The sequence below is a fragment of the Ceratotherium simum genome, chromosome 30 (assembly GCF_057802395.1).
Source record: "Ceratotherium simum simum isolate JZ-2026a chromosome 30, ASM5780239v1, whole genome shotgun sequence".
In the NCBI taxonomy this organism is placed as follows: Eukaryota; Metazoa; Chordata; class Mammalia; order Perissodactyla; family Rhinocerotidae; genus Ceratotherium; species Ceratotherium simum.
In genome coordinates this window covers 7,733,719-7,957,425 of record NC_141929.1, presented here as the reverse complement: position 1 = coordinate 7,957,425, position 223,707 = coordinate 7,733,719, and the positions used below count along the sequence as shown (strand labels likewise).

The 223,707-nt window shown below is 46.4% G+C and overlaps 2 protein-coding genes across 5 annotated transcripts; one reads left to right on the top strand and one right to left on the bottom strand.

Annotated features, from left to right (window-relative positions):
• Nucleotides 1–19,034: 19,034 nt before the first annotated feature.
• On the top strand, nucleotides 19,035–169,325 carry PLCG2 (phospholipase C gamma 2). Of its 2 annotated transcripts, none has more exons than XM_087419882.1 (33): nucleotides 19,035–19,139; nucleotides 24,381–24,618; nucleotides 77,877–78,020; nucleotides 80,210–80,303; nucleotides 81,066–81,113; nucleotides 89,641–89,725; nucleotides 91,963–92,046; nucleotides 102,216–102,259; nucleotides 104,172–104,244; nucleotides 107,926–108,027; nucleotides 108,791–108,909; nucleotides 110,439–110,524; nucleotides 111,759–111,879; nucleotides 112,212–112,380; nucleotides 115,485–115,589; nucleotides 116,638–116,727; nucleotides 117,343–117,518; nucleotides 118,815–119,015; nucleotides 119,955–120,074; nucleotides 124,689–124,869; nucleotides 126,505–126,576; nucleotides 130,403–130,512; nucleotides 133,943–134,039; nucleotides 135,418–135,484; nucleotides 137,211–137,368; nucleotides 142,190–142,292; nucleotides 144,059–144,268; nucleotides 145,784–145,929; nucleotides 146,893–147,007; nucleotides 147,999–148,166; nucleotides 153,443–153,531; nucleotides 168,066–168,250; nucleotides 168,978–169,325. In XM_087419882.1, the coding sequence occupies exons 2-33, from the start codon at nucleotides 24,426–24,428 to the stop codon at nucleotides 169,018–169,020; spliced, it is 3,798 nt and encodes a 1,265-aa protein (XP_087276008.1). In that variant the 5' UTR covers nucleotides 19,035–19,139; nucleotides 24,381–24,425; the 3' UTR covers nucleotides 169,021–169,325. The 2 variants fall into 2 exon arrangements, with proteins under 2 accessions (XP_087276008.1, XP_087276009.1); XM_087419883.1 differs by lacking the exon at nucleotides 168,978–169,325 and adding an exon at nucleotides 168,750–168,945.
• A 22,665-nt stretch (nucleotides 169,326–191,990) lies between these two features.
• On the bottom strand, nucleotides 191,991–202,580 carry SDR42E1 (short chain dehydrogenase/reductase family 42E, member 1). Of its 3 annotated transcripts, none has more exons than XM_087419880.1 (4): nucleotides 202,511–202,580; nucleotides 200,947–201,059; nucleotides 195,551–195,643; nucleotides 191,991–194,942 (listed from the first exon to the last, which is right to left on the bottom strand). In XM_087419880.1, the coding sequence occupies exons 3-4, from the start codon at nucleotides 195,616–195,618 to the stop codon at nucleotides 193,829–193,831; spliced, it is 1,182 nt and encodes a 393-aa protein (XP_087276006.1). In that variant the 5' UTR covers nucleotides 195,619–195,643; nucleotides 200,947–201,059; nucleotides 202,511–202,580; the 3' UTR covers nucleotides 191,991–193,828. The 3 variants fall into 3 exon arrangements, with proteins under 3 accessions (XP_087276006.1, XP_087276007.1, XP_087276005.1); XM_087419881.1 differs by lacking the exon at nucleotides 202,511–202,580 and adding an exon at nucleotides 202,020–202,367; XM_087419879.1 differs by lacking the exon at nucleotides 202,511–202,580 and having other exon boundaries at nucleotides 200,947–201,704.
• Between the last annotated feature and the right edge of the window lie 21,127 nt (nucleotides 202,581–223,707).

The window sequence follows — 223,707 nt, the reverse complement described above, 5'->3', positions numbered from 1 at the left end:
GCCCCTCATCTAAGTGGAATCCTACAGTATTTGTCTTTTTGTGACGGGCTTATTTCACTTAGCATAATGTTCTCGAGGTTCATCCATGTTGTAGCAGGTGTCAGAATGTCCCTCCTTTTTATGGTTGAATACTATTTCATTGTATGTCTATACCCCCTTTTGCTTATCCATTTATCCATTGATGGACACTTGGGTTGCTTCCACCTTTTGGCTGTTGTGAATAATGCTGCTGTGAACATGGGTGTGCAAATATCTGTGCGAGTCCCTGCCTTTAGTTCTGTTGGATATATACCCAGAAGTGGAATTGCTGGCTCATATGGTAATTCTGTTTGATTTGTTGAGAAACTGCCCAAAGTCCTAGGATTTTAAGTAAGACCCAAGCATTGGGAGGCCCCTCTGGCCATACTGTGGACAGAGAGGTATGGAATCAGGGGCTGAGCATCGTAGATTCAAATCCTGGCTCTGCCGCTTCCCAGCTGTGTGACCTTGAGCAAGTCACCTATCTTCTCTGTGATTCAGTTTCCTCAGCTGTAACATGGGATGAGAGCAGTACCTGCCTTGTGGGGCTGTGGTGATAACTAGGTAGGTTGACAGATGTAAAAGTATTTATTTAGAATGCTGCCTGGCACACGGGAAGTGCTCAGTAACTGTTAGCTCTGGTTATTGGTGCATCTGTGTCCTGATATCTGATCCTGCAATCTTACTGCTTCCGCGGCACCACACCGCCTGGCCCCTCCATGGAGCATCTCTTTGGAGCTGGCCCTGGTCCCTCCCCAGGACTCAGATTTCTTTTTCCCCTTTCCTGGGTCTCGGGGAGTCTCTTTTCATCTGGAGGGAATTCTTCTCTCCTCCTCCATGGCTTAAGCCTTTGAAGACAAAAGCCAGGAAGTAATGCCTTGGACCAGCTCTGGGAGAGCCAGAGCCAGGACCAGAGGGGAAACTGAGGACGCTAACCACCAGGCCAGCATGGGCACAGGTGAAGAGGAGCCCTTTCTCCTTTCCTTTGACCTGGACCATACCATTCTCAATGACAGGGTCGTCTGGGTCCTGAGTTTTGGGAGGGGATGAGGGGAGCTGGGAGGATGACGGAAGACAGGCCACAGCCATGATTATATAGGAAAGGGAAGAGGTGCTCTGGACCGAGATGAAAGGAGCCAGTGGTTTGGCGCTCTCTGCTCGAGGACAGTTAGCTGGAGGGCTCGGGTTAGTGAGGGGCGGCTGTGGGCGTGAGATTACCCCCTCGCTGGGCCAGCAGCCAGGGCTCCATGGCTGGGGCCAGGACGGTCCCAGCTCGAATGGAGGCTCAGCTGGTGTGAGGGCGCTGCCCGGCCAGTTGGTCTGGCCTGGTCTGAGTCCCCATCACAGCCCTGCCCTGGGGGAGCTGCTTCTGCTGACCTGGGGTGATTCCAGGAGGAAGGTCACGGCCGGACCTGGCAGGCTGAGGACTTTGGTCCTTGGGGACCATGCCTGGGGGTTGACGTGGCAATCCTGGGGACCCACTTCTAGGTTTGCCACCTCCACCTGTGACAGGAGGGGACAGAGAAGCCTCCAGGATACCACCCCACCAATCCCTTCCTTTCCCATCCTCTTCCGTTTCCTGTTTGTATCTTCTCTGTTCCTTTCACCTCATCCCAAGCTAAGTGGTCAGCGATTTGGAAATTCACAAAGCGGTGCACTTCACAGTAGGAGTCAAACTGACTTTTGGAGCCTGGTTCAGAAGTGGTGACCCCCGCAAAGGTCATCACCTCTGCAAGGGCACAGAGTAAGGGGAATATAGGAGGAGGAAGAACCAGCTGTGTGTCCTTAGCCGAATTGCCTGGCCTCTCTGAGCCTCTGTTTCTTGATCTGTAAAATGGGGCTTGAAATCCCCCTTGACCCTACTACTTGGGTGGAGGTCAGATGAGATAAAACACGCGGTCAGTCTGGGCAAGCAGGATAGTGCTGCCCGGTGAAGCAGAGAGGTGGCCGTCCATGGGCGACAAGCCACAGCCTGCGCCTTTAACTGAAGCCTCTGCGCTCAGCTCCTGAAGCCGTCTCTGCAGAAGCTCCCAGGACACTCCTCACAGATGCTAAAACTGTGCTGTTCTCCAGAGCTCCAGGCCATCAGGAGAAAAACATTCCACAAAGTCCACCCATGTTTCCATGGAGAACCAGGGAAGGCGACAGTATTTCTGGGAGGAAAGATGGGCTTCTTGTTCAAGGGCACAGTGGAATTTCAGAGGTTGGGGAGGGTGCTTCTAAAGCAGAGTAGTAAAGCTGTCATTATTCCATCAGGATAAAGTATAGGGTTGGCAAGCCCAGGCACAGTCAGGGAGGCCCAGGGGATGGGCAGCATTTCCCCTGGGGGCCAACTGGATACCTCACCACCGCCCCCTCCTGCCTTTCAGACAGAGGAGCTTAATGGAATAGTAGTAATCGGCTGCTACTCTGAACTACTATTGCCAGCATTCGTGGGGTGCTTACTGTGTGCCAGTCACTGACCTAAGTGAGTTATAGGATTATGTCTTTTAATCCTCACAACAAACTCATAAGACAGCTACTATTATCCCCATTTTACAGATGAGGAAACTGAGGCACAGAGAGGTTAAGTATTTTCCCCAAGGTCACACAGTGGAGGAGCCCAGCCTGGACTCCAGCCCAGGTTACCTGAAGCCAGAGCCTGTGCAGGTCACCATACCATATATTGTCGTGGGCCAGAGGAGGACAAGCAGAGAGCCAGGTAAGGGAAAGAAGGAAGGTAAGTACGAGGTCCCAGGTCCCACATGAACCTCTCGTTGATATTGGTGTTGCAGAGTCACAGACTTCACAAGGAGGGCGTCACTGGCTCTATTTTATTGATGAGGAACTGGGAGCACAGAGAGGTTAGGTGAGTTGCCCTAGCAAGGGAGCTGTGTTTTGAACCAGATGTGTCTACTGCAGAACATTGCTCTTTCCGTGACCCCACCACCTTCTCTTGCTTCCTCAGCAATTTGTTGCAAGTCTGATCCATCCTGGGAACTCCGGGACCTGGAGCCCAGGCCTGGAACAGACACAGCAAGCCTCTACACATGTTTTCTGAAATCATGCAAGAGATCCCAGTCGTTTCCACTTGCTTCTACTTTGGGCGAGGGAGAGGAAATGTGGCAGGAAGTGTGGTGACCTCGCATCTTTTGGGCATGGATGTTTGCCTGAGCCTGAACCCTGCTATAATGGAGAGTTTCAAAATGAGAATCTTGTTGGAGTAATTGCATCTCTTTTACTTTTGGGTGAGTCAGAGAAAAAAGGAAGTTCTAGGAAAGACTCAAATTGAAAATGCCATCCATCTATCCACCATCCACCCACCCACCCACCCATCCATCTACCATCTACTCATCCATCTACCCATCCATCCACCCATCCACCCATCTACCCATCTACCCATCCATCCACTCACCCACTCATCCATCCATCCATCCATCCATCCACCCACTCATCCACCAACCCACCCACCCACCCATCCATCCATCCACCCACCCACCCACCCATCCATCTACCATCTACTCATCCATCTACCCATCCATCCACCCACCCACCCACCCATCCATCCACTCACCTATCCACCCACCCATCCATCTACCATCTACTCATCAATCTACGCCTCCATCCACCCATCCATCCATCCACCCACCCATCCATCCACCCACTCATCCATCCATCCACTCACCTATCCACCCACCCATCCATCTACCATCTACTCATCCATCTGCCAATCTACCCACCCACCCATCCATCCACACATCTACCCACCACCTATCCACACATCCATCCATCCACGCACTTACCCATCCATTCACCCATCCATCTATCCATTTATCCACCCATCCGTGCATCCATCCTCCCACCTATTATAAATCTCTATTAGTAATCTTTTGCTGCATAACCCCAGAAGTTAGTGCTTTAAACAACCACGATAATTTATTATCTCATGGTTTCTGAGGGTCAGGAATTCAGGAACAGCCGGCTAGTTAATGCTGGCTATTGGTGAGAGGCCTCAGTCCCTCTCCACAGGCGCCTCTTCAGAGGGCTGCTTGAGTGTCCTCACAACGTGGTGGCTGGAATCCCCCTGAAAGAGCAGCCCAGGGGGCCAAAACAGAAGCTGCAATGCCTTTTATAACCTAGCATCATAAGCTGTATACTGCCACTTTCATAGAGTTCTGTCAGCGACACAGCCGACCCTTGTTCACTGTCGGAAGAGACAACACAAGGGCATAAATTCCAGGAGATGAGGATCACTGGGGGCCATCTTGGAGGCTGGCTACCACCATCCATCCATCCATCTAGCCATCCTTTTGTCGTCTGACCATTCATTCAATAAACATTTGCTGGGCTCCAGTTTTGTGCCAGGCCCTGGAAACAAAACACACAGACACATACATCCCCAAACAAACAAAAAACAAAAGACTAAGCCTCATAGAAACAAGCTATTGTTTTCCTCCAGTTCTTTTTTTTACATTTTTTAAAACAGCTTTATTGAGATATAATTCACATACCATACCATTCACCCATGTAAAGTGTACAATTCAGTGGTTTTTAGTGTATTCACAGAGTTGTAAAGCCATCACCACAATCAATATTAGGACATTTTTATCACCCCAAACAGAAACCCCATACCTATTAAGCAGTCACTTCCCATTTCTCCTTTTCCCCAACCACCTTCAGTCACAAATTTACTTCCTGTGTCTGTAGGTTTGCTTATTCTGGACATTTCATGTAAATGGAATCATATACTGTGTGGACATTTGTGGCTGGCTTCTTTCACTTAGCATGATGTTTTCAAGGGTCATCCATGTTGTAGAGAGTATCAGTACTTCATTTCTTTTTATTGCTGAATGTATTCTGTTGTATGGTTAGACCACGTTTTGTTTATCCATTCATCCGTTGATGGACATCTGGGTTGTTTCCACCTTTTGGCTGTTATGAATAATGCTGCTATTAACATTCATGTGCAAGTTTTTGTGTGGACACGTGTTTTCAGATCTCTTGGGTATACACCTGGGAATGGAATTGCTGAGTCATATAGTAACTCTCTATTTACCCTTTTGAGGAACTGCCAGACTGTTTTCCAAAGCAGCTGCACAATTTTACATTGCCACTAGCAGTGTAGGAGGGTTCCAATTCCCCCCATCTTTGTCAACACTTGTTATTATCTGTCTTTTTTTATTTTTGCCATCCTAGTGGGTGTGAAGTGGTATTTCATGTGATTTCAATTTGCATTTCCCAGATGGCTAATGATCTTGAGCATCTTTTCATGTGCCTGTTGGCCGTTTGTATATCTTCTTTGGAAAAATATCTATTTGGATTTTTGCCCATTTTTTAAATTGGGTTATTCGTCTTATTATTGAGTTGTAGGACTTCTTTATATGTTCTAGATACAAGATACAAGTCTCTTATCAGATACATGGTTTTCAAATATCTTCTTTCCTTCTGTGGATTCCAGTTCTTTTTCATTGTACCTTTTCTCTGATTATTAAAGTATACATCCTCAGGCTAAGATATTTGAAAAATACAGAAATGTATAAAGAGGTGGAAAAATAATCACCCAGAGACCACCATAATTGTTATTTAATCGTTTCCTTTCTCTTTGTCCTTTTAATCAATTCAGTTATGTATTTATGTTTTGACAGGTAATATTTGCACAAGTACAGAATTCTAAAGGTGTAAGGTTTAAAGTTGAGCTGTAGCCACCCAAACTCCTCCCTAGGGGCAGCTACTCTTACTACTTTCTTGGTGATTTTTCAGAGATAGTTTATACGTATAGACATATACATGTCAATTTCCCCTTAAGTTGTAGGACGTTAGCCATTCCACTCAGCACTTGTCAACAGCTCCTTTTCAGTCTTTTAGCTCTACACTATTTTCTTTATATAGTTAGGAATCACTCTGAAGATACAGTAGGAGGCAGAGCAGGAACCCATTCTAGTGTAAGCAAAACCAGGAATTTATTGAAGGATATTAGGTGGCTTGTAGACTCACTGGGAAGGCAGAGATCCAGGTCTGGAATCCACATCACCAGAAGCAAGGCAAAACCAGGCACGGTGGCTCATGTGGAGCTGCGCCCCTGCCGGGGCTGTGCACAGACAGCACATCTGGTTCCGTTGGGCTTGGAGGCTGCAGCCTCTGGATCTGCTGCCACTGCCTCCACCAGGTGTGTGCCCTCTGACATCTGCTTCTCGTGTCGTCAGCCTCTGACCACAAGCCTGGTGCTGGTTCACCCGACTGATGGGGCAGATGGGAATGCCTGCACCCTAACTACAAGGGAGTCTGGGAAAGCAAGGTTCTGGCTTCCACCGTGGCAGGATGTGGCCTCCTAAGGAGGGATGCCCCAGACATAGGAGGGCAGATTTCATTGGTTAGCCAAAAAGAATGTCAGAAGCCCATTACATAAAACTTTAATGTAAGTGTGTTTTAATGATAAAATTATAATTCTTCTGATTATAAAAGCAGTACATGAGAGGTGATACGTTGTAATGATTAAGTGGGCACAGTGTTGGAGCTAACTGCCTGGGTTGAAGTCCCACCTCTGACCTGTACCAGCCTTGTAAAATAGGCATGCTTTGAACTTCCTTATGCCCAGCTTACTTATTAATAAAATGGGGGTGATAATCCTCACAGGGTTGGCCTGAGGACTGAATGAGTTACCAGATGTTGAGGTTTAGACCATACATGGCCCATCATGTTTGCTGTCATTATTTGCTCATATTATTTTCCCAACAGTCTATTGTGAACATTTTATAACACACAGAAAAGTTGAACAAATTGTACCACCAGCATCCGTGTAACTACCATCTCTGATTCCACCAGGAACATTTTACTGTGTTTGTTTTATCACATCTCTATCCATCTGTGTCCTTTTCCAGTCGTTAAGGCATCTTAATTTTAGTGCATTTCAGAGTAATGGCAAATATATACATATGTCACTGTTATTTTTTTAAAGCAACTATCAACTGTTAGGTTAAATAACATGTGTGTAAAATTTGTCTTGTCCTTCCCCTTAACATAATGAGCTGAGTCCTCTGGGATGAAACAGAATTTATCAGGTGCAGAGCAGGGACCTCCTGATAGTGGGAACAGCCTGTGCAAAGGAGTGCCACACTGGAGTATGGGACCCCCAAGGCAGGCTGATCATACAGTGTCCCTTCAAATGGACATTTTAAAATACTTGTTCAGATTTTATTTAGAGGAGGGGCAGAGGAAGAGGCCACAGGGAAGGGCAAAGAGGAAGAGTTCCAGATGGCAGTGCCCTGCCTCTCTTTTGCTGCCCTGGACAATTCTGCTCTGCCCCAGAGTTGCAAGCCCTACTCAGCAAAGCAAACCCCTTGTACCAGTTATTTATTGCTGTGTAACAAATCACTCCAAAACTCACTGGCTTAAAACCACAATATATATTGATTCTCTCTCATGGTTTCTGTGGCTCAGGAATTTGGGAGTGGTGGGGCAGTTCTGGCTGGGGGTCTCTCATCAGTTGTAGGTGGGTGCTGACGTGGATTGGGGTCATCTCAAAGGCTTCTTTTTTTTTTTATTTTTTTAATTTTATTTATTTATTTTTTCCCCCAAAGCCCCAGTAGATAGTTGTATGTCATAGCTGCACATCCTTCTAGTTGCTGTATGTGGGACACAGCCTCAGCATGGCCGGAGAAGCAGTGCGTCAGTGCACGCCCAGGATCCGAACCTGGGCCGCCAGCAGTGGGGCGCACTCACTTAACCGCTAAGCCACGGGGCCGGCCCTCAAAGGCTTCTTCACTGTTGTGTCTGGTGCTGGGCTGGGAAGACTTGACCAGAGGGGGCTAGAGCAGCTGGGGCTCCCTGGGCATCTCTCTATCTCTGTGTGGTCTCTCTATGCAGTCTCTGCATCATGGTGAGTTCAGGGTAGCTGGTCTTATGTCAGCTTAGGGCTCCCAAGGTATGTGTCCTGAGCCAGGCAGATGCTGTCATGCATCGTCCCTTCTGCCACATTCTATCAAGACATTTATAAAAAGTTACAAAGATTTTCCAGGTTCAAGGGCAAAGACCTGGGCCCCACCTCTCCATGGAGTAATGCCAGTGTCACATTGTGGAAAAGCATGTCGCATGGACAGGTGTCTTTGGAAAATACAATCGCCCACGGCTGGCTTTTGAATAGGCTCACTGTCCTCAAAGGCAGTTGAACCACCATCGATTATCATTATCACAGCAGGTCCTGTGGGAGCCTCACCCTCACCCTGTGTTGTTATCTTTTCAGCTGCAAGCTGAGCTCTCTGGCCATTCCAGTTCTCTAAGAGCCTGTGGAAGCCCAATTTTCTCCATCGTGTTCCTTACCTGTGTACCAGGTTGACTAGCGGCCACTCCAAATTCATGTCCACCCGGAACCTCAGAATATCACTATAATTGGAAAGAGAGTCTTTGCCAATGTAGTCAAGTTAAGATGAGGTCCTGTTGGGTTAGGGTGGGCCCTAAATCCACTGACTGGTGTCCTTTTAACAAGAAGGACACAGAACGGGCCGGCCCTGTGGCTTAGCGGTTAAGTGCGCGCGCTCCACTGCTGGCGACCCGGGTTCGGATCCCGGGCGCGCACTGACGCACGGCTTCTCCGGCCATGTTGAGGCCACGTCCCACATACAGCAACTAGAAGGATGTGCGACTATGACATACAACTATCTACTGGGGCTTTGGGGGGAGAAATAAGTAAATAAATAAAATTAAAAAAAAAAAAGGACACAGAAAGACACGGAAGGAAGAAGGTGTGAAGACACAGAGACACACAGGAGGACGCCACGTGACAACAGAGGCAGAGATTGGAGTGATGCGTCTGCAAGCCAAGGGATGCCAAGAGTTGCTGGCAGCCACCAGAGGCTGGCAGAGAGGCCTGGAACAGACTCTCCCTCAGAGCCTCCAGAAGCAACCAGCCCTGCCGACACCTTGATTTCGGACTTCTGGCCTCCAGAGCAATGAGAGAATACATTTCTGTTGTTTTGGGCTCCCCAGTTTGTGGTACTTTGTTGCAGCAGCCACAAGAAACTGATGCACCTTGTCAGTGACATTTTGGCGCTTTACAGATTGCTGGTCTGGCCTGCTGGTCGGCAGCTTAATTCAGACTTGATGCAAAGGTTCAGTCTGTGAAAGGCTGTCCCCTGTGGACACTACGCTGTGCGGCCGAGGGAGGTAGCATGCCAGGAGAGAGTGGGGCAGGGCCCGCTCTGTTGACAGCGAGGACTTGGGTAACAGATGAGTCATCAGACACTGATGCCTATTTGGTTGCTCAGGTCTTTTTTGACTTTTTTAATTTGAAAATCCAGCTTGGCCTTCCCAGGTGTGTCCTAAGTCTCCCCGTCTCCGGGAGCTTGTGTGATTCTGTCAACACGGGCACTGTTTATAATGGCAACACCTGTGACCTTTAGAACCAAGAGGAAAGCTGCCCTCATGGCTTCAGGCCATTGTCTCCACACTCGGAGCCATAAACTATTATTCACCAAAATATGAAGGATGCGGGCCGGAGACAAAAACACAGCAGCTCTGAGGGGAAGGCTCTGCTCCTCTTCTGCTGGGATGGAGGCCCGAGGACTGTCCCCACCCCATCACTTTTAGGGATTCTGTGTTCTGCACCCACCGTGTGACCCTCAAAAGCCATCAGGCATCTCTCCTGGGGCCTCTGCACTTGCCTGAGAAGTTCCTTCTCCAGACCTTCACTTAGCCGGCTCCTGCCCCTCCTCAGCTCTGTTCAAATGTCACCTCCTCCAAGAGGCCTTTGTGACCGCCGTCTCTAAGTACCTCCCTCACCTCCCCCCATATTTATCTGCTTTGTCCGAGCACTCAGCCCATCTGAAATAACCTCGTTCATGTGTTTCTTTGTCTATGGTCTGTCTTCCTCATTAGAAAGGAGGAGCCACAGGGATTTTTGGTCCGTTCTTGTCTGCCCAGTTTCTGTAACGTGCCTGGCACATGGGAAGTTTCGGTTAATGTCTGTTGGTGACAAAATGTCTCAGCCAAGAATGCTTGGCCTTAGGGAAAGAACGTCCTGACCAGTCTTCCTGCCTTCAGCCTGGCTCCCCCATCCCACCCCCCTACTGCTCACACAGTGATTTTTCCAAACCAGAAATCATCCAGTTCATTCTTCTGCTCTGAGACCTTTGGGAGCTCCCCATTGCCCCCAGGTAAAGTCCCATCGCCTTAGCAAGACTCAACGGGCCCTGCGTGAGTGGAGCCCTGCCTTCCTCCTGGGCACACACACCCCGCACTCCAGCAGAACTGAGTCACTCCTGGGAGTGTGCTGTTCCCACTGTCCACAATCCTCCCTCTCTCCTGTCCTCCCCATTCAGCTGACAGCCCTCGTCCTTTCACTCGTCTCAGTGTAAGGACCACCACCTTCAGGAAGCCTTCCTGACCCTCTTTTCCCAAACCTGCATTAATTTTTCCTGCTCCCTCAACTTCCCGTGGCCTTATCACCTGTATTGTAATCATTTTTTTTTTAAGTAAAATATGATTTACGCTCAGTAAAATTCACCTTTGTTGGTATTCAGTTCTATGAGTTCTGGCAAATTCATCAAGGTGTGTCATCACCACCACAATCAAACTATAAAACAATTCCATCGCCCCCTCCCCCTAATTCTTTATGCTCTTTTATAGTCAACCCCTCTTCCCACCCCCGGCCCCTGGCGACCAGTGATCTGGTTTCTGTCCTGATGGTTCGCCTCTTCAGGAATGTCATGTCAATGCAATCATCCTTCTGTAGGCTTTGATTCTGGCATCTTCACTTAGCATAATGCGTGTGAGATTCGTCCTCGGTGCTGTGCCTCTCAGCGGTTTTTTCCCTTTCATGGATGAGGGCTGCTTCAGTGTGTGGATGTGTGTTTATCCTTTCATTCGTTGAAAGACATTTGGGTTGTTTCCAATTTTCTCTGATTATGAATAAAGCTACTATAAACATTTGCATACATATTTTTGCATAAACATATGTTTTTATTTCTCTTGGGTAAACACCTAGATATGGGATTGCTGGGTGGTACGGTAAGTGTATTTTTAACTTTTTAGGAAACTGCCCAGCTGTTTTCCAAAGAGGCTGCACCATTGGCATTCCTGCCAGTTGCTCCGCGTGCTCTCTAGCACAGGGTGTTGTCAGTTGTTTTGAGTTTAGCCATTTTAACAGGTGTGTAATCATTTTCTTACCTGCTAGTCTCCCCCCTAGCCGTGACCTCCTGATAGAGAATGAATCTTTCCTCTGCTTGTCCTCAGAGCCTAGGGTAGTGACTGGCACAGAGTAGGTAATTAGTAAATGCTTGTGGGCGGGATGACTGGGTGAGTGATCTGTTGAATTGGTGTTTAAGGAGAATTTGTCTTGGATTCCATGGGGAGAGGGTTAGTCCATGCCCCTCTCCCAAAGGAACTCACTATGAGGTGGTCTTTCTGGAATCCGCCAGACAAAACCTCCTTATATTTATGGCTACTACCTTCCTATTTCTGCCCAAAGTGCCCAGCCTGCTTTCCACCTCTAAAAAGGCTCACCAGGTGTTTCTTCCCTGTTGTTTCAGTGGGAGGGACTGGTGCCCATACTAGAGGGTGCGAAAGAATCATGGGGTGGGATAGTGGTGGTTAAAATGCAGATCCCCAGGCCCCACCCCTGAGGTTCTGATTCAGTAGGCCCAGCATCTCTGGGTACGTCTCAGACCTCCCTGAGAAGCCCCTAGGAGAGGCCAGAGTCCTCTGTGTGGTGGTGGGGGGGGAATAACTCTGGATTTCAAAGAAGGCACTGGGCTTCAGATTCCAGCTCTGCTACCAACTGGTGGGTCACCTCTGCAAGTCATTTAATGCCTCTGAGCCTCAGTTTCCTCATCTGTAAAATAGACATGAAAATAATCGAGCTTCCCAACTTTGTTGTGAGGACCAAATGCTTTTACTGCGTGAAGGGTCCTGGTGCAAGGTAGGTATTCAATAAATGTTACTGATTTTGGTAAACCGCAAAGATTTTAAATGCTTCCTCCCCCTCTTAGCTAACTTATATTTAATGTTTTTATTGATGCATAACATAAGCCAGAAAAGTGCACTAAATATAAGCGTGAATGAATTTTCACACACAGAACTCACCGTGTTGCCAACGCTCCATCAAGAAACAGAAGACGCCCACATCCCCAGGACTCCCCTCAGCTCACCTCTCCTCACCACCTCCTGAAGTGACGGCTCTCCTGACCTCCAACAGCCTGGATTTTGAAACAGTTTTGGCTTTCTAGTATAACTAAGATGCACTCAGTAAAGAATATTTAGAAAACACTGAAAGCAGAAGAACAAATCAGAGACAACATGCTAACATATCAAGCAGCCTTTTAAAAATATTAATTTTTTATTGATATATATATAAGGTCACACAAGTTGCAAGTGTAAGGCTCAATGCATTTCCATTAAGTGAGGCCCCTTTGTAACTACCAGATCAAAACTGAGAACATCGCAGCCCCCCAAGATCCTTCCTGCTGCCCGCTCCCAGTCAGAGAGAACCGCTGTTCTATCTTTAATAAGAGTGTTCATCAGCTTTGCCCAAACAGCCTTGTTTATAACAAAGCTTCTCTCTCTGGTGCGCTTGGAAAGCTTTTGCACATCCTTCACGACCCAGTTCTGAGGTCGCCTCCTCTGAGAAGTCTTCCCAGCCCCTTGGTTTATCTCTCTAACCCAGCTCTCGTCATTCTGCGGTAGTAAATGCCTCTTCCTGCTGTCTCTCCCTCGAGTGGTAAATGGGCTTCCCTATTTACCTAATACAGGGTATAGTGAGTTGAATTGTGATCCTCCCCCACTAAAGATCTGTCTAAGTCCTAACCCCCTGGACCTGTGTACCTTACCTTGGTTGGAAATAGGGTCTTTGTAGATGTGATTAAGTTAAGGATCTCAAGATGAGATCATTCTGGATTAGGGCGGGCTCTAAATCCAGAGACTGGGGTCCTGGTTAGAGAAAAGAGAGGGAGGTCTGAGACACAGACATAGGGAAGAAGGTCACTGAAGATAGAGACAGAGATTAGAGCCATGTAGTCCTACAACAAGGAATGCCCAGGATCGCCAGCCATCAGAAGCTAAGAGAGAGGCACAGAATAGAGTCTCCCCTAAAGCCTCAGAGGGAACCAACCCTGCCAACATTTCGATTTCAGACTTCTGGCCTCCAGAACTGTGGGAGAATACATTTCTGTTGTTTTAAGCCATCTAGTCTGTGGTACCTTGTTACGCAGCCCCCGGACACTAGGACGCAGGGTCTGGTGTTGAGTAAGAGCTCAGTGTTTGTTGAATTAATGAAGGAACTGGGTTAGGCAGCTTGCTGACCTGTGATAGGAACAAAAGGGAGGTCCTCGGATGGTTTCTTTCTCTGGGCTGGCCGCCTCATGCAGCTTTGTGACAACTGCAGGACCCCGCGGGCTGCCCATGTGACATCATTTCCCTCCCTCCTGCTAACAGCTCCCCTGTTTTGTCACATACCCTAAGGCACCCTCACATGACTTGGGGGAAGCTGACCCTGTCCCTAGCATCCAGCCGGACGTGGAATCGCATTCCTCGGAGAGTAACTGAGGCAGAGCAGGCTAGTGACCCGATTCTGATCAATGACACAGGAAGGAAAGCACGCCTGGGGCTTTGGGGAAAGGAAAGCACGCCTGGGGCTTTGGGGAAAGGTTTCCTCTTTGTGGCTTTTTCTCTTTTAGGTCTGGTTGCCAGGAGTGGCAGACACGTAAAGAATCTTGGTCCTGTTGATGTACTTGAACTTCTGATTGCTCGGTGCCCACCTCCTGACGCCTCCTGGGCTCCCAGCGACGTGAGATTATAGAAAAAGGCCTCCACGGCCTTTTTGTGGAGGCTGCACACATCCTAGTGATACTCCAGCCATTAGAGGCCAGGCTTTTGTCTTCAGCAGTGCAGACTGGGAAACTGAGGCTCAGAGAGACGAAGTCACTTCATTGAGGACACAGGCTCGGTAAGTGGCGGAGTCAGGGTTCACACCCAGGCCTGCCTGTCTCCACGTCGTACATTCTCAGCTGCTCCCCCACACTGTCGCTCTTGGTTTTGAGCTGTCTCTCTTGATTTCACATGAGACTCGGGGCCCAGGAGAGGCCCGGCTGCAGCCCGGTTCCCGGCACATTGGGGACAACATGTCATGTGTCCATCACAACGCGATGCTTGCCCTGTCAGCTCGGGGGTCCCATTTAGCCAGGAGCGGTGACCAGGACTTGGACTTGCATTAGCTGACTCACTGCTCCACAGCCACCCTACTTACCGATGAAGAAACTGAGCCTCGCAGAAGATAAATATTCTGTGCAGAGCCACGCAGGCATTGAGGGGCAGAACTGGGATTCAAACCCAGTTAGTCTCCCCCTAGAGCCCCCTTCATGTGTCCCTCCAACCACACTGGATGCTCATTGGGTGGGACTTTGATGATTACTGCTTCCTCCCTGGAGCCCAGCAGTGCCTTGCCCTCGCAGGTACTCAGCAAGTGTTTGTTGAATGAATAAATGAGGCCCAGCAGGAAGAGGCTTAAGAAGCCCAGAGAAAAAACCATGCGACCACAGGCTTTTCAAAGCAGCCCTCGGTTTAAATAGCAGACTCCTACAACTCAACAGCAAAAAAACAAATAACCTGATTTAAAAGTGGGCAAAGGACTTGAATAGACATTTCTCCGAAGAAAACATACAAATGGCCAACAGATATACGAAAAGATGTCCAATCACTAATCATCAGGGAAATGCAAATCAAAACCAAAATGAGATACCACCTCACACCTGTTAGAATAGCTATTATTAAAAAAAAAGGTTGGGCCGGCCCCGTGGCTTGGCCGTTAAGAGCGCACGCTCTGCTGCTGGCGGCCCGGCTTTGGATCCCGGGTGCGCACCGACGCACCGCTTCTCCGGCCATGCTGAGGCCGCATCCCACATACAGCAACTAGAAGATGTGCAGCTGTGACATGCAACTATCTACTGGGGCTTTGGGGGAAAAAAAATAAATAAAATTATTTAAAAAAAAAGGTTTAAAAAAAGAAAGGTAACAAGTGTTGGGGAGGATGTGGAGAAACTGGAACACTTATACGCTATTGGTGGGAAGGTAAAATGTTGCAGCTGTCGTGGAAAACAGTGAGGAGGTTCCTAAAAAAATTAAAAATAGAACTACCATATGATCCAGCAATCCCACTTCTGGGTATATACCCAAAAGAATTGAAGGCGGGATCCGCAAAGTGGCATCTGCACCCCCATGTTCATTGCAGCGTGGTTCACAATAGCCAAGATGTGGAAACAACCTAAATGTCCATCAATGGCCAAGTGAATAAAGAAAATGTGGTATATATACACAATGGAGTATTATTCAGCCTTTAAAAAGAAGGAAATCCTACCATTTGCAACAACATAGATGGACCTGGCGGACATTACGCTAAGTGAAATAAGCCAGTCACAGAAGGACAAATACTGTAGGATTCCACTTAGATGAGGCATCTCAAATAGTCAAACACATAGAAGCAGAGAGTAGAGCAATGGTTGCCCGGGGCTGGGTGGAGGGGAAATGGGGAGATGGTCAATGGGAATAAAGTTTCTGTTACATAAGCTGAGTAAGTTCTAGAGATCTGCTGTATAACATTGTGCCTATAGTTAACAATACTGTAGTGTTCACCTAAAAATTTAAGAGGGTGGATCTCATGTTAAGTATTCTTACCACACACACGCACACACACAAAATACAACACAAAAAGCAACAACAATAACCAAGGGGCCCACGGAAACGTGGAGGTGATGGGTATGTTTATTAGCTTGATGGTGGTGGTGATGGTAACACGGTAGCATATCTCCAAACTCATCAAATTGCCTACGTTAATTATGTACAGTTTTTTGTATACCAATTATAGCTCAATAAAGTTGAAAAAAAGAAAAAAAAAACAGCAGAGGGGTTCCCACCACCCGGCCCGGAAGTTGCTGGGCCAGGCCTCACCCTGACGAGGTCTGGAAGCTGGTTCTGGGTGGTACTTCCTCTCACGGAGGCCTGCCAGCCGGCAGCTGGAACTTGGCTTGTCCCCAGGGGACATGCGCTTCTCTGAACAATGTCGGGAAAGGAAACCAAACTCAAGGCTCTCAGGGGTTTTCTGGTCGTTTTTGGCTGTGGGGGTGGAGGGGGAGGTTGGTAAGGCCCCTGGGGCAGGGCGGGGGGCTGCTGCCTTGGTGGCGGGAGGCCCAGGTTTGAAGGACCCACTGTATACTAATGATTATTATAATAAGTGACTGTTACTTCTTGTGTTATATTGTGCTCAGCTCTGTGTTACTCATTATCTTGAATTCTTTAAACAACCTTTTACGGGAGGTATTTTTTTGGAACAGCTTTATTGAGATATAATTCACATACCATACAATTCACCCATCTAAAGTGTACAGTTCAATGGCTTTCAGTGTATTCACAGAGCTGTTCAACCATCATCACAATTGATTCTAGAACATTTTCCTCACTCCAAAAAGAAACCCTGTCCCCCTTAGCCATCACCTTCCAATACCCCCGGCCCGTGAGCCCTGGGCCACCACTGATCTACTTTCTGTCTCTACAGATTTGCCTATTCTGGATATCCCAAAGGTGGGTGGCATGCTGGGGAAATTGGGAGAATCAGAGAGGGTAACTGACCAGCTCAAGTTCATACAGCTAAGGATGTGGCAGACTTGGCACTTGAATCCAGATCTCCCTGGTCTCTGAGTCCATACTTTCCCGCTGCACCATGGGACTTTGTCTTCTTCTTCCCAATAACAGTATTAAAAATAGTCAGCCCTGCTGATTGGAAGGGGAGGCCTATTTTACCTCCATTGTCTCATTGAATCTTTACAATCATCCTGGGAAGTAGGTACAGTTGTTATACCCATTTTGCAGAGAGGGGAACTGAGGCATCAAGGAGCTAATGGTCCAGTGCACCGTGGCTGCTAGCAAATGGAAGAGGGTTATGGGAAAAAACATGCACATACTTGAGGACTGGTGAGGGACGCAAAACAGAAAGTGGAGACAATGCTGATTAAAAGACAATTTTCTTTCAGGTTATTCCCCCCTCCCCCCCTTCTTCTTTCTTTTTGTGTGAAAAGGAAAAGAAAGTTCCCTCCACCCTTTGAGGTCACTTCCTGACCCATTTGTGAATCTATGTGGAGTGGTTACAAACTCACTTCTCCCTGCATGAATGCCTCCTGTTAATGCTGGGGATGGGCAATGGGCCTGTGTGCCCATGGGCTCTGGCACCAGACAGACCCGGGGTTCAAATCCTGCCTCCACCAGCCACCAACTTAATGCCCTTGGGTCCTACCACAACCAACCAGTGACAGGGGCTTTCTGCCATATACGTCTGAATATACAGGGTGGCTTCTCCCCCTACCCATCAAGCTTTGGAAAAGAAGTGTCATTCTGTATTCAAGTCCTCCTAGAACAGGGGCTGCTGCCTCAATTACTTTATTTTGAACAACCAAGTTGAAGTTCGAGAAAAAGAGATGAGGAGCCCCAAACACTCCCATTTATTACACTGGATTTCTTTACCTGTTCACCTGAGGGTAAAAAATGAGGCAAAGAAGAAAGGCAATTAAAATATGAAAAAATCAAATTGCCATCTACTATGACCATCACCTCATAGACAACAGATATATTAACTCCAAAAATGCTGGAGGCTCACAATCGGATTGAACGAGAGTTCTTTAAATTGAAGCATGTTCTACATGTTCTTTTCTTGCTTGATCGCTGGGACCAGAGAAAACTCCAGCCAGAATTAGCATCTGTCTAGACAGAGGTTAGGAGCTCAGGCTTCCTATAGTCTCCAAAACGTATGATGGCACTCTGTCTCATTTCATCAGCAAGAAGCTTGACATGCTTCCCTGTACATGTAGATTTTGTAATAATAAATTATACATGTGTATGGTTATATTAACATATCACATACATTATATAACATGTACCAAAATAGGAGTGTTGAAAGGATTAATGGAAATAAACATAAGTTGAAGTTCTAAAAAAAAGAAAAAGGAAATTGAACCCAGATTTAGCCATTATTCCTGGGAAATTGGCCCCATGATTCCAAGTGGTTGAGTTATAACAAGCCTTTCAAAGATTTCTTTAAAAAACAGTGCAGTAAGTGATGGGTGGTGAAGAGCACTGGTACGTCTCTGAGATGGGAGCAGCAACAGGAATGAATCCACAGATTTTCTAAAGTCAGCGAATGAGCCCTGTGGCTTCAGACACAGTATTTTCAGTCAGAGCAACATTCACAGATTCGAAATATGCTGTAACTCAAGCCCCTTAGGAGTAAAACTGGTGTGCTCTGATTGCTCTGTAGGCGACCCTAAAGCTGGCTCTTCTCACCATGAAGACACTTGTATCAAAGGTGCACATGAAAGGTGTGAATGAAATTGCTCCGTGAAACAGGAGAATGGAAAAAAGCAATATTTCTCCTAAAGAATGTTACATCATACAATATGTGACTTGAGATACGCACGTGCAGCTAAATGAATCACAACTAAATACCATAACTAGGCATCTGACTATGTCATCTATATGCCTAGATGTTTATACAGTGAGCCATAAAAAATCTTTTCCTTGGGAAAATGGGCGATCGAGTCCCTGGTATTCTACGTTCCTTACAACAAACTTTTGGGGCTGGCACTATTTTGATCCCGTCTAACAGATGGGGAAACTGAGGCTGAGGGCATTTAAGTGGCTTGCCCCAGGGAGCAAGAGGTGGTTTGACAACAGTGCAGCCTCAGTGACGATTTCAAATTAGTCAATTTGAAACAGCCAACTCTCTGAGCAGCCAACTCCGGTGATTGAGACAAGTCTATTAAATGTACGTAAAACACGTGTATGCAGTAGGCGCTCCATAAATGCTACGCTATCTGGAAGTTCTCTCTCTACTTCGCAAGTGACCTGGGGCAGGTGGCCTCCCCTCCTGCTGCCTCAGTTTCTTCCTCTGCCCGCGGAGGCGGGGTCCCAGGCCGGCCCGCCCCCAGCGGGGACGCCGCGCCGGGGAGCTCGGAGCGGCGGGCCGGGCCGGGGCGGGCCGGGGCGCGGGGGGCGGCCCCGGAGCGGTCACGTGGCGCGCGGCCGCGGCCGAAGCAGAAGTAGCAGCGCCCGCGGTGGAGGGCGTGCGCGGCAGGGAGTGCCCGGAGCCGGGACCCGCGGCGGGGCACGGCCAGGTGAGCGGCCCGGCCCGGCGGGAGCGCACGGGGCGCCCGGGGCCCCGCGCCGGGGGGCCCGCGCCCGGGGAGCTGCGTCCAGCGGGGACCTGCGCCGGGGCGCAGCTGGCGCGCGCAGGGGTGGGGCGCGCCGTCGGGGCCCCCGCCCGCTGCGCCCGTTTCCGAGGCGGTGACGGCGGGGTCCGGGCCGGCCGCTGGCCACGTTCTCGCCCGGGGCCGGCGCCGCTAGGCCGGTCGGTGCCCTGGGCGGCTCCGGCTTTGAATGGGCACCGGGAGGAGGCGGCGCGGCTTGCGGTCGGAGGGGCGCGGGAGCGCTGGCGTTGGCGTTCAAGGCTCTCGTGGCCGCGGGGTCCTGCGTGGGGTCGGGCCGTGTTTCCCGGCCACCCCTGTGCTCAGGGCTCGCCGACTCGGCTCGGCCCGGCCGGCCGCCGGCACTTCCCCGTATTACACAGGTGGTTGCGGTGGGTGGGTGGCTGGGCGATACCACGGAAGGCGCAGCCGGTCCCCAGCGGAGACTGGGGGAGTTTTCCGGGGATTCGTGGCTCCTTCTCCCACCCCGCGATTGAAAGCATGATTGTGTGTGTCCATGTGTGCGCTTTCCTGGTTCTGTTTTGGAATCTCAGAGAGGTCGTTACCCCCACAGCGGAAGACTTCGAGTGAAAGATGTGTCTCCTTGGGGCTGGGGGTTGGCGCCTGGATTCCGGTGGAGGCCGGGGAGGGCTCTTTTAGCATCCTGGGCTTGGACTAGACTGAGAGTATGGTGGGCTGAAGCGGGTGACGTGGCTCAAGGGAAACAGGTGCCCTTGTCAGCCAACTTAATTTGAATTTCAATTCCAGCTCTGTGACCCTGGACACCTTGAAGAACCTCTTTGAGCCTCAGTTTCTTCCCCTGGATACTGGAGCCACCCAAGCCTACACTCCAGGGCTGTGTTGAGAATTTAGGGCTTATGTATGGAAGGGGTGCCCGGGCTAGTTCTTGACCCTCTGGTTAAGGGCTTTGCATGGTGCTTGGGCCATCATCCTTAGCTACAGTTATTTGGGGAGGCCTTACTGATTTAAGGGTCCGTGCCAGCCCCGGGCGGTTACCCTATTACAGAGGTGTGTGTGCCGCGTGTGTACCAGCTCAGGGACCAGACACTGCGAGCGCCGGTGGTGCCGAAATTGTCTAATGATGCTGCTGCCTCCAGTCACTGTGCACCCCGCCTCCACTCGACCTTGAGCTTGTGAGGCAAAGGGGGGATCGCCAGGATTATTCCTTTTGCTGGGTCAAGTCAGTGTAAAATTGCCAGTGAGAAAACTTAAAAACACTTTTTAATTTAGAAAACAGTCAAAACACAAAAAAGAAAAGCTCATCCGTTGTGTCACCACTTAAATTAGTAAAAAGTCAAGTCATTCCTTCTACCCTTTTCCACCCTTCGAAAGTACCTAACCATTCTCTCTGGATTTATAAGCAGACAGACTTTAAAAATGTAATTATCTTATGCGTATTTGTTTGCAGCTTGGTTTTCATCTGTCTGTTGAATCTTTCCAGATCACATTGCTAATAAATGGTCCTCATTCCTTCCAGTAGCTACGGAGCATTCTTTAACCTGCATGACCCATTATGTATTTAAGGGGCTTCCCCCTGCCCCCATTGGTGAGCATTTGAATTGTTTCCTGGGTTTTTGTTCTCTTTTTCTTTTACAAATGATGTCTCGGTGAACATCTTTGTGCATGTTTTTTCCTGCACATATGTGATTATTGGATCAAAGCATTTGCATGTTTTACGTTTTAATAGATGCTCACAGGTTGCCCTAAAAAAAAAAAGTTGAACCAATTCACACTCCTACCTGCAGTGGCTGACACTGCCCGGTTCCTCTGGTGAGACTGTGTATCCCCCACCCCCCATGCTGCAGGGTGGGCGTGAGATGCAGCAGTAACGTCCCTCCAGCTGTCGAAGGGCTGGTTCGCTCTCAGGGATGCGACTGTGCTGAATTTATCTCAGAATTGTTTTGTGGGATTTTCTATGAAATCCTGTACTGGCCTAACGTGTGCAGAGAGCACCGAAGATAAGAAAACCTCCTTGTTTCCTGGTTCTGGGTCCTTGGATCCCAGAAGTTTATTTTAAGGAGAGAGAGACATGGGAAGTAGAAATGGTAAAACCTCGTCTTGAATCCCAGCCATGTTTCTATCAACACAAGTCATTTTACAGAGTTACCCCGGGGAGGATGAGAAACAGGAACAACAAAGGGATTTCAAGGCTATTTCTTTCTTTTTTTTTTTTTGAAAGCAGAAGCAAAATGGAAATTGCCTGTGATGGTTAGTGCCCTCCCCTGGGGTCAAGGCTTCGGAGACCTTCTTGCCTTAGTTGCAGAAGCATCGAACTCTGGAAGCTTGAGTCGGGAGCTGGCTGGATTTTGGTGGTTGACTCCAAGGATCTTGTGGCCAGGAGGATGTCTTTCCAGTTCTTGGCAAGAGGCAACATGAGACTTGATGTTTATGGTTGAGCCAGTCCACTGGGCTTCTGAGCTGGAAGTAACTGGAATCCCGGGAAGGTTAAGTCCACAGCCCTCCCCAGAGCCAGAGTCAGAAAGAACTGAGGGCCCTGGTACCTCCCTGCTGGCCGATTTAATCGGAGGTGGGGGTGTTGTGGTTGCAATTCATGCCCTGCCGCATGTCGGCCTTGAGACCTGGGAGTGGGGAACCCCAGAGACGCATGGCTGGGGGCATCAGCGTAGTGAAGAGCTGCAGAGCAGGGGCCAGGTTCAAAGCCTGGTTCTGCCACTTTCCAGCTGTATGACCTTGGAAAGTCCTTTCACCTCTCTCGAGAGGGGCAGGGGGCTCCCAAATTAGTTACTGTCTGGCCAGATTCTGCCACGGAATTCTGAATTCCAGAAGGCAGGTGCTGAAGGAGCAGGGGTGTGGGATTCAGACCAGGGTTCCGATCCTGGGGCTGCCACTCGTCTGCTTGATCACATCGTTTCACCCCCCAGGACTTCGGTTTTCACCTCGGTATTTCCCATTGAGATAAAGGAGATGAACCACGTAGAGCAGGTGCTGATTTGGGGAGGGCCAATAAACAGCTAGTTTAGCAGGATGAGACTGGTCACGGGCACCTTGTGCATCCCCCTGATCTGGATTAGAGGGTGATGAGGTGGCAGGCTCATTTTAGGCAGAGTTCTTGGTGCACCCTATTAGTCCTGCCACTGGGCCTTTGCTTAAGCCTATTCCTGTGACTAGACTGTTCCCTCCTGGTTCATCTGTTCTAAAGATTGGATTCAGATGCCCTCTTCCCCTAGAAGCTTTCTTGGAGCCCTCTAATCTCCCAGCCTCTCCCCAGACTAAGTTCGGGGCCCCTTGCCTCTGCTCCCTTGGCGGTACCCTGCCCCTGCCATGTCTCTGCTCCTGCATTTACCTCTTTACATTAGAATCATTGAGCTGACTGGTCTGTCTCCTCGTGGGCAGAGAGCAAGTGTAATTCATTTTATCTCTGGCTGTCAGCACACCTGCCCAGGTGCCTTTGGCTCTGGGTGTGAGGTGGAGGAAGGAGGGGGCAAAGGGCAAGGCCTGGGCCTCTGCCACCCCCTCCATTTGCATACTGGTCCCCAGCTCAGTGCCTGGCATAGAGTTGACACTGGATTAACGCATTGACCAACTGGCTGATTAGTATGATCCGAGGCCCTGCTAGATGCTAGGGGCCAGGTGTACATTGTAGCTTTTAGTCCTTCCAGCCCTCCTTGAGGGTGGTGGTGTTATCCCCATTTTACAGATGAGGGAACTGAGGCCCCTATTTTGAGCAACTTGGCGGGAGGCTGTGGGAGCAGAGCCTGAGTGGAGGCCCAGACAGCCCCAGCTGAACACCCGCCTCACCACAGAGTAACAAGTGTGGGCTCCTGAAGGGGTTTGGTCGGGGGGCGGGGGGGGGACAGAGGAGATAAAGAGACACAGAACAGTTGATGGCAACAGTAACAATAGCTAAATCTGAGGAGCACTGACTTTGCAGTCATGTTACAAGGGCCTGAGGCAGACTGTCTGGTTTGATCCTTACAAGAACCTTTGTTCTTGTAATCTGTCTTCCCCTTTGCAAGTGTGGAAACGAGGCCCAGGCCCTTAAGTGACTTGGTGTGGGGTCTGCAGCTAGCTAGCCTTCCATCCCGGTCCCCTTGAGTGGCAGGCAGTGTGTCTTTGGACATCTGGGAGGCAGAATGGGGGAGTGGAGTGCAGAGAGAGGCTCAGGGAGCGACTGCAGGGTTGAGCAGAGGCGTGACGTCACTTCACTCTTGTTCTAGAAGCATTCTTCTGGCTCCTGATCTGAGAGTGGACTCTAAGGGGCTGGGGCAGAGGCAGGGAGACCAGGTAGTAGGTAATTAGAACCATCCAAGTATAAGATCCTAGGAGGAGCCCGTGAAGAGGTGAGACGGGCTGGATTCTGGATTTGCTGATGGATTGGCTGTGGTTGTGAGAGAGGCCAGACAAGGATGGCTCCAAGATCGGGGGCCCCAGCACCTCTCTGATAAACATCGACTGTGCATGGGAATAAGAGGCGATCAAGAAGACCTCCGGGACGCTGAGCAGCACGCTACGTGCTTTGCTGGTGGCATTGCATTTCAGGCTTCCTAACTGTCCCTACACTCCCACTTTAGAAAGGATGGAGGCTTGCAGAGGGCACACAGCCTGCCCGGGGCCACACAGTCAGCAGGACCCTGCACCAGATTCAAACTTGAGGCTGCTGGGTGGGCCCTAATGTTTTCTGTCCTTTTGGCCCCATTTCTATGCAGAGGTCTCCAGGGACACACTCAGAAGTGTTCTGTTTTTTTTTTGGGTCTGTTCCCAGCCTCACTTAGAAAGTAAAGGGATAGTTAGAAGTCTCTAGGCAGGATAGAAAAGGATGCTGGTGTTGGGGCAGTGGGAGGTGGGAGCCGTCTGGGCTGCTTTGGCTATTCAAATATTCTACAGCATAGAAGTGTTTGGGGAGGGAGGGGCGTCACTGCCAGGCTGGGGTGATTTGGTTATTCAAAGCCAGGATAACGGTTGGGTCGATGAGGTCAAGGGGGCTCCTCCCACACCTCCACTTCCATTTAAACCTCAGTGTGTCCTGCCTGGGCTCTCTGAGTGGTCAGCCATTCCCTGCCACTAGAACCTTCTCTGAAAACTCATCCTGATGGGCATGAGGCAGGATTTTTGGCTCTTGAAGTCCAAGCCCTGTTAACTAAATCCCCCTCCATTAACTAAAACCAGTTCACTCCTTTATTCTGCCTCCAGCCTCCTACTTCCCTCACTGCTTCCTTCTCCCTGGAGGGGCCGGCAATGAGCACCATGGTCAACGTGGACGCCCTTCCGGAATATGAGAAGAGTCAGATCAAGAGGGCCCTGGAGCTGGGCACAGTGATGACCGTGTTCAGCTTCCGGAAGTCCACCCCGGAGCGGCGGACCGTCCAGGTGATCATGGAGACGCGGCAGGTGGCCTGGAGCAAGACGGCCGACAAGATCGAGGGCTTCTGTGAGTACCCGCCCCCGGGGCAGTGCGGCCCCTGCACTTCTCACCTTCCTGCCTGCCGTGGTCACTGCAGTTGTTGGTTTGATACCTTCTTCTCTTCTAAAAATGCAGGTGTGGCCACTTGGTCTGGGTCTGTGATGGCCTTTAGAGCAGGAGGGAGAAGTTCAGCCAGGAAAGCGCTGGTGAAGGAGCAGAGGCCCTCGGGGGCCAGCTCGGAAATGACAGACACACCGCTCACCTGGGCTGGCAGGGGCGCGCCCCAGGTCTTCCGGCACTGGGGATCACGTGTTGATGGCCAAGCTGTCTGGCCTCTTAAGGGCTGACTGGCTGGAGCTTGCTGAAACTTATAGCTTCATAGCCAGATGCCTGTTTTGATTTATTGCAAACCACAGAGCGAGAGGCCTTGCCTTTAGCTCCATGTGGACAGAGCGCGTCATCGAATGTTCTGTAGCTTTCAGATGAAGTTCTGGCCCTGGTGGAGGTGTCTTCTTTTCCCCACCCCCCTTAGATTGGGCAATTGCTTCAGTTCCTAAAGTTTCTAAGACTGTTTTTAACACACAGAGTAAGGAGACTTAAGCAATTTTCAGTTGCAGAGACTTGCTTTAATTTGCATTTTTTTATTGACTACTTTTCAATTGAAAAATTAAAACGTACACTTGGGGTAAAATCAGTTCATTAGTAAATGTCTCTCTTCCCCCAGCCCCACCCTGTGTTCCAGAGGCAAGCTCATAACTAAGCTCTTTTGTCTTCCAGAAGTGTTCTATGCTTCTATAATGTGTGTCATGTTTTTTTACACAAACGGGTACCTCCTGCATACACTTCTGCACTTTGATTTCTTTTTTTAACTTAATAATTATCTTGGAGGTGGTTTCTTACCAACACATTGTTATGCCTTATTCTTTCATGGCCACATAGCATACTGGCTGCGGTGTCACAGGTTAACCCCTGGAGATGGACATTTGGACATTCCAGTCTTTTCTATTAGCTGCAGCAACTATACCTGCATTCTTCTTCTTCTTCCTTTTTTTTTTTTTTTTTGGTAACAGCTTTATTGAGATATAAGTCACATACCGTATAGTTCACCCATTTAAAATGCACAATTCAGTGGTTTTTAGTATATTCACATATATATACAACCATCACCATAATCAATTTTAGAACATTTTTATCACCCCAAAAAGAAACCCTGTCCCCATTAGCCATCATCCTGTATTTCCCATCCTCCTCACCTGGCCTAAGTAACCACTAATGTACTTTCTGTCTCTATAGAGTTCCCTGTTCTGGACATTTCTTATGATGGAAACATGTAATATATGGCCTTTTGTGACTGGCTTCTTTCACTTAACCTAATGTTGTCAAGGTTCATCCATGTTGTAGCATGTCTCAGTAATTCATTCCTTTATATGGCTGAAAAATATTCCATCATATGGATATTCCACAGTTTTTTTAATCCATTCATTCATTGGTGGATGTTTGGGTTGTTTCTACTTTTTGGCTCATATGAATAATGCTGCTGTGAACAGTCATGTACAAGTTTTTGTGTGGATGTATGTTTTCATTTCTCTTGGGTATATGCCTAGGAGTACAGGTGCTGGATCATATGGTAACTCTATGCTTAATCATTTTAGGAACTGCTAGACTATTTTCCAAGTGGTGGCACCATTTTAAATCCCACCAGCAGTGTGTGAGCGTTGTCTTTGCATTATTCTTTTATGCACACGTATGGGTACATCTGAAGGACAACTTCCACTAAGTGTTATTTCTGAGTTAAAAGGTACGGGGTGTTTTAACTTTCAAGGACACTTTGGCAACACCCCACAAAAGCCCACGGGGTGTGAGGGGCCCTGTTCCCCACACCCTCTCCACACTGCGATAGGGTTCTGAACTTTGCCATTCACAGGGAGACTGGTAGCTTGGCGAAGTTCTTCATTTGATTTCTCTTATCCTGAGTGAGATTAAACAGCTTTCCGGAAGGTTTCTCCTGGCTTTGGAGCCAAGCAGGTCTCAGATGGCACAGAGCCACAAGCCCTGTTTTGAAAATACGCATGCTCCCAGTTTTGTTTGCACTGGCCATGCTCGACCTCCCAGGTGGCCCAGAGCCTGTTGCAGCTGGGGTGGGGGTGGGGGTGGGGGCCTGCAGGAGGTGGAGCGGCCACTGATGGTCAATACAGGTGTGCCACACTGAGAGTGGTCTGTGGGTCCTTTCTCTTCTTGACCTGCGGGTCCCAGGTGTGGCTGACCATCAGAAACACCTGGGGGGGCTTTTAAAAGTACAGGCTACTGGAGCCTTCTCCTGAAGCACATTCTGAGGGGCAGGGGACAGGATTTGTCTCCTGAAATCCATGCCCTGTTGTTCTCCACCCTTAGTTAACTAAAAGCAGTTCTTCCTTCTCCCTGGAGTGGCTGAGGATGGCTATCAGTTACTACGTTGGTTGGGATGCAGTATTTTATTCAGCTCCCAGGTGGTCCTGATGACTGGCCGGGTTTGCTGTATACTGCTGAGACGGTCCATCCATCCTTCCATCCTCCCATATCTGAATGCCTGCTCTGCCCGGCACTGCTCTAGGTGCTGGAGATACAGCAGGAATTAAATTGGCTTCCACTCCCATGGAGCCGACGTTGTGTGATTAGGTACAAGCAGCATGGACCTTCTCCAGCATCGTTGGTTGAGTTTTGCTCTGTGGCTGTGGGCAAGTTATGTCCGCTTTCTGAGATTTAATTCTCTCATCTGTAGAATGGGAATCATATTTGCGTCCACCTCACAGGATTGTGGTTGGGAATGGATAAACGAGTGAGTACGTCAGAGTGGTTCAACACAGTGCCTAGCGTGGGATACGCGCTCAACCCGTGGGATTGGCCGCTGTTATTTTAGCCGTTGTTGCTGCTAACGGGTGCTGCCCGGTGCTTGCTTAGATGTTTGGGCTTTTTCTGGAGGGCAGCAGGGATCCACTGAAGGGTTTTCAGAAGGGGGATGATGTGAATGGATTGGGGTTTTGAACATGCCCTGGCTGTCCTGTGTGAGAGGGCTGTGTTGGTGTGTTTGTAAAGTGACGGAAAAAGCCAGTTTTGGGGTAAAGAGCTTAGAAATGGTGCTCCCTTGACCACTTTGAGAGAGCAGGTCTTCGGGCCCAGGATGGGGACTCTCAGGGCCACGTTTCCAGCCTCCTGTTGTGGGGGTGATGTCCTGAGGGGAGCCCCAGCTGTAGCGTTTCTTCAGGGGCCCTAGTAGCAGGAGCCTGCAGATTACCTGAGGCCTGCAAGGGGCAGGTGAGCATGAGGGAGCACGGGCGTGGGGTTCTGGGGTACTTGACAAGTGGCATGTGACTTCTGGACAGGTATCCCAACCCCAGGCAGGCCTGGGTGAGGGTAGACATGCGTGGATCCCACTATCTAAAGCAGCGAGTGGCTTTCAACCAGGGCCACCTCCCTGCTTCCTCCAGGGGGATTTGGCAATGCCTGGAGATATTTTTAGTTGTCATAACTGGAGGCGAGGGGGTGTGCTCCTGGGTCTAGTGGGTCGAGGCCAGGGATGTTCCTAAACATCTTACGATGCGTAGGACAGCCCGTATCACAAATAGTTATCCAGTACAAGATGTCAGTGGTACCAAGGTTGAGAAGCCCTGGTCTAAAGTCATGTGTTGCTTTGCTTAGAGCCATAAAATGTCACTGGATATAATAGGGTTTCTCTTTGGACCCTGTCATGACGGAGCTATTTCACATGGTCAGCCCATATTTCCCATCATATTGGCTGCTAGACTCTGCTGAGAGAGAGGAGGAAGGATGGAGTCCTGCCCTGGAGGGGAAACCGATTCAGCAGCCAGCCCTTGCAGGATCGTGTGATCGGTCCCACAGTGTGGGTACCATGTGAGGAAGGAAGGCTCTCATCCATCTGGGTGTGGGGAGGTGGTAGGGAATGAGGGGAGGCCTCCTAGTGCAGGAGTTGCTTGTCTGGAGAGTTGAGGGAGGGGCTGGCCAGGTGGCCAGCGGATGGCCATCTCGAAGTGGGGTCAGCAGTGTCGTTGAATGTGAGTGAGTAGATTTGTGGGTCAGAGACTTGGGCAGGGCTCAGCTGGGTGCTTCTTCTACTCTGTGACCTGGACTCAGGTCATTTGGTGGTACTCAACTGGTATGTCATCTGGTCTGGAAGGTTCCAGAATCTTCACTCCCTCATCTGGTGCCTTGGTGGTGATGGCTGGAAGCCTGAGCTCAGCAGGAACAGTTGACTGAGTGCCTGCTGCCTGGCGGTCCCGGGGTAGTTGGACTTCTTACATGGTGCCTGGCATCCCCTCAGGGCGCGTGTTCCAAGAATCCTAGGCAGAAGCTGCAGGGCTGCTTATGACTTAGCCTCAGAAGTCCCAGAAAGTCACTTGCACCGGCTCAGGTCACCAAGGCCAGCTCGGGTTCAAGGAATGGGGAATCTTCTCTTGGAGAGGGAGTGGCATGCACGTCCAGGGTGGGAAGGAATTGATGGTGGCCACCTTGGCCCCAAGTGACCATGAGAACACCTGGACTCTGGATCCGGACTTGTAGTTCAAATCTGCATTCTACCACCTACTAGGTGGGTGAGCTGAGGCAAGTTTTTTGACCTCTCTGTGCCTCAGTTTCCCTGTCTGTCAAGTGAGATAATAATAGTTCCTATGTTATTGGGGTGAGAATTAAATGGATTTTATTTTATGTACTTTTTCATATGTGGGAAATATTGCATAATTGGAATGTAATACAATAAGAGAAAAAGGAAAAAAGGCAGTGTGCGGGGAGTCCCAAGGCCTGGCTTCAAGTGGAGAAAACTGGATCTTCAGCAAGCCATGCACCTTGTGGCCGGCAGTCTCCCACTTGCTTTCCAAGGGGCATGGGTAAGATGGTGCCTTGAGAGCCTCTGAATGTAGGGAGGGAGCTTGTGGAGCTGCTGGGAAGTGCTGCTTATGTGGTTTTTCTATCCTTTCAGGGGCACCCGCTAAGCAGTCTCCAGGTAGAAAGGAGCTGCTCAGGGGCCTCTCTGAGTAGCACCCCTGAGTAGCACCCTTGGGGTCTCGGGAGCATCTCGTCCATTTGGGAGGCCTGGAATGTGGTGCCACCCATTTGTGGAGTCGGATGGGGCTGGTGTCGCGAGGAGCTGCCTTTGAGGGCTTGGACTGTGTCCATCTCAACTGAAGAGGCTTTTATCCTGAAGTTTTCACTTTCACTTATGCATATTTTTTCCATCTGTTTATTTTTGGCAAGTTGTGGCTGCCCATGAATGAGGGATTCGCAAAAATAGGAGCTGTTCTGTTTCCTTGGTATTAGATTCTTAGCTTGTCTGCCTAATAATAATAGTAATAATGATGATGATGATGATGATGATGATGGTGGTGGTGGTGATGATGATGATGTTGTTGTTGTTGTTGTTGAGAGCCACCTCTAATGAATACTGTCTGTGTACTAGTCCCAGTGTAAGCCCATCACGTGTAACAGCTCATTAAGTCCTCACAGTGACCCTGTGAAGCAGGAATCATCCCCACTTTATTTATGAGGAAATTGAGTCCTGGGGAGACTAGGTGATGTGCCCAAGCCCACACAGCTAGTAAGGGGCAGAGCTACAATTTGCACTCAGTCTGTCTGCCTTTGGAGTCTTAAATCTCCTTCCTGCTCTGTGCTGCTTTCTCCTCCTCTGTGATCTCAGAGATGTTTCAGTTGTGTGTGACAGAGAAGCACCCTGGCTGGGACCCAAGAGCGACAGCATCATTTAGACTTTCCTTGTTACAAGAGGGAAATGCACCCATTCCTTGTGCATGCGGAGGACATGCTCTGCCTGGTGCTGAGATGCCAAGAGGAAGAAGACTCTAGAGGTGCTCTGGTTAGTGGGGAGACAGAGGTGCCAGGAGGAGACAAGTGATAAGTGTGGACAAGTGTGGACAAGTGATAAGAGAGCCAGGGGCAGTGAATGAGGTTGTACTGTATCTCAGCTATATCTGCATATCTGTATCTCAGAAGTCCATCCTTGCACTTCTTATCCATTAAAGTATGAATATTTTTGAAAGTTATTTTAACAAAATGTTTTCAAAACAGTGGAGAAGTAGATGTTTTTTCACTGGCATCTTCCATCTAGGAAGAAATCCATTGTCTGAAACTGGTCCCCAGGCTCCTTCAGTCAAGCATCCCATCAGAAATAAGATTCAACTGATGTCCCCAGTGTCTATAAACTTATTTATTTTTTGACTGTAGACGTGCAGTTGTGGTATACAACAGCACGGACTCTGGAGCCTGGGGAGTTCAAATCCCAGCCCTGCCACCTAATTGGAGTGTGACCTTGGACCACTCATGTCACCTCTTTGTGCCTCCATTTCCACATCTGTAAAATGAGAATAATAAAAGGACCTGTCTCATAAGGCTCTTGTGAGGATTAAATGGAGTAATATATATGTAACTGCTTTCAACAGGGCTGGGCATAGAGGAGGTAGGTGCTCAGTATTAGCCGCTCTTGTCATCCTTGTCATTGTCATTATCGTCATCATCATCAAAGGGAAATGACATTGTAGAAAGGATGAGATAAATATTAGAACTTCCATTTTCTTTCCTGCACGCAGTGGATTGTCCTGCTCCCCTTCTGGGGGACCTCTTCGCCACGTTGGAGCCTGCGGGTGTGAAAAATGGAGCTGACGTTTTTACTCTTGACATCGATACAGACCTGCTTGTAGGCTGGACGGTTGAGGAGTTGGTTTCTGTGGTTATTCAAGGGTGGTTTTCTGTCCTGGATGACAATCACTTGACGTGCTTAGCATTTGTTTCTTTATTGATTTAGCAAATACTCAGAGGACTTGGCGTGTGTCAGGTTTTTGCTTGTCACTGGAGATAAAGTGAACAGGACGGGAGATCCCTAGAGGAGTTTACGGTCTCATAGGAAAGACAGAAAAGCCAAACTAACCATTTAATCATTTTGGATTGTGGTGGATGTAGGAAGGAAAGAAACAGGGCACTGGGACGGAGTAACCAGTGAAGAGCACTATTTCAGGAGGGCAGGCCTCAGGGAAGCCTCAGTGTGGAGGTGACTTTTGAGCTGAGACTTGAAGGTTGAGAAGGAGGGAGCCATGGTAAGCTATGGAGGAAGAGCATTCCAGGCAGAGGGCATAGCAATAAAGCTTCTGTAGTAGTAAGGGTAGGCTAGCTGCAGTGACCAATGATTTCTTGATACGATATAAGTTTCTCACTCAAGTCTACGATCCAGTGGGATTGGGGGAGTGGGGCTCTGCTGTCTGGTGGCATCACCATCCCCTAAAGCACCTGAGGCTACCGAATAATCCTCTGTGTCCAGCCAACACGTGGGGAAAGAGGAAGAGTGGAGGACAGCTCAGGAGGACTTTATGGGCCAGGCCCGGTACTGATGTGCCTCTTCCTCCCACCTCCCATTGACCAGAACCATGCACGTGACCGGCTGCAAAGGATGCTGGACAGCGTGGCCGAGCTGTGTGCAGAGAAGCATGGGAAATGGGTGTGGTGGGCATCCCCCAGGCTCTTCCGTGGCCTTTAGTTTTGGAGGATGCAGAGGTGGCTCTAGGCACCCCACTGATGGCTAGAGAGTAGAATGATTGTAGGGATTTGGGGGTTCTTTAGGAATCCAGGAAAATGAGCAGCCTACCACAGGGCCTCCTGGGAAGGGGAGGTCGCGGCACTGAGGACTCGCCCATCCCGTCTGTGACAAGAGCCTCTGGTGGTGACGTCTCTCTATAGACAGGCCTTGTCGGACCCCTTAGGTTTCCTCTCAGCCTTGGCTAGTCCCTCCCCAGCAAAGCCCCTCTCCACCTTGACTCTGCAGCCCCATCAGTGAAGGTTTTGGTCTCCCAGCCTCCCGAGGATGGACTCCCAAGAGAGGCGTCTGATTGGCTGGGTCTGTTTGAGCCAGTGCACAAGGATTGGCTGTTTTGAGGCCATTGTCCCTCTGGTCACTTTTGGTGTAGGGGGCAGTTTAGATGGGTCATAGCCTGGCTTCTTCAGGGCTTGTGGGCAGATGTGGGTCCCTGTTATAGGTTGAATTGTGACCCCCTCGCCAATTCATATGTCAAAGCCCTAACCCCCAGTACCTCAGAATGTGACCTTATTTGGAAATAGGGTCTTTGCAGATGTAATTAGTTAAGATGATGTCATGCTGGTGCAGGATGGCCCTAATCCAATACGACTGGTGTCCTTATAAGAAGAGGAGGCACACACACACACACGCACGCACGCACGCACGCACGCAGAGAGACACACGTACTCGGAGAGAAGGCCGTAAGATGATGGAGGCAGAGACTGGAGTGATGCGTCTTCAAGCTGAGAAACACCAAGGATTGCTAGCCATGACCAGAAGCTAGGAGAGAGGCACAGAACAGATCTCCCTCCCAGCCCTCAGAGGGAACCAGTCCTGCCAACACCTTAATCTTGGACTTCTGGCCTCCAGAACCATGAGACCATAAATTTCTGTTAAGTCACCCAGTTTGTGTTTTTTTGTTACGGCAGCCCTAGCAAATGAATGTACTCCTCTTTAATGAAAAGGGCCCGAGGGACAGTGTTGTGAGCACGGCAATTGCAGGTATTATGGACTAGTTGGAGTTTGTCATATAGGAATTGAAGAGCCCTTGCTGTATTCCACTGTCATCTTATTTCCTAGCTGCACGGGTCTTGGCCTGGGCCACGAGGGCGTGAGGGGGGCGTAGTATACTGGTTAAATGCGGGGACTGAGGAGCCAGCCTGCTTGGGTTTGAATCCTGACTCCGTTGCCTGTTAGCTCTGTGATCTTGGGCAAGAGACTTACGTCTCTGTGCCTCCGTGTCCTCATCTGTAGAATGGGAAGAATGATGTTACCTACCTTATGGGGTCGCCAGAAGGACCAGATGGGCTCCTCGAGATGAATCACTGAGACAGGCATCTGGGATGTGCTGTGTAAGGTTTGCTCTTGTTATTACAGCTCGTGCTTTGCTCCCTCCCGTCTCTTGGAAGTACATCCTGTGAATTCTCTACTCCAAGCAACCAAGCCTCCTCTTCGGAGGACCCTGTGCACGTCCAGTTAGTTGTGGTCGATCCAGTTCTCTGTGCTCCCATGGCTGTGGGATGTGGGCATGGGTCTTTTGGAGAAATAGGTGTCCCTACTGGGGGACATCTGGCCGTTGAGGAGAGAGGAGAGAGGCAGGGGGGTGTGGACACATCCCGCTCTGAGGAGCCAGAGGGCCGGGCACAGGGAGCATCTGTCCTCTGCAGTAGTGCCAAGCCCTGGAATGCAGGTGTATCCCACTTCGTGTAATTAGAGGCTCCTGAAGAGTTGGTGCAAGTCAGATCTCTTAGGGTATCCCTAGTTGATCTGTAGTTAAGGGGAGGGAGCTGATAAAGGCATCCCTTGGTGAATCCTTTTGGAAAGAAGATCTTCCTCACTGCCCCCCCATCTCTCTCAGATAATAAATGTGCATTTTCCCATATCAGGATAGCAAAGTGATGTGTCTTATTTTGTCTTGGAAGAGACTTAAGTGCTGTGCAGTTTGAAGTCGAAGCCAGAATCCTGGTGTCCACTTTTCTTGCTCTTTGGCAATGCCTGACCTCAGAGCCAGGCCCTTGGACCCGTCGTTCTGCTTACCAGGGAGGAATCCCCAGCACCTAGACTGTGCATGGCCCACAGCTAGTGCCTCACAGACACACAGATGTGTCAGCAGATGAATTGAGAAAGGATCTGGATGCCCCTCTCAGCCTGTGCCCCCCTCCTCCTCCCCAAAGGTGGCAGTATCTGGGGTTAAGACAGAGCATCTCATCTCCGTGACAGCTTCCCCTTTAACCACACACCACGGTTCCGGTCTCGACCCTGTGCTTACCGGCTGCATGACCCTGGGCAATTGACTCATCTGTGAGGTGGGGTGACGGTAGAGCTGCCCCACAGGATGATTGTGAGCATTCATTTGTAAATGAGTGTAATGTGCGTGGTGTGCACTTGAGGGTGCCTCACGCTCCTGCTTCCCTGATGGCTTGTCAGTGTCTGCGTTTGCTTGTGCCTGGGGGCCGCGGTGTAGCCCACTCATGTGCAGGCCGCGGCCTCCTGCTATTCTGCGGCACGGGGCAGGGTCCTATTGGGGTTAAGATCCCTTGGATTTGAGCCTGGTGTGGGCAGGCAGCTCAGCTCCTCGCCTTTCTCCTGCGAGGCTGGGGAGGGCTGACTTGGGGGAGGAGGTGTGTCAACAGGGCAGTGGTGAAGTTTTGTAAACAGAATCGGTAACGATGCCAGGTTATAGCAAAGGGGGCCTTTTCCCTGCTCCCGGCACATTCGGGAACAAGCAGTAAGATGCTGCTTTCGTCTTCCACAGTTGTGCTGGCGGCCGGGAGTGAGAGCGGGTTTTGGGGGGTGAAGTGTTTGTGTGTGTGAAGAAGGATTCTGTTCAGAGAAAGAAAAATGTGGGAATTCACTAATTTGTAGAATGGAAACTAGCGAAGACACAATTAGCACAGCATGGTAGAGAGACTGCAGTAGGAAGAGAAGACCCTGCAGGGCTTGTAGGGGGAGACACCAGCCTCAGGACTGGGGGTCTCGCTGGCTTCCTCCTGCTTCGTGTTCCCGCTCTATCAGATTCCCCTGGCCGGTGTCACCCACCACGCCCAGCCGCTCCAGGCCATCCTGGCCCGTGCCAGCCTCTGCTAGTGGGAACAGCCCCCATTGCCGGCCTGGGGCCTGGCTGGAGGAGGACCTGGCCCTGGGGAGGCGAGAAGGGCCCAAGCTGGGGTGGCCGAGGCCGAACGTTATGCCCGTTTCCTGTTTAAGACAGCTCTGGGCTGGGATCCTCTGACCTTGTTTTATTTCCCCTAATTAAAACAACTCTGACTTTGTTCTCCGTGAAGAAGTAACATGTTTTTATTAGTACAACCCCTTAGCTTCCCACCCAGAGGGATGAGTGTTAACAGTTGGTGTGCATCCTTCCAGATCTTTTTTTTTTTTTGCAGGACATTGATACATTTTTACAAAATGCAGTCCTTTCATAATACTCCTTAGTAATATGCCTTTTTCATGTTGTGTTACACTGGGACCATCTTCTATTTTAAACACTGAGCTTGGTGTAGAAACTAAGACAACACATACTGGGATATTCAAGAGCATTCCTCTAGGGTGGGGCTGCCTGGGTTCAGATCTTGGCTCTGCCACTTACAATGTTTGTGACCCTGGACAGGTTATTTAGCTTCTCATAGAACCCATCTGTAAAATGGGATAGTAGAAGTGCTTTCCTCACTGGGTTCTCATGAGGATTAGGCGACTAATTAGGCAGCACACTTAGGGTTGGTGCCTCACAGTGTCCCAGAGCACGCAGTAAGGGTTAGCTACGGTTGCTGCTATTATGATGATGATGATTTCTGTACGCTCTGTGGTAGGCAGAATAAAGTGCCCCTACATGTTCACATCCTAATCCCCAGATCCTGTGACTGTTATCCTGTATGGCAAAAGGCTCTTTGTAGATGTGATTAAGTTAAGGATCTTGAGATGGGGAGATTATTCTGGATTATCTGGGTGGGCCCAGTGTAATCACAGGGTCCTTATAAGTGACAGAGGGAGGGAGGAGGGTCAGAGTCAGAGAAGGAGATGTGATGACAGAAGCAGAGGTCAGAGTGATGAGATCAGTGGCTTGGAAGGTGGAAGGGGCCGTGAACCAAGGGATGCAGGCCGCCTCCAGAAACTGGATGAGACAAGGAAATGGATTCTTCCCTGGAGCCCCAGAAGGAAGGGAGAGCCCCACTGACACCTTGATTTTAGCCCATTGAGACCTGCATTTGACTTCTGACGTCCAGAACTTAAGACAATAAATGTGTGTTATCTTAAGGCACTGAGTTTGTGGTAATTTGTTATAGGAAATATAGGAAATGAATACATTCTTCTAACCAGCTTAGACAAACCATAATATTTGCTTTACATCTTTTTTGTTAGTTTTTAAGAAATAAAGTATTATAAATATAGTGAAGTCCTCACACATACCCCTCCCTCCCTAGAGAAACCAGTATCACGATTTGATAATTATCCTTCCTATGCATATTTTTTACATTTGTTTCAAAAATTTTAATCTGTGATTCATATCTAATATATTGTTTGTGAGATATCCGCGTTGCTATCAGTAGCTTTAACTGCCCTCAGCAGTCTCACTCCCTGAGGTCACCCTGATAAATTCACCTGTCCTTTTGATTATGGACATTTAGGTTGTTTCCAATTATGAACATCTTTCCATTGTAAGCATATGCCTTCCATTTTGTTTTAAATGGCTATAGTTTTCCGTCTTATTTTTTTATTTATTTTTACTGATCTCCCATTTTTGGACATCATGTAGTTTATTATTTGGCTATGTTAAACATTGATCCTGGGAACATTTTTCTAGCTGACTCTTAGGCATGTCCCTGGTCATTTTCTCAGGATAAATTTCTAAAAGAATTTCTGGGAGGAAGGAAAGGCTGTGTCCTGGGCTCTGGGCATAGTGTTCAGTTGTCCCCAGGAATGCTGCAGTGACTCGTATGCCCACCCACCACTCTTGCCAGCATCTGGACGTCTGCCAGCTTTTGCATCTTCTACAGATATGAAATTTTTTGGGAAAGGAAGGGTCTTGTGAGTGTCCCTTGTGCTCCTTCTCCTCCTGGTTTGGCATTCATTCTGTCCCAGGCTGTGAAACCAGCAGCTTGATTCCGCTGTTGGCTAAAGGCTGTGGATCTCTCCATGGCATCAACATGACCACATTGGATGGAGGTAGGAAATCTTACGAGCCTGTGCTGTCGGCCGAGACTGTTGATATGTCCTCATTTAATCCACACAACAACCCCATGAAGTTGATACTTTCCTTATTTTCTCGATGAGAAATTTGATGTTGAGAGAAGTCTAGTGATTTCCAAGGTTGACAGTTGGGATTTAGTTCCAGTTATTTGATTGCTCAGCTCATGTGTTTGTTAGTAGAACAGGCCATCTTCTGGAATATGAGTTGGGTGTCATTTTTCCCTTCTTGAGAATATGGCTTTGAATGACCTCCCATTTTGAACTTGGTTCCAAAAATATATGACTGCTCAGAGTTGCCAACCAGAATCAGGTCTGGAATGAAAAGACTGGACGCTAGTTCCTTGAGGCAAGTGGTGTCTCGTTCATCTCTATATTTCTAGCTTCTGGCACCGGGCGCTCCCGCTAGGTGCTCAGTAGATGTGCACTGTTAAATGAATAGCTACTGCCACGAACTTCCACTTTTTTTTGAGGAGGAATCGACTTTCTGTCTGTATAGATTTGCCTCTTCTGGACATTTCATATAAATGGAATCATATAATATGTAACCTTTTGCATCTGACTTCTTTCATTTAACATAATGTTGTCAAGGTTCATCCATGTTGTAGCATGTATCAGTACTTCACTCCTTTTGATGGCTGAGTAATATTCCACTGGATGAATATACCACATTTTGTTTATCCATTCATCAGTTGATAGACATTGGGTTGTTTCCTCTTTTTGGCTGTCATGAATAATGCTGCTGTAAAAATTCGTGTACAAGTTTTTGTGTGAATATATTTTTATTCGTCTTGGGTATATGCCTCAGAGCGGAATTGCTAGGTCACATACAACTCGATGTTTAATTGTTTGAGGAACTGCCAGCCTGTTTTCCAAAGTGGCTGCACCATTTTATATTCTCACCTGCAGTAAATGAGGGTTCCGATTTCTCTGCATCCTTACCAACACTTGTTATTGTCTGTCTTTTTGAAGATAGTCATCTTGGTAAGAGTGAAGTCATATTTCATTGCGGTTCTGATTTGCATTTCCCTGATGGCTCAGTGTTCTATTTTAAAGATTTTATTTATTTATTTTTCCCCAAAGCCCCAGTACATAGTTGTCTGTCATAGCTGCACATCCTTCTAGTTGCTGTATGTGGGACGCGGCCTCAGCATGGCTGGAGGAGTGGTGCCTCGGTGCGCACCCGGGATCCGAACCCGGGCCGCCGGCAGCGGAGCGCACGCACTTAACCACCAAGCCACGGGGCCGGCCCTCAGTGTTCTATTTTAAATAGAACTCATTAGGGCCTGGCCCGGTGGTGCAAGCGGTTAAGTGCGTGCACTCCGCTGCGGCGGCCCGGGGTTCGCTGGGCCAGATCCCGGGCGCGCACCAATGCACCGCTTGGTAAGCCATGCTGTGGCGGCGTCCCATATAAAGTGGAGGAAGATGGGCGTGGATGTTAGCCCAGGGCCAGTCTTCCTCAGCAAAAAGAGGAGGATTGGCAGATGTTAGCTCAGGGCCAATCTTCCTCACAAAAAAACAAAAAACAAAACAAAAAATAAATATATAGAACTCATTATATGCTTCTTAGTTGATGCATTGTTTTCCCATCAAACACCTGCTTTCTGTGGGTGGTGTCCTTATGTTCACTTTCCTGGGGCCTGGCATTACCATCTGTGTGCTTACTATGGGGTAACCAAGTGAAGAAGCTGTGGAAAGGTTAGCACAGAGCACATGGGCATGGACATTGATCAGCAGGGATGTGATTCCTGGTGCAAGTCTAGAACCATAAATTTTAACTATTGCTTCTGCTTTTGGGGGACCAAAGGACCATTTTTTGAAGGTGATGGCCCATCTTAGTTTCCTTAGTAAATGTACAAGTTCATCTGGATGCTGTAGGTGAGGTGTGGCACAGATTTTCCATCATTTCAAGGTTTAATGCTTTGGCCCAGGGTGTCCAGATTTAGTGAATCTTTTCACAGAGCCCTGGAAATGCCCCCTCGCTTTCTAACCGGCCACTTGAGCCCTTCCACCTGCTGTTCAGCTGCCAGGCACCCCCTAAGGGAGACTGGGGGAAACAGAATTGGGAGGTGCTGCTGGCACCAGGACAGGGGAGTGTTCTTGAAGGTGTAGTAATTATTGCATTTATTGAGCATGTGCCATGCTTCAGCATTGTGCTGGGCACTACAAGCACATATGTATCCATGCGGTCGTGTGTCTAGATATTCGTGTATAGTCTCTAGTCATCACAGTCAGCCTGTGAGTTAAGTGACCTTGGGAGACTTGCTCAAGGTTACCAGACTTTTTAGAGGAACTACTTCAGGCCAGTTTTCCCTAATCACTGTGTGCTATAAAAACTTTAGGTTAAGAGATTGAAAAGACAAGCTACAGACTGCTAGAAAATGTTTGCAAAACACACTTGGCTGGTAAAGGACTTGTATCCAAAATATGCAAAGAACTCTTAAAACTCAACAATAAGAAAACAAACAACCCAGTTAAAAATTGGGCGAAAGATCTGAATAGACACTCTCCTTCCTCTTCCCCACTCCCACCCACACTGCCCACCCATCCACCTCCCTCTCTGTTCTGCTGTAGCCAAACTGGACTACTTCTAGACCAGCGCTGTCTGAAAGAAATACAACGTGAGCCACCAATGCCAGCCATGTGTATAGTTTTAAAATTTCTGGCCACCATATTTAAAAAAAGTAAAAAAAAAAAAGAGGTGAAATTAATTTTAATAATGTATTTTATGTAACTCAGGATATCCAAAGTATTATTATTTCAACATGTACATGATATAATTATTGAGATTTTACATTCTTGTTTTTGGTCTGAGACTTCAAAATTCAGTGTGTATTTGATACTTACAGAACATCTCAATTTGGACCAATTCAATTTTGAGTGCTCAATAGCCACATCTGGCCAGTAGCTACTATATTGGACAGTGCAGTTCTAGAATATTCCCTCCTTCCTCTTTTTGCATTACCCACTTCCTTTGTTATTTCCATCATCTTCCTTCTTCCCCAAGCAGCAAATGTGTTCTGCGTGTAGCAGCTTCTGTGATGATCATGATGGTGAATCTCTGTCCCCGCTTCATGAGGTCAGGTGACTTTCTTTTCCCACAGAGACTGAAAACATGGAATCGTGCCTGTCTGCTAGCTTTGCCATCTGCCTGGATGTCTGTCCTAGGTTTAGGTGTGACACCTGATCATTGGGCCTGAGCGTGCACTTCCAGCTGTGCTTCTGCAGATTACTCGGTGGTCCCCATAGAACCTTCTTCTGGAGGTGGCCTGCGTCCCAGGGGGCACTGATTAGCTTGCAGACTGGGGAGCGTGTGCACGTGTGTGTACATGTGCCTTTCTTCTCTTGCTGCTGATTGCTGAGTCCTCTCTGTCACCTCTGTCCTGACTCTAGAGAGTATGTCTGATGGCCCGTTACCATTGCCCAATGCACAAGTTGGGATCTTTTGGCTGGTGGGGTCAGAAACTAGCTTAAGCACAAAAGAGAATTTATTGGAACTTGTGGCTGAGAAGAATGCTTTGTAACTCATGGAATCCAAGGAGCCAGGCCCTTGGGGAGCAGAAGCAGGAACTGCCTCTCTCATTCTCTGTTCATCTTTCTGCCAGCCTTTGCGTTTCATCCTTGTTCTTTCCTTTTGCAGACAGACCTCATCTACAGAGCAGATCATGTGACCATGAGCAGCCCCAGCCCCACAGCCCTGAGACAGCATCCACAGTTGGTCCTCATTATTCGTGGATTCCATATTTCCAAATTCGCCTACTTGATAAAATTTATTTGTAACCCTTAAACCAAATCTCGTGGTACTTTCACAATTGTTTGCGGACGTGCATAGAGACATACATGCGTAATATGTTAAATAAGATGTCTTTAAATAGAGACACACATGAAATGCGGTCATGTATTGATTGGTTGTTGAAAATGTCGTGACCAGAGGCCTGTAGGACCCTAACCCTGTATTTCTCCCAGGAGCAGTGGTTCAGTATTTGCTAATTCAGTGCTCACGCTGCCTTTCAGAATATAACTACCGTGAAGGATGAGAATTGGCTCTGTATGTCAAGCCAGCGGTAAGATTCTGGCTCTGCTTTTGTCAGGGGCCCACTGCTTGGACCAATGATGTGAATTCTAGAAGAACTCAGAGGACAGGTGGGAGAGCATGTATCTGGCTTCTTCCCTAGGCTTCAGGGAGAGAGTCTCCTGCCACCGAAGCCACCCATTGGAAGTCTCATGATGAAACTCATGGCCCAAGGTCCTGCTTTCCAGAACTTTCTGTCTGCTCTTCCCACGTACCTCCCAAGAGGTACCTGACGTCGGGTTTGAGAGGGAAGAAGGTCTGTTTCTTTACAATTAGCCTCTTCTGCAAGGTAGTAAAAGCTTTTTGGAAACTGGTGTGTTGTAAGTGTGAGGTCGGGAGAACACGTTTTGGAGTGTAGCTCTCAAAGACTGGTCAAAGATAGAGGTCACTAACTGGTCATTTCTTTGCTTTCATTCATCATTGCTTTATTCATTCCTTCCATTATTCATTCATTTAATAACTACTTATTGGTCATCTGAGGGCAAGGAACTGTTGAGTTCTGATCGAAACAGATGTGGTCTTTAATTTCATGGACGTTATTGTTTGGAGGGTGGGCAACATTGGTCGAATATTCAGGTGCATGCATTTGTAATGGAAATGAGATAAGTTCTATCGCTTTCTGGGAGGGACGATGGGAGGTTTTGTACCTGATGGGAGCCCAGGAGACAGCAGCCAAATTGATCTAACAGTGGTCTTTCTGGTCCCAGAGGCTTTTGTGGCACAAGGCACGTCTGACCTGTGTCCCAGAGGGTCATGAGTGTGCACTTCCTGGATGGTTGCTGTGCTGTGGAGGTCATGTGACATCGTGTATAGGAGCAGTGTTGGAGTTGGACAGGCCTGGCCTTGACTCCTGGTTCTGCCACTCTGTCTGTGTGATCTGTAAAATGGGTACGATGATGGTACCTGCCTGTGGGTTGGTGTGCAGACCAGAAGCTGGTGTGTGAAACCTTTACCTCAGTGCTTCATGGGGTGCTTTTGTTGGCGGTATCATCAGTAGGGGACAGCTGTGCTTACCCAAGGTCCAGGACGTGCAGAGGGGAAGGCCTTTCCTGGTGTCAGCCTCCTGAGAAGGCGATGTGCCCCTCCCCAGGCTTGGAAGCCAGTTTTGGGATGGTGTTTCAGTTATCTATTGCTGTATAACAAACCGCATCAAAACACAGGACCTTAAAACGATTCTGTGGGTCAGGAATTCGGGCTCAGCTGGTGCTGGTTCTGTCCCACTTGGTGTTGGTTGGAACCCCTCACCCGGCTGTATTCAGGGATGGCTGGGCTGGAAGTTCCAAGAAGGCTGTCCTCCCATGTCTGCCCCTCTGGCTCCTTCCTGCAGTCAGTCTCTGTCTGTCTGTCTCTTTCCCTCCCTCCCTCCCCTCTCTCACCCTCCACATGGGTAGCTTGGGCTTCCTCACAGCTTGGTGGTCTCATGGTAGTTGGGCTTCTTACCTGGTGGCAGGCTTCTGAGAGAGAGAGGGAGGAAGCTGCAGGTCATCTTCAGGTTTAGAGTTGAAACTGGCACAGTGTCACTTCTGCCACATTCTCTTGGTCAAAGCAAGTCACACAGCCAGCCCAGACTCAAGGGGAGAGAAATGGATTCCACCTCCTAATGGGAAGAATGGCAAAGAATTTGTGGCCATCTTTAGTCCACCAGAGTTAGAGACCGTGGTAGCCAGGCGCATCTCTCGCCTCTCTGGGCCTTAACCTTGGATGTCTCCAGATGTCTAGAAGGCAGCTCTGGTAAGTGGGTATTAAGAGGGTCCCCTCCCTGGGGAGACAGAGTGGGAGGTAGGGGATAGGGAGCCCAGGCTGTGTCTTGTGCCAAACTTTTGTGACTGGAGTGTAAATGTCTTAAGACGTAATGGGAGGGATGGAGTCAGGTCCCAAGGATGGAATGTCTTTCTGCTGTTTATTTTCTGTCCCACTGTGTATTTCACTGTTCTCCTCAGTGGGTATAAAGTCTTTTGAGGGGGCCTACCTGTTTTAGCTGAGACGAGGGACAGGGATATAGTCTTAGGTCAGAACATTCAGGAGTGGGGGCTGGCCCAGTGGCATAGCGGTTAAGTTCGTGCGTTCTGCTTTGGTGGCCCGGGGTTCACCGGTTCGGATCCTGGGCGTGGACCTCCTCACTGCTCATCAAGCCGTGCAGAGGCAGCATCCCACGTAGAAAGAACTAGAGGACCTACAACTAGGATATACAACTATGTACTGGGGCTTTGGGGAGAAAAAAGAAAAAGAGGAAGATTGGCAACAGATGTTAGCTCAGGGCCAAGCTTCCTTAAAAAAAAAAACATGCAGGAGTGGAGGGACCTACCTGGGGGGGCAACAAGGTAGGGTGTAGCAGGGATCCGACTGGGAGACAGCCAGTGGGAGATGAAGCACAGGGATATTGGAGAGCAAAGACCCAGGCTCAGGTTCTGACCCCGCTGCTCCCTTGCTGTGTGACTGTGGGCAGTTGACCTAACTTCTCTGAACCTCAGTTTCTTTGCTATACAATGGAGATCATAATGGCCCACCCCATAGGGCTGGGGTCCGGGTCAAATGAGCTCATACACATCAGGTTTGTAGCACAGGGTTTGGCCCAGAGTAAGTGCTCAGTAGATGGTCAGCTGCGGAGGAGAATGCTAACGTGTAGGTACTTTTATTATTCCCAGGACTGCTTGTTTGAGTGGTTGTCCCAACCTGGCAAATCTCCTTCCAGGACTAAACCTTCCAGTTGCTGAGGTTAATTTTTAAGCACTTCTTTTTTCCCAGTTATGAAAGGAATGAGTGGTCATTGTCAATGGTTCGGGAACTCAGAAGGCTTAAAATAAACCATCTGTGACGCCAGCTCCTGCAATGAGTGTTAATGCTGAGGGTGGTTGTGTGAAGGGAGGCAGTTCCATTGCACATGGGGGCTTTCTGGACAGGGAAGGACAGGGGTCCTTCAGCTGGAGGGTCCCAGCTCTCCCTGGTGGGCCCAGGCTAGGGTGTGGGCCTCCCAGCCCTCACCAAGGGGTCTCAGCCTGAGGTTCGGGGCCACACAGGACAGTGAGATGCTTATGCTTGGCCCAGCCCTCTGAATCCCAGGGGCAGGATATACAGTCCCAGGGTAACCCATCCCTCCAGGAGGAAGCCTTGGGGGCTGTGAGACCACTCTCCCAGACTAACTAGTTTGTATTTGAGAACTGCCGTGGTCTGGGGTTGTTTTCCCCTCTGCCCGCCCTTGCCTGGGTTCTGTCGACTCGTCCTGTTGTTTGGAAGTTCTCCTGGCCCTTTCAAAGGCCTCTGGGGCTCAAGAGCCGCCCAGAATACAAGGCGCTGTCCGGCAGCGCGGGGCCTGACCTCCAGAGGTGCCTGCCTTCCTGAGGGATCCAGTTTTGTGCCTGTTGTTGTTCCAGCCGCCGAGCGGGCGGCTCCTTTGGTTCTCATGGTCTTGTGGAAACCTTGGTAGGTCTTCAATGCACTATTATTTAGCGTTCTTCAAGTTAGTCTTCAGATACTGAATGATTAGGCATTACCCAGTTTGGGGCCATGAGAGGGGGCCCCTGTCAAGTCTGAGAGGGGGACCTTGTCCCTTCTTAGAAATGATTACTTACTCCCGAGGCCATGGGGTTCCAGGACCGAGAGCGTGCTCTTGTTACCGTGCGTGGGGAGGACTCGGGCGCCCGGGCCACATCCCGGTTCTGCCTCTTTCTGCCTCGGCTCTGGGTCTTCTCTACCCGGGTTTCTTTGCTCCTGTACCCATTGCACAACTACCCATTTAGGGCCTAGGAGGTGACAGGCACTAGATGTGTTGGATGCTGGGTAAATGGAGGCAGATGACAACGACAAGGTCCTTCTCATGAACCTTGTTTGCTGGTGGGATGAGATGGATAATTACAGGGAAATGAAGAAAAAGACTTGCCCTTACTAACGAAGACAAGTTGAGGGGTGGGGAGGACCCACGGAGAGGTGGTCAGCAAAGGCCTCTCTGAGGTTTAGGCCTCTGTCTCCCCATGTATTAAATGGGAATAATATTAGCACCTGTGTCAAGCAGTTATGAAAATAAAATGAATTAGTGCATGTAAAGCACATACTCCTCACAAAAACAAAACACTGTTTTAGATCTTATTACTTTTGTTATTATTATGGCTGGAGAGGAGCCTTATTTTTTCTTTCAGGAAGCTCCAAAGAGAGTGAGTGAGTGTGTGTGTGTGTGTGTGTGTGTATACGTGCATGCATAACTCTGCCTAGGTGTTTGTGTGTTTCCTTCCATTGTTCATTTCACTGCCATCTGGAGGTTTTTGAAAGGGAAAGGTGCCCTCCACCCCGTCTTACAGAGGTACAGAGCGGGTGGGCTCAGGCAGTGCTGGACGGGGAAGGAGGAGTTTAAGGGTGGTGGCTGGGGCTCCCTTTCTCCCTGATACTCTCCCAAGCCCATCCTGGAGGCTGCCGCCCAGGGGATGGTGAGGAGAGCAGTGCCCTGAGAGATGAGCCGCCGTAGCCGTAGCCAGCTGGAGGTGGGAAGCAGGGTCCAGGCTGTTGGGGGGAGATGCCACTGTCTGCTCTGACTCGGGCCCTTGCCCTCTGAGGATGGACGTCTCAGACCTGCTGTGGGCAGATTCCAGCTCTCCTGTCCGAGGGCGCCTGGGGCTGGAGTTGGGAACCCTACCTATGTGGGTGCCTGTGTATTTCCCATTCTTACTGCAACTGTGTGTGCGCATGAGCTCACACATGAGCACAAGTAGACACACACACGAGCACCATGTCAATTAAAAAAGTAACACTATCGTTCTCGTCTCTATATAAGACCACACAGGGTCTTCATGAGGTCCTTGTCCAAACTTACGGTTCAGTAATTCTGTTCTTTTGATGCCCAAAGACCGTGAATGGCATTCTGGCCGGTTTATTAATCTTGGAGGTGGACTGTGTTACAGAGTAGGACACGGTGAATCCTCTCAGCGTATTTGACAAAGGAGAAGTGGGCGGTGTTGATCAAAAGGCACAGAGTCGTGTGGCTGCAGAATGAATAGATCAGTTTGGGAGACTCCAAGAATTTTATTATTTTACACAGAGGGAAGTGTAGAGCAGTGGTTAAGAACCAGCATGCTGGAACCACACTATCTGTCCAAATCCTGGCGTGCTCTCTCCCTCAGCTCTGTGACCTTGGGCAAATTACTTCATCTCTCAACACCTTAGTTTCCCTTCTATTTAAAATAGGGGAAAATATTATCTGCTTTACCAGATGGTTGTGTGGATTAAATGAGTTAATATATGAGTGATTAGAAGAATGCCCAGCACATAGTAACTGCTAAATGAATGGTGGTGCTTGTTGATAGTGATAATAATGGTTTCAGTTATCTATTGCTGTGAAACAAACTACCCCAAACTTAAGTGGCTTAAAACTGCAGCGGTTTATTATTTTGCGTGATGCCGAGGCAGCTCCTCTACTGGTTGTGCTGGCCTCACTCATGTGGAAGTTCCGAGGTGGCCTTGCTCACGTGCCAGCAGCTGGTGCTGGCTGTGGTCTGAGGCCTCTGTTCTCCACGTGGCCTCTCATCCTCCAGGAGGCTAGCCCGGCATCCTAAGGCAGCAGTCTCAAAGAAACATTCTGAGAGCAGAAGGCAGAAGCCACAAGGTTTCTTGAGGTCTGGGCTCTAGAACTTGCACAGGCTCACTTCTGTCTCATCGTATTGGTCAAAGGAGGTCCCAAGGCCAGCCCAGATTCAAGGAGGGGGAAATAGACCCCTCTTCTTGGTGGGAGGAGCTGTGAGATGTAATGGCTGTGCTTTTCAGTGTAGCACAGATGGTGCTCATTGTGTCCTCTTCATCTGTCATCATCGTCATGAGGGTCACTGTCTACTCCCTCGTGCGAGGCCCTGGAGTGGTTTTGAATGTCCTTTATCAACCGTATTTTGTGTGCCTACAGCTTCAGCAAACACTGTCGGTAAAAGAGAAGTTCTCACACTGCACCTGTCCTTCAAGAAGACTCCAAATGTGTATGCAGAATATCAGGGGGTACATGGCGATTGTTTTACTTAACACCTTTATCGAGTGCTTACGACGTATCAGACTCAGGCCAGGGTGCACAAAATCGAGACAAGCTCCTGCCCTTGTAGAGCATATAGTCTAACGTCCCCTGTTCCTTGCGGAGGAGAAAAAGGGATTACGTGCACCTTTGGGGTTGAGAGCAAGAACTCAAAGGGGAAGTCAGATTCTGGGAGGGAGGGTGCAAGATAGAGAGACCTGGTTGTCGTCTACTCTCTGTTCCTTCCTACCCCGTGACCTGGGCTCAGTCACTTCCTCTCTGTGGGCCTGAGTCCCCGATCTGTGATGTGAGGATTACAGTACTTCATAGGGTTGTGGTGAGGATTCAGTGAGCTGGTGCTGAGCTCATATAGTTGCTCTGATCACTTCCAGCCTCTGTGCCTTGGTTTCCTCATTAGTGGGGCCTTTCTGGCTCAGAGAATCTATGGGTTCGTTCAGCTCCTCACCTCCTGCTCTCTGTCCAGTATACATCCCCATTAGTCTCTCTCATTCCATCATGCCCTTCTCTTTGGGAGCTTTGTCGTACTTGTGGTTATTTACTGTTGCTGAGGGCCTTTGGTGCCCTCTCTCTCTGTGTCAGCCTTGGAAGGGGGGCTGTGTTCTGCTTGCTGCTCCAGTGCCCTGCAGGATGACTGGCACATGCCAGGTACACCGTAGACATTATCTGAGTGAATGTCCCCTGCCTGGCCTTGGGGATACCCTTTGACTGCAGTGAAATTGAGCTCTGGAAGCCTGAGCCTCAGGAACCATCTGTCCGGCAAATGCTGTGTTTCTGGATGCCTTGGTGGCCTGGACGACAGCCAGCCCAGAGCCATCCATCCAGGCACAGCCTTCGTCAGATGTGGCGGGCCCGGTCGGCACTCGCAAGCAGAGGGAAATGGTTGGAATAGCTTCTATGAGGGTGTTCCTTGTCATGAGTTTCTGTGGAAACCGAGGGCTGCCTAGCCCATCAACCTGGCATAAGGGGGGAGTGTGGAAGGGAGCATCATGGGACTTGGTGTTTAGATGGAGCATGAATGGGGGAGATTTGCTTCCTCTTCCATAAATTAGTGGGAACTCGTAGGAGTTTTTTTTTTGGAGTGGGGAACTCTGAATCAAAAATAAAAACATATGTAGCCTTTTAGTGAGAACTTAGGGTGTATCCAATACCATCATTTCATTTCCTCCCGCTAGCCCCCTCTCATAGGCAAGTGTAACTCCCCTGATTTACAGCTGAGGAAGCTGGGGCTCAGAAAGGTCCAGTGACTTGCCCGAGTCCAGACAGCCGGGGAGTGGCCGAGTCGGGATCCAGATCCTGGTCTACCTGCCTCTGGGGCATGGTGGGGGATGACAAGGCTTGGGTGTGGAACACAAAGAGCCTGTTGGGTGCAGGGCTGTTCCTGGGGATGCGTGGAGTGGGTGGGTGGTGGTCTGTGTCCCTTCCAGAGCCGGATGGTTGGGCAGAGTTGGCAAGGGGGGCTCATGTGAGTCCCCTTGTACAGCCTGGCTCAGAGAAGCTAAGGACTGGGCCCTAAGGATTGGGCCCAAGGCACCCAGGAAGCCTGAGGCCAAGCCAGGTACACCTGTTGGCTCCTTGTCCAGTCTCTTTCACCCTTCCTTGGGGGAAGTGGTCATCCAAGCCATCTCAGGAAGGCTGGGTTATATCCCATTTGAGTTTTTAAAATTACATTCTCTCTGGTTTTATTTTCCATTACAAGAGGAATGCATGTTCATTGTAGACGCTTTGGAAAATACAGAAAAGCATAGATAAAAGAAAAATACGTCCCATTGCCTGCCATCCAGGGATCACTGAAACCAAGGTAGCGTTTGCTTGCTTTTCTATGAAGCTGTCGTATTTCATCTTTAAGGGTTATGATCTTGTGGCAGATAGAAGATGTGCCTGTTTTTTCTTTTTTTAGCTTTTTAAGTGAACTTTATTGAGGTATAATTTATATGCACTGAAATGTACCCATTTTAAGTATATAGTTTATTGCGTTTTGACACGTGTATACACATGTGCCACCACCACCCTGATCCGGACAAAGAACACTTCACCCGAGAAAGTGCCCTTGTGTGCCTTTGCAGTCGCCCCCCCGCACCCCAGGTAGCCCCTGATCTGCTTTCTGCCGCTCTAAGCTTGTTCTGTTGTTTTAGAATTTCACATAAATGGAATGACACGGTATGTATTCTTTTGTGTTTGGCTTCTTTCGCTCAGCGTAACGTGCTTGAGGTCCATCCGTGCTGTCGCGGGTCTTAGTGTCTGTTGTTTTCAGCTGCTGAGTAGTATTCTGTTGTCTGAATGCACCTCCATCTGTTTACTTGTTCTCCTGATGGGTGACCTTTGGCACCTCAGTTTCCCCTTCTGTAAAGTGGGGGGGAAACATTGTCTACTTTATTGGATTATTGTGAGGATTAAATGAGTTCCTATGGGTGATTAGAAGAATGTCTGTCATATAGCTAGTACTAAACAAACGGTGGTTATTGATAGTAATAATGGTTATAGTTATCTATTGCTGTGTAATAAATTGCCCCCAAATTTAGTGGTAGACACTGGAGGTGTTTTCAGTTTGGGGCTCTTTTGAATGATATGAGTAAGTGAATAAAATAATGGAAAGGGCAGCTTCTGTGGCTACTGCCTTCCTCACAGGCTCGGATGCTGTGTATCTCAGCCACAGGCTGACGGGCAGCCGCTGCCTCTTCTGAGATGGGCGGGTTTTGTTTTGAGGTGGGTCCTGGGGGCTCTGGTCTGCTCAGCGCTGGCCCTACTTCTCGCCCTGTGTCCTGCTCTGAGCCTGGCTCTGGTCTTGCTGGGCAGACCCGCCAGCTTGCCTCATTTGAGCCTCAGGAAGTGGCCTCTGTAGAAAAAACGTATAAGCAGTGGTGAGCTTTAGGCCAAGTGAGCAGATCACTGGAGCGCAAAGCCCCAAAATAGATCTTTCTCTGCTAAGTTGCCAAGCAAGTGTGGGCAGTGGCAAATGCTTTGCATAATTTCCTACCCAAAAGGAAAGGTTTTACTGTGAACAACTTTTTGGGACCAAAAGGAAAAGAAAAATCTCAAAAAGATCCAAGTTTTTTCAGAGCAGTGTGGAGCAAGAGCCAAACAGGCTTGCGTTTGGATCCTGGATTCACTGTTTGTAGGCTGTGTGTTCTTGGGCAAGTTCCTTAACCTCTCTGAGCCTCAGTTTTCCTCTGTGTTAACTGGCAAAGATAAGACCAGACTCTCAATGTCTATGCAAACCACACTGCACTGCATTTGACACATGATGGGATGCTGCAAATATGGAGTATCTTTTTTTTTCCTTCATTTTCTCCTCTTTCCTTGTCTCAGAACTTGTGCCTCAGTTTCCATTAGCTTCTTTTTTTAATAATTTTATTTATTTATTTTTTCCCCCAAAGGCCCAGTAGATAGTTGTATGTCATAGTTGCACATCCTTCTAGTTGCTGTATGTGGGATGCGGCCTCAGTATGGACGGAGAAGCGGTATGTTGGTGTGCACCCGGGATCCGAACCCGGGCCGCCAGTAGCGGAGTGCGCACACTTAACTGCTAAGCCACCGGGCCGGCCCTCCGTTAGCTTCTTAATTGTGGTATGCAAGAGGGGAGGGGTAAGCTTTGGCTTTCCTGGGAACATGCTTCTAAAGCCATCTTTGAAATAATATAGTCATTTTTGCAGATCACTGGATAGGGACTTGAAGGCTAGGTGTATGTGGTAGGCATGAATAATGCCCCAAAGATGTCCACATCCTAATCCCTGGAATCTGTGGATGTATTCCCTTCCGTGGCTAAAGGGACTTTGCAGATGTGATTCAGTTAAGGATCTTGAGGTGGAGAGAGCATCCTGGATTGTCCAGGTGTGTCCAGTGTCATCACAACGGTCCTTATAAGAAAGAGGCAAGAGGGTCAGAGTGAATAGAGGTGACGACATGGTGATGGAGGCAGAGCTTGGAGTGATGTCGTCTGAAGGTGGAGGAAGGAACCACGAGCCAAGGAGTACAGATGTCCAGGCCATTTGAAGCTGAAAACGGCATGGAAATGGATTCTCCCCTGGAGCTTCCAGAAGGGCCCAGCCCTGCCCACACCTTGACTTTAGCCCAGTGAGACTGATTTTGACCTTGGAACTGAGAGAGAATAAATTTTTGTTGCTTTAAGCCACTAAATTTTTGGTAATTTGTTACAGCAGCAAGAGGAAACTTACACAGCGTGATAGGTTTCTGTTACTGTGGTTTCATAGGAAGGTAACTTGCCACATGATGGCACTTAGTGTTCGTTTTGATGTTTTGTCCATCCGACTTGGACTGTTTTGGTCCAGCCTTCGGGACTTGCAGTACGCTGGCTCCCCTGGGGTCTGGCTCAGCGCCTCTGTCTCTGTGGTCAGGTGGCCACGGGCCCCTGTGGCCGGGGGAACGGCTGCACCGAGCCTTCCTCTCTTGAGCAGGAAGAGAAACGAGCTGTGTGCTGGCGGAGGCCAGGCTTCCTGTGTGCTGCCGCCTGCCCAGCGCCACATTGGGGTCCAGGTGGGGTGGGGCGTGGGGGCTCCCCAGCCCATGTATTCTCTGGGGCGAGCTCCTCCCTGTCTGGTGTGAGTTTGTGTTGAAATTTTTAAAACTATTGTTTCACTGTGATTTGGCACCACATGGCCCCTGGAGGTGTGAGTGTTTGGGACCACTGCCAGCTTCCGTGGAGAAGCAGCACCGGGCTCGGAGTGAGACTGCAGGTCTGGCTGTGATGCTCTGTTGGGACACTGTTGGGATCTGTCTCGGGTCCTCTTGCCTTGTTCCTTATGCACCACATTTGTGAGGTGATGGGGTGGTAGGGGTTGGACATTCAAATTCAATAACTGTTATAATTAAGGAACAGCACCGCGGCTGAGAAATAAAACACGTCTCGTGGCTGGGATCGTCTCTCTGGTTGCCCGGTGTGACATCTGCCCTTTTTGTCCCTTCCCATGACATCCCCTTTCATTGGATGTTGACTCCCGGTGTAGACAGAATGGTGGCCTCAAAGATAGCCACGTCCTAATCCCTGGAACCTGTGAATATGTGATCTTATACGGCAAAAGGGACTCTACAGATGTGTTTAAATTAAGGAGCTTGAGATGGGGAGATTATCCTGAATGATCCACTGGGCCCCATGTCATCACAGGGTTTTTAAAAGTTGGGAGAGGGAGGGTAGAAGGTCAGAGTCAGAGAGAGAGTGAAAGATTCGGGCTCTGAGGATGGAGGAAGGGTCCACAAGCCAAGAGATGCAGACAGCCTCTGGAAGCTGAAAAAGACAAGGGAACAGATTCTCCCTGGACCTTCAGGAGGAACGCAGCCTTGGGACACCTTGATTTTAGTCCCATGAGACCCATTTTGAAATTCTGATCTGCAGCACTGTAAGATAATAAGTTTGTGTTGTTTTAAGCCAGTAGGTTTGTGGTAGTTTGTCAGAGCAGTAATAGGAAATGAATCACTCCCCAATATGTCTCCATCCGAGATCCCTTTCGCTGGTCCATTTGGTAAATATTTATTGGGCACTGACCACATGTTAGATGCTCTGCTGAGCGTTGAGGTTCCCGAGTTGAATAAAACAAGGTCCTGTCCCTCAGGGTTCACAGTGTAAGAGGGGGATAGACTAGAAGGTGACGATGCTATGATGGGTATGTGCAGGGTGCCATGGGATCGTAGGGATGGGTGTGGAAATAGGACTCAGTGGCCATGGAAGGTTTCTCAGAAAAAGTCATGGAGAGGAAGTGTGAGCTTGGAGGAGGAACTCTGGAAATGTCCAGTCGCCTCTTGGTTATCCCTACTTGGGCATCTAGTGAGTCCTTCAAAATCAACCTGTCCAAAATGGGACTTGTCACCAAAAAATTAAGGTCTCCTCCTCTAAAACCTATGCCTTCTTGTTTCCCCATCTGAGTGAGAGGAGCACCACCACCCAGCCAGTTACCCAGGCCAGAAAGCTCGAGCCCTCCTGACCCCTCTCTCTCCTTCACCTCCTACGTCAAATCCCCCACGGAGGTCTGTGGGTTTTATCCCTGTTTGGAGATGTGTTTCCCTCCTGCCAGGGGCAGAGCGCTGGAATCCCAGGCCCAGAGATGGAGAGGACTGAGAAAAACACCCAGTACAACCTGTTGCCTCGTACAGGTAGCAGGAGGCAGTAAGTGTTGTGACCAAAAGGGTGGACCACAAAGCAGACTTCCCGGGTTCAAATCCCAGTTCTGCATTTACCAGTGCGGCCTTGAGGCCAAGTGGCTTCGTCTTGTGTGTCTCAGTCTCCTCACTGATGGAAAGGGAATAGCAGTAGTGCCTATGTCTTAGGGATGTTTTAGAATTAAATGTGTTAATATATAAAAAGCACTTGGGATAACACGATCAGTAAATGGCGGTGGCGCTTGATGGAGAAGCCACTAAGAAGCATAATGGCAGCAGCTGCCTGCTAACCATGTCCTCTGAGTGGTCCAGTAACCTCTGTCCTTGGCGCTTTATAAATCTTCCTTACACCCCTTGATGAGTCTACCCATTTTCCACTTAGCTGCAGTAGCTCTGCTGTGATTTTTTCCAGTATGTCTCTCAAGGAAGCCTGAGACAATTTTGAGCAGCTTTTGGGTTTTTGGAAAGTTCTTTCTGTATCCATTTGGAAGTATTGGATTCTATGCTAGAGATCTGTGGAGCCAGCCTCCTGCTTCCCTCGGGCAGCCGGTCAGGTAACTGAAGCCAGGGCATTTGCCCCTGAACTTGTCTCTGAGTTAGCCTCCTCAGTTCCTCTGAGGAGTTACCTCTGGCTCCACGAATCTCTGTCACCATGCTCACGTGGCTTAAGGTTGCGTTTCCTTGTTGACCTTGTGCCAAAATAAGACTCACTGGACTTTTTCACGGGAGCCCAAGATGGGGTGCGTGGGAAGGGGCCTAGTAAATTAACGTCTACTACAGTTATAGGGTCGATGGTGTTTTGGAGCTCTGGCTGTTCTGTACAGGTGCAATGAAGTTTTCAGATCCAAGAACAGGACTTTGCATTTATTTCTTTAAAATCCCACCTCCTCTATTCCAGATGAGGGATCAGAAACTCAACCACCTATAGGAGGCCAGGGCGGGTGGGAACCACGGTTAGCAGGGAGCCTGTGCATGCCTGGTACGAGGTGGGCAGATCGTACCCCACGCTGCGGGCTCAGGGGCGACAGACAGATCTGCCGCTGAAAATACAGGTCGTTATTGTGAAGTCTCCTCATTTTTAAAAAGTGCTGACTCATTTAAACAAATAAATAGACAACATGATCTTGACCTAACAAAACTCATCTGTGGCCCGATGCAGTTCCCCGGGCAATGATGTATGGAGTCTGTTTTAGACTGTTGAGGACTTTTGCGATTGTTATTCTGTCGTGTGGCATGGGTGCCTTGTTTGCTTGTATCAGCCAGAGTTTTGACCTTGGGGTCATAATAAGGTCACCACCTTATGCAAGTTATAAAATTCGTCCGAGACTCAGTTTCCTCATACGGAAGCTGGCCTCTAGGGCACCAGCCTTCCAAAGCTGCTGCAAAGAGCAGACACAGCGTTTTTCAGAGTGCCTACTGAAGGGTGTATTACATAGAAGGTTTCAATAAATGTGAATTTCCTTCCCCTCAATTTGCATTCCTTCTCTTCCAAATTTTGGATTGAAAAAAAAAAAAGGAATTGAGAAAGGCCAGAGCCTGAGGGTTCATCAGTAGAGGTCTCTTTCCAGGGTGACGTTGCAACATCACCCAGAGTCCTGACACCTAGTCCACTGTCGAGGTTTCCGGTTTGTGTTGGTCTCGTTCAGACTTGGCTTGGGTCTGGAGATGAGCTGGGCAGTGTGGTGTAGAGGGGAGAGTGGGCGCTGTAAGAGAACGGGTTCCAAATCCTGGCAAGTGCCCAGGCCCTGTGGTCAGAGAGCGTTTGCTGTGTTACAAAAAAAAAGGCAAGAAGGGCAGGGTGCTGGGAGCAGAGTGGCCGGAAGTGAGGTCAGTGAGCTGTGGGCATGCGGCCATCATAGAGATTCCGCTGCATCGACTTTGTCTCATGAGTTTAAGCTTTTTTTTTTTATTTGAAGCAACACGCGTTAAATGAATCATTTATAATGTATAATGAATAATTATAAGATGAACTACCATGTAACCATCCCTCAAATCCAGACCTGTGGCGTTGCCAGCTCCCAGAAGCCCCATGTGTGTCCTCTCCATCACCCTTCCTCCCTTCCCACCTGGCTCTTCGCTTCTCTTTATGGCTTGACCACCTGTGTGTGTGGAATTTTGCTTTTGTCACTGAATAATAGCTCAGGAAATTTCTCCAATTCAGCTGACACAGAGAGTCTAATGTGCCATTTTTACTGGCTATGTAATAGCCCACAGTGTGGCTGAACCAGAATTAATGCAGCTGTTCCTCTTCCTTCAATATGTTTCCAGGTTTTTATTCTTTTTATTTAGCCAGTGCAAACATTGAGATAAAGGGGCCTCATTCTTGCCCTATTATTACAAAAATAATACCTGCTCATTATAACAGACTCAAATGATGTGAAAATAAAAAGATGTTCTTTGTCCTTCCTTCCCCCAAATCCTGGAGGTAACCAGTATGAACCAGTTAGTGTACTTTTTTTACATCTTTCCTGTGGGTATATATATCCATCCATACACACACACTCATGTACATAAGTTTATGGACAGTTTTTTAAACAAAAATAGGACCACACGACATATATTGTTTGCAGCTTGCATTTTTCTGTTACGTTCCTCTGGGCAGCTTTCTCCTCAGCACCCGTGGGTCTGTTCCATTCTCTTTTGATGGCCGCCTGGTGTTCCAGAGGGTGGCTGTGCTGAAGTTGATTTAACCAGAGTCCCCTGCTGGTGGACGGGAGGTCATTTCCAGTCAACCAGAATAGAAATCCCCCCGTCTCTGCATCTTGGTGTACCTGTGCTGATATTTCTGCAGGATGGGTTCAGGAAGTGGAATTCCTGGGTGTGCACGTGAAACATTTTAATTGATTGCATCATGTTGTCCCCTAAAGAGGTTGTCACTCACCAGCTGCAGCCTGGTTTTAGAGGGATCATTGAGTGAATTCTCTGTTGTGAATGTTGAATCTACAAACATTTCTAGACTCAGGGATAGTCAGAAACTTAGAATCTGGGTTTTAATGATGACAATGGCTGTGCCTCAGCTCTGCTCTGTCTTTTTCTGCTTCTGTGGTTTTCATCCATTCATGAGCTTTTGTTTAATTAATACGTTTGAATTTTTAAATTATGAAATATTTCAAACATATATAGCAGAGCATAGAAAATAATATAAATGATACCTATGCACCATGACCCAGCTCTTAGCATTTTTTTCATCATATTTGCTTGAGATTTTTTTTGCTAAGTGTTACAGATATGGCTATAAAGCCCTCTGTCATTTCTCCCAGAAATAACCAGTTTGTGAAGTTGGTGTGTACCCTTCTCTTTTATGTTTTATCCTTTTTTTTCGTTGTTGTTTTTTGTGAGGAAGATCAGCCCTGAGCTAACATCCGATACCAATCTTCCTCTCTTTTGCTGAGGAAGATTGGCCCTGGGCTAACATCCGTGCCCATCTTCCTCTACTTTATATGGGATGCCGCCACAGCATGGCTTGACAAGCAATGCGTTGGTGCGCGCCCGGGACCTGAACCTGTGAACCCCGGGCCACTGAAGCAGAGCGCGTGCACTTAACCACTGCACCACTGGGCTGTCCCCCTGTTTTATCCTTTTAATCCACTAGAATAGCTGGAATCCCAGGGACCCATGGCAATTGGTTTGTGTCTTTTAAATAAGTCATTACCATTGTATAAATTTTTAAACTTTTTGCAACTATTTTCCTGCTCAGCATATTTTGAAAATAAACTTTTACTTTTGGAATAATTTTGGATTTACAGAGGAGTTGCAAAGATAGCACAGAGAGTTCCCACATACCCTTCACCCAGGCTCCCCCATCTTACGTGATGAATCTGCTCAAACCTGGAAATTAATGTTGGTATGTGACTGTTAACCAAACTCCAGACTTTATTTGGGTTTTACCAGTTTTTCCACTAATGTTCTTTTTCTGTCCCAGGATCTGTCCAGAGTACCACATTGCATTGAGTTGTTTTGATATATGCATGCAGATACATATAGATCTTTTTTTACTTGCTGTAGAGTGATCCATTGAGGACAGGAGCCAATGTGCTCACTCTGCTAATGTTGGACAATGCTGTTGATTCCCTTTCTCCTGGGTAGTTGCAAGCAGTGCTGCAGTCGGCATGGTGGGGAGAGTCGTGCAGGTGTCTGCTGAGAAGTGGAAGCTCCTGGGGGGAGGGAGTGTGCATTTCCAGCGTAATCGCTCTCCAGGGGCCTCGTTCTGCCTCTTGACTGAGTCCCTGCTTGGCACCAGGTGCTTTCCTGAATGCTGTGGATATAGAAATGAGCAGGACGGTTCCTGCCTTCGAGGAGCAGGGAGATAGAACAAAGTAAATAATGGCAAGACCACATGCCAAGGGCCACAGCAGACTCCAGTGGACCCCAGAGGGAGCCAGATGAATACAGTGGGTGACAGTGGAGGGAGTGAGAAAGGTGAGGGGATGGGCTCCGGGCAGGTGCAAAGACTGCACAGGTGCAGGCTCCAGGCGGGTGGGCTGACTGAATGCACAGATGCAGAGCTGGTGATCAGAATGTAGAGGCAGGAGAGGTGAGGTGGGCAGGCACTGGGGGCCAAGAAGGCTCCAGGGAGCTCACACAGTGTGCTGCAGCCAGTGACCTCCTGCTCTTCCTAGAACACACCATGCACACTTCCCTCTCAGAGGCCTTTGCACTTGCTGTTTGCTCTTCTTGGAATATTCTTCCCCAGACATCCACATGGATCTGCCCTCACTTCCTTCAAGCCTCAGCTTGGAGAGCACTTCCTCGGGGGAGGGCTTGCTGATCACACCTGCTACCAGAGCTCCTCCCCTGCCCTGTTGCCCACCATGCCTCACTCTGCTATGGTTTAATTCTTTCACAATACTAGATGTAATAATATACATTGATTTGCTTCTCTCCCTGTGCGCCTTAGAATGTAATTCCTCCAGGGCACGGATTGGTCTGTTTGGTACCCCAGCTCCCAGAACAGTGCCAGGCACATGGGCCCCCAGCGGCTCTGCTGACTGAATGAGTGGATGGGTATTACCATCACCGTGATGATCTGTGGACAAGAGCAGCAAGCATTTAGCACCAGCTGTATGTCAGGCACTCTGCTAAGCTCTTTGATATGAACTGTTGTCTCCTTAAATCCTTGTGTCAACTCTGATGTGAGCTGTTGTCTCCTTAAATGCTCGCGTCAACTCTGTGAGGCAGCCCCACTTACTGTGTCTCCATTTTACAGGGGACATGGAAGCCAGAGGGGTGCGGGTGGCTGTGACACAGTGGGGCTGGGATTTGGACCTCTGCCTGATCCCGAGCTCCAGCTGGGAGCCCAGGCTGGGTCCTGGCAAATGCTGGGAAAGGGGGAGGCAGGGTGTGGGTTTCGGCTCCCGGCTGTGGAGTCAGACGAGTGTTCATACCCCCTGGCTGGACTCAGATCCTAGTGCAGCGGGGACTCAGGAAGGACCTGCCAGGGCTGGAGGTGCTTAGGGGACCCTCTTGCCCCAATCCCTCCTTCTCTGAAAGGGAAGGAAGACTCTCACCTTCTAGCTCGGCTGTAACAGGAACTGCCACCCCCACCCCCCAACCTTGGTTTGCAAAACTCTGAGCCTGGTGGGGAAATGAAGGGCTGGCTTGCTAACCACAGTGAAGACTCATTTGCAAAGGCAAAGCAGGGGCAGCGGGGCCCTTCTCTGTCCCCAGCAGAAGGGACAGACTTCTGCAGGCCTGTCTTGCTGGAACTAGTCACGCCGACCACTGGGCTTGGGAGCTTGAAGACAGTTACCAGCTGTGGGGTTTATCGTCTTTCAACCTCAGGCGTCTCCTCTGTTGAATGGGAGTAATAATAATAATATTGTGGTGATATCATGTGGCTCAAATGAGGAAATGCGTGGAAGGCCTTCACCCGGTGCCTGACTCATGGTGAATACTGGGGGGATGTCAGCCCTTATGACTGTGGTGGTGGAGGGTGCAGTCCGCATCCCTTTTCCTGGCCTCCGCTCCCCACGGTAGCTGCTTTTTAGGAATAATCCTCAGGTTAAGCAACAGGGGGTAGAGGACTATCTCCTAATGCTTGCTCTTCTGTTCCTTTTAAGCGGAATTTGCCATTTTGGTGAACCTTCTGTGAGCAGTCTGATATTGAGTTGACTGAGGGCAGAGTGAGGGCCAGACCTCGTTCCTACAAAGCTGAGGAATGGGATGGAGCCGGCTCTCCTGCCTTGGGTCGGCGGGGAGGCTGTGGGTACCCCGTTAGGCTGAGCGCCAGCACAGGAAGGCGTTAACGTGCTGGAGGTCCAGGCACCCCTGTCGGTAACTATACGAAACCTTCTTGAGTGCCCAGCTCACAGGGTGCTGGGGCCATAGAGCTAAAGCAGGGAAACGAGTAATTACTGTAAATGTGATGAAAACCAGGAAAGGGGAAGTCAAGGAGAGGAAGGGAAGCCGTCCCAGAGAGGGGGCCTGTGAGCCGGGCCTTGAGCCAAGATGAATGTTCTGTCCTGCTCGTGGACTCCTCGCAGAACCTGCTCCTTCCCTGCAAAGAGGAGCATGCAGCATGAGGGCACCGTTTTTGGGGGTTCAGGGACCCCGTGAAGGCTCGTGGACCCCAAGATGAAATCACTCCTGTAAAGAATGAGGGCTTTACCTCTCAGAGAACTTTCTAGGCCAAGAGGGCCGAGTGGCTCATGGCCTGGCGTGTGGTGCATTCACCCCGGGGCTCTGGGGGGTGCTTCTGGAAGACCAGACCCTTCTCTTGCAGTCTGACCACGTCCCTCTGAGCCCGTTCCCTTGATCATGACTCTCGGTCATTCAAGGATCCTGAGCCAGTGTTCTGGCCAACATGGCCTCCCGCTGTGGGGAGGGGTCTGGAAACCCCCCGGCCTGTTCTGTTGATCACTAACAAGGTGGAAAGGTGTTTCTGCCTCTTCTCGAATGACTGCCTGGCGATGGGAGCCCTAAATACTTCTGGCATCTCTCTCCGCCTGCTGAGACTCAGCTCCAAAGAAAGGATCCACCTTAAGCAGAATCTAACCCGTTCACCCCAAGGTTTTCTGAGAGGCATTGTGGGAGCAGCCTCCTGGGAAATGGAAATGGGAGAGGAGAGAGCCAGGCTCACCTTGAGACGCCCCTGTCTCGCTGCCCCGATGTCTCTGGCATCAGGGCCCAGCCAGGTGGCCCTGAGTGAATGACTTCACCTTCCTGAGCCGAGTCTGGAAAATGGGGGTTTGTTCCCAAGGCTGGCGGGAGGATTAAGGAGACGGTGAAGTCAGCTCTGGCACCTAATAAATATTTCGTAAGGAGGGTCCGGTCTGTTCTCTGTCAAGTCAGGTGTTTCTCCCCTAGGCTCGACCTTGGCAGGGCTGCCCTTTCCTCTGGCAGGATCAGGAGGTCAGTCTGCACGAGCGCCTCAGCGGGAGCCGGCGTGGGTGGGGGTGGAGAATGCTGGCTCGGGAGCTGGGCCAGCAGGGCTCACACCCCAGCTCACCCAAGCTGCTGGAGCCTCAGCGTCCTCCTCTGCAAAATGGAGGTGCTGGTAATGGTGGCCGCTCACCTCTTAGGGGTGCGGGAGGCACCCCTGAGATGATGGACAGCAGGCTCTTGGCTGGTGGTCAGTAGACCATGAAACTCTCAGCCCTCCTGCTGCTTAGGGGGGCTTCAGGGCGGGGATCCTTGCAAGGATGCTCCTGAGAGCAAGAATCCAGCAGGACCCAACTGGGCCAAGGGGAAGTCTCAGCAGGAGAGAGGTCTTCCTTGGAAAGGAACTCCTCTTTTGCTGTGTAGTGGTTAAGTGTGCAGGCCTGGGAGCTAGACTGCTGGGATTCCAGTCCTGGCTCAACCACTGTGGCCTTGGAAAGTCATTGAATCTCTGCCTTGGTTTCCCCATCTGTGGAATGCAGATGACGGTCTTAGCCTCTCATGAGTGCACATGTGTCAGAATCCCTGGTGTGCTGTCTGGCTGTACTAGATGTTTCTATAAATGTGGCTTCCCTTCCCTTTTCTCCTCTTTGGTTTCCTCTGAAGCCAAGAGGTCCTTGGTAGGAAGATGAGGACCAGCATTTTCCATGGGAAGATTCAACATCAGTCAACCTGTAGAATTTTCTCTACCCCTACTGGTCCAAGTTGAGGTAATTGTGGATGTTCTCAGAACCTTATTTTTCCTATAAAAAACAAAAAAAAGATGAAACTTCAGCCTCAAAGAATGGGCATATGTTTGTGTGCAGTGTTGCTGGCTGACTGGCGGTCAGGGAAGGGTGTGAAGAAGTGAGAGGCTGTCGTTAAAAGGGGGTCTGCGTTTGCTCCTCTGAGGGTGCTGAGAGCACTCAGACTCCTTGCGGTCGTTCATAGAAATTGTGTTCTTGGCTGTCGTCTGTGCCCTTTGTGAATGAGTGGGCCTTCAAGCCAGGCCCAGCTACGGGCCCCTACAGGCCACTTCCTCTGGGTTTCAATCACCGGCTTATCAGAAGGCCGCATGAGCATCTATTTCTGGCCTGGCTGGAAATAGTATGGATCCTGGCAGAAGGCGGAGCACAGAGTTGGCTCCTAGAATGGAGAAGTAGCCCAGTGGGAGGGTTAAGGAATACTCTCTTCAGTGTCTCCCAGGGGAGACCCTGCCCCGAGGGCCATGTCAAAGCATAGTTTCCACACAGTGTCCAGGGAATGTGAATCAATGGTGTGAATTGATGGTGGGAGCATGGTTCCCTTCACGGCTTCTCTTTGGTCTTTCGGATCATGTCAAGGAGAACACCTGTTTGGTACTAGCATGTTTTTTTTCCTTTCCTTCTTGATACTCTGTATTTTTTAATTGAAAATTTTATCGAGATAATTGTAGATTCACATAAAGTTGTAAGAAATAAAACAGATCCCATGTGGACTTTACCCACTTTCCCCAATGGGAACATCTTGCAAAACTATAGTATGATATCACAGCCAGGAAACTGATGTCGATTCAATCCACAGGTCTTCTTCAGATTTCCCCCGTTTTACTTGCACCGTGTGTGTGTGCGTGTGTGTGCTTAGTTCTGTACAATTTTATCACCTTTGTAGGTTCCCGTATCCACCACCACAGTCAAGATATTGAATAGTTCCATCACCACAAGGATCCTCGGGTTCCCTCTTAATAACCATACCCACCTCCATTTGTCAAGTTTTCACGTGTCCCTTTTTGAAAGACAAATTTTCTTTAATAAGGGAGAATATATATAGGGTAAAATGCACAAATGGTGAGTGTACACTCGGCTTTACCTCTGTGACCGCCACCTCCCCCAGGTCGGATCTAGACCACCCCCAGGCTCCAAGACCTGCTGCCCCCATGAGGTGATCACCGCTCTGACTGCTGTCTCCATCTGAGAGTCTCGCGCGTCTTACTTGGCCTCACTCCCTCTAACAGTTGCTTCTCTCCTTCCATAACTCAGACCCGTGCTGAGGGCTTTGCCTGTGGTATCAGCTGTTTCTGGGCAGAATTGAGTGATATTGTCCTGTTCCCACTGACTTTGTTATTTTAAAATTCCTATTCTATAGGGCGAGTGGAACTGGTTTTCTTTTTACCAAGGACGTAAACTCATTCTTAAAATATGTCTATTCAAGTGAAAAAGGTGAGTTGATTTAAAGACGAATATTAGACAAACAGTGCCAGCGCCGTGCAGATATGGCAGACTTTACAAAGTTGATAATCAAGTGACTGAAGTTTGAGAAATAGTGTCAGAAGCATATATAGCTCCAAAAAAAAGCCCAAACCAAAAACTGATTGATTCAGTGGGGGAAAAAACCTGTATACGTATAGTCTTTGTACAATGAAGGCCTTCCATGTAATTTTGATATATAGTACTGGTTTAAAGCAAAGCAAGTTAAAATTTTAATAGGCCATGTATAAGGTCGTGAGTAATTCCTTTAATGCCTTAATGATTTTTGTCATACCTGAACACCACCTGTTTTATACCTAATACATATTTTAAAATTGACTCACTCTTTTAAATTTAAATTTATATAGAAGGAACTTTTTCTCTTGGTTTAGAGGTGCTAGATGTGTATTTTTTCCAATTCATAATAAAATACATCACAATTAAGCCAACAAAATGTGAGTACCATGTAAGTCATCTCTCATATCATATGGTTGGGGTTATTCTCATTTAGTTTCCAGCAGGAGGGAGAAAACATCAAATTTAGGTGACAATAACAACAATGAATATTTGAAGAATTATTTGATGGTCGTTGTTTGTTGTTTTAGCAGGCCAGTTCTTAAAGCTCCTCTTTTTCTCTTCTCCTGAGTTTGGAAACAGTTGACACCTGAAACACAGGTAACTGATAAATGGCTCTGAGAATGTCCACTCTGTGTTTGAGCTGCCTGGAGAGTCTGGCTTAGAATTGATCTCTGGTCCCTGAACCCTGACCTGCTCACTCGGTCACAGCACTGTTGGACGCCCACATGTGTCTTAGAGGCAGCACCGCTCCGAGTGGCAGAGGGCAGGGCATGTGGTTCCTGGGGGGTGGTTGGACCAGAACTGGATGTGGAGGCTGAGCTGGGCATGCCCAGTGCCTTCTTCCAGACTCTCCTTTCAGATAGTGTTTCCTGCTCCCCTGGGGAGATGGGGTCCCCGGAGGGAAGAGAAGCCCATTTGGTTTCTCCAGTATCGCTTAAAACTCTTAAACATCTATATTTAACAGTCCATCAAACATTTCTGCGTGGTTACAAAGCATTATAGTAACAGCTACCTAGTTATCTGAGTGTTGTTTTTCTGGAAGAGTCTCTTCATATGGAAGCAGGAGGCTGGGATATTCTCTGCTGACTGCCAGCACGGTCTCAACAATTGTTTATTGTTTTTTAACAAAGAAGATGAGGACGGCTCCCCCACCTTCTGTTTCTAGGCTTTAAAGCAATTTTTAATATCCAAAACTTATAGAACAGTTTATATCTTACCAAGTTCTTTCAAGTATATCTACCTGTGGGATGGCTGTTTTCTCCCCATTTTACAGATGAGAAAGTAGAGGCTAAGCCACAATAAAGGAACCTATCCCAAGTCACATGACTGGAATAGGTAGAGCTGGACTTGAAGCATCTGTCTGCTAGATTCTTCTAAAGCTGGGCCCTTTCCGGCTCTCCCACGTTGAACCTTTTATAACTGTGTGTTCTGTGGTGCATCTCAGTTATTTATCTGGCCTTGAGGTCAGATGCTGCTCCGTGTGTGAAATAACCCAACACCCCTGGTTTTTTTTTTTAAAGCAGGGTCCTTCACTGAGACGTAGCAACACTGAGACAAAATGAAACCCCCGGCAGGGGCGAAGGTGTTATGGAAAGGTGGTATGAGAGAACATTCATCCCAATAGCTAAATGAACCTTAACTGAGACCTCCTGGGGGCCATGCAGTCTTTATTTAATGTCATTGCTGTTTGCAGAGCAGCTCAGTGAAGGAGGTATGGTTGTCACGGTCTGTGCAGAGGAGGAAAGAGCAGAGAAAGGAGGTGACTTGCCCGGGCTCCCACGTGCCATTGGGGAGCAGAGCCAGGATTTGGACCAAGGTCTCTGCCCTCCAGGACTCCTTCCAGGGCCTTGTCCCCACTTCACCAGGTTAACTCCAGCCTCCAGAGCTCAGCCAAGACGCAGCCCTCAGAGAAGCCTTTCTTCCCCTCGCTGGGGAGAAGTCCCAGAGTAGACTTGATTCCGCTTCTTTGAGGTGTTTAGCGTGATTGTAGATTTATGTGTTCGTGTGCTGGTATGGAGGGGGTCTGTCCTCCCTTCCGGGCTCTGAGCTTCTGAGGGTGGGACCCTCTCTGTCTGCTTCGTCTTGGCACTCAGGGTGATGTGCAGTAACTACCTGTTCATTGAATGACTTACAGTAGGAGCTGAGTGGGAGCATGAATGGGAAGGTTCCCAAGCCTTGTCTGTCCCTCTTTCCCCAGACACCTGGGGAGCTTCCTTGAAGTTACATTGTTAAGCTTGTTGGAGATGGTGCCACTTGAAGTCGAGAGTGGGAACTGGGGAAAGGCCGCGTGCCTGGTGTGAGGGCAGGAGGATGTTCCAGGCGTGGGGGGCAGCCTGAGAGCGGCCCAGAATCCAGAGTGTGAGGAGAAAGGAAACAGGAGTTTGAAGAACAGGGTCATGGGGACAATGGGCAGAGGGGGCGACGGAGCAAGGTGGGGAGTGGGAGGGGCTGAAAACCCCGAGTGTGTGTCTGCAGGTAACGGGTGGGGAGGGCCGCGGGAGGGGCGGCCGGACTGGGGAAGAAGCGAGGCGGTGCCGGGAAGGGGGTTTGTGCAGAGACTGCTGCTGTGGTGGTGGTATCTCACTTCGTCAAGCAGGAAACACGGCTGCTGAACCCCACCACATGAGTGTGCACCGTCTGGGCTCTGGCCACTGGAGCCTTCTTCGAAAATAAAGTGTGTCATCTTCATGATTGTGTGACCTTGGCAAGAACTCCAGCCAACACGGATCAAGTCCCCCTGGCCCACCACGTGCCCATCACCCTTCCTATCAGTAACTCCTATTGTCAGCAAATTGGTGGGAATATTTTTTTTTGTTTACCTTTTCTTATGCGTTTATACACATATGTACACATGTACAGATGTACAAATACGAGCATCCCTCCTTAGCTGAGCCTAGTGCGTTCCTGAAAACATGATGGAAAGCATCGTCTTTGGATAGCAGTATATTACGTTATGTTACGTGATGATACATTACCAACTGATGGGGAAAAAACCCAACCAATTTCTCCGGTATTGCTTAACACCCTTAAATACCTAGAAACCAACCCATCAAATGTTTCTGCGTGAATGCAAAGCATTGACAACAACAAATACCTAATCATTTGATGCTTTAATGAAATTGTTATCGGCCATGTTTGCAAATAGTAAGTAGGATACTGAACGGTATTGGTTTTGAATTTTGATTTTTTTTTCTGTCCTCTATTTTGTAACTTAATGGAAATGGCAACGAAATATTCTGTTAAAAATACTAAAGAAGTCATCTAAATTGGACTCTGGTTGGTAGTTTGCTGGTCGGAAGTAAACGGTAGGACACAAGAAGGACTCAGTAGGGTGGGCAGGACACTAAGTTTGATGCGTGATGATTTTCAACGTTGAGAGCACTGGCTATGCTCCTCTCCTGTTGCAGACTGACGCACGCCAGTATTCTCATCAGTGCCTGCACATGAACGTCCTGTAGCAGGTGTGTGACCTGGGTGGTGCATTTGGGGTAAAAAACATTTGCAAGTTGTAGTGGATATTTGGATAGTGAGAATTTGAATGGTGATGGACACCTGTATGTAATATGTGCATGCACATGTGTGTATGTACGTGTGGACACACACACAGATACGGGCACATACATCCAGCATCCTATTTACATAAGTTGTTGTGGAGTTTTTTCCATATCAGTACATATGGATCTGCCTCTTCAATTTCCACAACAGATAAATTGAGAGACTGTGTTTTCTTATGCCTTAAATGAGTCCAGATTTACTCAATTGCATTAATAATTTAAAGAATTATTTTAAAAATAATAGCTAACAAGCACTTAGAAGTTACTGCATCTTTATAAGTTAAATTTACCAGGTGCTATTAATACACACACACGTGCACACACACACACGTACACAGACACTTGTTCATTTAATCCCTGAAGAGCGCTGTGTGGGAAGACTGTCATGGCTCCTGTTGGTCACATGAGCAAATGGAGGCATGGAGAGGTGACGTTCCTGCTCAAAGCCACCCGTTATAAGCTGGGATTTGAACCCAGCTGGGCTGGTTCCGGAGTTCATCCACTGATCACCAGCCACATGCTTCTCATGACTTGGGAGGCCCCTGGGAACATGTGAGTTTGCAGCCCCAGCACTAGGATTTTGTTTCCTGCTGCAGATCAGAAAGGTGGTTTGGGATTAACTTGGTTGAGTGCAGCGAGCCTTACCCCCACACCCCTTCGCTCTCTACACCCCGTGGGTGGTGGATCGTCCTTCAGTAAGGTGCCCCTGTGTGATGCAAGATCAGGTGCTGAGCACAGCGGCAAAATGCCCAGTGGGCCCCTCACCCTCCGCCGATTACCAAATAGAAAACCACGCCACCCCCCCACCCCCCGCGATAGATTTCCTTCCTACCTTCTTGGGGCTCCTGGTAATCAAGGGGGTGGCCAGACAGTGGCCAGCCCTCTGGTGCCCCTGGAGCTGGCCCCTGCTTGCCCAGAAGGCCTGGGACGTGACGTGATAGCTGTGAAGGGCTTGGTGGTGGCTCCACTGCCACCTTCTCCTCACGGAGGCCCCAGCCACAGGCTCTCACACAGCAGGTGACTTTCCACCCACCTGGGTTGATGGCCAGACAGCCCCATGGCATGAAAGGGCCACCTCACAATCATGCATGCAGCCCTGAGAGTGTAGTCAGTAGAGGAGTGCTTTCCACTCCTAGGAGATGCGCAAGGGAATTGAAAGCAGGTGTTCAAACAGAAGCTTGTATGTGAATGTTGATAGCGGCACCATTCACAGTAGCCGAAAAGTGGCAACAGCCCAGATGTCCATCACCAGATGAATGGATAAATAATATGTGGTCTGTCTGTCCAATGGAATATTATTCATCCATAGAAAGGAGGGAAGTACTGATATACGCAACAACATGGATGAACCTTGAAGACTTTATGCTAAGTGAAAGAAGCCAGACACAAAAGACTATGTATTGTATGATTCCGTTTATGTGAAATGTCGACAACAGGCAAATCTATAGAGACTGAAAGTAGATTAGTGGTAGCCAGGGGCTGGTGTGGGCGTGAGAGGGGACTGGAGAGTGAGGGGTAAGCGGTGTGGGTTTCTCTCTGTGGTGATGAAAATGTTCTTAAATTGACTCTGGTGGTGGTTGCACAAGACTGTGAATACATTAAAAGCCATTGAATTGTACACTTTAAATGGATGAATTGTATGCTATGTGAACTATATCTTAATACAGCTGTTATATTAAAAAACAGTGTGCTGATTATGTATAATTCCAGAACCGCCAGCTGACCCAGGATACCCTGGGGGGTAGGGAATGTACAGGGGCAGTAACATCTCATCCCGTCTCCATGTGGCAGCTCTCCTGGGGGAGCCTAGAGAAGCGATTCTCCTCAATAACTTTGACTGGTCCGCATCCATCACTGTTCTGCCTGAACTAGGGAGATGCTGGGCCTTTGACCTTTGAAACATAGTCATTCCTGCATCCCATGGGGGTAGCACAGAAACTATCAGATGGATAACCTAATGTAGCAGAGGCTGCCGTGGGCTCACCCTGATCACTGTAGCGTTCGCTTCTGCATGAAGAAGGCAGCTTGGTGTGAACACTTCAGCCCTCTGCCTGAGGGCTGGGGAGTTAAGGCCCCCCAAGGCAGCCCTCAGTCAACAGCAGGTAGGGGTTGGGGAGAAATACCCAAGCTCCCTCGCTCCTCAGTGGGGTGAACACTGAGGGAGGGACTCCCAGAGTCCTCCGTGGGGTCAGCTACAGGTGCCCACGGGGGTACCAGCTTGATAACATAGCAACCTCCTTATCAGCTCCTTCCCCTCCCAGTCTCACTTCCCCACTCCTCTACTGGTGTTTCCTGGGATCACCTCCCAAACCAACCGCTGGTGCTCACTCACTCACCTTGGGGTCTGCTTCTGGGGAAAGCCAAACCAAGACACCCGAGAAACCTCATTCATTCATTGCACAGCTCTGAGCTTCTGCTCTGAGCCAGGCTCTGATGTAGGCGGCAGTGAGCCTCTGGTTGTAAATGAGACAGACACCATCCCTGTTCCTCTGGGGCTTAGAGGAGAGTGCAGATACCCAGGTAAACAAAGAACCCTATAAATACAAGTGGAGCTAGTGAGGAACTTCACAGGACGGGTGTAAAAATAACAGGATGGATCAGCACAGGGAGGTGGAGAAGGAAGGCAGTGTTGAGGGGAAGTCACTTAAATGAGATCCGTCGTGGGCAGGAGGCAGTGTGTGCGTGTGCGTGTGGTGGAACTTGCTGGTGGAGCACAGTGGGAAGAGGGCTGCATAGCCTTGTGTTGCTTCTCAGAGTCACTTGCTTGACCATGAGAAGCAACATAAGGGTTCAAATCTTGGCTCTCCCACTTGCTGGCTGGTGACCTTGGCCAAGGCACTTTTCATGCCTCCGTTTCCTCATCTGTATAATAGGGACAGTCACTGTACCTTCCTCACAGTGTTGTTGCGAGGACCGATGAGTCAGTGTGGAGGTGCTGTCTTACCCCACCCAGATCTCGTTACCAGGCCCGTGCACCTCTCTCCCAGCTGCTGGAAGCAGGGAGGACAAGAGGCCAGCCTCCCTGCCTCCAGGAGGACCCACTTCCCTGGTGTGGTCTGTGCTCTGGAGCCTTCCTGTGACGAGGCTGAGTGAAGACTGTCCTCTGCTGGGACCACAACCTAGTTCAGCTTTCTTCTGCCTCATCCTGCTCCTGCACTCCCTTCTCCTTTAACGTCCCCTCCCCCCCCACTTGAACAAGAGTCTCTGCCTTAGGCTTGGCTTCCAGGGAACCGACCTGTGACAATGTGCAAAGCACCTGTGACAATGTGCAAAGCGTTAGCACTGTGCTGATGAATGAGAGTTTTACATGATTACCATTGCCTTTATTTTTATCTTCCTGGATGAGGCTGGTATGTCTGTAAGACTCTTGAGGGCCAGGACCAAGTATATCCAGCAGAATGTCTGGCTAAGGGTTAAAGGTATGGTGCATAGCTAGTCCTTCGTGGATAGGAAGACTCAGTGTCAGTTCTTCCCAACTTGGTCTATAGATTCAACACAATTCCAACCAATATCGCAGCGAGTTATTCTGTGGATACCAACAAACCGATCCTAAAGTTTATATGGAGAAGCAAAAGACCCGGAATAGCCAACACGACACTGAAGAAGAACCAAGTCAGAGGACTGATGCTACCTCACTTCGAGACTTACTGTAAAGCCAGAGTTATCAAGACAATGAGGTATTGGTGAAATAATAGACAATTAATCAATGGAACAGAATAGAGAGCCCAGACCTACATAAACATAGTCAGCTGATCTTTGACATAGGAGCAAAGGCCGTCCAATGGAGAAAGCGTAGTCTTTTTAGAAGTATGATGAATAAGCCAGTATATATTGGGGAGAAGAAAGGGAAGTAGTCAAGATGACCTAATGGAGGCTGATGAGGGTGGAGGCCTGCAGCCCTCTCCTGGGACAGGACTGGCTTCCACAGCGAGGATGCTTGCTTGCACTGAAGTGAAAGAGAGCGTATGGATGATCGGGGCCACTTGCAGCATTAGAGTGGCTGTTTATATTTCATTCTCTTTCCTTCTGCCGTGTTTCTTTCTCTCTGTCTGACTTGGAGTGTGTGTGTTTGTGTCTCTCCCCCTCCTCGTCTTGGTGGTTTGTCCTCTGTTCGTGTCTGGTATCCCTGTCCCTCTTTTACCCTGTTTGGGTGTCTCCATTGTGTTTGTTCATATCTGTGTGTCTGTCTCCCTCTCCCTCCCATTTCTAGTTCTGTCCCTGTGTCCTTGTCTCTCTCTGTCCCCTTCCTCTTTCAACAACTAGTTATTGGGCTCCACTGTGTACCAGCCACTCTGCTAGGTGTGGGATACAGTGGTGAGGAAAGCAAGGGCAAGTGCTATGAATCCACGATTCCCACCAATAAGCACTTACCTCTGCTCAGTGCTCTCGGGGAGAGGGGCTTGGTCTGTAACATAGCAGGAGCTGGAGGGTTTTCTGTGAGTTTGATGGTGATTGAGCTGAAACTGGAAGGGAGAGCTTGGAGATAACCAGGCTAAAAGCATGCCTGGCAGAGGCGACAGGACATGCTAATATCCTGGGTGGGAGTGAGTGCCACCTGCTCACCAGTGTGGCTGGAGCACGGAGAGTGAGGACATGCAGTTGGGCCAGGCAGGGTTGGCGGGGTCAACACTGGGCCTTGTGCTTGCTCGCAGCAGCACTCGCACACCATCGGAAGGTTGGAAGCCCAGGAGGGGCATGAGCATATTTGCATTTCATAAAGATGATTGGGGGTAACTTCTGGCTACTTCGGTACACCAAACAAGAGATAACAGTGGCTTGGATTATGGTGTTGGCCATGGAAATGGATAGAAGTTGACAGATTCAAGAACAGTTTAGAAAGTAGAATTGAGGGCCGGCCCCGTGGCTTGGTGGTTAAGTGAGCGCGCTCCACTGCTGGCGGCCCGAGTTCGGATCCCGGGCTCGCACCGACACGCTGCTTCTCCGGCCATGCTGAGGCCGCGTCCCACATACAGCAACTAGAAGGATGTGCAGCTATGACACACAACTATCTACTGGGGCTTTGGGGGGAAAAATAAATAAATAAAATCTTTAAAAAAAAAAAAAAAAAGAAAGTAGAATTGATAAGACTTGGTGATTGCCTAAAGACAGTGTCACATTATCTGAAATTTTTTCTTTAGTTACATACGTGTGTCAAATTTTTATTATAATTTTGCTGTAAGGGTAAAAGCTCACAGTAAGCCAATTCAAAGATTCTCTCTTAGAGATATTTTACAGGGAAAGAGATGGTTAGGTAATCATTGTTAGACTAGATAGGAAAAAAAAGAATATTTGCTTAAAGTCACTAGACTCTTTTTTCAAAAATTATTTTATTGAGGTCGTATTGGTTTATAACATTGTGTAAATTTCAGGTGTACATTATTATATTTCAGCTTCTGTATAGACTGCGTCGTATTCATCACCAATAATCTAGTTTTTATGTGTCACCATGCATATGTGCCCCTTTACCCCTTTCACCCTCCCCCCACTCCCTTCCCCTCTGGTAACCACCAATCTGTTCCCCTTATCTATGTGTTTGTTTATCTTCCACATATTAGTGAAATCATATGGTATTTGTCTTTCTCTGACTTATTTCACTTGACATAATACCCTCAAGATCCATCCATGTTGTTGCAAATGGCAAGATTTCATGTTTTTTGTGGCTGAATAGTATTCCATTGTATGTATATATCACATCTTGTTTACCCATTTATGCGTTGATAGGCTCTTGGGTTGCTTCCAAGTCTTGGCTATTGTGAATAATGCTATGATGAACATAGAGATGCATAAATCTCTTTGAATTGTTGGTTTCATGTTTTTTAGATAAATACGCAGAAGTGGGATAGCTGGATCATATGGTATTTCTATTTTTAATTTTTTGAGAAGTCTCCATACTGTTTTCCATGGCGGCTGCACCAGTTTGCATTCCCACCAGCAGTGTTTGAGGGCTCCCTTTTCTCCATATCCTCTCCAACACTTGTTATTTCTTTTTTTTTTTTTTCAATTATTTTATTGAGGTCATATTGGCTTATAACATTGTGTAAATTTCAGGTGTACATTATTATATACTAGTTTCTGTATAGACTGCATCATGTTCACCACCAGTAGTCTGGTTTTTATCCATCACCATACATGTGTGCCCCTTTACCCCTTTCGCCCTCCCCCCACCCCCTCTGGTAACCACTAATCTGGTCTCTTTATTCATGTGTTTGTTTGTCTTCCACATATGAGTGAAATCATACGGTGTTTGGTGTTTGTCTTTCTCTGTCTGGCTTATTTCGCTTAGCATAATACCCTCAAGGTCCATCTGTGTTGTCACAAATGGCAAGATTTTGTCTTTTTTTTTTACTGCTGAGTAGTATTCCATTGTATATTTATACCACATCTTCTTTATCCATTCTTCCGTTGATGGGCACTTGGGTTGCTTCCACATCTTGGCTATTGTGAATAATGCTGTGATGAACATAGAGATGCGTAAATCTCTTTTAATGGTTGATTTCATGTTTTTTGGATAAATACCCAGAAGTGGGATAGCTGGATCATAGAGTATTTCTATTTTTAATTTTTTGAGAAGTCTCCATACTGTTTTCCGTAGTGGCTGCACCAGTTTGCATTCCCACCAGCAGTGAATGAGGGTTCCTTTTTGTCCACATCCTCTCCAACATTTGTTATTTTTTGTCTTGTTAATTGTAGTCATTCTGATAGGTATAAGGTGATATCTCATTAAAGTTTTGATTTGCATTTCTCTAATAATTAGTGATGCTAAACATCTTTTCATGTGCCTGTTGGCCATCTGTATATCTTCTTTGGAAAAACAACTGTTCATGTCCTTTGCCCATTTTTTGATCAGGTTGTTCATTTTTTTGTGGTTGAGTTGTATGAGTTCTTTATATATTTTGGAAATTAACCACTTGTCAGATATATGATTTACAAGTATTTTCTCCCAGTTGGTGGGTTGTCTTTTCGTTTTGTTGATGGTTTCCTTTGCCATGCAGAAGCTTTTAGTCTGATGTAGTCCCATCTGTTTATTTTTCCTTTTGTTTCCCTTGCCTGAGGAGACATGGTATTCAAAAAGAATACTGCTAAGACTGATGTCAAAGAGCATACTGCCTATCTTTTTTTTTTTTTTTTTGTGAGGAAGATCGTCCCTGAGCTAACATCTGCCAATCCTCCTCTTTTTGCTGAGGAAGACTGGCTGTGGGCTAACATCCATGCCCATCTTCCTCTACTTTATATGGGATGCCGCCACAGCATGGCCTGACAAGCGGTGTGTTGGTGCGCGCCTGGGATCCGAACTGGGGAACCCTGGGCCGCCGCAGTGGAGCGTGCGCACTTAACCGCTTGCGCCACCGGGCCGGCCCCAATACTGCCTGTCTTTTCTTCTAGAAGTTTTATGGTTTCGCTTCTTACCTTCAAGTCTTTAATCCATTTTGAGTTAATTTTTGTGTATGGTGTAAGATATAATAGTCTACTTTCATTCTTTTGCATGTGGCTGTCCAGTTTTCCCAATACCATTTATTGAAGAGACTTTCCTTTCTCCGTTGTATGTTCTTGGCTCCTTTGTCAAAGATTAGCCGTCCATAGATGTGTGGTTTTATTTCTGGGCTCTCGATTCTATTCCATTGATCTGTGTGTCTGTTTTTGCGCCAGTACCGTGCTGTTTTGATTACTCTAGCTTTGTACTATATTTTGAAGTCAGGGAGTGTGATACCTCCAGCTTTGTTCTTTTTTCTCAGGATTGCTTTGGCTAATCCGGGTCTTTGTTGCCCCATATGAATTTTAGGATTCTTTGTTCTATTTCTGTGAAGAGTGTCATTGGGATTCTGATTGGGATTGCATTGAATCTGTAGATTGCTTTAGGTAATATAGACATTTTAACTATGTTTATTCTTCCAATCCATGTGCACAGAGTATCTTTCCATTTCTTTATGTCTTCTTCGATTTCTTTCAGTGATGTCTTATAGTTTTCATTATATAGGTCTTTCACCTCCTTGGTTAAATTTGTTCCTAGGTATTTTATTCTTTTGTTGCTATTGTATTCTTGAGTTCTCTTTCTGCTGATTTGTTATTAGTGTATAGAAATGCAACTGATTTTTGTACCCTGCAACTTTGCTGTAGTTGTTGATTATTTCTAATAGTTTTCTGGTGGATTCTTTAGTGTTTTCTATATGTAGAATCATGTCATCTGCAAAAATAGTGACAGTTTACTTCTTCATTTCCAATTTGGATGTCTTTAAGTCTTTTTGTTGCCTAATTGCTCTGGCTAAAACTTTCAGTACTATATTGAATAGGAGTGGTGAGAGTGGGCAGCTTTGTCTTGTTCCTGTTCTCAGAGGGATAGCTTTCAGTTTTTCACTATTGAGTATAACGTTGCCTGTGGGTTTGTCATATATTTATTTTGTTGAGGTACTTTATTATGTTGAGGTAATTTCCTTCTATACGCATTTTATTCAGTTTTTATCATAAATGGTATTGGCTCTTGTTAAATGCTTTCTCTGCGTCTATTGAGATGGTCATATAATTTTTATTCTTCATTTTGTTAATGTGGTGTATCACACTGATTGATTTGCAGATGTTGAACCATCCCTGCATCTCTGGCATAAATCCCACTTGATTGTGGTATTTTAATGTATTATGGTGTTCGATTTGCTAATATTTTGTTGAGTATTTTTGCATCTATGTTCATCAGTGGTATTGGCCTGTAATTTTCCTTTTTTTGTGTTATCCTTGTCTGGTTTTGGTATCAGGGTAATGTTGGCCTTGTAAAATGAGTTAGGAAGCATCTCATTCTCTTCAATTTTTTGGAAGAGTTTGAGAAGGATAGGTATTAAACCTTCTTTGAATGTTTGTTAGAATTCTCCAGGGAAGCTATCTTGTCCTGGACCTTTGGTTTTTGGGAGGTTTTTGATCACTGTTTCAATCTCTTTACTTGTGATTGGCCTATTCACATTCTCTGTTTCTTCTTCATTCACTTTGGGAGGTTGTATGATTCTGAGAATTTATCTATTTCTTCTAGGTTTTCCAATTTGTTGGCATATGGCTTTTCATAGTATTCTCTGATAATCCTTTGTATTTCTGTGGTCTCTGTTGTAATTTTTCCTCTTTCATTTCTGATTTTATTTATTTGAGCCTTCTCTCTTTTTTTCTTGGTGAGTCTGGCTAAAGGTTTGTCATTTTTGTTTCTCTTCTCAAAGAACCAGCTTTTAGTTTCATTGATCCTTTCTACGTTTTTTTTTCCTCCCCAAAGTCCCCGTGCAAGGTTGTATATCCTAGTTGTAAGTTGTTCTAGTTCTTCTGTGTGAGCTGCCACCACAGCATGGCAGCTGACAGATGAGTGGTGTGGTTCCGTGACCGGGAAGCGACCTGGGCCACCAAAGCGGTGAGCACCGAACTTTAACCACTAGGCCACCAGGGCTGGCTCTTTCTGTTGTTTTTTAGTCTCTATTTCATTGATTTATGCTCTGATTTTTATTACTGTTTCCTTCCTTCTACTGACTTTGTTCTTTGTCGTCGTCTTTTTTTTTTGTGAGGAACATGAGCCCTGAGCTAACATCTGTTGCCAATCCTCCTCTTTTTGCTGAGGAAGACTGGCCCTAGGCTGGCATCCGTGCCCATCTTCCTCTACTTTGTATGTGGGACGCTGCCACAGCATGACTTGATAAGTCATGTGTAGGTCTGTGCCTGGGATCTGAACCCGCAAACCCCAGGCTGCCGAAGCAGAGCGTGTGAACTTAAGCACTACGTCACCGGACCAGCCCCTGTTCTTCTTTTTCTGGTTCTTTTAGCTATAGTGTTAGATTGTTTGAGAGTTTTCTTTTTTCTTGAGGTAGGCCTGTATTGCTATAAACTTCCCTCTTAGTACCACTTTTGCAGCGTCCCGTAAGTTTTGGTATATTGTGTTTTCATTTTCATTTGTATCCAGGTGTTTTTTTAATTTCTTCTTTGATTTCTTCATTGATCCAGTAGTTGAATAGTTGTTTAGTCACAGTTGTTTAGTTTCCACACATTTGTGATTAAAGTCACTAGACTCTTGACTGGCAGCCAACTGGGTGAGTGAGTAATTTCTGAGAACAAATCTTAATACCTTTAATGTTCTTAGATAACTGCTAAAGCAGTTAAATCATTAGTACTAATTTCCTCCTAGAAGATGTGAATTTCAGCGCGCACAAAGGATCTGTGTTGTGTCGTTTGTTTTTGAGGAATGAAGATAAAAAGACTCCCAGGTTTCTGGGGCAGGTGAAGACTGTGGATATGTCCGCACGCCCCTCTACCCCCCAAGGTTTAGAGACATCACCCCTCCCAATAATAGGGCCACCCAAATTGATAAGTGGTTTTTAAAAGTTTTTAGTTTGAAACAATTTTAGACTCATGCGGACACTGCAAAAATAGTAGAGTTTCTGTGTACCATTAGTCCAGCTTCCCCAGTGGTAACATCTCTCATAACCATAGTTATCAAACCCAAGAAATCGACGCTGCTACAAAATTATTAAATAAACTACAGACCTTAACTGGTTTTCACTACTTTTTTACATGCATTTGATTTTTGTTGATTTTGTTTTTGTTTTGGTGTATAGTTCTATGGCATTTTATCGCATGTGTAGATTTGTGTAACCACCACCATACACAGGATGCAGAGCAAACACTGTCTATTGAAAGTCTTTTCACATCACTTCATGACTCTTGTCCCCCAAGCTGTCTTCAAGCTAGCCAGACCCGTAGTAAGAAACAGAAGCTTTTCATTCATTCTGTCCCTTTGTCCTCTAATTTCATTCTCTGCACCCTCCTCCTGTTGCTACCTGTGAATGACCGTGAACCTTCCCTGCTATTTGAACCCAGACACTAAATGCCTTTCTTCACCTGTCTACACTTGGGTCTGACTTCTTCCTTACTCGCAGGTCAAAGCTGAGCTCTCCTTCGCAACTCTCTCATTTCCAGGAATACCTCACTTTCCTATTTCTGTTCAGTGCAAGAACTGAGATGTATGTATTGGGATTCTTATGGTTACAAGTGACAGAAACTCATTTCACACTAACCCAAGGAAAAAAAAGAATTTATTGGGCTGTGTGTCTGGGGTGCAGGGGTGTGTCTGCATCCTCAGGTGGAGTGAACTCCAGCCTCTCATTGGCTCACGTTGATTTTCTTTCAGTGGATATCATGGAAATAAAGGAAATCCGCCCAGGGAAGAACTCCAAGGATTTTGAGCGTGCAAAAGCAGTCCGTCAGAAGGAAGACTGCTGCTTTACCATCTTGTACGGCACCCAGTTTGTCCTCAGCACACTCAGCTTAGCAGGTGGGTGCACGTCAATGTGCTGTTCTCCTCGCTGTGCCCTAGTTTCTTCCAGGAAGCTCTCCAGCAGGATGCTCACACCTGCCTACCCACTAATGCATGTTTGGGGGCATTGTAGTTTGAATCCTAACCCTGCCCCTTTCTAGCTGTGTGCCTTTGGGCATGCTACTCAACCTCTCTGAGCTGCAGTTTACGCAGTTGTGAAACGGGGAGAATAATAATGCCTATCTCACTGGGATGTTGTAAGGATTATGTTAAGGGCCTGTGTGGCTGATGCTGAGAGCTAAAGGCAGGTTGCACTTTTTACCCAGCAGAGCCTGGCCTATACCATTTATTCAGCTTAACTGATCTGAGGGAACTGTCCTGAAATCTTATATCTCACACACGTAAACATGCACACACCACACACACACGTATATGCAGTACACACAGGCGTGCATGCGTACATACAGTACACACATACGCAGTACACGTACACACACCTGCATGCATATTCATGCACACATGTGTACACACACATAGACACATGTATCCGGAGGTGACATTTCTGGCCATCCCTGTGAATCCACCAAGAAGCCAAAGAGGCCTCTGTGAGGCCAGAAGAAGAGCTGTGGAAGAGCTCAGACCCTTTACTCAGGGGCAGAAGCTTGTCACTACCTTCGGGTCCAATCCTAGAACTCAGTGATCTGGAGCTGTCCGTATAATCATGACTGATGAGAGAGGAAATAAATACCATTAAAAGTAGACCAAAGTGGGGGGAAGCAATTAACATTGAGCGATGGTAGGGACATTTAATTTAGGGTCAGATAGCTCTTGTTGATTTAATGTCTCATTCATTATTTCATCTTTTGAGCATTTGCTCTGTGCTGGGTTGTGCTAGATGCCAGTGGGGCTATAACGATGGATGAGACCCAGTCACTGCCTTTAAGGAGCTCACAGTCTGCTTGGGGAGACAGAGGAGACAGACGTGTGGACAGGAACTTGCAGGCGACTGCTATGAGAGCTGTAGTCCAAGCGTAACACAGTGTGCTGTAGGAGCAGAGAGTGCCTAAGTCCAGGGAAGGCTTTGCAGAGGAGGTGACTTTTAAACTGGGTTTTGAGGCATCAGTAGGAGTTGGAAGAAAAGAGGGAGGACGGTCCAGGGAGAGGGCATTGCACCTGTGAGGGCTTGGAGGAAGGAAGCAGGAAGCTGGACGTGGGAAATGAGGAATGTATGTCTGATTGATGGTGTGTGGCGGGTGGCAGGGATGGGGCAGGAGAGAGAGGGGCCCGTGACCGTGATCCATCAGAGCTGTGTCCACTTAGGCCCAGTGTAGGCTGAGGCCTGGCCACTGTTCTTGGTAGGAGACCCTCAGAGCCCAAACGATACTTGGAGCCCCGGATGCCAGCTTTAGTGTCTGTCCCACTTTCAGGTCCCTCCTCCAGAGCCCTGGAATTCAAGGTCAGGGAGAGAGATGGGCAAGACTAGATTCAGACCCCAGCTTCTCACTTTCTGGCTCTGGGGCAGGTCTCTTGAGCCTCCTGAGCCTCAGTTTTCACCCCATCCACACGGAAGAGTGAGAGCAGCAACCTCGGCCTGCTCTTCTCTGGACTAACAAGGTGCCTGGTGGTTAGGAGATGTTAATAACTCAGCGAGGTGTTTGCATTGCTAGCTCTCTTTTACTGATGATGAAATGAGGCACAGAGGGGTTAAGTAATCAGCTGAACGTCACACAGCCCTGAAGTGGTGCCGTGGAACTTGGCAGTGATGCTAAGCTCTTATCCGCCACTTGTTGCTGCTTCCCTCACGGGCATCAGCATCGCCTACTTTCCACTCCTCTCTCTGGCCTTGATTGGAAACAGGGGAAATGCTGAGGGGCCTGCTCAGGGTTGTGCTGCAAGTTATCCCAGGTTCTGCATCTTTGTTATCCTAGGGTTAAAAGCTAAAATTCTTAAAACAGAATTGCCCACTTGTCACCCCTGCTGTGGAAGGCTCATCATGGGCACAGGGCCTCATCTCAGACAAAAAGCAGGCCTTAGAACCATGAAGGTGTGAAGGTGATGCCTGCTTGGTGCCCTCCTGCAAAACTAGAAACCGGCACGGCTTCTCCCGTCCCCACGGTCTGATGGGGCTGGGGAGGGAGGCTAGGGTCTCTGAGCAGAGGTCTTCCTGGGACTAACACAGCATTTCTGTTCCCCGTTCACCTCTCCAGCTGACTCTAGAGAAGATGCAACAAAGTGGCTCTCAGGCTTGAAAATCTTACACCAAGAAGCGATGAATGCATCCACACCCACCATCATTGAGAGGTATTGGCTTTTTTGCCTGTTTCTCTCTTTTTCACTCGTTCATTCATTTATTCTGCTCTCTTTAGCCAACATGGGTGGAGGAAACGAAAATGGGACATTTCGTCTTGGAGGCTCATTGAGTGTCCTGTATGCAGTAGGTGCCCAATAGTGGCTGTGGACTTTTCATGTCTCACAGAAGAGCCTCTCTCAGTGCTGGGCCTTGGCCTTGGCCTGTTGGGGGGGAGGAGTGCGTTGAAACTGAGACAGAAACGTGTATGGGTGTTATGTTTGAGGGGAGGACTGGAGGGCTTCCTTCTTAAAGGATTTGAGAAGGGATTAAGCTGACTGATCAAGGATAGTCAGACGAAAGTTTGGAATTTTCCATCTGCGGCTCCGTCATGGGTTGACGAAGGCCTCCTCAGGACTATCTTGTCAATGTCGTGGATGTCTGGATGGGATTTTTGTGTGGATTATTGTCTCCCAGTGAACCAAAGCCCTCCAATTCCCACCATTTTTCTTACCAGCTTTTTGGGGATTAACGAATCTCATCAGAGGGAATCATCAGGTTCAAGAAGGCCAGCCTCCCAGAGTTGAAGGGGCCTCTTGGCTCAGCTTGGGCATTTCAACCACAAGGAGAAAGCTGCCTCCTGACCCCCCTGAGTTAGAAAGTTGGAAAACCCTTCCTTTGCATTTCCAGTTTCCTTTGTCCCATAGAACGCACTTAGTGTTACGCTATTTTCTAACTTTCTCTCGCTCTTTTTTTTGTCTCAACGCATTTCCCAGTTGGCTGAGAAAGCAGATCTATTCTGTGGATCAAACCAGAAGAAACAGGTAAGATTCATTCACATTTCTGTGGTTTTCTCCCGATCATTTTGGACTCTGATGTTCATTCTTTCTTTAAACTCCCAAGAAGGTTGGAGCACGTATTGTGGCGTGGCAAGGTCCTGATGAGGTCAGATTTCACCTACAAGGTTCTGGATGCTGTGCTAGGTGCAGGGGAAAATTCGAGTCCATCTGCAGAGACACGACTTCTCTGCCATGGAGCACTCAGACCTTGTCATTTGGGCCTTCACATTTGAGCACCTTCTATGTTCTGGGGAGAAATGGGATCGCCATGGCGCCTGCCCTTACTTTGTGGTGGGAGAGAGATTGACCAGAAAGAAATAGACCAAGTTAAATAGTGATGTTTGTAAGGGCTGGGCAGACATGAGACAGGCAATGCAATAACATGTAATTCGGTCAATGTGTTTACTTAGTGGTACATCTTGGAGAGGTTCCCTATTGGCACACACTACGCTGGACATGTGCCAGTCATTTTTGTAACAAACATGATTTGTCCTTGGATGGATGCAGGGTAATTTCCTTATTGATGGACAGAGAGTTGTTTGTGATTGATTATCATTGTGAATAATGCTGCTATGAAAACCTTTGGGTCTATCTTTCTGTAAATTTGTGTGAGGAGTGTATGAGCAGGATAAATTCCTAGAAGAGGAATACCAGCGGCAAAGCGTTTTCTGGTCTAACATTTTGAGAGAGGTGGTAGCCATTTATATTTCTACTCGTGGTGCAAGAGAGCACTTGTTTCCCTGTACCCTGCATCGACAGACTTTGAAAACCTTTGTTCATCTGGTGGGTGAAAGGCAACAGCAGATTTATGCTTAAATTTGTATTTCCTTATGTATGGGCGACGTTGAACATCCTCTCACCCATTTTTTTTTTTTTAGGTTATGATCCAGTTCTTATTAATAATGTATTGATAAAAACTACCATTCATTGAGCACTCAGCATGCCAGTACCGTGCTAAGCACTTTACGATCATAGTATCATTTTAGCCTCACATCAGACCTTTTTTAACATTTTTAAATGTTTTTCCTTCCTTCCCTTCTATGTTAAGATATGTCAGTCTCACATGTGAGGCAACAACTGACCTCCACAGCTCTCCTCTCTTGTTCCTGAGAGTCTTTCCTTCTCTGAGATGCCTTTGTGTTGGCCAATGTCCTCCATCACGTGTTGATCGCAGACTTTGGGCGGCCTTCATGGTCTCTTCTGTATATGCCCGTGGGATGATTTGGAAACAGTAACCACGAAGTGGTGAACAGTTTAGTAACGTTGGTAGGTCGGCCAGCAGCTCGTCCATGTTCCTCTGTCCATCTGCCCTTCCCTCCCTCCTCCTCCTCTCATCCTGCATTCACTGTGTGGTCCCACACCTGGGCTACGCTCCGGCCTTACAGAGGTGGGTCAGATGAGGTCCCCACGTTGGAGAATTTTGTACACATAGATTTCTTTCAGCCTCAGAGGTGGTGCCTCCCATGAGCGTTTCCTTTCCCTGTGGTAGAGGTGATTCATAGTTGAGATTGGCACAGAACTGACAGATGGAGCCCTCCTCTCTCCATGTAGTGGTGGTACAGGGTTGTTGATTTGGTTCCGAAGTCCACTTCTCCATCTTCTCTTGTCAAGAAATGGAAGCCTGCCTCTGGCTCTCTTGCTCTGAATGGATTCTTGTGAGTCCTTCATAAAGATCCAAGTTTCCATTGGCTGGTCTGGAACCTTCAGCAGAGAGGAGGTCTGTTTCCGTACTTGATTCCTTGTTCCACGCTTACCTCCCTCCCAGTGGGCAGAGCCCTCTGCTCTGTCAACATGTGGAAAATCCCACCTTTCCTGTGCTTCTGTGAGGCCCGAGGGAGCTTTTCTAAAGGAACTTTGACTGGGGTTCCAGTGATGGGGCGACTGACTTCTGTTCTGCCAGTTCCCCTCCTTTACTGTCGCCCACGACCTGTCGTGTTTCCTGAAGGAAAACAGAGGAGCAGCAGAAGCAAAGCCTCAAGGTGACCAAGGCGGCTCTGTGCTAGCCCGGTGGGCGGGCCTAGCCCCGAGGCGTTTTCCTTGGCCTGAGTGTCCTGGGTCACTTTCCAGCATCTCCAGAGGCAAATGGTAGCAGCTGGCATTTGTTGAGAACTCGCTTTGAAGCAGCCACGTGCTCAGCACTGCACATACTGTTGGAATGTGGAACGCTTATGGGATGCTCTCCGACTGGTGAGCCGGGTGCCCTGGATCCATTCTATGAGGACACTGGGGCCAAGAGAAGTGAAAGAACTTGTCTACAGCATCCCAGCCTGTCAGGTACCAGGCACCAGGGTTGGAGGCTCACTCATCACTACTTGATGTTTGTTTCTGTCTTTTTTTTTTAAATTGTGCTCTTGAAAGCTGGTAAAAGGCAGAAATCTTCCCCACCCTGACCTGTGACTAAAAATTATCTATTTAGTTTGTTTTATTGTGGTAAAATATACATCGCATAAAATTTACCATTTTAAATGTACAATTTTGTAAGATTAAGTACATTCTGGTTGTGGGGCTACCGTCACCACCATCTGTCTCCGGAACTCTTTTCATTTGTAAAACTGAAACTCGGTACCCATGAAACAATAACTCGCCATTTCCTCCTCCCCCCGCCCCTGGTAACGTCTGTTCTACTTTCTGTCTCCGTGAATCTGACTACTCTAGGTCCCTCAGACGAGTGGAATAATGCCATATTTGTCTTTTTGTGGCTGGCTTATTTCACGGAGCATCATGTCTTCATGGTTCATCCATGTTGCTGTAGCCTGTGTCAGAATTTCCTTCCTTTTTAAGGCTGAATAATATTCTACTGGATGTGTAGACCACATTTTGTTTATCCGTTTGTCTGTTGATGGCCACTTGAATTGCTTCCACTTTTTGGCTGTTGTGAGTATTGTTGCTGTGAACATGGGTGTTCACGTCCCTGCTCTCAGTTCTTCTGTGCATTACCCAGAAGTGGAATTGCTGGATCAAGTGGTAATACTGTTCAATTTTTTGAAGAACTACCAGACAGTTTTCCATAGCAGCTGCAACCATTTTACATTCCCACCAGCAGCGCACATGGGTTCCATTTTTTCCTTTTTCCTACTTCCTTGCCAACACTTCTTTTCTTTTTTTTTGGTAGTAGCCGTCCTAATGGGTGTGAAGTAGTATCTCATTTTGGTTTTGATTTGCGTTTTCCTGATGGCTAGTGATGTTGAGCATCTTTTCCTGTGCTTTTTACCATTTGTATGTCTTCTTTGGAGAAATGTCTGTTCAAGTCTTTTGCCCATTTTAAAATTTCACTGTATGATTTTAATCCATATTTAACTTCCAAGCACTGACCCTGGGCTAGGTATTACACAACCTTTTATTTTTCATTTTTACACTTTCAATTATTACCTTCTAAAATATGCACATGGACTTTTTTTAAATTATGAAAGTAACTCAAGTTCATTAGAGAAAATTTTAGAAATACTGAAAACTAGAAAAAATTAGTGTAAATTTGATATTAAACGATAAGCACTATTAACTCCAGCTACAGTTTTTTCAGTAGATTTACATCCTCAACTTTGTGTTTTTACTTGTTCATTTTACTTTATTAAAATCTAACTACACTGTGATCTTAATCTTGTTAAGGAAGAACAGGATTAAGATCTTTAATTTTAAAATTTTGGAATAATTTTATGCTTAGAGAAATATTGCAAAGGTAGTCCAGAGGGTTCCCAAATACCCCTTTGCCCAGTTTTTCCTAATGTTCACATCATACATTACTGTGGGATATTTCTCAAAACTGAGAAACCAACAATGATACATGACTATTAACTAAACCATAGACTTTATTTGGAGTTTACCATTTTTTCCACCAACGTCCTTCCCCTGGCCTGGAATCCAACCCAGGATCTCACATCGCACTTAGTTGTGCTGTCCCCTTGGTCTCCTCTGTCCTGGGACAGCTCTGTCTTGCCTCATCGTTCATGACTTTGATGGTTTTGAGGAGTATGTCTCAGGTGTTTTGTAGAATGTCCCTCATTTTGTGTTGGTCTGATATTTTTGTCAGGATTAGACTGGAGTTGTGGGTAGCCTGAGGTTGTGGGTATTTGGGAACGATGTCACAGAGGTGAAGATCTTTTTCATCACATCATATCAAGGGGTGCATGCTCTCAATATGGCTTGTCAATGGTGATGTCAACCTTGATCACCTGGCTGAGGTGGTATCTTCCAGATTACTCCTTTGTAGAGTAACCCTTGGCCTCCAGCTCTCTTCTTTGGGAATAAATCACCAAGTGCAGCCCACACTAAAGGAGGGGAGGATTAGATTGTTTTCACCTCATGTTAAACTATAAGAACTTTTACATTTCACCGCAGCTCTTCAGGGAAATTATGTCAATGCCTACATTATAATTCAACCAATGGGAATTTGACATTTGACTTGAAAAGTTGCATTTTATTTGTGTCCAGTTTTTCCTTATGTTTACATTTTCACTGAATTTTGTTCAAAGTGAACATATCAGGACCCTCACGAAAAGCATTTTTGGGGTCATCATGGGGTTCTCGGCCTTCATGGTGTGACTCTATAGTCCCCGTCAGAGATGCGCTGGGCTTTCTTTGAGTCTTTCCCTTGCTGTTGCTGCTCACCTAGGTAGGGGCTCCTTGAGGTCAGGGATCTGACTGGTTCGGTCTTAGTAGTGTTTATTGGATGAACAAAAGTCCTCTCTTTTCATTCCTAGACGTAGCATCGGGCAAACAGAACGTTCTAGCTTTAGAAGCTTGCCTTTTGATATTTCCATGCCTGGGGAGACTGAGTCAAAGGCATGAATGTGTTAACGGTAATCTTGGCCAGATTTCCAGGGACACCTCTCCCCTTCCCGCCTTTTTGAGCCTTTAGAGTTTGATTGTGTCTTATCTGGGAATTGATGTAAGGTCAGTGCATAAGGTGAAAATTTCTGTGGTCAAAATACCCCTTGGGGAAGCCCCTGACCCTTCTGTGAGGGTCACTGGAGTGGCATCCCTCAGTGTGAGGCTCCCAGGGGCTGAGTCCCACAGAGGGCACAGGGGCCTCAAGGGCTGGTGGTAGCAGATTGTCTCCTGTGGACATTTCTTTCCCTCTTCTGCCCTTTGCCCCGTATAACACTGTATTTGGATAAGCTCAATGTGCGTTTCCTGTTCTTCTTCAGCCTGGCAGGGACACGGAAGACTGAGTGGGCCTCAGGAGGCAGAAGGGGGTGGGGGCTGCAGGTGTGTGGGTCCAGCTCTCTCCTTCAGCAGGAATGCAAATAGGTTTCATGCGGCTCATAGTTGTGGCTCCAGCACGTTGGGACTGCCTGGGGGGCTTTAGCCACAGGCCTGCACAACCTCCCCTGCAGAGACTCTGCCTCACTAGGTCTGGCATGGGGCTCAAGAATTTGCATTTCCAACAAATTCCCAGCTGGTGTTGATGCGTCTGGTGCAGGGACCCTACTGAGAGAAGCAAGCAAGCTTCTGGAGCTGCACTGTCCATATGGTGGCCACTAAATCTAAGTTAATAAAATTAAATAAAATTAAAAATTCAGTTCCTCGGTTGAGCTAGCCACATTTCAAGTGCTCAATAGCCACATGTGGCTAGTGGCCACTGCATTGGACAGCCCAACTCTAGAACATTTCCATCATCATAGAAAGTTCTGTTGGGCAGCGCTGAGGTTTGAATCTCAGCTCTAACACTAGTTGTATGAATTTGGGTAAGTTACTTAATTTCTGTGTGCCTTAATTTCCTATCTGTCAAGGAGGGATGTTAGTTCCTGCCTCCTGGGGTTGGTGTGAGGATTCAGTGGGTTGGTTTGTGAAAAGTGCTTGGACAGGAAAAGTGCTGGCATATGGGAAACACTAACAAGTGTTTATTATTGTTATTATTGTTAGACAAAGCCAGGGGTAGTGGAGATGTTGGTCCAGCCTTAGGGTGGCAGGTAAGTTTCCTGAGGCTGCAACCTCAGCTGTTGGGTAAAGGCTGCCTGGGATACAGTGCTGCAGGAGCTGGGATGGTGCCAGGCCGAGAAGGGAAGATGTCATGATTGTTCAGTTTGCCGTGTCTGCCCCGGAAGATGGGGGCCCTTTGTGGCCTGTGGTGGGAGGATTGTTTTTACCATCCCTCTGTGAAGGGATTGCCCTGGTTCCTAACCTAGTGTCACAGGTTGAGCCCTCAGGCAGCAGAATCTGCCATGTGGGTTCATGTGAGGGAGCTCATTGGGAAGTGCGTGGGGCATCGGCGCCTGTGGAAGTGAAGGCAGCGGGAGGAGTGGGGCTGAGATGCAGTCACAACCACAGTCTCAGCTGAACCCACTGGCAGCTCCAGGAACAGCCCTGCAGAGCTGTCCTGAATTGAGGCCAGGGGGCCACGCACTCGGACCAGTCATCGGATGCCGGATGTGACCTTGGCCTGGGCACTCTCTGTATCTGAGGACAAGTCCTGGACAGGGAGAGGGATGAGGTTGGGAGCTGCTGACTTCCTGCCCTCTAGCAGCGGGGGGAATCAGTATTCCTGTCCTGGCTCCCGGTCTGGCGTGCAGCACAGATCCAAATGCCCAGAGGGAGGGGTGTGGGAGGGGTGTGGGTAGGGCAGTGGAGCGACAAGATCCCAGCACAGGTGCCCAGAGAAGCTCTTTGGCCCGCCCCCTTACCTTGGGGCTCAGTTGCTCCGCTGTAAGGTGGGCCTGTTGGAGTGGGTGGGCTCGGATGGCCCGCTGCTCAGATTCTCATGCCCCGGGCCCTCTGTTTGCTCTACTGGCCCCCAGGCAGCTACGCTGGCTCCTAGCCTCCCAGTCTCTTTGTTTCTGGATGTGGGAAGGTTCCTTGGCCCTGTTTCTGCCTGGAAGCTCTGAGTTCCCGAGGGGACTCTGACCTCTCCCTTGGTCCTGGATGAGCCCCGCTGGGCTGCCAGCTTGGCCAGACCCTCTCCTGCCTCATCTTGCAGCCCAGCCCCTGCCGTTCCACTCCCTTCCTCTTGCCCTGGCCAGGCTCTTCCTGGACACCCCAGGGCCTGGGTCACAAACGGGGTCTCAGCCAGTCTGCTTGCTTCTCTGCCCTGCCAGCCCCACCTGGCCTGCGAGAGGCCTTTTGTTGTTCTCAGCATCTCTCTGGAAGAACCCTTGGTGCTGGCCCTGGTAGTGGAGGGGGGTAGGGAAGCGTCTTGCAGGTGAAGGTCTCTGATGTTAGGGAGGCCGTTAGACTAGAGGCAAGAAGGCTGGAGGTGGGCACACTTGGTCAGCCAGGAGTCCCACTTGGTCATCTCCAGGGCAGCTGCTGGGTGTAACGTGCTGCTTCCTTCTGGATGTCCCAGCAGAGGCTGAGTTGACAGTGTTGGGGAAACAGGGCCGTTTTCTGCCCACCACCTGGGCAGGCTTCCTTCCTTGGCCACGCACAACCCATGTCCAGTCTGACGTCCCCAAGAACACAGAGCAGTTTTCTCTGACCACACCAAGGCCCCCCAGACCACCTTCTCTCGCTCTGCCGGACACTCGGCTCCGTAGCCACAAGGGTCTGGATCTCATGCCCTTGACCCACCACCCTAATCCCACCCCTCCCCACCGGTCATGCCGTTCTGCAAGAGGCAGTCCAATGCAGTGGATACAGGCAGTCTCCAGACCAGACGGTGCTGGAGTCCGCCTCCCCCATGTACTAGCACCGAACCTCTCTGAGCCTCAGTTTCTTCACCTGGAACGTGGGGGTGATAATGGTACCCACCTCATAAGGCCGTTAGAACCTTAAATGAGCGTGTGTGTGTGTGTGTGTGTGTGTGTGTGTGTGTATGTATCCTCTAGAACAATGCCTGCCATTGAATATGCACTATTTACGTTTTAGCTGTTATTATTATTATTGCTGTTGTTGTTATTACTGCTACTGTCATCCCTTTTGCCTGGAATGCACTTTCCCTTTCTTTCCTCCTAAACTGCATCTTGCTGCCTGGCCCAAGTGAAGCACACTCATGGTCTCTGTGATGTGGTCAAATGACTGTATGTTTTGGGATTTGATTCAGACACAGGCTCTGCTGCCGCCCAGCTTTGACCTTGAGCAGTGCTCCCTCCCGACCCCTCCCCTTGCCTGTTCTGAGCCCTGGGGGTCGGTAATGCACATTGTATAGGACGTTGAATGTACTGAGGGGTTAGGTAATATTATTGTAGCCTGGCACATAGTAGGTGCTCAAATGAGGTTGGCTCCTTCGTCTCCCCCTCTGTGGCCTTCAGTGACCTCCCCTTGGTTTGAACCCCTGTGATATTTCATATCTGCAAAGGTTATCTGGTCATCTGACACCATGTTCCGCCCACACTGTGACTCTCCTATGTGACCCTTGTCCATGGCCATCCCTGAAGGGTGGACACCAGCCTTGCTCATCAGGGTGTCACCTCCCATCTTGAACCCAGGGTCTGTTGTTCCCACTTAGTGCTCACTAAACAGTTGTTCACCAGGTCTTCTCATAGAGGGCCGTCTGAGGTGGGAGCTGATGGGTGTAGCCAAACCCTCCACTGTTGAGACCCCTCGAGGTTGACAGGGCTGGGCTTTTCCTCTTTTGCAGCATCAGCCTCAGAGAGTTGAAGACCATCTTGCCCCTGGTCAATTTCAAAGTGGGCAGTGCCAAGTTCCTCAAGGATAAGTTTGTGGTAAGTTTCGTAGCTCAGCCTGGCGATTTTGTGAACTCAGGGCTACTTGTGCCTCTCATGTGAGGCCACTATGTGCCTTTGAGCTCCATTGAATGATGCCCAAGAAAGTGCTTCACCTCTAGGTTCATCTGTCTTAGTCCAGACAGAGGGATCATGTGAAGATCTTAGGACCATGTTCTCAATCCTAGCAGAGGACATCATCCAGGAAGACCATGTTTACCAAGCTGCTTGAGTTGGAACGTTTCCACCAGTCCAGCCTTCCCTTTCCCTCACCATCCAGCAGCCTATTTTCCTTCTAATATGAACAAATCTGTTTCTTTTGGAAAATATTATGAAAGATTCCTTGTGTAGGTTGCCAGGGACATGACATTTTGTATGCAAGTCCTGGTAGTGTAGTTGTCAGAGTTGGCTCTTCTCTGCCCTTCCCCCCGCTTCCCACCCATCCCTCCTCCCTTCCATCCCTCCATCCACCTGTCTGTCTCCCAGTTACCCCTCCTCCCACCCATCCCTCCATCCACCCATCCCTCTATCCACCCACCCCTCCATCTACCCACCCATCCCTCCATCCACCCATCCCTCTATCCACCCACCCCTCCATCTACCCACCCATCCCTCCATCCACCCACCCCTCTATCCACCCACCCCTCCATCTACCCACCCATCCCTCCATCCACCCACCCTCCATCCACCCACCCATCCCTCCATCCACCCACCCCTCCATCTACCCGCCCACCCCTCCATCTACCCGCCCACCCCTCCATCTACCCACCCATCCCTCCATCCACCCACCCTCTATCCACCCACCCTCCATCTACCCACCCATCCCTCTATCCACCCACCCTCCATCTACCCACCCATCCCTCCATCCACCCATCCCTCTATCCACCCACCCTCCATCTACCCACCCATCCCTCCATCCACCCACCCTCTATCCACCCACCCTCCATCTACCCACCCACCCCTCTATCCACCCACCCTCCGTCTACCCACCCATCCCTCCATCCACCCACCCCTCTATCCACCCACCCTCCATCTACCCACCCATCCCTCTATCCACCCACCCCTCCATCTACCCACCCATCCCTCCATCCACCCATCCCTCTATCCACCCACCCCTCCATCTACCCGCCCACCCCTCCATCCACCTATCCCTCTATCCACCCACCCCTCCATCTACCCACCCATCCCTCCATCCACCCATTCCTCTTTCCACCCATCATTTAATTTATGTTCTTGTATAATTAAGCTGTTGGTAGATCTGAGTCAGGTAAAGCCACTTCATGAGTGATGGGATAGAGTAGGTCAGGTGGGGCTTTTCAGAACAGTGCAAGGATGGAGATGTTGTACAGTCCACCCTTTCTGGCCCTCAGAGGGATACTGACTCTTGTCAAAGAACCCAAAAGCACTCCATCTCAACAGCCCCAGTTGGAGGACTTACGTGGTCATGTCAACGGCAGCCTGAGTCATACAATTCCTCAGCTGAAAAAAGCTTATTCATTTTTGTACCAATGAGCTTCTGGAAGAGTTAACCCATTTTTCTGGCTCATGAAGCCATCTTTTGACCTGCCCCCAACATTCCAACTAATCCAAGAAGGCAAGCACAGAGAAAGGTGGGGATTTAAGAAGAGAAGAGAGGGATGGGAGAAGCATTTACCATTGATCACCGTTTTGTTCTTTATGGAACCTTTTACTGAGCAGGTGTTACGTAGACATTACCTGGTTTGGTTTCAGGGAAGTCCTAGGAGGGTAGTGGTAGTTCCCCCATTTTACAGATGAAGAAACTGAGGGTCTGAAAGTGTCAAGTAAATTCCCCAAAGCCACTAAGCAATTCAGGGGACAAACCTTGCCTGGAGTTGAACTCTTTCTAACTTGAAAGTCTTGGTTAGTTTTCCTATGCTTTTAAACATGACCTATATGTACATACCCTATAAATATGTCTGGATTTGAAAGTGTCTTCTGCCCCAAAAAGGAAGAGTTCTGCATTATAGCTTTTGGAATTCTGGCTGAGACTCTTCCGTTTTGGGGCTCAAGGGAAAGGTCCTACTTGTTGGGGTCCGTGGTGTGTATGTTATTCAGGCAGATAAATTAGGAAACTTGTGGACGCTTTGGGTCCAGAGGAATGCGAGTTTGATTTTAGCCAATGTTGTAGAAAAGCCGTTCTGTTTCTGTAGACTGGGAGGAGGCATGCTTGTGGTGGACACCAAAAATCGTGTGGTCACTTTTTTTTATATTTACAGGAAATAGGCGCGCACAAAGATGAACTCAGCTTTGAACAGTTCCATCTCTTCTATAAAAAACTTATGTTTGAACAGCAAAAGTCGGTAAGATGATTCTTGAGCAAATGATCAAATGATGTTTTTGTTTCCCCTGTGTTTCAGAGTCCAGCATGTTCCTAAGAAACCCACGAGAAGGGCTCAATCTCCTTCCTAGTCAGGAAATACAGAGTGGGAATGGCAATGACATACCATTTTCATCCGTTAGATTGGCAGACGTTTTTAAACGTGATTTTGGGGAACACGTGGGGACAGGGTGCTCGCACACCTTCTTGGTGGGAATGTGAATGGCCGTTAGTCTGGTTGGAATTTCATCTGCGTCTGTTAAAGTGAAAAAAGTCAATGGACTCTTCTGTGTTTTCTCATTCTGGAAGGAAATTTATCAGATTGTTAATAGTAACCATCTCTGGGTTGAGAGATGATGTGCCTTCCTTCTCTTTATACTTTCATTCATTTTTTTGTGAGAACATAGTTTTTGATGAAGATAATATGTTATTTTAAATTTAAATTAAAATATGCATACATTTTGACCTGGCAGTGGCATTTTGGGGACTCTGTTTTAGAGAAATGAAAGCACTGGGACCTGAGAATGTACTACCAGATTGTTTATGGCAGCCTGAATTAGGCTGGCAACATAACTGGGAGCCATCTGAATGCCTCTCAGTAGAGGAGTAGTCAATTATGGCCCATCCATACTGCACAACATTTATGTAGCTGATAAAGAGGCCTGAGTCTGTTGTGTTTCTTTCGATCTGGAGGGATGTTCATGGTATATTGTGAGGAAATCCAGCAGCAGAATCATGCAAGGAGCTAGGTCTGATTTTCTGTAAAACAAACCAACTGACCAATGAGCATACCATAATCCTCCTGTATATGTTTGCATGTGTTTTTATGAACAAGGAGAAAGTATGGAGGAATACACACCTCACATTTACTGTTGATTGTGTGTGTGTGTCCTGGAGGGGTTTGAGAAGGTGTGTGGGAGAGATAATTAAGTTTTCCTTTGCACACCTCAGTTTTCTTTGAGTTGTTCCAAGTAGCACATAAAGTTTGCAATAAAAAAAGTCCCATAAAACAAAGCGTAAAAAGTGGGGCATTCAGTGCAGTGCGTGGAGCACGGTGCCCGGTGGGTGGCATGCACTCTACAAACAGGAGCCGCTGTTGTGACTGTTGGAAAAGGGCTTTGCAGGCAGCAAAGGTGCGTCCAGAGCAGAGCTGCAAGGGAGCCCAAGGTACATGGGGCTTGGAGTCAGGTGGATCTGGTTTCTCCAACTAGCTGTGTGATCATGGGCCAGCCACTGACCGCTCCCAGCCTCAGTCTTCTCATCTGTGCAATGGGGGTGATGATTCCTGCCCCACTGGGCTCTGGGGAGGACTGAACGAGGGATCGGGGGTCGAGAGTGTGGGTATTTTTAAGTGATGAGCATGAAAATCGCTAGAAGACAATTATTAATTGCCTTTTGCATGCAGGCCTGCAGGCTAGCCAAAGGGTGAGGCCTCTTGGTAGGTGACCACTGGCCATGGGATTTTGGATGTATCCGAGGTAGAGAAATGGGAGAGGCATTTCCTGTCTGTCTAGATTGGGGAAAAATACATTATTTTATAGAGTAAAAAATTCAATTGCAGTGTGATCACTTTTTCACATATGTAGTAATTAGCTCTTGGTTTGCCACACAGAGTAGGAAGATGTAGGCTTTGGGAGTTGAAAGCCCTGGATTTCAGCCCAAACTTGACCTCTGACTGACCAAGTGATTTTGGGGAAAGCCATCTTTCCCCCCTCACTCAGCCTCCTCTATAAAATGAAGATATTAAATCAAGTCATTGGTTATAAAACTTCTGAAACTATATAAATCCCCTCCTTTTTTTATGAAACCTTAACAAAAAAACTCTGCTGCATAAGAGATGATCAAAACACTTTTTAGGTTAAAAATCTGTAACTTTTATTTATAGTTAGTCCTGAGAACAATGAAAATGTTTTGATGACAGTGTACATATGAAATCCAGAAAAATGCCTTATGCAGTTGACCAGGATTGAGAAAAGCTTGATTCGCCCAAGATAAGTAGTTGCAAGTAACAGTTTTTATGATCATTTGTTTTGCAATTTCGGGATGCTGTCTCATCAGACAGATGGCAGGCAAAGCTGGAGAATAAATTTTGCACGAAAGTTATTTCACCTGCCAGCACAGGGTAACCCTTTGGTGAGCTCCACTGTGATAAAATTCCACGCGAGACGTATTTCAACCTGCACTGTTTGTTATGGTTCTTTTTAAAGCTAATATGTGTGTGTTTGTAAGGGAGAAGGGAGAGAAAGAAATCTGAGTCAGATTTCTGCAGAATCCCCGAGCCCCCTAGGTTGCCTGCCCAGTGTGGAACCTAGGTGGGGAGAAACTCATCTGGACCAGAGATTGCCCCTGGTGGCCAGAATGCCACATTCAACCTGTAGTCGGTTGTACTTGGCCTGTCTCATGGTTTAAATATTTTTTAAATGAATTGCCTACACTTAAAACTTGGGAGATTTTATATTCAGATCCAGATTTTTGGCTTCTCTTGAAAAAAATTGAGATCTGGCTATAAATGGGTCTTGAGTTCCCCTTGGTGACTTCTGAGTAGGAAGGAAGCATGCATTCTCTGGTTTGTCCTAGCCCCGCTCCCCACGCAGCTCTCTCTACTAATTTATGTTGCCTCCTCAGCCCCAAAGACTTTCTGGGTCAGCAACCTCTGATCTCCCTCATTGGAGGGTATGACTGTCCGGTTTGGCCACTGTGTATTTTTTTTTTTTTTTTTTTTGGTGAGGAAGATTAGCCCTGAGATAACATCTGTTGCCAATCCTCCTCCTTTTTGCTGAGGAAGACTGGCCCTGGGCTAACATCCGTGCCCATCTTCCTCTACTTCATATGGGACGCTGCCACAGCATGGCTTGATAAGTGGTGCATATGCCCACGCCTGGGACCCGAACCTATGAACCCTGGGCCGCCCAGTGGAGCGCATGAACTTAACCACGACGCCACCGGGCTGGCCACTGCGTGTTTTAATCCAGTGACTTGGAATTTGAATAACAAGCCCCAAGCTCTGTTGATAGTTACTGGCCACCTTGAGAAACCTCACTGCTCTTGTGTAGGTAAATGCCCCTCCCCTGTTAGTGTGTAATTTACTTCTGAGCTCCTCCCTGGCAGCACAGGGCAGAGAAAGCATTAGCTGTGTGCTTTTAGGGGCTCAGTTGGATTTCTCAGGCTCCTTGGGGAGATGGGACTGTTTATGGTGATTGATGACCCCCAGACCTAAATCCAAGGAGTGGGTTCCTGCTCATCAGTAGCTGTAGATTTCCAGCTTGAGGTTGCCAGTTCCTCCTTGTGTCTAACCACTTGCTTGTGTTGCTGTTCTCAAGCTTCCAGAAGTTTGGCAGCAGCAGGAAGATAAGAAATTCAATTCCATATGTGTCCCCCTGTAATAACCATATCATGAGTAAAGATCACAGCTAACATTTCCTAATTGTACACTATATGCTGGGCACTGTGCCAAGTGTTTTACATATGTTTAATTACGGCTCTGTGAGAGAGATACTGTTTTTAATTTCCATTTTATGGATGAAGAAACTGAGGCTCAGAGAGGTTACTTGCTGGAGATATGTGGCTAGTAAACTGCAGAGCTAGGATTTCAGTTCCCCTTTGTCCTGCTGGAGGGCTCAGCAACTGATGCTTCTTTTTAATTTTTTTAAACTTTTGTGTTAAGGGAAATTTCAAACATGTACAAGCAGAAATAATAGTATAACAACTTCCCATGGACCCATCAGCCAGGCTCAGCAATGATCAGCTCGTGGCCATCTTATTTCATCTGTGCGCTTACCCGCTTCCCTCTTCTCATATGATTTCAAAGCAAACCTAAGACATTTATTATTTCTCCCTTAAATATTTTAACCTAAAACCCAGCTTTGTAACTGCCACTTTGCCACCTCCCCACCAAACCTGTGAAGTCCCCGTTGGTTAGTGGAGGCTGGGGGTCAGGCGTTTACAGGCCCTGATTACGAGCGAGGGTGGCTGACTAATTTCAGTCTTGCTCTCAGTCCGGGACTTGAGTTTTGCCCCTGTGGGATGAGGCGGTTTGGTTCCCGTTTATTCATCTGTGTGTTTGCCCTCTGCTGTTTCGTGTGATCTGTTCTTGGTGCTGTCTAGTAGATTGCTCCGGGAATGTGTTAGGGTCCTGCGTTTGTTGTGTATTGCTGCATGGCAGTGTTACCACAATGCACATTTGTTTTGCAGTGTCTGGGGCTCAGGCATCCAGGCCGTAGCTGGATTCTCTGCTTTGGGGTCTCACAAAGCTGCATTTAAGATTTCCCCTGGGGCTGTGATCTCATCTTGGGCCCGAATGGGAAAAGATGTGCTTCCACGCTCCTGTGATTGTGGCAGCATTCGGTTCCTTGCAGTTGTAGGACTGAGGGCTTCAGCTTCTTGCTGGCTGGGGACCGCCTGCAGCTCCTCAATATCTGGGGCTCCCCTATATGGCTATGTGCTTCCTCAAAGCCAGTGAGACAGGTGCCTAAACTGGATATAACATCCTTATGTAATCACATAACGCATAATCGTGTACATCCCATCACTTTCGCAAGTTATAGGGATAATGCGAGGGTGTGAATACCAGGAGGTGGAGATCCTGGGGCCATCTTAAAAGTCTGTCCACCACGGGTTCCTGTGAACCCAAGTTTCAGAGTTGCTCTCCAGCAGCTCACAAGGAATCAATAATCAGTTTGCAAGTGATATCTGGTGCAATTCGGAGAACAAATGCCTTCCCAACCCCGCGAGGTGCCAGAAAGCATCAACACACACGCCCTCCGCCATCCTGTTACTATCCCCCTGGAGTCTGAACGTAGATGTTTTCCACCACTCGTTTGCCTGTTAAAATAGAAAACAACTCTGCTCTGAGATTTTTTAAGCTGGCACTAATCTTCCTTTAGCATTACTTTTAGCTAAGAGTGGTATTAAATTTCCTGACCCTCAGTCTTGTCTGTCATATGGGGGTGACAGTACCCATCCTCGGTACTTATTGAGAGGGTTAAAGGAGCTCATAGATATCAGTCACCCAGCGGAGTGTCTGGCACACAGTTCGCCCTCAGACCGTGGTGTTGACTACTGTCGTCAGCATGTGTTTCCACGAGGCAGAATCTCCCCGGCAGGAAGTGAGGGCAGCTGCTCTCTGGGGCTCCTGTCACTGTCCTGTTTCAAAAAAACCAACTTGGTGAAAATCAGTGGGTTTCCCAGAGTGTCCTTTGATATCTCACTGTCTTGACACAGAAGACCAGACCACTTGATAACAAAATTCATTTCTGATGTTTGAATAAATTTTATTATCAGCACAGTATTGCATCTTCATTCCATAGAAGTAGGAAGTGATATAAATAAAAAGAAAATTAAAATGCCTGCAAATCTACCCATGATTATATCTGTGATTATACATTCAGTAAGGAGTCTAATGTTTGTTCTTCCAGATGTTACACAGGTGCGAGCGTGTGGGAAGTGAGTGATTGACATTCTGTAATGATATTTTGGTGGAGGATTCCTGGGACTATCGCAGATTATTCTAATCAGCAGCCGGGGGAGAGAAGCTGCTGCAGTGCAGCAGTTGGTGGTGAATAATCTCTGGTTAGCTTTTCTCTCACTGCGATTTCCCCCTTGGCCTCCTGGAACCAAATGGCTCACACGACCTGCTAAGTGCGGAGACTGTGTAAGACGAGTTACAGCCACGTGGAACACTCAGTTTCCAGACCCCAGGTGGAGCTCGGCACGTCTGGGCTGTTGCTTCTGCCGTCCTCTCCCTAGGTGGTAACTGCCTCTTCTCCTGGGGACTAAAAAGTCATAGGTGACTTTTCCCTGTAGCCTTTTGATTTTCCCCAGAGAAAATTAATGTATCCATTATTTTAGTCATTCATTTAATAAATTTTGGAGTGACCTGAGAAGGCACAGTGGTTAACAAGACAGACATGGCCCCTGAACTCATTGATCCTTTGCTGAGGCCGAAGGGGTCAAGGATGTTGCCCAGAGTCCCACAGAGATGAACGCCCTGGTTTAGTAGAATTTGACCCCGTAACCCTCAACAGTGATGCTGAAATAAATTAATTGCTGCCTTCATTGTGTGCCTGTAGCATCTAGAATATTTTTCTCTCCTTGCTAGGATGTCATTATTTATTTCATGTACATTTGCTCATGCGTGTGGGGCAGTGGAGATTTACCAGGTGGACCTGGGTTAAAATTCTGGCCCCTTGACTTGCTAGGTGTGTTATCTTGGAAAAGCACTTGTCTGCTCTGAGCCTGTTTCTTGTTTCTGAAATGGGGTTTATTTTGGTGCCTTCCTAATAGGATTGGTGTGAGGAGTAACCGAAGTCGTGGTGCCCTGCACCGGCTCGCAAACATGCCCTATTCATTTCCCCGGGGCTGCCATGACAAAGTACCACAACTAAGTGGCTTACAAGAACAGAAGTTTATTCTCTCACAGTTCTGGGGGTTCAAAGTCTGAAATCAGGGTGTTGGCAGAGCCACACTCCCTTTGAAGTCTCTAGGGGAGAGTCTGTTCCTTGCCTCTCTCCCAGCCTCTGGAGCTGGCGATCTGGGCTGCTCCTTGCCTCATAGATGCATCGCTCCCATCTCCGCCTCTATCATCACTTGGCCGCTTTCTCCCCATGTGTGTCTGTCTCCAGATCTCCCTCTCTTTGTAAGGACTCAGTCATTTCATTAGGGCCCACGCTAATCTAGTCTGACCTCACCTTAACTTGATTGTGTCTGCAAGACCCTGTTTCCAGATAAGGTCACGTTCCCAGGTGGTGGTGTGGGGGAGGGGTGGGAGTTAGGACTTGGATATATCTTTTGGGGGACACAACTCTACCCATAACATGGGCTGTAGCTTCTTCCATCTATAGAATGTCCTCCTTGACACATCGCCCCCTTCTAGCTGCTGCCCCATTTCTCTGCCCACTGTAGAGTGACCTGCTCTAGGAGCGCCATCTACACCGCTGTCTCTACTTCCGTCCCTCTGTCTCTAGAGCCCATTCCAATCATGTTTCTATGCCTGCCACCCCACAGCAGTTCATCTTGTCACCTCACCAGTGACCTCCATGTTGATAAATCCAGTAGTCCGTCCTCTGGCCTTTATCTTGACTGCTCAGTGGCAGGGGTCACGGTTAGTCACTGTCTCTTTGATTTTGTCGCTTGGCTTTTGGATGCTTCGCTGTCTTCGTTCTTCTCTTAGCTCACTGTTGTCCATCCTCTCACAGCGTCTTTGGTTGGGTCTTCTTCAGTTTCTTGGCATCTAAAGGTTGGTGTGTCCCAGGCAGGGCCAGTGCTTAGCTGGCACGTACTGATCCCGGTTGTTAAAATAGTCACTGCCAGAGGGAGCCCCTGAGTGCCCTCTCCCCAGTCACCCGCCTGTCCTGGGGAGTCTTGGGTGGACCTAGTGGGGGACCATCCCAGTGCCCGCCAGCCCACTGCTCACACACACCAACCGTGTCCTCAAGTGTCCCTGGCCAGAGAGGGTGAAGTCCGGCTTTCCCTGCAGTCGTGCTGACACCAGAGGGGCAAATTCCTGGTGCCTGCTGTGCCCCCGGAGTGGCCTCCCAGCTGTTTCGGGAAAAGACCCCCCCACGCTGTTCCCTCACGCTGCCATTTTTCATATACCTCCACCCCAGATCTCAGTCCACAGAGGTCCTGCCTTTATCTGCTGACTCCTGTATGATCATATCCAGCCCCCCGGCCTCAGATACCATCTTTATGCTGATTCCTCCCAGAAACACATCTCCAGCCCCCACCTCTCCCCTGAATGCCTCTCTCCTGTTTAACTATCAACTTGCCTTTTCCAAATGCACGTCTAGCTGGTGTCTCACGCTGGAAGTCCAGAAGAGGTCCTGTGATGCGCCACCCCCCCTGCAAGTTTCTGTTGTGGTGGATCCGTAACTGGCTACCCTGTTGGATGAGCCTGGGAGTTGTCTCCTCTCCTCCATTCCCCATGACCCCCCATTGCATTTGGCCAATGTTCTGATGTGTTCTCAGGCAGCTTGGCCTTTGAATTCTGAGAGAATCGGGTTTGAATCCACTTGCGCTGCCTGAGTGGTGTGCACCGGGCTGGTGATATTTGCCTCTTTGCTTTCAATCCATTCCCTGCCGTGCCCCGCACCCCGGAGGCCGATTCCTGCACACACGTTCCCAGGTGCTTCTGCCAATGGGCTTCCGATGGGTTCAGCAGATGGGGTGACCTTAGGGAGATTGGGGCCAGAGGAGAAGCCGGTGTTGCTCCTCATCTTTTCTGGCTCTGGAAGTGTCTCTGCGCTTGGGGCCCCTCTTTCGTCCCAGCTCTCCGCGTGGCAAATGGGGTGGAACTTTCTCTGTGCTTCACTGAAGGAACGGAAGGGAATGGGCTCGCTTCAGGGACCGCGTAGGGGGGATAATTGAGGGTGGGTCACATGCTGGGCTGTCTCCAGATGCAAGGACCAGCCTTGGGCTTTGGGTTTGGAAGGGGTCTGGCCTCCCAGACTTTAAGCACCAGATGTGTCTAAATAACAAACAGCACACATTGCCTAAAATCCCCCCTTTGTTTCTTTTTTAAATAAAGAAATAGCTGTGCTGTAAGTTGCACGTAAATGGAAGGAAGTACCTCTGAGTTTTTCTAAAAGAGTGGCTCTTAACCTTTTTTGGGTGACCTACTTCTCTGAGATGCTGATTAAAGCTATGGATCATCTTCCCAGAAAAAAAAATAGGTACATGCACAGACTTCCACAGAACTCCTGATGCTTCCCAGGGGCCTGTGGATACCCTTTCTAGAACATTGATTCTCCGTATGTCATCCTGGACGCCAAGCAGTTTGGCGAGAGGACCGGGGAGTCTAGAGCAGGAGTCCTTCTCTGTCGTTAGCGTTTATGACGTGCCGGTGGCTACATTCGTGCCCGCAGTTTCCATTTGTGCCCTGAATTATTCAAACGCTTATCCAATCACAGTCTCATTAAAGATCATTAAAGTAATGCTACCTCACCAGAAATGGACATGGTATGGGTGTGCGTGTGTGTGTGGTGTGTGGATGTGTGCATGCACGTGCGTGTGTGTGGTGTGTGCATGCACGTGCGTGTGTGTGGTGTGTGCATGCACGTGCGTGTGTGGATGTGTGCATGCACGTGCGTGTGTGTGGTGTGTGCATGCACGTGCGTGTGTGTGGTGTGTGCATGCACGTGAGTGTGTGGTGTGTGCCTGCATGTGTGTGGTGTGTGCATGCCTGTGCATGTGTGTGTGGTGTGTGGATGTGTGCATGCACGTGCGTGCGTGTGGTGTGTGCGTGTGTGGTGTGTGCGTGCACGTGCGTGTGTGTGGTGTGTGCATGTGTGTACGTGGGTGAGCGTGCGTGTGTAAAATGCTCACCAGTGAGTTGGTGTGAGTGGAAGGTGGGAGGAGGGATGCACCAGGCCCTCCCTGGTGGAGTAGCTCCCCATGGTCATACCAGAAGTGGGAACCTCAGCAGGCCATGAGGAGTAGGACCAAACTGACCAATATTTCTTTTTTCCTCTTGAATTCAAAGATTAGAAATTAGCTCACTGAAATATTAAGGATTTGAAATGTGGCTGTGAGGGTGTAGGAAAGTTGGTGTATTCTCTGGTGGGGGTGCCAGTGGGGAAACTGTTTTGAGAGCAATTTGGCAAATTTGTGAAAGTTAACGTGCACACCCCACATCGAGGCACTTTCCTGTCTAGAAATCAACCCAGTGGAAATACTGCACAAGTGGGCAAAGATGCATATACAAGGACATCCTTTATAACACTGCATATAATTGCAGAAAATCGATGACATACATATTATGGAATACAATGTGGGTTTTCAAAGTAGTGAGGCAAGACTGTTTAAGTGTGCAGAATAATAGGTAAAGCTTGAAACAACAGCAAAAGGTTGGGAGACATGGATGTAATATAACATGATAAGATATAATTAAACAAATATCCATAAAACAAATTCTAGAAGGAAACCTACCAAATTATTAAGAATGGTTGCTTCTTAGGAATAAGACTATGGAATGGGTGAGGAAGACTTCCATCCTCTGCTTTATAAGTTTCAGTTATATTTGAATATTTACAAGTCACACAAATTACAATGATAATTTTTTAACCAAAAAAAAAATATCTGTCCATTCGCATTAAGTGTCTTGACTTGTCTCATGTTCTTATTCTGTGTGTGTTTTCTTTCTGTTTTCTATTTCAGATTCTTGACGAATTCAAAAAGGATTCCTCTGTGTTCATCTTGGGGTGAGGCCTCTCTTCTGGGTTATTGTTATTCAGGGCAGCTGTGTGGGGCGTGCTGCCTCGTGGGTCCTCCTAGCCCGGCCAGCTGGCCTCTGGGAGGACGGCCGCTGATCTCCACAGGGACAAGGTCCCCTTATTGGGGGATTGGCCATCCCGAACCTGTGGCATGGATAAACATGAACAGCAACAGTGGGGTATGTGGCGTGTTGGGAGGGTGGCCTGGAAGGTTCTATGGAGAAGCCTGCACAGTTCAGCAACTCCTTTTCCAGAGCGTGCTTCAGAAAAGAACATGACACGTTAATAGATTTTGTACAAAAATTAAAAGAATGTTAGTGGCCAGATGAGTTTGGGAAATTCCTGGTTAAGCAGGTTTAACTGAATTAAAATGAATTGAAGCGTATAAAGTGCTTTACACAGTGAGTGACAAGGGCTCATAAATAGTGATAATGATATTATTGTTAAAACATAAGTGCGGCAGGACTTGTCAGGACCTTTCCTGTGCTTCCTGATTCCCCTAGTGGAGGGTTTATAAAGTGTTCTGTGCTTCCCAATCCTGTCTGTCTGGGAGAAATGGTTGCCATGGAGTTAATAGCACCTAGAACAGGATTTGTGGCCTGGTGACCTAGGTCTGCTTTTCAGAACCAGCCCTCATCGATTAGGACACTTCCTCCTGTTGCTTTCTGAACCAGAAACCCCAGGACTCCAAAGTCTGTATAAAATGAATCTGATTTTTATGTAGTATTTTAATGAAAAGATTGGTGTTAGACCGTGAGGCTGGTCAGGAAAGAAGATTAGAAATACACTCATAATGAAAACCGTAGATTTTTGGACGCTGATGTTTAGTTAAAGGGAGAAAGCTTAAGCATGTTTGATCTCCTATGTTGTAAAAAGAACCTCCGCCCCCACCCCACCCGCAAGAGCTCAGGGAAAAGTACAGACTTCCCTGGACAGCTCTGTTCTACAGGATGCGCTTTCCACAGAAACCAGGGTTGATTGTGCCAATCCAGAGAGGCCCCGGTTTTCCGGTAGCCACGCACATCCTCTCCACGAGGCCGCCTGTCGGCAGGCTGCTGGCCCAGCTGGAGTCTCCCTTTATTCAGGGTGAAGGGTTTCTTCATCTCAAGTGGAAACTTCTCCCAGCAGCGGGCCTCTACTTGCTCCATGGCCCGTCTGTTGATGTTTCAGCTGATTCTCCCTGTCGGCCCAGGGTGTGGGGGGCTTCATCGGCCCCCACTCCTGCCTCAGAGCTCTCCATGGCTCAGAAAGCTCTGGACTGTGGCCTCTGAGGAGACCCTCTGATGTGGGCCCTGTTCACTTCTCCTGCATCAGCTCCCCTTAAATGCTGTCCACGGTCAGCCCTACCCGAGCCTTAGCTGGGCACGCGCGGGTCCGTGCCTCCCCTCCCCCACTCCCTCGTTCTCCCCGCCCCCCACTTCTCTTTTCCTTTATGTCTTTGCATATATGGTTCGCTCTGCCTGAGACCTTTTCCACCTCCTTCTGGCTAACCCTCCTCATTCTCTGAGACTCCATCAGATGCGTCTTCCTCTAGAAAGCCTCCCTGGCCCTCCAGGTCTGGGTTTGGGCTGTCACCTCCTCTCCTTACTGCACTGTATCCTGACTGCCTGGTCTGCCCCCAGGCCACGCCCCACCACCGCAGGGCTGGGTGCACAGGAACTGCCTGGGAGTGGCTAGGTGCCGGTTCCAGAGCCCTGCCCTCTGAGGTTCTGGCACCAGGGCCCCTCTGAATCCTTCTGGGTTGGGGATATCGTCTCGGTCACCTTTGTCTTCCTGTTGGCCAGCCTGGCACCTGGCACCGCGGAAGGATGTGGCAGGGCTCTCTGGGTGGCAAGCCGCCCTCTTGGCTCCTCTGTTGAGTGTGTCCATCTCTAAACGCCCTACCTTTCCCCGAGGGCAGCAACACCGACCGGCCGGACGCCTCTGCTGTTCACCTGCACGACTTCCAGCGGTTTCTCTTACATGAACAGCAGGTGAGAGAACAGCAGGGCCGGGGAGCTGGGGGGAGCTGCCTGGGACGGTGTCTCACCCTCTCACCACCTGGCACCTGTCTTTACCTGGCTGCCCACCGTGGTCTCCCTGTCCACTGCTGCTTTGGTGCTGTAGGCTCTGGAAGGGGAACAGCCTCATATCAGCCCCTTTTCAAGGCACTCATTGAGGAAGAAGAATGAGAACACTCCACGGCAGGGCGGGCGGGTGAGGGCCTGTGGGTGGGGTGTCCTCATCTGGCTGGCTTCTGCTCCTTCTGCTGGTTCATCTCGGAGTCTCTTCCCCAGGAAGCCTCTCCTGACTGATGGAGGATGTGACGAGGAGGACAAGCCTGCCAGGTCCTCTGGGGGATAAACCAGCACAGCTGTCCTTAAACAGATGAGATGTGGAAGTCTCCATGAGTGTTTGCATACGGGCTCCGAGCCCGTGGCAGAGTTGAGTTTTGAGCAGTGGTTTTCCACCAGGGCGGTTTTGCCCCCCAGGGGACATTGGGCATGTCTGGAGACTTTTTTGGTTGTCACAACTGGGGGCTGCTACCTACCTAGCAGGTAGAGGCCAGGGGTGCTCTTCAACATCCTAAAATGCACACATCAGCCCTCACAACAAGGAATTACCCAACCCAAGGTTGGGGAGCTAGAGGGAGATAAACCTGAGATCCTCTTACTAGCTGTGCGACCTTGAGCAGGTAGTTTGAGCCTTTTGTACCCCAGTTTCCTCCTCTTCAAGTGGGCGTGAGAGCCCTACCTCTCAGAATTGTGGGGATCGGAGAAGATAGTATTGATCTGTGTGTGTAGGTATGAATATGTATATACATGCATAGTCACATGTGTATTTCAATTTTTTCTTTATGTTGCTGGAGGCTCGTTTACTTTTTTCATCCTTATTTAATTTTTTTGTTTTTAATAGACTTTATTTTTTAGAGCAGTTTTAGGTTCACAACAATATTCAGCTCATTCATTTCTTAGAAATCTTTGTATTGCAGAACATCTCAAACGTACACAAAAGTAGACGGGCATTGTGAGCCACCATGTGCCCATCACTCAGATTAAAAAATTGTGAACATCCTGCCAATTGTATTTCATCTGCCCTCCATCTCCACACCCGTGTGCCTCTCTCCCCTTCCCCTTACTTCATTTCTTTGCTGGAAAATTCTAAAGTAAACCCCAGACTATGTGCCATTTCGTTTGTAAATACTTCAGTGTGTCTCTCTTACAGATATAAACTTCTTTTTTACAAAATGTAACCATAATACTCCTATTACACCTTACGCAATCAACACTAATTTCTTTCTTTTCTTTCTTTTTTTTTTTTTGGTGAGGAAGATCAGCCCTGAGCTAACATCTGCCAATCCTCCTCCTTTTGCTGAGGAAGACTGGCCCTAGGCTAACATCTGTGCCTATCTTCCTCCACTTTATATGGGACTCCGCCACAGCATGGCTTGACAAGCAGTGCGTTGGTGTGTGCCTGGGATCCAGGCCGGCAAACCTGGGCCACTGCAGTGGAGTGCGCGCACTTAACCGCTTGTGCCACCGGGCCGGCCCCCAACGCTAATTTCTTAATGTCATCAATACACAGCCCCTGTTCAGATTTCGTTGATTACAGAGAAAGTAATGAACAGAAACACACACTTTGCACTGAGGCCAGCCACACGGAGGCCCAGGCAGTGATGGTGGCTCCTGTGGTACCTGGTAAATGGTGACTGAGGACGTTGAGGTGTCACGGTCTCCCCACGTGGGGGTTGAATATGAGTGATCGAGAGAAGGCTTATTTGCCCAGCCTGAGCCTATGCCCGAGGGCAGGTACAATGAATGAATTCTGTCAGGCACAGTTGCATTCTGGGTGCTGTGCTGCCAGTGGAGAGAAGCAGAGAGAGAGACGTGCTTCTTTCTTTTTCGCCACGCTCTTCCTTGCCCTGAATGACTCACTTTTGTAGGGAGCTATTGAAGTTAAATGGTTAAATTCCTGGGGACAAGTAGCCTTATATCCTAGAATTCCCCACCTAATTCTGGTTCATTTATTACAGGGAGAACCCCAGGCTTTCCCCCCACTGACCCCTCCGCTGGGCTGCCCTCGGAGATCAGGGATATGGGCTGGGAGCAAAGGGCAGGAGCTCTCTCCCCGCATGTGGGGAGTTAGGACCCAGGCAGCCCGTGGGCATCTGTGTGAGTGTATGCGTAGGAACGACAAGCTGCATGTCCAGGATGGAAACCCTGAGCCATCAGTCTGGCTGACCTTTGATGTCCTGTATCCTCGGCGCTCTGGGGGATGCTGGCATGAAGCAGAGCTAGCCATCTAGGACATTTGTTTGGGGTGATGGATGCTCATATGTGGAATAACCACGGCAGCACTTAGTGTGCAAATTAGTATAAGTTTTTTAGAAAGCTCTTTGGCAATATGCAATTAAAATTAAGACTTTGCAAAAAGGTTTATATACTTTGATTAGATAATTGCCCTCCTAGGAACTTATCCTAAAGAAATATGGCAGCATTTTTAATAGAAATGAAAACTTGGAACTAATCTAAATTTCCATTAGGAAACTGGTTAAATATGCCACAGGCCAGCCCTGGGAGGGCTGGGTGACTCTGTAGGAAGGGGGTTAAGAGGAAGACCCCGGAATTGATGTACCTGGGTTTGGTCTCGGGCTCATCATTGGCTCAAGTTATTTAACGATGTGAAGCCTCAGTTTCCCCATTTATATAACATGGAAAATAATATGTTCCTCCTGTGGTCGTGTGAGTTCAAAATGAGCCACTATGTGAAAGAGATTTAGCACAGAGCCTGGCCTACAGTCCGTGCCTGGCGTTGACTGTCATCACCATTTATTATTCCCTTCATCATTATTCTTGTCATCATTTTCATTATTAGAGATGCCTCGCACAATGTCCCACACCAAGTAGATACATTTTTCTTAACCCCCAGAATATTCCTATTTTAAACTCCTTTAGGCAGAAGATTTCTTATTCACTGCCATCTAGTTCCTGGTTATATCAGCTAAGTACCCATGCTTTTTGTGCAAAAGCTGTGTAGGAGAAGGAAGGAGGAAGCTTCCACCTTTTTGGGGCATCTTGGCCTGGCAAGGTGTTTGCATTAAGTATCCTGCAATTTGAGTTTCGGGTTGTAGTATTCAAAGATTGTAACAACGCTGTATTCAAATGAACGGGCTATTCCCAGCCAAGTAGATTTGCAAGAATCAATAGCAAGGCTCATTGCTGATTTGCACCTAGCCGGGGCGGCCGTTGCTTCACCACCTCATTTGTATCTGTCCTTACGCTTTTCTGTCTCTCAGACATCCTGGTCTGACCCTTCCCATCCAACCACACACACATCTGGTAGCACATTTGCTTTTATTATGCATACAGATAGAGGCTTCAGAATATTTGAAAGCATTAGTCAAAGTTGAATATATAGGTCATGTTTCATCCCTTTGCCTGATGAATATTTGGGGTTTTAGAGTTTGGGGAGGGAAACAGTGAAGTTACTTTATATTGTGTGTTCTCACGGAAACTCTGTGCATGGCTATTATGATTCCCATGTAATGGACAAGGAGGCACAGAGAGGGTGTGTGGCTGGCCCAGGGTCAGCCAGGCGAGTAACCCCGGTGGTCTGACATAACTTTTCTGCCAGTCCTCCTTTTGGTGATTTCTTGTTTTCTTTGTCGTTCTAAGGAGCATTGGGCTCAGGATCTGAACAAAGTCCGTGAGCGGATGACAAAGTTTATTGACGACACGATGAGGGAAACTGCTGAGCCCTTCTTGTTTGTTGATGAGGTGAGTGGGTTCGTTGTGAGCTGTTAGTCAAGGGCTAGTTGTCTTCCAGGTTCTGAGTTATCTCAGCCTTTCATTTTTCTCTTCCTTCTCTGTTGACCGTGTTGCCTGGGTGTGTTCCTGGCTTTTGCCACTAGAGGGCATCTGCTGCCAGGGAACGCATTATAAGCACCACAAATTCAAAGGTTTGTGGGGAACCTGTGAGCCCTGGTAATGGTTGCATTTGACCCTGCATGAGGCAACAGGGGGAGTGGAACCGAGGGAGAAATGGGGAGCTCCTGTCCCGTGTAATGTCGTTCCCAGGAAGCAGAATGTTACCCCAGTGTCACTCAATCTTCTGATTTTCTTTTTTTTTTGTTCTTAAAGGGGTCAGGAATTGGGATATGAAATTTCCTGCCTTTTAGATGTTATGATACTCTTGATGTTTTGTTTCTCAGGTTGGGTAGTGGGTTCACAAATGTTCATGGTATTATTATGCCTTAAAACTTATATATGGGGAGCATATACTCTTGTAGTATCAAATATTTTAGGATATGCATTAAAAAGGAAAATAATGGATAGGTCACTGAAACGTGTGTTGATACAGCCTATTGTAATCTGAGCTTCTGCATTGAAAACTTGGGTACCCGAGGCCTGGAGACCATCTGCTGAGTTAATGTGTCAGAGCTGCCATTGTCCCGTGTTGGCACAGACCGGGAAGAACCCGGCATCACCCATCCTGATCCTCATCGCGATGATCGCGTCTGTGTGTTTGTGACTCTCCTAGTTCCTCACGTATCTGTTTTCACGGGAGAACAGCATCTGGGATGAGAAGTATGACGTGGTGGACATGCAGGACATGAACAACCCCTTGTCTCATTACTGGATCTCCTCGTCCCATAACACGTGAGTGTTGCCACGAGCCTGGGATGGGCCGGGCAGATGAAGGGCAATGTGGCAGGCGTTCCAATGTGCTGCTCTGGCAGAGCGCGTGGAATGCAGGTAGAGTGCAGGGCCGTGCTGTTCAGATTAGAATATGCAAAAGCTTCTGGAAGAGGTGGGACACCTCTCTTTCCCAGTTGGCATTGCAGTAATAACCCTTTTTCTGTGGCTCTAAGAAGCATATCAACAGAGCTGGTTTTCATGGTTTGGGCATCGCATAGTAGGCACAGCAATGCAATGGAATTAGTCATTGAACTGATGTTTACTGAGTGTCTGCCCTGCTTGCTGGGTACTGGGGATACAGCAGTGAACAGGGCAGGACGAACAGCAGTGTCCTTATGTGCTTGGAGGGGAAAAGACTTCTTTTGAATCTTAACGATGAATAGGAGTTGGTGAGAGGAGAATAGGTGATGAGGTGAGGAGGAGAATTTCAGACGCAGGACCAGCATATGCAAAGGCCCAGGGGCAGGAGGAACTGAGAAGAGGCTGTTGAGACTAGACTGTAGAATCTGGGAGAGTGCGGGGCAGGAGAGGAGGCTGGCAGAGTCAGCTTGAGTGGAATCTTTTAAGTGACAGCGAGGGCAATGGGAACCACTGATGGCCTTTAAGCCAGAGAGCAACATGCTCAAATTACATCTTTGGAAGATTACCCTGATTGCAAAAAAGAGAATAGACTGGAAGAGAGAAATGGATATTGCACTCAAGTTCCAATATTTAGTTTTCCTTGTAAGGTGAGAGGGTGAAGGCCTTGGGTCCTGGGCATCCAGAGAGCTATAGATTGGTGCTTTCCCAAGTGTCATTCCAGGCAGGAGTCGGAGAGAAGGCCCTTAAGTTCACCCCAGGCTTTTTGGAAGGTAAAAATCATTTTCAGGGACAAATCGTTTTCGTGGTTCTCTCTTCCCCACCATGTCCACTGGCTTAAGAGTCTGTGTCTTAAAATGATGAATTCTACCAAACCCCGAAGATAGTTAAGGACCTTAAACTCCTAAAAAAGGGGAGACATGGTGAGGAGGAGAGTGTGTAAAAAGAAGTACTTTCATGTCAGTCTGGTGGACATAGTTCATAGTGTAGTAAATTCCACCATTAGTTGTTGAATGCCTCTTCAGTGCCTGGAGGCCTGATATCAGAGTGGTGGCCCATCTCTGTGCTGTTTAGACTGAGGGCCCAGTGGGCCACCGTGGAGGGGTCGTTAATTTGTCATCCGCCATTGTCTCACTCCTGACACCCTTTGACCAAGTCCTTGAAAGAACGCAGGGTCTCGACCCTACTCTTGGATTGACGAGGTGGTTATGGTTCAGATCCTGCGATGAGGCCTGCGTCTAAGGCTCATGACTGGCGTGGCCACACAAGGGCATGTGTCTGCCCCAGATCCTAACCGTGGGTCTTTGTAGGCAGGAAGAGCTCAGGACTTTGGGGGCTTGGGCTGAGAAGTTCCCCAAGGATGCCCCAGGTGCAGGCCTGACCCACACGGCCGCCCACCTCCTCTCCTTCAGGTACCTCACAGGGGATCAGCTGCGGAGTGAGTCGTCCACGGAGGCGTACATCCGCTGTCTGCGCATGGGCTGTCGCTGCATTGAGTGTGAGTACTTTCCTGGTGGAGATGATGCTTATGGTGAATTGAGACTAGCCATGTAGTTCCTCGATGCTTTTTTTTTGAAGGCCTACGTAGTGGGGATGGGCGGCACAGGCCGAGGGAGAACCCAGGTACCTGTAGCATCTGGGGTGGGGGATCATCAACAGCCAAGGACCTTTCCATAGGAGAAAACTGTCCCCAAGACAAGGAGTGGTGTGAAGCCTGGCGCCGGGTTGGAACCACAAAGCCTTGGGCAGTGGTTTTGGGCGTCTGGAAAGTGTCCTGATACAATGGAAGGGCTGAGAGGCCAGTAGCAAAGATGGCTTTGCTATATGCTGCTTTTCTCTCTCAGCTTCCTTGTGGGCTGTTTTTAGAGGAAGGCAAACGCCCTCTGTGTTTTAGCAGCTGGCTCGCCTGGAAGCCACCCTGTCTGTTCTTTCCGCAGTTGCTCACAGACCCCCCAGTACAGGTGATGCCAGGCACCTGGATGTGCCCAGGAGCCAGCTGCCTCCTCCCTTCTCCTCCCCTCTCACCTTCCCAGCCTGACTCAACCACCCACGGCCCGTAGGTGTGTTGGGCTGAGAAAAGGCACAAACCACTGATTTAGGCTCCAGTTTTATCAAAAACATTCACCATGGTATCAAACTGTAATGGTAGTTATTCCTACAGACTGTTGCCTACTTTATATTCCCCCCCCGCCCCCGCCTCAGGAAAAAGCAAATGTGAAAAAATTAAGTTTGAAACTGTTGGTTCCTGTTACCTCCGGGGCTTGAAAATATAGGGGATGTTCACCTTCTACATGATCTAGTTCTGTTTGAATATTTTACCATGAACCTTTAAAATAAATTTCTTATTGCTCTGTATTATTTCCACTAGCAGAAAAAGCAAGCCAAGGTTTAGACAAGTGAAATCAGAATATAAAACACATTATAAAATATCTTTTTTAAAAAGAAACATTTAAACTAGTTTCTTTTGGACAAACGTATTGCATTAGAAAGGGCCCTTTGTTGACAACCAAAATCTTCCTGCAACTGCACAGGTGATGCATGTACACAGGTAACACATGTCCTCATGCTGATGGCCCCTAAGGGTAATTATTGGCCCCTGTGTCCTAGTAACTGAGCTGGCATGGGGCTCAGGGCTGATCTTGTAGCCGTCGGCCGTAGTGTGTCTGCCATCCGTGGACTCGTGAGGTGGAGAGCAATGGATAGGTGTTGAAGCTGCACGTTACTCCCTTTAGTGGACTGCTGGGACGGGCCCGATGGGAAGCCCATCATCTACCACGGCTGGACACGGACCACCAAGATCAAGTTTGATGATGTTGTGCAGGCCATCAAAGACCATGCCTTTGTTACCTCGAGGTCAGTTGGCTGATTTCCAGGTGGTTCGCCTTTAAGGGGAAGGCAGCGAAGGTTGGGTGGACAGACACACACACCCCACACACAGACACACACCAGCCTGGGTTCCATCTTGGGCAAAGTCACTGCCAGCTGAGTATTGGCGCCCCCTACAGGCCAAGAGCGCTGGTCACTTCATGGTTCTAGAGGAGGCTGGTGCTGGGAAACCCTGTGGCCGTTCAGTGACATCTGACCCCGCCTTGCTGAGCCGTCTCAGTGGAGGGGCCCCTTTGGCGGGCAGGCACAGATGGAGTGCCCGCCCCCTTGCTGAGCTGACTGGCCCCTGCCGCCCACAGCTTCCCCGTGATCCTGTCCATCGAGGAGCACTGTGGCGTGGAGCAGCAGCGCCACATAGCCAGGGTGTTCAAGGAGGTGTTTGGGGACCTGCTGCTGATGAGGCCCACGGAGGCCAGTGCTGACCAGCTGCCCTCGCCCAGCCAGCTGCGGGAGAAGATCATCATCAAGGTAGGTGGCCTCGGGGTGCTGTCATTCATTCAAGAGGACCAGCGGCTCCGGGCACGGGCTCTCGGTCCCGCTGCCCAGGCTCAAACCCGCTTTCCTTACTAACAGTGTGATCCCGGGCAAGGTTATTTAACCTCTTGGTGCCTCTGTGTCCTTGCTGGTCTCAGGAGGTTAATAATAGAACCCCATCTCTTTTGCTATGAGCGTAACCTGAAAGAGTGTGTGCAGAGTGCTTCGAACTGCACCTGTCCCGCAGTGGGGGCTACGTAAGTACTAACTCACTGCAGTTCGTTCATTCTTTCGGCAAACCTTCACCACGCCCCTCTCTGAGTCAGGCCCATGCAAGGTGCTGGGGTGTTCCAGGGACCCAGGCTCTGTTCTGGCCCTCGAGAGCTCCCAGTCTAGTGTGGGAGATGAACTGGGGCTGGACAGTTGCCCAGAAAGGCTGCGTGCACTAACGGGCTGATGGGGGTGGTGTGCCAAGTGCCATGGAGAGAGAGGCGTGATCAGCTGTGTCTGAGAGTATCAGGGGTGCCACGGGGAGGGTGACCTTTGGGTGTTTGTATTATTAGGATGGAGAGAGCAGATATACAGGGTCTTGGAGCACGTGAGAGTGTACATCTTCCTCGTCTGAGAGAGAGAGTTCTAGGTGCTTTGAGCGCTGGCCCACAAGGTTATCCCAGGGACCCACAATCCCCCCATCTTGTTCGATAGCGTCCCAGGGAAGAGGTTTTCAACTGGGGTTCCGTAGACCCCCAAAGAATCCACACATAGAATTCGGGGGGCGGTGGCATCTGGACTTTGGGAAAAAATGTTGCCTCTTTATTTTCATTGACCTGTAAGTAAAAGGTAACATTTCCTTCCACTATGAATATTGGCAACAAGCCCCTTGGGGCTTTGTCACCCACAGAAATCGTGGATATTTTCATATCACATTTACAGTTGTTGCAGACACCTCAAAATAATGTTGTACTCAGCACTGCTTTGAAATTATGGTGGTTGTTAGATCTGCCTCTAGGTTTTATATAAGATGTTAAAGGAGCACGTCTATTAGTATATTGCAAATATTTTTTATTTAATATCTTAATAATTGTATTTCAATATAAATAGTTTCTCTTATAATTTTATGCATTATAAATGGTACTCTGAGAAGGGGGTCTGCGGTCTTCCCCAGACTTCAGAGGAGACCCACCCACAGAAATGGTGGAGGCTCTGCCAGATGGCACCGTCCTTGTGTGTGTCGTGTACGTTGGGTCGCAGGCTTTTCCGGGCTCCAGCTCAGAGGAAGGGGCATGTGAGGGTGTCCGGGCCAGAGATTTCTGGTGAGCAGGTGGGGTGTCAGTTGTACACGCCCCGGTCTGTCCTGTTTGCATGTGAGAATGAAGTCACGTGACCACACCCCCTGCGAGGGGGTTGAAGATGAAGTCTCTAGTTGGCAGCCGTTGGTGGAAGGAGTGGGCTGGATTTCGTTGACAGCTGGCAGGCTCCTATGGAAGGACGGACAGGTGTTTACTAGGCAGAGAGGAGGAATGGCCTTCAGGTCAGGGAATAACATCCATAAAGGAGTGGTGGTGTGAACACGTGGCACATTCCCTAGATTGTCACTGGGCCACCACTGTGCACAGGGAACAACCTTGCGTGCCAGGGAGATCACAGTCTAGTGGGGAGACAGGCCCTCCACAGAGAAGCACCACACAGTTGAGGGGGCTTTGCCAGGGGCCCATCTGGAGAAGGGGGCGTTGGTGCCCTCAGGGTAAAACATCAGCATATTTGGGGGATTTGGGGCAGTTTTCATTGAGACACCAAGGGAAGCTTCCAGCGTGGGGAACGCAGGATGAGAGGCGAGGGGAGCTCTGCCGGGAGGGTCCACGGCTTCTCAGGCATCGAGTCAAGTGAGTCTTCAGGGACCTCACTGCATTTCCCTGTTCCCAGCTCACCTGTGGCTTCTCGCTGTTTCCGTTAGGACGGCTCTCTGCGTGTTCCCAGGGATTTTCCAGCTCTTGCTTTGGGGTGCGAAGTAGTGAAGGCCCCTTTCAGAGCACCTGCTGCCCGCCAGGGGTGCTGCATGGCTCACCCCTTCTATTTCAGGAGGGGGTAGAAATAGCATTTGTGACACAGTCCCCGTGTGCCACACACTGGGCCAGGCCTGGTCATAAATGTTCAGTCTCAGCACAGCCCTGCCAGGTGGGCAATCCCTGGCCCCCAGCCCACTTTACACATGTGGACACTGAGGTGTGGAGGTGGACTCGCTGAGGTCACACCCTTAGTTCCTGCCAGAAGAGTAATTCAGGGCTGTTCAAAACGAACACTTACGTGGTGCTTCACTGTTGACGGGAATCTTACATGCCTGTGGGCTTGTGGGACCCGGCAGGGGCTGCATTACCCCCATTTTACAGGGAAATGACTGAGATGCTGGCCTAGGCGGGCGATCAGTCCCTGCAGGTGAGCGCTGTTGTAGTCATTGTCTTAGTCTTGCGGATGAGAAAGGTGAGGCCCAGAGAAATGCGGACGCCTGCCCGGGGTCACACAGCTGATCAGTGCTATTTGTGCCGGGGTCTTCTAAATCCACATCCCAGTGTGCCTTCCGCTGTGCTGCATGGGCTGTGCCCCTGGACTGGCCGGAATCCTGCTGGAGACTCTGGGGGCCCGTGGGTGGTGTCATTGTTCACCAAATATTTATCAAGCACTTGCTATCTGCTGAACTGGCACAGGAGATTCAACAGGGAACAACCAAAGTCCCTGCCGTCACGGGGCTTATATTCTAGCAGGGAAGACAGACAGAAGACAAATAAACAGATAGTTATACATAGGGCCAAGAATATGAAAAATAACTACCAGGGGCTAGCCAGGGACAGGGATGAGAAGAGGAATGTGGGCTATTGTTAGATCAAGCAGTCAAGGAAAGCTCCTCTGAGGAGGTGACACCAAGCACAGAGCTGAATGTAGTGAGAGAGAAGCCGGGCAGACAGAACAGACAGTGCAAAGGCCCTGAGGTGGGATGCTGCCCATGGATGCTGGCTGGCTGGTGATGTGGGTGGATGCTTGCTGGCTCAAAGATCCTACGCGTGGGTCTTGAGGGAGACAGGCTATGTGTGTTTTTCCCTCAGCATAAGAAGCTGGGCCCCCGAGGCGACGTGGATGTCAACATGGAGGACAAGAAAGATGAACACAAGCAACAGGGTGAACTGTACATGTGGGATTCCATTGACCAGGTGGGTCTCCTTGCAGCCCTTCTCAGAGCCTCGAGTGCATCCGAGGCTGCTGGAGAGCTCGGAGGATATTCCTGTCTTACTCCTATTTTGTGCCTAGTGAATTTATCATTACATTGAAACTTTATTTTTCTTTTGCATTATTACTGTTTTATCTTGAAATAATTATGTATTCAATGTAATATACTATATATTTACACACACACATGCTAGTACAGAGAGTTCTTATATACCCTTCCCCCAGCTTCCCCAAATATTAACATCCTACATAACCGGAGTTTATTGTAATCAGGAAATGAACACTGGTACAACACTACCATGAACTAATTTATGGACCTTATTCCAATTTCACCAGTTTGTCCACTAACGTCCTTGTTCTGGTCCAGGATCCAGTCCAGGATCCAGTCCAGGATCCAACAATGCAATTAGCTGTCCTAACTCCTTAGTATCCTCCAAGCCAGGACACTTCCACTGGGAACATGTTTTGGCGAGAGTGAGGCATTTTGAATGCTAACGCCACTTCTCATTCCTTTAACCTAACTTGCAACTCCATTTGAGTATATTTTTACATGTCTATTCTTATATCCTAGAAATAACATTAAAAACGATTAAAAATTTAAGTAAAGAATTAATTCACAGTTAGATGTTGAATAAAGGGTCTCTAGACAAACTGGCTGAGAAATCCTGGAAGTCTTAAAAAGTGGATGAAATAGGAAAAGATAGTCATGAGGATGCAGAAACAGTCCCATCATTCATAAAAGCCTTCAAACTAAGTAAACGTGAACTAGAAATGTGATATTAAGTCATATCTGTCCTTAGACAAACTGAATAAAAAAGTCCTGAAAATGCCAAAAGAACCCCCAAATAAATAAATGTTTTAAAAAAAACATCTCGAAGGGGATCAAATTCCATGAAACCACCATAAATGTATACGAAAGTGGGAAAGGCGAGTCCCCATGGAATGCTGGGGTGAAGCCGGGCAAGGGCCCTGGGCTCCAGAATTGATGGGGCAGAGACTTCGGGAAGAGCTAAGGCTCGTTCCGCTTTCTAGAAATGGACTCGGCACTACTGCGCCATCGCCGACGCCAAGCTGTCCTTCAGCGACGACATTGAACAGACTGGGGAAGAGGAGCCGCCCCAGGTAGGTGGAGGCCGACCTCTTGTACTGTTCCTCTCATCCTGTGGCCGGCAGGCCTGGACATCCTCAGCCCAAGGAGCTGCCTCTTGGGGTACCAAGGCCTGCCTGGCTCCTCTCTGATTGGCTGGCTGGCCCAGGTGCTTAGCCAGTGAGGTTCCAGGGTCTTCCTGCTCTCTGAAGGGGCTGATTGGCCTGTGCTCCCTGGGGAGGATGCAGACATTTGGATGCTCTGTCCAGCCCCACTCCCTGGCCTGGTTCCTGGCTTTCCTGCCCTCTCCCTTTGGCCGCTGGCCATCCTTGGTACTGTTTCTTGAGTGCAGCCCCCAGGGCATTGTGGCTCTCAGACTGCCTGTGCAGTAGAGTTGAGGGCTGTGCTGGGGACCTTTTACCCCATGTCTCAGGAGTCCAGGAGGCTACCACAGGTGGGGGCTGTCAGGAGTAGGTGGCAGACAGGGGAGGGCAGTGGAAGCTGTCTTCCAGACCTCTTGGGGTGAGGGCAAGCTGAGGCCAGCCTCTGTCTGTTGTCCAGTGCTCTGAGTCAGCATGTGCAGAGGGACCAGTCTGGTGATGCTGGGGGTCTGCTGCAGGTTTTCAGCAACTCCTCTCTTTGTGGCCCAGGATACGCCCCCGACAGAGCTGCATTTTGGGGAGAAGTGGTTCCACAAGAAGGTGGAGAAGAGAGTCAGTGCCGAGAAGCTGCTGCAGGAATACTGCGCTGAGACCGGGGGCAAAGATGGGACCTTCTTGGTGCGGGAGAGCGAGTCCTTCCCCAACGACTACACGCTGTCCTTCTGGTAATGCCCCTCTGCCCGGGGCACGCCCGCCTTGCCCTCGAGCTGGCCGGATGGGAGGCTGTGTGGCGAGTGGTGTGTGCTCAGGCCTAACTCGGGCAGGCCTGGACCGGAACCCAGACTTTAGTGAGCTGTGTGGGGTGGGACTCGGGTGAGATGGGTGAGACCCAAAAAACTTAGTAATCAAGATTTGCGATATTTCAGTGCATCACTTAAACAATCAAAAGTAATGCAAAAAAAAAATCTGTGAAGAACAAAATATCAACATTTATGTAAAGGCAGGATCTGAGCCTGCACTTAAGATGATGTGGTCTCACTCACCTCCCTCTAATCCCAGCCCTGGAGTGCGTGGTGTGACCCTGGACAGTTCACTTAACCTTCTGGAATCTCTCTCTCCTCTCCTAAAATAGAGATTCTGGAGGTGGCCTTATGGAGCTGTAATGTCGTGAGCTTTCTCATTCATTCACTCACTCACTCACTCTTCTGTGCCTTCATTCATTAAAAGATATTTATTGAGTGCTTGCTGTGTGCTAGGCACAGTGATTTAGTAGTGACCAGACAGACAGCATCCCAGTTCTGACGGAGATACAGTCTGGTAGGGAAATGGACAATGAAAAAGGAATCATGCAAATGATACGTAATTGTAGGTGTGGTAAGTGCAATGAGAGAAAGCAGGATGTTATGAAAGTCTTTCAGAGAGGGGTGTAATGTGATGTTTTTCTGGAGGGATGATCAGGGAAGACTTCCTGAAAGAAGTGGCTTTAAAATGAGACCTGAAGGATGAAAATGATAATAAAAGTAACATACAAGTAATAGTGAAAGCTGACCCCTGTAAGATGCTTACCATGTGCTGGGCAGCATCCTGGGCACATTTTGTGTATGATCTCCTTTAATCCTCAGGACAACTCTGCGAGGCAGATCCTATTATTATCCTTGTTTGACCACTAGGATAATAATAGGGAGGCTCAGAGAGGACAGGTCACTTGTTCAAGGTCACTTGGCTTGTAAGTGGCAGAGTCAGGATTTGAACCCAAGCCATCTTTCCCGAGTAGGAGTTATGCAGGTAAACTGGGGCAGTGGGTGGAGGAAGTCAGTAGAATGTTCCAGGCCAAGGCCAAAAACCAGCCTGTGCAAAAGCCCTGGGCCTGTTCTGAGAGCAGAGGGAGGCCTGTGTGGCCACACTAGTGTCCATTGCCTGGGGCCATGGCTGCGGCTCTGGCCACGGCCTGTGTTCTCTGATGCCTGGGCTGTAGGAAGGGCCAGCTGGCCTGGGCACTGATGTTGTCCCTCTCTCCGCAGGCGGTCAGGCCGCGTCCAGCACTGCCGGATCCGCTCCACCATGGAGGGCGGGACCATGAAGTACTACCTGACTGACAACCTTATGTTCACCAGCATCTACGCCCTCATCCAGCATTATCGCGAGTCCTACCTGCGCTGTGCCGAGTTCGAGCTTCGGCTCACCGACCCCGTGCCCAACCCCAACCCCCACGAGGCAAAGCCGTACGTGAGCCTGTGCTCTTGGGGTGCAGATCCCAGGCAGCACCTCCATGGGTCCAGCGGGGTGCAGACACCCATGGGGATTGTGTTCATGCGTCAGAAAAGCCTGCCTCGTGGGTGTGCTGGCCCAAATTCCCATGAGCCCTCACCCGGGCCAGCAGGGTCTCTTACCATTCCCCAGGGTGGAAGTTTCTAAATACTTACTCTCCGGTACTTTGCCCCATTTTCTCTTTCCTCTCCCTCCTCCTCCTCCTCCCTTTCTTCCTCTTTATCTTTATCTTTTAGCCCGGTGTTGTCTTTCTGCTTGTCAAAGCTCGTTCCTCTTTGTTCTGAAAGCAAACAAGGAAGAAGTAGTTGTAAAGGTTTCCCCGTCATTTTTTTATCCAGTAAAGTGAATATCAGTTATGCCTGGCAAAGGGCTCCCCGATTCTAGAAATGAAGAAAACAATTTTTAAGCAGAAGGCTGCTGAAATGCACGTTTCTGAGGAAGCCATATAACTCAGGGCAACTTTGTTTACTTTTCTTGTCTATATTCGTATGGATTGCCTTTTTAAAAATGTGCTATTTCACATCTTAAAACATAACCAGAGAGCCCCGCTAAAACTCTACTCTCTGTGTTCTGTACCTCCGGTTTTCTGAGACGTCTTCAGGGACTGGGCCACCCTCTGACGCTGGCCCTTCAGTCTTGGGCCGATGGGGGGGTAAAGATAAGTCCATTCGTTCTCTTGTGCTCCCAGCAGACCCACTACGTGAATGTGTCACCCAAGCTGCGTCTTGCTGGCCTTTAAAAACATTGCCGTCTTCAGAGGCGATTTGGGAGGGGGAGGCCCCCTGTGTAACGTCCATGGTGGTGTCTGGGGCCGTATTCCAGGCATCCTGAGAGCCCCTTGTTTCCTCCTCTGCGCTGGCCCCTCACTTGGCCATTTCCTGGCTGTCCTGCAGGTGGTACTACGACGGGCTGAGCCGCGGAGAAGCGGAGGACATGCTGATGAGGGTTCCCCGGGACGGGGCCTTCCTGATCCGGAAGCGGGAAGGTACCGACTCCTACGCCATCACCTTCAGGTAAGCGCACGGGCTGGAGCCCACTGCGCGCGCTCTCCAGAGGCTTAGGAGGGACAGGTGTGGAGGACAAGGGGGGACTGCAGGTGGAGACTTAGCTCACAGCGTCCTCTCCGCAGAGTGTCAACAACGACGACGGCGACAACAATGATAATAGCAGAAGCAGCTACAGTAACGTGTGCTGTCAGTGGTCTATATTCTTGAGAGTGATATGTTTGATATTAACTCATTTCGTCTTCCAGCAGCTCTTGGGGGCAGCATGACCATGATCCCTGTTTTTCAGAGGAGGAAGTTGAGGCACAGAGAGGTCAAGTAACTTGCTGAAGCGTGGAGCCAGTAGGTGGTGGAGCTGGGATGTGAACCCAGGCAGCCCTGGCAGCCCAGATGGGTGATGTTATAGATCTGGTTTCCTCCTGTCTGCACCTCCCAACATTGCTGGTGGGAAGGCCATATAGACCAACTGTCTCTAGGACTGTGGGTCTCTAATTTTGGCCCAAGACGTCTGATTCCTCCAATTTCCCCAGTGACGATCTTGGGGGCATTCAGACCGAGTTCCTCATACTGTCCCTCTGTCTCCGCAGCCCCAGGATTTCCCTGCATATTCTTGACGATGGTAATAGAATGCCGGCTACCATGTATTCAGTTCCTAACTGTGTTCCTGACACTGGGCTGCCTTTGAGGCCTCATCTGATCGAACCTTTTGTTATAAGGGGGGTAGATCCACTTATTACAAGTAAGGAGATGGAGGCCCAGGGAGGTTAAGTGACCTATCTAGAGCCACACAGCCTAGTCTTGGGCTGACTCAGAATTTCAGACTTGGGCTTGTCCACCTCCAAAGCCTCTTTACTGTGAGGTCTCAAGCAAGAGGCCTGTGGGTCAGATCGGGCCTGTGGATGTGTTTTGCTCAGCCTGCATGGTGATATTAAAAACTGAGAAATTTCGGGGCTGGCCCGGTGGCAAAGTGGTTAGGTTCACGTGCTCCGCTTCGGCGGCCTGGGGGTCGTGGGTTTGGATCCCGGGGGAGGAACCACACGCCGCTCATCAAGCCATGTGGTGGCAGTGTCCCATATACAAAATAGAGGAAGATGGGCACAGATGTTAGCTAGGGACCATCTCCCTCAAGCAAAAAGAGGAAAATGGGCACAGATGTTAGCTCAGGGCCAATCTTCCTCACCAAAAAAAAAAAAAAAAAAAACCTGCACTGAGAAATTTTGCTTGAAAATTCAGACTGCTGCTTGTGAAAAATGGGATGAGGCGGAAGCTCTGGCCCACGTTTCCGAGTGTTGACGGTGGTTAGCAGCTGTGCAGAGGGCCCTAGTGTGCCTGTCTGCTCCTGTTCCTCCCATTCCCATCGCCCTGGCCCCTCCCCCTTGGTTACCCTGCAGGCTGCCCCCCCCACCGTGCCCCCTTCCCTGTTATCCCTCAGGTGCCTTCTTGGGGATGGTGGTGATGGGCATTATCACTGCTGTTTTCTGAGGACCTACTGTGTGCCAGCTCCAGCCAGTGTGGCTCTTTTGTGCCGACAACAGGGAGGCCCTGGGCTTCTGGGCATTGGGCCTTTGCTCTTTGCTCTTTTCCCCAAAGCTCCTGGTGCTGCCCCTCCGCCTGGATGGGAAGTGGGCGTGTTAAATTGAACATCTGCTGTGCCGGGTGCTGGACTTGGTGTTGGGGATCTATCAGTCAGTCAGGATGCTTTTGGGTGCAAGTGACAGAAACGAAACTCAGTGGCTGAGACAGATAGACAGACAAAAAGGTGAGGATATATTGGCTACAAGCTGGCTTCCGACACGCCTGGATCTGGCCTCTCCTGAAGATCCTCAGGAGACTAGCTCTGCACATCTCCGCATTACTCTCAATTGGCTTTGTTCTCAGGTGGCTTTACCTTGGCGTGCCAGGACAATGTCCAGCAGAAAGGACGAGTCCTGTGAGGCACTCCCGCTGGCCCCTGCTTGAGCCGGGTAGCATGATTCTGAGTGGGCACCTTCAAGCTAGTGGTGGGGTTGGGGTCACTTCACTGGAACCACGTGGATGAAGGTGGGCGGGTCTCCAGATTGATGCTTGATTTATATCCACCGTTCTGTTTGCGTGTCTGTACCCCCGTGAGATTGGAGGCACCCTGAGAGCTGGAGGTTCTATTGTTTAGGAATCAGTAGATGTTCAATGGGTGCCTACTGTGTCCAAGGCCCCGTGTCAGCCTCCAGAAATACAGGAATGATAAAAACAGCACGGTCCTTGCTCTCACGAGGCCAGCGGTCTGGTGGAACGAGAGTCGTCGTATTACTCAGAAGCGCTTCTGGTCTTGGCCGGCCCCTCTTACCTGGCATGGCTGGGAACAGCAGGCGGTCAGGAACGCTGGCTGCACGAGTCTGCGAAGAGGACAGTCTCTGCCCTCCTCAGTCCAGCACGTGTGTCTCAGAGGAGGGGAGGGGAAGGCTGTTTCCATCGTGTTGGGATGTGAACTTCCCTGGCCTCCACCACTGTATGCCCTGGGGGAGGGGACCCTCGGTCACTGTGACAGTCACAGATAACCTCCCTCCGCCATGGACACACACACTTTCTTAGACCCACCCTGGTCAGGTGTGCCGTGGGCATCACTGTCTCCGGCTGAGAAGCGTTGCCTCTGGCGGGAGAGTCAGACACTTAAACAAATTGCTGTAATATTGTGCGATAAGTGCCACAGAGAGACTGGTCAGGCGAGGTGACAGGGTGACTAGGAGTTTTAGGCAATGGGGTGGGGATGCGTTCCAGGCAGAGGCAGCGCACAGGTCTGGAGGAACTTGTCCCCCGCATATACTTGTGGAGGATCTCCCCCGTGCCAGGCCCTGCTCTAGGCTCTGGGAACGGACACTGAACTTCTGGATCGGTTTCCAGAGGAGAGGAGAAGCGTCTGCTTTCAAATCCACGCACAGAGATGAAGTTGTTGCTGGTGTGGGAGGCGTCCCTCGGTGGGACCAGAGCCTTCTTTGCAAAGCTAAGACCTCTGGCCGTGGCGTCCTCTGACTTGTAGCAACATGCCCTGGGAGGCTGGAAAGTGCAACTCGTACTCCAGCCTTGTTCTCATCTCTGCCTTTGATTCTTCTCTCTCCCAGGGAAGCTTGTTTGGTCTTGATTTTGCTTCTATTTTCCCAACCATTTATTTATTGAATACCCTCCGGGTGACAGACACATTGCAAAGGGCTTACCCTGGGTTACCTGACGGACGGTGGTCCCAACGGTTCCCAGGAGCTGCGAATCTCCAGCGTGGAGTTCAGGAAACTGAGGCTCAGAGAGGTTCCCTGAGGAAGGAGTCAGCGCCTGACCCACGCTCTTAACCTCGACACCCCACAGCCTCACTGCCCCGGGGAGCTTTTGTGAAAAGTTTTAAAATTAATTTTTAATTACAGGAATATATTCTCCTTATAAAAAGTTAAGACATCGCAGTGAAGGCTAAAGCCCCCTGTGGTCCTTCACATCTCAGTCCTTGTCCTGGTAGAAAACAGTTTTCTAACTGGTGTCTCCATCTAGACTTTAACAAAAAAGTTTACGTACATCTGTATGTACTTATGGAAAATACATAGTGCCATTTTGTGTGTGGGTATTCCGTTTCATTTCATAAAAATACAAATGGGATCATATTATAGGTTCATTCTGCAGCCTGTTTTTCTACTCAGCAGTATTTCTTTTTTTTTTAATAAATATTTAATTTAATAAAATAGACTGCAAGTAAGCCACTGAAGCAGAAGTCTTCTAGCATGTTTTTTACAGGACTTTTTGAAGAAATGGCTTAACAGGATGTGTTTTTTTAAAACAATAAAAAAAGTCTCTAAGGTGCAAAATTTTTAAAAGATGAGTAGTTCCTCCATAGTAACTGTGCTGTTAGACAGTTGTAAAAAGATGCTCTTGGCTATAAAGTTAGGGTCAAAACTTATTTTCCCAAAGTTTCTATTCTTGCTGATAAAAGCTAGTGAGACTGAGGAGTCTGTTCTGCTTTGGAATTTTTCTGCCTCTTGTTTCAAATGGGTGAGGAAAGAAAAGACTTGTTTCCTTTTTGGAAAAAAAATGCAATTGTTGCACTAATTGGGCCATTGAAGATAAGATTTAAGGACTTGGGGATCAAATCCCTGAGTTCTAGAGCAGAGATCGGCAAATGTTTTCTGTAAATATTGTAGGCCTTGCAGGCTCTTTGGTCTCTGTTGCAACTACTCAACTCTACTGTTGTGGAGTGAAAACAGCCCCTGGCAGTACATAAATGGATAAATGTGGCTGTTTCAATAAAACTTTATTTACAAAAACAAGTGGTGGGCCGGATTTGGCCCGTGGGCTGTGGTTTGCCAACCCTGTTCTGGACACCAGGATGTGCCCAAAGTCAAGTCGTGTAGTGGGGGAGGAGGAGGGAAGGGCAAGGGGGGCTAGCTGTTGAGTCACTCAGCAGTATTTCTCTCCAAAGGTACATGTTCTTCTGTATCTGTTTTGAAAAGATCCACATCATTGTATTCCGTAGGAAGGCTGTGCTTTGTTTATTTATCTGGTCCCCCAAGGATGGATAACTAGATTATTTCTAATTGGTGGCATTTATATAGCGATTGTCTGGCTGCCAGGATCTCGGCATGTCAGCCCCGTGTGGTCTTCCTCCTCCAGGGCCAGGGGCAAAGTGAAGCACTGCCGCATCAACCGGGACGGCCGGCACTTTGTGCTGGGGACCTCCGCCTACTTTGAGAGCCTCGTGGAGCTCGTCAGTTATTACGAGAAGCACGCGCTCTACCGCAAGATGAGACTGCGCTACCCCGTGACCCCCGAGCTCCTGGAGCGCTACAACATGGTAGGTGGTTGCCTCGCTCGTGATTGGGGGGAATCGCTTGTCTGAGGTTGTAATTCATCTGTTCCTTCATTCAGCAAACCTTTATCGAGCATTTACCATGTGTCTGGTACTGCTCTAGGTCCTGGGGATACAAAATTGAACACAGTAGACAAAGACCCTGCTCTCATGCTGCTTGTAGTCTAATGTGGGGGAGACAGACAATAAATGAGATAAATAAAAAATATACAGAACATGTGTCAGACAGTGATAAGTGCTACAGAGAGAAATAAAACTAGGGAGATGGATAAGTAGATACAAAGTGATGGGGAAGGGGTTGCAGTTCTCAAAGGGCAGTCTGGGAAGATTTCACTGGGAAGGAGACATTTGAGCAGACAGTAGCGGAGACAGTAGCGGAGGTGAAGGAGTGAGTCATGGAGCCATGTGGAGGAGGAAAGAACAGCAAGTGCAAAGGTCCTGAGGTGAGGGCGTGCCTGGAGGCAAGAGAAGAAGCCATTGTGGCTGGAATTGAGTGCGCCAGGGTCAGGGTAGAACTAAATAAGGATGGGGATTAACAGGGGGAGCTGCGTGGTGTAGGCCACTGGGAGACACTGGCTTTTACTCTGAGCCATTGGAGGGTCCAGAGACCTGACCTGATTACCACGTCTCAGTTCCGATCTGATGGATTTGTTGGCATAATGGAAAGAGATTTATTGTGCACCAACCATGTGCCAGGAACTGTTCTAGATACTGGGAGTCTGCCCTTGGGAAGTTTAGGTTGTAGGGAGGGGAGCTGGATAACACAGTCACCTAAATAAGATGCCTTCAGGCAGTGTGAACTGCAGTGGAGAGAATCACACAGGTTGGGGCCCTAAGGGGTGGGTGCTACAAGATTGTGTTGGGGGAGGTCAGAGAAGAAGACAGGTGAGTTGCCTTGGGGAGCTGTGAAGAGTTAGGGTTCTAGGTGGGGGAGCAGCCCAGGCACGAGCCCTGAGGTGGCTCTGAGGGGCAGAAAGGCGGCTGGTGGGGCCAGGAGCCAGTGAGAGAGGCGGAGGTGGGGCAGGAGCCGGTGAGGGAGGCGGAGGTGGGGCAGGAGCCAGTGAGAGAGGCGGAGGTGGGGCAGGAGCCGGTGAGAGAGGCGGAGGTGGGGCAGGAGCTAGTGAGGGAGGCGGAGGTGGGTCAGGATGGGTCTTCGGTGTGTGCTGGGGAGCGTCTACCAGCTCCCTGCGGAAGGAGCCCTGGTTCGTGGTATTTGCCAATTTCCCTGGTGTAAATACTTCCATGGTGGCCAGTTCCAAGCTACCGACGTGCTGTCATTGAATGTGGAGGCAGAAGGACGTACAGCGGGCTCTCGTGAGTGGTGGGCTGGCTCCAGCACACCATCCGATCTCGGAGTTTGTGTTTTCACAAAGGAGCACAGCACCTGGCACTTAATAGGCCAGGATGGTGGCCTCTCTCATTTTGGGGTAAAGTTTCCGAGTTTTGAAAACTTCTTTATAGCTTCTTGCCATCTCTACCCACGAGGCATGAGTAAACTGTGAGATTCTAACTCTTCTACCAGAAGGCAGGAAACCACAGGGATGCCTGGAACGCGTTTACAGGTAAGTACTGTCCCAGGAGCGTGGACGGCCCTGTTTACTTTTCTTTGTTCTTTTTCAGGAACGAGATATAAGCTCCCTCTATGACGTCAGCAGAATGTATGTGGACCCCAGTGAGATCAATCCTTCCATGGTACGGTACCGACCCTCCAAGTCACACTGTTTCCTAGTCACTAGATTGACGTCGAGTCCATCCCCCCGTTACAACAGGGCAAGGGAACATTTTGGAAAACTTGGCCAAAAATGTTTTATATTTCATTTTTTTTGAGAGGAAATGATGATTGACAAAACCACATCTGGTTTCAGGGAAAAGGATAATAGAATTCCATCCAAAAGCAACTGTACCTCGCTAAAATTCTGAGGTTTGATGAACCACCTTTGGGCCAAACAGCTTCTTTTTTTTTTTTTTTAAATTTATTTTTCCCCCAGAGCCCCAGTAGATAGTTGTATGTCATAGCTGCACATCCTTCTAGCTGCTGTGTATGCGGGACACGGCCTCAGCATGGCCTGAGAGGTGGTACATCGGTGCGCGCCCGGGATCCGAACCCCGGCCGCCAGCATCAGAGTACGTGCACTTAACGGCTAAGCCATGGGGCCGGCCCCAAACAGCTTCTAATGAAAAGTCTTTCACCTGTTTCTCGCTCGCTGACTGAGCCGGTGGTGTTGATCGGTTCCGTCTGGCTCGCTGACCTTGCAGTGTGAACGCTATCTCCTGTTCCCGGCCCGGCTGCTGGGTGATTTCATGCAGGTAGACATGGATTTTACTCTTCGCCTCCAGCTCCTCCTCACTCTGGTTTCATCACAAGTTTAGTTTGAGCCTGTGGAGGAAGAAGGATGGCAAATTTTCTGTTTGTGGGGGCGTCTGGCACCCAATTAATGTACAGTTCTCACTTAGGAAGGGGCCCTGCTGGTGGGCTCTGTAGAAATTCTGAGATGAATTTCTTTTCTGTTTTTTTAAGCTTATAGTTCTTGGCCACTGCGGATCTTTTCCAGCAAGAAGTGAAGTCTTAAAAAGTTGTGGGCATGTGGAGCGGTGTGGGAAATGCGTTAGGGGACTTCGCTTCATAGCAGAAACTCTTATTAGAAGTGATGAATGCTTTGGTAATGAGAATGACATGGCCTCGTGTCAGCCTGATGTCAGGGGGTGGTGGAGACTGTGGTAAACTGAGGAACATGCATCCCCTCTCAAGGGCGGCTCCTCCCCGTTAGCAATCAGTCATTGCTTTTCCAGAGAGCAGGCCAGGTCGTCTAATTTCTTAAGCCAATAATCTGGATGCTTTATGTGAAATGTCCCAGTTTTTAAATCCTGGCAACTAACTCAAGTTGTAGAGAAAAATCTTCCTATACTAAGTGAGCCAATAAAACATGATTGCATGCTGAATTTGATTGCAAGCTGCCAGGCTGTGGTGAGTGCCTCAAAATAAAATTATTACTATCATGAATGAAAAATGATGTAACAATAAAAAAAACACTTTGAAAACAAGGAAAATGATCAGCGCTAATCTTGCCATCCTAATGCAGTGACCGTCTGCATTTTTGGATGTTCCATCCCTTCTGGTCCTTGCCCACGTGGAGATGTATTTTACAGTCACCACCCCCTTACCTGCTGTTTTTATTCTGCTCTATTCACTTGCCGCTTGGTCACGTGTGGGTTTCTCCGTCACTAATCTTCTTATTGTCTATTTTTGTTGAACCTGGTTTACCAAGTAATTTAGATGGAGTACATGGACTGGAAATTTTACCAAAAACAAAAAAAAAACTTTCAGGCGCTGGCCTGGTGGCATAGCGGTTAAGTTCATGCGTTCTGCTTCAGCAGCCCAGGGTTCACCAGTTCCGATCCTGGGCGTGGACCTACTCACCGCTCCTCAAGCCATGCTGAGGCGGCGTCCCACATAGAGCAACTAGAAGGATGTACTACTATGACATAAAACTATCTACTAAGGCTTTGGGGAGAAAAAAAGGAAAAAAGGAAGATTGGCAACAGATGTTAGCTCGGGGCCAATCTTCCTCAAAAAAAAATACATTAAAAAAAATGCTGCAGAATATTCTGGGTGGCTGTTCCACTTTACCTATGTCTCCATCAGTGGCCATTTGGGTCATTTCTAGTCTTCCCTCTTCCAGTTAACACTAAAATGAACTTCTTGCTTCAGGCTTTGAGCGTCTTTTGGATTATTTCTTTTTTTAGAACTGGAATGACTGGATCGATAATACTAGGTTACACATACGGAGGACTGCATATCAATCATTGTTCTAAGCACTTGACAGCTCATTAATCCTTACAACAGCGCCATGCAGTGGGTGCTATTTTTGTGCCCATTATACAGAAGAGGAAAACAGAGAGGTTGAGTCATTGCTGAGGTCACATAGCTAGGAAGGTGTAGAGCTGGGCTTTGGACCCAGGGAGTCTGGCTCCGAGACGTGTGCTCTTAGCCGCTTTGCTGTGCCGCACACCTACTTAGTCATCCGATGGATGGCTGGTTTCTGTGTAGTTCATGAGGGATCAGACATGAGGACCTCTCCTGCTGGCTGTCAGGCCGGAGACTTGCTCCTTGTGGAAGCCGTTGTATATTGCACCCCCCTCTGCCACTGGCTGTACCTTCCTTGTGGCCATGGAGCCTGGCAGTGACCTGTAGGGTTTCATGGGGAAAGATGTGGCTCTGGTCCTTACGTCCACCTTTGAAGCCAGATGCATAGGTAGAGCAGGCTCCACGTGCGGTGGGTGGGGGTGGGGGGGACGCGGAGACAAGGGCAGGAACTCTGATTAGCCTCTGGATGGAAGGTTCTTATGGCAGAGTTTGTACAACCCAGATTGTTTCTTATGGAACATCATGAACTATGGCAATAACTCACATTAACTGATTCATTTCTGAGCTCAGCCACTTATCAGCTGGTTGATCTTGGGCAAGGATACTGCATCTCTCTGTACTTTCATTTCCTCATCTATAAAATGGGCATAATAATACTACTACCTACCTGTTAGGGTTGTTGTGAGGATTGTAGGAGATACTATAGATCAGAGGCCTAGAACAGAGCTTTGACTAGAGTAAGCACTTAAGAAATGCTAGATATTGTCATTTTATCATTACATGCATTATCTCGTTTAATAGTCTCAACAACCCTGTGAAGTTTTAATTCCCCTTTCACAGATGGGGAAACTGAGGCTGAGAGAGCCTCAAGGTCATATAGTAGTAAGGGGCAGAGCAATAATTTGAATCTACATGTTGGACTCCATAGTTTGTGCTCTGAGGAGCAGTTTTACTGGATTCCTTGTAAAACCCCTATTCTTATTTCCTTGGGTGAGGGGAGGGGGAAGCTTCTGATCCAAAGTTTCAGAGGTTTTCCCGTTAATATTTCCTTGCTGTGTGGGTGTCCATTTTGCCATGGATTTATGCTTGCCAGGCAGCAGGCATTAAAGCAAATTCATTAAGGGAAAATCGCATGCTACGTTCTGGCTTACTTGTTTCTGCCAAGGCAGAGAGCACCTTTCGATGAATTTCATGGAGAGACACTTCAGTTTCAGTTACTCTTGCAAAATGTCAGTGTCCTGCAGGAGTCTAGTTGGGGGACCTCTGGCCTGGGTAAGAATATTGGCGATGGCAGGGAATGGTGTGGAGCTCCCACTCCCTGGAGGGGTGTTGAGCATGGGCACGACTTCAGAGGTGTGGTCATGGCTTGATCTGAAAGACGTCTCCTCTCTTTGTGGAGGAAATTGAGCAATATTGGGTGACTCTGAGGTGCCCTTGGCTCTGACCAGGCCAGTCCCCATCCCTACTCCCTGGTGACTTTTTGAGGCCATGGCTCCTTCGCAATTCTAGCCCTTCGCCAGCAGATGGCGCGGTAACCTCGGCCTGAAGCCTCCTGCTCCCTAATGAGAAAAACCAAACGCGCCAGAGAACGCAGCCGCCGCCCTCTGCTCCTGTCGCCCGGCCTGACCTTTCCCGTCTTGTTTTCCCTGAAAGCCTCAGAGAACCGTGAAAGCTCTGTATGACTACAAAGCCAAGCGGAGTGATGAGCTGACCTTCTGCCGCGGTGCCCTCATCCACAACGTCTCCAAGGAGCCCGGGGGCTGGTAAGGCTGAGCTGCTTGGTAGATGAACTTGACTGGTCCCTTCTTGGTGGCGAGCCTCAAGTGCTGGCTGAGCTCTGGCCCCCTTTATCTGCATTCTGGGCTGGTTTTGACCTGTTGTACCTTCTCTAGGAAGTGGCTGGATGCATGCTCTTTTTGGAAAAGTGGATAAACAAAGATAATAGCAATTATTATTATGTATCATTTACCGTATATCATCATATATCATATCACATCATATTATATATTATTTTAATTATAATAGCAGCTACTATTTATTGAGGTCTTACTGTGTGCTCAGCACTAGGCTAACTGCTTTCATACGTCATCTAACCAAGTCCTCATTCCAAACGGAGGATTTATGACTGTGGTTATCCCCACTTCACAGATGTGGTGGGTGAGGCTCTCCGAAGTCACACAGCCATTAAATAGCACAGGCTCCTCGCATTCCACAAGCCTGTGTGTTATTTTAGATTCAGGTTCTTATGCTGTTGCTAAGTCCTGTGCTCTATGCAGTGGCCGCATCCTGGAGTAAAGGGGGTAGATTTTTAGGCCAAAGGCACCTGGGTGTCCGAGGGTTTAGGTATATCTTCCCCCTTTCCACCTGGGAAGAAAAATTTGCTGCCCATCCATAGGTCCCGAGGCAGGAAGTTTTGTGGGATGGTTTCTACCTTAGAGGGAGAAGAACTTGTTCATAACCATGAGCACTGGCAGAGATTCAAGCGCCTCCCAAGATCAGCATCTCTCCTTCCCACGAGACAGCTCGACCTGACTTAGGAGTCTCAATAGCCGCTCCAGTTGAGCGCCTCTGTGTCAAGCACCATTTTAAACACTTCACTGGCAGTAACTCATTTAATCCACACAATGACCGCATAAGGTTGGTTCTCTTGTTACCTGTATTTCACAGATGAGGAAACTGAGGCCCAGAGAAGTGCAGTAACTTGTCCAGGGCCACACAGCAGGCTGAGATTTGAAGCCAGGCCTTCTGATTCCAGAGCCCACCCTCTTAATCTCGCTCATGTGCTAGGTCCAGAGGTTTTCAAAGTTTTTTTTTTTTTTTAAAGATTTTATTTATTTATTTTTTCCCCCAAAGCCCCAGTAGATAGTTGTGTGTCACAGCTGCACATCCTTCTAGTTGCTGTATGTGGGACGCGGCCTCAGCATGGCCGGAGAAGCAGCGCGTTGGTGCGAGCCCGGGATCCGAACCCGGGTCGCCAGCAGTGGAGCGCGCTCACTTAACCACCAAGCCACGGGGCCGGCCCTCAAAGTTTTTTTTTAATGTGGAGGCCCCCACCCCCCTTTCTAACCGAGTTCTTACCTGGATCCCCGGAGTCAAAAACAGGTAGCAGCAGAGTTATCTGCTGAAGCCGGGGCGGGGGCTTGGAGCTCCCGTCTGGCCTCCCCCACTGCAGCCCCCAGAGCTCCTCCTTGCAGGCTCCCAGCCCTAGCTTCCAACCATGGTGTTGTCCATCTCCTCTCCCCGGGCCAGGGGCTTGCCTTCCCCAAGGTCCCTCCACCCCGAGGGGCACAGCCAGAATCCGTTTCTCCCCCAGGTCCCAGTGCCCCTCACTGTGCTTCTGCTCCTTTCGCTGTTGGGGTCCCAGTTCTGTCTGTGTGGGTGACTGGCTCTTATTGAGCTATGGGTAGAGCGTGGATGTCACTCCAAATCACTTTTCCGTGTGTGTGAAGCAGCCTCACACCTTGCCAAGCCTCCGATGCGGAGTTCTCCAAATTTCTAAGGCTCTTGTCTTGAGATGAGTTAAGAGACTGGCGTCAGTGCCTTGGGTGAGGGACTGTGGGGAAACTACCCCCCTGAGGTCCCCATTTCTCATTCTTTCTCATTCTCTCCCTCCGGTGGCACTAGTGCCACCTAGTGGGATGCCTCAGTCTGACCACTTTGTTCTGCCTTCTCCCAGACTGGTTCCAATTTATAGCTAGGGGGCCAAATAATTTTTGTTCAAACTGGTATGCATTTGAGAGTGAAGGGATGCTATTGTTAATAATCACACCTGGACAACAGGTAGACATCGCTCGGTTCTGGGCAAATGGTACATGTGGTCGCCCTGCATATGGCCAGCCTTTGCCTGAGATGGGTCTGGAGAAATGAAGGTGAACTCGCATGAAGAGGGCATCCTGCTGTCAATCCTGGGTTTCTCCAGGCCACAGGATAGTCAGTCCTCAGTCTGCTTATTCAGGTTAACAAACATTTGTTAAGTGCTTCCCACCACCCAAGTACAGAATTGATTAAGATCAAGAAAGGTCTCACGTAGTGGGGAAGGCAGATGTGTAAGTTCAATATAAGGTGCAGGGTGCTCTGACAGCTGTAGAGACACATGCCACAGGAGCACAGAGGAAGAGCACAAAGCCTAGGTGGCAGTCAGGGAAGGCTTCTTGGAAGAGGAGCGCTCCAGCTGAATTTTATATGGTTAGTAGGAGCAAGCTGGATACGAAGGATGTGCGCCAAGGCATGGAGGCCACGCAACACGGCAGGGGCATGAGAGGGGATCACAGGTTGTCTGGAATGAGGGTCAAGTTTGAGTCACGGAGAGGCGGCACTTGAAGTCTGAGAGTCCCTGGGGTCAGACCATGCCGGGTCTGATTGCCAGGCAAGAGAGTCTGGGCTTGATTCTGAAGGCCTCGGGAGGTGTCAGTGTGGTGAGGTCAGAGGTGCATTCTGGAAGGAGCCCCCTGGCCGCAGAAAGTGACCCACAAGAGGGGTTGGCGGGAGGAGCCCTGCGTGTCTTGTGGGGAGAATCTTGGAGGTGCCCACCATTTGGTGGAGTTGAGACACACGCACAGGTCAGTTGTGTCTTGTGTTAACAGGGCTGTTATAGAGGTGGGAAGAAGCTTGCGGGGGCGGTATTTTAGCTGAATGGCAAGAACTAACACTGTTGAGCACTCAATACGTACTAGGCGCTGTTTAAAGCTCTCGGCGTCTGTCCCAGTGGAACCCTCTGTGGGAGACCCTGGGATCACCACATTTACAGATGGACGGGCTGAGGCGCAGAGAGCCTGTGTAGTTGGGTGGAGCTGGAGTTTGATTCCAGGCTGTCTGGCTTCAGAACCTTCCATCCTACCCTTGTCTCTAACTTCGCAGCCTCCCTGAAATGGGGTTGGGCCTGCTCTGGAGTCGAGCTTGTGTCTCATGTGGCCTCTGCTGTCCACTCAAAGTGTTGAAACTTTTGATTTCTGGTGTCTTTGGCCAAATATTAGGATCCTGTTAAGGGGACGACGTGACCCCCCCCATCACTCATTGCTGATAAAAAAGCAGAGGGTCCCTGTGACGTGCTCCATTGTCACAGAGAACGACCACCTCCTCTGGTCACTCGTCCCCTTGCACCTTTCCCCCACCGGCGGCTGGCATGTACCGAGCAGTGATGGACTATGAACAGCGCCCGGTGAAGGCCCTTGGATGCCCCCTGTTTTTATCCAGGTGGAAAGGAGACTACGGAACCCGAATCCAGCAGTACTTCCCGTCGAATTACGTGGAGGACATTTCAACAGCGGACGTGGAGGAGCTAGAAAAGCAGGTGAGTCTCAGTCGTCGGGGAGAGGACCTGCCCATCCCGTTCTTCGGGGCGTCCTCTGAGCCGTCTCGGGGGGTGCATTTTATGTGTGCTGCCGTGGGGTCCCCGTGGAGCTCCGGAACAGGGACGACAGAGTGACATGGACGTCGGGATTGTCCCCCGAGTTGTCACGGGTGAAAGTCACCGTGACAAGCCCGTCCTGCTGTAATCAGGCTGTGCCGGGCCGGGAGGCTTTGCCTGTGCAGGAGAAATCCTGCTGGAGTAGAAATGGCCAAACGGGGAATTTGTCCCTCACTTCAAGCAGCTTGCAAATGAAACACATTTCGTTTGGCCAGCCAGATATCCACAACGTGCTTGGCGTGAGTAAGCAAGCAGGCCTAAGTAGAAGGTGAGCTGAGGCCCTCTTGGTGACATCGCAAACCTAGTGTCTGTTCCCCGCCGCCTCTTGCCCAGAAGGCTCAAAGAGCAGCTACTTTCAGCGTGACAGCACTGCACCAAGGATGCACTCTTTGTAATGAGGACTTGAAGGTCTCGTTAGAGCCCAAGAAATTTTCTAAGGGAGTTGGGGCAATCTGGGAAGGCTGCATGGAGGAAGGGGCATTTGAGCCTTGAAAGTCAAGTTAGAGTTCAACAACAAGAGACTAGCAGAAGGGAGTTCGAGGTGGGAGGTACAGCCTGAGCAAAGGGGTGGTGGTGGCGGCAACATGGTTGTGTTCAGAGTGCTCAGTCTGAGGCAGAGACGTGACCCCCTTGCTGTGTCTGTTCCGTGTTGCCCTTACCATTAGACTTAAGTTGGCATTAGCCTAGTGGAGGCGTGGGGTGGTACAAGCGATGAGCAGATGCACAGTTCTGTCAGCCCTCTTGAGACCAAGATATTCCCCATCTCAGCTGGACCCTGGGGTGGTTCAAATGCGCAGTGGGAGGTAGAGCTGGCAGGCTGACCAGGGCCCGGAAAGCCTTAAAGCCAGATCACAGAGCATGGGTGTTGCTCCCGTAGGACATGGGGAGCCACAGAAGGTTCTTCAGCTGGGCTTTCAGAGCCCAAATAGTCTCAATTCATAATAATGTCAGAATAAAGGGTCTAGGATGTTTTTTTAAACCAGATCCGCAGAAGTGCTTCAAACCTGTTCTGGAATTCACAAGGGACATCTTTATGGATTGGAAATTGAGACGCGAACCCGCGGCACCTGCTCACTACTAGGTCCCCATCAGCAACATGCTTCATTATTTAGCTGTCTCCCCGTGGATGTATCCTGTAATGAAAATGCATTTTAAACAGTTCCACAGGCAGTGTCTCTGCTAAACGGTGTGCTTTGGAAACTGGTTGTCTTTTTATTATTCCAGTTAAGGCTAACGTGAGTTATGTCTTATTTCTTCACAGATTATTGAAGACAACCCCTTAGGGTCTCTTTGCAGAGGAATATTGGATCTCAACACCTATAACGTTGGTACGTGGACACATGGTCTTAGCCTGCACTCCCACCCGAATCCCCCCAGCCTGGCCTCAGAACCCCTCCAGGCCGGGGGGCGACTGTTGCTGGGTCCAGGTTTGACACGGATGCCAGTTTGTTCCCTGGCTGAAGCCGAGCATTGGGCCAGGCTGGTCGATGATTGCAGTGTTGTATCTGCTATTAATATCTGTAAAGTGCTAAAACAGAGTCTGGTGCATAACAAGTGCTAGACGAGTGTTAGCTGTTATTCCCAACATCATCCCGTCGTGTTGGGGATCCGCCTGGGGTTCCTCCACCTTCTAAGAGGAGCTGAGCTGTTGGCTGGGCTGTGATGGAGCACGGAGTTGGGAGTGTCGGGTTCTAAGCCCAGCTCTGCCTCCGAGTTGCTACAAGACCCTGGGCCTGTCACTTCTCTCTGAATCACAGCTTCCTGGCTGCTCCGCTGGGCGTCAGGAGAGTCCAGCTTGGAGTCTGGTGCAAGGAAGGAAGCGAAAGTGTGTCCCCGAGCACAGAGGCTCGGACAGTGGTGGCAGGGGTGTGATCGCATGGTCCTTCCTGGGCCTTGACCGTGTCCGCTTTAGAGTGGGCATATAGAAGCTTCCATACAAAGGGGCTGAAGGCAGTGGGGAGAGAGATTCTGGGCAAGGAGCCCAACTGGCTTTCTTCTCTGAGCAGCCTGCCTTTCCGCAGCAGGCCTCCACGCCCCCTGCAGTCCATCAGCCCATTAGCCTGGGTAGGTAGGAGGGGGATTCTTTCTTCGAATTAACAGATGAGAAAACCAAGTCCTAAGTGGCCACAGGACCCGCCTGTGAGTTACTGGACAAGCTGGGACTGGGGTATTCGGGGCTCGTGTCTTCACTTAGTTGCGCTTTCTCTTGTCTCCTGCACTGTATTTGCAGAGCATAGGCGCATGGCTCAGGGGTTACGAAGAGGGAGCTTGAGTCGGGTCTGATTTGAGCCCCAGCTTTGCCACTTTAGCTACGTGACCTTCCGTGCGTTCCTTTCCCTCAGCAAGTCTCCGTTTCCTCTCCTGTAAAATGGGCGTCAGGAGTAGCACCCCCCAAAAGCTTGTGATAAGGATTAAATAAGATATAGTGCGTATAATCCGCTTAGAATGTTGCCTGGCGTATAAGAGCTCAGAGATCTTAGCTACTGGTATTATTTGGCAGATAATTTCTCCTCTCACAGCCTTAATTTTCCTAAAGAAAATACTTCCTCTGCAGAGAGACTCTGTTCCATACCTCTCTCCTCACTTCCGGTGGCTGCCGGCAATCCTGGTGTTGTTGGCTTGGGCATCACTCCAGTCTCAGCTCTGTCTTCAGTGGGCATCTTCCCTGGGTCTGTGTCTCAAATTTCCCTCTCCTTTCTCTGAGAAGGACACTAGTTCTTGCATTTAGTGTGGGCCTGGAGATGATCTCATCTCAACATCTTTAACTTCAGTACATCTGCCAAGACCCTATTTCCATGTAAGGTCACATTCACAGGGACCTGGGAGTCAGGACGTGGACATATCTCTTTGGAGAACACTCCTCAGCCTGTTGCGTACCTTAGACAGTGATGTGTGTAAGAGGCCTGGTACAAGGCAGACGTCCCAGTTGACGCTGACCGTGGTTATAGCAGTGGCGGTCTGGTTGGGTTCACGAGGGAAGTGGGTTGGACAGTGTGAAGTCTGATCCTCGTGGCCTTCTAACAGGCTGATCAGGACTTTTGTTGTCTCCCAAAGTGAAAGCCCCACAGGGCAAAAACCAGAAGCCTTTCGTCTTTATCCTGGAGCCCAAGAAACAGGGCGATCCTCCGGTAGAGTTTGCCACGGACAGAGTGGAGGAGCTTTTCGAGTGGTTTCAGAGCATCCGCGAGATCACCTGGAAGATCGACACCAAGGTAGGCGCTCTGCTTACCTGGGCGCAGGTGGGGCTGGTATGCGCAGCCCTCTGGCACTCTGCTGAGGCTGCGGGTGGGCCTGGGCAGCAGGAGCAGGCCAGGGGCCTCACAGAATTCAGGGAGGAGATGGAGTGGGTTCAGACAAGAGGAGCACCGGTCATTGTGGAGAGGAAATGGGTATTGGCAGTCTCCCTGGGGAGCTGGGTCCAGTTTGGGCCTTCAGAAGGCTGAGAGCGTGTGCAGTGACATTTGACGTTGGGGCCTGTCTGGCCCAGCATATCTTAACAAGAAAGTATTGCATTTCTCATTTCGAATGTCTTCTTGCTTCTAAACATTGTTCAAAGTGGCCTCGATCCTTCCCACAGCAAGCGTTCACTGAGCTCCCTGGCCCTGCAGTCCTGGGCTCTGGGGATACTGTTCTCGACAAGACCCGGTTCTTCCCCTCCAGAGGTTTACGGTCTTGAGGAGGAGCTGCCACTTTAGATGGGAATGAGCTTTTCAGAGTGTATCCTGAATGGAGCATTAGTGTTTGGCTGGAAGTGTTTTGAAAAGGGTGAGGTTCAGGGCAAGAACAGGAGGCTTAGAATTAGGCAGACTGGAGTTTGCGTGCTGGTAGGGCTGGACCCTGGGCAAGTAACCACAGTTCTCTGGGCCTCGGTTTCCTTGTCTGTAACACGAGGAACCAATTACGTAACTCACTAGATGAAGTGAGGAGGAAATGAGATGGTGTGTGGAAAGAGCTAGGCCCGGTGCCTGAGGCACAGCAAGGACTCCGGTCACGACAGTATTTAATCATCACGTTGTCATTATACCAGGAGTACGTGGGGAAGTGTCAGGTGCTGTCTGCTCTTTCCTGTGGCCGTAGAGCTGGGAAGAAATTTTAGGGTTTCCTATGTACCCAGGTGCTTCTAAGGCAGATCTTGGCCCAAAGGGCTGATCTTCAAGCTTTCCCAGGACCTCTTGGGTCCCCCCTGACCCTTGAGTCTCCCTCCTCCAATGTACTTGTAGGGTCACCCAGGAGTGGCCTGGTCTGCCCTTCCCTCTGGGGGCCTCACATCTTGGCCAGTCTCTGGTCACTGGAAGCCCCTTGACTCATCCTTCACTCTGGAGTGAAGTCATCTTCTTTAGAAGACTTTCTGCAAAGGGCTAGTCAGAGAGGCACCCTCCCTGGCAGGGCCTGCTGTCTTTCCCTGTCCCAGAATCAAGTCAGAGGCTTTACATGCGGGTCCTCATTCTTCCTAAGGCTGTCATACCGTTACCAGTCACCTAGGATGAACTGTGAGCTTGTGGCCCACAAGGCTGTTCCCACTTTTCCTGATGGCACCATCTCATCTGCCCTCTCGTGCCTCCGATGCAGTACAGCTCCGAGGTGCAGTTGGGGGGTGCCACTGTCCTGGGGTTCTTTTGAAAGATCACTTCCCCCGTCGTCTTCTAGCTGTGTTCTCGTTGCCAGTTGAATGATTGTCATCGTGATCTGTATGGCACCATTCGCCAGCATGTGACCCTCCTGAACATGTTCTAGTATTTGGGATTCTGGGCCCCTCTAGCTGAGAATGGAGAAAAACACTAGTGAGACGGTTCTTAGCAATGGTTTCCAGTAGACGTTATTCTCAGGCACTCAAGCAAGCCTCCTCTCGAGTGGACCACGTGTGGGGCTCAGAGGAGAGGGGCATGGTGATGACACCTTCTGCCTGTGCCTCCTTGCTCTCTCCATTTCACTTGATGGAGAAAAATGTAACTTCACTTGAAGTCATCCCTCTTCCCCACACGAAGGTTTCTGAAATTAAGCTTAGCTCTTCAAGGCTGCAATTCTCTGCCTTTTACATCATTAGTTTTTACATCTGCTAAGATTTCATGAGAAAAAAAATTTTTAAGTCTTATTACACATGAAGGTTAAAAAACAGGAGTCAGCAGTATCAACCAGGTTCCTGCTCTGGGCACTACCAGCTGTATGAGGAACTGGTGTGGGAACAGGGAAGAAGGCCCCACCCTGCCTTTGGGAACCCAACATGAGATGAGCTCTCAGCTCACTGCCTTACAGTTGTGCCTGTCCCTAAGAACCTGCTCAGGGCTCGGTAATTCTACACCATCTCTGGCTTCTTTCAGTTGATGGCAAAAGACCAGTCACTAAGATCCATCTAATTAGTGAGTTTCCAAGGCCTGACCAGTAAACTGTGTTATGACTTCAAATTCTGAGATGGCCTGATGGGCAAAGTCTATAGGTCTGGATAATAATTGTTATACAATTTTGAAAAAGCACCTGGTATTTTATCTTGAACTGATACTGTTTTCTGCTGAGGTTGCTCATATGTGGGAGATAAACAAACACATGGATAAGGAGAAAGATTAGTGGTTATCAGAGGGGAAGGGTGTGGAGGGAAGGCTGAAGGGGAAAAGGGGCACATTTGTATGGTGATAGATAAAAACCAGACTATCGGTGGTGAACATGACACAGTCTACGTAGAAACTGATATATAATAATGTACACCTGAAATTTATACAATGTTATAAGCCAATATGACCTCAATAAAATAATTAAAAAGTGACACCCCGTAATTTGTCATTACTCTGTGCGTTATGAGGCCAAAGTTCCATAATTCTATACAGGTGTGGCATATCCCCCCCTTGTTTTAAGCAATTCTGTCGTCATTAGAGGTAAGCTGTGTTGTTGCTGGGGTTTCCTGTCCCCAAGAACCCCATGGGGAAAGCCGCCACCAAGAGTGCAAAGCGAAGTTGATACGCGGACTAGGAGAAAACTCCCGCGGCTTGACAACAAGTAAAGCTTCAGTCCTCCTGCCAGCATCTTGCCATTGACTGTCTGGCTGACGTCTTCTCTGCCTCTTGCTCCTCACCCTTCCTGCCCAGAACAACCCCTGCCAGCCTCACCTCTAGGGCTCGCTTTGTACAAGGACATTCAGGAAGTGTGGAAGGGCTGGTGCAAGTTGGGTGTGCATAGATGACCTAGGGAAAATGTTGGAGGCTTACAGTCACGTTCAGATCTGTCCTGGTGATGTGGCCACTGCTGGAGTTCACGTAAAAGGCTGTTTTGCTGGTCTTTGCCAAGGTCCACTTTGGCCCCAGAACTCATGTCAGCCTGCGTGGGTGAAGGCATTCTTACAGAAGAAATCGAGGGCCCACACCTGCTTGTTTAAAGAGCGGACGTTCTCGTCCTTGGCCTGGGGGGGCATTTCCGGGGCAATCAGAGTAGCCCCCACTTGTTTGCCACACACCTGCCGGAGCACTAAGGCCTCCTTGTTTAGTTCTTCCAGTAACCCTCCCTAGGAGGTGAGTATTCATGTTAGCCACGTTTTACAGTTTAGAAAACTGAGGCACAGAGAGATTATATGACTTGCCCAGTTGACACAGCCAATAAATAGCAGGGCCAGCTTTTGAACCCGTGTCTCTGATTTCAGTTCCCATTGTCAGAGCCAGTGTGTCATGTAGCCCGTCTCAGCAAATCACCACCTGTCACTTGAATACTTGACACCCACAGGGCCCTGCTCCCAAGGAATGTGTCTCAGTGGGGACACAGGTCTGGGCATAGTGTTGAATGGCACCAATGTAGGACAGCTGGATGAGGGAAAGTGCAAGGTAGACACCAGGTGAGACAGCGCTCTAGAAAGTTTGGAGAAAGAAACATCCCTTTCCAGTCCTGGCTGGAGTTATCCAGGAAGGCTTCCTGGAGAAGGAATGATTTGGGCGGGGTCCAGAAGGAGGAGGGATCTGATGGACTGGCAGAGGAGGGAGGATGAGGGCTGTAGGGTGAGGAGCCAGGATGTCATTGCTGTGGTTCAGAGGGACCCAGGATGTGAGTTCTGGGGCATTTTAGAAAAGCCTTCAAGACTTGGTGGCTGATGGTGTATCAGGGATGAAGCAGAGTGGTAAGATGGGTGAGGCCCATTGCTTAAGCATCTGGACTTGTTACTGGCCCGCTGGGTAGCCTGGGATAAGTGTGTGTGTTGTGTGCTGCAATTTCTTTGTAAAATGGAAATATATTCTCCCTCTTAGAGGATGTGTGGGCTACGTTAGATAAATCCGTCAAGCACTTATGTGTGATGCCTGAAGCTAAGCAGCCCCCCAAATGGTGTATGTTATTATCTGCATATAATATTCTCTCAAGGCTCCCCCTGGCCAATGGGAGGATGTGAGTCAGAATTTGGCGAGGCCTGAGAGGGATGCCTGGTTTGGGGTGAAGTGAGAAGCTCATCCTTACTCGGATGGGGATAGATTTGACAGCGGGTCCCTGAGGGGCAGTGGCTCTCAAGTCTATGGTGTGTGGCCTGGGCGCTGAAGAGACACCTTTGTGCAGATCCTTGGTGCAGATCCCTGGTGGATGACGTCAGAGGTGGGAGGAGGCTGTGCACATTGCAGGGGGCAGCACGTCCTGACAAGGATGTTGTGGTTGGTCCACAGCGCCCGTGAGGACGTGAGGTCATGGGCTTGGAGAACTGGAATTTGACAGACTGTAACAGTGTGGTTTTAGGGAAGGGATAGGGCAGGAGACCAAGAGCCTAAGGAGAGAAGGTTGGTGACAAAGAAGACCCCTCACCCGCATCTATTGTTGAGAGCTGTGGCCAGGGACTGAGCTAGACACCCATCCTGGGTGGAAACAACTTGGTCAGGAGTTTCAGCAGTGAGAGGAAGGGAGGAGAGAAGGGGCAGGGGAAAGTAAAAGACTCAACCCTGTTAAAGATCTGAGCATGCAAAAGGGCCGGGAGAGGGCGCAGAGGGGAGGAAAACGCCTGCCACGTGAGCTGGGAGGATGGGATTTCTCAGGTGCCAGCTTGAGCACTAAAAGTAAAGACACTTGGCCCCACACAGGAGAACAACATGAAGTACTGGGAGAAGAACCAGTCGATTGCCATTGAGCTCTCGGACCTGGTCGTCTACTGCAGGCCAACCAGCAAGACCAAGGACAATTTAGGTACCGTCTCCCGGGACTCTGCCTGCTGACTTCGCTGGAAACTCTCGTTTCCTTCTGGGTCTGGCATTTCAGAGGGCACAGTGAGCGTGGTTGCTGCTCATCCTTGCTGCTCTGAGTGGGCGCCTCCCCTTGAGTGTGTCCTCAGGGTGGGGGTGCTGGTGAAACAGGCCCTTCTGGTATCTTCAGGAGGAAAATTCTCTTAGAAGGCAAATTAGTTTCCTACAACTGCTGCAACAAGTGACTACAAACTTGGTGGCTGAGAACATCATGTATTTATTCAGGATTGTGAGGTCCTGGAGGCCAGAAGTCCGAAATAGGTATCACTGGTGTCAGCAGGGCCCTGCTCTCTCCAGAGGCTCTAGTGGAGAATCTATTCCTTGCCTCTTCCAGCTTCTGGAGGCTGCCAGCATTCCTTGGCTTGTGGCCACATCACTCCAGTCTCTGCCTCTGTGGTCACATTGCCGTCTATTCTGTAGTCAAATCTCCCTATTATAAGGACTCTGTGATTACATTTAGGGCCTGGATAATCTCCCCACTTCAAGCTCCTTAATTTAATCACACCCACAAAGTCCCTTTTGCCCTATAAGGTAACATAGTCATGGGTTCCAGGGATCAGGACCTAGTTATCTTTGGGGGCCATCATTCAGCCTGCCACAGAAGGATTCAAAAATGGATTTTCTAGGGGCTGGCCCTATGGCATAGTGGTTAAGTCAGGTGCGCTTTGCTATGGCGGCCTGGGGTTTGCAGGTTTGGATCCTGGGCGCGGACCTACACCACTTGTCAGCCATGCTGTGGCGGTGGCCGACATACAAAATAGAGGAGGATTGGCACAGATGTTAGCTCAGGGCTAATCTTCCTCAAGCAAAAAAAAAGTGGGGGAAGATTGGCAGCAGATGTTAGAGTGAATCTTCCTCACCAAAAAAAAAAAAAAATTCTGCCAAATTTTCCAAAGTAGCAAGTGCTTAGATCTAATAATGATCTCGTTCATATTTTCTTCCCCCTTTCTTTGAGCCTTTTGAGCAACTCCTATCTTTGATCTCAAGAATCTGTGATTCCAGGAGGACCAGAGAAATAGTACTAAAGCCCAGAGTGAGCGGTCACTGGGAGGCTGGTCCCCGGGCACCTCCACATGCAGGGAAAGATGCCGAAGCTCAGAACCTGCCTGGGCCAGGCTCACTGTGTTTATGAGCTGTTCCAGCACGTTTGATGTGAAGGACCAAAGCTTCATCCAAGCAAGAATTGTTTGCACGTTCCCATTCATTCTCCCCTTCCCCATACGGGCAGCCCCTCTCCTGTCACATCCCTTACTGCGGACAGTTGATGCTCCCCTCAACCAAGACGCTCTGTTCACTCATCTTGTGTCTACAACATCTGTGATGAGGAAGCCAGATCTATTGTCTGTGTCTTCTGCTCCTAAGATCTCCCCCTGCCTGCTGATCCCTGAGGCATTTCCCCCTCCCCTTTCTGTACTGTATCACTTTTGTGTTTTCCTGTTCAAAGCTGTTGGTTAAACAAAAAGTAAATTAAAATAATCCTAGACTAAAAAGCCTGTGGGAACACCAGGCTCCCTTTCCCTATGTGGGATTCCCAGAGGGCAAGAGCCCATAGCGGTACCAATTATGGCAATATCATCGTAACCACTTGAATGTCTTGTCCAAGGGAAAGATTCCTGGTTTCATTTTAAGCCCCTGCATCCAGCCATCACATCAAGCATTAGGAAAATGCACGAGACACAGAATAAATGGCGACTCCCTCTCTGTGTGCAGAAAACCCCGACTTCCGAGAAATCCGCTCCTTTGTGGAGACGAAGGCTGACAGTGTCGTCAGACAGAAACCCGTCGATCTCCTCAAGTACAATCAGAAGGGCCTGACCCGCATTTACCCGAAGGGACAGAGGGTGGACTCCTCCAACTACGACCCCTTCCGCTTCTGGCTGTGTGGCTCCCAGATGGCGGCACTCAATTTCCAGACTGCAGGTAAAGGGGCACTGATTGTGGCCAATAAATCTAAGATAACGGTGGTGTCACTCCAGGCACAGTTTGCTGGGGCCACCGGTGTGACACGGTGTCCCGGAACTTGTGATTTGTCTTAGGAACTGTCCGGGTTTAACCAGCATGCTAGCGTGAGGCCCATCAATTGCCTGGAGTGATGACGGGGACCGATGGGCATGCCTGACAGCAGACACTTGTATTTGGCATTCTCCATGATGGCAAGTGACACATGCTGAGTCAGTCTGGCTTAAGAGAGAAAGGAAATGTATCAGCTCACGTAATTTAAAGTCCAGGAGCCAACTCTTAGCTTCAGGCGCAGCTGGATACAGGCGTTCAGTGGCTGTCTTCACCGCTCTCTCCTCTTCTCCAAGCCCATCCCTCTTTGAGGGCTTCGTGCTCAGACTCTGTTCCTGAGATAGTCACATGCTTGGAAAAAACCAACATGCAAAACTTTTTTACACAAATGCTAGCATGAATCACAGTGTTTTGCACTTTCATTGTTATTTAAGTCTCTCTTGGGGATCTAGTCGTCAGTGGTCTCCTTTATATTATTTTTATGCCTGCATAGGATTCCACTGAATGGAACCATAATTTATTCAACTGGTCCCTGCTGAGACACATTTAGCTTAGTTCCCATTGTTTGCTATTACAGACGGCACTGCCCTTTGTAACCTTCTGTGAGCATCGTTGCACAGATGTGGGAGTACACCTGTGGGACAGGTGGGTCAAACCATGTTGGCATTTTGATCAACTTTGCTCTGAGGAAAACCACTGAACACATGTATCTAGCTGTACCTGAGTGAAGACACTTGGTCACACCGCCCCCGATAGAGATTGTGGGTGGGAATGCAAATTGGTAGCACATTTGAACACTTTTTCGGCATAACTTCACCAACTTGGTTTTATCAAACTGTTCGGTCTTTGCCCATCTGATAGGTGAAAATTGGTGTTACATTGTGCTTAGAGCTTCCCTTATTGGTATTTCTCTTATTATGAGTAACATTAACCAGTTTTTCCATGTATTTAGGAAGCATTTGCATTTTCTTTTCTGCTTCTTACCCAGTGTTTCTAACGGGGGTATGTATTTATAGCATACATTTATCAGATCTCTTAATAGGTTAAATTTTATATGTATATATTTACCTGTCATTTGAGATAAAATGATTTTTCTTTCTACAGCATGTCTTTAACTTTTATGGAAAATTTTTTCTATCTTGAAATTTTTAGTTTTGAGTAGGTTTTGATCTTTTTTTTTATGGTTCTGGATTTTGTGTCATACTTGGAAAGGTGCTCTTGGTCTGAGATTTTAAAAAAATCCCATATTTTCTTCCAGTAGCATGGATTTTTATAAACCCGTATTTTTGAGTCAGATACCTATTTTTAAAACTGCCTGAAATTATTTTTGGAAAAAGGTGTAAATCATTGCCCACCTGGCATGGCCTGGCCCGGGGCCAGCGTTTTCCTGCCTCACTCATGGCAGCCGTGCTCTTTGCTCCCCAGATAAGTACATGCAGATGAACCATGCCTTGTTTTCACTCAATGGGCGGACGGGCTACGTCCTACAGCCCGAGATCATGAGGACGGAGAAGTACGACCCCATGCCGCCTGAGTCCCAGAGGAAGATCCTGATGACTCTGACGGTCAAGGTAAGGCCCAGCTCTCCTTCTTTGTTCAGGGGGCCAGGGCCACGCAGTGTTGGGAGGGCCCAGCCCTCTGCCTAGTGATGGCCTGTCTTCTGGTTTAAACCATCAACACCCAGACGGTGTTTCAGGATCTTAATTACAGGGCACTCCAGAGTCTTTTCAGGGGAAAAGGGAAGGGGGATCTTCCCAAATCCATCTTGGTCACCTCCCCATGTGCCTGTGGGGGTGAGGTGTGAATCCGTCTCTTGCTGGGTTCAGCAGGGTCTCTCTGAGATCCCAGTGAGGTCAGCTTCTGGCCAAATAAAGAGGGAATAAAACATGGGAAATGGCTATTTGGTCTTTATGGAGGAGAGAGTTTATCGCCCCAGTGGCCAGTTCTGGGTTAAAAGCTTTTTCAGATGCATCCAACTTTCACAGGGTGTGTTGTCTCTTTGTAAGAGTTTTTGTTTTCTCCTTTTTTGGAAACTATGCAAGGTAGAGAAATGAATTGCATTTCTCATAAGATTAAGGAAGGAAAAATGGTCTAACCAAAGATCTTTAAAGAAAGGCCAGTTACAAAAAGAATACCACATTCTCCCCCATCCTTTCCTGGGAGCTAGGAAATCGAGTGACTAAACTCTGTCTCTGTGGGTGCCCACCTGGGCATGGGTGTATGTGTTTCTGTGCTCAGGTGAGGTCCACCTGTTGAGTCCTGTGGTGTGGGGGCTCTGATCCTGGCTCATCCTTAACAGCTTTGGGAATCCATCCCAACTCCCCCACCATTTCTTTGTCCACAAAAGGGAAACGGTGGCGTCTACTGCAGAAAGGGTTAGGACTTCTTCATGAAGAAGTTGAGGCTGGCTTTGAACTTATACAGTCCAACTCTAGAACCCTAACTGAGCTCCAGGCTAGACTACCCATGCGGAATTGTTAGCTCTTCCGAGGATGGATCCAGGAGAATTCCAATACTCACCTTTGGTGTCCTAGGTTCTTGGGGCTCGCCATCTCCCCAAACTTGGACGAAGTATTGCGTGTCCCTTTGTGGAGGTGGAAATATGTGGAGCTGAATATGACAACAGCAAGTTTAAGACAACTGTTGTGAGTAAGTTGCCTGGTTCATTTCTTCTTTTAAACTTCAGACAAGTTGAATCACATGTTGGGGATGCTATTCACTGGGGATTTTGTAATGCACTTTTGTTGTCCACGTCTTTTCCTTCATCCCTCTCGCCCACTATGGTTCAGCTCAGGGAGGGGAAACACAGGCCCACATGATTAAATAGTTGGACCTGTACCCAATGCTGTGTTGCTCTGTCTGCAACTCGTGCTGGGAGTCCTGGGCAAGGCTCTTGCTCCCTGCATCGGGACGCTCGGGTGGTCCTCTCTCTGCATCAGCCCCTACCTGCTTTATCTACTGAGTCCAAGGATAGGAGGCAGAGACACAGAGAGGATATGGCTGACCTGACCCAAAGGCTTCAGCCTAACCTGGATGATCTTATCCCATAGAGAGCAGAGAGGCCAAGAGAAATGTTTGTTCTTCCATTTGAAGCCAGAAAGACGTGATCTGTGGGCCTTTTAAGGCCCGGGGTTGCTGCCCCCTGGTAAAAGGTAACCCCGCTGAACAGCTCACGTGCTGACCTGTGAAACTGGTGTTTGTAGCGGCCAGCAGATTTTCTGCTTACCTTGCTCTATGAGGTTGGTTCTGCTCTGACAGCTCCAGAACCCACTCTTGTTCTGCCTCTTGAGAGAGCCCAACCCGCTTCCCTCATCAGATGAGCGATGCAGCTCTCACCTCTTTCAGACTCACCTGTTCCTGCTCTGCCGTCCACCTGCCGTCCCTTCCGCATCCCAGAGAGTTGAGATGGAAGATGTATAAACAGGAGGTGGTCTTCTCCGCCTGCTTACTGAGGGCCAGGCCTGTGACAACAGCTTTGCCAGGATTGCTACTGGGAAGAAAAAGATTATTTCTTAGATCTCGGCATAGATGTATATTTACATGGTTGCTAAGGAGATTCACAGACCACAGATGTAGAGATGGTTTTACCAGGTGGGGGCAGGATGAATGAGGCCTCTAATGAGCTTTGACCTCCTTCCAGATGACAATGGCCTAAGCCCTGTTTGGGCTCTAACACAGGAGAAGGTGACGTTTGAAATTTATGACCCAAACCTCGCATTTCTGCGCTTTGTGGTTTATGAGGAAGATATGTTCAGTGATCCCAACTTTCTTGCTCATGCCACTTACCCAATTAAAGGAATCAAATCAGGTAAGACGCATTTTTCCTAGTTTTTATTAAATCATTGGGAAACTCAGTGGGTGTCTTGGACAGCTGATCTCGTGGTAGTTCCCGTGAGCTGGCCACACGTCCAGCCATCATTTAGCACAGGGTAGGGGGGAGGTGGCGAAGTGGGATCTGGGCTCTTCAAACTCAGGTGTCTGCGTGCAAAATTGGATTATTAGTTGATTGCCCACCTGGCGGTGTAGTTTGATTTCGTTTTGAAAGGTTGGAAGTTGTTTGCTTCTCTCAGCCAGGGTGTAAGTCTAGTTGGATCTCCCACCCTCTTCCTGGCTGGCAGTGTGCTCTGGTGGGAAGGACAAGGCCCTTAGCAGCTGGCGTGAGTTACCGTCTTAGGTCCACCTCTCCCCAGTCATCTTGGGCAAGTTACTTAGGCTTTGTGAGCTTCACTTTCTTCCTCTATAAAATTGGGGTGGTTGATTTCTTTCTTTTCTGCTGAACAAAACACAAAACCCCTTTGTGCTCGAGAAGAGTCATTCTCTGTTTGCCTGGGACCAAACCATGCTGGGTCATGTGATCAGCTCTTAAGAATCAAGAGACTGAGCCCCACTCCTCCAACACAGCCAGACAGCCTCTCCTAGGGGAGGGGATTCAGAACCCGTGAGCTTGGTACTGCCTCTAGGGCCGTTTATCCATGTTGCTACTTTGTGAATGTGGCTGTCCTCATCTTGTATACTGTTCCTCTAATTTACTTTCCTGCTGGATTTTATGTATAATCTTTGATGAACAGGCCCTCACTCAATATTGAATCCCCTTTTTCCCCTTAGTACTTCTAACGCATGAGATCATAGATCCTTCTGGATTCCTCGTGAGGTCACTGTTCCCCTGTTTTCTAAGGATCATTTTAATGATTTATATACAAATATAGTCTTTTCTCTTGATGTTGTTTGGAAACCTTGGGTCCTATTTTTCCCCCTAAACTTGAGATATTCCCTAAATTTCTACCTTTCTTAGTATCATAAATCTGGTCATTTCCACCGCTGGGCGCTTGACCCCTTAGGCATGCTGGGAACTCCAGTTAGAAAGTACAGGTTCCTGAGCCCCTCCGGGGTGCTTTGATTCAACCAGTCTGGGGTGGAACCTAGGAATCTGCATGTTTAGCCAGCTCCTCAGATGGCCCTTGGATGGCACTTTGAGAAAACTAGAGCTAGACAGAGGTTGCCTATCGTATCATCGAGGAAAAAAATTCCTAAGCAAATGAGTAGATTAAACAAGAACTTGAGAAATCTTTAAACTGTCTGATTTTTTTAATAATAATGAGTACACATTTATAAGTCCCAGAGGCCTGATGTTTGGCAACGCCCTTCGGTGAATTCTCCTACACTGTAAACTCCATTAAACCCAGCAATTTTGCTGCAATTCTTTCCTTTGCAATTTGCCTCTTGTAGATTAGCCGAATAAATAAGGCTTAGGACAGATTTCTTTTTATGGTCACTGTGCCCGGCCGATCCTAACCCACCTTAGCTGGACTCATCCTGCACAGACGATGGCTCCGCTGTTACGCCCTCGTTGCCGATGTCCTCTTGTAGGATGAGAGACATGAGCACTGGAGCCCCTCCCAAGGCCTTGGAGGGAGGAGAGTTGATGAACCCTCCTTCCTAGCCTCCAGAGTGTGTCTATTCATGTAGAAAATGCTATGACTTAGCTTGGGGGTTTAAAAAAACAGAGAACAAAACCTCAAGGATGAAGAGTGTGACCCTTCTCCCGACTGTGAGATGCTCTCAGTAGGATCTTATCTCTGTCCGTGCCGGCTTCCAGCAATGCCTGGTACATCCATATTGATGGAAGGACTGAAACAAAATGAACAATCCCTTTGTGCATAAGGCATTGGGGGCTTTCTGAACTCAAAAGTAAACTTGGCCCATTGTCATTAGGGATGCACTTAAGCTTTTAAGCCAGCTGGAGCTTGGGAAGGAAGGAAAACAGCATTTATTGTGTTAGGTGCCTTAAACTCGTTCTCTTTTAATCCTCTCAGCAATCCTGTGAAAGGGGTTTTATCATCTCCACTTTTTAAATATGAGCACCTTGGGGCCTGGAGATGTTAATTAACTTGCTGAAGGTCACCTGTAGGACTAGAGCTGGGATTCAAACCCAGGAGTGTCGGACTTCAAACCCCGTGTTCTTCCTACTCTGCAGGCTACCCTTGAGGCCTCCCCTCCTCCTAATAAGCCAAAAATACTAATCTTACTTCAAAAGATATCTGTCTCTGTTTCCCTTTCCTCTCTGACACAACCAAAACCAACACGAATGAAAACAGAATCAAACGCTATTTTTGGCAAAATGGGCAAACACCTTTCAGCCCTACTCCCAGTCTACATGAAGGGCTGCTCATGAAAATGAGACTTGGGCAGTGAGAGGAGGTACAGTTGGCCCTCTGTATCCGCGGCTTCTGCATCCGAGGCTTCAACCAACTGCAGATCGTTTACCACGTTTACCATTCGTGGTTGATTGAAGCTGTGGGCGCACAACCCGCAGATACAGAGGGCTGACTTAGGGACTTGAGTATCTGGGATTTTGGTATCCGTGGAGGGTCCTGGAACCAATCCCCTGCAGATACCAAGGGACAGCTGTACATGTTGCTGGAGACGTCCAGCCGAGCAGACAGGGCTCACTTCTCCAAATTCGGAGGCGTGGGCCACCTCGCAGCCTCCTTGAACACCGAGGAACTCTCAGCATTCCAGCACATTCTAATAGTTGATCAACACCTAGACTGACTCCTTCCCCGCAGGTCAGCTCCTCGGAGATGCAGAATCTGAGGCCCCACCCCAGAACTCCCAAGTCAGAATCTGCATTTTAATGAGAGCCATAGGTGATTCCCATCCCCATTAAAGTTGGAGGAGCACTGGGCTAGACTCCTAGAAGTCTGTGGGTATCCAGGCCAAAAACAAACCAGCAAACAAACCAACAAACATATTCCCATCCCCTATAAGGGGGGAATAGGTCAGAAAATGTCTCTACAGCAGTGTTCAGTGAGAACAATGTCCCCAAAATCCTCTGGGGAAAAGAATGTGACCTGGGAGTTTTATACCCACTCACGCTGTCACTCAAGTATAAAATCAAGGATAGATGCGTTTAAACATGCACAGTTCAGGGGCCAGCCCTGGTGGCCTAGTGGTTAAGTTCAGTATGCTCTGCTTCAGCTGCCCGGGTTCAGTTCCAGGCACGGACCTACACCACTTGTCTGTCAGTGGCTGTGTTGTGGTGGCGGCTCACATACAAAAAGAGGAAGACTGGCAACAGATGTTAGCTCAGGGCAAATCTTCCTCAGTGGGAGAAAAAAAAAAAAAAGAACAAATGGGGGTAGGGGGTGGGCACAAGGGATGAAAGGAGACATATATATGGTGATGGACAAACAAAAATATACAACCCAAAATTTCACAATGTTATAAACTATTAAAACATCAATAAAAAAAAAAGAACAGAAAAAAAAAAAACCACACACAGTTCAGGGATTATATGTCCCGTGAGCTCATATTGAAGAAAACAAAAGACAACAAATTTAGCCAACCAAAATATTGATGGAAAATTTCAGTAAAAAGGTGGCGAGCATTGGACATTTAAAAATTTGTGTGTTGCATTGTGTGTGTAAATTTTTTATTTATTTATTTTTCCCCCAAAGCCCCAGGCGATAGTTGTGTGTCATAGTTGCACATTCTTCTAGCTGCTGTATGTGGGACGCGGCCTCAGCATGGCCGGAGAAGCGGTGTGTCGGTGCGCGCCCGGGATCCGGGATCCGGGCCCGGGCAGCCCGCATCGGAGCGCACGCACTTAACCGCTAAGCCACGGGGCCGGCCCAATGTGTGTGTAAATTTTATATCAGAAAAAGAACACTGTGAGCAAATATTGAACTCTGGTTAATAAGATGCATGCTGACATATTCGCGGGAAGGGTACAGATGTCTTCATCTTACTTTGAAATATATACACATGCACACACATGATAGATTGATAGCTGAGTAAATGTGATAAAACAAGTAAAAGGTTAATGGTGAGATCTAGGCAGTGGGTGTACAAGTGTTCCTTGTAATATTCTTTTAGCTTTGCTGTATAAATGTCAGAAAAATACAAGTCTCCCTTTGTGGGAGAATTATGGTTACAAAATGGAACGCAAGTATTACACACCATGTCGATGTAGAAATAAAAACGCAGCTTTCCTTGGGTAAGCATGCCAATTTCCTCATCATAAGCGGTGGAAAGAGCGAGATTCAGTAGATATGATCTAAAGGTGATAAATCTGCTGATCGTGTGAAAGGTTCTCTAAGAGAAATAAGAATAATCATTGAACAAGCCAAAAGCTCAACAGCACAGAGGAAAGAGTTGGGGAGCCGAATCAGTAGATATGATGCAAATAAATAGCTTTCCAGTGGAACGAGGGCCATATAGTGAATCCCCATGATACGATGTTAAATGGAAATTGTAAGGTGCAGAATTGCTTAGGTCAGGGTATTATCCTTTGTGATTTTAAAGGAAACTCAGACATACGCATAGACTACCATGGGAAGCTACTGTTAACAATGGTTCCTTCTGGAATAAGGGATTATGAGCAGGTGGGAGCAAGACTTTCATTTTTACTGTGTATTTTATACTACTTACTTAAAACAAGCAAACAAACTCAACTTTGAGATGTGTTGCCTTAAACATTACTTAATTGGGGGAAAGATTCAGCTCCATCTCAACCCTTCCCTAAATAAAAAGAAACACTTCAATGGCTGTCAGACACAGGTCCTAATTGTAAATAGGGAACGGCTTTTAGAGGAGGATGATCGATACTACCACGAACTGCCGAGGGACAGGAAGATTGCCTCCGATCGGAAATCTTTAAAGATACAACACACCCCTGGCTATGCTTTGTAAAGGGCTAAGTGGAGGAAATGGATGTGAGGATTCATTACTCTTTTGAGTCTTTTGGCCTCAGGAGTATTTAAGGAATTGAACTACAGCTGCAGTCACTCTAAAGTCAATATGTAATGCCCTGTGGGTTTTAATTTCTTCTGAGTGAATCCTTTTCATTTCTAGATGGCAGATATTTTGCACTTCTCTGAGTGGACCTGTCAGTCAAGGCTGCATTCTGGAGTCCCTCTCCCTAACCATCAGGATGGGACCTCTGGCTTCCAGAAAGTCAGCCCCCAGCATGGGGCACTGACCGCTGTGCTTCTTGAATGGGTCATGTGATCCCTGGGTACCCCAAGAACGCTAAGGTCTGTCATTAATTGCCTGCCTTTGCATTGTTTTTCCATTCTGCTGCAGGATTTAGATCTGTTCCTCTGAAGAATGGGTACAGTGAAGACATTGAGCTGGCTTCCCTCCTGGTTTTCTGTGAGATGCGGCCAGTCCTGGTGAGTGGAGAAATACCAGTTGGTGTTCTCTGAGCTATGCCTGCTGGTGGGGTGGAAATGGCCAGCGTACAGTTGGCTGATGGACTTAAACTCACTGAGAATTACCTAGCTAAACTTGCCACATCATTAAAGAGGAATTCCTTTTAGCTACAGATTTCCCCAGAGGTCCTAGGCTTTTTCTCCCAGTGATAAATAAACGAAAAGCAATAGGATACATTGGAGTATATGAGGAAGCCATTTGGTTTAAACCTAATTTGGCCTGACCTTGTTTTTCCAAAAGGGCCTGATGTGACCTGTTGAGCATGCATTGTACATCTGCTTTAAACATTTACTATGTCTCGAAGACAAGGATGATGCCCTTAGAATAAGCATCTCTTCCTAAAAACTAAGGATTAATTACTGACCTTCTGTGCTCCCCTTGTGACCACTGATCTGCTGTGCCAGGAAAGCAATCTCGTGACTGTTGTTAAAGGGACGTTCCTATCACATGTGATGTATGCTCTTTGTTCCAAGATGGTATATAACCACTCTGTACACCCCACTTCTTTGGTGCCCTTCCTTCTTTGGGGAAAGAAAGCCCCAAGCTGTAGTCCTCAGACTTGGCTCGTAATAAACTCACCCAAATTTTGATTTATAGATTGATTATGGATTATTTGCGTTGACATCAAGACCCATCCTTCTTGGAGAATGCTGTACGATTCTATGAGTAGGCCGTGTAGTTGGAAAGGGTGAAGCTCTTTGGAAGTTCCTTAGTTTCATTTTAGCAAGAGCCAGGCAAGACAATGCTCTTCTAGATAAGCTGATCCTTCCTGGGTGCTTTTCCCTCGTATTGGTCTTCGGTAATCCATTACAAGGTCTGAGAGCATCCAACAAGGCCTCGTCGTGACCTGTCCCAGGGAAGGAAATTCAGGGACCGCAACTTCCCATAGCGAGCGGCACTCCTTTTGTGGTTCTCTCTGCTACTGGAGGAGCTGGCCTTCTTGGTCCTCTTGGTTTACCAAGGCGTTGAAGATAACTTAGTCCTTCCTTTGATTAACCAGTTTTAGGGTAGACTTGGTAGAAAGGGCTTGGCCTCCTTGAACTATGGAGGAGGATGAGATGAAGTTGCTCAGGGTGCAGCACCAAGCTGTGAGGAGTTCAGGTCTTGGGTTTGATGGTGGGAGAAGATCTGGATATTTACTGTGATTCTGGAGCTTCAGAATCTTCTTGATGGCCTCTCCCATAGAACGGAACCCACTTGGCGTGTGTTTTTGCAGGGCTTCATACATGGCCAATACAATCTCCCAAGATCTTTCCATTCCCCTACCACAAAACCCAGCCTGGGCTGGGGGATTTCTGTGGTCACCCCAGTTATCTTAGGATAACCTAGAAAAACTATGGTTCTGGACCCCAGAGGGCTGATGTGGGCTTGGTCAGTGCTGCCAGATACGCATCTTGTTTTCTGTCCTGTTCCTCCTCTGAGTAGAGAAATCACAGCCTGTGCTATTGTTCTTTTGGCTGTAAGGACCAAACAGTGATTGGGAAATTGCTTGTTTGGCAACTTGCAGAATATAGCTGAGAACCATCTAGTGGGGAAGGGTGATGACGGGGATGGGGATGCCTTTTAATAGCCATTGTCCATGTATTAAAAATTCATGAACTTGACTCAGAGGAGAGAACATCAGGCTTTTCTGAATGACTGTTTCCCTTACGTACAGTTTTTGCAACCTTGATCGTTTTATACTCCAAAGCATTTTAGAAATACCGAGATGGAAGAGGATGTGAAAATAAGGAAAGACAGACAGAAAGCAGTAAAAACAGGAAGCAGAGACTTAAAAGGCACAATAGTTGGGGCCCAGGAGCCTCAGTGATAGCGAAAGACCTCATTTTTTGTTGGTATAAAACAAGCGCATGATGACAAAATCTGTCTTAAAAAGATAAAGGGATGGATAATGAAAGTTTTCCATTTTGAAACAAATTTAAATGTTAGTGCTTTAGACTCTGTCAAAATAAATGTACTGTTTATATGAAAATTATAGTTTTCACTTAAGTTATGGATCGAAAAATTCCGTTTCATGATTCTTCCTGGGACAGAAATGCTCAGCCATGAAAGTTGGCATAAATTCCTCCCTTTATCAGGCAACTGAGTTGTCATCAAGTCCTTGTTGAGAATGCCCACGTCTTAATTGTCTCCTCTTTTAGAATGAATTATGCATTTGTCACTTGATCATTAATAAGACTCTCTGAGGTCTCTAAAGTCCATTAAAAGACTTAAGCTAGAATATATTATTTTGTACAAATGGAAAAAAACCAACCACAGACCAGATGGTGTGGAAAGTGTAGTTTTATAATTGGGGGGAAGGGAGTAGATAAAGTTAGCATTTTATCTGTTTGCTTCCTTCGTGTCCTAGGCCAGTGCATTCTTTATGTAACTATAACAACAATAATAATAACAGTAGTAATACATGTTCATGTATACACGTATAATTTTTTCTTTAAAGCAGGTTTTTTTTTAAACTTCGGCACTCTTGACACTTGAGGCTGGATCATCCTTTGTGATGGGGGCTGTTCTCTGCATCGTAGGTTGTTTAGCAGCATCCCTGCCCTCAACCCACTGGATGCCAGCAACACCCCTTATATAACAACCGAAACTATCTCCGGACATTGTCAAATGTCCCCTGGGTGGCAAAAGCATCCTTGGTTGAGAACCACTGCTGTAAAGTGAGATAAGCACTTTTTATACTATTTCCTAATCTTTGTTAGCATTTAAATGACTGACAGATTCTTTTCCATCGAGTGGGCGGGCCATAGATTAATCATTCCCCCAACCTGGGCATTTAGGTGGAATCCACTTACAAGTAAGGCTCTCATGAACATCTTCATGTGGTTCCCCTTTTCCTCCTTTAATTCAGAACTATTTCCTTAGGATTGATTCCCAGATACAGAATGAGTGGGATCAACTATTTTAGCAGGATGGTAAAATTGTAAAACCTGGGCCTTTAGCAAAACAAAAGTAAGCTTGAAGACTCTTGGCTTAGTCAAGCTTACGTCTCCCCAGCCCACTGAAGGATCTGGGATTCTGTTGCCTGGAGAAAGGGAACCAGTGCTTCCTCTCTGTATACATCAAGCCCGTCTGCAGACATTTCACACCGAAAAAAGAAGTGATAAACTGGGTTTCAGACTTCGGTAGGACAGCGTTTGTCTAGACACTGCTCTGCAAAGCTGTTGTAAACAATCCGAAACATTATAAATAATTTAAATGATTAAGTATCATCGGCAGCAGAGAAAATTCGTGTATTTAAAGGAAAACGTGTTTATCCTGATTTGACTTCCTTGACGAGGGCAGCTTCGTGGGTTGGGTGCTGTTGGGGATGCCACTGCAGAGCATGGAGGGGCAGTGGGAGCGTTGTGTGGGGTTCCAAGTGGAACGTTGACTCTCACAGGTCTGTTTCTGAAGGAGCTGTAGTGGAAAAGTTGTCTGAGCGTGTGCAAATGTCCTTTCAGCTGCTGGTTCTCGAGCTTTTATTTAGTTCCACATCTGTCACCTGGTTCTGAGCCACTCACAGGTGCCGTTTGGTGATTCTGCCCCACACTGGGAGGAGTGGTCTCTCTCAGGAGCTGCGTTGTGTTTGGTAGACCTGGGTTTTTTCACTGCCCAAGGTCAAACCTTGTTTTATTTGTCACCGTATCCTCTGTGATGCCAGGGAGAGACTCTGGTAAACAGCTTCAAGAAAGACTTCTCTGAGCAAATGATTGATCCAGTGAGGGCTGATATGGAGTGTACTTGTAAAACATTTGCTGAGATAGAGTTTAAAGTCTCAGAAAACTGTCAATAAGCACTTTAAGCCCCTCTGAAGAAACAATTTACATGTCACAATTACTTTATCAATTCTCAGTCCTTCACTCCATTAGCTGTATAGATGGCTTACAAAGAGTATTTTTAACACCATTTTATTACCTACTATATTTAATTTGAGAAGTAGGAAAAGAAAGAAAGGAGGAGGGTGAAAAAAATCCCCATTAAACAACCTGTGCATAACTACCGTTAGCATTTTGGTATATTTCCTTTGTCTAATAATGTTTTGCATATGATATTTCCATGGTTGGATTCATATAATACATGTGAATGTGTGCCCTTGATCCACTTCGCAGATGGCATGAAGCATTTTTCTGTGTTATTATATGGTTTTCATAGCCATATATGCATCTTTCATCAGGTGTAGGTCCCTAATTCACTTAGCTTTTCTCCCATTGATGGACAGTTAGGTTATTTGCAGTTTATAAATAATGAAGAGCTTCATATAACATTTTTTGATTAAAAATTATTTCCTGAGGCTAGATATTTAGTAATGGAATAATAGATCAAAAAGAGAAAAAAGACCTTATATTCTTGAACACATGTCAAATTGTTCTCTGAAAGTAAATAGTTTCTTTTAAGTTGATGTATTATATCCAATCTTGCCATTAATTGAAAAGGGCCCCCACTCAAATGATCTAAACTTGTGAGATTCAGAAGAATGGGACGGGAGAAAGTGTGGAAACTTGAATATTCATCCTAATAATCATCCATGGCCAAGCTGGCAAGGCCTGGAGAGTGCGTTTGAGAAAATTGGCTGCCCCGGGTCTTTGGATACTGATCTTGAGGTGGACTGTACTTAGCTTTGTGCTGGGCGAGAGCTACGGTGCAAGGGGTGGAGTGGCCTGGTGGGAAGACCAGGATTGTGTGGTTCCTGGCGAGGGCTCAGCCGGAGCAGATGTGTGAGTCCCTTTGGAGAAGGCCTGCGGCACACGCTTCTGGAGTCCTGGAGGACCAGGATGGGGTGCTGCACTCTGGAGCTGAGCTGGTCCCAGTTTTGAGGTTGGGGAAGATTTCTTTGCAGTTGTGGAGACCTGGAGGCATAGAGAAAGGCCCTCCTTATGCCTCAACAACCAAAGTTTGCCCAATGCTGGCCCCGAAGAGCAGAAACTGCTATGCCTCCCACCAAGACCCAACAACTCGATGTGACTGCTGATCACAAAAAACCATGAGAATGCAGTGGAAAAAAAAAGGGCACAGAGCAACAAGAGGAAGACAGACTCAGGCAGATACCTGGTACAGGTGGCTAGCGGTTGACGTACAGCTGCTGGAAGCATCCCATGAGAACCCTAACACATAAGTCATAAGAACGTTCAAGGATATCCAAGTAAAGCACTGAACAAGACTTTCTGGAATTTGAAGCAAAAAAAAAGATTTCTTGAATTAAAAAATTCAGTATATAAATAGAGAGATCTGCATTAGTGACCCAGAAGCCCACGTGGAAGAAATGTTTCACAATCCAAAGCCATACCATTGTGAGGTGGAAGTCATGAAGGAAAAGAGGGGCTCAGAGGACAGATGAAAATGACTTAACACATGAGCATGTCCAGAAGGTCAAAATGGAACAGATGGGTGGGTAGCTATTAATGAAACAGTAAATAGAGGGGATTTTCTCTGATTTGCTGCTTGAGAGGGCTCACTTGGTTCCTGAAGGGTTGAATAGAAATCACACCCATAACCCCAGTCATAGTTCAGTAGAAGTTTTGAATTCCAAGGATAAATAAAAAACCTCTCAACACACCAAGTTATCCAGAAAGAAAACCAAAAAAACCCACATTGGACTTGTGCTCTTCAGCACTGGACACTAGAAGATAGAATGTCATCTACAGTCTAGTAAGACAGAAGAATTCAGTGTCCAACCACTCACATGACAAGGCAATGGAAATGTACTTGTGGATATGCGAGATTTTATGTATTGTTTATCTCACCGAAGAAAGCACCTGAATCAATGGAAACTTTAATGAGAAGGGAGATTTCCAGATAGGGAGATGAAGAGGTAGAAATAATTAATAATTTTGTAGTGCAGTTACATTTTGCAGGATGACAATAGTATGATTGAAATTTTGTGATGTTAAGTGTCAAATAAGGATTCTTGAAACAGAAGAAATACACTATAATGAAAAATTTCATAATAGTCTGGAACTGAAAATAATATCAGCAAAACCGTGTTGTGAAAGATTTCACTTTGATGCCTGCGGGATCAGTAGGCAAATAAAGCATCCAGCAAGGGGAGAGTTAATTCTGAAATTTTGATGTAAAAAGAAAATGTAATTTTAATTAGGATTGTTAAAAAACTGAAGGTAACCACTATAAGAATTGAATAGCAGAGGAGAAATAGGAGGGAAAAGGAGATAAACAGAAACTTGACCAAGAGAGTAAAAATAAGCAAAAGGATAAAAGAAGAAATTAAAAATGTATAATAATCAAAATGGAATGGATGTAACTTATATTTGATTCAGTGAATGGACTGAATTCTATTTAAAAAGAAGCAAAGAAATCCAACTGTACAATGTTTATAAGAAATAAGCCTCAAACAAACAAGAAAGAAAGTTTTAAAAAAAAAAAACAAGAATGGAAGAGTTATTGGGAAGAATTGGGAAGGAAAAGTTAATATCAAAGTAGAATTTAAGATGAAAAGTACCAAAAAGCATCGGGAGGAACAATTCTAACGATAGAATGTTTGGTTTACAAAAGGGATACAAGAGTCATAGGTGTTTAATTAGGAAACAGCATTACTATGCTAAATATATAAGACAAAAGCTCCTACAAATATGAAGATTACTTGATAAAAACAATCTTTCAGAATTTGGAATGTCTAGTATTCAAAAAATCAGCAAGGACAGATGATCAAATGTGACTAAGAAGCTTGATTTTAGAGATGTACAACTTTGTGTCCTACAAGTGGATAATGTATACCGTTTTCTTCTATTTTTCAGAAACGATGAGCTTGACTGCATACTTGGTCACAAAGGAAACCTTAATAAATTTGTCTATAACCTGATAAAATTTGAAAGATAATAAAAAGATGGCCAAAATGTTCACTATTTGAAAATAAAAATTCCTAGGTGAAATAAATCAAAACAAGCAAATTACCTAGAAAGTAGTAAATCACTTATGCTGTAATGATATTTAGAAGAGGAAAGTGCTTACCTTAAAACGGCACAGAAGACTGAAAACACCTACACTAAATATTCATCTTAAAAATTTTTAAAAATGCCAATAAGAACAAAATAGAGAGAAAAGCCAAGTGAATGAAATGCAAAACAAAGACAATAGAAGAAAATAAAACAAATGCTGATTCATTGAAAAGACCAATTGAATAAAGTCCACCTGCTTAATAAAAGAACAAAGTAAGAGCAAAAACGTATAAGTAAATATTGAAAAGGAGACTGAACCCCAAATAATGAGAAGATAAATTTGAAAAACTAGAGGAAATGAGTGATTGCCTTGAGGAATGTAAATGGGCTAAAATTGTTTCAAGAAACAGTAGAAAACTTTGAGACAAAGTCCAGTAGAACATACTTGAAGGGTGATAAAGCACCTATCAGATAAAACAGCTATCAGGTCTAGATGGTTTTGTAGCTGTGTTCTACCTGGATTTAAAGAACACAATTCCAGTTTTAACCCCCTGAAGTCAACAGAAAAATGGAACTGCTCCACTTAATGTCTTGAAGCTATATAACTTTCATACCAAAATTGGAGAAAGATAATATGCCTCTCTCTCCTGTCCCCCAGTACAGTCGTAGACCAATGTCACTTATGAATATGGATGTTAAAATTCTTAAAAAAAAAAAAAAAAGTAACAAGTCGTTTCCACCTGTTTGCTAGAATAACAGTATATTAACTGAGTATGTTGTTCCAACAATGCAAGAATGGTCGAACACTGGCACAGTTAGCAACATATTTAGTGAGAAAAAGCATAAACCACTAGATACCACAAATGTAACCAAATGAAATAATCAGTATAAATTGTGGTAAAGAGATAAAATTATTTCTGTTTGCAAATTATGGTTATATATTTAAAAAATAAAGACTCCAATTTTAAGGAGACTGATTTTTGTTTGGCTTATAGTTATTAAGTCTAACCACTTTCTCTGTTCCAGAAATAACAGTTGGAAATGGGGGGAGGAGGCAGGGACAGATGGGAAATCTCATTTATGCTATTGACAAAAGCTAAATCAACACATTAGGAGTAATTTAAATAAGAAAGGTTATAGGGCTTATATCAGGAAAGGTATAAAATCTACTGGAAGATGTAAAGCAACAAATAGGAATATGTACCAGCCCTTCAAAAATTAGTGTTTGGTTGGTATCAGAGTAAACTCTCTCTTTATATATATTAAAAAAACACACACAGGTATAAAGAAATAAATGTGTGTTTGCATTGGTTACTATACATACATGCTCTGGCTCTGTCTGCTGAGAAAGCCTAGAACCAATGACACTCCAGTAGCAATGAGCACACCTAAGCACCTAGATCTTACTTTCTGAATTCTCCAGTAAATGATATCAGAGCTCTTGAGACAAGTGGTTGATTCCAGAGTTCAGACAGATGAAAGGAGCCTGGAGTAGCCTGAAGTTCCAGTAAGTGAAGAAGTCCTGAAAAAGGATGGGGACACATCAAATGGGCATAGGAGCCAACTCCAAAGAGCTCCCACTGGCCAAAGGTAGAGCAGTTTGAGCAACAAAATAATAATGATAATATTGGATTATAACCCACAGAATTCATTGTGTCCATGAATGAATAAATAAATAACTAAATGAGAGAGAAGAGACAGCTCTTTCTTACAAAAGAATTCCAATTAATAAGTATACAAGGAATGAGAGAAATAGAAAGTCACCCCTGGAACACCTCAGGAAAAATTGCTGCAGGTAAAATCTATCAATGGATGCTAAGATCAGCGAGTGAAAGTTTGAGGAGAAACAGGATATTTGTGTAGTCTCGAAGTATCTTCCTCCGAGAAATTTATTAATTGGAAAGAGAAAAATGGCAGCTATACAGTGAATGAACCCGGCAGACACCATTTTACCCAAATGATCAACGTTACCACCGATAATAAGACGTATTGCTATCACGTCCCGGGTACATCGCTTCTGTGGCATTCTTGCCGAAGCTGCGTAACCTCAAATGAATCACGAGAAAACATCAGACGAACCCAAACTGTGGGACATTGTACAAAGTTACTGACTATTACTCTTCAAAAGTATGAAGGTCATACAAGATAAGGGAGGACTGAGGAAGTGTCACAGATTGAAGGAGACTATGGAGACGCAGCCGCTAAGTGCAGGTGGGATCCTGGACCAGGAAGAGAACATGGGTGGAAAAACCAGTGAAAACCGAATAAAATATGAGTTTAGTTAATAGTATTGCACCAGTGTTTTGATCATTGTTCAGTGGTTGTGCAGCATGGTAACCCTGGGGAATCTGGGTAGTGTAGGGTATGTGAGAACTCTCTGTACCGTTATTGCAACTGTTCTGTAAGTCTAAAATTTCAACATTAAAAAGTTAAGAAAAAAAGCATTGGTAGGAGAACAAAAACCCACAAAACTAAGGGTAGAGAACTCCGTGAAGATTTTGTCACCAGCCAGGTAAAAGGTATTACAAAAGATGTTCTCTAAGAATTTAGGGATCTTAAATTTCAAAAAATGTATATATCCATCTAAAACAAGGGGTTAAAGAAGATACAAGGGTTTGAAGTAGGAATAATAATAAAATCACAATGTAAACATACATTGATATAACCAAAAGTTGACATATCTCCAAGGAGAAGATAAGTACGTTTGGGGAAAGTAGCCAAATCTTTCTCTCTGAAGATAATCCCCCAAAACTGAAAAACCAAGAGCTTGCAGTTTAAGCTTTTTTTTTTTTTTTTTTTTTTTGTTAGAACTGTGAAGTTAATAATCAAAAGAAACAACTATTGGATTTGGGGGAGCAGAGATCATGAGGGGTGGGGGATGGTGAACAAGGAGACAGCTGGGTTTTTTTGTAATAATCCTTAAGTACTTCTTGACTCTTTAAACTGCGTGTGTAATTAATAAAAACTAAAAATTAAAATGTAAGTGGGAGTAGATGACACATTGGTGGGGAGCATGTGACTTATGCTGTGGACATTTGCTGGGAAGGTGGCAGGAGAGATGGGTCAGTAGCTGGGCTGGATGTGAGGTGAAAGGAGAGCTTTGTAAGATGTATTTGCATGCTGCTGCTGAGGGTGTCTTAATAGAGAGGGGAAACAGTGATTAGGATGGAGAAGTGATATGTGCCAGAGTGAGGATCTGAGTAGGAGGCAGGAGATGGGACCCTGGGGCCAGCAGGAGAGAAGGCATGGGATATGGGACAAGGGCGCAGGATGGGCACATTTCCCTGACATGTAACTTCTTCTCTATTCTGTATGGAACAAGAAGCCAGGTCATCAGCTGAGACTGAAGAGGTTTGAGGAGAGCAGTGGTGAAACAGTCATCTTAAAAGAATGGGAAAAAAGAATTTCTTAGTGAAATATAGGGTTGTATTGCTTAATGTGCTTCTATAATGTATGCATTAAGGTATGCATTAATATTTTATTTAGGATTTTTGCACTGGTATTCATTGAGAGTTCAGTGTGTAGTTTTTGGTCAGATTTTGTTATGCTGGCTTCATTAAAATTACTTGGAAGGGGGCCGGCCCGGTGGCATAGTGGTTAAATTCACACACTCCACTTCGGTGGCCCGAGGTTCGCAGGTTCGGATCCTGGGTGTGGACCTACGCACCGCTCATCAAGCCATGCTGTGGCGGCGACTCACATACAAAATAGAGGACGATGGGCACAGATGTTAGCTCAGGGCTAATCTTCCTCAGCAGAAAGAGGAAGATTGGCAAAGGATATTAGCTTAGGGCCAATCTTCCTCACCAAAAAAAATCACTTGGAGGCCTTCCTTCATTCTTAGGGCTATGGCACATTTTGAATAGAATTGGAGTTAACTGCTACCTACATATAACAGATGTTAATGACGTCATTTGTGAAACTTTCTGGGCCTGGTTGTAAGAACTTTCTCATTTTCTTCTAGGATAAAATTAGTCTCTTCAAATTTTTTTTCTCTTATGGGATAATTTTTATATAATAGGAAATATATGCATTTATCTATAATATACATTGGAGCCATAGAGCCTTATAATAAGTAAATACACACATATCTTCATTCTTTTCAGCATCATCTTGATTTTTTATTTTACAGGTTCCTTCCATTTCTTCTTATCTGTAGTTACGTACCTATTCTTATGTCTTATTTGGCTATTTGGGCTTTCACATTTTCCTTAGATTAGATTAGATAATAGATTATCTACTTTTTACCCACAGAACAATTCAGCTCTTGCGTTTATTTTACATTTTTATTTTTTGGTTTTTTAATTCTACCATTTCTATGCTTATCTTTACTGATTCAGTCTGCTTTCCTTAGACTTTTGTTCTTTTTATAACTCCTTGTTTTTGAATACTTTATTTCATTTCACTTTTTGTGTGCTAATGCCGTGGGGACTGAAAGCTGTACACAAATAGATGGTCTAGGGCTAGGTGGGCTTCACTTGCCTGAAACACTCTTCAGAAAAAAGACTTGGCAAGGGCTCAGGACTCATCAGGCCAGTGGTCAGCTGTTTGCTTGAGGGGTTAGGGTAAAATCGGACACAGCCCGGCAGCCAGGGCACAGATGGGATGAAAACCTAGAGCCCTGAGCCATCACCTTAACCCTTTGCTGGCCCTGCCCTTGGGAGCCCCCATTTAGAACCTGCAGAAAACCAGCTTCCAACATATAGATTCCAGGAGGAAAGAAACTTCCCATTCAAAACGAGCTTGCATGTTAAAATTAAAGCACTCCAGGAAAATAATGCTAATACAGCTAAAACTATAAAAGCAAGAGCATTCACTCCAGTGAATGTGAAAATAACTTTGAAATAATTTTTTTTAAAGAGAGAACCCAATGAATAACATGCATTTTAAAAAGAAGAACCCTTCTTCCTATTAATCAAGAACTTATAGGAATGAAAGGACCAATTAGAAATCCTGGAAATACAATTTGAAAAAACTTGAAAAAAATTGCTTTAAAGCTTAGTAAGTGGGAAATTCCAGAAAGGATACAGTTAAGGAAAGAATCAGTACATGTGAAGATTATGTTGGGGAATTTGCTTTGAACACAGCAAGACAAGATAAAAAATATGAAGAGTTAAAAAAAAAAAAGGGTAGAATGAGAAGCTCCAACATAAAATATTTGAAATATTGATGGCTGAGAATTTTCCAGCACTGAAGAGGCACGAGTCCTTCAGCTATAAATACAGCAGTATAAATAAGTATGGATCTATGTATGGACATATCGTATTGAATTGGCAGAATACCAGGAGAAAAAATTATAAAAGAGAAAAGACAGATTACCTACAAAGGACTGATAAACAACAGTTAAACTATAGCAGTTGCAGCCTGAAGCCTGAAGACCAAGGGGTATCCTCAGAATGCTTAAGACACACAGCTGTGAGTCGAGACGTTCTATATCCTAATAACCATCATTCAAGAGCAAAGGGAAAATGAAGGCGTTTTCAGACATACGAAGACAGATAGTTTAGTACTAATAAACTTTTGCTAAAAGAACTACCCATGTACTTACCATAAGCAAGAAGGAATGTAACACAAGAAGCAATGGTGAGCAAAGAAATCAGTTAAATATATTAGAAAGTAGAAATAACTATAGACTTGGAGAAGAAAAACTAAATTTTTATGTGAAAACTCAGACTCACAAGAAAGCCAGGAAATGATTATCACAAAGTTCTCAGAGGGTAGGAAGGAGTCTTAATTGGGAGGGGTGCATAGAACAGACATATATATATAATTATAATATATAAAACTTATATGATGTATATAATACTAAGGACTAAATTATGTGACATAGCTATAAATGAAGAGAGACCATTGGTAGTATAGGACTAACACTTAAATGGGGTTTTTGTTTTGTTTTGCTTTGATCTTATGGGGGGAAGCTGGCCACCTTGAGGAAGGGCGTAAATATAAGCAGAATCATTACTGCCTCTTCCCAGTGCCTCACTTAGTACATTCACTTAGTCACCAAGGACTGTCCATTTTACCTCCACTCCTTGTGCAAAGACAAACATCTTTTTATTCCTTTGCCTCTTTGCAAGTGGTCAGAATAGCCTTCGCCATCATCCCCCCCCCCGCCCCCGAAGTCAGAATTCCACCTGTTATCCTGGAGGATGTCCGTGATGTTTTGTTAGGTTGTTAACGTGGAAAAAGAAAATTTGCAGAGCAAGGTATGGTCTGATTCCATCGTTTGTAAAAATAAATGACAAAAGAAGCCCATTTGTGTATATCGATGACTGTTTCTGTAGCACCAGTCTCTCTCACCTGCACTACTCTACCAGTAGTAGTGGCCAAAAGACTGACCTCCCGTGTAGCCATCCTTTACACAGTAGTCAGCGATCTTTTAAAAACATTAGTGAGGAACATATCCTCATCCTCCTCCCACATTGAAACCCAAACTTCTCACCTGAGAGGATTTTTTTTTCTTAGCATAATGGAGGGAATATTTTGGCTCAGACAACTGCAAAGTTTAGGAGTAGGACTTGTTTCAGGCATGGCTGGATCCAGCTGCGCAACCCAGTGGCTCTGTTTCCTCTCTTGGCTTCATTCCCAGCTTTCTCTACATGATAGCAAAGGGGCCACCAGCAACTGGAAGTGTTCGTCACTCTTTCCGCTGATCTCCAAGAAATGAAACTGTCTTTTACCAAGAGCTCCAACCAAAGCCCCAGGGATGCTTCTACTTGGTCTGGCTTGGGTGATGATGGTGGGGAAGTAAGACATCATTACTGCCTAGAACTGAGTCACATGCCCATCTCTGGGGGTGTAACCTATGTTACCTTGACTTTTTTGTGGGGGCGGGTAACAGCTTTATTGACATATGATTCATATACCTACCTTACAGTTCACCCATTTAAAGTGTGCAAGTCAATAGTTTTTAGTATAGTCACAGAGTTGTGCAACCATTGCCATGATCAATTTTAGAACATTTTCATCACCCCTAAAGGAAAGTTCCTGCTCATTAGCCATCACCACTCACCCCAGCCCCTGCCTCCGGCAACTACTAATCTACTTTCTGTCTCTATGAATTTGCCTGTTCTGGACATTTCATATAAATAGAATCATATAGTGTGTGGTCTTTTGGAACTGGCTTCTTTCACTTAGTGTGATGTTGTCAAGGTTCATCGGTGTTGTAGCATGTGACCTTGCCTTTTAAGGCTCTTACAAGATCTTGAATGATCTGCTGGCTCCTGCCCTCCCTTATGGCCTCACATTAGGCTGCTCTCACCCTCCCCTGCTGTGTTTATGCACATAGCTGCTCAGACTCTTTGCGTTCAGATAAGGGTCGTACAGACCAATGGAAAACCAGATTTGATTAAGAAATGGGACCAAGGGGCAATGCACTTGTTATTTCAGTGTTTCACGATAAAGCCACATTGTGAAGAACAAAGCTTTTTTAAACTGCTTGCTCCCAGTAGAATAAGTAATTGCCAGTTTTATCTTGGTTAAAATAGGCCCTGGGTTTTCTGGGATAATCCAGTGCAAAACTTCTGCCCCGTGCTCCCTTCAGTCACACTCCTAAGATACTGTGTCCCACATCCCGGTTTGGAAGCTGTCACCCCACGGTTGTTCTCTCCCCTCCTGTCCAGGAGAGCGAAGAGGAACTCTACTCCTCCTGTCGCCAGCTGCGGAGGCGGCAGGAAGAGCTGAACAACCAGCTCTTTCTGTACGACACACACCAGAACTTGCGCAATGCCAACCGGGACGCCCTCGTTCGAGAGTTCAACGTCAACGAGAACCAGCTCCAGCTGTACCAGGAGAGGTGCAACCGGAGGTAGGGCAGCCCTTCCCCCGCTGCACGTCCTCAGGGTCATGCCCTCCAAGCCCCGTGACGGCGGGCACCTGTGGCCAGGCTGCAGGAAAGCCCCTGCATTGCTATCTCTAGAAATCTTTTACTGATACCCTTGACTCTCATTCTCTTTGCTTTGTAAGTTAACTTATAGTAATGTCTTAAACATCTGCAACTTCCCCAGTAGAACGGTCATCACTGGAAGGACGCTTCAATATAATCGTGAATGTAAATGGTGACCACCAGCCTTTCCCAAGAATGGGCTAGTCCAGTGGTTCTAAATCAGGGTGGAATCCCCCCCACAAGGGGTGCTTCTGGTTGTGCTAAGACATGTAGTAGGGGGGTGGGCAGCCAGGGGTACCTGGTGTCCTGCCATGTGCCAGACAGTCCTGCTCAACACAGAATTATCCCAAAGAAAATGCCCAGTGCAGCTCCAGTGGGAAACATGGTGCTGGGCTCCTTACCCGTATTCTTCTCATTTCAGCTTTACTTGAGCCCACAGAGTAGCAGTGACCCCAGTGCAATAACCAGTGAGGAAACTGAGACTCAGAGAGGTTACATGTCTTGCCAGGAGCCCACCTCTCCAACTCTCAGCCCTGTACCATCCAGCCGTGAATGACCTGCAAATGTGTGGACAGAGAAATGGTACAGAGTTCAGCACATGGCCCGGGTCCTATCCTAATGGATGATGGTGAAATCTCTTTTATTTCAGGTTAAGAGAGAAGAGAGTCAGCAACAGCAAGTTTTACTCATAGAAGCCGGCGTGCATGTGTCATGTGTAAGGGCGTGTGTGTGCGTGTGTTTGCGTGTAGCAGAATGTGCTGTGTTCAGACCCTGGGAACATGCTCATCTGTGATGTCATCCTCTCTTCAAGCCTGCCATCAAGATGAAATTTCTAAAGAAGACCCAGTTGGCATGAGTTGGGGTGACTTCCTACTAATTTTTTCATCTTGGACAGTTTCTTAACTTATAATTTTCTATAGAGGATCCCAAAAACGTGCTCCTTGTTTTTGGCCTCTCGTGTTCTAAACCTCATTGAATAAAAGCAATGAAAAATCTCGATCAGTTAAACCGTCTGTGCACGACCTGTACCGTGAGCAGGATTCCTTTTCTGGCCTCTAAAGGCCTAGGTAATTGACTTCCACGAAAGATGAGCCCAAAATGTAAGGAACTAATTCATTAGATTCTGGAAAGGATTTTAACTAAAAGGCAAATGATTCCACAATTAAGGACATCGGATTTCACCGGGGCCCAAAGAGGAGCCCTGCCCCTGACTGCGGCATCTGCCCAGCTTCCCTGCCCCAGGTCAGCGGGCTCAGCTCAGTGCACTTTAACTACCACCAGCTGGCTAGCTGGCTAGACAGATCTCCTGCACAGACCTGTTGCAATACATGAGTACATGGAATCTGTTCATTGGGGCAATTCCCAGTTAATGGCAGAGACTTGCTTTGTGACTGGAGTTATTGGGGGTGGGAGATGGAAATCTTAGAGCCTCTTTGATTTAAAAAGCCTGTTGGGAACCAGAGACCCACTGAAGGCTCAGCCAGCTTCTTACTCGTCCTCTGCCCACTCATGAGTTGGCTGTGTGACCGCTGGGGAGGCTCTGGGGCTGCAGCTCCCCACAGACAAGAGGTCGTTTACTGATTAAACAAGGTGATGAAAGTTAGGATCCATGGGGGGCTGTCTCTGGATTACCCAGTTTTCTGGAGCAGCAAGCTAAGCCTTATGGCTTAAGCTTTAGAAAGCTACAGAAAATCTCAGATGCAGCTGTCCCCAAAGGGGCAACCCCCCCGAGGACGAGATGACACTGCTCTGCATCTTGAGATACAATTTAATATTTGTACAGTGTGATGATTTAAAAAGGCTTTTTAAAGATGAGGATAGTGTTGGGCGGGGTGGTCAGTAGAGTCACAGCTCAGAATGAATTGAGAACCGACTTGGGGGAAAAAACATGGAACTGTGGAAAAGATTGTGGTGTGGAGGAACAAACCAGCAGTAAGACTGGTGGCTTCCCTTGGTTGCAGCTGGGTCCTGGAAACGCATTCAGCCCTCCCCTGGTTATCCTGGGCTTAGCCTGCATGGATAGCTGAAAACCAGCCTGTCTGATCCAAAGACCTTATCCCTTCATTCCACAAAAAATTTATTGAGCACCACCATACGCCAAGCACTGTGCCAAGGTCTGGGCGTACAATGCTGCCCAAGGTGAGGCTGTTTTGTGACATTGTTTTAGTTATTCCTTGAACTGGGAGTTTCTGTTCTATTTGACAATCAGCCACGGAGAGAATATTCCTGACGGTAGCAAATATTCAAAGCAACTTTCAGGAAAGGTTGGATGGAAAAGGCACTGAGCTGAATGCTGCAGGGAAGGAATTTTCAGACTCTCTAGCCAGTGCCCCATTAACCATTGGCCAGGTAGCCTAATTTTTGTACCTCCATCCCTACCCCCAAGTTATTACCTCTCCCCGGTAGAGCTCAGATTTTGTTGCTACCATGTAACACCCATACCCAGCCACACGGAGGCAGAGAGAGCAGGCAGCGGGGTTATAATGAAAATGGTGCTGGGAAGAACCCTCTCCCTAAAACTGTCTCCTCCTCTTAGGTGCTACAATAACTCGAATCCACCATTAGAGAGTATTTGCTTGGGCATCTCCATTCTCCCCTTAATAGGGTAACACATGAACCTGATTCTTGGTGGTGGTAGGATTCTCTCAGGAAAGACACCAAGAGGGAAAGTGAAGGGCATAGATGACATCATTGCTCTTCCCAGAGCCTGCCCGGATGCCGCACCACCGGAGTATAAAATATCTACCTAATGAGCCCAGTCAATTCAGGTCAAGCAGAACAGCGAAAGGAACATTCTGAAAGATGGCAGCAGTGTTGATGGATCAGAACCGTGATTGTGTGTTAAATTGTTGTCGTTCAGCATTTCACTAAGTGTCTTATATAGAATATCAGTTATTACATGGAAAAATAAGGAGGGGAGGCTGGGTAGATCATTTGAGTGTGGGAAATTTAGGTTATACAAAGTTACGTAATTCCTCTACGATGAGACTTGGCTATTCTAATGTGCACAGTTAAGGGGGGGTGTAGACTATCACCTTTCCCAAATTTGATCTCCAAACTCTTTTGCCAGGGAATATCTCGTGGGACTAGTACACAGTGGAACACATTTGAGGATCTGTTAAGAAGGCAGCCAGGCAACACAATCTAATAATTTACATGTTTTTTGACGTAGTTAAAAATCTAAACTTAGGCCACCAGGGCCAGTGGTCTTTAAACCGGGCCAGCCTCACCCCTGGGGGTTTCCCAAAGCTTTCCAGGGAATGCACAGGCTCCAGTAGTTTCAGGGATCAATTTTCAGATCCCCATCTTCCTATCGTACTCTTTCTTGAGACTCAGGTGCCTGAGAAAATGCCCTTTTCTCCTTTAGAAAAGAACATATATCTTTCCCATCTTCAGTCTTACTGTACAGCATGACTCAAGGTGTCAAATTCAAAATAAGTGTGTTGAGAAAGTGACAGCCTCTTAACCACAGGGTGCAAATCCTTTTGCTAGTCTGGTGGTCCCCAGTTGTTGCTTTCAACAAAATTGAAGGAACACCCCAGATTTCTGAGTGTTTTAGCATGTAACGTCAAAGGAGTTAGAAGAATTCAGTTATCTTGCTGTCAAAAAACTCCTGCCTATTTACTTATCTGTGTCAACAAGGGTTATCAACACCTCCATATATAAAATTTAAAAGGAGAATAGAATTGATGCTGCTCTGTTGCCATTCTAACAAAGATAATATTAATCTACAGATAGATGAAAGAATTGGGGGGAGGAGCCTTTCTCATCTCATTAAGTGATATATTGCCAATGAAATTTTCTATGTTTAACAATTTATTAAAATTTGTACTATATTTGTTTATTGATCAAGCTCAATCCAGAAGAAAATTTGAAATACAGAGCCTTATAGTTATAAGATATTATATAATTTTATTACAGATATACAATTAAGCAATAAAAAGGCCAAAAATAATTAGGCTAAAATTTTGAGGGAAAAGTAGACTAAAAATACAAATTCAAGAAGTAAAAGGAAAAATGTGGCATTTCCTGCTGTTACAAATTGCTTTGTTCATGTAATTTCTTAAAGGATGATAATGCCAGCAAATAACTACTGTATTTAGAGCCTCTTGGCTAAATTTAAAAAGGAATGTAGCAGTTTTATTTAAAGATGCACTGTCTACGATATGCCAGCACTTATATCCGTTGCAACTATTTATGATGAAAAAATTTAGACATCGATTTAGAAATGTGCAAGGGGATACACAGTTTTCAAAATTCATTGAAGAGGTATCCGAGCATAGAATTTTAACATTGCTGATCTAGGGCCACTAAATAAGTTGTATTTGAAAGCAAGAAGGATGGCTAAAAGGGACCTTAATCCCATTAACTTTTCAAAGGAATGTAACTTAACTTTCAACTTGCATGATATTTCATTTTTTGAAGGCAATCCTAAAAGCCGTCTCCTAGCCAACAGAAAGTTAATAATTAGATTAAGAAATATGCACAATTACAACATTGGCATTTGAAAAGTACTCAATGATTTGTCTCAGGTTTTTAATTTTCAAAATATTTTCATCATTAAGAGCCAGATTCCACAGTGATCCTGTCTCTCAGAAATTTCCACATTTTTTATTTTTCATTAGGCTTTAAAAAAACTGCACTTGAAAACTTCTGTTTCATTATTAAAGCTTAATTTATTTTTTATATAAATTGTGCTTGTGTGTACATAGAGAATTATGTGAATGAGTGACACAAATGTTGGCTATTGTTAATGTGACAATTAAACGGCTGTATCACGTTTTTAAAAAATAAAAATTTGGTCTGAATGAATGCAGCAATCTGGCCAGAACTGTTTATTTTTTACAGCTATTCACTTTTTTGCTCCACATAAAACAATAAAGAAATAATTCAGTCATGAGGTAGGTAGGTACAGTAACAATTCTTTTTTAAAAATGTGTTTTTCTATCCTATTACACTTTTCTCTAGGTTACAGGTCTGTCTGTCTTTCAGCAAAAACTCGCTCTATGTAGAAACCCAAGTTTGTAAAATTAATACATGACTGCTCTTTAATTCATTAATCTTTGGAAGAATAGTTGGTGCTAGAGGAGCAATGACGTTATTCTAAGCACCTGTATTTCTCAACTAAGTGATAGAGCATGCTGTCAATCACTGAATTTTTTTGCCAACAATCCCCAGTGCACAGGGAGCCATGTTGTGTGTCCTATGACCGTCCCACCCCCAACCCTCAGTCACTGATGATTGGATTAGTCACTGGGGTCCAAAAATTTAAGAACAGGCTATGACAAGCCCCTGCATTAGAAGATGAACAGGGAGGAGTAAAAAGCAAAGAAGGAATTAGAACTGCTAAAAAATCAATTTTTTTTTTTTTTTAAAGATTTTATTTATTTATTTTTCCCCCAAAGCCCCAGTACATAGTTGTCTGTCATAGCTGCACATCCTTCTAGTTGCTGTATGTGGGATGCGGCCTCAGCATGGCTGGAGGAGTGGTGCCTCGGTGCGCACCCGGGATCCGAACCCGGGCCGCCGGCAGCGGAGAGCACGCACTTAACCGCTAAGCCACGGGGCCTCATAACTCTCATAAAGATATAAAATGAACACATCAAAAAATTTAACTTTAATTAACAAGGGAACCAATAAAATGTTACAACTGGTTCAAAGGAGAATTCAGAAAACAATACATTTGTAGGCTATCCAGCTGTCCAGATTATCTGATTCTACCTTTCATTGGGTAATCCAGATGATTCTTGTCCATAGAAATACCAATTCTGGCTAGCGGAGATTCCGTTGTTCATTGCCCTGAGGATATTGACCAGTTTTGCTAGTTTTGTATCTATTAAGCAAATTTAATTTGGCATCACGGATGGACATGAAATCTGACCCCTACTTTACACCACACACAAAAAACAAGTCTAGTTGTAGATCAAAATGTAAAAGATAAAACGATAACATTTTTAGAAGGTATTCACACCCTTGGAGTAGGGAAAACTTGCTTAAACCAAATAGCAAAGGAAGACTGCTAAATTAGACTCCACTAAAATTCACAACTAGTGTTTATCAAAAGATACAGTGAGGGGCCAGCCGGGTGGTGCAGCAGTTAAGTGCGTGCGTTCCGCTGCGGCGGCCGGGGGTTAGCGGGTTCAGATCCCGGGCACGCACCGACGCACCGCTTGTCAAGCCATGCTGTGGTCGTGTCCCATATACAGTGGAGGAAGATGGGCACGGATGTTAGCCCAGGGCCAGTCTTCCTCAGCAAAAAGAGGGGGATTGGCAGATGTTAGCTCAGGGCCGATCCTCCTCACACACACAAAAAAGATACAGTGAGAAGAGTGAAACGGCAAGCCACAGGGTGGAACAAGATATTTACAATAATATATCTGACAAAGGACCTCAGTCAAATATGACTTCATCCCTCCAAGTGAATAAGCAGCTCACAAGAGTATATCCAAATGGCTGGTAAGCATATGAAAAGGCACTCAGTCATTCATAAGAGAAAATGCAAATTAAAACCACAATGAGATACCACTACACACTTCTTAAAGTGACAAAAGCTATAGCCTACCAATACTACCAATTGTTGGCAAGAATGTAGACCAACTGGCACGGGGTTGTGTAAACTGGCACAAAACTACACTGTAAAGATGACTGACACTCTCCACTGCTGAAGTTTACCATATGCATACCCTATGACCCAGCAATTCTGCTCCTAAATACATACCTAATAGAAATGCAGACGTACAAGAGTGCTCATAGTACTGTTATTCACAACAGGCAAAAACGGAAAAGAGTCCTACTGACCATCTACTGCAGAATCGGTAAATTGTGTATATTTACACAATGGAGCATATACAGGGATGGCAAATGACTGCGCTATAACAACATGTAACAACATGGAATGGATCTCACAACTACAAGTTGAGTGTAAGGAGCTAGACACACAAATGTAACAAAGGAAAAAAATGGAACAATATAAATTAGTAGAAGGACATATAGGAAAATGTAGGATATTTGTAAGATGGAATATGTGATATAAGGAGGTGAAAAGGAATGGAGCACAGTGAATATGCATAACATGGATACACTTAAATTGTTTGAGGAAAGCAAAATGCAGAACAATGCATACCCAGTGATGCCATTTATATATATATTTTAAAACTACATGCAAAACAATATTGCTTGTCACTGAAATACAGACAGATAGATAAAAGTATAAAAATGGGCTGAAAGGAACTTTTAAAAGTCAAGACAAAGATTGAGCCAGTGGGGAAGGCAAAGGCAATGTGACTGAGAGGAAAAGGTAGCTTTAGCTCTATTTCTTTCTCAAATATTGGAAGTGTCACTGTGCTTAGCACAAATGTAAAAGCAGGCTGGCTCTACCAAAAAGGGATACAGGCATATTCAGGCTTTCTGGTCCAACGGTGAACACCTAAACAGAAGAATAAGTAATAATGAAAAATAAAAGAGGGAGAGGGACGGGTAGGAGAAGGGGAATCAGTGGGAGGGAGAGAGACAGAGGGAGGCTGGGACTAAAAGAAATAGGACAGAATGTTAGCCGCTAATAATTCTGGTAATGAGAAAACGTCATTATATTATTCTTTGCATTTTCCTATTTTTTTAAATTTTTATTTTCAAAAAAAGGACAGGAAGGAAAAAGTTATAAAAAAAGATGTACCAGGAAAATTCTAATAAAAAGAAAGCTGGTGTAACATGTTAATATCAGAAAAATTACAACGGTAGGTACCACTAAGAAGGGCAACTTTCCACATTGGTGACAAAAACATTGCCAAAAAACTGTAATAGACAGAAATTTTCATGCTTCTAACAACATAGCTCTGAAAAGCATAAAGCAGATTGGGGAAGAAAATCAACAAGTTCACAAATATCATTAGGGACTGAGAGTCCTCTCTCAGAAAACTGCAGGTTAGCAAGACACAACATAAGGGCAGAAAGGATGTGACTAATACAAGTCACAAGTTTGATCAAATACACACATATGCTCCTACAGACACACACTGAACTTTGTACCTGAAGAATACACACTTGGTTCAAGCACAGCACCTTTACAAATATTGACTGTACACCAAGCCACGATGAGGGAGGGAGGGGAACTAGTTTAATTGCTCTACTACAAGTCCAAATTCACTGCCACATGGAAGTCACAAACAAAAAGATACCCCCTCACCCTGGGGCCGGCCCTGCGGCCTAGTGGTGAAGTTCGGTGCACTCCGCATTTGCGGCCCTCGGTTCGGTTCCCGGGTGCAGACCTACACCACTTGTTAGTGGCCATGCTGCCGTGGCGATCCACATACAAAATGGAGGAAGATTGGCATGGATGTTAGTTCAGGGCAAATCTTCCTCAGCAAAAAAAAAAAAAAAAAAAATATCTCCCAAAAGTCCTTACACTTGAAAACTTTAAAACCTATTTCTAAAATATTTTTTAGGTTAAAGGGAAGGGAAAAACTGCTCAGAAAAAGAAAAATGAGAGCTTTAAGTGCATTTATTTTAAAATAAGAAAAAAAGAAAATAAATGAGCTAAACTTTTATCTCAGAAGTGAGAAAAAAACCTAAAAAGTAAAAAAAGAAATTAACATAAAAGAAATTCATGAAGCAGAGAACTAAAATCTAATAAAATTGATAAAATGTTTCTTTTAAAAAAGACGAAAAAAATAGATAAATTCAGCAAAAAAGGAAAGAAAGCACACCTGAAGAGTACCAGGAGTTAAAAAAAAAAAAAAAAAAAGAACATTCAGAAGTATAGAGGAGATTAAAAAAGAAGACTACACTCAACTCTATATTAAGACACTTGGGAGTCTAGACAAAATAGGCGATATTTATATGAAAATAAAAATGACAATGTCCAAGAGTCACTAGAAATCTGACTAATCCAATTACAATCAAAGAAACAGTGGCCAAAGATCTGCCCCCGAGGTGGCATCAACTCCTACCAAACATTCAAGAAAAAGGGAACATTTTTTTTGTTGGGTTAAAAATCACGAGATCTACCCTCTTAGCAAATTTTAAGTGTACAGTACAGTATTGTTAACTACAAGCACAATGTTGTACAGCAGATCTCTAGAAATTTTTCATCTTGCATGACTGAAACTTTATACCCAGTGAACAATGACTCCCCATATCCCCTCCCCTTAGACCCTGGCAACCACCATTCTACTTTCTGCTTCGATAAGTTTGACTACTTTAGAGACTGCATGTAAGGGGAATCATACAGGATTTGTCCTCTGTGACTGGCTTATTTCACTTAGCATAATGTACTCAAGGTTAATGCATGTCGTAGCATATGAGAGGATTTCCTTTTTATGGTTGAATAATATTCCATTGTACATATAGACCATATTTTCTTTATTCATCTGCCTATGGACATTTAGATTGTTCCCACATCTTAACTATGGTGAAAAATGCTGCAATGAACATGAGTGCAGATATCTCTTTGAGATTGATTTTGATTCTTTTGGATAAATATCCAGAAGTGGGATTGCGGGATCATACGGTAGTTCTACTTTTAATTTTTTGAGAAATCTCCATACTGTTTTCCACAGTGGCTGCACCATTTTACATTCCACAAACAGTGCATAAGAGTTCTAATTTCTCCATTCTCGACAACACCTGTTATTTTCTGTGTTTTTTTGTTTGTTTGTTTTTTAAAATGGCTACTCCAACAGGAGTGAGGTGATATCTCATTGTGGTTTTGATTTGCATTTCCCTGATGATTAGTAACGTCGAGCAACTTTTCATGTACTGTTGGCCATCTGTACGTCTTCTTTGGAGGATGACTATTCAAGTCCTTTGCCCATTTTTAAATCAGGTTATTTGTGTTTTTGCTATTGAGTTGTAGGAGTGCCTTATTTTACACATCAACCCTGTATCAGATATACAGTTTGCAAATATTTTCTCCCAATCCATAGTTTGTCTTTTCACTCTGTTGTTTGTTTCCTTTGCCATGCAAAATATTTTTAGTTTGATGTAGTTCCACTTGTCTATTTTTCCTTTTGTTGCCTGTGCTTTTGGTGTCATATCCAAGAAAACATTGCCAAGACTAAGGTCATGAAGCTTTCTCCCTATGTTTTCTTCTGGAAATTTTACAGTTTCAGGTCTTATGTTTAAGTCTTTAATCTATTTTGAGTTGATTTTTGTGTATAGTGTAAGATAAGGGTCCAATTTCATTCTTTTGCATGTGTATATCCAGTTTTCCCAAAACCATTTGTTGAAGAGACTATTCTTTCCCCATTGTGTATTCTTGGCTCCCTTGTCAAAGATCAGTTGACTGTATATACATGGATTTATTTTTGGGTTCTCTATTCCATTCAATTGATCTATATGTCTGTCTTTATGCCAATACCATACTGCTTTGACTACTATAGTTTTTAAATATGTTTTGAAATCAGGAAGTGTGAGCTTTGTTCTTCTTTTTCAAGATTGTTTTGGCTTTTTGGGGTCCTTTGTGGTTCCACATGAATTATAGGATTGTTTTTTCCTACTTCACAATACCAGAAATAGGAACTTTAAGTTGCTCAGAATAAACATAACAAAAAATGCTCAAGACTTTACCATAGAAAACTACGAAACTTGGCAAAAGGACACAAAAAATAAATGGAGAGATATACCATGTTTGTGAAGGAAACATCTCAAAACTGTGTATGTCAGTTATCTCTAAATTAAACTATAATATTAAAGCAAACTCAGTAAAAAAAAAAACAACATTTTCATAGAACTTTATAAGCTGATTCTAAGTCACATGGATAATGTATATAAATAGCCTGGCAATTTTGAAAAGCAATCAGAAGGGGGACATATGTCCTAGCAAACATAAAAGACCTTATAAATCCTTAATAATTGAAACTAAGTTATCAACTAAGTGAAAGATATAAATAGATCAACTAGAGAGAGGGGTGAGAGAAAAACAGGGAGATGGGGGAGGGGGAAAGAAAGGAGGGAGAAGAAGGAGGGGGAAGGAGAGAAGGAAAGAGAGCCTTTGAATTCAGCAGAAGGATGAGTTATCCAATTATGTTGAGACAATTGTTCATTTAGAAAATACCAAGTTAGAACTTCACGTCATTCACAAAACTAAAGACCAGATAAAGAGGGTAAAAAACAGAACTTTAAACGTATTAAAATATTCAACATTTTTTTTCCTCCAGAATGGGAAGGACTTTCATAAACAAATATCAAAAGAAACAACAACCAAAAAAAATGGATTCATTTGACATCAAAATTAAAAGTACTCTGTAATTAAAGACAACTGAAACAAAGTTAAAAGGCAAGTGCTGAGAAACTATCCATGTCTTCTGTGATAACAAATATCACCCGGAATACACCCTACAAATCCATACAAAGAAGATGGGCAAACCAACAGAGAAGCGGGGAAAACACATGACCATGTAATTCACCTGAGAGGATACCCAAAGGTCTAACAAGCGTCTCACAAGATGCTATCTTCAGTAGTAATCACAGAAGTGTGAATTTTAAAAAATGACATATCATTTTTTACTCATCAAATTGACAAAAATTTAGATGTGAGAAAGTTCTGGCAATAGTGTGAGGGACCTAGGAACTCTGGTGGGAGGGTAAATTTGTACAGCTACTTTGGAAGGCAAATGAACAGTGTGGCCAACCTAGCCCCCACTCATGAACCCATCCCCCTCACCACCCTCCAGTGTTGGTCTAGGGGCAGCTCTGGGTCTCAGTTCTGGCCAATCGGTGTAAGAAGAAACCACGGAGGGCTTTCAGGAAGGCTATTTACAAGGAACAGAGGCAGCTGGCATTTCCCTTTGACCTTCTCTTCTCTTTTCTTCTTGCTTGTAATGATGCCTAGAAGTGCAGCTGCCTTCTTAGGACCATGAGGGGAGAACCATTAGAATGAGGTCTAACAGTGTGGAAAGATGGAGCCTGGTCCCTGATGTCACCATCCCAGACCTGCTGACCTCTGGACTCCTTGTTACATGACAACAACAAACCCCTGTTTCTTTAAGATACTGAGGTAATTTTCTTATTTCTTTTTTTTTTTTTTTTTTGTGAGGAAGATCGTCCCTGAGCTAACATCCATGCCAATCCTCCTCTTTTTGCTGAGGAAGACCGGCCCTGAGCTAACATCTATTGCCCATCCTCCTCCTTTTTTTTTTTTCCCTTTTTCTCCCCAAAGCCCCAGTAGATAGTTGTATGTCATAGTTGTACATCCTGCTGGTTGCTGTATGTGGGATGCGGCCTCAGCACGGCCGGACAAGTGGTGCGTCGGTGCGTGCCCGGGATTTGAACCTGGGCCGCCAGCAGCGGAGCGCGCGCACTTAACCACGGGGCCGGCCCCCTACTCGGACGTAACTTTTTAAATGAGCGGCTGAATGCATGCCTGATACAGTAGAACCTATTAAAATTTCAATTCTATTTCTGGGTGTCTACTGTCAAGATTCATTTGCCTGTGTATCCAAGGGATGTGCATCAGAGCTTTCACGGCTGTGCTGTTTCAAAAGTGGGCAAATAGAAACGAACTGAATAACCACCCCTAAGGAAACGGCTACATCAACGGTGATATTTACACTATGGAATACTATTGCAGCTGTTGAAAAGAATTAGGTATATCTACCTTATTTGATGGTCATAAATAAGATACATTCCATGCCATGATTGTATCAAAAAGTATCCCACATCCAGTGGTCCTATGTTACAAAAGCAAGATCTCGGCTGGAAGCCACCAAGCTCACATGCTGAGGCTTCTCCCTTGGAGCCAGGTTACTACAGCCCAGCATGCACGCCCAGGGTGGGGACCAGAAAGGCACTCCAGGAATTAGACCTCCTAGCTCACAGACTTCACCCTGGAGGTAGATGCCAGTGACTTTGGGAGACCGGCAGGGAGGTGGGAGAGGTAGATGTAGCACCACCAGATGAAGGTGGACAACGCGAGTTAGGAAAGTTCTGATGTGCTCAGAGAACAAGAGCTCTTCCCAAACCTGGGGAGCTACAGGCTTCTTGAGCAGCCTGGGTTAGGGGCGGGACCCACAGTTCCACTTGCCCTGCACACCTCTGTCCCTAACAGGGCTGACCCGAGCAGGACGTGTCTTACTGTTTCCCAAGTTTGAGGCAGTGGAATTGTTAGAATAATAACCATAATATTGAGAAGGACAATGCACTGTTTGAAGCTACTATTGACTCTACTACTAATGCAGTGATGGCCAATCAGAAGGAGTGTAACAGCTAGATCTTAAGTTAGCATGAGGGAAGCCATCTTAGGGAAAGGAAGCAGTATTGTAACTGTGACCCTGACTCACTAGTCTCTGAGAATGCACTCAAACCTGCACTTAGCCTAGAGGATTAAGTTCCTCCTGCTTTTACAAAATACATGATCTGCTAATTCTATGACTCTTGCTTACGTATATCTCCCAGCTGTGATAAGACAATAACTTTGTTCTCTGAGTTCCCCAGGAACATGATGACCTCCAGAAAGGAAAACTCTGCGTTGGTACCCATCATGAATGACAGAAGAAAGAGATAATGTGGCTCTTGAAGTTCATCATACCAGCCAGATAGTCAACATCCCTAAACCCCCTCCTTCCCTGCCCATTTCCCCTATATAACTGCCTAAAGATTGAGTATAATTTTAAGATGGTTCTTTTTTTTTTTTTAGATTTTATTTATTTATTTTTCCCCCAAAGCCCCAGTAGATAGTTGTCTGTCATAGCTGCGCATCCCTCCAGTTGCTGTATGTGGGACGCGGCCTCAGCATGGCAGGAGAAGCAGCACGTTGGTGCGATCCCGGGATCCGAACCCAGGCCGCCAGCAGCAGAGCGCGCGCACCTAACCGCCAAGCCACGGGGCCGGCCCTAAGATGGTTCTTTAGGACACTAGTCCACCATCTTCTGATTATGCTGGCTAATTGTATAAATTTTCCTTTCTCAACCACTGGCTTGTTTGCAATTGATTGGCACTGGATTGCGGCTGGCAGAACGAGCCCCTTTTTGCTGGGTTACAGGAGAATTACCCAGACTCAGGCAGTACAGACTACTTATCAGCTTTTCAGAAAATGAAGAGTAAAACATTTATGATGCATTTTACAAATGCTTTTGGACTTATGTTGCTATATTTACTGAAATATCAAGTTCCATTTGAATTCTTGAAATGTCCTTGTTGCTTGAATACTGGAGTATTCTGTGAAATAGTTTCTTTTACTGCATTCACAAGGTTGCTACTAGAATTCTTTCAAGTGTATCATTGTGCTGCATAGCTTGTACCAATATTTGTTGAAATATTTATTTTTCTACATGCACAACGGCTAGTGGCAGAGGAATTTATTCAAATGTCTTATAGTTTGCTACATGGCTTTGCCAATTTTTACTGATATTTGCTTTACTTTGCATGTACTGTAGAGGAATTCCTTCAAATATATTTCACAGCGTGGCTTTCTTTTTTAGTTACCAGCATTCAGTGAAATACCACGTGTCAGATTACCTTCTCTTGCATCAGCCAATGTGTTTTGCTGCAAAAAAGAATCATTGACAGACACATATACATAAAATTTTCTTTAGCTAGGTAATTTTATACTGATATTTCAGTGTGGTAGTATATTGCTGCATACTCAGAATTTAAGATTTCCCATTAGACTCTAATATACACATACAAAGTGATATTTTACCCTCAGAACCACTTCACAATAACTTCTGATACATATATTATGGAAAAAATACTTAATTCTTATATAATTGTAATATCTATACAATTTATTATATGAAATGGGACACATTTAAGACTGAAAGGGGACACTTTTAAAAACAAGAATGGGGCTACAGGCATAAAATTGGAATGGTCCTGGGCAAACTGGGACATACAGTCATCATATTTATAATACCTGCCCACCTCCTATGCCAGCAAATGAGGAATATATACTAATGTCAGTAGATCATCGTGACATACTATTTAGTGAGAAACACAAGTAGCAGAAGGAAACGTGAGGTAGGAGATAATAGCACGGAGAAAAAGGAACACTAAGGCCCTGTTTTCTGTACAAATATATACATATACAGAAATTGGGGCACATTGGTAAAAGGGTTCTTTGACTTTAGTGTTTTTACAAGGAAAATGTATTCATGCATTATTTGTATAGTCAGTTTTAGAAATAAAAAGAAGTATTCTGAGTGTATTGACCAATATGCTATTTTGAGTTGGTTTTTTAGCCCAGCATGGTTTAAAACCAAGACACACCATTGTGAGTGTTCAAATACATCAAAATTTAAAGCAGAGAGGGCATAGATTACCATTCTTTCTCTAGCATGGTGTAATCTCTGCAATTTCAAAAACCCTCCCATCTGTTTAGAGCTCAAAACATCATTGCATTGAAGTACTTAAAACCACAGTAAACAAACAAGCACCTGTTACGTAGCAATGAATCAATGAGATGGTTTCATTACCACCATCACTATCTGAACATGCAGGTCTTCCTCTCAAACTCCGGGCCTGCATTGCTCATTACCTACTGAGCCTTCCACTTGAATGCCTCGAACTCAACCAGCATGTCTGGCATCTATTCCTGTACCCCACCAGCTCCGCCTCCAAACCATTCTGGATCTCCCAGCAGAGCCACTGTTAATTAAGGATCTATGTGCGTAGTGCTTTGCAGGTTACAAAAGGGCCCCAATCCCATTTCATCCACACGGGCTCCCCGGTGAGATGCGGAGGGAATGCTTTATCTTCACTTTACAGATGAGGAACGGGTTTTCTCAAAGTTGCATTGCAAATAAGAGATGAATCCTGCGTAAGGCAGCACAAGCAAATGCACGTGCCCCTTGAGCATTGCGGGCCAAGATCACCCACCACCAAAGAATTCTTTCCCATTGGGCCAAAAGTCTAAGGTCTTCCCGGTGCTTAGAGAAACCTCTGCTCTGAAGTGCTTTGATAAAAGTCCACCTTTCTGTGGGAGAACTTAAACATCTAAGGGCATCTCTACAAGTTGGACTTTGCATTTTCATTTACTTTGGCATACTTTTGTGAGGCCCATGCTCCGTGCCTGGGATGGTGTAAGAGACTGCAGGGGAGGCAGAGATCCATCAGCAGAGAGGAATACTTGGGCTCTGCTCTCAGGATACAGATTTAGAATGCAGCTTGGGGAGGGGAGATCAGGACATGTGTAAGGTGACTAATGTCAGAATGTGATTATGTGCAAAAACAAACCAACGATTATTGGAGGATGGCCTATGGGTTATTAGGGCTCTAACATGCCATCTTCCTTACTTTAAATAAATACGATTCCAGTAGATTAACTGACCTACACACATACACACAAGCCTGCCACACACGCACTCACATGGTAAAACAATGCTTTGCTTGTTGCTGTCACTTTTTATGAGTTGGTGCAGCAGAAGGTGCTATGTACAGTTACATGGTTTTTTGAATAAATAAAATAGTTTTTTTGATTGCAGTTATAGTCTGGGTGACACCTGGCCTTGAATAGTGTCATGCTAAAACGACAAAGCCACCTCAGACATGGCAGTCAAGAGTTTGGTGTCTGGATGCAAGTGGACCTGGCTCCAATCCAAGCTTCACCACTTTCTAGCTGAGTGACTTGGGGTGACCTTGGGCAAGATGTTCCCCCTCCCTAAACCTCCATTTCCTCACGCATAAACCGGAGATAATAAATGTACCTACTTCTTAAAGTCATTGAGAGAACTAAATGAGCTTAAGAAATATAGAGAGCCTTACGTGTAGTAAACACTCAACAAATAGTATAATTAACTATTAAGAATGAGCATCTTTGAATAATTTAGTTAACCAGGGTGGCAGGTTAATACCCATCATTATCCCAGTGTTGAACACACCCAGAAGCAAAATCCCCTGAGGAAGTTACTGGACCACAGCTCAGTGGGGGTGTTGTAATTGCCCCAGAAACAGAGCAGCTAACTCCTCCTCAAAGCTGGGCAGCATGTCAGACCCATGTTAGCTATTCAGAACACGAGCTCCTAGGGATGCTTAGGAGCACAAGCCTCATTCTCATAACAAAATTTAAAAATATATGTGTTGGTAAGAAAGTATTTTACTTTTAGATCTGTAATAAGGCTCCCCTGGAGGACTGGAGAAACAGACATCTAGAATATTTGCCAGGATTAAATTCCTATACACTAGTAATGAAGAATTTTTTAATTACTTGCATGCTTCAACCAGCTCTGCTAAAAAGAAACACTGCAAATTACTGCAGATAAACCCCTTGCTGGCTGAAAGACACTCGCCCAGATCACTTTGTTCTGTGTAATTTCTTTGTAGTGAGCTAGATTTCGCCTCAGTCATAGTTACTTGAGTTCAAAAACAAAAGTATCTTTCATGGTGTGCATGAGTTCTAAAATATAGAAGGGTTACGTGGGAATCTGCACAGCTTAGAGATGTTGTGGTCTGGTTGGCTCCATTTCTGTTTAGATTTGCAACAGCAAATGGCTATCTTGGGCTAAAAGATTGGGTAACCAGGCCCAACCAGATGGGTCGCCGAAGGAGCCCTTTGGCCAAAGGAAGCGGATTTCCTGTGGGCTGGAGAAGTCAGCACTGAGCTGTGGCCATTGTCTGTCAACAAACCACTGGGCCTGCAGAGAGAAGGAGGCGGGAGGTCACCGGAACCTAAGACCCTCTGTGAGTCCCACCTCCCCCTTCATTCATTCAGCAGAAGCGTGCTGAGCACCTGCTGTAGCAAAGCACCGGGTGGCGAAGAGCAGCGGGGAATTCAGGAGCCGCTCGCTCAGCATCCTGCAAAGGCAGCACGGGTTTGGTGTTGGGCAGCATTTTCCACCTCCTTGTTGGAAGGTAAGAAACACCTGGAGTGCAGATTCCCAACTCACGCAGACCTGAATCAGAACCACCAGGGGACCAGTGTGGAGTCTGCATATATATTTTTATTGTGGTCACGTATACATAACATATGGAGTTCTCAAATCGTTGGTTCTGATCATTTTTTTCCCCAGTTTACTGGTTGTTTTGGCGAAAGGACTGACCCCTAGAGCTTCCCACTCTGCCATTCTGCACGATGGCACTCCTCCAGAGTCTGTATTTTCTTTTTTAAATAAAAATTGTATATATTTAAGGTGTACAAGATGATGATTTGATATACATATACAAAGTGAAATCATTACTAGTCAAGCTAATTAACATATATCCTCACATAGGTACTTTTTTGTGATGAGACCACCTGAAATAAATCTAGAGATCTAATACACAGCATGATGACTGCAGTTAATACCGTATTGAATACTGGCATCTGTATTTTTTTTTTTTATAATTTTATTTATTTATTTTTCACCCAAAGCCCCAGTAGATAGTTGTATGTCATAGCTGCACATCCTTCTAGTTGCTGTACGTGGGACGCGGCCTCAGCATGGCCGGAGAAGCGGTGCGTTGGTGCGTGCCCGGGATCCGAACCTGGGCCGCCAGTAGCAGAGCATGCGCACTTAACCGCTAAGCCACTGGGCCGGCCCTGGCATCTGTATTTTGAACTTGGGCCTCCAGGTTCATTTTCAGGTAGGGCTGGGAGTCACAGGTTTAAAGGAAGGGATAATTGGGATTTAAGAGTTGCTATCTCAAGGGGCCAGCCCCATGGCACAGCGGTTAAGTGCATGTGCTCTACTGCTGGCAGTCTGGGTTTGGATCCCAGGTGCCCGATGCACCGCTCGTCAGGCCGTGCTGTGGTGGCGTCCCATATAAAGTGGAGGAAGATGGGCACGGATGTTAGCCCAGGGCCTGTCTTCCTCAGCAAAAAGAGGAGGATTGGCATGGATGTTAGCTGAGGGCTGATCTTCCTCATACACACACAAAAAAGAGTTGCAATCTCAGATGAGATCACCTGGCTGAAAAACACATTCAGGCAATCAACAAGCATTTATTGGGCAGATGAAGGGACTGTTCTGTGCTCTTTGGCTATAGAAGTTGAGAAAACAGACATACTCCCTGCCTTCACAGGACGCCAAAATTCTGGGGGACAAATCACTTTGTCAAACAATTTTGTCATCACAGAACAAGAGAGTTTGAACTAGACTGCTTAGCATATTGGGTGCCGGCCAAATATACATGATTCTAGAAAAGGAAATTAGTCCGATTCTGGAAGAACTCCAGTAAATGTTCAGTTCCCCAGGGGCTAAGAAAGACACCCCCCCCACCCCTTTTTGTAAGGAAGAGGGCACACAGGTAAATGGAGAGTGAGTGCATTTGGAAACTACCGAGTATTTTCACCTGTGCCCAAGAGTGGACTGTGGAGACTATAAGCTAAGACCTTTTCCAATTCATGGAGAAAAACCCAACTCAGAAGATTTGAAGTAGAAAAGAAAATGTACTGAGACTTGCACGACAGGATGATCCAGAATGAAGTTAGCCTTGGGCACGGCTGAGAGGCAGAGCCCCAATGACGTCTTCATAGACCTTCTCTCTCTCTCTCCATTTCTTGGCTCTGCTGTACCGAACTCACAGCTGGAGCCAGGAGCCGGAACAACATTTTCAGAGCTTAGTCTCTCCTTTGGCGGAGAGTCCACGTCTGCCCCAAAGCCTATCCTCCCGATGAAGCAACGCCAACAGAAAGAGTGTCTCCAAACAGCTCTCAGAGAAAAGTTGAAAAGAGGATGTTGATTGGCCCACCTTGGCCCAATGACTGATGTCAGAAGCATGGCAGTCTTCTGATTGGCCAGGTCTTGCATGCGGAGGTCAGCCCCATGGAAGGGCTGGAAATGGGTTTCTCTCACCAAAAACGGGAGTGGGGTGTCATTCTCCAAAGCAAGGGACGCTAGCAAACTGACAATTCTAATAAGGCATGAACTGCTGGTGCTGGCCTGCCAACACGAGGTTATGAGTCCCAAAGTGCACAGCTGGGTCGGGGCTGGAAGTAGAATTCTGCAGGCTACTTCTACCCTGTCTGTAGTGCCAGGTGAACTGCTGGGGCTTTGGAAAGGAATACAAGGTAGGAGATGCCCCCACGATTGTTAGTAAACTGATTAAATCTACAACAAAACATTACTGGCTTTCTTATAATCACCACGTTAAGTGATTTAAGAAAATAAAACTTTTTCTTGAAAAGAATCTCTAGCCTACTCTGTAGGCTTGAGAAATACTATATCCTAGATAATTCAGTGCCAGAATTAGTCATTGGGCACGCCAGTAACTGCTGCTGTTCTTAAGGTGGCACCCTCTGCCAGAACAGCACTAAGGAAATCAAGTATTTTGATATAAGAAATTTTTATATGTTGAAGTGTATGGGGAAGCCATTCCAATTTGAACTTGATTTGGCATGAATTTTGTTTGAACCAAAGAAGCCTGACTTACAGCCTGTCAAACATACATTGTACATCTGCTTGAATCATTATCCTAAAGAATGTACTCTTTGAAGACAAGAATAAATGCCTCCCTTCTTATGACACCAGTACTCTTTTGAAGATAGGTCCCCCTTCCCGTGACACCAGGGTCATGTTGACCCGCTGTGTACATGCTAATCTGTAACAAAATATCTCCTTGAATCCTTGAAAGAATGTACCCGTCATGCTTGATGTGTGTCTCTTTGTTTGGAAATGGTGTATAACCGTGCTGAACATCACTCATCTCCAGAGCACTTTCTTCCGTTGCCGAAGGCTGTGACTCCTGGGCTGTAGTCCTCAGTTAACTCAAATAAAACTCTCTCCTTTTCTTTTGCAATAGAACGATTATTGATTATTTGCATCAACAATTTCAACAGGCCTGCTAGGCTGCTCTTCCTTTTTGCAGACATGGGGAGTTCTGGCATTACCTTTGGGTTCCACTATAGTGCTCTTTGTTGCATGTTGTGATCCTTCAACAGGCTTATGGGTTACTGCCCATTCTCTCCTTGGAAGCAGTGGTTGGGTGGCAGTGCTGGGTGGCTTATGCCCAGGGGTCTAGGAGCACCCCATATGCACAAGTATGAGCTTTGTTTCATAGCTTTAGGCAGGTTTGGGGATTCAATTCAAGGTTGAGGGAAGGTGAGGGCAGTTGGCAACCCTAGAACTAATGGAATTCCTTAACTGCAGTATCTTCTGACCTTAGAAAGGAAGGGAGTCACCTTTCAGATAATAGACTGAGTTCCTTCAAGTGGTCAGTTTTTAGCTGAGATGTGGAGGGAGGACAAATAACTTTCCACTCTGCCCACATCCATTCCCCTTCTCTGAATATCTTACAGCATTTAATATTTCCACCATATCATATGCAGAATGACCTCACTTATTTCCTAGACCTCATCTAGTCTTGACTTAGTTAACATGCAATTCTAGTAGGTTGGTTATTTTTCCAAGTCTTTGACAGATTAGAAACAGTAAATTATGTGTGCATCAGAAAGGGATGTTCTCCCTTAGAGGAAGAATAGCATTCATTTAGCAAATACTTATTGAACTCCTGTTTTGTGCTAGGCATTAGGGATACAGTAGTAAGCAAAACTCCTGTGCTCATGGAGCTTATAGGCACTAGACGAATAATTACAGAAACTATTACAGTTGTGATCAACGCTATAAAAGAAAAGCCGAGTGCTTTGTAGAGCTTACAGCAGGAGGACCAAACCTAAATTGTTGGGATCATGGAAGGTCTTCAGAAGAAGAGACTTAAGCTGAGACATGAAATGAACATTATACAGGCCAAAAAGGGGGAGGGAGTGTGAGAAGCTTGGAACCCAGGAAACTGCAAGAAGCCAGTGTAGTTTGGGCAGAGAGGGCAGTATGGTGTGAGATGAGTATGCAGCGGTAGGCAGGGGCCAGACCAAGCAAGGCCTCTTGGGTCACATTAAGGATTCTCAACCTAAACATAAGCAGAGCTTTGAGCAGGGAAGTGACATAGATTTACATCTTTATAGGATCATTCTGCTTGGCATGTGGGCAATAGATTGAAAGGAGGCAGGAATGGATGTAGGTGGAAGAAAAAAATGATATTATTGGAGTCTAGGGGAGAGAGGTATACTGCATACTGGGCAACTGCATACCTGTATACTGCATACTGGGCAACTTTGAGGCACGAGCAGAAGGTAAAATCAATGGGCTTAAAAGTGGGTTAGGTGTGTCAAGTGAAGGGGAGGCAGGGGTCAAAGAAGATCCCAGATTTCTGGCATGAGAAATTCAATGGATACTGGTGACATTTACTAAGAAACTAGAAAAGAATTTAGAGGGCTTGTGAATTCTGTTTCGGACATGTTGACTGAAATGTGCATGTGAGATACCCAGGTGGAGACACAGAGGTAGTTGGAGAGATGGGTCTGGAGCTCAGAAGAATGGTCTGGGCTGGAACTATAAATTTAGTAGTATGTATTTGGAGTAGAGATGGAAATTAAAGCCAGGGGCTTGGACAAGATCGCTTAGGGAGAGAGTATGGTACTACAAGAGGGCCTAGCACTGAGCACTGAAGAAATCTACCATGTAAAACTGGAGTGGAGGTGATGGTGAGCACACTGATGAGATATAGAAGAGTGTGGTAGCCAGGCTCCAACATAGACTCCAATGATCCCTGCCCTCCTGCTACTTACGTCCTTGTGTAATCTCTTCCCACGTGGAATAGGGTAACCTGTGTAGCCAATATGATATTGTGGAAATGACAGTCCATGACCAAGGTTGTGGCCTATGAAAACTTTCAAGACCTCAGAGAGACCTAAGGTGGTGCCTTAGAGAGCTGTTCAAACAATAAGGCTTCTAAGAAGCTTAAGGGTATTGTCCCTCAGCAGTCTGTGCAGAAGCTCAAGGCAGAGAAGGACTTATCTCAAAAGAATTTGTGGGTGTGGCTTTTGCCTAATGGAGTGAACTGCAATAAGACTCCTAAGAGACACATAAAGGGGTCAAAATAATTATATTCACAGCAACACTATCAGCTTGGACTGAAAGGGATAAAGTACAAAACATAAAGAGGCCTTTAGACTCCTAAAATTCTACTTGCAGGAAGCAGGCTGAGAAAACTATGTAGCTGTCACTGTGTGCTACCTTTCATGGAAAAGGAAGGATGACTCAGAGCATGGAGCCAAGAGCCCAGACTCCAAGACGGCCCCCAGCACCCCCTCCTTCTGGTACTCACACATTTGGGTAATTCCCTCACACTGAATAGGTCTGACCTGCATAACCAGTATATTGTGGAGTGCCACTGGGTGACTTTTGAGGATAAATAATGAAAGACATCACAGCTTCCACTTTGCTCTCTTGGATCACCTGCTCTGTGGGAAACCAGCTGCCACGTTATGAGGACATTCAAACAGTCCTACAGAGATGCCCACCTCACACCTCGCATGGATGAATCATCCCGGAAGTGGATCCTCCAGCTCAAGTTTTCAGATGACTGTAGCGCCAGCTGACATCATGAGATGACCCTCACGAGACTCAAAGCAAGAGCTGCCCAGTTAAGCCCAAATACCTGACCCACAGAAACTAGGAGGTAGGACTTGTTGTTTTAAGATGATATGACTTGGGGCAGTTTGTTACATAGTCATAATATGAGAAAGAACACAAGAGTGTGAGTTCATGAAAAGTAAATGAACCATGTTTCAAGGAGAGAGGGGACAATTGTGTCAAATGTTGTGGAATGGCCAAATGTCTCATATCTGGATGACAATAAAGCCTATATATAGATCCTGAATTGCATTCAGACAGCTTGACTGTGGAAACCAAAAACAGGCAAAACCCCACTATACTTGGTTTAAGAAAACTGAAAGTATCTTTCTTTTGAAGGACTTTATTAAAAACATGTTTTGAAAATCTGCGATACCTCTCCACGACCATAGATAAATATTTTACTGTACTTGTCTGGTCTATCGGTGACCTTCTCATATGGACATACCATGTCATTACTAGACTGTAAGTCTGTAGAGGGCAGAGAAACCTGCCTATCGCATCTGGAGTGTTAGATACACTGTGGGTATCAATCTTTTCATACAAATAAACCCCGGACTGAAGCAATAGCTTCTTATGATATAAAAGCCTCCAAAAATATTTTACTAAAAATAATCACACACCACCATCTCATTTTTATGTTGCGATTTATAGATTAAAAGTACTTTCACCACATCTTAGTTTATGCTCACAACACACCCTGCGAGGTGGGTAGCTGTGTTTACAGAAAGGGCAAAGAGTCATTCCCATTTCCCAAACGAGGAAACTGAGGTCTAAAGAGGCTTCAGTTACTTGGTTAAGGCCACACAAAATATTCATGGTTGTAGATCTGCTGGTATCAAACTGGGTACTTTTTCCAAAAAAGACCCAGGCATCATTCACCAGAGAGTATGCATCCAGCAACCTCCTTCTACAGATACTCTCAGACCAAGTCCAATGTAACTTTCCACAGCAGTCGATCCTCTTCATAAGGTTTTAATACTGTCCTTTCTGTAGCTGGAATCACAGAATGGGTCAAGATTCTCTGTCTTCTTTCCACTTGGGTTCCTCTGCAACAGTACAATCTGAACGTCTCCCATGGCAGTCCGCGTGGTGGCCAGACAATGCTGCCACTGTTCAAAACATTCTTCATTTGAAGCTGCCTTCAGAGAACCAAAATTCTTCCCAGTAAGAAAATCACTCTATCAGTTTACAGTTAGGCTTCACTTTTTAATTACAAATGGCATCATTAGCTTGATCATCTTCCTTAATCATCAGATTTTTTAGCTGTTTCCTAAACTTCAATCTGTCCTCAGAGACCAAAACTTCACAAACACTAAGTATATTCAAACATACTTGTTAGAGACTCTGAGAGCATACCACAAAGGCATTCCAGAAAGATTAGCAGCAACAGCACCCTCTGAACAGAATGCCCCAAGGAAGAAAACCCTCATAAGGAATGTAGACTAACAATATTAATAAAAATAACAGCTTATGTGTGTTCAGTAGTACTTTATATGCCTTGTCTAATTTAATCCTCAAAAGAATCCTAGGAGGTAAGATAAAGGTCTATTTGTTTAAACATCAAACACTATCATGTGGTCACACAGGTGTAATGCCCTCATATCAGAAAAGGCAAAAGTGAATTCCCCAAACTGATGCTGTGAATAGCTAACACCTCCCCTGCAACAGCCATCATCTCCTCAGAGGGTTGGTCTGACGGATCTGGCCCAATTTGGTGTTTTTCACACATTTTCAAGTCAGTTAATGTTTTGTCATTCCCGTATCAGTGTGCGCTTCCGTCCATATTAAGTAGATGCAAAGTCTATGGAATGGAAATAAGTACATTTTTAGCTCCTGAGAAATTCAAGTAAGACATTTACAATCCAAATTTAGTTCTATGGCTCCAAAATGACTTCTACTGTACCCTCTAAAGTAGAAGACACAAGAAACCAAATTTCAAACTTATCTTTGCCTCTTTTTTCTCCCATCAGGATTAGTGCAAAAAGGTAAGAAATGAAGACTTAATCCAAGAACCTATTCTTAAACAGCAATCTGAAGAGCCAAAATTTGGCACCAGATAGCTGTCTGTCTGTCTGTCTATCTATCTATCTAAACTACCTACCTACCTATATTTTAAAACCCGTGTTTCTTGAAAACCATCCCAGCAAATGGGATCAGCTACTTATTTTTAGCTTCTCCTTTATAGTGACAGAATCGCAGAAGAAGACAGCCATGTGAGAAGTGTTATAACCAAGAGTAAGACCAACAGCCCATCCCAAACCAGACACTCCGAGTCACGACTTCCAGGACTTCTGCCGTGACTGCGGGCTTTAAACCATTCTACCACCTCCTGGAGGTCAAACGGCTGAGCCTCATAACCTAGCTCCTTCCTGGCTTTCTCTAGGCTAAAATAATGTGTGACGCCCGTTTTGTAAACTTCAGTGCAGGTGAGGAAGGGCTGGAAGTTGTAGAGTCGACCCAAAATGAAGTAGGCTATCTCCGTGAGGACAGCAAAGCAGTAGATGAGGGCCAACGGCAGGCGGATGGATGGGAAGGTGTAGCCCAGGCCCTCAACCAAAGGCCGGAAGAACTCAAAATTGTTCACGGGTCTGCCATCTGAGATGAAGTAGGGCTGCCCAGAGGCAATGTAGCCCTTCTCAGCTTTCAGGGCCTCTGAGGCCAGAATGTGAGCCTGCACCAAGTTATCCACATGGACAAATTCAACCAGGCTCCTGGGATCCCCAAACACAAACTTGAACAGGCCCCTCTCAACGTAGCTCACTACCCTGGGAAGATAGGTTTGTTCTCCGGGCCCATAGATGCCAGCTGGCCTCAGAGCACAGGTTCTCAAGATACTATTGCTTCTTTCCAGGACTGTACCATTGGCCTCCAGCACCTTCTTTTCTGCGATAGATTTGGTCCGAGAGTAATGATCAGGATAGAGGTGAAGAGGTAGGTAAGGCAGAGATTCATCTCCGTTTTTGATAACTTGGCCTCCGAAGATGACATTGAAAGTGCTAGTGTAAACTAATCTTGGCACCCCTCTCCTCCTGCAAGCCTGGAGCACGTTGTCTGTGCCTCCCACATTGACTTCTTCAATCAGGTTTCGATTCAGTTGCTCCCGCCCTGACATACCATAAGAAGCAATGTGGAACACACAAGTGACATCCACATCCTGGAAGGCTTTCTCTATGTCAGAGAGGTAGCGAATGTCTCCACGTATAAACTTGATTCCTTCTGGAATGGTTTGAGCAGGGCTGCTGATGTCAAGCAGAATCACGTGGACCCCCTTCTGGTTCAGAGCACAGCCCAGGCTGAGATGAGAAAGAGTAAAAATTAAATCAAATCACTAGTGAGCTATGCCTAGGAAAAGTGCTTAAAATAATTTACCCATCAATGTGGGCTGGATTCAGCCCACATTTCTTGGCTTATCCCGAGTCCCTCACTTTACATATTCATTGGTGCAAGTCTTACTTATGCAAATACTCAAAAATGAGAATCTTTACATCTGCTTAAATTACAATGAGAGAGGCTTTATATTCAAAGATGGTAGTGTCTACATGTTACATTTTTTCCCCTCTCTTCTAGGACCCACCACCAATTCTTTGGAATATTTATGAATGATAACATAACTGAAAGAATAGCTATTATTTTAAATTATTTTTGGTGACGTGAATAACCTCCCCTCCCCAATTTAACAGCTCTATATAGTATTTTTCTTAAAGTGTAATATATCTGTCGTTTTGAATTTCAATATCTGAGCAATGGGCAACATAGTTCATTTCTGGTTTAACATTATACAAACAAGTAAAAGTCAACATTGTATTAACATCACAGTTGAAAGCTATACTTTTTTCAGCAACTACCAGTAAAATCATCCCATGGGCCGATTTTACAGGGCATATTTTATAGATGCACTGACCGGAAACCAAAATAGCCACCTCCTCCCGTAATGAGGACAGTTTCCTCCGGAGATTTCTGGGAGTCCATATGTGGCAGTCAAAGATCACTGGACCTACGAGAAAGAAGTATGCCACACTGTTACGGATCCCTCTGAGCCTACTGCTGCATCTAAGAAGTGGAGCTGATAATAAGCTCACAGGCTTATGAAGACTGAGTGGGATAATGTATGAAATGAGATAGTGTATACATATATCCAGCAAAATGCCTGACATAGTATGGGTGCTCCATGGATGTCATTTTTCCAATTTCCTTTTCTTCAAGCTCTAGAGTTTGGGGATTCGATTATTCTATTACATTCCAACACACCACGATTAGGTCTCTCAAAAGCACAAAATGTCTGACAAGTTCTTCTGGACAACTGTACTAAGTAGATCAAATCGCCAGGAAAGCTAATCAGATGACTCAGGCAGAAATCAGTTGGTGTGACAGATGAAGAAAAGATTCAGCAAGTGACTGTCTCAGCGGCTTGAGGGTATGTGGAGGAGACAAGTGAGACGTATCAGGAAAAACTGAGCGAAATGGTGTGGAGGACGGCTGATGGATTCCAACAGTTTGCCTAAGCAATTGCCACAGTTGTGCTTATAAGAAAATTCACGAAGAATGAACGCACCAGCATCCCTTTAATATGCCTAACTGTGACCTTAGGATTCTATTATTTTCTGAGTGCAGAATGCTCCCATTTGGATTTGGAGTAGTCATAAAACCAAATGTAGTCAATTCTATTATTTAGCATAATCACATGACTTTGTTACAGATGCTGTCTCCAAACGCAGTGGATGTGAGCCACTGACATTTTAATCCAGACTTCTGACCTTCACCTCCACGAGCTGGTTGCAATCTCCCCCTCTGACTTCACCTCACACTCCTCCACCATCGGTCCTCTACCCTCCAACTACTGGACGCTCTTCCCTTTCCTTAGAGACGCTGAGCTCATTCGTGCCTTGAGACCGAAGCACCCTTCCGGTTTCGCCTCAGTGGGAAATCGCTCCATCAGATCTTCGCCTGGCTGCACCTTTCTCAATAGTTAGGTCTGCTCGAACGTGACTTACACACCTCAGAGAGGCTTCTCTCATCACCCTGTCTGAAAGGGCTCCCCCTTACCTTAAATGCTGCATTTCTTTTTTTGCTTTTACACTTTTGTTTCGAAACAGTGTTAGACAAAACAAGGGAATAAATAGAGAATGGATAAGAGGCAGAATCTCCATCCCCGGTCACACTGCCAAAGGGAGTTCTAGGGAAGAATCCTTGGGGGCAGGTCTTCACTCTGCTGTGAGGTCTTCTCCACCTTCATGGCACATTTCACTCTCTCAAATGATTTGTCTACTTTTTTACTATTGATCTCCTTCGAACAGAACCGAGACCTTCTGCCCTTTTCACCAGTTTCCTACCAGCACCTGGAACACGGCAGATACTCGACAAGTATTTGCTGAATTTATGGATGATTTTGAACACCATGAAATACATCCACTATAGTGAAATTATGATGGGCACAAATCATGCAGGGCCCTGCAGTGTCTAAGAGTCACTGGTGTGTATGCCAGTGAACACTGTCATTTTAATTCAACTTATCTCCTAAAAAGTTCTGGGTTATGGAATGAAAACGACACAAGCTCAACGAGACAGAGTTCCTGCATTCTGGAGCTTGCAATGGAGGAGAGAGGCTTTTGCAAATATCTAAAGCACAAGGAAAAAGGGAGAAAACGAGATTACTGTTATGATGTTGGTATAAACAAGGTGCTGTGGGAGCACCGAGGTAGGGGTGAGGAGAACTGATTCTGAAGGGCAGACGAGTGAAGACTTCCCCGAGGAGTGTGCATTAGAGCTGACAGGACGATGGGAGGATTTGGGCAGGCTGAGGTGAGGTGGAGGTTTACCACAGGCTGAGAGAGCATCAGAGATGAGGGGAGGAGCCTCAGAGAAGGCTGTGTTCAGCAACTAAAATGGCGAGTCTGCTGTGGCTGGTGTGCAACCTGAACCAAAGCGAGTGTCTGGTGATTTGGGGCGGGAAGACAGCCTGGGGTCAGCTTGGAGACAGCTTTGAGTCCACTTTGCGGGAGTTTGAATTCTATTCCGCAGACAAGAGAAAGCCTTTGTACATTTACAGAAGGGCATGCTTACTTTGATCCCTGTCAAAAATCAAGCTTTCCTGGAGGAGGGACAGACTGGAAACAGGCAAGAGTCTAGGTAAGGGGTGATGAGGATCTGAGCCATCGGGGAGGACGAGGTGCCAGTGTCCTCAGCTGAAATCAGGATGAGAGCTGGCAAGTAACTCAATGAGGTGACAGCAGGCAGCGTCCAGGTGAAGTCTGAGGAAGGTGATGTCATTAAGTGAAAGAGCACACACAGGTTTCAGAACTGGTAAGTAGAATTTTGATTAATAGGATGCCATGTAACAAAATTTAAGATATTCTTAGTATCTCCATAAGAATTCCACTGTAAGGGATTCAGAAAATGGACAAGGCTTCAAAGAGTCCAATTAAGGAAATTCCAACATAAATTCTTCTTAATCTCTAATATTCTTTGTTTCTACAATTGCACATTCCAGTCCAGTCATAAGACCACAGGACAGTCATGGCTCATGTGCACATTAATCACGCTGGGAATGTACAAGTTCAAATTATTAATGCTTCAGGGTACCTGCCAGCTCTCTTCATGCGATTCCTCATTACCTTCCAACTAATACCAGAATGATCTGAGGTACAAACTTCTTTAACTGACCTGATTAGGAGGGTCAGACAAGAAAGGTGGCAAAGAGTAAGGATAAACTAATGATTTAGTGAGACAAATAGCACTACCAGCCAGTAACGGTACTACCCAGGGACAACCTCCTCACTTCCTGGCTCCCTACATCAATAAGCACAAAAAAAATCAGAGCAGACACATTTCGCAAAAAACCACAAGCAACTCCCATGAATGCTAAGTCAGAAGGGAGAGAAAGAATAGACACAGTCTTTCTTCAACCAGCTGCCTGATTTTTATACACTTTATGGCTTCTGTTTCATTAATTAGTTTCCATCTGATTCCTTCCCAGGCTGGGCACTCAGACCAGCGTTTACAATCGCAATTGCTTTAAGGCTCTTCCAAAACGAGGCTTTGTTCCATAATTGCTTTCCTCTGGGGGTGTGTGTGGTGGGTGTGTGTGGGTCACATCTGAGCTGAGCAGTCATTTTAGTGGATATAGGTTGAGGTTGAGTACATGATCAAGAAAAAGGAATCTTAATTACAAACAGGAAAAAATGAAATTTAAAATCTGCCCGACTTTTTGATAATACTAAGATAAAGCGAGGGCAATAAAGCTGAGCTATCACAGGGAAGTTATGAGAATAAACTCATAAAAATGAGGAGGAGTACTTTAGATTTATCAAGACCTAAATAAATGCTAAAGGTCAGTTATAAGAACCTTAGATTATGCACACAGTTCCTTCATCCCACGAGTCCAAGATGACGACGCTACTAACTCCCTGGTCTTATAATGCGATACATGAATCTAGGTACCCCTAGAGTATGGAACAGAGGAGAATTGAAGACTGCTTTCATAAAAATAAAAATTTACTGTATTTACTTTAAGGAAGATACAAATATCTCCAGGTAGTTTAACCCTATGAAGGCGTGTTTTAAAGCCCTGCCCAAGTACTGACTAGAAGCCAAAGGTAACTGTGGTCTGACTGTATTGACATGAGGAAAATACATTGAGGCTAGAGGGCTTAGAAATGGTGCTGTTCAAATTCCACGCAAGATCTGAAAATTATTTGTGTTTAACATAAAGTAGTCAAAGCAATAAAGATGAAGAAGTGGTTAGAGATGATAAGGAGAGTAACTCTGATACAGGTAAAAAGGATGTGAGGTACAAAACCAAAAACGCCAAACACATTTGGGAAGAAAATTAACTATGCGCATAGCATCAAATGGGAATTCAACATACTCATCACATAGGGGTATTTGCACACACTGTTTGAAATATAACCAAGGTGGCAGGGCAGATAATTCTCATCACCTTAGGTGTATCAAACCTTCTTGTCCAGCTAGCCACTCACACTCCATTTACCCACACATTTGTTGCAGAAAAGATCCTTGCAATTCTTCACAATGCTTATGACAAAAGTAATTAAATAATTTTCTAATTGGTATTTCCCATCTGCTTCCCAAACTACCACATAAACTCCATGCAAGCATAGCCCATTTCTCCAAGAATATCTCCAGGGACGAGGAGTATCTAGCAGATTGTGGACTCAGTAAACCCAAATGGAATGAGTACTCTGCAACCTTTTCAAATGCCCCTTTCTGCTGTATTGGCAAGGAGTACTACACTTGTATTTCCTCTCCTCTCTAGGTCAGCGTGTCTGCCCTTCAACACTGCAAAGTAATAACCGCCCCCATTTATTAAGCACTTACTGTGTGCCAGGCATTGTGGCTAGACCCTTTCCATGAATTATTTCCACTGATGCTCCTAACACCCCTCTGCGATGAGTACTTATTTGTTATTAGTACAGCAAATAAATGGTAGAGCAGGGATCTGTACCCACTGGAACCCAGGTCTGTCAGATTCCACAGCTTATGTCTCAATCACAACAGGCAGCTGGGGCTGTGCAGAGTCCCTTACCTGAAGCAGCGAGTCTATGGTGACCTGAGTCCCGTGGGGGCTTTCACAGCTAACATATTCTGCAACCTCGTAGGGGCCCCTCCAATTGCTGGAGGGGCAGGGAGGAGGCACCCCATCTCCTCCCATGAGGCAGGGGTAGTGGGGATGCAAGGTTAAGCTTCCTAGATTAGAAATCAGAAAATCTGGGTCCCAGACTTGGCACTCTCACCAACTTCTTGCGCCCTCCTGGGCGAGTCACTGAACCTCTTTGATCCTCTTTCCTCCTCGCTAACATGAAAATAACAACTATGGCTACATTTATTACTTAATATGGGCTAACTGCTTTCAAGGCTTTAAAGGTTTACCATTGAAGCCTCAGGACAATCTTCTGAGGTAGTTATTATTATCCTCAGCTTTTCAGATACTAGGAAAAAAGGCTCATAAATTAAGAAACTTGCCCATGTATATATCCGAATTAAATGAAATCACTATCACAAAAAGATCTCTATCTGCACCCCCACATCCATTGCAGCATTATTCACAATAGCCAAGACATGAAAACAACCTAAATGTTCATCAACAGATTAATGGATAAAGAATATGTGGTATAGAGTATATGTACAATGGAATATTATTCAGCCATAAAAAAAAGCAAATCTTGCCATTTATGACAACATAAACAGACCTTGAGGGCATTATACTAACTGAAATAAGTCACACAGAGGAATACAAATACTGTATAATCTCACTTATATGTAGAATCTTAAAAAGCTGACCTCGGGGCTGGCCTGGTGGCGTAGCGGTTAAGTGCACGTGCTCCGATTCGGCGGCCCGGGGTTCGCAGGCTCGGATCCCGGGCTCACAGTGACGCACTGCTTGTCAAGCCATGCTGTGGCGGCGTCCCATATAAAGTAGAGAAAGATGGGCACAGATGTTAGCCCAGGGCCACTCTTCCTCAGCAAAAAGAGGAGGATTGGCATCGGATGTTAGCTCAGGGATACTCTTCCTCAAAAAATAAAAAAAGCTGCACCCATAGAAACAGAGTAGAATGGTGGTTACCAGCGGCTGAGGGGTGGGGGAAATAAGATGGTCTAAAGGTACAAACTTCCAGTTATAAGACAGAATAAGTTCTGGGAATCTAATATACAGCATGGTGACTATAGTTAACAATACTGTATTACGTCCTTCACAGTTGTCAAAAGAGCACACCTTTAAAATTCTCATCACACACACAAAAATTCTAATTATCTGAAGTGACAGAAATGTTAACTAACCTTATTGTGGTGGTTGTTTCACAATATATATGTATATCAAATCATCGTACACCTTAAAATTACACAATGTTATAATGCCAATCATATCTCAATGAAGCTGCAAGAAAAAAAACTAAAACAAAACCAGGGCAGCCCAGTGGCATACCTGTTAAGTGGGCGCACTCTGCTGCAGCCGCCCAGGGTTCGGATCCTGGGTGCACACCCACCCACAGCTTCTCAAGCCATGCTGTGGCGATGTCCCATATAAAGTACAGGAGGATGGGCACGGATGTTAGCCCAGGGCCAATCTTCCTCAGCAAAAAGAGGAGGATTGGCGACACATGTTAGCTCAGGGCTGATCTTCCTCTCTCTTTCTCTCTCTCTCTCTCTCTCACACACACACACACACACACACACACACCGGCCCACAATTTATGCAGGTCATGAATGGCTGATCAGGACCCAAAGCTTGAAACCAGGTCTGCAGGACTCCCCAGATGGGTTGGGACAATGCAGTGTTGCTTACTTAACATTTTCACAATTTCTGTCACACCTGGAACTTCTAGTACTATTACGTTTTATTTAAATCTACTTACCATTTTACAAGAAATACATTCATTTTAAATGCGAACCTTACATAGCCACCTTAAATAGGAAACCAGAATCATCTGTCACAGACAAGGTAATCTTGCCGAAATCGGAGACGCAAACAGAAGATATGAATCAGTCTAACTAGTTACAGATGCCTGTTGAAAGCTTTGAGCTTGGCGCCTGCTGTCTTTTAGAAAAAGAAAAAGAGAAACCGAGGCCAGCCAGCGTTTGAGGCCTTCGCGACGTTCTGGAAAGCCACGCTGCGCCCCGGCTCCCAGGGATGTGCAAGAACTGAAGAGGGGAGGATGTTCCCGCCACCAGAGCCGGCGATGCGCCCAACCGCGCCGGGTACCACCTGCCGCCGGGCTCGTCCCGCCCGCGCGGCCACCCCGCGGCGACAGGCGGGCTCGCTCTCAGCGGCCCCGACGCGCGGTCGAGGCCGCCAGCCCGGCCCCGGTCCCCCCGGGCGCCACCCTCCCGACCCCACCCCACTCACGGTGGCGGCAGACGACGGCGGACGGCGCCAGGCCGGGGAACCCAGACCTTATGTGCCTGCCGCCGCCCCCGCTCGGCGCCCCGGCTCCGCGCCCGAGCCGTCGGACCGGCCTCCTGGAGCTACCTCTGGGCCTCTCTAGGAAGCCCGGAGGCCTCGGCATCTCTATGATGTGCAGGTTTCCCGTCCACCGTCACCTATGCTGAGGCAGCAGGTTCACTCCATGACTCACACTCACGTGCTCGACCCATGTGTTCCACCTTCGCGAGAGATCTTTTGAGGTCACGTCTACTGCTATTCCCACCTCAAATATCTGCCATTAGACTTCCACCTCTGTCTTTGTGTACTCCCAACGCTGAACACAAACAGCGCCTGATAAACAAGAGGGACTCAGCTCAATCAGTATTGCCTGAATGGATGGATGATGGATGGATGGGTGAGTGGTTGGATGGATGGGTGGGTGGATGGATGGATGGATGATGGATACATGGGTGAGTGGATGGACAGATGGAGGATGGATGGATAATGGACGGGTGGATAATGGATGAGGCTCCATGAGACTCCTGAATATTCACTCTCCATGTATTTTCTTAAGCCTCTATTTATCTCTGTGTTTCCACATTTATGTGTGTCCATATGTCTTCCTGTGTCCCTGATTTTCCCTATTTTTTCCAGTTCCATTTCTGGTCACTGAGCAGGCAAGGATGGCAAGACTAACCTTTGTTGCTGAAGAAACCAAAGGCTTAAAAGCCATGTAGAAAAGAAGGTTGACATCCTCATTCAAAGGTCTCCCTGAGAAGCCCATCTTTTGTCTCCGCATCCGGAGTCTAGTTCTGTGGAAAGTTGCAGGCTCTGTGTAGACGCACACACGAATTGACCCCTGGCTGAGGAAAATTTCATTTTGTTGGCTCGAGGATGGAGATTTTGACTTCACATGCTGCTCTTGCTGCATTCAGACTCAAAGAGTTTCATATGAAGTATGTCATTTACTGCTAAGTTTTCGCTAAGAACATAAAGTCACAGGGACAGCCTCAAGCCCTGAGATACAAAAATGAATGAAGGCCAGGTGAAGAAAGCTAAGTCCCCAGCATTGGCCTCTCTGGACTTGTCCATCTGTCTTGTCTTCTGCTGTGACCCAGCCATAAGTCTTCAGAAACTGAGATATGGTTTTACCAAGTAGTCTTAAGGAAGAGCTTTGCTTTAGCTGCCCAGGATGCACAAAGATTAGAAGAGAGGAAGAGGAAGGACAGTGAGGGGCCTGGGAGACCAGCTTCGTGCTCTTGGGACCAGTAGGCAAGGAAGAAAAGACTCCTCTGAAGATGCAGTACAGAAGACAGATTTCCTTTGGGGGATTTCAGGATCTTCTGAGGGATGCCAGATTACTGCATCTTGATAGCACATATGCCACATCTTCTGAAGTGTGGCAAATTTAAATGTTAATATTCTTGTGCCACCAAGGACTCTTTTAAAATCTAAGCACATATGTTTTATTTATTTATTTATTTTATTTTTTTTTTTTTATAGTTTTTTTTTTTTTTTTAAATTCATTTTTTCCCCCCAAAGCCCCAGTAGACAGTTGCATGTCGTAGGTTCACATCCTTCTAGTTGCTGTACGCGGGACTCGGCCTCGGGTTGGACGGAGATGTGGTGCCTCGGGGCGCGCCCGGGATCCGAACCCGGGCCGCCAGCATCAGAGCGCGCGCACTCAACCGCCAAGCCACGGAGCCGGCCCGCACATATGTTTTAAAGGAAAATTATGAACTTTGTAATTACTCCCTTAGTTTTCACTGCAATTGAGTGAGTGGAGTTTGTAAAGGTCTGAACAAGAAATCTAAGATAGAAATGACCCAAGAAAGAAACTGACCTCAGTGTGAGTTTATATGTCAATGCTTGTTTAGTCCCCACCATCCCCCAATATATCCAGACAGTGGGTACATTTCAGAAAAATCAATTTACAGTCATAATTCCTCACAGGTGTACAACACTTTATACTTTACAAAGCACTTTCACACCTCTTAGCTCATCGGATTCTCACAGAAATTTTATCCATTAAGGTTCTTTGGGTTTCAAGTAGTAGAGAGTAGCTCTAGCTAATTTAAGTGAAAAAAGGACAATTTGTAGAATCTCTGGAGGAATTGAACAATTTTAATGTGTTTATGGTAAGCAGTGCTAGCTTCTATAACAGATAAACCCTGAAATCTCAGTGGTTTAGTGCAATGAAAGTTTATTTCTCACTCTCATCACAGCCCAGTTCAGTCTGCAGGGAAGGGAGAGTGGCTCTCCTCCATGCAATCACGCGGGGACTCAGCCTTCTCTCATTTGTTGTGCCATCGTCTTCAACATGTGGCCTCCAAGATTCCTACAGAAAGGGAAGCAAGAGCTTGGCTTTCCCCAACACGTCCATTTAAATGAGGTCTCCTGCAACCCTTGAAATTCTCCAATCCCTTCACAGCACTTAGCCGGTCTGAAATTACCTTGTATGTTACTACATCGAAAGCTCTATGATGGCAGAGACCTGCTTTATTGACTGGTATAGCTCCACTGCCTATACTAGTGTCTGGCATCAAGAGAATTTATAAAGAATTGCTGAATGAATGAGCAAGTAAATAAACATCACATCTCTGGTTGTCTCTGTTCAGAACCTGATTTGCAGGTGAGAATTTCTTTTGGCCCAGGTTGGTCAGAAATCGCCTCTGCTATAGTCAGCTATGGCAAGGGGGTACAGGAACAACTATTAAAGGCCCACTGCTATAAACTGGGGCAGTTTCTAGAGGAGAGAATTCATTGTGTGCCTGGAAGGCACCCTAAAACCTTGTTACCCAGAAGCGTGGAATGGCAACATCAACATCATCTGGGAGCTTATTAGAAATTCAGATCTCAAGTCCCACTCCAAACCTAACAAAAATCTGCAAAACTCTTACAAAATCTTAGCTAAATTTGGAATTCCCAGGCATAGTAAAGGCTGAGAGATACTGCCCTAAAAGGTGGTTACCATTACAACTCTCTGAGGTGGGTAAGAGATTCCTTGCAGTAGTCCCCTGCTACACCTGGGAGCCACGTGAGGTTAAGTGACATGCCCCAGGTCACAGAACTATGAAATTGACAGAGTTGGGGTTAAAAAGCCACGGCTTCTGACTCCAATTCCCTTTACACTCCATGCTCCTCCCACTTTGCTGCTCCATCTCCTGGATAAACCTATTGTCTTCCACAAATGAAAAAGAAAATTAAAAGGGAGAAAAAAATAGAGTTACATTTAAAAGGTGGTCAATGGTTTCAAGAATTGATTTGTTTTAGAAAAGGAAACAAGCATTTGTCACTTACAGTGCACTTAATAAAATGTTTTCCCCCATTACATATTAAAGAACTCTTTAAGTAACAAAATGAATGTTTATATTTCATTTATTCAGCAATTTAGCATCTTAATATTCTTTTATAAACATTGATAGCCCTGATTCAGAATTATGAGGCATCCTATTTGGGTCAATGGTTTTTCTTTTTCCTTTTTAAAAACCTTTGAAATATCTCATTATTAGTACCCATGCCTCTCTCAGTACTGATCATACTAAGTGTTTGAATAGTGCTGATTAAAAGTACATGTTATTTTGAGTGTCTTGTCCAAGGGCTCTCTGTTTAGGGCTCAAGCCTTTGGAGCCTTCTTAGGACAGAAAGCACCCCCTGAGATAGTAAAGCTTACCTCTGCCACTTTTGTTCTTTACTGTTTTCAGAGATTGAAGATTGTGAATACCAACTATGTTAATCAGGTCTCTTTGGGTTGCAAATCATAGAAATCCTCATCCCAATATAGGTAAATCAAAGACAGGAATGATTGGCTCCTATACCTGGAAGCTCAAAAGGTGAATCTAGCTTCAAGGCCTCAAACGTCATCAGAGCTCTGCCCCCCCTATCTCTCAGCTCCCCTTCCTACTGTTTAGCTGGCTCTCTTCCTGTGGCAATAAGAAGGAATTCATTGGCAGCCAAAGCCAACAACTTCCTTATATCCTGGATCCTTGGGAAAGACTATTTTTCCTGTTACTTCCAGCAAAAGCCCCAGGGAATATGCTAATTGGGCAGTCATGTGTCATGTGATCATCTCTTAACCAATCACTGTAGCTGGGAGATGGTATATTCTGATCAACTGAGAAGGGATTATTATCTACCCTGAGATGAGATATTAGTTTCCTATGGCTGCTGTAAAAAATTACCACAAACTTGGTGGCTTAAAACCATACACAGTTATTCTCTTATAGTTCTAGAGGCTACCAATCTGAAATCAATTTCCCTGGGCTAAATTCAAAGTGTTGGCAAGTCTGGTTCCTTCTGGAGGCTCTAGAGGAGAATTTGTTTGCTTCTCTGTTGCAGCTGATAGAGCCATATTTTTTGCATTCCTTGCCTTATGGCCTCTTCCTCTATCTTCAAAGTCAGTAACATAGCACCTTCAAATCTCTCTTTGCTTCCATTGTTGTCACATGGCCTTCTCTCTTGTCTATAGTTTAATCTCCCTTTGCCTCCCTCTTATAATGATACTTGTAATTACATTTAGAGCCCACCTAGATAATACAGGATCATCTTCCTATTTCAAGATCCTTACCTTGTGATTACATCTGGAAAGTCCCTTTTGATAGGAAAGATACAATTCACAGGTTCCAGAGATTAGGACACGGATAACTTTGGGGGCCATTTTTCAGCTTGCCACAGATGAGGTTCAGTCCCACTCAACCACCGAACAGAGGAAGATTATTATACAACATATCAGATGTGGTTTTCCAAAAAGAAGGGATTCTTGACACATAATCAAAGAACATACTAGACCAACCAACAAAACCAATGTGTGCTTTGTGGAAGACTGCTAGTTATTATCCAAAATATATCTTTCCCTTCTTCTACAATAATAGCGTTTTATTAGCACATGACCATCCAGAATAAAAACTACATTTACCACCCTCCCCCGAAGGTAGATGTGCCCATGTGGCTAAATTTTTGCCAATACAGTGTGAGTGGAAGTGACATGTGAAATTTCCACATCACACGCTTAAAAGGAAATTACTTGCACTCTTTTCTCCCTTCCCATGGACTGGAGCTCAGCTCAGTCAGTGACTCAGGTTCAACCCTGTAGACGAGGACAACACCCTAGGGGATGTTGGAGCAACAAGACAGAAGGAACTGGATCCTTGAATGACCTTGTGGAGTAGGGCTGTCTCACTAGTCTCACCAATCTAGATTACCTGTACTGTTACTTATTTATGATACTGTACATTTTAATTGAAATTTTTGTGAGGAGAATTGCAGATTCACATGCAACATTTTGAAAAACTATGGTATAACATCACAATCAAAATATCGATATTGATACAATCCACAGATCATATTCAGATTTTCCCACTTTTACATGTATGTACTCTGCCGTGTGTGTACTTAGTTCTTTACAATTTTATCACATGTGTAGGTTTGTGTATCAAGCCACTACATTTTGAGGGTTTGCTTTTTTACAGCAGCTTAGCCATTATACCAATAGAAGATAGTAGAACAACATGTGCCAAGAAAGAATGATTCAAAGGCAGGGGATACTGAAATGTATTCTCCTTACTGGTCTACAAAGAATATCTTTATTAAATGGTAGTCAGCATGTATTGGACACCTGCTGTGTACCAAGCATCATGGCAGGTTTGGGACAATGCAGTGAGAGGTAAGACAGTCCTAGGAATGACAACTGTGGTGGTTATGTCTATCATCCAGCAGGAGTTCTATTGCCTACTCCCCATTGCTCTGCAGCAACCCGGATATAAAAGACACTCATAAAAGACACGGCTGGCCCCGTGGCTTAGCGGTTAAGTGCACGCGCTCCACTGCTGGCGGCCCGGGTTCGGATCCCGGGTGCGCACTGACGCACAGCTTGTCTGGCCACACTGAGGCCACGTCCCACATACAGCAACTAGAAGGATGTGCAACTATGACATACAACTATCTACTGGGGCTTTGGGGAAAAAAAAAAAGGAGGAGGATTGGCAATAGATGTTAGCTCAGAGCCGGTCTTCCTCAGCAGAAAGAGGAGGATTAGCAAGGATGTCAGCTGAGGGCTGATCTCCCTCACACACACACACACACACACACACACACACACACACAAAGACACTCATCCCCCCAATGACTAAATCGTCCAAGGAGACATCTGCTCCAGACCTACTTCTTTTGAACCCCCTTCAAGAAATGGAGAACAAACCCATGAATACTTCCTTCTTGTATGTAGGGCCTCCTCTTAGGAAAGGGTGATGTAACTCAGAGTAGGCTTTGCAGGGAATTCTGGTGATTGGATTGTTAGAGATAACCACCATGTCCTAGTTTGAGTTTCCCCAGAAGCAGACCTTGAAGCAAGGATTCAAGTGCAAGTGGTTTATTTGGGAAGTGATTCCAGGAAATACTAGTAGGGGAGTGAGGAAGGAAAGGAAAGGAAGCCAACTATCATCAGGATAACCAAAGCTTAATCCTTCTGAGGAAACTCTTTCCCCTTGTATAAACACCTTTCTCAGAGTTATCCCACATTGGGACGAGGCAGCTCACTATTTACTCACTAACACCTATTGGTTATTGGTTGAGGGTGTGTTACGTTGTTGGTGTGTGGGTGTGTTTATTCCCCGTCACTCCCAGTCTTCTCATGACAGAGCACAAAACAATGTAGGTGCTGGCATTCGGAAGTTGGGAGGGCAGGCACCAATGTGGTAGGCATGAGAGGATGGCAGTGGGACACCAGCAGAATCTGATACACACCAGAACCTTGTAACGTTGTGCGTTTTAAGGGTGCTCTATATTGAGGTTGCCATCCAGTGTCTCTCTTACTCGGGTGGTTTCCTTGGGCACAGCTCCTGAAGTGTTTATTGAGTTCTAAAGACTGAGTAGGAGTTTTCCCAAAGAGAAAAGAAGAAAGGGACATTTTGGTAGAAGAAGTAATGGGCAAAAACATAGAGTCAGGATTGAATGCCTCGTGTTTGAGGAATGAAGAGGTGCTGGCTATGTCTATGCTGGGAGGAAAAAGGAGATACCATTCTGTATACTGCTCAGATTAGTTAACCTGAAGGGGAAGACCTTGCCCATGTGTTGGGACTGTAGGCTGTAGCAAGATGGAAGAAGTCTATAGGAGGGAGAAGGCATGATCCGGATCCTCGTATTCTACCCTTCTCCTCATATAGCCTCTTTCTCAGAATAAACCTCTTGACTGCGTCTGAAGCTTCTTTAGAGCTCTGCTGTGGTTTTGGGGAACTACAGCATCGGAAAGCACTATCCTGATACACTTTGAGGGATCTCCTTCTGCCCTTCAAGATAATTTCTCCAGAGAGCCACACTGTTAGGGGTGATGGTTTTCAAACAGGATGTGTTATGATCAGCTAGGAGTGTTATAACTAACGTCTTACCTACAGTATAGTAGTTGACTTGAAGTAATGAATGACTTACATATCTAATCTCTAGACTTAGAGGAAGGATGGGAAGGAGATTAGAAGCATGGACTTTGAAGTCAGAGCAAGGGAAATTTGAACACTGGCTGTGCATAGAGGGGTTCTGAAATGATGAAATAAAATGATGCCTGTGCCACCCCCCACACACCCGCTGGGCAGTGTTAGCTGCTCTTGTTATAGATCAGATTCAAGGTTACATGTGCAAAACGTGTACAGGAATGTTCACAGCAGCTTTATTCATAATAACTCCAAAGAAGAAACAACCCAAATGTCCATCAATGGATGAATGGATAAATAAAATATGATACACTCATACAAATCGAATACTATTCAGCCATAAAAAGCAAGAAAGTACTGATACGTGCTACAAGATGGATGAACCTAGAAAACATCATGTCCATGTTTATATTACGCAGTTTCAGAAGCCAGTCGCAAAAAACACATGTTGCATGATTTCATTTATATGAAATGTCCAGAATAGGGAAATCCATAGAGACAAAAAGCAGATTGGTGGTTGTCAGTGGCTGAGGGGTTTGGGGTGAAATGGAGAGTGATCGCTAATAGGTTCAGGGCTTCTCTTTGGGGTGATGAAATGTGGGGATGGTTGCACAACTCTGAATACTAAACGCCATTGATTTATATACTTTAAGTGTGTGAATTGTATGATATGTAAATTATAGCTCAATAAAACTGCTATGAGGAAAGATTACACCTACAATAATGTCAATTTCATTGTAATTTCAACATTACTTTAGTGGGAAAGGATAGGATGGCTTATCACCCTGAACGTGCCCACGGAAGTGTGTCATAGGCGGCAAAATCAATATGGATAAAAGTTTAGGAGACACTGCCTTGGAAAAAGAAGCCTAATTCTCTTGCTCCATCATCTCAATATGACGTTTTTGCCTCTGGGATTCTCCTCTCACCTTCTTCTTTCTCAGGGCAAGGAGGAAAAAGTACAAACCAGGAGGGAAAGTGAGGTTTGAAGAATAAGTGGTTTTCAATTAGCTGCATTGAAAATTGAGAGTCGTGGTATTAATTTTTGTGATCAAATTCCTTCATTTTGTCTCTCCTCTAACTGCAAGGGTAATTTTATGCTGGGATTATATCAATATTTAGTGGGTGTTTACTTAACCCACAGCATACCCAAACGTTTTCCTCCCTCTGAGATCACGGTGGTACAATATAATATGAATAGGTGGTGCATGGTACAGAGATGAAGTTTCTTTTATTTCTCTGTCCTTTTTTGTAAGGAACATTCAGGTGCCGTTTCTTGAAAAGCAACGTGTATACTATTCAGATGCTTCTACAAAACTAAAGGCAGTACTGTGAATGCTATGAGCTCATTATATGATACTAAATGCAATTCTTGCACAGGTGTTTCATTAGGGATTCAGTTATGTAAGACAAATTAAAATTTACCATTTGCTTAGATTTTCCTTTTTGCAAAGACTCTTTCCTCTTTAGTTGTCACGTATTTGAGTTTCTCTGTCATTGACAGTTCTGCTGTAGAACCCCTTCTCCTTTCACTAACGCTCCCTGTTTATGCCCCCTCTGCCTCCTCTCCGTTCCCCACCTCCCCCTCCTCCCCGTCCCCTATTTCCCCTCCTCCTCTTCCTTCTTCTTCATCTTCTCCTCTCCATTTTCTTTCTTTGGCTCCTTTGTATTTTTCTTCCCAGCTCCTATCTGGGTAAAACTCAAGATTCCACGTTCAGCCTTCGTTTCTTCTTTGTCTACATCCTTCATCTAAAAGAGCTCTTCAGTTCTCTTGGTTTCAACTCTGAACCCCGAGCTGATGACTCCCAAACATTTATGAATTTGCCAATGGGATGTATGTATGGGGATGGTCCAATTATCTTAACCTAATGTCCAGACGTGGGTTCCTTATTTCCAGCAATACCTGGCATTGGCCGTACCATTTTGACACCTCCCTTCTTTTCCTTCCTTCTCATATTATCACCTGGCAAAGTCTCTTGGACTCATTCTCTCTCTTTTCATTCCTTCTGCTTCCATTCTGTTTTCCTGATGGCCTCCTAACTAGAGGAACACCCCAGAGTGTCAGCAAGTTAATCTTGGCAGTCTCCAAGGTTTGATCACCTCTCAGAAGATCCATCCAGAGGCCAGACCACGGTACTGACTTCTTCCATTCTCAGGGTCCAAAGACACCTCGCCCTAGTACCACTCCCCCAATTCCTGTGGGATGAAATGAAGCTGAGAGAGAGCCTTAGGTAAGAGAGTAGGATATGAAATGAGACAATGCAGGGGAGAGTGTGGGAAACCAAAGGCACAACGTGGACCGCAGGGTCTTGGGAATGTGGAAGGACAGAGAGACAAAATACCAGGGGAAAGTCTTCCTTCCTATCAGGGGGGTGGCCCTGTGGAATGGCTGTTATTCTTTCACTCAGAGGCATCTTGTTTAACTAGTTGTATGCAGAATTGAGTAAATCAAAATAGTGTTAATTGCAGTACAAATATAGTATTGTGAATGCAGTATTTCTGCTAAAATACTTTAACCTTACCATGTGTCAAATATATTTTAAAACAACTTTGTAACTGAAGATTTACCTCATTCAACTTATAGAAAATATTCATCATATAACTGGCCAAACCATTCCACACTGTCAAATCAATCAGCCAGATCAAAGTTTTTCAATTCTGTTTGAGTTATACACCCCAAATATATCTAATAATCAGCTGTTAGAAAAAAATTTGACTTCATATTTCAGTTTAAATAAATACAGCAGTACCTTCATGGGAATAATTTCATTTTTGGTAGATAGATCAATTGATTGATTGTGGAGTTTGTTGTTGTTTCCATGAGTTTGTTACTTAGATTATTTTCATAGGAAAATTTAAAGCATGTGAAAGGGAAGAAAATGGGGTCGGGTGCATTGAGCAGGAGACCTTGGAGCAAGGAATTATAGGAGGCCAGGGAATTAGGCAAGCGGACAAGAGTGCTCCAGGCAGAGGGAGAAGCCAGAGCAAGGCTCTAAGCTGGGAATGTGCCCTCAGCCTTTGAGGAGTGGCAAGGAAGCCCTTGACTAGCATGGAGTGAATATGGGGATAGAAGTCAGAGATGTGGTCCAAGAGCTACAGGCCCTAGATCATCTAGCATTGGAGTCATTTAAGTTTTTGGCTTTTACTCTGGGTAAGATGCAGAGCCTTACCAGCAAGGTTTTTGGCAGGTGAGTGATGTGATAGGACTAAGGTTATAAAAATATTTCTCGGGTGCTAGGTTAAGAATGGACAGCAGGGAGACAAGAATGGAGTCAGAGGGACTTAATAGGAGCTTGCAATCCAGGCAGGAGGTGTTGGTAGCTTGGACCAGGCTGGTAGCAATGGAGAGGTCAGGTAGTGGTTGTATCCTGAAGGTAAAGCCAACAAGATTTCTTGATGGATTGGATGTCGGTTGAGTCAAAAAGTAAAGTCAAGAGGAGTCCAGTGCTTGTATGCTGTGCTACTAAAAGGATGAAGTTGCCCTCACTGAGATGCAGAAGGCTTCAAAGTAAGCTTGGAACATGTAATTTGGGGAATAGAAGTTAGAGTGAGCTGAGAACTGGCAGGATAGAGGGATAACTCTGCAGGGTAGAGGGAGGAGAAGTTGGAGTCAATGGGACAATAAGGGAAAGAAGAAGAGAAGGGGGCTAAGGAGACCCTGAGTGAAGCTCCAGGAAGCATCTATGGGGTCGGTGACCTTCCACGGTGGTGGTGGAGGGAGGAGATGGAGGGCTTTATTAGTAAGTAGAGTTCCCTTTGCTGTCATATGCACTTTGGTGATTGTGTTAGTTTCCTAGGGCTGCAGAACAAATTATTACAAACTTAGTGGCTTAAACAACAGAAATATATTCTCTCACAGTTCTGGAGGCCAGAAGTCTGAAATCAAGGTGTTGGCAGGGCCAGGCTCCTTCTAAAGGCTCTAGGAGAGGATCCTTCCTTATTTCTTCCAGCTTCTGGTGGGTTCTAGGTGTTCCTTGGCTGTGACACCGTAACTCCAATTTCTGCCTCCATCTTCACGTGGACTTCACCCCCGTCTCCCACTGTCTTCTCTTCTGTCTCTTGTAAGCATACCTGTCATTGGATTTAGGGTCCATCCTAATCCAGGATGATCTAATCTAGAGACTCTTAAGTTAATTACATGTGCAAAGATCCTTTTTTCCCCAAATAATGTCACATTTGCAGGTTCAAGGAGTTTGGACATGAACATATCTTAGTGGGGCCACTCTTCACCATACTACAGTGACGAAAAGCTTCCTCCATCCCCTCCACCTCTCCTACTCCAACTCTCAATCTACTAAAGATAGGACGAAATTGAATAAAGTTGACTTTACTGCTATAAGTTTTGTTTTGCAAACAGAAAAGAGAGGTTGAGTTTCACATTGAATTCAGAATGGGAGAGAGAAGTGGTGACCGACAAGAGGCAGAAGGAACTGTGAGAAGCCAGGCCCTTATGATCTTGAAGAAATCTTGTCAAGACTTTGCTGTCCCCAGGCCACGGGATTCGGAATTTGAGACAGTCCTATCTGGATCCTAAAGTATAGGAAGTTCCAGCTGATAGCTGGGTTATAAGGACATAAAATATGATCATACTATATATTCTACTTTGTAACCTGCTCTCTTTGCTCAAAAAATATTGCAAACATTTTCTCAAGTCATTAAATATTCTTCAACAATGTGATTTTTAATGGCTGCATAGCAGTCCATCAAACAAAATTGCCATAATTTATATAACAAATCCTTTATGGTAGGCCATTTAGGATGCTTCTACATTTTACATATGATAAATAACACTGAAATGAACAACTTTTTCTATAAATCGTTGTGCACATCTTTGATTATTTTCAAATGGGCTCATTTTAAATAACCATGAACAATTTTGTGATAGCAATTTCTGCTCATTGTTTTCTTTATGAACTAAAACTTTTCCTTCGGGCAAAAAAAATGGAAAAGAAGTTCCCGGAACATCTGGCTTATGGTGTAATTTACTTTTGGTATTCAGCTGTGCTCCCAAATTTTGAAATGTCTTCTTTCTAATAGACTCATCCTAGATTTAATATCCCTTCTGGAGATACAGATGCAAACGTGTTTCCTTCTGTGAACCTTCAGCCTGGGAGCCATGACTATAGGAGGGAAACCACGGCAAATCGTGCATTGGTTGCCTGCAGCTCCTAGTTGTCAATTTGCAAGTTCCAAGAAGAAAGGACGGAAACTGAAAGAATTGCGTTGCAGGAGTTTTTGTCGAAAACGAAAAGATTCTTATGATAATGGCTGCCTTTGAAAACTCTGATATGCCAGGCCATTTACATAGATTATCTTTATAATCAATATGCATTACGAGTTATTATCTCACTATTCGTGAGCAGACTGTGGCTCAGAGCAGAGAGGGCAGTACACAGAGTCAAGTAAGTAGCAGAATTGGATCTCTAGCCAATGTTTGTCTGACTCAAATCTACCACGTTGTATGTTAGTCGGGCTCCCATGTTTTAGAATTTTGAACACGGGTAAGATTTCAGACCAAAATCTGGGGAGATGTGTACTCTTGCCAACTTTTAATTTTGCCAAGTAAGGGCATCAAAACAGAAACTAAACTGTGATACCCTATCACCATCATTTCATTCACGAACAGATATTTTAAGGCCAAAAGGAGAGGAAGGCTGTAATATCCAAAGACAATCTTTTAAATTAAATGAATTCAATCTTATGAAAATTCAGTACCTTGTCCTTACTGATGACCATCATCTCACCATGGACCAGTGACAAATGTGGCACTAACTCTAGACCATATTTAAGAATTGCTTCCAGATGTCCTGTTGTTATCATTGCCTTGATGGAATGGCTGCTCTGGCTTGGTGGACTGACATGGAAGACTCCCTTTGCTGCAGGAAGGAGCTGGCAAAACGTTCAGCCTAGTGAGAACAGGGCATCATACCATCACTCCCCTCTATTCAGGGCAGAATTCTTGCACTCTGGTCCTTCCCAAGAGTGAGGAAAGGAAGAGGAGACAGGGGATGTAGACTAATTTCAAGACATTTAAGAGGCAGAACAAGAAGAGAGATAGGGGCTGGCCAAGTGGCCTAGTGGTTGAGTTTAGCGCGCTCCGCTTTGGTGGTCTGGGTTTGGTTCCCAGGCGCGGACCTACACCGCTTGTCAGTGGCCATGCTATGGCGGTGACCCACATACAAAATAGAGGAGGATTGGCAACAGATGTTAGCTCTGGGCAAATATTCCTCAGCAAAAATAGAGAGAGAAATATTTGGAAACATGAGCAGAAATTAATTAATTAATTAATTAATTAATTTATTTTTGTTGAGAAAGATTCGCCTTAAGCTAACATCTGTTGCCAATCTTCCTCTTTTATTTTTTGCTTGAGGAAGACAAACCCTGGGCTGACACCTGTGCAAATCTTCCTCTATTTTGTATGTAGGTCCCCGCCACAGCATGGCTGATGAGTGGTGTAGGTCTGCACCTGGGATCTGAACCCCATGAACCCGGGCTGCTGAAGTAGAGCATGCTGAACCTAACCACTAGGCCACGGGCCTGACCCCCAGGCAGAAATATTTTTATACATGTTGATTCCTTAATACATTTATGAGAAGTAGAGCTATGTAGATAGGGAACCCTTTCCAGTATCCAAGTGGATAAATCAAAATAGTACTCAGGGATCTTTCAAGCTGGCCCTCTGCTAGTATTATTGTTCTGATACACAACGTATGGGAGGCAAGGACAATGGATTCATGAGTACACTTTACTCCCTCACTCAGACTTGAGTCCTCAAGGAGGGGCTTATATCTCCAATTATTGACATTGAATGGACATTTAGTAAATAATTGATGAACTATGAAATGGACTAAAAGCTAATTATTAGGTCAATCTGTTACTATTTAATTTCAGTAGATTACCCCATCCCACCCTTATTGCTTCATTCTTGGATTTATAGTCCTAAGTGGTGCATGAAGGCAAAGTTGGCTTGTGTATGGTGTCCACAAATAGAAAAGTCATAGGAAAGGTAAAGAAAACACAGGTCAGGATGGCCTTCTGATTCTCAAGTAAGGTTGAAGTTTCTGAAGTCAATCATTATTGAATGAGAACTCTGGATCTTGCACTAAACACTTGACTAGCATTGAGCTCCCATGATCTCCCTAAGAATACAATGAAGGAAATATTTTAAACATTGTCTGCAATTTACAGACTACAGAGCCAAAGGAGCTGCTTAGTGGCTGGGATTGAGAGCTGTAATGGAGCAAGGATGGAACCCACATCAGCTTTCCACATATACAATGCACACACACATATGTACATTCACACACATACACACAGAGACACTCCCACCCCCACCTATACACATATACACTCCCACACATACCCACACACCTATACACATGTGCACATACACATAATCACACACCTACACACTTACACATATGTACACATGCACGCACACACAGACACACATACCCACACACGTACACACAGAGCCATATACATACACACCTACACATGCATACACATGCGCACATGCACACATATACACATACCCCATAGACATACACATACACACACAGACGCACACAGACACACACAGACTCACAGCAAGAGCTGTGATTATACACCGAATTCTGATGCTCATTGTCTATATGACTCTAGGCAAGTATTGTCCTCTCCCTGCTCCTCAGGTTCCTCACTGTATGTTTAGATTAAATCAATGATCATCTGACCACATATTCAGGAGCCCTAGGGTCCTGTGGTACTGCCTTGGGGCTGTCTCCAGTGTGATAGAAAGCCTAGTATAATGGTTGCCCACAGCCCACCTTCAAGCAGGATGGCTAAACTTTCCTTTGTTCCACCAGTTGCTATTCCACTTGATTATTTCCTTTGTGCAAAATGGCCCATGGCTTAAAAAGTTTGGAAACCAGCGGACTGCAGAATCCCAGGAGAGAGAATCAGCCAGAGAAAACTCTCCAGGGGCAGGCAGGGCCAAGGGGTCTCACTGAGAAGCCATGGTGAGCATTCCTTGTACAGCCCCCTTTCTTCCGGCTCCCACCTCCCAGCCTTTGGTAAAAAGTCTGTTATACACAAGAGCCTTGCCTTACTGGTGCTGTGGGAGATTGTGGGACAAGGTGGTGAAGGAAAGTGCAGGCTGTCCCAACTGACCCCTCTGATGAGGCCAAAGCGGTAGTGACTCTGTTGGGTGAAGAAAAGGCTCTGAGCTCAGAGTCTGATGCAGGAGCCTGGGGGACTTGCTGGGGTCCCCAAAAACTGAATCACTTGTAGGAGCCAGACATCCCCAGGCCTGCTGGCAGCAGGAAATGCTTCATGAAATATGTAAGTCCCCCCCAAATCCTCAGAGATAATGTAGAGAGTTCTGCCTGAGGCCTTAGGACTCCAGCCTTATGAGAGAGGAGGAAGGTCCCAGAAAGCCAAAGACTTGGAAATATTCAGGTTATATATCTGTGTGTATATAAAGCCAAACTTAACATCAGGGTTGCACAGGAATATTTAAATCTTTTTTATTGAGATGACAAACCTTGTTGGCAGAAAGAAAACTACCTCGTAATCTGTGCTTAAGCATACTCATTGAACTTAAAGAAAGGTGTGTGTGTGTGATTGTGTGTGTGTGTGTTTGACTTTTCCATTATTGATGCTAATATTGCCCCTTGCTGTGGTCAGTGCTGAGAGGAGAAGGGGATGGGCCCAAGAACAAGAGTAGAGATAAAATATTGGGGTTTAGCCTGCTACTTCTTGTCCACAGAATCCATAACTTGCACCCTACATTTGTGAGCATGAAATTCTATTGCTGTCTTAAGAGCAGGGCCCTTTACATTCTCACACTTCACACTTTGGTTCCCCAACGGCGATACATTGCCTGCTGCCAGTTGATGACAAAGCCTTTACTGCTCTGGGGTGATACCTGAAAAATACGGACAACGTAGAGAGTTTCCAGATAAAATATAAAACATTTCTCCTCAAAGACATCAAAATGCTGAAAGAAAACAACTGCCAACTAGAAACCCTATACCTAGTGAAAATACCCTTCAAAAATGGTGAAATGAAGACATTTTCAGAAAAAGAAAAACAGAGATTTCATCACCATCACCCACACTGAAAGAAATACTAAAGAAAAATTATCTCAAGGGCAACTGTGGAGATACGGGAAGAAATAAGAAGCCACAAAAGGGTAATTAATTTGTGGAAAAATCTAACTGAATGTTGACTGTATAAAAAAATATAATAACTTCTTGTGGGATTTGATGTAGCTAGATAATAAAAATTTATGACAACAATAACATATAAGTCAGAAAGGGGGGAATAGTGTTAAAGTGCTCAAAGCTTCTGCATTGTAGGGAAGGTAGCAAAAATATCAAGCCATGTTGGACTTTGATAAGCCTCATAAGTAACTATTAAGAGAATTATAAAGAGTGTGTAATTGTCAAGGTGATAAGGGAGGAGGGTAGAAGACAGAATAACAAAAACAATTAATTCAAAAGGAGTTAAGAAAGTAGAAGATGACTAAAAAGGACTAATACAAGGTAAACAGTAAAATGATGGATTTAAACTAAATATTACTATAAATATTAATTTATATTATATCAATATATCAATACTTACATTAAATGTAAATGAACTAAATTGTTTGATTAAAAGACAAAGACTGTTATACTGGATTAAAAAAAGTACCCTAATACATGGTGCTTTGAAGAGATGTATCTGAAATGTAAGAATACAGCAAAATTGAAACTAAAGGGAAAGATCTAACTGACGTGCATGGAATGGTGGAACCAACAACAGAATATATATTCTTTTTAAGCACATGTGAACTTTTACAGAAATCGACTTTATGATGGACCATAGAGCTGTTCTTTATGTAAAGAACAAGATAGGAAATATTTTAGACTTTGCATGTCTTATGGTCTCTTTCTCAACTACTCAACTTTGCCATTGTAGCAGGAAAGCAGCCACAGAAATAAGTAAATAAATGAGTATGACTGTGTTCCAATAAAACTTTATTTACAAAAACGTGTAATAGGTCTGATTTGTCCTAAAGGGTATAGTTTGCAACCCCTGCTTTCTGCAATGAAAATTAATTACCCACACAATATGGATGAATCTATGTAGTGTTGAGTGACAAAGCTGAATATTAATTATCTTATGATTCCATTTATATAAAGTTCAAAAAAAACCCAGACAAAACTAAATTATAGTGTTAAAAGTCAGGATAGTGGTTACTTTTGAGGAAGATAGAAAGGACAGTGATTGAGAGGGGGCATGAGAGAGGTTTTTGGGGGTTGTTAACAATGGTCTTCTTGACCAAGGGGTGTTATAATTTGTTTTCATTTGTTGGGATATGTATAATATGTATGTAATTATATACTATATATAATATTTATATATAATTCTGTATTATATAATATGTTATATTTATATATAATTGATATTACTGTATATGTATATATATACTCTTATGTATGTATAAATATAAATAAAAGTGTACTTTTTTCATAATTTTCTGTAAATCCATTCTAAAATAAAAAGATTAAGTAGATATATTTACATCTATAACTACTTTATTATTTATTATAATGTAAAGAAATATATATTATATTTATATAAATATAGAAATATATAACATTTATTATAAAGTTATTGATATATATTATATTTATATATTATTATGTATTTAAATGAACTTTTTATTTTAGAATGGTTTTAGATTTACAGAAAAATTGTGAGGATAGTATGGAGTTCCTGTATACTCACACCCACTTTCCCCTACTGTCAACATCTTCCATTACTGTGGGGCATTTGTCACAATTAATGAGATCACAATTAATGATACATTATTATTAACTAAAGTCCATGCTTTATTCAAATTCCTTAGTTTTTGCCTGACGTCCTCGTTCTGTTTCTGTTCCAGGATCCCGTCCAAGATCCCACATCACTTTTACTCATGTCTCCTTAGGTTCCTCTCGGCTGTGACTGTTTCTCAGAAGTCCCTTGTTTTTGACGACCTTCACAGTTTTGAGGAGCACTTGTCCGGTGTTTTGTAGAATGTTCTGCAATGATAAAGGTGCCATTTTATCTCATGACTTACCACTGTTGATGATGACCTTGATCACCTGACTGAGGTCAAGTTTATTGGGTTTCTCCACCATCAAGTAACTCTGTTTCCCTGTTTCCCTGCTCTGTTCTTTGGAAGGAAGTCACTGTGCAGCCCATGCTCCTTAAGTGTGATTTGTATTTCATCTCCTTGAGCAGGGAATATCTACATAAATTATTTGGAATTTTTGTGCATGGGAGATTTGTCTCCTCCTCATTTATTTGTTTATTCAATCATTTATATCAGTATGGACTCATGGATATTTACTTACATTTATATTTTGGACAATTTCTCCACACGTATTATATTTAACAGCAGAAAAAAATTTAAATGACAAGGAAACTCCTAAAAAATTAGCATTTTATTTGTAGAAAACACAATGGGAAGTCAATCATAGGGCACTGCTGTCAAAAGAGCACATGAGTCTTTGGACATATGAGTAAACATATAGCTTCAGGGATAGGGGAGGTGACAGTCTTGCTCTATTCCGTGCTGTTTGCACTGTACTGAAAATACTGTGCTTCGTTCTGGGCCAACCTTTGAGGGGAGAAGTAAGTAGCTGGATCTCACTCTAAGCAAGGACAGGCTGCTAGGGATCCTTGAAATCCTACACAATAAATGAGATCTGACCTATTTGGAATTCATGATAATTGTGGAGTTTAGACTTCTTCACCCCACAGCCTTTCAATGACAGAAAAATGACTTGATCCAACCCCAGCTTCTGGTTGTTTTCTCCTGGTCTTTTTCCCTCCCACCGTATGAAACAGAGAATGAGCTATATATACACACAATTACAATTCAACGCTTAAAACATTAGTTATTGCCCAAATGCTTGAAAAGCATAACAAAACTTGTGTTACCCAGCAAGACTACCCTACGTTTGTGAGACGATCTGTTATGACCTGTACCACCCTGTTCATATCTTGAAGTTTGGGTCACCATGACATCAATACGTGGTCATTCTCTGCTTGGTGAATCACACCATTACCATGCTACATTCACCATAACAACATATTCTTCAGCAATGGCAACAATATGATCTGCAAAGCGTTTGAACTCTTAAAAATGTGGCTGCTTCAGGCACTCAGCACCAGGTAAACCATATTCTACTTTGAATGAGAGGCAACTGAGAGAACTGAGGACCATAACCCAGAGAAGGGGAGCTCTGATAGCAGTCTTCAAAAGAAACAGGAACTAGGGTCGTCCGTGTGACTCTGAGTGGGAAAGGAAAAATAAATGCCATGATTGAGCTCAGTCTAGAGGAGAACTTTCTAGTGCCCCAAGCTGCCCTAAACTGGAAAGTCAGGTTCAAAGGCTTTGCAGCACCTTTTATCAGAGGTGTACTGGCAGTAGACAAGATGACCACTTGGTGGGGATGTTACAGACAGAATCCCTGTTTTAGACGGGAAGTTACTTCAAATTCCCGTCTAAACTCAAGAGCCACTGATTCTAAGAAAATATACATTCTAGGATTTCTCAGCATGTTTTTTTTTTTTTTTTTGCCCAGGTTGGGAAATCTTCCCTTTTGGGTAAGATATCTTGTCTTCAGAAGGTGCCTTCAAGAAGGCACCTCTGAGCCCGGCCTGGTGATATAGTGGTTAAGTACCAGCGCTCTGCTTCGGCAGCCTGGGGTTCGTAGGTTCGGATCCCGGGCGCGCACTGACGCACCACATGTCAAGCCATGCTGTGGCGGCGTCCCATATAAAGTAGAGGAAGGTGGGCATGGATGTTAGCGCAGGGCCAATCTTCCTCAGCATAAAAGAGGAGGATTGGCATCGGATGTTAGATCTTCCTCACAAAAAACACAAAAAACAAAGGCACCTCCACTGGCTGAAAGCAGCAGCACACTGACAGACTGGCATCATTAGCAAGAATGAGCTGATACAATTGGCTTCTTGCCCTCGGAAAGCTAGAGCAAGCTTGCCAGAAATGGGACACCGGCCAAGCAAGGATGGTCTCAAAGATAGCTCTAGGACAAGATGATGGGGACAAAAAGCAGAGACAATTCAGCTCCGTCAGACGGAAGAAGTCCTCATTCAGAAGCAGAGCAGCCCTCAGATGGATTGGGACCCTGAAGTCCTCAATCTGAATGAGGACATTCAGGGCTCAGACAGGCTTGGGCTACTTCTCACTAATTCTGCAACTCCATGTCTGTGTTCCGAATTGGTAGAAAGCCTTTCTTTCCACCGTCTTCCACCCCACCTAGTCACTGCTCCCGTGGCAGCTACTCCTAAGAGCTCCCCAAGGTCAGGAACTGGGTCCATATTGTTTACTGCTGAACTCCCCCACGGCTGGTGCACAGCCTACCACCTGGAAGGCACTCAATAAATACTTGCTTCTTCCTGCATTCATTCAACACATATTAATTAAGTACACACAACATGCCAGCACTAGGCTGGGCATTTGGTGCGCAGTGAATTAAAAACAACAGCTAAAAAACAAAAAGCAGTTATGGTTTTTGCCTTCATGAAGTTCATGGTCTGGTAGGAGGGACAGAAAAATCTTAACAATGAACAAATTAAGTACAGAATTATGAATTGAGCAAAGTGCAGCGAAGGGAATAAATAGGGTGTGATTAGAAGATATTTAGGCTGGGTGGTGAGGAGGTGACAGTCAAGCCGACGTCTGAAGGACAACAGGGGAAGAATTGTGTGATGACCTGA

Bases quoted from the DNA above. Each gene is read 5' to 3' on its own strand.
- SDR42E1 (XM_087419880.1), bottom strand. From the start codon at position 195,618: ATGGACTCCCAGAAATCTCCGGAGGAAACTGTCCTCATTACGGGAGGA. The intron at 194,943-195,550 runs GTCAGTGCATCT...TTCTCATCTCAG, and splicing joins GGTGGCTATTTTGGTTTCCG to CCTGGGCTGTGCTCTGAACC.
- PLCG2 (XM_087419882.1), top strand. From the start codon at position 24,426: ATGAGCACCATGGTCAACGTGGACGCCCTTCCGGAATATGAGAAGAGT. The intron at 112,381-115,484 runs GTAGGTGGCCTC...TTTTTCCCTCAG, and splicing joins GGGAGAAGATCATCATCAAG to CATAAGAAGCTGGGCCCCCG. The intron at 144,269-145,783 runs GTAAAGGGGCAC...TTTGCTCCCCAG, and splicing joins ACTCAATTTCCAGACTGCAG to ATAAGTACATGCAGATGAAC.